The 246,517-nt window shown below is 40.9% G+C and overlaps 13 protein-coding genes and 1 pseudogene across 33 annotated transcripts in view; 7 read left to right on the top strand and 7 right to left on the bottom strand.

The window, feature by feature from the left end:
• The first annotated feature begins 9,065 nt into the window (after positions 1-9,065).
• Positions 9,066-26,923, top strand: LOC113145665 (natural resistance-associated macrophage protein 2-like). Of its 5 annotated transcripts, none has more exons than XM_033325305.1 (17): positions 9,066-9,413; positions 10,377-10,466; positions 11,065-11,213; positions 11,504-11,626; positions 13,059-13,166; positions 14,371-14,490; positions 15,460-15,566; positions 15,706-15,776; positions 15,872-15,939; positions 18,357-18,512; positions 18,617-18,775; positions 18,896-18,982; positions 19,793-19,912; positions 20,195-20,344; positions 21,603-21,676; positions 21,771-21,924; positions 24,238-26,923. In XM_033325305.1, exons 1-17 carry the CDS (start codon positions 9,392-9,394, stop codon positions 24,343-24,345), a joined length of 1,866 nt encoding a protein of 621 aa, XP_033181196.1. In that variant the 5' UTR covers positions 9,066-9,391; the 3' UTR covers positions 24,346-26,923. The 5 variants fall into 5 exon arrangements, with proteins under 5 accessions (XP_033181196.1, XP_026188432.1, XP_026188434.1 ...); XM_033325306.1 differs by having other exon boundaries at positions 9,302-9,413; positions 11,062-11,213; positions 24,238-26,921; XM_026332647.1 differs by lacking the exon at positions 13,059-13,166 and having other exon boundaries at positions 9,072-9,413; positions 24,238-26,920.
• A 1,775-nt stretch (positions 26,924-28,698) lies between these two features.
• Positions 28,699-37,181, top strand: ctdsp2 (CTD (carboxy-terminal domain, RNA polymerase II, polypeptide A) small phosphatase 2). The gene is made up of 7 exons (XM_026332585.2): positions 28,699-29,371; positions 31,618-31,781; positions 32,951-33,049; positions 33,471-33,527; positions 34,150-34,242; positions 34,967-35,152; positions 35,530-37,181. Exons 1-7 carry the CDS (start codon positions 29,311-29,313, stop codon positions 35,653-35,655), a joined length of 786 nt encoding a protein of 261 aa, XP_026188370.1. The 5' UTR covers positions 28,699-29,310; the 3' UTR covers positions 35,656-37,181.
• Positions 37,182-40,024: 2,843 nt separating this feature from the next.
• Positions 40,025-47,617, top strand: tegt (testis enhanced gene transcript (BAX inhibitor 1)). 5 transcript variants are annotated; one of them, XM_026332095.2, is made up of 10 exons: positions 40,025-40,049; positions 41,328-41,436; positions 41,545-41,653; positions 43,868-43,988; positions 44,081-44,129; positions 44,337-44,434; positions 44,551-44,630; positions 44,723-44,823; positions 45,127-45,202; positions 46,697-47,617. In XM_026332095.2, exons 2-10 carry the CDS (start codon positions 41,381-41,383, stop codon positions 46,718-46,720), a joined length of 714 nt encoding a protein of 237 aa, XP_026187880.1. In that variant the 5' UTR covers positions 40,025-40,049; positions 41,328-41,380; the 3' UTR covers positions 46,721-47,617. The 5 variants fall into 5 exon arrangements, with proteins under 5 accessions (XP_026187880.1, XP_026187877.1, XP_026187878.1 ...); XM_026332092.2 differs by lacking the exon at positions 40,025-40,049 and adding an exon at positions 40,543-40,644; XM_026332093.2 differs by lacking the exon at positions 40,025-40,049 and adding an exon at positions 40,566-40,648.
• Positions 47,618-47,831: 214 nt separating this feature from the next.
• nckap5l (NCK-associated protein 5-like) lies at positions 47,832-102,599 on the bottom strand. 6 transcript variants are annotated; one of them, XM_026332082.2, is made up of 14 exons: positions 102,460-102,599; positions 65,132-65,211; positions 62,924-63,046; positions 58,963-59,103; positions 58,704-58,772; positions 58,565-58,603; positions 58,339-58,458; positions 57,890-57,982; positions 54,678-57,601; positions 52,155-52,284; positions 51,814-51,886; positions 50,615-50,893; positions 50,008-50,159; positions 47,832-49,072 (listed from the first exon to the last, which is right to left on the bottom strand). In XM_026332082.2, exons 4-14 carry the CDS (start codon positions 59,101-59,103, stop codon positions 48,815-48,817), a joined length of 4,278 nt encoding a protein of 1,425 aa, XP_026187867.1. In that variant the 5' UTR covers positions 62,924-63,046; positions 65,132-65,211; positions 102,460-102,599; the 3' UTR covers positions 47,832-48,814. The 6 variants fall into 6 exon arrangements, with proteins under 6 accessions (XP_026187867.1, XP_026187865.1, XP_026187870.1 ...); XM_026332080.2 differs by lacking the exon at positions 102,460-102,599 and adding an exon at positions 67,250-67,563; XM_026332085.2 differs by lacking the exon at positions 102,460-102,599 and adding an exon at positions 67,250-67,563 and having other exon boundaries at positions 47,832-49,069.
• A 232-nt stretch (positions 102,600-102,831) lies between these two features.
• On the bottom strand, positions 102,832-122,334 carry kansl2 (KAT8 regulatory NSL complex subunit 2). 2 transcript variants are annotated; one of them, XM_026332090.1, is made up of 10 exons: positions 122,179-122,334; positions 120,610-120,867; positions 120,307-120,479; positions 120,085-120,214; positions 115,837-116,000; positions 115,536-115,699; positions 111,827-111,923; positions 110,930-111,183; positions 109,714-109,908; positions 102,832-103,862 (listed from the first exon to the last, which is right to left on the bottom strand). In XM_026332090.1, exons 2-10 carry the CDS (start codon positions 120,858-120,860, stop codon positions 103,779-103,781), a joined length of 1,512 nt encoding a protein of 503 aa, XP_026187875.1. In that variant the 5' UTR covers positions 120,861-120,867; positions 122,179-122,334; the 3' UTR covers positions 102,832-103,778. The 2 variants fall into 2 exon arrangements, with proteins under 2 accessions (XP_026187875.1, XP_026187876.1); XM_026332091.1 differs by having other exon boundaries at positions 120,085-120,199.
• Positions 122,335-122,440: 106 nt separating this feature from the next.
• Positions 122,441-129,036, bottom strand: ccnt1 (cyclin T1). Of its 3 annotated transcripts, none has more exons than XM_026332089.1 (9): positions 128,858-129,036; positions 128,168-128,249; positions 127,953-128,081; positions 127,517-127,577; positions 126,806-126,868; positions 126,640-126,685; positions 126,241-126,404; positions 126,068-126,138; positions 122,441-125,939 (listed from the first exon to the last, which is right to left on the bottom strand). In XM_026332089.1, the coding sequence occupies exons 1-9, from the start codon at positions 129,028-129,030 to the stop codon at positions 124,650-124,652; spliced, it is 2,079 nt and encodes a 692-aa protein (XP_026187874.1). In that variant the 5' UTR covers positions 129,031-129,036; the 3' UTR covers positions 122,441-124,649. The 3 variants fall into 3 exon arrangements, with proteins under 3 accessions (XP_026187874.1, XP_026187872.1, XP_026187873.1); XM_026332087.1 differs by having other exon boundaries at positions 126,640-126,694; positions 128,858-129,034; XM_026332088.1 differs by having other exon boundaries at positions 126,640-126,694; positions 128,168-128,242; positions 128,858-128,969.
• An 889-nt stretch (positions 129,037-129,925) lies between these two features.
• Positions 129,926-135,049, bottom strand: sarnp (SAP domain containing ribonucleoprotein). The gene is made up of 11 exons (XM_026333642.1): positions 134,956-135,049; positions 133,529-133,628; positions 133,241-133,293; positions 133,062-133,132; positions 132,674-132,725; positions 132,464-132,537; positions 131,747-131,784; positions 131,595-131,620; positions 131,288-131,356; positions 131,058-131,144; positions 129,926-130,899 (listed from the first exon to the last, which is right to left on the bottom strand). Exons 1-11 carry the CDS (start codon positions 134,986-134,988, stop codon positions 130,858-130,860), a joined length of 645 nt encoding a protein of 214 aa, XP_026189427.1. The 5' UTR covers positions 134,989-135,049; the 3' UTR covers positions 129,926-130,857.
• A 2,640-nt stretch (positions 135,050-137,689) lies between these two features.
• pmelb (premelanosome protein b) lies at positions 137,690-147,546 on the top strand. The gene is made up of 11 exons (XM_026331716.1): positions 137,690-137,747; positions 139,627-139,722; positions 139,994-140,140; positions 140,737-140,865; positions 141,281-141,442; positions 142,291-142,623; positions 144,035-144,166; positions 144,266-144,368; positions 144,468-144,673; positions 144,762-144,849; positions 147,384-147,546. The coding sequence occupies exons 1-11, from the start codon at positions 137,690-137,692 to the stop codon at positions 147,544-147,546; spliced, it is 1,617 nt and encodes a 538-aa protein (XP_026187501.1).
• A 608-nt stretch (positions 147,547-148,154) lies between these two features.
• On the bottom strand, positions 148,155-151,092 carry LOC113145251 (tubulin alpha-1B chain-like). The gene is made up of 4 exons (XM_026331717.1): positions 150,953-151,092; positions 149,619-149,841; positions 149,386-149,534; positions 148,155-149,282 (listed from the first exon to the last, which is right to left on the bottom strand). The coding sequence occupies exons 1-4, from the start codon at positions 150,953-150,955 to the stop codon at positions 148,302-148,304; spliced, it is 1,356 nt and encodes a 451-aa protein (XP_026187502.1). The 5' UTR covers positions 150,956-151,092; the 3' UTR covers positions 148,155-148,301.
• A 7,351-nt stretch (positions 151,093-158,443) lies between these two features.
• On the top strand, positions 158,444-161,509 carry LOC113145090 (tubulin alpha-1A chain). Its single transcript, XM_026331453.2, has 4 exons — positions 158,444-158,591; positions 159,601-159,823; positions 159,908-160,056; positions 160,160-161,509. Exons 1-4 carry the CDS (start codon positions 158,589-158,591, stop codon positions 161,138-161,140), a joined length of 1,356 nt encoding a protein of 451 aa, XP_026187238.1. The 5' UTR covers positions 158,444-158,588; the 3' UTR covers positions 161,141-161,509.
• A 12,558-nt stretch (positions 161,510-174,067) lies between these two features.
• On the top strand, positions 174,068-180,222 carry LOC117152671 (tubulin alpha-8 chain-like; annotated as a pseudogene).
• Positions 180,223-180,860: 638 nt separating this feature from the next.
• Positions 180,861-208,292, bottom strand: jph2 (junctophilin 2). Of its 2 annotated transcripts, none has more exons than XM_026333528.2 (6): positions 207,433-208,292; positions 204,999-205,815; positions 186,445-186,563; positions 183,349-184,280; positions 182,822-182,929; positions 180,861-182,724 (listed from the first exon to the last, which is right to left on the bottom strand). In XM_026333528.2, exons 1-5 carry the CDS (start codon positions 207,809-207,811, stop codon positions 182,849-182,851), a joined length of 2,328 nt encoding a protein of 775 aa, XP_026189313.1. In that variant the 5' UTR covers positions 207,812-208,292; the 3' UTR covers positions 180,861-182,724; positions 182,822-182,848. The 2 variants fall into 2 exon arrangements, with proteins under 2 accessions (XP_026189313.1, XP_026189311.1); XM_026333526.2 differs by having other exon boundaries at positions 182,829-182,929.
• A 7,994-nt stretch (positions 208,293-216,286) lies between these two features.
• On the top strand, positions 216,287-236,940 carry gdap1l1 (ganglioside induced differentiation associated protein 1-like 1). Of its 4 annotated transcripts, XM_026332996.1 has the most exons (7): positions 216,287-216,466; positions 221,097-221,105; positions 223,731-223,923; positions 228,201-228,374; positions 231,534-231,628; positions 236,380-236,494; positions 236,597-236,940. In XM_026332996.1, exons 1-7 carry the CDS (start codon positions 216,287-216,289, stop codon positions 236,938-236,940), a joined length of 1,110 nt encoding a protein of 369 aa, XP_026188781.1. The 4 variants fall into 4 exon arrangements, with proteins under 4 accessions (XP_026188781.1, XP_026188780.1, XP_026188782.1 ...); XM_026332995.1 differs by lacking the exon at positions 221,097-221,105; XM_026332997.1 differs by lacking the exons at positions 221,097-221,105; positions 228,201-228,374.
• A 5,457-nt stretch (positions 236,941-242,397) lies between these two features.
• Positions 242,398-246,517, bottom strand: part of fitm2 (fat storage inducing transmembrane protein 2) — a 12,038-nt gene continuing 7,918 nt past the window's right edge. Inside the window, exon 2 of the mRNA XM_026333727.1 lies at positions 242,398-243,963. Coding sequence (XP_026189512.1) covers positions 243,354-243,963 — 610 coding nt within the window. The 3' untranslated portion in view covers positions 242,398-243,353. The remainder of the gene's footprint in view (positions 243,964-246,517) is intronic.

Raw genomic sequence — 246,517 nt, 5'->3', positions numbered from 1 at the left:
TAAAAAACATCAAACATAAAATGTGAGGAGTGGGGAGAGGGGATGTGTAAGCAGGCTTTATAAACTAATCTAAGACGATGAGATGTTTTTTCCAGTTCAATATCAGGATGCACAGAGATAGTTTCATTTTTGTTTTTGATCCTCCTGATTTGATTTGTACCTGTTCTTTTGGGTTTTTTTTTTTTTACTTACTTTGATTTTGTACGGATGTATGGTTTTAGAGGAAACATGTAACTCCATACATGCAAAGCATTTCCAGATAATTATGTATAATGATCTTAAAATTTCTACAAGCTGACCAATGCTGGTAAATAGACCGAAAACTGAAACAAACATGAGGGAAAGGAGATAAAAGAACAATAAGTCATACAAGTGAAAAAAAAAAAAAAAAAGAAGAACATTTTAGTGACATTTAAACTTTCTGCAATAATGATACGTATGTACATTTCACAGGGAATTTTGCATGGGTACATAATTTTATTCTTCATCACATAACATAAGCACATGACAAATTTGCTCTATTTCAAATGGTGCTTGCCAAAAGAAACACTTTAAAAACATTTGATTTCATTGCACCAACATTTTGTCATCATGACAAATGGCAGTATGTTACAGCTATTTCAGCTAAAAAACAGATTGTTTCTGCTGTGTGCTGATTCAGATTTGATAATAAGTAAACTACTCGATTAAAAATGGGGATCAGATGATCTCTAATTAATCAGTCTCGCTCAGTCTGTTCTTTACCCCACTGTAACTTAAATCCTGCATGGTTTGGAGTCTGTCATTATTGTCTGGTGTGAAAATATAGTGCAGGGGAAATAAATTTTATTTTTTACAATTTTTCTTTCTTTTATTAACTTTAAATGATTGACTCCCTTAGGTAAGAAGAAATAACTAAAACAGGTTCTGATAGAGGAAATTTGATAAGAGAGGTCTTGTAAAAAGTAGTCCATCAACTAAAAGCTGTCATAGTCTGGAAGTATAGTTTTTACATTTAAAGGTTGCTTTAATGCACCTGAAGGAAGTGACACAATTATCACTAATTAAAAATCTGGTGGGAAATATTCATCTAGAGTAATAGATGACAGTAATAGAAGAATTATAGTACAATAAGATAACTATGTACTTATTATTAAGTACCACACCTAGTACCTACATTGTAATGTTTTGTAGGAATTTATTAGAAATACTCCACAGATACATCATGAACTTGATTGAGTGACTGTAGTGGACATTTAAAAGCCTGTGTAATTGCAGTAATGCCATAAAGCTCTCTTGAAACACAAAAATCAGTAAAACTAGATGACAGTATTTCATCCATGCACTCCACATGAACTTCTATAAGATGGTCCTTGTATATAAGGCTGCCAGGACCGTCGACGACCGGAAGGTCACTCAGATAAATCTCTGGTGGCACATGAGTAGAAATCTGGTGGTCGGGGATTCGAATCCTGTCCAAGGCATCACCAGTGTGGGCCCTTAGGCAAGGTACTTAACGCTACTAGCCTACCTCATTACAAATGAGCAATAGAAATACTGGAGTCATACCGGCTTGGACGTCACCCGGGTCAACAAGGTTCGCGTCAGGTGCTAGGGGACCAGGGCAAACTGTTGAGAAATGGGCTACTCGAACATGGCACTCATGGACGAGGGCTGAGAATAGAGAATTGTTGGAATGCCCAGCGATAGGGGTTACATGAAGAGGATGTGGGACCTATGGAAACTTCAAAACCCACCATCTATACTAGGGCCAAAACAACTAGTAGCTCAGTATTCCAACATCCGCAAATGGCAACTGCTATCACAACTGGAGATCGAAGAGATACAACACAAATGCTACGGGAAGGGGGAGCCAGGACACAGGGTCAGGGGTGAAACAATACCATCCCCACCCGAAATTGGGTACCAAGCCCCAATAACAACCCCCCACATGCTCAACACAACACAAGAGCAGGATGTTCTCCACCGAACCGTCCAAAGTGTACACTCAGTGGCAGGGTAATAACATGAGAACAGACTCACCAATTGACTGAACAATACTGGAAAAACATATGGGAGAGGGAGGCATCACATAACACCATGCCCAGTGGCTGGCAGACCTGAGAGCAGACCACAGCAACCTCCCTGAACAGGAACCAGTAACCATCACAACGGCAGATATCCGAGAAAGGGTCTCAAACATGAAGAACTGGACAGCACCTGGGCCTGATATGATCCACACCTACTGGCTAAAGAAGTGAACCAGCTGCTAATGGATGGGACTCATCCAGAGTGGCTAACTGAAGGCAGGACAGTCCTGATCTTGAAGGACCCCCAATAGTGCCAATTCACAATAATTCACAATACAAATCATCTCAAGGCACTTTTCAAAAACAAAAAAAAAACAACAAATCCGTTATGAGCAAGCATTTGGTGACAGTGGAGAGGAAAAACTCCCTTTTTAACGGAAGAAAAAACCTCCAGCAGAACCGGGCTCAGTTTGGGTGGCCATCTGCCTCGACCGGTTGGGGTGAGTGGATAAAGGAGGGAGAAAAGAACAGCAACAATAAACAACAAACAGAGAACAGAGAGAGAACAGAGAGAGAGGGAGCGAGCACAAACTAGGGAAGAGAGAGAGCACAAGGTTAGTGACATTCAAATGCCACTAACAGCTTTAGATTTCATTTTTACACAACAACTTAAGCTATAAAAATTTTATTTTAAAATGTTTTTTCTTGCTGATAAATTAAAACTGACTTTGACCATGTGCCACCCCAGAGAAAGTTAGTGGCCATCCAATTTAGAATTGAATCTGCAAAGAGGCTATTCCATAATTCTCTCTTGTTATTAATTAGCCCATGATGAATAGATGTTTAACAGTGACTTGGGCTGGCAGCCAGTGGAGGGATGCAGAAGGGGAGTTATTGTAGCCTGTTGGTACTCTTACTTCAGTAAGTGATCTGAGCACTTCTTCCACATTGCACACAGGTTGTTCTGCACGCTCACATGAACAGAGAGGTCCAGGGCCGGACCGGGGACACCTGCAGAAGGTACAGAGAGAACCCAGGAGAGAGGCAGAGAGCACAAACTAGGGGAGAGAGAGAGAACAAGGTTAGTGACATTCAATGGCAGAATATACATGTGAGAGGGGAGGAGAGGAAGAGAAGGGAAGGGAAAGGAGGGGAGGGGAAGGGGAGCTTTGTGCACTGATGGTCCTCGGGCAGTCTAGGCCTATAGCAGCATAAATAAGGGGTGGTTCAGGGTTACCTGAAGCCAGCCCTAACTATACGCTTTGTTAAAGAGGAAGCCTTAAAAGTACAGAGAGTGTCTGCCTCCTGAACCCAGACTGGGAGCTGGTTCCACAGGAGAGGAGGTTGATAGCTAAAGGCTCTGCCTCCCATTCTGCTTTTGGAAACTCTTGGAACCACAAGTAGATCTGCACTCTGAGAGTGATGTGGTCTATTGGGATAATATGGTACTATGGTGTCTTTAAGGTATGAAGGAGCTTGATCATGACGGGATTTCTATGTGAGAAGAAGGATTCTAAATTCTATTCTGTATTTTACAGCGAGCCAATGAAGAGAAGCTAATATAGGAGAAATATGATCTCTTTTGCTAGTACCTGTCAGGACTCTGGCTGCAGCATTCTGGATTAACTGGAGGCTTTTTATGGACATACTGGGACATTCAGATAATGAGTTACAGTAATCTAGCCTTGAGGTAACAAATGCACTGACCAGTTTTTCTGCATCATTTTGAGACAGGATGTTCCTAATTTTGGCAATGTTGCGCCGGTGAAAGAAGGCAGTTCTAGAGATTTGTTTTATGTGTGAGTTAAAAGACATGTCCTGGTCAAAAATAACTCTAAGTAGTCCATAGCCGGACTATGCCATCTAAACTAGCTATAATTTTAGAAAAGTTATTTCTGAGGTTTTAAGGCCCAAATACAATAACTTCCTGTACTGTCTGGAAGCATGTACAGGGTGAACAGAATCGGTCCTAGCACAGAGCCGTCTGGAACTCCATAACTAACTTTTGTGCGTGTGGAAGATTCATCATGAACATGAACGAACTGGAATCTGTCCGATAAATAGGATTGGAACCATTTTAATGCTGTTCCTCTGATAGCAGTCACATGCTCCAGTCTCTGTAATAAGATGTTGTGGTCAATAATGTCGAATGCAGCACTAAGGTCTAGGAGGACAAGTATAGAAACAAGTCCATTATCTGAGGCTAAGAGAAAATCATTTTTTTGACTTAACAGTTTCTGTACTATGATGTGCTCTAAATCCTGGCTAGAAAAAATTCCTCTAAATTTGTGGAATGCCACTTCCTTTCCAGCCTTCGTGATGCCTGCTTTAAGGTATGAACATGTAAATTATACCATGGGGCTAATCTCCTCTGATTCACTAACTTCTTTTTCAGAGGGGCCACAGTATCAAGCATTTCACATAGTGAGGCTACAGCACTGTCAACAATATGATCAGTTTGGTTGGGAGTGGGATTGAGGCAGCTGCCCTCCACTGTGTTGGTACTTGGCATAGATATAAATAAAGATGTAATCATTTTCTTAAATTTATTAACAGCGTTGTCAGATAAAGATCTGTTGTAGTGGAATTTTCTTCCAAATGCTGCATGATCCATCATCTTAAATTCAAAAGTTATTAAAGAATGATCTGACAAAATAGGATAAATGTTCAATTTTGATGCCATAGGTCAGAACAAGATCAAGGGTGTGATTGAAACAGTGGGTGGGTTTATTAACATTTTGAGTGAAATCAATTGAATCTAATATAGAATTAAATGCAGTGCTAAGACTATTATTTTCAACATCTACATGAATGTTAAAATCTCCCACTATAATGACTTTATCTGAACTAAGCACTAAATCAGACAGGAAGTCTGGAAATTCAGTTGAAAACTCTTGAGTAAGGGACAGGTGGACGGTACACAATGACAAGTAGAACTGGTTTTTGTGTTTTCCAGTTTGGATGTGAGAGACTAAGAGTGGGGTTCTCAAATGAGTTATAACTGTTCTGAGGATGAAAGTTTAATAATAACTTTAAGTGGCAGATTGCAGCTACTCCTCCACCTTGACCTGTGCTTCGAGGAACATGACAATTTTTATGACTGAGGGGGGTTGATTCATTTAGACTGACATATTCATCCTGCAGTAGCCAGGTTTCAGTAAGACAGAGTAAGTCAATTTGGTGATCAGTTATCAAATCATTTACTAACAGAGATTTAGATGAAAGAGACCTAATATTTAATAATCCACATCTGACTGTTCTATTTTTCTGTTCGATAAGAGGAGTGGTCTTAATTTTTATTAGATTTTTATGAATAACTCCTCTTCTGTTAACTTCTGGTTTATTTGATTTATATGTTCGAGGGGCAGACACAATCTCTATGTGGTTTGAGGGGGGTGACGGCTCTAAGGAAACTGCAGAGAGGCATTTTAGACTGAGTCTCTGCATCTCGGTCCACACTGTGGATTGTCAATCTTTAGGATGGCTAATAAACTTGGCCAAATTTCTAGAGATGAGAGCTGCACCATTCAAAGTGGAATGGATGCCATCCCTCTCCACCAAGACATGTATTCATGTTATTGAGTGGTCACAGTGTAGGTGTGAATAGTAACACTAATGATGGATGAGTTGTATTTATCCGCTTCTGGATCAGAGTCCCAATAGTGTGCATGTTGGCTCACTGTCGTGGCTTTCTGATCTGGATGCTTGGACAGAACAGAGCCACTGTTAATGTAACACGTGTCCTCTCCCTACCATCCATCCATCCAACCATCCATCCATTATCTATACCCGCATATTCCTTAACCAGGGTCACGGGGGTCTGCTAGAGTCCATCCCAGCTCTCTTTTGGGTGAAAGGCCCTCTCCCCACTATGACAAGTCAAACTATCTTCTGTGAAAAAGACATATCATGATTAGAGGAGGATGGTTGGTCACAACTTATCAAAACAAGCAGCCTACACAAACCAACACTGGGTTTGTTGTTTTGGAGTTTATTTTAAACCTGGACAGTGTATACCTGAAGTACTTCAGTACATCAGTCAGGATTTGTTGCCACCCAGTGGCTGGTCCCTCTATCCAGCACCATGAGAATATTTTAATTCTTGGTAGGACACAAAAAACAAAGCACACTTCTGCCGCGAGAGGGCATACAAATGCCTGCAGCAGGAGATAGCTGGATATTTTCAGCATCATCACAAGGTTTGCTTTGTCATTGTCTTTTTTGTGGAATATTCTAAGGCAGATGGATTAAACTGACCTCTCATTTTAAGAAGAAGTACTAATATCACCTGCGCTACAGGTAAAAATAATATTTGGAAATGTTACATAAGTATTATGAAAAAATATATAATTGAAGTATAAAAGTAAAAAAAAGTAAAAATACTCAAAATGAAAAAAATCTACACTATATTTCTGTATCTAATAGCCTACTATTATTTCAGTTATCAATAATTTTAATAATTAATTTACTAGCCCATGAAATGTTATTTGAGAAGCGTTAGGTGACATCTTAAAATATCTTGTTTTCTTGAGTCAAAAGTTTAAAATCTAAATTACTTTCTTCATTTCATACAGTATATACAGTTGCACTTGAAATTATTCAACCACCATTGTAAATTAGGTTTATTGGCAAAATTTACAAACCTTCAGATGTTTGTAATGAACAAATCAAACAAGAATTAATTAAATACATGGACACACCTAATGTTACAAGTGGTTCATCCAAATTCAACACAATACGGAACTTGTAATGACTTCTGCATTCTCAGTTATTCAGCCCCTAAGAGTACACATTTTCAAAGGTGTTGTTTCAAGCACATCTGATGCAACTAATTAAGAGCTTTATCAATGAGAGCTTTATTAGTTGCATCAGATGTGCTTGAGATAGAACACATCATCAAATACTGTACCTGAGCTGGCTAAAGGTTTGTTGAGTGTCAGGTTTGATTGCATTTTAGAAATATGGCTAAGTCAAAACAATTGTCAAAAAAAGTTTAAAAAAGGAGATCACTGCCTTTCACAAACAAAGAAAAGAAAGATCTTTGAGTGACTGCAAAAGACCAATAGCAAGACTTGGTGGCAACATCTAGGCACATAATAAACACTTAAGATTTCTATGCTATGCTCCATGGCATATAGCACTACTGATCCAAAAGCACAAGGTTGGCTCCATTATGCTGAAAATCATATTAATGAGCCTCAGATGTTTAAGGATTCTGTTCTGTGGAGCAATTAAACAGGGATTTTATAGGATGTTTGGATCAGAGGTATGTTTGGAGAAATACAGCAATTACTAAAAAGAACACCCTGTCTGCAGTGAGGTATGGTGGTGGCTCAAGGATGCACTGGGACTGCTTAGCTATTTTGGGACTGGAACCCTGCAGTGTATGGAAGGCAAACTGGATTCACTGAAGTATCAGGGCATCCTAGGAAAAAAACATCATGCCCTCTGTGAAACTGAAGCTTGGGCATCATTGTACCATCTAAAGGACAATGATCTCAACCTTCTCTCAAAGTCCACCAAGGCTTGGTTACAGAAAAAGTCCTGGAAGATTCTATTGTGGCCATCATGGTGTATGTGACCATGTTCTACAAAGAGCCGAAGATGCTTCTTGTGAAGGGGTTGAATATTTTTGAGACTGCATTAAAAGTTGCATATTGTGTTGATTTTGGAAGAACCACTCATAATATTAGTTATGTTGAGCAATTTAATTTGTTCACAGTCGTAGCCTAATGGATAGTCGAACTTGTAACCTGAAAGTTGCGGGTTTGAGGGACCAGCAGGAATTGTCGGTGGGGTGCAGTGAATAGCCAGCGCTCTCTCCACCTTCAATACCGCGACTGAGGTGAGACCCTTGAGCAAGGCACCGAACCCCCAACTGCTCCCCGGGCACCGCAGCAATGGCTGCCCACTGCTATGGGTGTGTGTTCACTGCTGTGTGTGTGCACTTTGGGTGGGTAATGCAATTTCCCCACTGTGGGACTAATAAGGGCAAATAACTTAACTTGTTTGAACAGCTGAATGTTTGTTGTTTGTTCAATTTTGACAATACACCTAATTTGTAGCAGGAGTTGAATGATTTCACCTGTAGGAATGAAGAAAAGCAGCACATTGAATAGCTGGAACCAGACAAATATTTGGCCATTTTTGCCATAACAATGACAAAACCACCGCCTTGAGTGGACCCCCGCCCTCAGCGACAGTGGGCACTTATGCAGCAGTATAAAGTGCAAAGTAATTGTTTTGGTGTGAATGATAATTTTCAAATTGTTATACAGGGGGCACTATTGGACCTATTTTGATTTAGTTTAATGAAATGGGTTCAGGACGACAGGGACTACAATTCATCAGTTGGTCCGATTCAAATCCGACAATGCGTATGCGAGTTATTACAAGTTGAAAGATTGCCAAAAAACGTACTGGTCGGCGGCGTCAAAAGAAAACCGTGAAAGTGAGCAAAAAAATTTGGATAACTTTTGCAGCCCCACATGCTGATGCTGACCAAGAATGGGCTCATTTGCTCAAAAGCCCTAGGACGAGTTCGAAAGGGTACGAGGTGAGCAAAAACGGCGCACTCAATGACCTTTCCAGAATCCAGACTGGTGGCCTCCCATAGGCCCAATGTATTTCGACTTTTCTCGGGGGCGCTGTAGAGCCATTGTTTTGAGGTCGTGCATGAAACCTTTAAAAAACAAAATTTTCACGCGATTCTGACTTGGGTGCAAATATTCAGGAGGTCAAATTTGAGGTCGTTACGGAACGTGAATAATAATAATAATATTCCTAACAATTTCCAGGCCCACGGCCACCTGTCAATCCCTACGTCATGTGAGTCAGTCCCCGATGCTACCTGGGCGGACCTCTTGCGGTTTTGCACTCCTGTCTCATTGAGCAATTACAGTCCCTTGCCTTCACCTTCGGTGGGGGCTTGGGCCTAATAATTGTTTTTATTTAATAATTGGTTTTATTTTTGATCATTTGTCTCGTTTCCACCTTCGGTGGGGGCTTGGGCCTAATAATTGTTTTTATTTAATAATTGGTTTTATTTTTGATCATTTGTCTCGTTTCCACCAGGTCCAGGGTCCGCGCACGCGTTCTCGCCGTATTAACCAGGTCACGTGATCAGGAGGGCCGACGGGTTCGTTTGTCAAACGTCAGTTGTAACTTCCTCCTCCTCTCTATCTCTAACCTGCCGGGTAAGTCCACAGCTTCACTCGGAGGGGACGATGGCCAAGTTGCCTGTTATCAAGAAACATCAGAGCAGCGAGGACCATGAGTCGTTTTAGCGGAGTGTAAGCGGCGGGCCTGCTGCGTGTCGGTGTGAGGAGGAGGAAGAGTTTGGACAGAGTTTGAAGAAACGATTCCTATCGCAGCTGATAAAGATGTTCTCCTTTCTGCGGTCAGGTGAGTCCTGGACAGGTACAGCGGATTTCTTTTGACTGTACGTCCATTTGTTTCTGTTGTTTAATGTTTCTTTCTTTTCACAAGTGCCCTGATATTTTGTAAAGCATTATATCAACGATTTATAGTGTGACAGAGTTCGTGCTTGACTTTATCATGCTTAATGGTATTTACTGTTTCCAGTGCTGGAGTATAATATAATGTAATGGCCCCATAAAAGTCAGGAAGTTGTATATTTGCTGTGAAAGCAAGGTTGGATTATTAACCAACAGCAGCAGTCTCATAATCACACCTTCACATATTTAAATATGAGCACAGCCTTTCAATTCTGTCTGCAATATCTACCATTTGCTGTTGCGCTTGCACAGCTGAAATACGACTTTGTGTTTTGTCCTGGTTTACTACTAATTTTCAGCATCTTCTGCAGATCTTTTATCATGGTCTGATTTAGGATTACATCATCTGCATCATATGGAAACATTTGCTGCCCCCATATTTTGAAACCAGGATGGTACATAGGAGACCCATCTACAGCACAGTAAAATATAAAATAATGGGTTTTTTTTGTATCAGATTTTCACAAAAATACAGACCATACACACACTGAGAAATACCATGTGTGACAGTGTTTGGACCTGCTGAGTGATGGTTACTTTTTAACATACAGTGATGTCTTTAACAACATGTTGTGTTATGCCAAGTTTTTGTATATATGCATTCCTAGATAAAGATGTGTTTTGTTTTAATTGCTTCAAAGCAACTGCCACACAGAAAGCCTGGCACAAGAATACTGGTATGTGTCTGAGAAATAATGGTTCAGTTAATCCAGTCCTCTTTTAGGATAAATTAACATATAATATACTTGTGCACTTTCTTCTCTAAGTTTCTCTGTGGGGGATTTTGTTTTGTTTGAACTATGATCATGTAAGTGAGTGTAATCCAGTAAAATTACCTGTTTGCATTCAGTCAGAGACACCTCTCGTGAGAACATCCACATCTCCTCTCTACCTCCCAGTGTTTTCACAGATCAGGAGCCAGAACAAATTGGAAAACAAGGTAAGCAGGTTTATTTTTTATTGAGCATGGTAAATAATACCTGATAAATATCATCAGCATATTAACATTGGTAGTGTAACCTCATTAGCACAATGATGTTAGCATTTAGCTCAAAGCACCACTCTGATTAAGTACACAGAGCTGCTGTGTCCCGCTAGTTTTAAATGAGTTATTTATTTTTATTTTGTGTTTTTCATCTATCTCTTCATGCATCCAAGCCTGTAATAGTACAAATGTAATCACAGTGCTGAAAACACTATCTGGACATCTGAGACAGGTGCTTTTATTGCACTAAGACAGTTTAATTAGTAAAAAACCAAAAGATAAAAACTAAATGTTTATAACATTTACAGTACCTTTGCTCTGCCTATCAGCCATTTCAGTCATTTCCTCTTTATAATGCACTTGTGGTCATTAAATTTATACCTGTCAGCAGACTGTTAGGAAGTGTGTGTTCCCCAGAGACATTTACTGTGCAGTTGTGTGTGTGTGTGTGTGTGTGTGCGCGCTCTAACTACATTGTAGGATTGCAGGTGATGTAAATCCATGACGTGAAATTTTTTCGTAGTTTGATAGTGTTTCTGTCACATTTCAGCAGGTGACTTTGTTGAAGAGAAAGCAGTCATCCGGACCACACACACACACAGCGTCTCTCCCCCCTCAGTCTTCCTGCAGAAAGAGAATGATGAGTCGATTTCTGGTGCTTACTTTGAGCAGAAGGTCCCTGTTCCAAAGGAGGACAACGAGGTAACCCATGGGTCTCTTTGAAGTGCCTATAATTAAAGAAGGGGTGGGCAATATGGAGATATATATTGTAAGACAATATACATTTGACAATATACAATTGTTATTTTCATGCTGTTTATAGTGACTGTAGTGGCACAATGTCATGACATATTACTGTGATATAAAATGATGTGTACTATGACAGAAGAGGTTAATGCTAGAGAATCTGCCCCTAATTTAAAGTAATGCTAATTTCCACATAGCACTTAATACTGTATTAGTATAACAGCTTGTATTTCATTGTCTTGCAGAGGGGTATTAGCCTCCGTAAGCTGTGGGCCTTCACTGGGCCAGGGTTTCTGATGAGCATAGCGTATTTGGACCCTGGTAACATAGAGTCTGACCTACAGTCAGGTGCTAAAGCTGACTTTAAGGTAGGACTCCAAGTACCATTTATTTTCATTTTCAGGTACTGTCTTGCTTAATTGACTGATTGTCCATATCAGAAATGAGTCAAAAATATATATCATCTCTTCATAAAGAAGAGTGTGATGTCTTTAAAATTTCTTTTGCCTTTCCAACACCTCAAGGCCTGAAGATGTACAGTTTACATTGACATAAGACACAGGAAAACTTGATGCCTCACAGTTAAATGGCTGTGGGAATGTATCTGGCACATGCACTGCTACTCTTACTCTGCTGCTTGTAGTTGTTCAAAGTGCACTTCTGTGAACAACTAAAAATAATACTTTCTAAAAGACAGGGCGTTTTCACTCTATAAAATTGGCAGGACAACAGACTTGAATTAACCTTCCTCTTGTGTTAGAGTCGGCACCGACCCGTTTTAGGCTTTAAATGCATAAAAGAAACACATACATTTGTTTATTGCATCTAGGCTTTTTGTCTTTGTCAGGAACCTATATTTCAACAAAATAAAAAAATAAAAAGGATTTCACTAAATTATAAAGTGCTCTGGTTGAAATAATGACATTTGTGTTGTTAGGGTCGTTTCCGACCCAGTTATAAAGATAGGATTATTAAGCAATAATTAGAGCCAAAACTGAAATCATAAGTGTGCTATCAGCCAACACACTGACAGCCAGCTCTTTTCCCAATCATATGAGCTTTAGGGGATTCTCATTTTGCCTGTATGTCGGTATAGAGTTGGTGACTTGCAGAGTGCACATCTCCAATTTGCAGCATCCAAAATGAGAAGAAGATTTACAGTGAGCAAGTGAGTAAGTACTTGATGATATTTTTGGTGAAAATGAGGAAGAGGACACAGAGCGACATAGCTATAGAGATGAGCCGGTTTCTGGGGAGGAAACAATGTGGAGTATCATCCAGAAAGCACAGACGCATCTGATGAGTCTGATGAGGAGTTCACCAGTGGTGAAGCTGCTCCCACTGACAGATTCAAGTCCAAAAATGGGAAGATCTGTTGGAGCTCAGTACCTCATGATGTTCGTGACAGGGTAGCTGCTTCAAATGTCATCAAAATGACCCCTAGAATCCCAAGGTTTGCTGTAACAAGAGTCAGTGACATCAAAACATTTTTGAGTTATTTATGCCATTGTCACTAAAAAGAATCATCATTGCTATGACAAACATTGGAGGAAAAAAATTCCATGGTGACGTGGAAAGGCATTGATGAGGAATACCTGGATGCTTATATTGGTCTTCTTCGTGTTGCTGGAGTGTACAGATCTTGCAATGAAGCCACTGATAGTCTCTGGGACACTTCAACAGGCAAGAATATATTTTCCAGGCAACAATGTTACTTCAGACTTTTCAAATGATATCAAGAGTCCTCAGATTTGACAACAGAGATGCCAGATCAAGATCTGACAAGCTTGCCCCCATCAGGGATGTCTGGGAGAAATCGGTGCAGCTCCTTCCACTGATGTTCAACCCAGGGCCAGAGGTGTCTTGTCCCTTTCCGAGGAAAATGCCCCTTCCAGCAATACATGCCCAGTAAGCCTGGGAAGTACGGCATAAAAATCTGGGCAGCCTGTGATGCAAAAACTTAAATTGAGGGGTATACTGACAAAAAAAGGCCCAGAGGCCAACACCAAAAATATTAAAACCATTTTTTTTCATGGATAAGGAAGCTTAACAAGGTAACCAAGAGATGAGAAACAAATTGGATGATAGATCGTTGTTTTTAGTGTATTTTGCAGCCGAGTTAAGACACGGGACAAAACTGACCCGTTAACATAAGAGGTGGTAACAGAAGGTTAACATAGGAGGAAGGTTAAAGTGAATGAGTAGTATTTCACTATGTGATCTTTTTTAGTCCCGCACCCTATTGCCTTTCACAGTGATAAGGCCAAAAATATTGAAAAAAAAAAAACATCACACTTGTGTGTTACTAAAATACCTGACACTGATCGTGTCCCATTGTTGGTAAGATGATTTTTTTTTGTACATTCAAAACGCATTTACTAACCAGAGATATTTTGAGAAATGACTGATACTTCTGTGAATATAGTGATCATTGTTGAAGTGAAGTTTTAAAAAATACAAAAGCAAGAATGTACCTGACAATATGTTATCTTCTATTAAAGCATAAATATATTGATTCTAACAAACAGAAAATCACTCAGACTGACATTGGTGAAAGTATAATTTCCCTGGCAGCAGAAGGAGAAAGAGCCTCATCTACAGTCAGAATAAAATTAGACTTCCTTCATCATTATTAGATTTGCCACAGAAGTATTAAGTATGTAGTGAAAGGGGAAGTAGACACAGATAATATTCTCATCCATCCAGAAAAATGTGACCTGAAGTGAAAGTGTTGCTAAAATTACCATTGTCAGCCACGTAATTCTAGAAACCAAGAGTTTGAGAACCTGTGGGAAAGCTGAATATTTGTTGATTTAAGTAAAAAGAGTTCAGCAGTGCTCAAATACAAATAGGGTAACAGCAACTACTCATGAGGACAACAGAATTAAGAGGCAAATGTCCTTCACATGAACTTATCAGCTGCTTGGGTGTGGTCACATGACCTGCAAGAATATCAGAATGAGCACACAGGCAAGATGTCTGAAGTCCACATGAAAGAAAGTAGCTTACACTATCAGATGAGCACTGCCTGAATCTGTCGGTTTTGTCTGTAGTGTGACTTATTTGAGATCTAATCCAGCTGATGAACAGATGACTGTTCTTGTCCTGTCAGCTGCTCTGGGTACTACTGGGAGCCACCGTCATTGGACTGTTGCTGCAGAGGCTGGCAGCTCGGCTAGGTGTGGTCACTGGGATGCACCTGGCTGAAGTTTGTAACCGCCAGTACCACACTGTGAGTCTGTAATAGCAGTTATCTCAGCTGTTAATAACTTCCCTTTCTATGCAATATCTGTCACTGGTCATTAATTCCCAAAACAAATGCATCGTTAAGACTTCTTCAGCAGTAGTGGAGAAAAGATCTGAATCGTTTGAAGTCCTAGTTTACTGAAACTGCCTCAGTGCATAACCAGTACTTTTGTTACCAGTGGTGTAATCCTTGGATTATATGATGCAAAATTCAATTACCAAACAAGAGTACTGAATACTCTGATAAAATGTTTAAATTTATAGTTAAACCCCGGGTGTGTGAATGAATTATTCATGTGGATATATTTCTAAATGCAGCTTGTGTGAAAACATCTCTAATACCCTAATACTTGAGGAGAAAACCACATGGCCAAAAAGCATATGAGCAGCTCTTTTTGTTCTGTTTCTGTTCTGACCACTTTTACCTTTTGTACATGTGCATGAGCACTGATATCTAAAACACAATCACTGATTTTGCCTGAGGAGTAATCTGTCATTAGTTGATTGTGTTTGCTAAATAACCTAGCCTATTTAATCATGGTGGGTACCAGTGATTTTGAATAGCACTTCCATAACCAAGTCTCACCATGTGATATTTCAGTTTTTCTTTTTTAATAAATTTGCAAAAATTTCTACATTTCTGTTCTTTCTGTCAAGATGGGGTGCTGAGTGTACATTGAGAAATAAAATGAACTTTTTTGATTTTGGTAAATGGCTGCAATGACACGAAGAGTGAAAACTTTAAAGGGGTCTGAATATTTTCCGTACCCACTGTAACTATGTTGATAGTTATTTTTGCAACTTTCAAAAGCTCCTCTAGAGCTGCAGAAGACATTACCCAACTGCTTTCACAGACTGAAACAAAGCACTCATGATAAGTAAGCTGATCTTCAAAATTAGTGGAGTGGCCCTGGAGCAAAACATTATAGGACAGTAACCCATGTCACCTGTCCAGGTACCCCGTATCATCCTCTGGTTGATGGTGGAGGTAGCGATCATTGGCTCAGACATGCAGGAAGTCATTGGTTGCGCCATTGCTTTCAGCCTCCTCTCATCTGGCAGGTGGTATAAACAGACTCAGACATCAATATAATGACTGTTGGGATGAAGTTAAAAGTTTGATGAGTCCTTTAAAATGGCTTGATGACAACACTTTTTAGTATTGATTATTTCCACTGTATGTGCTTTTGTTTATACAAAGGATCCCATTGTGGGGTGGTGTTCTCATCACCATCATCGACACCTTTGTCTTTCTCTTCTTGGACAAGTATGGTAAGCTGTATTACAAAGATCATTGTGAAATTGCAGCAAAATAATGTACTTTCTGTAACAACAATAAATAAAGCATCCCCTTTCTTTTTCTGCAGGTCTGAGGAAGCTTGAAGCCTTTTTTGGTTTGCTGATTGCTATTATGACCATTACCTTTGGATATGAGGTACAAACATTTAACATATATTAAAACATTTAACATATCTGCATATCTGTGTGGAGGAGAGGAGGGGGAGCGGAGAGGAGGGCAGGGCAGGGCTAGACACGGCATGGGAAGAGGAGGGGAGGGGAGGGTAGGAGATGCGAGGGGAGGAGATCAGATCAGAGCACATATCACATTACATCACCGATGGAGAGTCCTCAGGCAGTCTAGGCCTATAGCAGCATAACTAAGGGATGGTTCAGGGTCACATGAGCCAGCCCTAACTATAAGCTTTGTCAAAAAGGAAAGTTTTAAATCTAACCTTAAAAGTGTAGAGGGTGTCTGCCTCCTGAACCCAGACTGGGTGATGGTTCCACAGGAGAGGGAGCCTGATAGTTAAATGCTCTGCCTCCCATTGACATCTAGAGGAAGTGCTCTATGAGGATGATATGGTACTATGAGGTCTTTAAGGTGTGCATAAGCTTGATCATGAAGGGCTTTGCTCGTGAGGAGAAGGATTTTAAATTCTATTCTGGATTTTCCAGGCAGACAATAAAAAGAAGCTAATATGAGAGAAATAGGATCTCTCCTGTTAGTTCCTGTCAGAACTCTGTCTGCAGCATTGTGGATTAACTGGAGGCTTTTTATGAAGTTACTGATACATCCAGATAGTAATGAGTTATAGTAATCTAGCCTTGAAGTAACAAATGCATGGACTAGTTTTTCTGCATCTTTTTGTGACAGGATGTTACTAATTTTGGCAATATTGCGCAAATGAAAGAAGGCAGTTTGTGTGAATTAAAGTACATAGTCTTGGTCCAAAATAACTACAAGGGTTTTGACAGTGCTGGAGGCCAATGCTATGGCATCTAAAATAGCTATATTGTTAGATAAGTTATTTCTGAGGTCCAAATACAGTAACTTCTGTTTGCTCTGAATTTAAAAGTAGAAAGTTACTAGTCATCCAGGCCTTTATGTCCATAAGACATGCTTGAAGTCTGGCTAACTGGTTTGTGTCGTCCAGTTTCATAAATAGATGACTGTCTGTCATCTGTATAGCAATGGTAATTATTACTGTGTTTCCTAATAACATTACCTAAGGGAAGTATATACAATGTGGTATAAGGTGGAGAGAATCAGTCCTAGCACAGAACCTTGTGGAATTCCATAACTGACTTTTGTGTGTGTGTGGAAGATTGATCATGAAGATGAAGAATTGGAATCTGTCTGATAAATAAGATTGGAACCATTTTAATGCTGTTCCTTAAAATCCCTATCACATTGTCCATTCTCTGTAATAAGATGCTGTGGTCGTTAGTGTCAAATGCAGCACTAAGATGTAGCAGGTCAAGGTAAATCCTGATTGAAAATCTATAAATAGTTAATTCCTGTCTAAGTGTTCACATAGCTGCTTGGCAAAGGCTTTTTCAATGATTTTAGAAATAAAGGGTAGGTTGGATATTGGATATTTACCCAGATCTCCTATATCAAGACTAGGCTTTTTGTGTAATGGTTTGATTTCTGCAATCTCAAAAGCCTGAGGTCTGTAGCCTGTTACTAGAGATAAACTGTCCAGGTCCAGTAACGATGAGTCGATTAATGGCAGGGTGTCTTTGAGCAGTCTGGTCGGGATGGGGTCTAAGAGGCACGTTGATGATTTCGATGAAGCAGCTCTGACGTTAGTTCCGAGAGCTCTATGGGGAAAAAGCAGTCTAAACATTACTGAGGTCTAACAGATGATTCAAGAGCTACTGTAAGTAGAAGATTCAGCTGTGGCAGCTGTATGAAGCATGTTATGAATCTTATCTCTAGTAGTTATGATTTTATTTGTAAAGAAACTTATAAAGTCGTCGTTGCTGAGAGCTAAGGGAACACTGGGCTCAACAGAGCTGTGACTTTTTGTCAGCCTGGCTACAGTGCTGAAAAGAAACTTGGGATTGTTCTCATTTTCCTCTGTTAGTGATGAATAGTATACAGTTCTGGCTTTATAGAGAGATTTTTTTATGTTGTTGTTATTAGTTTTTCCAGGCTAGGTAAAATTCTTCTAAGTTTGTGGAACACCACTTCCTTTCCAGCTTTCACAATGCCTGCTTTAAGGTACGGATGTGTGAACTGTACCATGGAGTTAGTCTCCTCTGATTTACTACCTTCTTTTTCAGAGGAGCCACAGTATCAAGAGGCTGCAGCACTGTCAACAAGATAATCAACTTGGTAGAAAATAGGATTGATGCAGCTGCCCTCCACTGTGTTGGCACATGGCATAGATGTAGATAAAGATGGAATCATTTCATTAAATGTAGTAACGGCGTTGTCAGACAAACGTGGTTGAAGATAGTTGAATTCCAAACTCACTTTGTGTCACCAGCGATTCCTTCTCTCCATATTCTAAATGTTTCCACATGTTTTATAAGGATATGCAGTCACTCTCTGCTCCCTCTCAGTATATGACGGTGAGACCAGACCAAGGCCAGCTGTTGATGGGGATGTTTGTGCCATTCTGCAAAGACTGCGGGCCTGTTCAACTGGGCCAGGCTGTTGGGATCGTAGGAGCTGTCATCATGCCACACAACATTTACCTCCACTCCGCTCTTGTCAAGGTGCAGTCACTGACTTTATCTTTGAAGCATTGTCTTTTTAAATAGCTGTATGAAACTGTATTGACTGGTTATGTTAATCATTAAGTGTGCAAATCTTCCCTCAGTCTCGAGAAGTGGATCGTTCAAACAAGAAAGAAGTTAAAGAAGCCAATAAATATTTCTTCATTGAATCAACCATCGCACTGTTTGTGTCTTTCCTCATCAATGTGTTTGTAGTAGCTGTTTTTGCTGAGGCTTTCTACAAACGTACAAACATAGAGGTGGTGAGTAGCTCTGCAGCCTCTTTCATAATCAAATAAGGGGAAGATTTCAAGCCATCTTTTGGAATTTCAAAAATGTGCTATAGATGTTTTTTTTTATTTTTTTTATTTTTTTTATTCTAGTACAATGTCTGCAATCAAACAGGTAGTCCTCATTCAAGTCTCTTCCCTCTGAACAATGAAACACTGCAGGTGGACATCTACAAGGGGGTATGTGTTTACCTGCTACTGATACCACAGCTTTATGATCTAAGGGTACACTAGGTTCCTTTCTGTGGCACAGTTTTGCATATTGAGCAGGGTTAATTTAATACATTTTAGCAGGTACTAATTCTAGCTAAATAGTTTTGCACTTTAAAGACAGGCATAATAAGATCAGAATTGGAACAACAAACTGAAATTACATATTTTTACTGGAAAGTTGACTAACACACATGATAGTTGGACTGATCTTCATGGACAGAGTGAAGGAGAAACTGGAATTAATGAGGTTTTTGAAACATGCAGTTACAAAGGACTCCCATTTGTGGTAGAATTTGTTTCACTGCGAAATAAAAGTATTTTTAAGAGCATTGCTCAAAAGGTCTGCTTTTCCTCTGAATTTCTGACATTTTATTTTGTAAACCAAAAATTTGCCCATGTACTGTTTAAATGATCTTTTTCAAGAAATGTTAGCTGTGCTTTTTGTTAAATATTTATCCTGCAAGTTGCAGTTTGTTTACATTTTTTGAACTTGTCACATGACTAAACTCAGTTATGTACAGTATCAAAGCACTGTTGATGCAGAACCACAATTCTCTGTGGTTTTGTCAAGCGACTCGTTTTAAAATGAAATAGTTTCTAAATTTAAATATTGATTTAAGCAGCTTTAATTACAAGTTTTAGGGTGCTAATTTTTTCATTATCCGTTTTATTCTTTCGATTCAATCACCCTGGGGCTACAGCTGTTTTCTTCTGGTATATGTAAGCATGACAGCTGAATTTGTCTCCTCGACTTTGTTGACCGTTTGTCTGTGGCAGGGAGTGGTGCTGGGCTGTTTCTTTGGCCCAGCAGCACTGTACATCTGGGCTGTGGGTATCCTTGCAGCTGGTCAAAGCTCCACTATGACTGGAACGTATTCCGGCCAGTTTGTCATGGAGGTTAGTGCGCACGCGCACACACACACACACACACACACACACACACACACACAGCATGAACAGTGAATATTTAAGCCCTGCCTTTTACATTGACATCAGATATTTTCTCCCATATTTGATTTATGCTTCAGTTGTGGACTGTCTTCTTAGCTTTACATCAAATCTTAGCTCATTTTGTTTAAGCAAGCTAATTTGATACTGCAGCACACTATTTGCTTTGCTGAAATAAAGTCATGAAAAACAGACACTTGTAAATGTCACAGGATGATCTCTTGCTTTCAGGGTTTCTTGAATCTACGCTGGTCACGTTTTGCTCGGGTGTTGCTGACCCGCACTCTGGCCATCGCGCCCACCCTGCTGGTGGCCATCTTCCAGGACATGCAGCACCTGACAGGCATGAACGACTTTCTCAACGTGCTGCAGAGCATGCAGGTCAGCCAGGGGACGAAACTGGTTCACTGGCAGCTTCGTCCAAGCATTCACTGACACCTTTCCACGTTTGCTTTTTTTGTCTTGCTGGTGTATTATCCTTCATTTCACGGCAATTTCTTGGAAAGTAGGAATAGGTCTCAATAACCACCTTCATTTTGGATCCAGTTCCAAGTTTGTAAAATAATCTGATTGACCAACCTTACTTTCTCATTTTTTTTGTTTTTTCTCTTTGTTGTTTATTAGTCAAGGCTTGAACAGCTATCTGGCACAAGACTATTAACTCTTACAAAGTCAACCTTTGAATTTTAGTGTTTAAATATTATTTTAGAATTTAGCTACCTAAGAATGCTAAACCCCTAAAGCAAATTTAAGGCAATGCACCACCAGTTTTACAGATGAAGTTAAGTTTACTCATCATGGTTAATATTGCTCAGCATCTGAAAACAAGCTTGTATATGTTATATATGAGACAATAACCCCTACATGTGTCAACAGGGTTTACTTCAGCTTTGGCTTGTAAACTAATGAATTAATGAATACATTGTCTTGGTTACAAACTAAGGGTGTGGAATGTGAAAAATGTTTATTCTAGTACAATGTCTGCAATCCCAGTAAAAGGTGCTAGAGTTACATTGTGGGAAATGTAGGAACCAGCATTTTGGAGCTTGACCAAAATTAGGATGTTTTATGTATCAGCTTTGACCATTTTTTTCCTTCAAATTCCACAACTTTGTGTGGAATACAAAATCAATGTAGTAGCCTTTTAATAGAGGCTTTGAAACTATTTGGTTTCTTATGAAAGGCTTTTGAACTCCAACCCTATGAGTAATTAGCAAAGGAAAGCTGTTAAATGTCCAGTGATCCCACACTGACTCCATGATGCTGAGATCAGGACTCTGTGACGGAGTCTCTCCATCTGATGCAGACCTTGTTCTTCTGCTCTCTGAACATTTGCCTCTGATTGGATGGTTTAGCTTGTTGTCAGGATGGAGGATGGTGTTAAATGGTGGATAAGAATCTACTGTAAACATCTAACATGTCTAAATCTTTTGCACTGTGTGCACAAAAATATGGAAAATTAGTAAGAATCTGTTTCATCATATTACTAATATTTTTATCAGTGCTCACTATTCTACAGACTAGTGGACAGTATTGCCACCAGAAACCAGTGACGAAGAGGTTGCCGCTGCAGAGGATAAAGCAGTGCCATTGCTAAATTGTAATATATCACATATTTATTCTGCTTCGTCTCTTGCAGCTCCCATTCGCCCTCATTCCCATCCTCACTTTCACCAGTTTGCCTTCCCTCATGACTGAGTATGCCAATGGACTGTAAGCTTAATTTCACCAAAAGACACAAAAGCAATTCTTCCCCACTGATTTCAACATATTTACTTTAAACATATTTGTTGTATTCTTTCTGCAGGGTATTTAAGGTTGGAGGAGGACTGGTGATCTTGGTTGTGTGTGCCATCAACATGTATTTTGTCATCGTGTATGTGACTGCACTTGACAGTGTGTGGCTGTATGTGCTGGCAGCGTTCCTCTCCATAGCATACCTGACATTTGTGGGTTATTTGGTAGGTATGGTTAAATAGAAAAGATATAACAGCACAGATTTTACTATGGTTGATTTTGTTCCATTTTGAACCTAAAACCTATTTGACCAAAGCGTGCAGCAATTTAATCTTCACCTACTTACACAGTATGACAGTCTCTACAGTGCTTAGCCAAAATTTCAATAATCTCTAGAGATAGTTACAATGCTTTTATCTGCCTGTTAGCCCATCATCATGTAGACTGACAGCCAACCAAATTTAGTGATCATACGTGGGCAAACAGAGGGTCCAGACATAGACATTAGTCTAATCTAGCGCAGTGGGCAGACACAAAGTCCAGTAGTTCATGCAAAGTTGAGCAGAAAATCCAAAACAGGCAAAAACACAGGGAAAATTGGAACTGGCAGGTATGGCTGGAACGCTATGACTACAGAAGCATGATGGGCAATCTGACAGAGGACAGAAGAAAACAGGCCAGTATATATGGGGCACTAATAAGGGAAATAGAAACAGACGTGCCAGGTGTAGGATTCAGGTCTGAGTTATAAAGGATTTATAGGAAAGTGAAAATCACATTCCTGTCCAGGGTGTACCAAACAAAAGTGAGTACACCCCTAAGTGAAAACGTCCAAATTGGGCCCAATTAGCCATTTTCCCTCCCTGGTGTCATGTGACTTGTTAGTGTTACAAGGTCTCAGTTGTGAATGGGGAGCAGGTGTGTTAAATTTGGTGTTGTTGCTCTCAGTCTCTCATACTGGAAGTTCAACATGGCACATCATGGCAAAGAACTCTCAGAGGATCTGAAAAAAAGAATTGTTGCTGTACATAAAGATTGCCTAGGCTATAAGAAGATTGCCAAGACCCAGAAACTGAGCTGCAGCACGGTGGCCAAGACCATACAGCGGTTTAACAGGATAGGTTCCACTCAGAACAGGCCTCCCATGGTCGACCAAAGACGTTGAGTGCACGTGCTCAGCGTCATATCCAGAGGTTGTCTTTGGGAAATAGACATATGCTACCAGCATTGCTGCAGAGGTTCAAGGGGTGGGGGGTCAGCCTGTCAGTGCTCAGACCATACGCCGCACACTGCATCAAATTGGTCTGCATGGCTGTCATCCCAGAAGGAAGCCTCTTCTAAAGATGATGCACAAAGAAAGCCTGCAAACAGTTTGCTGAAGACAAGCAGCCTAAGGACATGGATTACTGGAACCGTGTCCTGTGGTCTGATGAGACCAAGATAAACTTATTTGGTTCAGATGGTGTCAAGCGTGTCTGGCGACAACCAGGTGAGGAGTACAAAGAACAGTGTGTCTTGCCTACAGTCAAGAATGGTGGTGGGAGTGTCATGGTCTGGGGCTGCATGGGTGCTGCCGGCACTGGGGAGCTACAGCTCATTGAAGGAACCATGAATGCCAACATGTACTGTGACATACTGAAGCAGAGCATGATCCCCTCCCTTCGGAGACTGGGCCACAGGGCAGTATTCCAGCATAACGACCCCAAACACACCTCCAAGATGACCACAGCCTTGCTAAAGAAGCTGAGGTAAAGGTGATGGACTGGCCAAGCATGTCTCCAGACCTAAACATCTGTGGGGCATCCTCAAACGGAAGGTGGAGGAGTGCAAGGTCTCTAACATCCACTAGCTCTGTGATGTCATCATGGAGGAGTGGAAGAGGATTCCAGTGGCAACCTGTGAAGCTCTGGTGAACTCCATGCCCAAAAGGGTTATGGCAGTGCTGGAAAATAATGGTGGTCACACAAAATATTGGCACTTTGGGGCCAATTTGGACATTTTCACTTAGGGGTGTACTCACTTTTGTTGCCAGCAGTTTAGACATTAATGGCTGTGTGTTGAGTTATTTTGAGGGGACAGCAAATTTATACTGTTATACAAGCTGTACACTCACTACTTTACATTTTAGCAAAGTGTCAGTGTTGTCACATGAAAAGATATAAATTATTTACAAAAATGTGAGGGGTGTACTCACTTCTGTGAGATACTGTCTGTGCTAGTGATTATTTGTAAGTGAATGAGTAATTTGTACTTTATATATTTATTATATACTATAACTTATTATTCTACATTTTCAATGTATTATTGAAGCCTGTTGGTAAAAACAGATAGGTTCTTGTTGTATGTTGGTATACTCCATTCAGGTATAACTTAGAAAATTAAAAAGGTATAAAGAAAAGCATAAGTAAACATAGTCACATTACACTGCAGCAGAAATAATTTCCATTAGATGCTCATGGATTCAAAAATATGTGATCTTGATGTTGTAGATAATTTACTGAGTAGTAATTGTCCCTGTGTGTCTGTCTATGCTGCAGGTGTGGTTGTGTCTCATAGCTTTGGGAGTGTCCTGCTTGGAACCAGCCACCGGGAGAGGAAATGACAAGACCATCCTGATCGAGCAGCAGCCAGAGTTTGACTCCTGAATCAAATGCATGTTAAAGTAAACATTAATTTAGAAGGTGCAGCTGGCAAGAGCACATGAGCAAGCTAAATGTTCTACCACAGTGAGTATTTCTTTGCTGCTGACTAATTTTTGGTAGAAGTGTGTAAACTTTGTATGAATGGTGCTATAGATACATGTTATTTACGTTAAGAAGCAGATTGTTGTGATTATGGTCTGCATCTCGTCACGCAGTTATAAATATTGATTATGAAAACAAGCATGAATTTTGTGAGACAGAATAACAAATTAAATTCCAATATTAGGGTTTCTTTGCTCATCAAACTAAATGCAATACTTCAAGATCATTTTAATACAATATAAAATTCAGTTTAATCTTATTTTGACAAAAAATGTAAAGTGTGAAACCAGTTTTTTGTTTTTTTTCTTTTCTGTCAGTATTTCCCAGCAGAATATAACTAATTTTTAGTGAGACAATTCATCAAATGAATGTAAAGTAAACCAGATTAGTGACATGAAATGGTTGGACAGATGGGTTAACCAGTTTAAACAATCATTAATTTCAATTTGTTTAGGTTTCTGTTAAAATTACATTTACCCATTAAGTGATGATGAACTAAGGAACTGTGGCTAATGGTGTTTGCTGCAGGTCGGATGGTGCTTATGAACAGCCTCCTGCAGTCAAAATAACCTTGCTTCTACTGTATGTGTTGTCTATTTTTGTGTATGTCCTCCTAAAAGCCTGCAATCAAATGCAAAACATTTTTAAATATAATTTTGCTGCCTACAGCAGCAGTGAGAAAAAAATTCAGATTTTCTTTTAAAAATGAACATTTTTGTTGCTGACAGAGGTGCTTTTTCTTTAAACTCCATCTTCATGCAGTTTGTCTTTTAGCCACAAGGGGGCAGTGCAAGCCACAGGTGAGGATCCCCAGATATAGTAAATGTCTTACCAACACTGCACATACTATATAACACAATACATTAAATGTTTCATCATCATGTGTTTATGCCTTGTTACAACTGCACAGAGTGGGAATTACTGTGCTAAGCAAATCAAAACCAAGTAGCTGCAGTGACAGGATTTGACTGTAATATTCCCACTGTACATTCAGATGTGACTGCTGTTTGACATGACTGTGGTGGTGGTAGCCTATGTCTACAAAGTTACGGCTATTGTGCAATTGCAAGCACTGCTGGTTTCAGTGTTCCTTGAATTCCAGTCCTATAGTGCTTCAGCCTTTGCAAGCCGAGGAGAGGCCGATGGACAGGTTTTTCTTTGCATTGTGGTGGACAACTTTTTTTTTTCTCTCCCTGTCATGGAGGCAGAGTTATGTAAGCGGGGAGAGTCGTCCCACCGCCCCTCTCTGTTTTTGTTTTTCTCAATGAGCCAATGTCTCCCTGCCTAGGCCTCACAGCCTGTCCAGTAGGCCCCTTTCCTGGAAACATAGCCTAGCAAAGGCCACTCAGGGGCAGGCCTGCGTAGTGGGCGGGGGGGGGGGGGGGGGGTGCTCTTCCAGCAAATCACATGATTGTAGACCCTACAGTCCCAGCCTTACATGAGGCTCAGATGCTACAAGCACATTTCAACAGCTAGTTTGGCAAAAGCATGTTTTGAGAGCAGATAATGCACAGAAAGCTATAAGCAGACACTATAGATTCCTGGGTGACTTTGTGTCATCACCTCTTGTTTTTACTATACAGTATAACTTCAACACATTTTTGGTAAAATGTGTCACATGTACCAGGTGTTAGGGAGTTAATTTAGTGAAATTAATAATTTTTTAAATCTAACTTTGTGGTGATCGTTTAGGTTTAGTGCCCTTTGTTAGGTTAGGTATATTTACAAAAAAATAGTGATAATACACTTTATACTAGTTTAACAGACACTGGTGTATTTTCTCCTGTGTTGCAGTTGAGAAGTAACAGACTAAGCTGTTTTTAGAAAAAAAAATGTTGAATCATGATTTAATTCTGTTTTTGCTTTTTTCCTAACTTAGAATTCTTGTTCATCTTTAGTTCCTGCAGTTCCAAAATTAATTTTAAAAAGTAATGAAATGTCCATTTGTATTCCAAATAAACCTTTGCACTGAATAAATACAATAAACCACAACATGGCATGACATAGTTTCTGTAAGGCAGGACTCTTTAAAAATAATTAGATTTGTTTGCATCATGACTTGTTTTGATGTATTTTTTTCCTTTTCCTTTCACTCTTTGTTTTTCAACTGTGGTGAATTTCAGGTCTCAAGGTCGAAATGTGCCCTTGTGGTTTATTCCCCTTATTGTTTTTATGTGCTTGTGCATTAACTGTTGACTAATGAAAGAAGGATGCAGTTTTAAATTTTATTGGATGTTTGAAGTTACATGTTACAAACTGATTTTCCAGGGGTACAACTGCTGCACCCTAACCTCCTTAACATGTTTTCAATCCTTATTTCAGTGTATCTGTCTTCTCAGAGGAATGCACATGCAACATTACCAAACAGAGGGCAAGACAAGCCAGAGAGCAGGCAAAGATAATGACTTTCAAGTTGATTTAGTAAACAGTGGCATCAACTTCAAAACCACATGACATTTTCCAGCTGTGCGGTCCATACTTATTTTGTATATATTTTTACACAGTCAGTCAGTGCTGCCTTAAAATGTCCAACACCAGGAATGCAAACAGTGGGGCCATTCTTGTTTATGTCTTGCATTGTGGCCACTGTGGGCACTGGCTGAGCTTGTGGTGTAATGGTCCCATATGTGCTTGGAATGGGTAGGCTATCCATTTTAAATTTGTAGATTTTCCTTTATTAACAGGGTTATTTTGCTTGTTTCTTTTCCCTTTCTATATCTACACATTCTAATGCAAGTATATGTTTCACGGATCTATCAACATACATATCTGCTGCTTTTTATTTTCACACAAGTTGCTCACTGTGCACTACGGCACAAGCATCAGTGTGATTACTTCCAGCACATAAGAAAGCCTGCAGAACCGCCAATGGAAGCCCACTGGTTGACCACATTGTCGAGCATTATGATAAGCCCACTTTTATTTATTTGAACATGGTAAAACAATAGTGCTGAATGCCAACTGCTTAGGAAATTACTAAACTCAGTATAATGAAAAAATATTAGGTATAAAAACAGGAAGTCTTCCACTGAGTATAATTTATTTTAAAGTAATAGAAACAGCCACTTTGTTATTCCTCAGTCAGTTTAGATCCAAATAAAAACCGTTTTTTGTTCTTGGCTAAGCTGGATTCTTACATGATGCAACCATTGTGTAATGTTTATGACCAGCAGTTTCATAGTAAGCCTAGAGTACATTGCAGCACAAATACTTAGTGAATGCCATAACACATTGATTCCCAGAGCAAAGTCCCCCAGCATTTTTTGGGAAAAAACAAGTTGTACTTTCATTTTACTACTGTCAGTGAAGGCAAGTGAAATGAGAGAGAAAATGAAAGAACCCTGGGTCACTGGTTTCACTCTGCCCTCTGTTACCCCCAATGTACTGTTGAGTTGCCGTGTAGTTGTGCACAGAGCTGTATCTACCAACCCAACCCTCCTGAAATAAAGCTGTTCAGGGAGGCAAGGGTCGTCTTTCATACGAAGAAAAGCTGGCAATCTCTGAGGTCGTTACGTGCATTATATAGGCTACTTTTTTTACTTTGAAGGTTAAGACTTGAAGTTATGCCACAGGTAAAGTTGCAAATAAATGCATTAATAAATACAGTTTTATGTTTATATAGGAACTACGAAATCGGAGGTGTTAAAGTGACGTGTTGCACTTTTTAAGTACAAGAAAAGATACATCTGAACACAGCATGTTTAGCGTTTATGACTGATATATATATCGTGCATAGCCCTGGTCCGTTACTGATTTGATCGAATTGGATCAAATCATATTCTGCTTTTGGTTTCTATATTAATCAGATATTATGATGTACGTATTTTACACACAAAATATCGTAAATGGTTATTGTAAAGTACAGGTGAACCCCAATTAAGCGGGTAGCATAAAAAAAGCAACATTACATTTAAAAGTTAAATAACAGTCAAGCAATGCAAATAACCTATTGGTCAAAAATCTAATAAAAACAAAGGAAATAAATAGCCTACATAAAACGAGGAAATTATGTCCCAGCGTACAATTTAAGAGTAATATTTAACAAAGGCTGGCTTTTGTTAGCTGTATGTTAATAGTGTTGAGAAATTAAAAAGTGATGTTTCTTTATTTATTTTAATGATTTTCAAACAATGTGATCTCGTTAAACGCAGCACTGGAATGTGTTCGCTGCGGGGCGTGCGGGACAGGGAGGAATGCCTTGGCCACACCCCCTCTCGTTCACCGACCAATCAGGGAGCATGGACTGTTTCAAGGCGCCCGTGGAGTCCCAACCGTAGAAAAACAAAACCTCGGATAACAACAAAACTCCCGTTTTGTCTATCCGCGCACGGAAATCAGTTTTTCTTTATCAAAGCCCACTCTGGTGACGGATTTTTGGTGTTTTTCGTCGCTCTTTTGGGCGTTTCGGACGATGTTGTTTATCTGTAGTAAGGGGGGGCTTGAAACCGCCCTCCCTTGCCCCATTTCCTCGGTTGTTTTCCTTCTCTCGCCTGGATTCTCCATGTTGTTGGTGCAAAAGTGTGGACTTCGCAGCGACGAGAGGGGGGCTGCTCGGCGATATTACAAGTAATAGGAGCAGTAAATCCGAGCAGACGGAGCCGACTGAGTCTCAAATAGCCCCCTGAAAAACCTATCGAAGTGCCTTGACCCTCCCCAGGCGGACCTCTGAGACAAGAAGAAGGTGAGGCGGCGGGGGAATAAAGAAACCCAGGAACAAGATAAATCATATCCCCGTCGAGGACTGTAACTGAGGCGAATGACAAGTTATATCAGTGAATAATCGAGGCGACAATACAACCTAATGAGGGATGCCCATCAGTGCTCGGGGACAGGATTTGAGGAATTTGAGGGCTCCGTGATTGTCAGATGGAAAGTTCTGTTGTCACCCAAGTGCAGAAAGAAGACGTTCAAGTGTCACCGAAAACAAGTGAGATGGCCCTGTATTATATATGCTTTAAAATATCTTTAGCATCTGCCTCCTGTGCCTCGGTATTATCTCAATATTGTGTGATTAATGAGCGGGGTGTTGAGAAAGCCTGTAGTGCGCCCATTTGACAGTTGAGCGCTGCGGACGGTGGTTGAACGCGGTTTGAGGCGCATTGCCTTTTCTGACATTTACCAAGCACATCTGTAATATTCCGATTTAACCCCTATAAAACACAGAAACAAATAATTTTTCGGTTACTAATTGTTTTTTGCCCCACAGCTTTAACCTTTTTTGTTTTTCGTCAGCGATCATCTACAGATCACACATACAGAAATGTAACACCTAGCAGCCCACTAATCTCATATCTCATAAAAGTCGTTTTATTTTATTGCTCACTCTGCTTCACCATGTTATTATGTATTGGACATAAGTTCACAGCTCCGATACGCACTGGCTTTGCCATCCAGAGCTTAGCTATTGTTGATCCTGTGTCTTCTGCAGTGGCTATTCTTTTTGAACAGATCTGTGTCGCTTCTTAACGTGAGGAACTGTGTTTATCACTGAGGTCCGCGCAGCGCAGTGTTGCTTCTGCTGCTGATCCAAATCTAGCTGCCGTGTATTTATTTCTCTAAGCTTGTTTGGCACCATCCCATATCCCACTACTAGCAGGTACAGTATGCGGAGCTCGTCCGTCACCACAGGCAGCGCTACAGTACAACGTAAACTAAGCTGTTTTGTTCATTTTTGGCGTTTTGTTCATATTTTGGTCGCAGATCAGTGTGCGCTAGTGGCATTATTAAATTAGAGCAAAAGCGCAGGTTTCGTGGTAATCCATGTAGCATATTATAGGCTGATAGGTGTAGAGGGGTCTAGAGTGGATGTGGGTTGACACTGGGACTGTATAGAAATACCAGGTGCCGCGGTATTGACAGAATGCACAAACACACCCCTCTGCACACGCCCATTGTCGCCCCGTTTCAAAGATGTTTGCACGCTCTTGGGCTTGGAGAAGCTTTGCTTATTGATCCTGGCTCACTTCGTCATAGTTCATTTCGTGCATATTGCGTGAGTGTGGTGCGTTTTCCTCAGCTCCCATTTTGGGTTTATACAATCATTTGCATTGTCTACAAGGTGTTTTTTCCACGATGCTTTGTGAGATTGAGTGCGTTTAAATGATATATTGCATTCTGTATTTGTCATCCTGTCACTGATAATCCAATATGGGATTAATCTGCTGTTTTCTTTCTACTCTTACAAATACAGGTGGCATTTAATGTATGTTTGTGCCATACACGACCAATACGGCCTTCAGAAAAAGGGTGCTAAAACTGGATAATGAAGGGCAACAGTAGAATTATCAAATCAAGCTCCTGTGTTCTTTGTCTCTTAAACACGGAGTTGTGTAACATGGTCACTGGTGTGTCCGCAGTATGTCTTCAGAGCACTGAGGGTCAGTGAGGTGGATGTTGTATATCCTGAAAAACCATGGAAATCTGGGAGAAAACAGTTGTTTTTTTAGTAGGGACTGAGTGTGTTTACGAACTCTGATGCCACTCAATTGATGGGTATAAATTCAAGCAAGTCCTCACATGAAACACTAGAAGGAACTTGCAAGAATGTTTTTCTCCCTTTCTTTCACTAAGTCTCCTGTGCGGCTGGGACATCCATCACTACAGTGGCTGATCAAAGACCCGCACAGAGCACTGAGGTGTGATTGCTTGTCTGACTCACTGACTGTTTGGTTGCCTATCTGGCTGTTCTGGCTAGCTTCAGGCAGCCCTGAAAGGTCTTAGAGTTTAAAATGGTTGGAATGTTTTCTGTCTGTGTTTTCTGTTGAAGGTACTGCTGAAGAGTGTGGGTTTTCCCGCCCTCTGTGATTATATAACATGTACCAGCCATTTCCAGCAGCAGCAGAAACAGCAGCAGCAGAAGCAGGCGCATTAAAAACAGATTTTAATGTGAGGGCTGTGTCTTCCCTGTAGACAGATACATAGTGCTTGAAGGAAAGGGGAAGCTTTTTCAATAGGTTATAAGTCTGATTATTCTGATTGTCTTTGGATGTTTTTTTTTTTTTTTTTTTTTTTTTCATTTTCGCAACAGGATTTGTTTTGTGTGGGGGAAAAAAGACTAGATTGCAGGAAACTAATCGTGGCATGTAATTCAAGACCTTGCATTTCAGCATTTCCATGTTGTCTGCATGCAGTTGTATTCAGTTTTCTCATGATCTCTGCTCTTGTGCTGAACAGGACAGGTGAGCCGGTCTGCCCTGAAACAACCTCAAAGTTGTAACATCTTCAAAGCACTGTTCTGTTGCCTCCAAGCTCAGGATGGCCCCAAACCACCGCCACCGCTTCCACCACCTTCCCAGCAGGCCTCACTGGAATCACGGGAAAATGGGACAGTTGTCAAGGTAACACTATTCTTTTTCCAGCAATATTTCACACTGCTGAAAACAATCTGAAGACCTCAGCTCAGTCTTGCCTTTATTTTTGTTTAAGATTTTACTTCCTTGTCACACCCACACCCACTGCTTGCCATCAAACAGGAGGTGTTTGAATAGTTTGGCCATCTGTATGAATACACTTCACATGCTGTTGTCAAAAATGTTCTTATTATTTTTTTCAAACATCTTGTTTTACAACTGCACACTAAAACCACTAGTGCACCTGCTCTAAATGCAACTGTCTGCGGATATGGAATCACTTTGATGTTCACACTTGATTCTTCAAGGAAGATAAGAATAACTATCAATCCTTTAGGCAGATGGCGAGTGTGAGCAGAGAATTGAGTATTGTGTGCCTCATAATTGTGAGGTGGAGAAAAAATAAAACACTGAGCACCCACTGCACATGGCTGGCTACGCTGGTGAACATTGTCAGCCTGATTACAGCTTTGGTACCATGTAAGGAGCATTTTAATGAGATGCCATGTTTGTTCGCACTGAGGAGTGTCCGCCAGCATCAGGAGGAAACAGGAAGCAGCATCTGTAGGGCCTGGTTATTGTCTGGTGGGCTCCCACTGAAATGAAACTGAATATGTTGGCGCCATTGGGGTTATGTTTCATTGGGTTTATTGTTTAGTTGGCAAAAGAAGATTGTTGTTGCTCATGGATGATATTTTTCGCAATATTAATTTGCCTACCTTAATGGATAAGCTGTTTCTGTTATGTAATATATTAATAATTCATTTCAGTCTGACTGTGTTCATAGAGAATGAAACAAGATTAACAAAGGGGGGGAAAATTGGTAAATAATAAGATTATATTAAGGTGTATATTTCCTGCAGTTGAATGACTGTGGAAGATGTTCTCAGGTATATAATGAAAATAATATGCTAATGCAAAAAGATATACAGCAAAAAAGCTTTTACAGTACATAATTAACCTCACTCCTTCAGCCATTATCACTTACACGCCCCTCTAAAACAGAGTCCTTTCTAATTTCCTAGGGGTAAAATCAAATGGTCAAACTTTTTCATATGAATCACTACTTTTGGGACTAATAATGCTCCTCAGCTATAAACAGACAAGACAAACAGTATAGGTGTTATTAAACAAATCTCATTATGTCTCCTCTGCAGCCTGAACCCAGCCTCCTGCCTGAGGTGAAGGCCCAGGACCAAGGAAAGATATGCGTGGTCATAGACCTGGATGAGACATTGGTGCACAGCTCATTCAAGGTATCGAAGCTGTCAATCACTTGATCATCAGATAAGCTAATTTAGGTTTACATCAGTGCTACCACTGATCATATATATATATATATATATATATATATATATATATATATATATATATATATATATATATATATATATATATATATATATATATATATATATATATATATATATATATATATATATATATCTGTGTGTGTGGGTACATGTATGTATGTGATTATTTCTTAATATGTACTTGTTTCTTCATGTTTGAGGAACATTATGTGAATTATTGAATTATATTTTGTTTGTTTATGGCAGCGTTGAGTCTGTTTCTAAGTGTTCAGTGTTCAGTTGTTATGTAATGCCATGTGAATGTACACAGCGTGGCTCATGTGAATGAGTATGCCAACCATCTCCCTCTGTGTTCTCCCTACAGCCCATTAGTAATGCAGACTTCATCGTGCCTGTGGAGATAGAGGGGACCACACACCAGGTAAACCACTGTGTGAGAGTGTTTGTTGTAGAGGGGAGGGGGCTGTGTTTATGTATGTATGTTGATGTGTTTGCAGCGGTTGCTGAGCTGAGAAGGGATGGGTCTTGTAACTGATCAGCCAGGTTTTCAATACTGAGCAGAGGGAGCCCTCTACTGGCCAGATTTTGAATAAAACGATACACAATTGGACATGTATGCATCAGCAAGAGAATGAGTCACTCCAGCCCAATCATCAAAATTGTCATTAAAAAGTGATACGGTACATATTCATGCCTCTGTGATGGAGATGTTGAAAGATCCAGTATAAATAAATTAGCACGGTGAACTCAGTGGAGCTCTCACTACTGGACATGTGGAAATGCAATTAACTGAGAAATGTGATTCCTGGGACCTCATGTGCTGGTAAGGAATCCCCTGTGGGCCTCTGCCTGGTTCAAGTAATCCAGGATAGGCTGGTTAACACTGGCACGGCCTATTCTTGATTACTTGTTTCAGGAATTGGCTATTAGCAGCAAACAGATGGAAATGATTTTCAGCCGTGATGCAAATGTAAAGAAATCAAAGTGGTGGCGAAATAACCCTGTCTTTGCAACACTTTAAAGATGGTCTGTTTGTTTTACAGGTGTACGTACTAAAGAGGCCATATGTAGATGAGTTCCTGCAAAGAATGGGAGAGTTGTTTGAATGTGTGCTCTTTACAGCCAGTCTCGCTAAGGTACCTTTCATCCTGAAATATATCTTCATATTTTATTCAGCATAAAATGTCTTTTGTTTAATGTAATGTCTGACCTATCAGATGTTGTTCTGCTTTCTCTTTCGTCGTAGTTCTCCTTTTTCTGAGAGCAGCAGCTTAACATGCTGTTAGCCCCTCTTGTACACACCATCTTCACATTTAAATTAAAGCCATGGTTAGTTTCTGTGCTGCTTGAACCAGCTGCTCTTAGGCCTGTCAGTGATTTACTTCATGCAACTCAATCTTAGCCTAATTATAATGTACAGTAAGTGATTACTAAGTGAGATTTATGCTTAACTAAAGCATAAATCTGAGTGTTGCACACACAGTAACTCTGATGCAGTAACACATACAAAGCACTAGGTGAAATTGCTGTATAGTTAACTGAATCAGCTGTCCCAGACTGTTGTGTCACATCTTGTGGTGCTACAGTAACTTCCTTAAGTTTTACTTCTTCAAGAAACTACAAGTTTGAGTAGCAAGTACTTTGTAAGGACTTCAGCAAGACTTTAGAACACAAACGGGAATGGCTTTTTAAATAGCTGGTGCAACCCGGTCCAGATGTGTAGATTTTAGGTGTCTGATGTTATTTCTAAGCAATTTGCTGTTAAATATCCACCATTTGTAGAAAACACTTTACTAGTCCATCCTACACATCCCCGCTTCTCCCTGACCTGCTTCCCGCATCTTCCTGTGCCTCTATCAGTATGCAGACCCAGTGACAGACCTGCTGGATCAGTGTGGTGTTTTCCGGGCTAGGTTATTCCGGGAATCTTGTGTATTCCACCAGGGCTGCTATGTCAAAGATTTGAGTCGCCTGGGCAGAGAACTCCACAAGACCGTCATCCTGGATAATTCACCCGCATCCTACATCTTCCACCCTAATAATGCTGTAAGTTTTGATCTGCTTTGGTTGATTATGATGTGCCTTCTCATGTCAAATAATATAAATAATACTGATATCCAACATTCAAAGGTTTTAGCACCTTTTTGTTACTCCACTGAGGTCTGGAGAAATTCCGGTGCAAACGTTTGGGCCAGTAAAATTACACAAAAGATAAACTTGCCTAAATTACAACAAAAAAGCACAAAATATATTAAATTTTTTCTCATATTTGAGAAGTTTGAATCAGAGAACTTTGTGCAGTTTTAATTTAAAATGACATTGAGTCAATTATCCAAATTCTTTGTGATTAATTTTTTAATGGTTGACTAACTGTTTCAGTCCTGCTAGGTGCCTTTTTATATGTGGTAGTTTGTTTTCATCAGGTTCCCGTGGTGTCATGGTTTGATGATGTGGAAGATGCTGAGCTGCTCAACCTTCTGCCTGTGTTTGAAGAACTCAGTCAAGCTGATAACGTTTACACCCATCTGGACCAGCTGCGTGGGCATTAAACTCACAAAGGACCTGCTTAGCTCCTGTTAGAGCTCCAGCTTGAAACCTCAACTACAATAGAACTGCAGATAGTAGAGTTTCCAGATGTTGCTCTCCTATCCTCTACACAAACTTGTCTGATTAAAAAAATTGTATGAGCATGGGGTTAAGGAAATTCCAAGCCGAGAAAACATAATCTTTGGCTCAAATAAAACTACCAATAGCAGTCTGAAGCCTTTCCACTGAGCCTTAATGCTAAGCCTCAGCATTTTTCAAACCACAATTTGAAAGCACTACAAGAAAGAGTGGGACAAAGCATTCCCATCACAATCACTCCAATTGCGATAAATATTAACATGGTTCTTTGGCCAAAGCAGAAGCCTGCCTGCCCTGACTTGACTTTTGGACATTGTTTTTTTATTGTTATTATTGTGCCTTTAAGGAACAACAACAAAAAACGTCAGCTCTTTTTTGAAATTTCCACCAGAGTTTATACATTTACTGATTTGTTTTTATAAGTTGTTTTATAAGGAAATCTATTTTTAAATGGTGAACCTGATTCTTCTATGCAACCCAGTTCTGTAATTACATGGACAGTACCTCTTAAGCAGCCAGTCAATAATTGCATTCAACATTACTGTAGCCTTATTTGCCTGTAAATGAGCAACAAGACAAAAGTGTATTTTACTTATGTGTACTATAAACTATATTTACAAAACATGTAACATCATTATTGGTCAGATGGACATTTGAAATTACAAAAGCAAACACTGGAATACATTACCACATAGGACAACCATATGTTCTTCTTTTCTTACTCTGACAGATAACTTGCACTTGTTTTATGTTGACAGTGCTGAAAGTCAAACGCGTGCCTTTCAGATTTGGACAGAGAATATTGTTCTGCCTGAGCAGAGATTTGTAGGCCTACACACTCTGATGTGTCATGCTGAGCGTGTGCAAACACTAAGTGTAATGCCATGTGTTTGTGGTATTTGCAGTGCAACACTTGAAAATGTTAAACTTTTTAACATGCTTGTTTTTTCTGTATTTATTGGCCAAACACCGGTATTGTCCTGTACTTTCTCATGCATTTTGTATTGTAACCCATTTGCCTACTTTGAGGCTGGCTTTTTGTTTTACTGTTGTATCTGTGCCTACATTACAAACACTGTTGACAAAGTTCATGAATAGTTCAAAAACTTAGCAGTTAAAACAACAGATGTATATCAAAGATTCAATCATGCAGAAACCTTTTCCAGTTTAAATTCATTACAAGATCTATTTTTTATTATGGTTCTTATTTTCCTGGGTAATATGGTGTTATGTTTAATGTCTGATGCAATTATTGCCTGGAAAGATGATAAAATATGAGAATGAAAATGTATCATATGTGATGACCAAAGGTATTTGTTCATACAGTCACAATTTGTCTTTGTATCAGGAAAAAAAATGCAGAGCTCATTTTGTCTACCTGATCGACCAAATCTAGACAAGGTGCTATCAATTTTTGTTTGAAAATAAAAATTGGTTATATTTTACTGTGCTTTTGGGTGTGTGCTTTTTTTTTCCTCTGTGACACAAACCATTTCATGCTTAACATGTATTACTTGCACAGAGCATCACACATAATATCTGAACTTTGACCACTAAAAAACATTTTTAGTTCAATTCCTCTAGCCACACCTGTTCGCAATCAAGAAATCACTTAAAGATCCTTTGAGATCCAAAGAAATTCAAAAACAAATGAGAAAGAAAGTAATTGAGATCTAGAAGTCAGTCTGGAAAAGGTTATAAAGCCATTTCTAAAGCTTTGGGATTAGTGAACTATAACTATGAACTATAACTATAATTAAGTGAACTATAGTGAGAGCCATTATCTACAAATGGCGAAAACATGAACAGTGGAGAACCTTCCCAGGAGTGGCCGGCAGACCAAAATTACCTCGAGCGCAGCGACGACTCATCCAAGAGGTCCCAAAAGACCCCACCACAACATCCAAAGAACTGCAGTCCTCACTTGCAGTTAAGGTCACTGTTCATGACTCCACCATAAGAACGAGACTGGGCAAAAATGGTCTACATGGCAGAGTTCCAAGACGAAAACCGCTGCTGAGCAAAAAGAACATAAAGGCTCGTCTCAGTTTTGCCAGAAAACATCTTGATGATCCCCAAGACTTTTGGGAAAATACTCTGTGGACTGATGAGACAAAAGTTGAACTTTTTGGAAGATGTGTGTCCCATTACGTCTGGTGTAAAAGTAACACCACATTTCAGAAATACAACATCTTCCCAACAGTAAAATATGGTGGTGGTAGTGTGATGGTCTGGGGGTGTTTTGCTGCTTCAGGACCTGGAAGACTTGCTGTGATAATTGGAACCATGAATTCTACTGTCTACCAAAAAATCCTGAAGGAGAATGTCCGGCCATCTGTTCGTGACTTCAAGCTGAAAGCAAACTTGGGTTCTGCACCAGGACAATGATCCAAAACACACCAGCAAGTCCACCTCTGAAATGGCTGAAGGAAAAACAAAATAAAGAATTTGGAGTGGCCTAGTCGAAGTCCTGACTTGAATACGATTGAGATGCTGTGGCATTACATTAAAAAGGCAGTTCATGCTCAAAAATCCTCCAATGTGGCTGAGTAACAATTCTGCAAAGATGAGTGGGCCAAAATTCCTCCACAGCGCTGTAACACTCATTGCAAGTTATCGCAAATGCTTGATTGCGGTTGTTACTGCTAAGGGTGGCCCAACCAGTTATTAGGTTTAGGGGGCAAACACTTTTTCACACAGGGCCATGTAGTTTTGGATTTTGTTTTCCCTTAATAAAAACCTTCATTTAAAAACTGCATGATGTGTTATCTTTGACTATTTAAATTTGTTTGATCTGAAACATCTAGTGTGATAAACATGTAAAGAAATCAGGACTCACTTTCATAAATACTTCCACTGTATAATCAGTCAGTGCAATAAGAAGAGGTAGGTTGTTGCAGAATCATGAAAAATTAAATAATTTTTGACTTTCACTTTGTTAAAGAAAATAAGACTTTTATCTGAAAAAAATTGAAATAATTAGTAAGGAATTACAGTGAACACAAATACTGCAAACGAGTAAAGATACTCCAAAAAGGACAAATGTAGCAGAGTCTAGCTTTTGGTTTTACTTCACTGTCCGTTTTGGAGAATCTATATTCTGTAATTAGTGAATCGCCTGGTTTCCAAATACCTCAAAAGTATACTTAAGTACAGTACTTGAACACATGTACTCACTTTGGAGTGAGTTTTATCAGAAACATATCACAGTTATAGCAGCCAAGCCTTTGTTTTATGGAACTATGAAATATATTATCAACTAAATTAACTTCACTGCCATTTCCACAAACACTGGTTGGACTTTGGCTTAGTGACCTCGTAGTGCAACGGGGCAAACATGTTAACATTCAACAAGACACTTAAAATAAAACCACATACATGAGAACCTTTAAACCACAAAAAACTATTTATTTAAAAAATCATCTAGCAAACCCAAATGCGCCTGAAAGTGCCCACCATTCAACAGCCTTAGGCAATGTGCTTCTTAAACTGCTCAGTTCCATTTGTCTGAACCTTCTCCCAGAGACTAACACAGTTTGTGGAATCAGTGGGTAAAACTATAGTTATATATAGTTTTATACTCTATAGAGTGACAGATTTCATGAGCTTACACAAAAAATGTTCCAATTTTGTGGACATTGCTTTCACATTCAACCTTTGCAGAGATTCTAGTGCAAAAACATTTAAATTCTTGTTCAACTTCTTTTCCACCCTTACTTCTCCCAAAAATCTATCATTATCTCTCAATTTTCCCAGTGTTGAGCTAAAGTTTGCAGACACTGCACCTATTCGCAAGATTGGACACCTCCCTTCTCTATGCTCATTCTGTTATCAACCTAACCACAAACCTGAATATTTTAAGTGAATCATCATGAGCACTCATCTGTGTACAAGGGATATATAACAAGGACTGAGGGAGAGGGCGACTGGCCTGTTAACATGTGTCACTGACCAACCCCTATTGCAGCTCATTTCAATCACTGGGTCAGTCTGAATCATTCTCTGCTGCACCCTTGTCCCAGCTTTATCCTCCCATTTATATTCGTGTTGCCTTTTGATCATTGCACAGCTTCTCCTAATTCATATTTATATTGTGCATTGATTTGTCTACAGCTTGAAAGCGAGCGTCTGTATTTCCACACAGCACTTTAAAACTTGTCTTAAGAAGTTGCTTCCCTCCGGTTACAACAAAATTTATGCGTCGGCCATTTTGAGAGTACCGGAGACATTACTCGGTAACACTAGGAAGTGTCTTTATTAAGGATTACGAGTGGCAATGGGCCTCTGTAAAGAATAAATACTTCACCAGTGGCATACAGTACGTATAAAGGAGATGACACCATCTCTCTATTCATTTATATTTATTTTCGATTTTACTCGAGGAAGTCGGACTACAAGCTTCTATCGAGGCAGAAGTTCGCATCCGATTCGTACATTATTATTGCGAAAGGGCCAAAGCTTTTAGCTCATTTAACCCCACTTTAACATTTGTACAACCTTGACTGTGAAAACTAAACAACTGATTTTACTCCTTTTCTTTTGCCTCGAATTGACCACATCAAAGGGTGTCTGGATTAAAAGGCTTTAGTCAAATCTGAACCACATTAACCAAGATGAATGGATATGTAAAATACTTTGTTATATAGGTGGTGAAAAAGTATAAAAACAGGCAACGTAACTATTTAAAAACCTGGTTTAGACTAAAAAACAATTAGACTAACAAAAAATTCCAGTATTAAAACCAAGAACTAGACTTCAGCCCAACGAATCTGACGCTAACTTCAGTGTCTTCGTTTTCTGGGCGTTTCCAGGGTGACATCAGCAGTCCGCTGTGCGCTGACTGACACGTACTGTTTTGTTAAAAAAAAAAACAAAAAAAAACAGCCAGTCAGCTCGAAGCACAGAGGCCAGAGGTAGGTAAATTATGTTAGCATGTAGTGGAAATGTTTTTGGTGTGTCGGGTTAATGCTGGCTGAAACATTAGCAACGGTATCTGACGAAGACAGAACTAGCCGTCGAATTATGTTGACAGTCGAGTTAACGGTAGCTAGCTAGCTAGCTAGCTAGGCTGCTCGTTATTAATGGTAATGGCTACTGGTTAGCAACGTTAGCTGTTAATATGATAGTCGCATGCGTCAAACTGTTTTTGCTGAATGACGGTGGCTCACTGGCCTGGCCATAAATATGTATTTAATGTGTTGTCACATAACACCGCCAGCACGAATGACAGTATGTTGCCATTATTGTTATAGCACTTAACACGACATTTTGCGTCAACCATTTGTGTAACTTAGTTAATGTTTCAGGCCTAATCTAACTTACATGCACTAGTGATCTGCTGCGAAATGTGTGTCTACTAGGGGTGGTAGCAATGGTTAGAGTATTTATTTTCACCAAGTAACTTAACTAGCATGTGAAGATGTCAACCTGAACAGAATCTGTAATTTAGCCGTTCGACATCTGCTAAATGTAAATGCATTGTTAGAAGTACAACTCTAACCTTTTAAATATAGAGTGGAAGTATAAAATATAATGTCGGTTTCATTTTGACAGCAAAAAGTGGAGTTGAAGTATAATCACCTGATTTACTTTTCAGAGGAAACGTTATTTGATCGAAAATATCTTGAGATCGCAACGCCTGGCACCATCATGAACGTGTTTGACCGTAACATTAACATTGATGCTCTCTTCAAGTTCTCCCAAATGTACGTAAGCATTCAGTAGATTCCAATGTGATGTCAGTCTTGTATTTTATCTACTTTAACTGAAGTTTAAACCTGTCATGCCCTGTTCATTGTAATCTATTTTTACAGATCTCATTCCACCCAGGTGCACTTGAAGAATGTGTACTCCAGCCTGACAGTCTGTATGTTTCTGGCTGCGGCTGGCTCCTATGTCCATGTCGTCATGCGACTCTTTCAGGTGACATTAACTAGATGATAGGACTGTACAGTGATACAGAAAAGGAAGAAGTTACTTTGGAATTATCATTTATGTTTACTTCTGTTCTTAAATTATGATCAGATCATCATCTATTTTGCAAATATGAGCAAACACAGTCTATTTTACCTAACAACACACACAGGGTAGTAATCGTGTCTATACTGAATACATTATACAAACACCCACAATGTTGATTGAAAAAAGTAAGTGAACCTTTTGTCACTGTAGGCTTGATGTTTGCTTTAACACACAACACTTCAGGGAAACTGTTTTATGGACATGTAGCACTACATATGGTGAATAAAGGACATTGCATAACAACATGAAATAATCATCCCAACAGTGAATTACAGTGAAGGGAGCATCATGATTTGGAGCTTCTTTGCTACCTCTGGGTCTGGACAGCTGCGCTCATTCAGGGGAAAATTAGTTCCTACCTTTATCTAAGTATTTTCCAGGATAATGTCAGGGTGGAGTTCCATCAAGCTGAAGCTCAGTTGAATTTGGGTGAAGCAATGACCAATAAACACTGAAATATATTTACTGCGGAATGACTTCATCAAAAGAAAGTTGATCTAGCCAGACCTCGGACCTTAGCCCAACACAGAAGCTGTGCCGTGAGCACTGAGCACTGGCACCGAACTTGAGAGGGTTTGGAATGAAGAATGGCAGAAAGTCCCCCAATCCAGGTGTGCAAAGCTTGTTATGTCATACCCCAAAAGACTCAAGGCTAGATATTTGTGATATTTCAGTATTCCCCCCTTTTAATCCATTTACAGACAATCCGAAAATTCAGTTTTCACTTTGTCATTATGTGGTACTGAGTGTAGATTAATGAGAAAAAAATTAATTGCAACAATTGTAGAATCAGACTGGAGCATAACAAAATTGAAAAAAAAGTAAAGGTGGTCTGAATACTTTCTGAATGCACTGTATATGTACTTAATTGCTTTCTCCTAAGAGTCAGGCTGAGCTTGTTTGAAGTTACTGTTGGCAAAGAAGTTTCGACCAGTTTTTAGGTCCATGGGTTTACTTACTTTTTCCAACAGCACCATGCATGTTTAATGGGTGTGTTCAATAAAGACATAAATGATTGCAATTGTTAATGTCTGAGATTAGTCGCACAGTCTTTGTCTGTATTTGGCACTTAGTTGAAGGTTATATCAGCTTTAACAATAGTAAAATGATCTGATATTTGGAATTGTGTAGATGGTTTAATGTTGCAGTCCAGCTAAATGCAAGTCCAGGGTTTGTTTGCCAAAAGTCGTAAGCTACCCAGGATCCTAATACATCTCTCTCCCTATGAGCAATTTAGTAAGTACTTGAAGTAAACAATAACCATGCTATTGGCTGTGAAGTTTAGCAGCCCTTGTTCTCTGAAGGGGAATGTTTTACTTCAGGAAATTGTATGCATTTTTTCTGATTTCATAGACTTTTATTGTAGTTGAGATGGACCACCTGCATTAAGAAGCACTGGAAGTCAGTGTCTTGTGTTTAAAGTTTAAATTATTTGGTCATTTACATAAGCATTGTCTTAACTGAGCCCATATTTTGTTGCTTATTCACCTCTAATGGTGTTTTATGTCATAACAGTATATACGCCTGGAGAAGACAGGGAAACTGAGCTGAACAGATTGTGTGTGTGTGAGTGCATGAAGGATACTCTGTAACATAATATTAGAACTTGAAATCATTGTTGCTACCACCATCCTCTGTTGTTTTTGTGGGATCAAGCCAAAGCAAATTTATTCACCGAACACTGATACAGATACATGCTTTACAGATTGATAAAACAGTAACAGTATTACAGTAACATTTTAGATTACATTTGGATCATCATATGTGGAGAAGATTAGGTTTGAAGTGACAAAAATGGTGCAAAAACGAATAAATAAATAAATAAAATTGAGGAGCATCAAAGTCCAAGATATAGCATTTACATGTGGAAGGACAAAAAGTGACAAAAGTGTCCTTGTCTGCTACACCATTGCCCATAATAATAACATTTATGTTGCACGTTAGGACTCTGTAATTATTTTACAGGCAGTACGTGTCTGCTATCTGAATGTTAGTCACTGAGATTGAACTTGAGTCATCCTCAAGGACTTTTTATGTCACCTTGCTGGAATCCTGATGCTCCCTGGAATCCTGAGATGTTGTTGCCATAGTTTTACCTTGTCTCCTTGTTCTCAGGGTGGTGTGCTGTCTGTGCTCTGCTCCCTGGGCATGATGTTCTGGCTGGCCATGACACCACACAGCCCTGATACAGAGAAGAAGAGACTGGCTATCCTCGCAGGATTTGCCTTCCTCACAGGTAGTTTGAATGTAAACTGAGCTGAATCTCTCTTATCTGCTGGTACTGTAAGAGTCTGAGAGGAGTGTTTGCCTTTCTCTCCCTCTCTCCAGGTGTTGGCCTCGGCCCCACACTGGACTTTGTCATTGCTATCAATCCGAGGTATGTTAAAGCTTGCTCAGTGTTTAACATCTGCATGTATGCAGTTAACAGCTGGCTGAATAAAAAGTAAACATCATAACCAAAAATCTTTAAACAGCAATGTTAAGCCTAAACAACAAATGTGAGCAGTATTGTGATGAATGTAGCTGCCTTGCTGTGGGTCTGTACACATAATCAAATAGTTTGTTTTGGTTTGTTTCTCCTCAGCATCATTGTGACAGCTTTCATGGGAACCTCTGTGATTTTCATTTGCTTCACTCTCAGCGCCCTCTATGCCAAACGCAGGGCCTACCTGTTCCTTGGGGGTAAGGAAAGTCTTTTATTGTTGGACACGACTGTGACAAATGTGCTCTAACACGGACATTTGTTTGGTCTGTGAGAGAAATGCCATTTTCTGTAATCTATTAATACTTCTTTCCAGGCACGCTGATGTCTGGCCTTTCCATCCTGTTCCTGATGTCTGTGATGAACATGTTCTTCGGATCGCTGATGCTGTTTAAAGTGATTAGACACCCTCACTGACCTAAAGTTTGACCAGGTGTCTGCCTCACTGTGCAGTTTAAATCAAGTCTTTTGTGTATGTCCATTGACAGGCACACATGTACCTCGGGCTGCTCATCATGTGCGGCTTTGTGCTGTTTGACACTCAGCTCATCATTGAGAAAGCAGAGAACGGTGATAAGGACTATGTCTGGTGAGGACATGCATGGTGAATTCTGTGTATCCATACCTTCTCCTAACCAAATACCGTGTAAACATGTTAACCCATAGTGAGATGTACAACTGAGCATCAGTTCCTACAAAAAAAAAAAACACACTAGAAAATAACTACATATAACTTTTCAAAAGGGATACATCAATGCAGCCATTAGAGTGCAGCCTTCATTCAGAGATACTCGATTATGTATGGTAGTGTTTTTTTTTTTTTTTGGTTGGTTGGTTTTTTTTTTTTTTCTACCATTCTGAACTAACATAATATGCTAATATATTTTTATAGGCACTGTGTGGACCTGTTCCTTGATTTCATCACCATCTTTAGGAAACTGATGGTCATCCTCGCCTTGAATGATAAGGTATTGAGTTTATTGCATAATCCTACCTTTTTAAAAGCTAAAGAACAAGTCTGGTGATGTTCTATATTTTTATTATTCTCAACAAATCCAATGAGAAAGCATAATCAATAGTGTATTGACGTTACTAACAAATGATAGCTGTGTAGTCAAAGCCTAAGATCTACTTTGAGTTATGGGTTCCTTCATTATCATATCCTGAATTTCCCCTTGGGCATAAATAAAGTTTATCTTATCTAACACATACAGTTTGATATGTCCCATTCTGTTGCCATAGATACTCACTAGGGAACAAATGTGGATTAATCTGCCACCGGCAGTTGTCCCCAGCAAATGTGATGAAGTTACTTAAAAACTCTGCTTCCCAGTTCTTTCTAGGAAATGATTTGGCCTTTGATGAATGAAACAATATACTTCTAACCTGTTATATTCAGTGGGCTCTGGGATAATAGCCACAGACACACAGAAATGGACAAGCACATTATCAGTTTTGGTCTTTTCATGGGATTTGTTGACTAACAAAAATATAGGTTATTATGAGCCTCAACCTTTTGCGTTTGAGTATTTTTAAAATAGTGTGGATAACATGCTATTTTAAAATCGTTGGGTCACCCCCCAAAAAAAACAAACAAAAAACATATTTTCGTAGTTGCTGAGAAAGTTTGTGGTGCATAAATCTTTAAAACGAACAGCTTTAATGGAACATCTTTTCAAAAAACAATATCCATTCAGACTTTGAATCTGGTCTGAGACTCTGAGCAGTTTTTATTGGATCTACTTTTCACCAAAGAAATGGGTCCTGATAGTGATGTGACTTATCACTGCTTTGTGCTTCACAAATAGGAGTTTCTTCACCACATCACTGTATTCAGTGGTGAACACTAGCTGACATTTGTCCAAACTGGCTCAAAACTTCAAAAATGTAGAATTATTCCATATTGGACAAAAAGCAAATATTACAGAGAAGTCCGAAAACTGAATATAAATGTGTGTTGCAAAACAGGATCCCTCAGATGTATTTGGTGACCCTGGTTATGATGGATGGGGACTTTGAATTAAAAGTCTATATTTTGTTCATTTTCTTTCTTTTGTACATTTACTGGCCCAGTTCTGCTGGAGGTTTCTCCTGATGGAGTTTTTCCTCTCTACAGCCACCATGTGCTTGCTCATAAGGGATTTGTTAGATTTTGTGAATTGCCTTGAGGTGATTGTATTGTGATTTCGCGCTATACAAATAAATAGAAAAGAAATTGAACTTACCTCAGTGAGATTTTGATATCAGAGCTTATATTTGCAATGGAGTATTTTTACATTGGTGTTGAAATGATGATTGTAAAAGATCTCAGCATTTCTACAAGTGATTAAGTGGCGCAAGTTTCACAATTGGATATCTCAAAATTATCAGCACATTATCTAAACATCTGCATCGTGACACCACTTGAGTAAAATGAGTGTTCATTTTAAAACTTTTTAATGAAACTAATATTTCTTTGTCAGGACAAGAAGAAGGAAAAGAAGTAAAGAACCTTTGAATACCAGGAAGTTAAAAACAATCTGTCAGAAAAGGCGCAATTTGCATTGCATTTGGTGCTTTTCACTTTCTGTCTTCATTTGTTGAATTAACTCCTACATGGTCTTATATTTGATTTATTTTTGAAACTTAAAACAAGGGTTAAATGTACGTATATAATTCACTAACACTAGTCCCAAACATGTCTGTAAATGGAGTATAGACTAATGCTGCAGTGATAATGCTTGGCCTGTAGAGGGGAGCGCTGCCACACGAAGGCTCCTAGAAGCTGAGCAGCACTTGATGATTTTCATGTTATACTTCGTGCCATAAATTAATGACATCATAGGATCCTTAAATGGGTCATGTGAGCGTTTGAGATGAATAGTTTTATTTCAGTTATGTAATTTCAGTTGTTGATTTGCTTATTTATAGTTTTCTTCAGTACATTTCTTTAGTGGAGTTTCACAAGATATGGTGTCCCATGATTCTGACAACAGATCATCTTTCAATAATTGCCCTCTAATTGTTTTGTTCTGGAGTTTGTGTTTTGTGACCAACATTTGGAGTAAGAAGGATGGCAGCCTGTACACTCATTCAGATGGACTTGCAGCCACTCTGTGGTCTGGATGTTGGATTTGGCTGGTGAGCATCTGTGCCATCTGACCCTATTTTCAACTTGGATAGCAAAGACAGGCGAGTTAGTCAGACCACTCCCCTTGTAAATTTCTCTCTCAAGTATCTGTTGTCTAGAAATTAGTTTGCCAAATGATGTGATATTAACCTTACAATTTGGCATTGCTATGTTTTTTGAAAGTGTATACTGTGAAGAATTTATTCTATTGATGTAAAATTGAAACTAATAATTTGATACATTTGCTCAAATAAATGTGTTGAAGATACTGAAACAAAGTGATCATGTCTTCACTTGGTATGAGGCAAATGCTCCCTGCATATTTCCAGCTTCTCTAAATAGTGGAAGATGTAAGCAAACGCATCACCTAGTGGAGCTTGAAGTAGTAAAAAAAAAATGGTAATAGCAAAGCAGAAAATGTCACCTATTTTAAAAAAAAAACAAAAAAAACTATAGACCTGTATACCTAGTTAAAAAAAAGAAACAACTAAATCAAAACATTTTAATTAGAAAGTTGAAAAACGGCAGTAGGTACATAGGCTCTCTATTGGCTAGGGAACAAACAGCAACAGAGATGTTGAAATACGATATGAACATAATCTACTAAGCGAAGAGACTAATTTTCACAGAAAGATTACAAAAAAAAAGACCGCAAATGATGTACACTTAAATAAATAGAAATACATATTCATTGAATAATGTAGCCATTTATTTTATCTATGTCATTATTGCTGGTATATATTACCTTTAAATGTATTATGACTTAAAACAGACATATTCGGACAACCTTCCTCAGTCGCAAAACAATATCAACATGATCAATAAAATCATTTATACATTTAAAATTGTGATGCATGAGTTTATCAATAAAGAATCACAGACAGGAGCTTTTTTTTTTTAAGAGATATCTTTTTTTCAATACATGATGTGATGCCAAGAACAGAGCAGATGTATTGATACAGTACAGTACGTCAGCGCTTCACTGCTTCTTGGTGTACAACAAAGATCTGTCTACCAGGATGAGAAGAACAAAAGAAAGGGTGCTTGAACAACTACCGGGAGTGACAATGTTTTGTGCTAATTGTTAGCTTGGCCATGCGGTTTGTAGTCCTGTATACATTAATTAAACAGAAGCATCCACAGTCCATTCTGATTGTGAAAAGTGAACTACCAATACTATTTAGGTGGCTTTTGGCTTCATGTTTTTTGGAAATCCTGAGGAGAAGTCTAACAGATCCGCTTTCCAGTTGCAATAGAGAAACACCTGATGAAACTTCACCAGAATATTCTCAGGGCCATCACCAGGTGAACACAGTTTCTTTTCCTCAAAGGGGGGCAGGTCAGCAGCATTTAGAGTACAGCCAGCATCCAGGAGACATGTTCAGAGCCGTGCTGAATCTTATTGTCTGGATGAGCATGTGTCTGCCCAGTCCTTTTAGTTGCCCCCCCCTTCCCTTGCTCCTTGGCTAGATCATCCTTGGCTGCCGCAGGATGACAGACTGTCGTACAGAGAATCACTGAGAGACTCGGGGGTCTCCAAGACCTGAGGGCGGCTTGGGGAGAGGGCTTCCTCTGGCCGCTCCCTGAGCAGCTCCAGCCCAGCCTCCCGGCTCATCTCAGGGACATTTGGAGTGCGAGTCTTTCCTCTGCGGCTCATTCCTAACTGGGTAGGAACGGGCAGGCTGCCTGCATCAACCATCCGGCTGGAGGATGGACCACCTGCCTTCTGCTGACAGAATAGAAAGATGTGGGGAACATTTTAGGTCATTTGTTTCATCTCATGTAATTCTGCCAGGTGCAAAAAAAAAAAGGGGGGGGGGTTCAGAAATAATTAGTGAATATTTAATTTTGCGCTCAACTTCTAAAGGAAGATTGTGCTTTTGTGTGGAAAATATGAGTGCAGATTTTCAAATATATCTCTGCGTTACTGCCTGCAAAGTATACACAGTCCTTGTGACCCAGACAAGTCCTGCCTGGCATTAAAGGTACAACATGTAATATTGCACTTTATTAACAGAAATCTATTAGTTGGGGCTTAGTGATGCAGGTGTTTGCACGGGCACATGGTGACTCAATGAGCTGTTGCAGAGATGAAAATGGCAGAAGAAGAATTTTTATTATATTATGTGGATAGTGGTTTTAACACATGCAGCCGAAGTATTATCTGATCTGATTAATTGGAAACAAAATTGACAGATTAATCAATTTTTAAAATAATTGTTTGTTACAATTATTAATTGTTTGTTTGTGAACATCTTCATTAGATAGAAGCAAGTATAATAAGCTGGGTAACATTTTATTTTATAGGTCCTACATTTTCCAGTTCATTTCCTGAAAACACCAACATTTCTTAAAATTATTTTCTAGTTTTTCCTTAAAAACTTGAATATTACAACCAATATTAGTACCAAATTGCGTAGACCTTATAAATTAGAACAAAATACCAGCTTGTTTTTAAAAAAATGAGAAAAGTTTCCAGGAAATCAGCTGGAAAATATTGGACCCCAAAACATGAAGTGCTATTGTTTTTCCCACCACAAGTAAAGCACTTCTCTTTTCCAGATTTAACCAAAAAAAAAGACAAAATAGACTAATTCATTTAACTTTATTTGAAACAGATAAATCCTGAATCTCACCGACACTCAACTAAACTGCCATCCCTACCCCTCTGAATGGTGATCCAAAAGAAACTGCCTCCTCCTCTTCCTCCTCTACTGCCAGGTAAACCTCTGCAGGTCCTGCTGGGGTCTTCAGGTTAGGGAAGGTCCAAGTCTTGGAGCGAGGAGAAAACATATTCGCTCCATGGGCCTCTTTGTCTGTAGATGGATGGATTAAAGACATGTTTTAATCTATCTTTCACATATCACAGGAGGACTGTCTCCTTTGGGTTGTTATATTACAATACATAATCCACCATCAGTGGCACAATTGTCTAAATTCCCATTTCACAAGGAAGGTTACGACTGCTTTTATATGGATTTTCTCTTAAAGCTAAGAACTTCTGTTGACAGGAAAGTATCCACAGAGAAGCCAATTTTTACCATTCTACCTAAACATCAACAGATATCCTAAAAAAAAAAAAAAAATCTCTCTTATGACATTTCTTGTTATAAATATCCGTTTTTCTGTGTATCTGAGTGCAGTATAATTATGCGGACTACATCACAGTACTAAGTAAAAGGTATAGCAAAGTAAAGCATTACTGCAGTATTAACGTCTGACAATGTTCTATATGACCAGATCTCTTCAAGCTGTTGCTGTGTGTCAGCACCTTCACGGATGACGCTGGCCGAGCTCTTTCCTTCTAGCACAGAGCCATACTGAATGGTGGGAATCAACTGCCTGTGTGGCCCATAGCACTCTTCCTGTGACGTTAGCTCTCTGTCCAGGGTGTGGGCGCGCCGCACAGCCCTCCCTGGGGAGCCGGAGGAGTGCTGCTCGGCCCCGGCTTTCGTCTTGGACAGGCCCCGTGCTGCAGCACCGCTGCTGCAGTCAGGCAGGGGGAATGTACCAATACCACTGTCCAAGGTGTATGTGGAAGCACCAGAACCTGCAGAGGAAAGAAAAGAAGGTGATTCAGTGACAAACTCACATGGGAATGCATAAATGGAAAAAAAAAGCCACAAAAAATAAATGCTGTGATTTAAAAAAAAATTATATTTGCCATATATATTTGCTGAGAAAATGCAGAGGAAGAGGTAACATTGCAAATGAATAAATTTCACACTATTTATCTTTCACTGCAGCCCTTGAATTGATTTTCCTTGGACGTGTGGCCTAGTTTGTTTAACTTTGATATGCTAATAAAGGTGTGAGCCAATTTATTTCCCCTCAATATGCAAATTATGTGTTTCAGTCAAGGCCTTAAGGACTGTCACAGATTTGCACTGCTGGAAAAAGTTACTCTGATCCTGTACTTTGTATTTCAAAAGTGGATTTACCATATTCCTTCAAAAAAACAAAAAAGCATTTCAAATGTGCCTTTAGCCACAGATATACATGTAGATATATATGTATAATGTAACAGAGGTACTTTATATACTGGTCAATGCAATATGTTTTAACAAATTATCATATGGAGTGTATAAGATATGATTCTGAAAAATAAGTAACTATTAAATACAGATGTAAAATGAATCCAGTGAATGCATAAGTTTTTATTTGCAGATACAATGTGGAGCAAAAAAATTATCAAAGCATGTTACAATTTAACATTATACTATACAAATTGTAAAACCATTGAACAAAATTTATGATTTTAGAGCAAAATTTAAAAAAAAAAAAATAAAGATAAAATTGTTTGGTCCATGACAGTGTAAAATTAAGTAAAGAAAAATGTCACAGTTTAAAAAAAGCCCATACCAATGTCAGTGAGTGTGGTTTGCTCTTATATCTGTCATAGCCCTCCCATAAATATTACAAAATGTATAATATTTGGCTCCTCTGAAATTCCTGGCAGACACCTCTTACCTGCAAAGTGTTGAGAGTGAACTGAATCAGCAAGGTTTTCATCTGACGTGATCTTGCCGAGTCTGTCTGATCCCTGATGAAGGAACAACAGAGTAGCAGATGGAGAAGTGAAAACAAGCTCTTCACAGTAAGGAGAAACCAGTCTACCAAATCTGATGCCAAATTTAGACCTAAAAGTTGATACTACTGTAGAACAAATCTTACTGATGCAATTCTGCAAAGCCTGACAGTTTGATAAATTAAATGAAAGTAGTGTTTTTCACATCCTCCTCCTTGTCAGTTTGTTTAATCACTAAATACTTGTCAGTCTATGTCTACAGAAAAATCAACTAAAGATGTACCTTGTCCATATCATCCCGGTTGCTGGTGTGACTGATGAGATCACTGTGCTGAGTGAACATGGGTTTGGAGGTCTTACAGTCAAATGAGAGCCGGCGCTGGGGCACACTGATCATGTCCTTCCCATCCACTCTATTGTTAACAGCACAGCACAAACCTTCAAATCAGAGCCCTATCTACAATACAATACAACAATATACAATATACAATATACAATACAATACAATATACAATATAATATCTACAATAACCTCAGGCATTTAAAAACATACTTAATAAAATTAGAGATGTTTTAGGTACATATACAGTGGGTACGGAAAGTATTCAGACCCCTTTAAATTTTTCACTCTTTGTGTCATTGCAGCAATTTGCCAAAATCAAAAAAGTTCATTTTATTTCTCATTAATGTACACTCAGCACCCCATCTTGACAGAAAAAAACAGAAATGTAGAAATTTTTGCAAATTTATTAAAAAAGAAAAACTGAAATATCACATGGTCATAAGTACTCAGACCCTTTGCAGTGACACTCACATTTAACTCACATGCTGTCCATTTCTTCTGATCCTCTTTGAGATGGTTCTGCTCCTTCATTGGAGTCCAGCTGTGTTTAATTAAACTGATTGGACTTGATTAGGAAAGGCACACACCTGTCTATATAAGACCTTACAGCTCACAGTGCATGTCAGAGCAAATGAGAATCATGAGGTCGAAGGAACTGCCCAAGGAGCTCAGAGACAGAATTGTGGCAAGGCACATATCTGGCCAAGGTTACAAAAGAATTTCTGCAGCACCCAAGGTTCCTAAGAGCACAGTGGCCTCCATAATCCTCAAATGGAAAAAGTTTGGGATGACCAGAACTCTTCCTAGACCTGGCTGTCCAGCCAAACTAAGCAATCGTGGGAGAAGAGCCTTGGTGAGAGAGGTAAAGAAGAACCCAAAGATCACTGTGGCTGAGCTCCAGAGATGCAGTAGGGAGATGGGTGAAAGTTCCACAAAGTCAACAATCACTGCAGCCCTCCACCAGTCGGGGCTTTATGGCAGAATGGCCCGACGGAAGCCTCTCCTCAGTGCAAGACACAAGCCTTCATAGATTTTGCCAAAAAACACATGAAGGACTCCCAGACTATGAAAAATAAGATTCTCTGGTCTGATGAGACCAAGATTGAACTTTTTGGCGTTAATTCTAAGCAGTATGGGTGGAGAAAACCAGGCACTGCTCATCACTGCCCAATACAATCCCTACAGTGAAACATGGTGGTGGAAGCATCATGTTGTGTTTTTCAGCTGCAGGGACAGGACGACTGGTTGCATTTGAAGGAAAGATGAATGCGGCCAAGTACAGAGATATCCTGGAAGAAAACCTCTTCCAGAGTGCTCAGGATCTCAGACTGGGCCGAAGGTTCACCTTTCAACAGGACAATGACCCTAAGCACACAGCTAAAATAACAAAGCAGTGGCTTCGGAACAACTCTGTGAACGTTCTTGACTGGCCCAGCCAGAGCCCTGACCTAAACCCAATTGAGCATCTCTGGAGAGACCTGAAAATGGCTGTCCACCAACGTTCACCATCCAACCTGACAGAACTGGAGAGGATCTGCAAGGAAGAACGGCAGAGGATCCCCAAATCCAGGTGTGAAAAACTTGTTGCATCATTCCCAAGAAGACTCATGGCTGTACTAGCTCAAAAGGATGCTTCTACTCAATACTGAGCACAGGGTCTGAATACTTATGACCATGTGATATTTCAGTTTTTCTTTTTTAATAAATTTGCAAAAATGTCTACATTTCTGTTTTTTTCTGTCAAGATGGGGTGCTGAGTGTACATTAATGAGAAATAAAATGAACTTTTTTGATTTTGGCAAATGGCTGCAATGACACAAAGAGTGAAAAATTTAAAGGGGTCTGAATACTTTCCGTACCCACTGTACATCTTCACTGCTGAGAGTTAGTGAGAACATCGATTACATTGCTCCGGTCTGTTAAACATGAAGCTACAGCTGGGAAACTGTTAGCTCAACTTAGCAAAAAGACTGGTAAAAGGGAAATCAGCTAGCCCAAAGGTATCAACATCTAAGGGCCAAATTATGTTAGACAAGAAGCAGTTTGTGCCCCACCTTGTTCACCTGACCATGTTCAAAGGTGGAGTAAGTAAAAGTAGGCTGTCATAGAGGGGGGAGACATGACAACATATTTTCAGTGTCTCCTGAGATGAATTCACATTGCTAAACAAACAGTGACAGAAATAACTGTCAGCAAAAGAGAACAGAAAGAAGGTTTTGTTGAATGAACTGATTAATATGTTATCGATTTACAGGGGGCATTTCAAATAAATCACAAAAACAAACCAGAAAGAAAGGAAGAGACTAAGCAAACAGCAAATGATATACAACTAAATCACATCTATATACGTAACATAAGAAACTAAAAAAGAAAAGATAGGACAATGGGCGTGTTTTCCAAAATGTTAAACTGTTTTATTAAAAGCACAACTTTACAGTCTGGCTGTCCTTACTGAGTCCTCACCTGTTCAGCAGCTGCTGCATGAAGTTGTCAGAGCGCGCTCCCCTGTACATCACAGCCAGCTGTCCCTGAGCTTGGTCCATCACCACCTCACAGGAGTGACCCCTGCCTGACCTTTCCACGTACGCCCTCTCCTCCTCTAAGGCCCTCCTCAGCCCCTCTGCCTTCTCCATCAGAGTGGAGATGTTGAGACCTTCCACACCTTCTTTACACCTAGTGGCCATTTTCACAGAGTCCCTGCCCACTGAGGGAATGTTTATCTTCCACTCCTTCTTCTCGTCCTTTGCTTTGGTCGCATCTGTCTTGCGGTTCAGTGCAGGCAGCTTACTCTTCTTCAGGCCAAACCAGCTTGCGATGCCGTTGGAGGCTTTCTGCTTGACCTCACTGCCCTGCCCTCCTCTGTCTTGTTCCTGAAGCTTCAGCACATTCTCCTCAATGCCTTTCATCACCTTTTGCTCGATGGCTGACTGTGGACTAGGGACTGGCTGCAACGGTTTCTCCGCCTCAGATGTTGGCGGCCTTGGAGGAGGAGGTGGGAGGCTGTCTCCATATAGTGGGTTCTTTTTTCCCTTCCCACTTATCTTGGCTCTCTCCTCTGATTTTGATGAGTAACGTGGGGCCTCTGTGTACTTTCCCCCTCTGTGAACAGAAGGGCCCTGGCAGGGTTTGGATGGCGACTTTGGGGGGATTTTATTGGGGCTGTTGCTACTGTGAGGACCAATACCAGGTTTAATGTTATAGGCCAGATTCAGGGAGCCAGGGCACTTGATGATGTTGCGCAGTACCTGTGGAGCATCTGTGTTTGGGGATGGCAAACCTATTTTGCTCTTGGAGCTTTCTGTCTTGCTTGTACACAGTTCTGGTTTAACCACTGCTTGACCAGGAGGCTGAGATTTTACCGACTGTTCGTAAAGTGGAGTGGACCCCGGATACTTCAAGCCACCACTGCCACCTTTAGGTTTACCATCCAAAGAGTCTGTGTATTTTGAATGTCTCTGCTCCTCTTTATGAAGCTCTATGGGCCTCTCTGCTGTCTTACTCCTTTCTTCCCCACAGGAACATTGATCATTCACTGTGTCAACTGGTCTGAGGCCAACTTGTAAATCCTCAGAGCTCTTCAGTTTGCCCAGCGCAGCCAGCCTGTCTTTGAAAGCGTGATGACTGGAGTCAGCCTGGGACCTCGCTGACCCAGTCGCAGACCTCTTGGGAATAGAAGAGGAGTCACTCTTCCTTGCTGGTGGTGGGGGTGGCTGCTGGAGGACCTCAGAGTTCTCCACGTTGCCCACCCTTGTGCCCATCTCCTGTTTCTCTCTGGTTTGTGAGTAGTTACCTCTGCCCTGAGCTTTGCTGAGGGCAGATGAGTTAGGCAGGCTGTGATGGTTAACCCACACTGGGCTGTCTGAATCCTCATCATCATCTGATGTGGACTCAGATGTGGATGAGGACGACTGCTTTCGTTGAGGGAGGGGATTTAGGGCACTTTCTGGTAGAGATTTAACAAGCTTCCTCTCACCGCCATTCACCTTTGTTGGAGTTGGAAGTGTGGTTCTCTTCTCAAGGCCCTGTGTTTGTTCCTCCTCTCTAGAGTTGGCAGACATATCACAGACATTTTCATAATGAGGGATCCTCTGAGATACCTTGGGAGAGGATGAAGATGAGGGAGCTCCCATCTTTAAACCAGCACTAGCTTTAGGTGCAGATAGGCTGCTGTAGCTTATTTCCTTAGTTGGCAGGGAGCAAACATCTTCAGGCTGTGGTGGGGAGGTTGGGGCTGAGTGCGTGGCGGGGTAGGACTCAGACCTGGAAGGTGGAGGAGGGGGCTGCCTGCACCTCTCTGTTGTGGTGGCTCTGCGTGTGGGAACAGGAGAGTGGTACACCTCATAGTTGTTTGTGCGACAGGGGATTCGGGAGTTGCGGGTGAGCTGGGGGCTCAGACGGACAGCAGACGTTGAGGCCTGAGACTTCTCCCCTATCGAGGGAATCTTCAAGAACTTGAGCAATTTGGACGGAGAGTTGATGGCAGCGGCTTTGACATCGCTGAGGCAGGAGGGGATTGGGCTGACGGAGGCACCAGCTCGTACAGATGAGGCCTCCTGATCTGTATTGTCTTTCTCAGGCGTGGCTGAGGGGTCACTTGGCATGGCGCTGATGACAGAGGAGAGTGCCACACCATTGTGAACTCCATCACCACTCTCTGTGTCACAGTGGGGGATCTCTGTGCTCTCCTTCACAGAACTGGGCAGGTGGAAGGTGGGATAGAACCCAGTGAGCTCTTCAGAAGCACTAGTGATTAAGCAGCTCTCTGAGTTCTCCTGCGCCTGCTCCAGTCTCATGACCTCCAGGCTTGGATTGGCTGCTTCTGTGGCTGATGAGTGAGCGCCTGCTGGTTGCTGGTGGGCTTCATCCGTGGTGCATTGTTTAGATGGGGAAACAGACTCCGTTGGTCGGCTTTTACTGTGACATTCGCTCATAGCAGTGGTAGGAACTACATGGCTGTGGGTGGTGGAGTTGGCTTTTGAAGGACTACAGATGTGGTTGCATGGCTTTGGAGGACTGTCCTGGCTCCTCTTGCAGTGTAAACAGCAGGCATTTCCTCCCTCACACTTCACTGCCCCGTCACCGTTGACATGCTGGTGTGTGTCAGTGTCAGAGCAGGAGCAGTGGCAGTGTGCGTGGTGGGATTTGCACTGTAGCGGTACAGAATCCGCAGTGGCCAAAACCGCCTCTGTAGACATGAGCACCTGGCCATAGTCGCAGAACGGCAAGCTTGTGGTGGACGGGTGGAACTTCAAAGGGTCTGTCTCCTCCATCTTGCGCAAGACCTCCAGGATGTGTGCTTTCTTCTTGAAGAAGGGAGACAGGGCTTCCATGGACGCAGCTGGCCCACGAGGGCCTGGAGAGGCATGTTGTGTGCGGTAGCCATTTCCCTTTGGATAGAAAAATATCTCTATCAGCATACAATTCACTGCTGACACTTGATGACAGCCAAACAATTTAGTTAATCAAGACCTTTAAGTGTATGTGTATAGGAAATGAGTGCAGGAGAAATTAGCAGCATGGTCTTTTTTTTAAAGAACAACAGTGGAAAACAGAGTAAATGTCAGCAACGTGGTGGGGTGGGGGACTTTTGTCTCATCCAAAAGCTATGATATAATCCCACTATTTGAGTCTTAAAGTTTGGTAAAGGTTTGCTCTGATGGCTTTGTAATAACCACCTTGGCTTGTGCTTCAGTCTGCACAGGCTCCACCTGTTTGGCAGAGTCACTGTGCACCTGTGCATTGTAGTCTGGGAGGGGTCCTGTCTGCACCTGTAACAGGAGACACATGAGGCAATTATAATGACACAATACAGGCTATTGTATACACAGACAACTAAGAGCTACATTGACCTAGCATCTGAACAATGTAGAGCAGAGACAAAATGACAGATTCATTACTGGCTCAGCAGAATGAATCAGGATGAGGAGAAAGGTAAATTAGAAGCTCCCCTTGGTTACAAGAATTAGTGCTGTATGCTGAAAAGCAATTTAATACACTTACCCCAATACTGTACCTGAGTACATTTTTGAGGTACTATTTGAGTATTTCCATCTTCTGAAACTTTATACTTTTACACTACTATATTTCAAAGATAAACATTGGATAGGAAGTTAAGTTGACCTACCTGGTAGTGAGCAGTGGGGTGGTTGGGCAGTTTCTGCTGAAAAAGCTCACAAAGTGCTCGGTTTTGCCTCTCCAGGTCAAACACCAACATCTTCAGCTTGATACACTCCTCTCTCAGGTCCTGTTCAGTGACATACAAAGAAGTAAGAAAACCAATGTACTCCAGCATGTGGTGCTACAGAAAGCTAAAATCCAAACACAGAAGTCATAATATAGCTTCTTGTTACCTTTTGATTTAGCAGAGCTTGGACCACATGGTTGGCCACCTGATAAGAAAAGATCTACATTTTAGACATTGACTTGAGCTTTATTTACACAATACCTAATAGTGTCTATATTTATATATAGTGTGCAACATGAACTCACCTCATCCAAGCATCTCTCATAAGCTTCTCTCTGACTCTCATTTGCCAACATCAAAGCAGAATTCTCTGCCTGAAAAGGTAAAAAAAAAAACAAAAATGGTAGTATGAACAACACCTACTGAGAAGAGACAGGTGGTTTAGATGTAACATACAAATTAAATGAGAAAAGATAAAGACAGAAAGCTGAAATAAAAAAGAACAACCTCATTTGAATTCAGATGTAGTTTGTGAAGCGGATTACGCTTTGTTGGTTTACTCACCTCCAGCTCTTTCAGCCGGTCCATGAGCTCGCTGCTGTTATCCTCCAGATAAGACTCCACGTCTCCTTCCTCACCCTCCTCGTCCGAACCAAAGTCCTCATCACACATTCTCTGTTCAGTCTCATCAGACATCGTTCTCATCTGCAACACAGAAGGGGAGACTAAAACCTCTACAAAACCTTCCATACCCAAAGCAAGAAACACTGGCTGCTCTAGCATGTAACAACTCTAACAATAGGTGTTATGTTTTCCTGCCCTCTGCTGTAGCTGAAAGTGCATATGTAAACTGAGACAACACATTGTTTTCATTAAAATGAGAGTGTACACTTTAGATTTGGGTCAAACAGTAATTGCAAACAGTTCGGGAAATGTTTTAACCTACAGCTGTGCTGACAAAAGCTGTGATCCTGCTCCTGCAACAGCATAGTTTTTAGAAGTGAGAGGACAACAATGCCAGGGGTTCTGGCCAAAAGATGGACAGTGCCGCGGCAAGGTTTCTTTTGATCTGCAACGTGCCGCAGAACTTGCTGTTGATCAACTACTACATATTGAGGATTATAGAGCAAACACACTATACTATCCATCCTGCTTTGTTTTAGATAAATGATCTGTGTTGATAAGCCTTTGTGTACATATTTAGTACATCTCTCTGCTTTAGGTCTGCACCTTCAACAAATCCACAAATCAAACTGCAGCGCCACACTAAGCTCACAGACTGCCTGAGTCTGTTAGAGTGATACTCTGCAGGGCATATGGCTGAGGACCAGTCTAGTAGGCATGGCTCCAGGTGTGTCTCAGTGTGATTGTGTGTGTGTTGACTGTCAGAGCAGAGCAGAGCAGAGCAGAAGCACTTTAAAGGAAGTAGATGAGGCAACATGGACCTTAAGGAGTCTGAGCAAATAAGAGGAGCCTAGTTCTGTGGCTGGAGGCCAATCAGAAACTGGCACAGATTGCAAGGGTGGAAACCTGACCTGGACAGGTGACACTCATGATATAGTAAATCCCTTAAAATATTGTGGTAACAATATAAATTTGTCTTCATAGGAAAAGTTGTAATTGATTAAAAGTACTCTATACATCCAGTATTCGCTCTCTTTTATTCCTGTTCTGGTCTCCTGAGGAAAATATCTGGCACTTTAGCTGCTCCACTATATTCACCAGCTAGTTGCTAAATTGGTCCCCTTTTAGGGCTGAGCAGTATGTGTACAAAGCTGTAATAATTGTCTGCTGCAGCTGGAAGTGAACTAAAACAGTACAGTTGTGAGTTGCAAAACTAAACCAGGAGCTGACCAATCCTAAAACGTTCTGTAGAACTGAAAAGAACTGCAGAGCTGGGTACTAATTCTTTGTGGAATAATCAATAGTAGTGACCCTTTCCTTTCAAGTATGCACTGTCATGTGATCCACTCTTAATATAAACATTTGAATTACAAATGGTTATATTTTTATTTTCAGCAGGAACAACTTGGCATGGGCCTAAGGATATGGAAGTTAGACAACCTAACACATGACTGGTTTTGGTCTTTTCATACTTGTGAATAGGTACACCAATATAAAATAACTCCACTTTTATCTCTTCAAATGGAAAAAGATTTGCAGTCAGATGTGTCAAAAGTGCATCATTTTTACTGTGGTACAGAAAAACAAGCTATGCTACTAGTACCACAAAAAAAAAAAACAAAGCAGTAATGAATTAGGAAGAAAATCTATTACCTTAAAAAGTGTTTAAGCTTCCTGTATTTTCATAAGGAACCAGTGGGGATCTGCCTTGTGTAACCAGAGCTGTTTGCAGTGTTTACAGGAAGATCACTGAACACCATCGGTCTGTGGATTGTGAACCTTACTGACCAACCTAAGCAGCACCATCCAAAGTGTAGGGTGCTTATTGAGCTGTGATTGACTGAACACAGCCAAATCTACATGTATAATGGAGGGCTGATCAATACAGCCCATCTAAGAACGGAAGCAGACATTAGCCATCCATTTGACCTTGGATACAGGAGAAATACTGAGTGGATATAAATACCAGCTTTTCTCTTTACTAATGCACATTAAAGCTCTGGGCAGTAGTGCCCAGAAGCATGCACATCTCTCTGTGTTTGTGAACATTCAGATGGAAATTACAATGTGGACCAAAAGAAAACAAAAGTGATGCTAAATATAACATGAAGACATGGTTATGCTGCAGCTGCTGTGGTTTCTTTTGATCTGCAAAGTAAAATGTCACATGAAGTATCTCTTAAAGCAGACTTATGTCCCATCTATCCAGAATCTAACAGACTTTAAAAAGCAACTGAATCTAAGTCCTGTTGACATCTGATCAAAGAACCAATCAAATGATCAAGGAACAAAAAGGTATTCCATCATTATAAATCATACATCACACCACTTCTTACACTGTTACACTGGCTTCCTGTGTTTCAGAGACCTGAATCAAAAAAACTTATGGCTGGCAGATATAAAACAGTGAATTGGTTTAGGACTAAAATATTAGAGCTGTGGTGAGTACAAAAAAAGTGTCTGGTCAGTGTCCATTGAATTATATCAGTGTATTTATTCTGGGCCCAGGGAACAGACTCCACACATGAGAAAAATCACAGCATCTGTTTAACTCCTCTTTCCTCTTCAGCTACAACAAGCACAAAGTCAGTTCTCTCAGCTCTGAAGAACAGTTTACCACAAGCTTGTCTCCACACAGTGACACACTATAACTGGATATCTGATGTCAGAGGTTACATTGACACTCATTTCTTATAGCACAAAACACTTTACTACCACAGGCCACATTTACTGTCAATATTATTAATCACCCACTTCTTTTCTTAATGAACCATTTATTCTATTAAATATCAGAAGACAGTGAAAAATATCCATCCAAGTGAATCCAGTAATTAGTTTAGCCTAGGGTGATGTCTTTTTTTCACCGACCAACAGTCTGAAGCTATGATACAGAGCAGAAAACAGAAGCAAAACCTCTGAAAAACTGTAATCTTTGTGAAAAAAGGAATGATCCTTTATCAAAATAGTCACATACAATTTTCTGTGGATCAATTAATCAATTACTCATTGCAGCTTTAATAAATAATATTTTCTTCTGATTCTACATTATGAACCCCCCAGACATCCTGAGGAAACAGATCTGCCCCCCCAAGCCCAAACCTGACACGGAGAAGCAGCATTCAGCTTTTATGCACCACATATTAAAGAAATATGAAATTCCTAGAAAATTTGAGGTTATTATCTAAATATTCAATTCAATTCAATTCAATTCAATTTTATTTGTATAGCGCCAAATCACAATACAAATCATCTCAAGGCACTTTACAAAAACTAAAACTAAAAACCCAACAATTCCCTTAGGAGCAAGCACTTGGCGACAGTGGAGAGGAAAAACTCCCTTTAACGGAAGAAAAAACCTCCAGCAGAACCGGGCTCAGTTTGAGCGGCCATCTGCCTCGACCGGTTGGGGTGGGGTAAAATATTGGGACTATTTATTGATGTGCTGCACTGCTCTGTTATTGTATGGTAATTTTAATTATTTTCTTTGTTTACTGGGTTTCATTATATACAAGCTCATTCTCTATTTTATTTTAGTCATTAAAATCCTATTTATATGGAGTGAAATTATTCATGTAAAAATCATGTCCCTGTTAATCAAATAATCAATTAATTCATTAAATGTTGCACTTATGATTTTGTCTTTATAGATTTCTTGTGTTATATGTCATGTTAATGCCCTTGTATCACATGTAAAGCAGTTTCAATTGTCTTGCTGTTGAGAGGCGCTACACAAATACACAAGCCTTGTCTTTATGCCTGACTTAATTCCTCTAGAATCAGAGACAGGGCAAGAGAGAGCAAACCACTAGAGGTGGAGAGAGAGCCAGACAAAGTGCTGCTGGTTGCTTTGTAATCTGCAGCATTGTCATCATGGTGGTGTTTTCAGGAGCCTGTGACTGACCTGAAACTGTGCAAACACACATCGATGACAGGGCAGAGGAGAGGTTCAGTGTGTCCGAGTGGGGCTGCAGTGCCAAGGAGTTCCTTCCACTGAGCTTGCCTGGCAGACTTATAGCTGCTGGTGCTGTCAGAGCCCGACAGAGAGAAGCCATGAAGGGAATGCAAAGAGAGTTAATGTTGCTGTTCTGCACACTGCACTGCTGAGTGGACTCACTGTCTGGCACAATGCCTTTCTTATATCCCCCTACAATGGAGCAATGTAAAATTCAGACGACATTTATTTCCATTTCTGAAAGCATAATAATAAATGTTCTACCTGTCTCTCTGTGTATTCTGATAGATTGGACACTTACTAGAATGATCAATGAACCCATAATCAAGCAACAGACACAATATAGGTTTTTTAGTTTATCTGATGGAATGTATTGAGAAGAAGCTGTATTAAAGAGTTATTTCACTGATTTTACACAAGAATGTTAAGGCTGTATTCAAACCGGCACAAAAGTGCAGCCCTTCTTATTAATATGAATGGGAGCGGTGCACTGACGCAGCTGAGGAGTCTTTGAGTAGGGGTGTCCAAAATGATGCAGCGTCATGCAGCAAACAAGTGCTCCGCTATTGCTGCAACACAATATGACATCATCCAGCAAGGTGCCACGCTGGCAAGTGCACATTTCTAGTGTATTAACCTAAACACTGTATTCAGCTGAAATCATCAAAGATAAAGCAGACAACTTTCCACACTTGTGCGCTGTGTTTTAGTGTCCAATAAGCTTGAAGCACATAAATCCACTCCTCAAACTGCACTTCCTGGATCTGACTGCAACCACACTAGAAACTAGTAATGTCCAGATTTGATCTTAAAGATCAGTATCAGGGCTGATCAAGGCATTTTTTACCTGATTGGTATCAGCTTTATTGAGCTGAACCTAAGTCTGATCCTTTGTTTTACATCAGCTGTCAGAGTGGTGTTATAAATGGAGAGAACAAGCTAAGGTGAAATGTCTGCAGCGTGGAAATATTTTAAATTAGAAAACAAAAACTGTCCAGTAGTCAGATGTAATGGCTGAAACGTGAGCATTACACCAGGCAGTAGTAACAGACCTATCTTCAATACTGTCAGTTCTGCAGAATACAGTGACTCCAAGTCATGGCTGGGAAAGACACATTTTTACAAAAACCTTAACCTTACCATCTTAACGCATAATAAATGTGATTGTGCCTAAGAACCAACCAATATGGATGCCTCATATCAGCCAAAGACTGGGCCAAATGACCTTGTGGTGCATTTGCTCTTCCTAAAATTACTCATATCGATACCTGTACATGTAAAATGTGAGCTGTGGGGACCTCTGTGTGCATTCATAAGCAGACCAATAAAGTGCAATTTGACACCAGAGAAAAGCTGTGATCTATTGTAAATATATAGCCACGGTGTCCTTGAAACAAATCACCCAGCAGGTGACTGTTGCAGAGGTTGCTTGAACTTTTCATGTCTGCATACCAAGGAAACAAGAAAATGAAAGAAGGATGTGCAACTAAATGCAAGTCATTTTCAGTCTATACAAGACATAAACTAGAGCTGAAATGATATGTCAAGTAATTACAGAAAATGAATATGGGACTATTTTGACAAATCATTCGCTATTTTTCATTTTTACATTAAAAAATATTATTAAAAAATATATAAAAAATATAAATATTGAACTTTCTCTAGTTCCACCATCTCAAATTAGAGGACCTGTTTTTCCTTTAGAACATCTAAGTGTTGAGTAGAACAGTAGAGAACGATCCAAAAAACAGCAACTGAAAACAGATTAATCACTTCTTTTTCTTTCTCTTTTTTGTTAAAAATACCAGATATAGTTTAACCTCTCACTTAAATCAAAAAAAAAGTATTTTGCTTGTGGTAAGACAAATCAGGCAATGCAGACTGAAAATTAGTTACTTAATTGGAAAATTTAATGGCAACCATTTTAATGACACTTTTAAATCTTTAAGCAATTCTTAAAGCAAAACAGTCAAACCTTTGATGGTTCCAGCTTCCCAAATGTTAGAATCTACTACTTTTTTTTATTTATGTCACTCTAAAGTGAAAATGTTTAAGTTCTGGACTGTTGTTTGACCAAAACAAGTAACCTGAAGAGGCTTTATCTCACTGAATTGGTGAGGGGACATTTTTGCTATTGTCTTTACATATTGAACTCACATGACCAGCTCTTGTTATGATGCTTGAAGAGGAGTCAACCAGTCAGGCACCTCAGTCCCCCCAACAACAGAACCAAGGAGCTGAGGGGAAAGAAAACACATGGACACATTTTAATAAATAAACTCCCAGACTCCTCTCTGTCCAAAGGGAAATATCCTGACACCTTTCCCAGTCCTATTTCTGTCTCTTCATGAATCATAAGACAGACCACAGGATTTGGCCCTGTGTAATGAGATCTTGAAGAGTTTTACACTGGGGGGATAGGAGTCAATTTGACACCCGTGTCCTCTACGATGGCCTGGCTGCGGCCTTCCTCTGCTCTGCAAGTGAAGAGGAAACTGGGATGAGAGGAAGACACTTCATTGCCCTTGGGAGATACCAGCGCTCAGCAGACGCCAGCCATGCCAAGACCACAAGCCCCCACTGCTCTACGTCACTCTCTCCCCCTTGTCTTTCCTTCCATCTCTGATTCATTGTAAATTGTAATGAAAGAAAGCTGGATGAATAATTCAGCAGACACAGCATTTTAAGAACTCCTCTTTCTGATAACACAGGACATGGACTTTACACACTACGCACCACACTATGAAGTTTTTGAAGGTTTAGTCTAATGTGGGATTCCCCCCTTAACCAAGCTCCCTGTAAATTAGATTCAGCTTCTACGAAAGGTTTAATTTATAACCTAAATGGGACAACCTGTCTGCTGCAGTGCTTCCTCAGCCAGCGTTTTGTCTGATCAGTCCAGATATGTTTAGATGCAGAATTACAGCATTATAAGTTCATTTCCAAAAGTGGTCCATGGGGTAATGGGGCCTTATCCAGTTAGAGCTTGTCAAACTGAAATGGGATTAGAGGTGCTGAGCATCTGCTCTCTCAATCTGGGTTTTAATAGAGCAAGAGCAGATCATCTGGTCTGGCCATGTTCTTCTCGCTACCCCTTGGCCTGTGAAAAAAAGAACCGACTGTGGCATGAAGTGAGATTACAAAAGCCAGGATATCATGAGCACTCAATGAGTGCACTGTATTTATTAACATTTCCATTTTCAAAGTGGTTTGGCAAGATACTTCAGATGATGATGAGATTCATGGAATGACGGCAAGGCAGAACTGCACAAAAGCTATATGTCAAACACCATCCTTTCCATCTGCCAATCTGGAGAGGCGCAGATTGAAGTTCTTGCTGTGTAGGTGGGAGGTGGAAACAATGTGACGAAAACCTATATCGTCACATGGTGGAATTTAACAAGAATGGCGAAGACTGAATACCCTCCCACCTCCAACAATATGTAGGCCAAAGTTGATTTTTTTGCCAACTGTCTATTACAACACGATTGTCTGCATCAGTAATAAAGATGCAGATAAATATCAAAGCAGCAGTGATGTGAGTGAGACAGAATCAGGCTGGTGGGCTCCCTTGGTGCCATTCCTCTCTGATGTTTGGCTGTATGAACCAAGACAAATTGCACACAAGCAGTATTTGGGATGAGGAGCAGAGGCAGTGGAAAGGAGCTGGGGGAGGGGAGGAAGGAGGGGAGCGCCCTTCCCAAAAAGCCTGAAAGGTTGGATGTATGCCATGTACATCTGAGGGCTATCAAACAGAAGACAGGGATTGTTTTTTTAAATCTGTGCCTGGCAATGTCCATACACACTAAACACATCTTGAGCCCACCTCTGGTGTAATAATTAATCATAAGCAGCACTGAGGCTGTGCAATCCACCACCACCATAAATTTATGGCACTTTGTTCCTAATCCTGTGTAGGTTCACCCAAAATCAAACAGTGTGGTAACAGTACTAGTCCTAAAATGTAAGCTAGCCCCCATATTAAAGCTAATATAAACACATACACACACAAAGTGCAAATAAGACCTGTCCCAAGAGTCATACCAAGTCTTTTCAAGTCAAGTCGACACCAGAAAATCTAACAAAACACACCTCCTGACTTTCACATCACTTCATTCTCATAAAAGGAAAAATCTGCTTCATTTTGACACAGAAACACCTTTGCAACAGGCGGCCAGAGAGAGGCCTGAAACACCATGTCATCTGTACAAACTGAAGCAGTATTTACTTATCTACAGATTTCCCCTCTGAAGTACATATTTTGGGCGAGCTCACCTTTTCAGTCATCCAGTCAGCACATCCAAGACTTCCTCAGAGCAAAATGAGACGTTAGGCACCAGAAGAAGAAAAGAAAGAAAGAGAGCAAGCGACAGTGAGGCCACAACCTTACATTTCTTTTTTCCGGCTGCAGAGGAGATTATTGTCCCCCCTGTTAAAAGTGCCGTCACCCTCTGAGTGTAGTGAGGAAGCTGGTTTCCTCTATCCTACAACTAGAAAAGACCTGTCCTTGGGCATGTGCATTGTGTGTGTGTCGGTGCTGTCCGCAGAGGCTGCCATGTCTCCCATTGTTCCAGAGTGTGTGAGGCAGGCTTCCTACCCCAGTAGATCCTGCCTACTACAACAGCTGTGAACCAGCCCCCACCTCTCTGCTGCTCTCCTTCTCCCTCTTCCCCTCCTCTTCCTACAACTCCTGCCTCTCTGCCTGTGCTGCTGCTAAAACATTAACCCTGTAGCTGCCGGCTCGGGTCGTAAAGACTATGAAAGGGGAGGGGGTTATGTTGAAAAGAGACCCTACCATGTAGCAGACAAAGGAGCATAAGAGAAAAAGGATATCCGACAGCCGAGCTGAACCGACAGGACTGTAACACAGAGCCATTCAGTGCCCTAGAAAGAAAACAGGCTCTGTGCTAAGAGGATTGTCTTTCTCAATCACATTGGTAATACGTGTTGGACTAAGTCCTGTGTGACTGTGCTGAGGAAAAGAAAAGTCATGGAAATCAGGATGAATTCAGAACAGGAGACAACATGGCTACAACAATTAATTTCATTATCAACTGATTTGTTGATATGTTTAATTGATAGCTTCGTTATAAATGCAAGAAAACTGTGAAAATGGCCATTATCAATTATCAGAACACAAGGTGTTGTTAATAGTTTGTTTTGTCCCACCAAAACCCAAAGTAGTATTACACCGTCTACTAAATCGCAGTTCGTTATTCTACTATACAATATTCTGCTTAATATGTATCTTGTTACAATAAATTAAAAAAATACTACTATGGGGGATTATATTAAAGAATACTATTAACTGATATTGTTTTCTAGTCTTAAACAAAATGTTAATATCAGTGTTTGCCTCAAAATTCCAGTAGGAGTCAAGCTATAGAGAAGCATACAGACATGGCTAGAAGTGTTGATGTCACTCTCTCTGAACAAAGTTAAGTCTGCCAAAATTAATTGACAGCCTCTGTTGTCTGCTCTTTTTATTTACTACATCCTCTGCAATCAAACACTTTTTGTGGCTCTTCCTGTGGCTGTGCTTGGTCAAACTGCAAGTCTCTCAGCTTTGATGACTGCCTTATCTTGCTGTGAGTTTCAACACTTTCCATAGTTGATGAGGACTCAGAGCAGCCACTTCAGGATGCTCCAGTATTTTCTTCCCACCCTTTCTTGGTTCTTTTAGATATTTTGGGTGATGTAGCTGTGAGACTCTCTGGGACTATATTTGTCTCCATAAGATCTTGATCATCTTCTGGTTCCATTGTTCTTCTTTCTTTACAAATAAAATCACAACTATTAGAGATAAAATTCAGCAGATGCTTCCTATACCTGCAATAAATGAATCTTTTACTACAGTAGCTCTTGAATCATCTGTAGGACCTCAGTTATGTTTAGACTGCTTTTCTCCTATAGATCTCTCTGAATTTACAACAGTAGTTGCTTCATCGAAATCATCAACGTGTCTCTTGGACCCCATCCCGACTAGACTGCTTAAAGGCACCCTGCCATTAATGAACTCATCTTTATTGGACTTGGTAACTTTATCTCTAGTATCAGGCTACGTACCACAGGCCTTTAAGACTGCAGTAATCAAACCTTTACTCAAAAAGCCTAGTCTTCATCCAGGAGTCTTGGCTAATTATAGACCAATATCCAACCTGCCATTTATTTCTAAAATCCTAGAAAAAGCTGTTGCTAAGCAGCTATCAGACCACTTACACCGGAATGAACTATTTGAAGATTTCCAATCAGGATTTAGAGCACATCATAGTACAGAAACAGCACTGTTGAAAGTTACCAACGATCTTCTCTTAGCCTCAGATAATGGACTTGTTTCGATACTTGTCCTCCTAGACCTTAGTGCAGCATTCGACACCATTGACCACAACATCTTATTACAGAGACTGGAGCATGTGATTGGTATCAGAGGAACAGCGTTAAAGTGGTTCCAATCCTATTTATCGGACAGATTCCAGTTTGTTCATGTCCATGATGAACCTTCCACACGAACAAAAGTTAGTTATGGAGTTCCACAAGGTTCTGTGCTAGGACTGATTCTGTTCACCCTGTACATGCTTCCTTTAGGATATATCATTAGGAAGCACTCTATTAATTACCACTGCTATGCGGATGACACTCAGTTATATCTATCTATTAAACCTGTTAACACAAACCAGTTAACCAGACTTCAAGCCTGTCTAACTGACATAAAGGCTTGGATGACCAGTAACTTTTTACTGTTAAACTCGGAGAAAACAGAAGTCATTATATTTGGGCCTAAAAATCTCAGAAATAACTTTTCTAAAATTATAGCTACTCTAGATGGCATAGCCCTGGCCTCCAGCACTACTGTAAAAAACCTTGGAGTTATTTTTGACCAGGACATGTCCTTTAACTCACACATAAAACAAATTTCTAGAACTGCATTCTTTCATCTGCGCAACATTTCCAAAATTAGGAACATCCTGTCTCAAAATGATGCAGAAAAACTAGTCCATGCATTTGTTTCCTCAAGGCTAGATTACTGTAACTCATTACTATCTGGATGTCCTAATATCTTAATAAAAAGCCTCCAATTAATCCAGAATGCCGGAGCCAGAGTCCTGACAGGAACTAGCAAGAGAGATCATATTTCTCCTATAATGGCTTCTCTTCATTGGCTCCCTGTAAAATATAGAATAGAATTTAAAATCCTTCTTCTCACATACAAATCCCTTCATAATCAAGCTCCTTCATACCTTAAAGACCTCATAGTACCATATTATCCCAATAGACCACTTCGCTCTCAGAGTGCAGGCCTACTTGTGGTTCCCAGAGTTCTCAAAAGCAGAATGGGAGGCAGAGCCTTTAGCTATCAAGCTCCTCTCCTGTGGAACCAGCTCTCAGCCTGGGTTCAGGAGGCAGACACTCTCTGTACTTTTAAGGCTAGACTTAAAACCTTCCTCTTTGACAAAGCATATAGTTAGGGCTGGCTTCAGGCAACCCTGAACCATCCCTTAGTTAGTTATGCTGCTATAGGCCTAGACTGCCCGAGGACCATCGGTGCACTGAGCTCCCCTACCCTAACCCCCCCCCCCCCTCTTCTCTCCCACCTCATGTATATTCCACCATTGAATGTTACTAACCTTGTGCTCTCTCTCTCCCCTAGTTTGTGCTCTCTCTCTCCCTCCCTCTCTCTCTCTGTACCTTCTGCAGGTGTCCCTGGTCCTGGAGCTGTTTATCGCTGATGTGCAGTTACTGGCCCCACCAACTTGCAGTGTCTATTTGTTGTTTATTGTTGCTGTTCTTTTCTCTCTGCTCTATCCACTCACCCCAACCGGTCGAGGCAGATGGCCGCCCAAACTGAGCCCGGTTCTGCTGGAGGTTTTTTTCTTCCGTTAAAGGGAGTTTTTTCCTCTCCACTGTCGCCAAGTGCTTGCTCATAAGGGAATTGTTGGGTTTTTAGTTTTAGTTTTTGTAAAGTGCCTTGAGATGATTTGTATTGTGATTTGGCGCTATACAAATAAAATTGAATTGAATTGAATTGAATTGTTCTCTGCATAGATTCAAGACACAGCAAAGCCAGCTGTCTGTCGTCTGTTTTTAGAGGTTTTTGGTTTCTTGGATGCAAATCGCATCCACCATTTGAACTTTCCTTCTCTCTTCAGTCTGGGCTCAGTTTTCTTCTTGTAGCCTCATCCAGGGAGGTCGTCTACACTCTCACAGATCTTAAACTTACACAGCTTCTTTATCAGTAACTGTAAACACTGCAGCATGAGGCTGCTTGGAGATGGTCTTGTAACCTTTTCCTTGCACAAATTTTCTTCTCAAACAACCTTTGTTTTCTCTCTCCATGTTTGATTTACTATATGTAACAGCACCACAAGGACTTTTCTTCATTTCAGCAGGCTGACTGATTAAAGACAGCTGTGACATTAATGGAAGACAACAGCCTGCTCAAAAAAAAAAAGAAAAAAAAAAAGAAAAAAAAAATCACTATGATCCATTCACATCACTACGTGTTAACAGTATAATTGTTTTCTGCAGGCCATTTTAGAAGATCTTTGTAAAATAAACAAGAATTTCACAACCAAAAACTGTAGGTATGCATGACAAAAGAAAAACACTTCTCGTGAAGAACAGAGCATTGTTTCAGCGAGGTGTACAAACACGCAGCCATGTCTGTAAGTAAAAAGTAAACATTTAAAAGCCTCGACTAGTCAGCAGCATTAAGTCTTTCTAAACATATCTCAGCACAGTAGTTCACTATGGCTGATTGCCCCAGGTTTTCACCCTGTGTGACTCATCTGCTCTCCTTGTTAATGAAACACATCATGCTCATATCCCCAGCCATACCAGGCACAATAAACTAAATCTGCTGACAAAATGGGTGGGCACCAAAGAAACAACAACACAGGTTTCATGGCCAGAATGTGGGAGGATAATACAATAAAGAAATAGAGGGCCAAACAGCCATATCATTGGCTCTAAAAACATTTTTTATAAACAGATCTCTACACACTTATTTAAGTTATTACCCTTATTAGACCAACAATGGGGAAATTGCATTACCACCCAATGTGCACACACACACCGTGAACACACACCCGGAGCGGTGGGCAGCCAGTGGGGGAGCAGTTGGGGTTCTGGTGCCTTGGTCAAGGGTCTCACCTCTGTGATGGTATTCAAGGGCGCTGGCTATACACTCCATCCCACCAACAATTTCTGCCCGACGTGAGACTCAAACCTGCAATTTTCAGGTTACAAATCTGACTCCCTATCCATTAGGCCACAACTGCCCCATTAATTGAAAGTTGAGTAATTCATTTTTATTAATTTGACCCTAATTGAATAGACAAGAGACCTGACCTGATTCAACTTTGCCCCACACTAGACTTCCAATGTTCAAAATGAAGTGCCCCAGGATACTCACATGAATGTCACTCGTTTCAATTTCTATTGTCATTCAGATTTGACCAAAACAGTCTAGTTTGTTTTGTAGAAATGCCCCAGGTACACAGAAGAATTTCAGTTTCCATGTCTGAATGAGAGGACTCAAGCTTTTCTCTCAAAAGAACTAACAAACAAAAAGACATTGACAAATCCAGAATGGAAAACTGGAGAAAAAACCCAGGGACAAATGACTGTATTAAACACTATCTGTTGCAATGAATCTGTTGCAACTGCTTTTAACCACAATAAAGAAATGCACACAACAGATGTTGAGCTTTGCATCAAAAATCAACTAGATCAAAAGAGCTTGTGTCCACTGAGGATTATCCTCTTAATACTAACACATATGGCAGTCCTTCCCCCAATGTCCTCATAGCCAGGCCTCTAATCTGTGTCAACCCAGTGGATGATAAAGAGAAAACCTGCATATGACCATCACTGCTTCAAACGACTGCCATGGAATGATGAAATGGTGTTTTTCAGTTCTATCTTATATGGTTTGGTAAGAGAACCTTGGGAAATATCATCACTAAAACAATCTGAATACTTTCAATTCTCTTATCCCATAAAATTTAAATAAAAAATCCAGTTCAAATCTGTTTACATGTCGATGGGCAATAAGCTAGGAATGCAACTAAAATAATAAACATTAATAAGCTAATGAATTTCCACAACCTGAAACAAAAACCTGGACATGAGATAAGAAAAAGAAAATACAAAAGACTGATTTGCTCATTGGGCAGCACAGCAGTTTGGTGGTTAGAACTGTCGTCTCACGGGTGCGACCATGGGGCCTTTCTCTGTGGTTTTGTCCCACAGTCCAAACACATGCCTGTTCGGGTTAGGTTAACTGGTGACTCTAAACTGCTCATCGGTGTGAATGTGAGTGTGAGTCTTTGTCTGGCTTTATGTGTCTCTGATATTTCAGTTTATTATTTTTAATAAATTTACAGACATTCCTAAAATTCTGCTTTCACTTTGTCATTATGTGGTAGAGTGTAGATTAATGAGAAAAAAAAAACAAATTTAGTAGCCTGTAGTATCAGGCTACAACATAACAAAATTGAAAAAAAGTGAAGGGGGTCTGAATATTTTCTGAATGCACTGTAATGTGCCATAATCAGGTGAATAATTTCTCTAGAGAAGACTCTACACTCTAACAAACTACAAAGGCACAGTTCACTTGTCGTCATAGAGTGATTCTACACAGTAATGTCTTCATTTACAAACAATCTTTAGCAGAGTACAGCCAGTGGCTTAGAGAGGACACATTAACCAACTGATGGCGGCCAATTTAACAGGAGAAAGCAATGATTCAAATCACCAGTACGTGTCACATAGAAAGACAGTCAGACAGCATCACAACATGTAAGCAGTTAACTGCTTGGAACACTTAAACTGAATGCAGATCTGTCATGAGACTGTCATACTTCTACTGTGGGTGAAATTAGTGAGCACTGATATCTGTATGGTATGAATGAGATACTGAGAAAGTCTCTTCCCTTGTAAGAGGGCCAAACCCTGAACAGGCTGACATGTCCTGAATAAGAGCTAGTCCCATGATTCCCTGGCACTAAGGGAATGAGGATAACTCAACAAAAAAGACCTATTGTCTCCCCCTCCCTTACCACCAGAATTTCCCCCAAGCAAGGATCTTCACTAACTACCTAAAAAACTCTATGGTAGTATGGATATGAAGAGGGCAGGCATAAAGAATGTCACAGGGTATTAAAACGTGTGTCCTGATGGAAGAAAACATGCCTGGAAACACAAACACAAAAAATGAAGTTTGAAGAAGGCTGGATATTGAGTGACTAAATCCAAGTTAAGCAACATGTAAAGCAGGACTAACTAGTATTATATGGAATATTTTGAGGTTTTGGACAAAAAAAAAAAAAAAAAAAACATCAACTTGGGCTCTGGGTAATTGGGAATTTTTCACTTTTCTTAGAGAGACTAAAAAAAAACTAAAAGAAAGGATAGATTATGCTGAAAAGAAAGCAATGATCCATTAGCAGATGGTCCACTGTTACTATTTGTGGTCAGATGGCAACTAAAGCGAGAAAAGTGTCAGGGAAATTCTGAATTAGGAGTTGTAAATCAGACTCTTGGGGTACAAGCCCCCTTTGAGGGGCAGACAGTTTAATTGGCTGTAATGTGCAAAGCTCCAAATGAGGATGAAGAGCTAATCGACCTAAAAGAAAAGTGACACCAAGGCCTCAGCCAGGATATGTGCAGGGTCTACAGCTGGGGCTACAAAAACCCCGGTGGTGTCAGTTGAGGCCTCTTGTGTTAATTTGCATGAAGCCTTGGCTTAGTCAGATCTCATTAGGAAGTCAATGGGCTATTATCAGTGGCTGCCTGTAGTCTGGTTTGGGTGATCTTAGCTATCTTAGCCAAGAGACGTTTACACTCGTGTCGAGCTGAAACAATTTGTATAATAATCAGTCCACAGATAACTAGCAATTTGTGTAATTGCCAAGATGTGCATAAAGTCATGAAGGAGTGCACCACATGTAGAGCTTATTGATCATTCAAAGAAAATAATTATTTAAAGAATTTTCATCATTCATTTTAAAGCAAGTATTTCCTGATCACAGGTTTACAAATGTTGAGGATTGGTGCTTTTCTTAAATTAACATTTTGTTGTTGGTCAGGCAAATCATGCAAACTGAAGACAATGCTGTGGGGTTGAGAAATTGAGAATACAGTTTTTTTCCCACCATTCATCATTATATAGACTAAAAAAATTGTGAATGAAAATAATTACTTGCAGCCCTAGACACATTACACCCATTTCAAAGTCTTGAAACTGGTTGCCTGTTGCATTTAATGACTTTAAAATTCTTTTTCTTGAACTGCCTTCTTTCATCTGCGCAACATTGCCAAAATTAGGAACATCCTGTCTCAAAATGATGCAGAAAAACTAGTCATGCATTTGTTACTTCAAGGCTAGATTACTGTAACTCATTACTATCTGGATGTCCCAGTATCTCCATAAGAAGCCTCCAGTTAATCCAGAATGCTGCAGCCAGATTCCTGACAGGAACTAGCAAGAGAGATCATATTTCTCCTATATTAGCTTCTCTTCATTGCCACCCTGTAAAATACAGAAAAGAATTTAAAATCCTTCTTCTCACATACAAATCCCTTCATAATCAAGCTCCTTCATACCATAACCCTTTTTGATGCAGCTTCAAAAAAGTTACGTTAATGTCCCTTCGACACAAAAATGTGTGCGGAAAAATCACACTATAAAAATTATATAAATTATTATTATTATCAAACTTTTTTTTTTTTAGACCAGCATCTGCCCTAATCATACATATCAAATATGCATGGTTCTTTTTTATTTTAACCCTTAAATTGCCATGTTTTTGTCATCATGCACCCTCATTTTATGACCAAAAAAAGCATAATAAATGATGTATTTTCAGTATACTTCATGCAAACTGGATTATTTATGGATTGCAGTACTAGTCATAGATACCAAATAGTCATTTGTGCTGTAACAAACAGTCACACCTTCTGCCCATGTAACATCTATTTTATATTTATTTATTATTTGTTATTTATTATATTATTTATTATAACAAAACATGAACAAAAACAAGATATATAATCATATTCATGCTTTATGCTTTTTATAAGTCCAGGGTCAAAAATAGTGATTTGAATGGTTTTCAATGTGCACATTTTTGTGTGAAGGATACTCAACGTTACTATTTTGGTTTACAGTGTTATACATAGGCGAAAATTTACGAACCCATGAAAAAATTTAAAAAAACCTCACAAATGCATAACCTGGCAACATGCATGAAAAATGAAAAAAATGTGCCAGAAATTAAAATCAAAATACACAAAAATGTGCAAAGGTGCATCAAAAGTTTAAAGAGCTCATAGTTCTCAGAGTGCAGGTCTACTTGTGGTTCTCAGAGTTTCCAAAAGCAGAATGGGAGGTAGAACCTTTAGTTATCAAGCTCCTCTCCTGTGGAACCAGCTCCCAGTCTGGGTTCAAGAGGCAGACACTCTCTGTACTTTTAAGGCTTCCTCTTTAACAAAGCATATAGTTAGGGCTGGCTTCAGGCAACCCTGAATCATCCCTTATTTATGCTGCTATAGGCCTAGACTGCCCGAGGACCATCGGTGCACCGAGCTCCCTTACCCCTCCCCTCCCTTCCCTTCCCCTCTCTTCCTCTCCTGCCCCCTCATGTATATTCAACGACTGAATGTCACTAACCTTATGCTCTCTCTCTCCCGTAGTTTGTGCTCTCTCCCTCTCTCTCTGTACCTTTTGCAGGTGTCCCCGGTCCTGGAGCTGTATATCGCTGATGTGCAGTTACTGGACCCACCAACCTGCAGTGTCTATTTGTTGTTTATTGTTGCTGTTCTTTTCTCTCTCCTCTATCCACTCACCCCAACCGGTCGAGGCAGATGGCCGCCTAAACTGAGCCCAGTTCTGCTGGAGGTTTTTTCTTCCGTTAAAGGGAATTTTTCCTCTCCACTGTCGCCAAGTGCTTGCTCATAAGGGATTTGTTGGGTTTTTAGTTTTTGTAAAGTGCCTTGAGATGATTTGTATTGTGATTTGGCACTATACAAATAAAATTGAATTGAATTGTTTTTAAAGCACTTGACTATCTTGCACTAGCATATGTGTGACGTGTGCCCCGCGGGTCCTCTGCCACATTCTTCTAGTTGTTCCAAAGTGCAGGACAAAAACCTTTGATGAGGAATTCAGTTTCTTTGTTCTGCTAAAGCAATTTACCTAATGATCTTAGAGTTCAATGTAATGTCTTTAAAGCAGAGCTTTGCAATCAATTCAGTGTTAATTTAGATTTTGGCACCAAAACAACACAAAAACTGTGTTATTAAAAATATTTATATATATATATATATTCTGTTTTGCTTACTTTGACTTATGTTCTGAATGAAGTGCACGTTCGCTGCTTCCAAAGCCTAAGCTCACTCAGCCTATACTGTCAGTGAAGCAAGTTGCATGTGTGATATCTGGTCATATTTAAAAATCAGCCTGAGTGAAGATGGTGGAAGGAGACCAGCAGCAGCAGTAGTGTTTGGTCAGTAAAAAAGGTGGAACCAATTGTGTTTCCGATGAACAACCTGGATTTGAGGAACTTAACATGCATCAAAAACATAATACGAGCAAGATTTCCTTCACAATAATGTCAGCATCAAAGTTCAATAAATGCATGATGTTTCTGAAATCAATGAGTAATTGTGATTTCAGTACTCACCAAAATAATCATGGTTATGATTTTTTCCATAATCAAAGCAGCCCTAAACTCACACTGTGGAGCTTATTTAAAAATTAAAGAAACAAATATTTCTAGTGGTCAGAATTATAATATTGCTGTTTAAGTGCTAAATGTGTAAATGAGCAATGTTTTTATTAACAAGTTTGCATATCAACTTAAAAATTTGGGTTAACAATGTACTTCATAAAGTCATCAAAAAATGTTAAAACCTGCATCTTAGACTTGATTTGAAGGTTTTTAACTATTTTTTAACCATTTATTGTGTGCCTGTTTTAGAAATACACTCCTCTTATGTATTTATTGTCTTATTTTATTCTGTTTTTAAGTTTGTTTTTTAAAACCAATTTTATTTCTATTATTATATTTTCATCGTATTTATTTGTTATGCTTTAATCTCAAAGAATTTAACTATTTAACATATTTGTACAAGACATTGACTTTGAGTAACATATATAAAAGGAGCTCCACAAAGTTTTACTGGTGAACTGACTGATTTAATCACAATCTTTAAGTGATGTTATCAAAAAAAAGCAAGATTTCTTTGCCTTTTATGACCTAATTAAATGTCTTTGGAGTTAGAGTTGTGTATTAGACAAAACAAGCAATCAAAATACATATAAGTTAACTTGTGCTTTAGAAAACGGTGATTAAACCAAATGATTAATCGGTTATTAAGACTGTTAAGATTAGACAGATTAATCAAGGCAGCCCCATTCACTTGTGAATCAGAGGTAACGCTTCTTCTTTCAGTCTCATTCCAAACTATGGTGACCTAATAAACACCTCACGTGAAAAGATTGACAGTATGCTCTTCAGTTCATTTCTGCAATCATAAAAGTTAAGTAATGAAAACCATTTGTCACTGCCCCTATAAAATTAGGTTTCATACCATTGTCCCCTGCCAACCAGACTACAGTCATGTATCCAGACTGCCTGCCAGAACAACTGCATTTTGATCAGCTCCTTGCTAGATTTCCATATTTGTCAGCAAATGTCTTCACTACCTGAACCTCAGTGAGTCATATTTGCATCAAACTACTGAACCCTGACATGGCTGCAAAAAATGTGAGTGATGAACAAGACATGCTGGTGAGGCTGTGATGACAGCAGGCTTTTCCAACCAAAACTAAAGATGCCTAAGTTTCTTCATTCTGCACTTTTTCTGTCTGATAATTGATGTGTCATGTAAAGTGCTCTTAGTGATAATGAAGACCCTGAAACGCTCTCCAACATTATAGGGTCAGAGAACCTTGTTGTTTTGGATACAGGTCAGTACAGGAACAATGGAGAGACGGCCCCATTTGGACAGTATCATATAGCATGGACTCATGTCCATTCTTACAGAGCTGCTGCTACAACATGAGCACACTGTAAAACTGAAGTACCGCAAGACAAGATTAGAAGGTTATCCAGCTATCATTGCACCTATCTAAGACTTCATAGCACAGTGAAAAAGGCTCACTTTTTAACAATGGCAGACCAAACAGACCAAAATGCTTCAACAGCCCAGCTACTAAGAGTTCACCAGGAAAACAGAGTCACCATTCAAACAGAAACAGTTTTCAACAGATGTTTATCATAAAGTGACATGTTATTAACACGCATAGCCATGTATCCACTTTCGGTTTGTAACAGAATGTTTATCAAACTGAGATATTATACTCAAGAGTCAAAGTGAAACCTGAACATGTGGATTTTATTAAAGAAGTAAGAAAACCTCATTCAAAAACCACAGTGAAAACCACTAGGCTAATAATTAAAAACTTGGAGGTATGCTATGGTTAGAGAAAGGCAGGAGTTTCCTAAAATACAATCGATTATTGCTGATTATTTGTAACAAAAACCCTTTCCCAAAAGCCCAAGATGCTTGTCTAAAAATCACAGTTCAACAACAGAGGTGCATCCATTAGTGGGCGGAGGGGTCACAGTTAGTTCAGACATGTCTAAAAAGATGAAAAACTGACTTCAGATGAGAGCAGTGAGAAGACTGCACTGCATTACAGAAGCTAGTGAAGCACAGACTAGCCCGGATGTAGTGGCATGACTTTGACACCCTATAATTTCCCAGTTGTTGGGGAACCAGGACAATCTGATGACAAGTGGGCTACTGGAACAAGAACAAGACATTCCTGGAGGAGAGCTGAGATCCACACCTGCTGGCTAAAGAAGATAACCTCACTCCATGAATGGATAGCTGTACAAATAAAACAGCTGGTAGTGGATGGGACCCACCCTGAATGGTTAAATGAAAGCAGGATAGTCCTAATTCCAAAGGACCCCCAGAAGGGAGCACTCCCATCCAAATACCAATCAATCAATAACCTGCCTCTGCACAACATTGAAACTCAAGTGCGGCTTCATAGCGGATAAGATGAGTAGGCACATCGATCAATACATGAGTGGGCCCCAGAAAGGAATGTGTAGGAACACCAAAGAAGCTAAGCACCAGCTACTGGTAGATAAAGCAGTCACCTGAAAGACAAGACAGACCCACCTTTGCACCGCCTAGATTGATTACAAGAAGGCCACACACATGGATCCTGGAATGCTTAAAACTCTACAACAACAACAGGACTCTAAGAGCCTTCATCAAGAACTCAGTGTGGACGTGGAAAATGAACGTAGCCAACCACACAAGTCACTATCAAGTGTGGTATCTACCAAGAAAATACATTGTCCCCACTGCTGCTCTGCATAGGACTGAAGTCAAGACAAGGAAGCTCCTCACGATGCACAGAGCGTTTCACATCAAACCCAGCATCCTGAGACTGCATACTAAGTAGAAAGAAGGAGTCTGACGCCTAGTGAGCATCAAAGCCACAATCCAAGATGAGACAGCTGAGATCTATGAGTACATCAGGAAGATGGCCCCGAGCTCAGGGTCTGTTAGCGGTCCAAGGGCAGCTCCGGAGCAGCCCGGAGAATTAGCCTGGGCGACGGTCCGATGGAAACGTACTCCTAAGCAGAAGCCCACGGCTCATCACCTGCCTGTTCACGTTTCTAATAGATTTTCCCCGCTCAGCGACACACCCGCTGAGAAACCGACTCTGATAATTGGCGATTCCATAGTCAGGAACGTGAAAATAGAGACACCAGCGACCATAGTCAAATGTATTCCTGGGGCCAGAGCGGGCGATATCGAGTCAAATCTGAAGCTGCTGGCTAAGGCTAATCGTAAATATGGGAAAATTATTATTCACGTCGGCAGCAATGACACCCGATTACGCCAATCGGAGGTCCCTAAAATTAATGTTGAGTCGGTGTGTAACTTTGCTGAATTAATGTCGGACTCCGTAGTTTTCTCTGGACCCCTCCCCAATCTGACCAGCGATGACATGTTAAGCCGCATGTCGTCGTTCCGTCGCTGGCTGTCTAGGTGGTGTCCAGCAAACGATGTGGGCTTCATAGACAATTGGGCCACTTTCTGGGGAAAACCCAGTCTGGTAGCGAGACACGGCATCCATCCCACTTTGAATGGTGCAGCTCTCATCTCTAGAAATTTGGCCGAGTTTATTAGCCGACCTAAAGCCTGACAATCCAGGGTGGGGACCGGGATGCAGAGACTCAGTCTAAAACGCCTCTCTGCAGTTTCCTTAGAGCCGCCGCCCCGCTCAAACCACATAGAGACTGTGTTAAGACCACTCCTCTTATTGAACAGAAAAACAGAACTGTCAAATGTGGACTATTAAATATTAGGTCCCTTTCATCTAAATCTTTGTTAGCAAATGATTTGATAACTGATCACCAAAGTGACCTACTTTATCTTACTGAAACCTGGTTACAGCAGGATGAATATGTCAGTCTGAATGAATCAACCCCCCCTCAGTCATAAAAATTATCATGTTCCTCGAAGCACAGGTCGAGGTGGAGGAGTAGCTACAATCTTCCACTCAAACTTATTATTAAACTTTCATCCTCAGAACAATTTTAACTCATTTGAGAGCCTCACTCTTAGTCTCTCACATCCAAACTGGAAAACACAAAAACCAGTTCTACTTGTCACTGTGTACCATCCACCTGTCCCTTACTCAGAGTTTTTAATTGAATTCCCTGACTTCCTGTCTGATTTAGTGCTTAGATCAGATAAAGTTATTATAATGGGAGATTTTAACATTCATGTAGATGTTGAAAATAATAGTCTCAGCATTGCATTTAATTCTATATTAGATTCAATTGGTTTCATTCAAAATGTTAATAAACCCACCCACTGTTTCAATCACACCCTTGATCTTGTTCTGACCTATGCCATCAAAATTGAACATCTAATAGTTTTTCCCCGAAATCCTGTTTTGTCAGATCATTCTTTAATAACTTTTGAATTTAAAATGATGGATCATGCAGCGTTTGGAAGAAAATTCCACTACAGCAGATGTTTATCCGACAACGCTGTTAATAAATTTAAGAAAATGATTCCAGCTTTATTTACATCTATGCCAAGTATAAACATAGTGGAGGGCAGCTGCTTCAATCCCACTCCCTACCAAATTGATCATGTTGTTGACAGCGCTGTAACCTCACTGCGTGAAATGCTTGATTCTGTAGCCCCTCTGAAAAAGAAGTTAGTGAATCAGAGAAGACTAGCCCCATGGTATAATTTACATATTCGTACCTTAAAGCAGGCATCACGAAGGCTGGAAAGGAAGTGGCGTTCCACAAACTTAGAGGAATTTTTTCTAGCCTGGAAAAACAGTCTACTAACATATAAAAAAGCTCTCCGTAAAGCCAGAACTGCATACTATTCATCACTAATAGAGGAAAATAAGAACAATCCCAGGATTCTTTTCAGCACTGTAGCCAGGCTGACAAAAAGTCACAGCTCTGTTGAGCCCAGTGTTACCTTAGCTCTCAGCAGTGATGAATTTATGCGTTTCTTTACAAATAAAATCACAACTATTAGAGATAAAATTCAGCAGATGCTTCCTATACCTGCAATAAATGAATCTTCTACTACAGTAGCTCTTGAATCATCTGTAGGACCTCAGTTATGTTTAGACTGCTTCTCTCCCATAGATCTCTCTGAATTTACATCAGTAGTTGCTTCATCGAAATCATCAACGTGTCTCTTAGACCCCATCCCGACTAGACTGCTTAAAGGCACCCTGCCATTAATGAACTCATCTTTATTGGACTTGGTAAATTTATCTCTAGTATCAGGCTACGTACCACAGGCCTTTAAGACTGCAGTAATCAAACCTTTACTCAAAAAGCCTAGTCTTCATCCAGGAGTCTTGGCTAATTATAGACCAATATTCAACCTGCCATTTATTTCTAAAATCCTAGAAAAAGCTGTTGCTAAGCAGCTATCAGACCACTTACACAGGAATGAACTATTTGAAGATTTTCAATCAGGATTTAGAGCACATCATAGTACAGAAACAGCACTGTTGAAAGTTACCAACGATCTTCTCTTAGCCTCAGATGATGGACTTGTTTCAATACTTGTCCTCCTAGACCTTAGTGCAGCATTCGACACCATTGACCACAACATCTTATTACAGAGACTGGAGCATGTGATTGGTATCAGAGGAACAGCGTTAAAGTGGTTCCAATCCTATTTATCAGACAGATTCCAGTTTGTTCATGTCCATGATGAACCTTCCACACGAACAAAAGTTAGTTATGGAGTTCCACAAGGCTCCGTGCTAGGACCGATTCTGTTCACCCTGTACATGCTTCCTTTAGGATATGTCATTAAGAAGCACTCTATGCTATGCAGATGACGCTCAGTTATATCTATCTATGAAACCTGTTAACACAAACCAGTTAACCAGACTTCAAGCCTGTCTACCTGACATAAAGGCCTGGATGACCAGTAACTTTTTACTTTTAAACTCGGAGAAAACAGAAGTCATTATATTTGGGCCAAAAAATCTCAGAAATAACTTTTCTCAAATTATAGCTACTCTAGATGGCATAACCCTGGCCTCCAGCACTATTGTAAAAAAACCTTGGAGTTATTTTTGACCAGGACATGTCCTTTAACTCATACATAAAACAAATCTCTAGAACTGCATTCTTTCACCTGCGCAACATTTCCAAAATTAGGAACATCCTGTCTCAAAATGATGCAGAAAAAGTAGTCCATGCATTTGTTACCTCAAGGCTAGATTACTGTAACTCATTACTATCTGGATGTCCCAATATCTCCATAAAAAGCCTCCAATTAATCCAGAATGCTGCAGCCAGAGTCCTGACAGGAACTAGAGATCATATTTCTCCTATATTGGCTTCTCTTCATTGGCTCCCTGTAAAATATAGAAAAGAATTTAAAACCCTTCTTCTCACATACAAATCCCTTCATGATCAAGCTCCTTCATACCTTAAAGACCTCATAGTACCATATTATCCCAATAGACCACTTTGCTCTCAGAGTGCAGGTCTACTTGTGGTTCCCAGAGTTTCCAAAAGCAGAATGGGAGGCAGAGCCTTTAGTTATCAAGCTCCTCTCCTATGGAACCAGCTCCCTGCCTGGGTTAAGGAGGCAGACACTCTCTATACTTTAGGCCTAGACTGCCCGAGGACCATCGGTGCACTGAGCTCCCCTACCCTAACCCCCCCCCCCTTCCCTTCCCCTCCCCTCGTTTCTCTCCTCCCACCTCATGTATATTCCACCATTGAAAGTTACTAACCTTGTGCTCTCTCTCTCCCCTAGTTTGTGCTGTCTCCCTCTCTCTCTGTACCTTCTGCAGGTGTCCCTGGTCCTGTAGCTGTATATCACTGATGTGCAGTTACTGGTCCCACCAACCTGCAGTGTCTATTTGTTGTTCTTTTCTCTCTCCTCTATCCACTCACCCCAACCGGTCGAGGCAGATGGCCGCCCAAACTGAGCCCGGTTCTGCTGGAGGTTTTTTCTTCCGTTAAAGGGAGTTTTTCCTCTCCACGGTCGCCAAGTGCTTGCTCATAAGGGAATTGTTGGGTTTTTAGTTTTAGTTTTTGTGAAGTGCCTTGAGATGATTTGTATTGTGATTTGGCGCTATACAAATAAAATTGAATTGAATTGAATTGAATAGTGATGCTGTGCTTAATGAGTACCTCAGACACCAGAAATCCCAGGAGATGGAAAAAGAAAAGCAAGAACCACCATGGAAGGACAAACTCCCTGTAAGTACCATATAGAAGAGTGGCTGGATAAAGCTGGACTGAAAGAGGCACTGATCATGGCAGCACATGAACAAGCCCCAAGTACAAGGTCAGTAGAGGCTGGGGTCTACCACACGCGCAAGTGTCATTTTACAAGTTAATGAGTTTGCCATTTTTGTCCCAACAGTTTTTAAAATGTACAGAGATGCCAATAGAAGCCCCACAACAAAGTTTTGTCTCAGGGCCCCTTGAGTAGTTAATGCAGCCATGCAGTTGTGTGATTATGCTGCATATATTTCACCGCAGGGCCAAGCGTGCTGCAGCTCAGGCGGTGATGGCGGCAAAAACTCGGGTATGGGAGGAGTTTGGTGAGGCCATGGAGAAGGACTTCCTGTCGGCCCCGAAGAAATTCTGGCAAACTGTCCGGCGCCTCAGGAGGGGGAAGCAGTGCTCTACCAACACTGTTTACAGTGGAAGTGGGGAGCTGCTGACCTCGACTGGGGATATTGTCGAATGGTGGAAGGAATACTTCGAGGATCTCCTCAATCCCATCAACACGTCTTCCATAAGGAAAGCAGGGGCCGGGGATTCGGAGGCTGACCCATCCATCACCCAAGCTGAAGTCACTGAGGTAGTTCAGCAGCTCCTCAGTGGCAAAGCACCGGGGGTGGATGAGATCCGTCCCGAGTACCTCAAGTCTCTGGATGTTGTTGGGCTGTCATGGCTGACACGCCTGTGCAACATCGCGTGGCGTTCGGGGACAGTACCCCTGGATTGGCAAACCAGTTTGTGGTTGGTGGTTCCTCTTTTTAAGAAGGGGGACCGGAGGGTGTGTTCCAACTACAGAGGGATCACACTTCTCAGCCTCCCGGGGAAGGTCTATGCCAGGGTGCTGGAGAGGAGGATCCAGCCGGTGGTTGGACCTCGGATCCAGGAGGAACAATGCGGTTTCCGTCCTGGGCGTGGAACACTGGACCAGCTCTACACACTCTCAAGGGTGCTCGAGGGTTCATGGGAGTTTGCCCAACCAGTCCACATGTGTTTCGTGGACCTGGAGAAGGCATTCGACCGGGTCCCTCGTGGGTGCTCCTGTGGGAGGTGCTCCAGGAGTATGGGGTCCGGGTCCTTTGCTGAGGGCTATCCGGTCTCCGTACAAACGGAGCAGGAGCTTGGTTCGCATTGCCGGTAGTAAGTCAGACCTGTTCCCAGTGCACGTTGGACTCTGGCAGGGCTGCCCTTTGTCACTGGTTCTGTTCATTACTTTTATGGACAGAATTTCTAGGCGCAGCCAGGGGTTGGAGGGAGTCCAGTTCGGGGACCACAGGATCTCCAGCGTGCGCTGGGACGGTTTACAACTGAGTGTGAAGCGGCTGGGATGAGAATCAGCACCTCCAAGTCCGAGGCCATGGTACTCAACCGGAAAAAGGTGGCTTGCCATCTCCAGGCCAGGGGAGAGATCCTGCCTCAAGTGGAGGAGTTTAAGTATCTCGGGGTCTTGTTCACGAGTGAGGGAAGGACGGAACGCGAGATTGACAGACGGATCGGGGCATCGGCAGCAGTAATGCGGTTGATGTAGCGGTCCGTTGTGGTGAAGAAGGAGCTGAGCCGGAAGGCGAAGCTCTCGAATTACCCGTCAATCTACGTTCCTACTCTCACCTATAGTCATGAGCTTTGGGTCATGACCGAAAGAACAAGATCGCGGATACAAGCGGCTGAAATGAGATTCCTCCGCAGGGTGGCCGGGCGCTCCCTTAGAGATAGAGTGAGGAGCTCGGTCACCTGGGAGGAGCTCGGAGTAGAGTCGCTGCTCCTCCACATCGAGAGGAGTCAGTTGATGTGGCTCGGGCATCTGTTTTGGATGCCTCCTGGGCGCCTCCCTGGGGAGGTGTTCCGGGCATGTGCCACCGGGAGGAGGCCCCGGGGAAGACCCAGGACACGCTGGAGGGACTATGTATCCCGGCTGGCCTGGGAACGCCTCGCTGTCCCCCTGGAAGAGCTGGAGGAAGTGTCCAGGGAGAAGGAAGTCTGGGTGTCCCTGATTCGGCTACTGCCCCCGCGACCCGGCCCCAGATAAGCGGAAGAAGATGGATGGATGGATGGATTATTTATGTGTATATTATAGTACAGTACCAGTCAATACTGTTGGATACAATTGCACAGGCAATGGCATTTCAATTTGTGTGTCCAAACGTTTGACTGGTACTCTGTATAGAATACAGTATACATAAACAGAATATATATACATAAACACATTTTTAGTAATGATAACTCAAATGTGGTAATCAAACATTTATAATGATGTGACAAACATGTAATGGAGGCAGGGTATATAACAATTTAATAAGCTTTATTATCCAAAATGACATCAGTGCACTAAACTGAACTTCTGTTCACTTTTTATAAATAACTTAAAAACGCAAATAGAACAAAAAAAATACATAACATGAATTAAGAAAATAAAAAAGCAAACTACTGCAAATCCAACAGGGGTAGGTTTGTGCAGAAAGCACAGCTTTCCATAAGTAAACATCTAAAATGAATAAATGATAATTAATAATGAAAAAAAAACTTTGTTTGGGGCAAGCCTATGTAAATGAACAGTTGAACAAACTGTAATTACAAAATTTCAAGTATTTTACCTGCGTTATATGATCTCTAAAAAAAAAAAAGAAGTTAACATCAGCGGCATATCTGTGGCACATTTGCCAATACCAATATATCGATAGGCTCATATTGGCCGATAAAATCAACAAAACAATATATCGGTCAGGCTATTAAATACTAGTGATTTTAATGTTTCTTATAATTATAAGCTCCTCCTTTGCTTGTTGGCACTCACAGAGACATTACTGAACTTAACAAAGCCATAAGCAACTTCGTGGTTATTCAGAATTACCAAAATCAAGCTGAGTGAAGCCAGTATGCCTGAATGAACCAGAATGAATTAAGTTTGGTTTTCATACCGGCTCCAGGCTTTCAAATAACAATGACAGCAGACAGAAGAAGGTGTAGGAAGAGGACAAGCTGTTTGGCGACAGACAGCTTCTTCACATTTGGATGCATCTGGCCACCAGCCGCAGAAGCTCAAACTCAATGAGGAGTCAACTGAGCCAGGCATACTCATCATCCACATCCTTTTCCCAAGTTCTGGCCAAGATGAAGATCTATTTATGGTAAAGAATCAAAGATAATATGGAGGGTTATATATGGAGATCCTTATTTAAGTCTCCAAACAATCTGCTTTCCATCTCACTGACACTTGGGGAGACCACTGATGTTTTTCAATGCATATAAGTCAGGCTGATGGAGAGGTTTCAAACAGGAAGCTTATGAGAATTTCAAACATTGAAGCACCAGCAGTTCACTGAGGACCTTGTAGGAGAGGGTTTGGGGATTGAAAGGGTGGGGGGAGGGTGCACAAAGCTCCTCAATAACTTATTTTAAGACAAATGAAAATAAACTGCATGGGTGCACAAAGAAAGGCTGTTTAACTGAGGAGATACAAGACAGCCTGAATACAGACAGATCCTCCCACAATCACAGTGATTTTTTATCTACACAGTCTTTATCCAAGTTATCAAAGGTCACAATGAAAAAACATAAATTAAAGTGTAGACTAACAGATTGTGTCCGCAGAAAAACTGAACATAATGATGGCCATTTACGCTTTTTTTGGCAGGATGTGGCAGGGACCTGGTTTGCTTGAATTGATTAAAGCTACATTCCAAGCTATATTTTCTCTGGCCGGACTGATGAATTGAATGTTTGTTACAGCTGCAGCAGCAAAAGCTGTGCTTTGCCAATTTCAATGTTTGTACGACCACAGATTCCTCTGTAGGGTGGATTTTGACTGAGGTCTCTGCATTTGGTGGAGCTCTCTCACATACTATTAATATTCTTCAAGCATATTCAATCATGCACATTTTAGAGGCCATATATGACAAAGCAGACTCCAGTAGTTTATGTGAAGATGGAAAACACGAGGCCTTAGATTGTTCTTTGTGGCTTCTTCACAAATATTCTCCCTGACATGCACACAAATAATCTCAATGAGGCTTGAGTTGACATCACTGGGTTCAAAAGGGAGAAACAAAGGGCTGTGGGGAAACAATGCAGGGAGAGAGAAGTCCTTTGATCTAAATATCTGCACTGTGTGTGGGTAAACAGTTGTGATGATGATGTCTTGTGGAGCTCTGTCAGTCTCTGCTCCTGCTGTGAGCTGTTGTCTCATACTGACTGGAGTAATTGATGGATATTTTGAGATGCTAATATAGACTTCAGAAGTGCCTTTGCTGTAAAACCATGGTAACTTCAGTACCTGCATGCACCAGGCAGTGGGGCGACCTAGGGCTGAACAGATAAGCTGTTAAGGCGAGGTGCTCCTTGAAGCTTGGCCATTGATGCTGGGGGGAGGACGGTGGAGAGACAGGCTGACAACACCAGGTTCTGACCAGTCTGCACACCTCTGCTACACTTCCAACTCACAAAATTATTGTCCTGTTGGTCATATCTTTCTGTAAAACTGGTGAAGCCCAACCTAATAAAGTGATATTTTTGCAGTCTGACAGTCTGACGTTGAGAGTCTAACAGGTCCTTTTAGTCAGTGTCACAAGATATTTTGATCTAGAGCTGAAAACAACTGTTGAATGACAGAGAAATAATGAGAAACTATTTTCATTGTTTCATCTTTTTAGCCATGTTTCAAGGAGAGTGAAAAAATTTTTCCTGTTCCTGTTTTTCATTTGTAAGGATGTGCTGGGTTTCTTTCTATCATTACACACTTAGACAAAACAAGACAATTTAGGGCATTGCCATTTTATTCAGTATTTAGTTGCATTTTAAACCAAATGATAATCAATTCTCAAAACTGAAAATTAATCAATGAACTTAATTATTAGTTCCAATCCTTTTGGTATCTGCTAAGGGCGTAACTTGATGATTTATTAGTTGATAACCATTTACTTCACAAAATATCATATAGTAATAATATAAAAAAAAAAAAAAGAGGCCACCTTAATTTTAGAACAGAAGAAGAGTTGTCTTCAAATGTTTTGTTTTGTGCACCCAACAAACCAGGATACAAAGATATGTACTATATACAAACCGTGAAGAAAGTCCTCACCGTTGAGAAGCTCTAACCAGAAAATTTTGGGCTTCTTGGAAATACCTTAAACAACTACCATATTATTGGAACTATAAGTCACACCAGAGACGCTTTCAGTAAAAACAGCCTTGTTGAACAGAAAAAAAAAATATATAAGTTGCTTCGGTGTATAAGTTGCATTTCTAATTGTAATAATTATAGTCTAGATTAGCCTATGAAGAATGTTAGTGAGGCATAACAACAAGTAGAAGTGCATTACAATAATTATTCATCCGTGTGAAGTAATGCTAAACAACTGCACCAGCATTAGGGTGGGGGGATGAAGTGGCGTGTCCATGTCCATCGACAAATGGAATGAATACAGCAGGATTACTATTGAAACAACACATAATCAGTAGGGTAAAACTAACCTGTCTCACGATGGTCTAACCCCAGCACACGTTCCCTATTAGTATTCCCTATTAATATTTCTGCTTTGTCAATCTGAACATTCCAAATTCAAAAAAATTTGATGAGGATCCTTGAGGATCTTGAGGCTTTTTTCACTGAAAATGACTTAAAGGATAAGGAATTTAATTTAAAGTTTTATTTTCTGATGATCTACTGTGATTAATTGACTTGTTTTCAGTCTTGTGTGTAGACAGGTTAGTTTCATCATCAGTAGGGTAAAACTAACCTGTCTCACGACAGTCTAATCCCAGCTCACGTTAGTTAGGTTGAGTCGCTGGCTGTCTAGGTGGTGTCCAGCAAACGATGTGGGCTTCATAGACAATTGGGCCACTTTCTGGGGAAAACCCGGTCTGGTAGCGAGAGATAGCATCCATCCCACTTTGAATAGTGCAGCTCTCATCTCTAGAAATTTGGCCGAGTTTATTAGCCGACCTAAAGCCTTACAATCCAGGGTGGGGACCGGGATGCAGAGACTCAGTCTAACACGCCTTTCTGCAGTTTCCTTAGAGCCGCCGCCCCCCTCAAACCACATAGAGACTGTGTCTGCCCCTCGAACATATAAATCAAATAAATCAGAAGTTAACAGAAGAGGAGTTATTCATAAAAACTTAAAAATGAAGACCACTCCTCTTATTGAACAGAAAAACAGAACTGTCAAATGTGGACTATTAAATATTAGGTCCCTTTCATCTAAATCTTTGTTAAGCAAATGATTTGATAACCAATCACCAATTTAACCTAGTTTATCTTACTGAAACCTGGCTACAGCAGGATGAATATGTCAGTCTGAATGAATCAACCCCCCTCAGTCATAAAAATGATCATGTTCCTCGAAGCACAGGTCGAGGTGGAGTAGCTACAATCTTCCACTCAAACTTATTATTAAACTTTCATCCTCAGAAGAGTTATAACTCATTTGAGAGCCTCACTCTTAGTCTCTCGCATCCAAACTGGAAAACACAAAAACCAGTTCTACTTGTCACTGTGTACCGTCCACCTGTCCCTTACTCAAGAGTTTTTAACTGAATTTCCAGACTTCCTGTCTGATTTAGTGCTTAGTTCATATAAAGTCATTATAATGGGAGATTTTAACATTCATGTAGATGTTGAAAATAACAGCCTCAGCATTGCATTTAATTCTATATTAGATTCAATTGGTTTCATTCAAAATGTTAATAAACCCACCCACTGTTTCAATCACACCCTTGATCTTGTTCTGACCTATGGCATCGAAATTGAACATCTAATAGTTTTTCCCCCAAATCCTGTTTTGTCAGATCATTCTTTAATAACTTTTGAATTTAAAATGACGGATCATGCAGCGTTTGGAAGAAAATTCCACTACAGCAGATGTTTATCTGACAACGCTGTTAATAAATTTAAGAAAATGATTACATCTTTATTTACATCTATGCCAAGTATAAACATAGTGGAGGGCAGCTGCTTCAATCCCACTCCCTACCAAATTGATCATGTTGTTGACAGCGCTGTAACCTCACTGCGTGAAACGCTTGATTCTGTAGCCCCTCTGAAAAAGAAGTTAGTGAATCAGAGAAGACTAGCCCCATGGTATAATTTACATATTCGTACCTTAAAGCAGGCATCACGAAGGCTGGAAAGGAAGTGGCGTTCCACAAATTTAGAGGAATTTTTCTAGCCTGGAAAAACAGTCTACTAACATATAAAAAAGCTCTCCGTAAAGCCAGAACTGCATACTATTCATCACTAATAGAGGAAAATAAGAACAATCCCAGGATTCTTTTCAGCACTGTTGCCAGGCTGACAAAAAGTCACAGCTCTGTTGAGCCCAGTGTTACCTTAGCTCTCAGCAGTGATGAATTTATGCGTTTCTTTACAAATAAAATCACAACTATTAGAGATAAAATTCAGCAGATGCTTCCTATACCTGCAATAAATGAATCTTCTACTACAGTAGCTCTTGAATCATCTGTAGGACCTCAGTTATGTTTAGACTGCTTCTCTCCCATAGATCTCTCTGAATTTACATCAGTAGTTGCTTCATCGAAATCATCAACGTGTCTCTTAGACCCCATCCCGACTAGACTGCTTAAAGGCACCCTGCCATTAATGAACTCATCTTTATTGGACTTGGTAAATTTATCTCTAGTATCAGGCTACGTACCACAGGCCTTTAAGACTGCAGTAATCAAACCTTTACTCAAAAAGCCTAGTCTTGATCCAGGAGTCTTGGCTAATTATAGACCAATATCCAACCTGCCATTTATTTCTAAAATCCTAGAAAAAGCTGTTGCTAAGCAGCTATCAGACCACTTACACAGGAATGAACTATTTGAAGATTTTCAATCAGGATTTAGAGCACATCATAGTACAGAAACAGCACTGTTGAAAGTTACCAACGATCTTCTCTTAGCCTCAGACAATGGACTTGTTTCAATACTTGTCCTCCTAGACCTTAGTGCTGCATTCGACACCATTGACCACAACATCATATTACAGAGACTGGAGCATGTGATTGGTATCAGAGGAACAACGTTAAAATGGTTCCAATCCTATTTATCGGACAGATTCCAGTTTGTTCATGTCCATGATGAACCTTCCACACGAACAAAAGTTAGTTATGGAGTTCCACAAGGCTCGTGCTAGGACCGATTCTGTTCACCCTGTACATGCTTCCTTTAGGATATGTCATTAGGAAGCACTCTATTAATTACCACTGCTATGCAGATAACACTCAGTTATATCTATCTATGAAACCTGTTAACACAAACCAGTTAACCAGACTTCAAGCCTGTCTAACTGACATAAAGGCCTGGATGACCAGTAACTTTTTACTTTTAAACTCAGAGAAAACAGAAGTCATTATATTTGGGCCAAAAAAATCTAACTTTTCTAAAATTATAGCTACTCTAGATGGCATAACCCTGGCCTCCAGCACTATTGTAAAAAACCTTGGAGTTATTTTTGACCAGGACATGTCCTTTAACTCACACATAAAACAAATCTCTAGAACTGCATTCTTTCACCTGCGTAACGTTGCCAAAATTAGGAACATCCTGTCTCAAAAATGATGCAGAAAAAGTAGTCCATGCATTTGTTACCTCAAGGCTAGATTACTGTAACTCATTACTATCTGGATGTCCCAATATTTCCATAAAAAGCCTCCAATTAATCCAGAATGCCGCAGCCAGAGTCCTGACAGGAACTAGCAAGAGAGATCATATTTCTCCTATATTGGCTTCTCTTCATTGGCTCCCTGTAAAATATAGAAAAGAATTTAAAATCCTTCTTCTCACATACAAATCCCTTCATAATCAAGCTCCTTCATACCTCAAAGACCTCATAGTACCATATTATCCCAATAGACCACTTTGCTCTCAGAGTGCAGGTCTACTTGTGGTTCCCAGAGTTTCCAAAAGCAGACTCGGAAGCAGAGCCTTTAGTTATCAAGCTCCTCTCCTGTGGACCCAGCTCCCAGTCTGGTTTCAGGAGGCAGACACTCTCTGTACTTTTAAGGCTAGACTTAAAACCTTTCTCTTTGACAAAGCATATAGTTAGGGCTGACTTCAGGCAACCCTGAACCATGCCTTAGTTATGCTGCTATAGGCCTAGACTGCCCGAGGACCATCGGTGCACTGAGCTCCCCTACCCTAAATCCCCTCCCCTCTCTTCCTCTCCTCCCACCTCATGTATATTCCACCATTGAATGTCACTAACCTTGTGCTCTCTCTCTCCCCTAGTTTGTGCTCTCTCCCTCTCTCTCTGTTCTCTTTTTCTGCAGGTGTCCCCGGTCCTGTAGCTGTATATCGCTGATGTGCAGTTACTGGTCCCACCAACCTGCAGTGTCTATTTGTTGTTTATTGTTGCTGTTCTTTTCTCTCTGCTCTATCCACTCACCCCAACCGGTTGAGGCAGATGGCCGCCCAAACTGAGCCCGGTTCTGCTGGAGGTTTTTTCTTCCCTTAAAGGGAGTTTTTCCTCTCCACTGTCGCCAAGTGCTTGCTCATAAGGGAATTGTTGGGTTTTTAGTTTTAGTTTTTGCAAAGTGCCTTGAGATGATTCGTATTGTGATTTGGCGCTATACATTATGCATCAGATTGTGGCTACAAAAAACAGCTTCCTGAACTGAAACGTGAAGATGACTTGTTTCTGTTGATCAATAAATAAGATTACATTTGCATTATCATTTAAATGCTTATATTTTATGGTAAACTGTAACACCTAATAAATGATTTAGTAACTAAAACCAGTTAACAGAACCAACAGCCAAATTAAACACTTACTCCATGCCACGTTTCATCTCTATAACAAATTTGGAACAGCCAGCTGCAACAAGATGTGAACACAAAGGCGTGTAGAACATCTGTGAACAATTAGAGGCGAACAGAGCAAGCGAGCACTTATACTGCCCATTACACTTCAATAAATCACTAGCTAGGCTTTTCTTGATGTAACATGGCACAGCTTTGATATAGAATCTCAAGGTTGCACTGGAACAGAGCTCAAGCATGGGCACACAGACCATAAATGCAGCCTAGTGAGCACACAGAGGAACCACATTTATCCACAGATATCCCTCAGCAGCTACCTCAGGATGAAATGTTCACAAATGAAACACATTCGTGCACATTTATTCTCACATTTTGCAGCATCCCAAGTTTAAATTAATCAGTTACATTAACTACAATCTTTTTCTTGCTTCACTCAGAGTTTCACAGTGCAGAAAGGGACGTGCAGAGTTTGACATTCAACGGCCATTTTCACGGCTCAGGGAGACCATTAGAAAAAAGTGAGCTGACCAGACATCTGTATTCTGCTCCTTATCTTTGCATTAGTGTTGAGGCTCCAGGCTATGGTAGCTGGTAACACACCCCAAACTGGCAGTTGAGTTGGATCGTGGGTAATGTAGGCACCAGAGTTTGAGAAGGAAGAACTCATGCAATAAAAAAAAGACAATGCATTTGGTTTTAAGACTTTTACCAATTTACCTATTCAGATGAACGATGTTATTGGATCACAATGGTAAATTTGTGGAGCACTCTGAATGGGATCTTTTCAGAAGAACAAATTATTATTTACAGTGGGTACGGAAAGTATTCAGACCCCTTTAAATTTTTCACTCTTTGTGTCATTGCAGCCATTTGCCAAAATTAAAAAAGTTCATTTTATTTCTCATTAATGTACACTCAGCACCCCATCTTGACAGGAAAAAACAGAAATGTAAAAATTTTTGCAAATTTATTAAAAAAGAAAAACTGAAATATCACATGGTCATAAGTATTCAGACCCTTTGCAGTGACACTCATATTTAACTCACATGCTGTCCATTTCTTCTGATCCTCCTTGAGATGGTTCTGCTCCTTCATTGGAGTCCAGCTGTGTTTAATTAAACTGATTGGACTTGATTAGGAAAGGCACACACCTGTCTATATAAGACCTTACAGCTCACAGTGCATGCCAGAGCAAATGAGAATCATGAGGTCGAAGGAACTGCCCAAGGAGCTCATAGACAGAATTGTGGCAAGTCACAGATCTGGCCAAGGTTACAAAAGAATTTCTGCAGCACTCAAGGTTCCTAAGAGCACAGTGGCCTCCATAATCCTCAAATGGAAAACGTTTGGGACGACCAGAACTCTTCCTAAACCTGGCCGTCCAACCAAACTGAGCAATTGTGGGAGAAGAGCCTTGGTGAGAGAGGTAAAGAAGAACCCAAAGATCACTGTGACTGAGCTTCAGAGATGCAGTAGGGAGATGGGAGAAAGTTCCACAAAGTCAACTATCACTGCAGCCCTCCACCAGTCGGGGCTTTATGGCAGAGTGGCCCGACGGAAGCCTCTCCTCAGTGCAAGACACATGAAAGCCTGCATAGAGTTTGCCAAAAAACACATGAAGGACTCCCAGACTATGAGAAATAAGATTCTCTGGTCTGATGAGACCAAGATTGAACTTTTTGGCGTTAATTGTAAGCCGTATGTGTGGAGAAAACCAGGCACTGCTCATCACTGCCCAATACAATCCCTACAGTGAAACATGGTGGTGGGAGCATCATGTTGTGGGGGTGTTTTTCAGCTGCAGGTACAGGACGACTGTTTGCAATTGAAGGAAAGATGAATGCGGCCAAGTACAGGGATATCCTGAAAGAAAACCTCTTCCAGAGTGCTCAGGACCTCAGACTGGGCCGAAGGTTCACCTTTCAACAGGACAATGACCCTAAGCACACAGCTAAAATAACAAAGGAGTGGCTTCGGAACAACTCTGTGACCGTTCTTGACTGGCCCAGCCAGAGCCCTGACCTAAACCCAATTGAGCATCTCTGGAGAGACCTGAAAATGGCTGTCCACCAACGTTCACCATCCAACCTGACAGAACTGGAGAGGATCTGCAAGGAAGAATGGCAGAGGATCCCCAAATCCAGGTGTGAAAAACTTGTTGCATCATTCCCAAGAAGACTCATGGCTGTACTAGCTCAAAAGGGTGCTTCTACTCAATACTGAGCACAGGGTCTGAATACTTATGACCATGTGATATTTCAGTTTTTCTTTTTTAATAAATTTGCAAAAATTTCTACATTTCTGTTTTTTTCTGTCAAGATGGGGTGCTGAGTGTACATTAATGAGAAATAAAATGAACTTTTTTGATTTTGGCAAATGGCTGCAATGACACAAAGAGTGAAAAATTTAAAGGGGTCTGAATACTTTCCGTACCCACTGTACATTATCTCTCAAATACTAAAAAGATTGACTTGCACGTTGAAACTTTTCATTTTGTTTTTCAGGAAACTAGTCCATCTCTTTGTTGCAGCCATGAAGTCATGGTTTTGATGGGCCTCTGTGCCCTCATGACGACAAGGATTTCTTTCTTTATATACAACATTTGTCTGCAATTGGCAAAAACAGCAAACTGCAACATTACATCAACAGCCAATTTGGAAAAAGCATGAAGCATACGTCATTTCTTTTCAAAGTAAAATAAGAAAAATGCAGCCTGCAAACACTAAAGATAAAAGATTCATCAAGCATTTCATAAGAGATCCTCAGTGAAACTTAAATATTTTACTTCCTGCGCTTAGGCCCTGTCTGTGAGCCTATAATTCAAAATGGTTAATGCAAGCCTTCCATCCTTATTTCTTCTGACCTAAAGGTTGGTCTTTGTTCAGAAAACTATGAGACAATGAAAGCAGCATGAGTGCATATCTGGCCATAAACCAACACGCAGAGACCATTAGCAGGGATGTCTTTGCCCTACGTAAAATCTCTGCAGGAGAAATATCTGAAATTTTTAAAATCTTGTTTAATCTTTGAATAGGTATACAGTTAATTAACATTACTAGCACATGTTTCATAGCCAATAAAAAACCTTTCACAAAGGGAAAACAAATAAGAAACAATCCAGTGCTTGTGACTAGAATGCCATTCAGAAAATGTGGTGAGTATCACATTAACTGAAAAGCAGCACTGTTGAAAGTATAATCCAATAACATGCATTTACTGCCAAATATGTTTTTTGCTTCCCAATATGGGCAATGAGCCAATTGGTTATGTTGACTGAAAAATAGCTACAATTTGGAGTAAAGCTGAAACTATTTATCGATTAATTAATCAACAAGAGGAACTGGTAAATACAAACTGATCAACCACAACATTAACACCACCTGCTTAATACTGTGAATGTCCCTGTGGTGCTGCCAAACAGCTCTGAGACTCTACCAGACCTGTCTACCAGACTCTACCAGACCTGTCTGGTAGAGTCTGGTAGAGAGGGTTATCTGACACAAAGGCTAAATGCCAGTTCCTCTAATTGAATCCACAATTGTCTCACCTGCGTCTTTTCCTTGCACCTTAAAAAACATACTTTCCTTTGATCCTTAATCTGAAGCGTCCAATCACAAACTGATTTCCGTTAAAGGGGTGTGTCAATCTGTAACAGACGCCCATGAAGGATGCACTTGTGGTTGTAGTTCCTCCAGGCAGCCCCCTCGCTCTTCAGAGCAAAAATAAGAGTTTTGGGATGTCTTTCATCATGGTGGACTGGAACAACTTCCAGGTCAACCAAGTACCAAAGAGCGAGGACTGATAAAATAATGGAATTTGGATTCACCCCAAGATATCAGTTTTAAGTCCTATAAATTGTGAGGTGGAGTCTCCATGGATCAGACTTGTTTTTCTAGTAAATCCATTACTTCCCCTGATAAACGACACACACACACACACACACACACCTGACCATTCATGTGATGTAAAAAGTAATGTTATTCATCAGAGCAGTCGATCTTCCATTGCTCCATCATTTAGATCTATCGAAGTTTTTTGGCTTCTTTATTCAGTTTGCAATTCATTTTACAATTGGTAATTTAATCTGGATGGAGGCTCCACACCTGCATATGCTATGACCTTCCCCTATCCTACCTCTAACCGTAATTTTGATCAATCAAGGCAATGAGTTCTATGCAGTCAGAAGAGTAAGAGAGCTTTAGTTAAACAGAGAGTACCGGTATGGTAAAGTTGGCAGAAGCACATGCTCCTTAAAAACAGAACAGAAGCAGTAACATTAGTCCTCCATCTCCAGACACAGGACTGTGTTAGCTGATGGGACACTGACTCATAAAGGAAGTAAGACTAGGTAAATAATACAATAATTCAGATGCAGTTTGCAGGATTGTGTGCACATACCAACAGCTTGTTGAGGTTCAGATATAAAGTTATGTGTAGATATAACATTAGCTTTACGAAGCAGGATCTGTCTGTAGACTTTCAAGCACCTTTAACACACAGCAGGCTAACTGACAGCTAAGTTAGGGCAGCAGTGGCACTTGTCAAGGATGGTCATTTTTTCTTGATTTCCAGCTTGTGCACCTGGTATGCACAGTAGTCCACTTTGCATGCTGAACTGTTAATTGCAAAATGCATTTCCAAATTGCATGACCACATTGCATATTGAATTGCCAATTGTAATATGAATCACAAGTTGAATAGAGAAGTCAAGAACTTCCATACTGATGTGATACTCTTGTCGTCATGGACACTCTGACCTGTCTGTGCCTTCACAGCCCCAATCACAGTGAACTGTGATGCTTTGTGTGTTCTGACAGCTGTCTCACACAGCCAGCATTCAGTTTTTCAGTAGTTTGTGCTACAGTAGCTCTTCTGTGGGATGGCACCAGTTTTTATTCTCCACACATCAGTGAGTGTTGGGAAACCATGCCCGGTACAGACTGTTGTTCGGTACAGACCACTGCATCCAGGAACCTGCCTCCAGCTGTGCCATTTTGGAGTTGTCTGATCCAGTCATCTAGCCATCACAGTTTGGCCTTTATCAAAGTCCCTCAGATTATATGCTGCCCATTTTTGCTGCTTCTAACACATCAACTTCAAGAACTAACTGCATTTGACCTGCCAGAGGTAACATGGCTGGCAAGGATGGTTGTATTTTGGCAATCAATTAATTTTTAATGTAAAAATGATAAAACATCCCCTAGATCCAGATTCTTAATTTCATGGATTGCATTTTCACTGTTCTTTGACGTTTTATAGACAATTAATAATTATCATTGGTTGCAGCCTTAACCACTGTACTAGCTTTGTACAACTCTGATGAAAATCAGTCTATATAGTATGTGAAATACACAAATACAAATTAATATACAACTAAAATATTAACGCTTTCAGGTTTTACACAAGAACAAACTAAATTCTTTAGTCACTTCCAAATAAATAAACTAGCAAGTGTCACTGTTGTTTTAAGGGACCACCAACACTTGTTTGGGTCTGGGATTGTAAAGTCTTGCATTTTATGTGCTCAAGAGAATGGCACTGCTTTAGGTGGTATTACCTGTTTTTAGTGGACCATTTGTATTTTCTAGTCAAATATATGTCTATGTTGTCAACATTTTCTGTTCTGTTCATCTCCTGTTCATCTTCACTTTAATCAGGCCCCACTCCTGGCATACTGGCTTACACAGCAACAGCAGCCCAAACATTACCATGTGAGCTGCTCCACACTGTGCTGTGTGCACCAACCTAAGTGATGTGCTCTGACTCTTCCAGCCATGATTGGTTCAGTGCGGTGCTATTTTCATTGTCATTGGCTGTTGGTGCTTTCTGTCAAAACAATGTTGGAATGAGTTGCTAGAGCAAAGTTATATCGCAAGAGGGTGGTAAACATAAACACATACCAAACTCATGCCTCGCTGCTCAGTCTTAATATTCCTGCTGTGTGAATGGCTAGAAGACCTGTCTATATCGAATTAAAAAAACGGCCAACTCTTATCATCGAGATCGACCTTAATCTTATTGCAATGCAACATAAAATTCAAACTTTGGCACAGCCCTATTTACATAACATTTTAATTCCATTATAGCTCAGTTTGTCATGTGGCATAACAGCATTCATTCATCACCAGGATATTTTCACTTTGTGGTAATTTTCACTAAGTGCTAATTAAACTTATAAGCACAGCCCAAGCTATACCAGATTTTTGAGGACAATAGTGATATCAACATTTGAAAGTTGACAATATAATAATAGCAGCATACTGGCTGATAGTATTTTATTACAAATTAATAAATTATATTGATAGGTTTCTTTAGATTTGTTTATTTAAATATGACCGAGATATGTGAACTGAAAATTTTTAATCCTAAATTGCATCAAACCCAGTTAGACGTTTCTGTACAACAAATTCTTGTTTGTGTCCACTTAAGTGTGTAAGTGTGTCCACTTACACTTGGACCAATACATCTTTGATAAGCTGATAAATTATTAGTCTAGCTCTACTTACCAACACTGAATTAGTCCAGGTTCTGTCCAAATGTAAATTGTTAATGTATATGTAAATATTAAACTTTGACTAAATTTCCAAGCAAACACCGAGGAGACTTTTCACAACCACAAACATTTTGGGATCCTTTCCAGGCAAAATACATCAATATATTAAGCTTTGAATAATATTTTGTAAAGTATATGGTTTTCCACAAATAAGTTAAATTACTTTGAAAATTTAAAGAAAAACAAAAACATCTACTTGGCCTCGTGCATTGAAAAAATCAGTCCACAAATAAGAAAATGAAGTTCTCATTTCAAAAGTTTCACTCACACATGATGTCTAATACTTCCTAATGAAAAGTCTATTCTCAGTGTATCTAGGCTGAATATTGCAAATTGCATATTGGATCACAAGTGGCTTCACACTCTGGTGTCAAAAAGCCATCTCTTTATTAGAAATTCAAATATAAGTTGAGAGGAAAGAGAAACTTTGCTGCCTCAGAAGAAAAATGTGATTAAGCCTCTTACTGTCAAACACACCGGACAAATATCTTCTCACACAAACAAGGGACATAAGTGAATTGCATTTATGAGAAGCCTACACTTTAAATCAGGATGTAGCGCTAGGTCAGTGTAAACTAGCAGTATTTTGGTTATCCTCCTATCCACCCTAACTTCATACTGCACAGATCAGGGTGGTTTAGCCTCCACTCCACCCATACCGCAGACATTCACATCTTATTTATCCTCTGGCTTTATCGCTGTGAGGCTCATTTGGTGTCATTTAAGCCTGGTGGTTGTGGAGCATCAGTCTATGGCCACAGGTAGGATTCTTGTAAGAAAGACTGCACGAAATCAATCGCAGTTTATTGCCTTTCCCTTCCACCAGAGTGACATGAAAAATTAACATTAGTATACTGGCGCACCTACTCAGAGGACAGTTCCTTGTCCATGTTCCCCTTTCAGCTTTCAAACCTCAAAACGAGGCCGAAACTGAGACAGGCTGCATGTTAGCCAGTGTGTCACATTATTACAGTTCAATCTGTACGCGGAGGACCGAAACAGAGCTCAGACAAATGTCCTCTTTTTTCCCCCTGGGGACAGGCCCTCCAAACCCAAGCCCTGCATCGAAATGGGTCTCCACCGACACGGGTAACGCTGTTACGCCCTCCCCCACAAACATGGAAAACGTAAAGAAAAGGCAGCTGGCGTTTGATGTAAATAGCATACAAAATCAATCTGTCACATTTTTAGCTTTATCGCCACACATTCCGCTACTTTGCCGGTGATGTTAAAATAATGAAAAGCATCGCAAGTGTCGGCATTCCAGCAAATCCCTCGGCCAAGCTAGCCATCACCGCACATTAGACGGCGTCTCCCCGCTTTAAGAAAAAAAAAAAACTCACCTCATTTGGTTGGAAGCTGACGAAGACGACGCTGCCGTACCATGGCTAATGAAAACAGAAATACACTTGTTTTTGTTCAAAATCTGTCCTTGTGCTCATTTTCGGGCTGCACCGGCTCCCTGCAGCAGCCTCTTCTCGCTCTGCCTCGGCGTTTAATGTTTGGGTTGAGGAAAAGTGATGTCATTGCATGAAATTGCATTACCCGCCCCAGTTTCTTCAGAGGTTGTCCCATGCTGCCAAACATAACTTCACCATATACTTAAAATGTTGCCCGTGTGTGGTTTTCTGTGTGCCTTAGAATATGCTCTGCACGCTTAAAAATACTTCTGCAGTGGTCATAAATCTGTATCTCATCACGAAGAGCCGAACCAGTGTGTCTCAGAAAAGACTTTATTTGTCATTGTCTTTTTTTTAACAAAGCAATACAACTGACCAGCTGATTTGGTAGAACATTAAAGCAACTTCACCTGGTAACACAAACATGAAAATAAAATAAATACACCCACAGGACAAAGAAGTACAATCTATGAACGCATAGTCTATTACAATTGGCCTGAAAATGCCAATCCTCTGAAGAGCTCCTCATTAAAAGGTCAAGATGAGTAACACTCCTTCATACAGCCTCCAGTATACAGTGTAATTTCACTGTATGAATCAGGTATGAATACTCCACCACTGAAGTGGTGCAGGACAAGACGAAGAAAAAATAAATCATACCCTATTTTTGTAAAACACTGGCTGAAAAGGGTAGACTACTCGGAGCCATGACTGAAATTTGGGGGAACACGTTTAACAAAGCTGTGGTATAATTAAAAGTATAAGGGAAGACTACATTACATTTAAGCACACATACTTATTCCTATGGTGCAATCAAAAGACCTAAATAATAACTAGATTCATTATTAAATATTTGCCACATTTGTTTCTCCTACATCTTTACATAAAATTACATTGCTTTATTATAGTTTTTGATAACAGAAAAACATCTCTGCTGTAATCTGTATAGCTGTAGCTAATTTCTATTTAAGTATACAACAGCAAAAGTGTAAGAATCTTTCCCAGTTTTCTGTTTTGTTTCACAGTGTTGTACCCTGCAGATATTTAAGAAAATACTTAAATTTATGACTCCTTGGTACTCAGTGTCTTGTTTTATCCTTCAGTCTTGTTTTTTTGTTCTTTTCTACTTAGGTTTATGTACAAGTCGGAAGCAGTACTTTACTGGTGTCACACTCACTCAATGAAATGACACTGTAATTGCAGGCTGTATTATTAAAGTGTTACCCATTCATGTTCTTTTGATAAAGCTGCAGGGGTTAAGCTCATCTGGGGGCATTGACTGAAGTGGAGTCCTGGACTGAATTATCAGTGGCATCTTCTTCACCTCCAACAACTTCCGACACCACCTAGGTAGAAGAACAGGAGGTTAGGAGATACATTTAGTACATTTACTGTTGGTACATAAGATCTATGATTTTGCCTGAAAAGCTGTCATATTATATTCAAACAATGTTTTGATAATTTTTTGTTCCATAAGGACATCCTATTCAAAAAAATTAAGGAACACACAAATGTCGCAATATAACAAAGTCAGATAACTTCAGGGGTATCAATCTGTCCATGCACAAGTGATCATGAACCATTTTCACCTGCTTTGGTGCAAATGAGGCAGTTAGCACCTCTCAGCAAGAAGCTTCTGGTTGTGAATCCCATTTGAACTTGGAGCCTTTCTGTATGAACTATCTGAGTGGGTTTTTTCAGCATACTCCAGCTTCTTCCCACAGTCCAAAGATATGCATTTTGGGGTTAGGAAAATTGGTGAGTTCCAATTGCCCGTAGGTGTAAAAGTGAGTGGTGTGTCAGTCCTGTGACAGACTGGTGATCTGTCCAGGGTGTAACCTGCCTCTTGCCCATGTGTCAGCTGGAATTGGCTCCAGCTCACTGCGACCCTGAATTTAACTGAACGGAATAGAGAATAGATGCATGCTGCAAATGAAAGTGATCACATGGGCACTATAGATGGAAAAGCAAGACAGCCCTAAAAAAAGGCAACATATTTGCATGTGGTGGCCACAGACAAATGGTCTCTCCTTATCTTTCCCGACTGATTCTTTAAAGGATTTGTTTTTTGCTTGTGTCCTTGTCACTGCTGGTAGCATGAGGCAGTACCTGCAGCCTAATCAGGTTTCACAGGTTACTCAGTTACAAGTTACTCAGTGACAGATCTAGAAATGTTTACATGAGGTGGCAAAGGGGTGGCAAAAGGTTTCAGAAGATAAACCCGACAGTAGCGGTAGCTGCCACCCCCTTTGCCCCCCAGTAGATCCACACTTGCAGTTTTCTCAAGATGGAAGGAGGAGCAGGACGAACACTGTCAGAGCCCTACAGAATGATCTCCAGCAGCTACACGTGAGTGATTCTGACCAAACTGTCAAACACACTCTCTATGAGGGTGACGTGATGGCCTGACATCCTCGGTGCTCACAGCCCAGCACCATGCACCTTGATTGGCATTCACCAGAGACTTGTGACTGGATGTTAAGCTTGCTATTTGGTTTGACAGCACAGAGGAGAGAGGAGGATAGAGAGGGAGAGAGCAGGATGGAGCAAGCAGAAAGAGCACTGGGCCTTAAGTATTGTATAAATGTCATTCTCCTCAGGGTCTGAGCATACCTAAATGTCTGATCCTAAAACCGTCCCTGACATTTAGATAGAAAATGCAAATACCCAGTAAAAGATAATCGGTCCAACATATTGGCCAAAAAATTGGCATCATAAGTTGGCCATTAGCTGCCCTGATTTCGAAAAATCAGTATCAAAATCGCTCATAGAAAATCCCATATCAGTCGACCTCTAATTTTGAATACAGCCCTCTATGGGTTAATGATTTTGGTTTCTATCTGATTATGTAATGAACAAATTACACAAAGTACATTTGCAAAGATTTTCAATATGAACAATTCATTCATCAAGATCTAATACATGATTTACAGTGGGTACGGAAAGTATTCAGACCCCTTTAAATTTTTCACTCTTTGTGTCAATTGCAGCCATTTGCCAAAATCAAAAAAGCTCATTTTATTTCTCATTAATGTACACTCAGCACCCCATCTTGACAGATAAAAACTGATTGGACTTGATTAGGAAAGGCACACACCTGTCTACCTTACAGCTCACAGTGCATGTTAGAGCAAATGAGAATCATGAGGTCGAAGGAACTGCTCAAGGAGCTCAGAGACAGAATTGTGGCAAGGCACAGATCTGGCCAAGGTTACAAAAGAATTTCTGCAGCACTCAAGGTTCCTAAGAGCACAGTGGCCTCCATAATCCTCAAATGGAAAAAGTTTGGGACAACCAGAACTCTTCCTACACCTGGCCGTCCAGCCAAACTGAGCAATCGTAGGAGAAGAGCCTTGGTGAGAGAGGTAAAGAAGAACCCAAAGATCACTGTGGCTGAGCTCCAGAGATGCAGTAGGGAGATGGGAGAAAGTTCTGCAAAGTCAACTATCACTGCAGCCCTCCACCCGTCGGGGCTTTATGGCAGAGTGGCCCGACGGAAGCATCTCCTCAGTGCAAGACACATGAAAGCCCGTATAGAGTTTGCCAAAAAACACATGAAGGACTCCCAGACTATGAGAAATAAGATTCTCTGGTCTGATGAGACCAAGATTGAACTTCCTGGCGTTAATTCTAAGCGGTATGTGTGGAGAAAACCAAGCAATGCTCATCACCTGGAGCATCATGTTGTGGGGGTGTTTTTCAGCTGTAGGGACAGGACGGACTGGTTGCAATTGAAATGAAAGATGAATGCGGCCAAGTACAGAGATATTCTGGAAGAAAACCTCTTCCAGAGTGCTCAGGACCTCTGACTGGGCCGAAGGTTCACCTTTCAACAGGATAATGACCCTAAGCACACAGCTAAAATAACAAAGGAGTGGCTTCCGAACAACTCTGTGAACTGGAGAGGATCTGCAAGGAAGAATGGCAGAGGATCCCCAAATCCAGGTGTGAAACACTTGTTGCATCATTCCCAAGAAGACTCATGGCTATACTAGCTCAAAAGGGTGCTTCTACTCAATACTGAGCACAGGGTCTGAATACTTATGACCATGTGATATTTCAGTTTTTCTTTTTTAATAAATTTGCAAAATTTCTACATTTCTGGTTTTTTTTTCTGTCAAGATGGGGTGCTGAGTGTACATTAATGAGAAATAAAATGAACTTTTTTGATTTTGGCAAATGGCTGCAATGACACGAAGAGTGAAAAATTTAAAAGGGGTCTGAATACTTTCCGTACCCACTGTATGTGTTGCCTTAGTTTTGTTGAGCACTATAGTTTCTCACTTTAACTCAAAAACAAGCAAACTGGCTACACTTCATAGCCCCTTCTCAATGTGCCCACTTCGAGCAGGTTACAGATGAAAATCCATCATCAATTAAAAAGTGGTCTCAGCTCACATACTGAGTCAACTCTACTAATGGATCAATGTAGAGCTTGAGGGATGAGGACAGGCTGTATTAATTCTATACTCAAAAATGACAACGTGACTGCTGCTGCTCCATGTCTTCAAGCCAGTAGGACAGTGGACTTGTGATATGATTCAGACATTTTGTATGATTATGGATGATGGAGGGTGCTGAATGTAGAGAGTGTGAATTTGGGCTACAACATTTAATAATCGATTAATCAGTCAGAAGCACATTCAGCCAGAGTCTCATTTCCCCACGATGCAACACAGATCACCACAGGAATTCATTCCTGTTGGTTGTCATCAAACTGTTCAACTCCTCCCTCTGAAAATCAATCTGTCCATTATTAAGTTATTACCCTCATTAATCACACAATGGGGAAATTCCATTACCACCCAAAGTGCACACACACAGCAGTGAACACACACACGCCGTGAACACACACCCAGAGCAGTGATATTGAGGCTATACATAACTTTAATCTGCTCAATCAACCTGTCCTGTTCATAGTTTCAATCCATCTAGTCTGTTCCATGTTAAAATATGCATATTTAAATGGTGTCTTTCTCTATTTTTGTCTTATTATCTGTATTTGAAAGATGTCAGATCAATAACATATGTTATTGTATTTCATTTTTAACTTTACTACTACGACAACTAACTTACTCCCACAAGAGATTAATAAAGTATTCTGACTCTGATTTAGCATGCACTTAAACATTACTAGACATTATCCTGGTGAGCTGCATGGATCATGGACTGAATATTAGCTGTATTCCTAAGAGCACCACTGTAAAAAGTCTGGGTACTGTCGTGGTGTGAGCCAGTGGCAGACAGACCGTCAGGAGCACCAGGACATTTCCCGGTGGCCTACAGACGATTACATAGCAGCACGATAAGCTGACGAACTCTCAATATACTCGCATCAAGCAGTCACTGCTTGATGCGAGTATACTTGATGCAATGCCAAAAAACAAACAAACAAAAAAAAAAAAACAATCATAGCATCTATCAGACACACACAGCAACAATAGTGCATAGCAACCATAGTAGATAGCAACTGTAGTGCATAGCAACGGCCTACTGCGTGTCCACCAAAATTGCTTGCATTTAGAGTGGCCTGGGATGGAGTCAAATCCCTGGCCTGAATCAATGTTTCAGTCCACCCCTTGTGTGAGCTCTGTTGTCTCCCACTGTGGCTGCATGTGTTAAAACAACTCCAGACTATCTCTGGGTGTGATTCTCAATACATTGTAGGGAGTTTATATGTGAACACAGAAACATTTAGTACATACCATCTCCGACCCGAGGCAGTCATCAGAACAACAGTGTGTGTATGTGTGTGGCATTTTTGCTGTCACATTCAGAGACAGCAGGTAAAAAAAACTAAACGTGCCAGAGGAAATACAGACATGAAGCCTAAAAAACACGGAGGTTAAGGTTGACATGAGGCTCATGCCTGTGTCAGAGTCAATGCAGACTCAGATAAAACAGAAGTCTGTCGATAAATATATTTGTTCCCAAATATTTTAATAATTCATTTTTACTGATAACAATTCATTGTTGCACCCCTGGTGTGAATTGATTAATTGTAGCAACAAATAACCCACAACACTGAGAATACAACCAGAAATTTAAAGCATCTGTGACTTTAAATGGTGAAATGATGGAAAATGAATTGGACCTTGACATGAAACACTGGTGTGGGTGAAACAGCCTAATGCAAGCACTAAAACACATTTTCTAAGTATGTTTTTTGGGCATTTTATCAGGCCACAGGAAAAAGATACAAAGATGGAGAATGACATGGAATATAAAGGTCACTGGTTGGATTTAAATCTTTGAGCTTTGCAGTTTAGTCATAAATGCCTAGACTAACAGAATACTACCATGAAAACCATTTACTTCAAACTTGGATTGAAAAATGACCATGTTTCCCTCTTTTTACTGACCACAAGTCACATCACATGCCAAAGTATGTTTACTGTTATCTACCTTTTCAAAAAAAACAAACAAACAAAACAAACAAACAAAAAAAAAAACAAATAGCCTGAGGGAGAATGCACTCAGTCTCGCAAGACGCTGGCTTGTGGGCAGATATCAAAAAGATGCTACATTTTCAAAGCATGAGCAACACAGGTGGATTGCAAGTACAGACATCTCATTAAAGATTAGGGTCACAGTTTTTCAGGTTTGCCTGTAAACATATGCCTTGCTGTAATCGTTCCTCATGTTCATATAGATCCTTTTCCAAACAAGCTTCCACTGAATATGAAGAAGGTAAAATCCTAGACTTATGTTAATACGAGTGAGTTGGCCAAATCAAAAAAATCATTTTTTTGTTTCCATGGGTAGAGTCTACAATGACAAACTTTGGAGGTTTCCACCTTAATTTGAGAAAAGTTTTACACAAAATGAGGATGGTGTTTTTTCCACATTGTTTCCTGAACCATATCAGGATGGGATCACTTAACAGGTACTATAAACAAGAGTAAGTATTACATTATTAAAGTTTTTTTAATATATTGATGAAAGACAAACTTGAAAATTTGAAGTTATGCTTTAATTTGCTTCTTTTTGTGCCCAATTTGCATTGTAGCTCTACAATCATTCATCCCAAAAATTTGACACACATTGAACTTGATCTTGTCACAGGTTGCACCTGAGATTTTATGAGACCCATCTCTCATACAATGAAGATTTTTATTTTTATTTGCACAGTGTGTAGGTGCCACCACTCAACAGTTTCAGGACATTAAAGACAAAGCTCCTGATTTAAGAGTTAACCTGGTCATCCATGATGGCATCTGAAAGCTCATGTCCTGAGGCGTCTAGGTCGACCTGGTCTGGGTCTTCTCCAGTCAGGATCTCCATTGGTGCCTCAGCAATGGCTCTGATGGTCTGGTCTTCCAGGGCCAGAGCCGTGTCAAACTGAAGAGGCGATGGAGGACCTTGCATACCATCCCCTTCCACATCCAAGTCCTGTATACCAGGGACATTTATGAAACATGAGAACATGCTGGAGTATCAATTTGTAGTTATAGGTATATATTTGTTAAATTCTTAAAGAGGTCTTGTTGTATGATACAGAACAAGGGCTGTGTTGTTGCATCTGGGTTGACCAGCTTTGAAACCTTGCCCAAAGGAATCACTTGGAATTGTGTAATGAGGTATATATGTGATCATAACTTGAATTCAAAAGCTAAATTTCATATAGTTGTGCAATATTGATAACCATGGTATTTTGCTGTAATGCATAACAAAGACCATCTAAACTGTATTATCTGTGAAGATAAACTGCATGTTCTCTATAGATTCATTTGTAATAGGCTGTTGTGGGTTAAAACCATCCATCAGCTATACCACTTCTACTTTTAGGGTAAGGGGGGGGGGGCTGGACCCAATCTCAGCTGACATTGAACAGAGAGGCAGTCCGAAAGAGGTTTTGCACACATGCACCTTCCAGCAGCTAAACTACATCACTACATTGAGTCTAGAATAAGAACGTGACAAAATAATTGTTAGAACTATATCTAAGTTTGGTTTTGTAATACATTCATTTTTGGGTGCGCAGGTCATGTGACACCCAATGTGTGCGATGCTAAATGAGAGTTCACTCTCTTTTGTGCATTCAGTGATTCAGCTTTCTGTTATGGGCAGCTATGGACAATCAGTGCTTTCTCATCCAGTTTCAGGTAAAGTCCCAACAACAGTCACACAGGAGCCACTTGAGCCGATTGGTCAGGAGCAGCCAACACAATGTGTAGACAGACATGAATCACTGTATACTGGACAGTGTTAGAAAAAGAATGCTGTGTACAGCAGGGGGTCTCCATGTCAGGACTATTACAGGGGAAATGCTAAGGTCTCATCTGGACAGGCAATAACATATGAGAGCACCCACCAGCAAAAGAGCATCGGGTGACAAGTGGGGAACAGGACATATTTGTTACAGTATATATACATTAGAAGAGAGTGGTTGAAGCACATTATATCTGCATACATCACTGAATTCTAGGGGAAGGCTCTCTGTAGGCTGAAGCTCTGCTGCACTCAGATACATGTCTTTGCTTGTAGAGGTGAGCTGCTCCTGTGGTGGAGGTTCCTGCTCAGGCTGGTACATGGGGGGAGGCAGGGTGAGGTGAAATGGACAACGAGGATCATCAGACTGACCCATGTGCACTGTACGGTCACATGGGACATCTTTCAGGCCTGGGCACATTTTGAAAAGCACCTGATTGTTGTCCTGGTAAATGTCTGAGTGCCTGGTTGTCAAGGAAAATGACATGCGCGCACGCATGCAAAATGAACACAAAAACATATCAGATAAAGTACTCAAACATTTACTTTACAAACATAACACAGTAGCTTAAGTTGTCTGAGCATTAATACTTAGTTCACAATGTGGCTTAGTGTATAGCCTTGTGTATTGGAACCCAAAATTCAGTGGCTATTTGCAACTCAAGTATTCTGTTGCTCTTAGCTGATACAACAAATAAACTAAAATATATTTCTTGTTGAATGAAGAATATTCTAGTCAAAATTCGGAAAGTTCTTTGTTCCTTCCAACTGAACCGATTAGCCCCTTTGTAACTGGGAAAAAAAAAAAAAAAAAAATCAATATACCACAGGAAGGATTTCATGTGGGCTCCCTTTGAAACCAGCAGCTACTGCAAGCTGCTGGTCTTGATTGGGGCCAGGGTAACGATGGGTCAAAAAAGAAAGGTAATTAGAGCTTTAATGAGCAGAGAACCCCAGTTAGTTTACAGCTTAAGTTTGAAAATTTTTTCTTTTTTTTTTTAATGCTACACAAGAAAACCATACAGCATGTGGGTTCTTACAGGGACAAAAGCTCATACTATTCTGGCTCAACTGATGCTAACAGGGTTACGGAGGATACGTGAGACACAGTGTCGGGCCATAGGCAGGCAGGGATTGGTACACCTGGTTCCTTTGACAAAGGAGATGCATTTCTCATACACTGTTCTTGAATGTGGCTACAACAGAGAAACAAAGTGTTAGATAACGGTAAAACTTTAAACTGGAGCAAACAACAGCAAGTATACAGTATTTATTTTATAACTGTAATCAGCTTTAAGATCAGCTGATTTTTCAGAGGAAAATTCTTCAGTGTCCGCCTAATGGGCTTCATGTTGGTTCCATTCTGCTGCACTCAAAATATCTTGAGCAAAATGTCAATACTAAGCTATGTATTTTCTTAATCCACTATAGTCGTAGCCAACATGCTTGAGGACATAGCCAACATAGTACTATTAAAGCACAAAGGTCTAAATATGTGGTGTGTCTTAGGAATCATAGTGGGTAGCAATATACCACCTCCTTCCCACAGATGATTCCCTACTTTTGACAAATTTAAAAAAAAAAAAAAAAAAAAAATAAATAAAAGATAAAACATTAAGAACATTGTTAAAAGCTTTTGGGTGCTGGTTAGACAAAACCAGAGAGTGGACTGCGTTGCCTTGGTTTCTAGGACAATATTTTTATAATACAGTGGGTACGGAAAGTATTCAGACCCCTTTAAATTTTTCACTCTTTGTGTCATTGCAGCCATTTGCCAAAATCAAAAAAAGTTCATTTTATTTCTCATTAATGTACACTCAGCACCCCATCTTGACATAAAAAAACAGAAATGTAGAAATTTTTGCAAATTTATTAAAAAAGAAAAACTGAAATATCACATGGTCATAAGTATTCAGACCCTGTGCTCAGTATTGAGTAGAAGCACCCTTTTGAGCTAGTACAGCCATGAGTCTTCTTGGGAATGATGCAACAAGTTTTTCACACCTGGATTTGGGGATCCTCTGCCATTCTTCCTTGCAGATCCTCTCCAGTTCTGTCAGGTTGGATGGTGAACGTTGGTGGACAGCCATTTTCAGGTCTCTCCAGAGATGCTCAATTGGGTTTAGGTGTGGGCTCTGGCTAGGCCAGTCAGGAATGGTCACAGAGTTGTTCCGAAGCCACTCCTTTGTTATTTTAGCTGTGTGCTTAGGATCATTGTCCTGTTGAAAGGTGACCGTTCGGCCCAGTCTAAGGTCCTGAGCACTCTGGAAGAGGTTTTCTTCCAGGATATCTCTGTACTTGGCCGCATTCATCTTTCCTTCAATTGCAACCAGTCGTCCTGTCCCTGCAGCTGAAAAACACCCCCACAACATGATGCTCCCACCACCATGTTTCACTGTAGGGATTGTATTGGGCAGGTGATGAGCAGTGCCTGGTTTTCTCCACACATACTGCTTAGAATTAACGCCAAAAAGTTCAATCTTGGTCTCATCAGACCAGAGAATCTTATTTCTCATAGTCTGGGAGTCCTTCATGTGTTTTTTGGCAAACTCTATGCGGGCTTTCATGCACTGAGGAGAGGCTTCCGTCGGGCCACTCTGCCATAAAGTGCCTGCAGTGATCGTTGACTTTGTGGAACTTTCTCCCATCTCCCTACTGCATCTCTGGAGCTCAGCCACAGTGATCTTTGGGTTCTTCTTTACCTCTCTCACCAAGGCTCTTCTCCCATGATTGCTCAGTTTGGCTGGACGGCCAGGTCTAGGAAGAGTTCTGGTCGTCCCAAATTTTTTCCATTTGAGGATTATGGAGGCCACTGTACTCTTAGGAACCTTGAGTGCTGCAAAAATTCTTTTGCAACCTTGGCCAGATCTGTGCCTTGCCACAATTCTGTCTCTGAGCTCCTGGGGCGGGTCCTTCGACCTCATGATTCTCATTTGCTCTGACATGCACTGTGAGCTGTAAGGTCTTATATAGACAGGTGTGTGCCTTTCCAAATCAAGTCCAATCAGTTTAATTAAACACAGCTGGACTCCAATGAAGGAGCAGAACCATCTCAAGGAGGATCAGAAGAAATGGACAGCATGTGAGTTAAATATGAGTGTCACTGCAAAGGGTCTGAATACTTATGACCATGTGATATTTCAGTTTTTCTTTTTTAATAAATTTGCAAAAATTTCTACATTTCTGTTTTTTTCTGTCAAGATGGGGTGCTGAGTGTACATTAATGAGAAATAAAATGAACTTTTTTGATTTTGGAAAATGGCTGTAATGACACAAAGAGTGAAAAATTTAAAGGGGTCTGAATACTTTCCGTACCCACTGTAGGTAATATGCCACTGGAAGTAATTCTAAAACAGTCATCAATAAAAGACTAATGGATGCCAACACCTGTGTTATGATGGTTTTGTGTTTTCAAGTTTTCACAAGGGATGTTTCCGCAGAATCACATTGCTTTGGAGTTTTAAACATAGTTTGCAGGATACATGTAACACGGTGGTGGTGGCAGATGGTCCAGACTAGAGGTCGACCGATATGGGTTTTCTCTGGCTGATGCCAATATTTAGAAATCAGGGCAGCCGATGGCCGATATATGATGCTGATTCTTTTGGCGGATTTGTTTGGTCGATTTTAATTTTCCCCCTTCATCACACAAGGTATAACAGTGCATTATTGTTATGTTTGTAGTATTTTTTTGTCCTTGCTCTTTCTGCTCCCATGCTCAGCAACTTCTGGCAGATATTGCACTTGGCCTTCCCTGATGTTGGCTGAGTGAAATACTGCCATACTGGGTTAAATTTCTTTTCAGCCATCAGACTATAATTATTAAAAAAAAAGATTTGTCATTTTAAACTCACCTTTTCTATAATTACATTATTCCATGCACATCACAATCCTAATATGTTTTGGATAAAAACAGGATTGATTTATTGTAGGGTACTTGTCATGATCCTTATGTTGACAGACACTGCTATAATTCAAAGGGCCATAGTCTAAGAATATGCGTAAATAAACAATATATGCAACAAGTCATTTGCATGTGAAAGTAGAAAAGCACGCAGGTCAGACAAAACTTCAGACTAAAACGTGCACATTAATTTTCCTCATTAAAAGTGTATTTTTTTGGTGGCAGCATCGTGCCCGTGTTACGTGTGTCGGACGCACAGACTTATTGAGGAACGTTATCCTGCATGTTTTAGCAAGAATTTCACACGTTTTTCACATTATACAGATTTGTTGCACACATGACGGTCAGCGTCAATTCTAATACGGTACGATGCAATTACATGTTGGAAACAAATGGTTTTCAACGGCCATCAATAGCTGAAGCTATTGTGTATGCGACGATAATAATTTAGCCGCTGGACTTGTTAGCATGTTTTGGTACCTGTGCCTACAGCCTAAACTACAACTCGCTAACAATACAGACCAGACAATCACTCTCCAAAAGTAGCTTCATATTCAACCAATGAAATGTATAAGGCTAAATGAAAAACGAAAGATAAGTACTTTCTTATCGTTTTTGGACGTGGTGACAACCTGCTTCACGTGCTCCACAACAACACTTAACTGGTTGCAGATGTGCCTGCCTATAAATCGGCCTAATGTGCAGTGAAATCGGCCAATGCCGATTAATTAAAATGTGCAAAAAATTGGCCGATTAATTGGCTCGGCCGATAGATTGGTCGACTTCTAGTCCAGACATATAAAATTTTTTGCGATTTGGGGAACTGGGTATGTAATATGAGTTTCAAATCTTTAGTGGTCACAAGAGCTACTGCTTTCTACTTTTGACCATGGTGGGGTCATACCTGAGGACCTCCTTCTGTCACAGCCTGCCTCCTCTCTCTTAACTGCCGGTGTAGCAAGGCCTCCACACCATATCGACGACGGTATCGACGCAGAGCTTTAAGCTTCTTCAGGTTCTCCCTCTCCTTCATGGACAGCCCCTCTGGCCCTGTCAGCAGACTGCTCCCTGTTAAATATAAATGCAGCTAATCACTCAGGACTGCTCGACAATAAAAGATTGAAGGAGGACTTTCTAAACAGAACTGTTGAACATCTAAGTAAACAACGCAAACACTTTTAGTAGCCAACTAGGTGTGTATTTACCCAGGGTTTCGTGCTCCACTTTGCGGTTGTGCAAGTATCGCCGTTTTTTCTCCTTGAGCAGGTGCTGCAGGCGTTTGAACTGGTCGATGTAGAGCGACTGGAGCCTGATGAGTTTTTCTCGAGTGATGAGTGCCACTTCCTCTGCTGTGTACACTCCTGCATGCCTGAAGTTAGGCAAAAAAAAAAAAAAAAAAAGAAGAATCAATTCACCATTAAAGCCACTAATGGCCCATATCACTGCTCTTCTCAACTCCTCAAACAAGCACATACGAAGACACCTTTAACCCTGAGGGGTGGGCGAACGCGCCCGCGCGTTTTGTGGCATCTTTTCCTGATAACGCCGTAACAAACTTAAATTACTCTGTCAATTTTGATTGTACAGATAACAGCAATATATCATTCGAATCTGTAAAGGGTCTAGTTTGATTTATATACACTCATAATAACTACAAAATGCTGTGCTTTTGTAAAAAAAGAAAGCAAACAGGGTGCATTCTGTCTTCTCTGTCCCTGTCATCTCTCTCCACAGACACGTAAATAAAACAACCAGAATCTCAGCGAACACTTGCCTCATAAAAATAAGAAATATATGGCCAGAAAGCTTGAAATGTCTTCAATTTAAATGAAACAATTCAAGTAGAAAACAAATCATCACTTTTTATTTAATCCGTATGAACATAAGGAGCAGTACGTTTTCTCGTGTTTCACCTCATAACTAATGTGATCCCGCCTCGCACTGAGCGCACTGTTCATATGAAAATAATCTGAGGTGAGCTAGGTAATTATGTGCACATCCCTGAGAAATGGCATGAAACGTCAAGTTTCATCACAGAATTTACTCACTTTTTCTGTGTGTTTGGATGATGGCGCGCTACGCGGGTGAAGACACGCGTCGTATGTTCCAGACAGAGACAAATAGTTAACTTTATCCTCATAGTAAAAACACAACTCAAATGACAAACATTTGGATGCGCATTGTATTGCACTAATTCCCTCTCAGCCACATTCCTGATTGAAAGGCTCATTATGCGGGTCTTTGTCTTCTCAGGTAAATCACATGGCGGGATCACATTAGTTATAATGAGGTGAGACAGGAGCAAACTGCTCCTTACGTTCATACGGATTAAATAGAAAGTGATGATTTGTTTTTGACTTGAATTGTTTCATTTAAAAGAAGACATTTCAAGCTTTCTAGGCATATTTTTCTTATTTTTATGAGACAAGTATTCGCTGAGATTCTGGTTGTTTTATTTATGTGGCTGTGAAGAGCGATGACAGAGACAGAAGACAGAGAGCGCACCCTATATGCTTTCTTTATTTTACAAAAGCACAGCATTTTGTTATTATGAGTTTATACAAATCAAACTAGACCCTTTACAGATTCTAATGATATATTGCTGTTATCTGTACGATCAAAACTGACAGAGTAATTTAAGTTTGTTTTGGAGTTACCAGGAAAAGATGCCACAAAACACACCAGCGCATTCGTCAACCCCTGAGGGTTAAAGTTTTTTTGTTATGAGAAGATCATGAATTGCTTATTAATTACTTTTATTGTAAAATAAAACATTTCATTGAGGAAAAGAAAATTTGTGTTAGTATAACTCTACTAAGTTACAGTGGGTATGGAAAGTATTCAGACCCCTTTAAATTTTTCACTCTTTGTGTCATTGCAGTCATTTGCCAAAATCAAAAAAGTTCATTTTATTTCTCATTAATGTACACTCAGCACCCCATCTTGACATAAAAAAACAGAAATGTAGAAATTTTTGCAAATTTATTAAAAAAGAAAAACTGAAATATCACATGGTCATAAGTATTCAGACCCTGTGCTCAGTATTGAGTAGAAGCACCCTTTTGAGCTAGTACAGCCATGAGTCTTCTTGGGAATGATGCAACAAGTTTTTCACACCTGGATTTGGGGATCCTCTGCCATTCTTCCTTGCAGATCCTCTCCAGTTCTGTCAGGTTGGATGGTGAACGTTGGTGGACAGCCATTTTCAGGGCTCTTCAGAGATGCTCACTTGGGTCTAGGTCAGGGCTCTGGCTGGGCCAGTCAAGAACGGTCACAGAGTTGTTCCGAAGCCACTCCTTTGTTATTTTAGCTGTGTGCTTAGGGCCATTGTCCTGTTGAAAGGTGAACCTTCGGCCCAGTCAGAGGTCCTGAGCACTCTGGAAGAGGTTTTCTTCCAGGATATCTCTGTACTTGGCCACATTCATCTTTCCTTCAATTGCAACCAGTCGTCCTGTCCCTGCAGCTGAAAAACACCCCCACAACATGATGCTCCCACCACCATGTTTCACTACAGGGATTGTATTGGACAGGGGATGAGCAGTGCCTGGTTTTCTCCACACATACCGCTTAGAATTAACGCCAAAAAGTTCAATCTTGGACTCATCAGACCAGAGAATCTTATTTCTCATAGTCTGGGTGTCCTTCATGTGTCTTTTGGCAAACTCTATGCGGGCTTTTATGCACTGAGGAGATGCTTCCGTCGGGCCACTCTGCCATAAAGTGCCTGCAGTGATCGTTGACTTTGTGGAACTTTCTCCCATCTCCCTACTGCATCTCTGGAGCTCAGCCACAGTGAACTTTGGGTTCTTCTTTACCTCTCTCACCAAGGCTCTTCTCCCACGTTTGCTCAGTTTGGCTGGACGGCCAGGTCTAGGAAGAGTTCTGGTCGTCCCAAACTTTTTCCATTTGAGGATTATGGAGGCCACTGGGCTCTTAGGAACCTTGGGTGCTGCAGAAATTCTTTTGTAACCTTGGCCAGATCTGTGCCTTGCCACAATTCTGTCTCTGAGCTCCTTGGGCAGTTCCTTCGACCTCATGACTCTCATTTGCTCTGACATGAACTGTGAGCTGTAAGGTCTTATATAGACAGGTGTGTGCCTTTCCTAATCAAGTCCAATCAGTTTAATTAAACACAGCTGGACTCCAATGAAGGAGCAGAACCATCTCAAGGAGGATCAGAAGAAATGGACAGCATGTGAGCTAAATATGAGTGTCACTGCAAAGGGTCATCACTTTTTATTTAATCCGTATGAACGTAAGGAGAAGTCCGTTTTTTCCTGTCTCACCTCATTACAGGTAATGCGGTCCCGCCTTGTACACTGTCCACTGTTCACATGTAAATAATCTCAGGTGAACCAGGTAAATATGTGCACGCCCCCAAGAAATGACAAAATATCAAACTTCATCATAGAATTTACTCACTTTTTCGGCGCGTTTGGATGATGGAGCGTTACGCACGTGAAGCGGCGCTCCTTACATTCCTCACAGAGACAAATAGTTTAGCTTGTCCTCAGAGTAAAAACACTGATTTTAACTCAAATGAGGATCGTTTGGCTCCTCATTGTGTTGTATTGTACAGCACTAATCCATCCCATCTACATTAACTGAAAGGCTCATTATGCGCGCCTTTGTCTGGTCGTTCAGTGCGTCTTTTGTGTTCTCAGGTAAATCACATGACTATTCATCCTCAGACACACCCTCTTGCATATGGCCTTTCTGGACAAAAAGTGTCTTAGAAAATTTAAATCAGTGTATTGTTTACTGTGAATGTGTGAACAAGATGACATTCACAGCACTCTGAAGTAAACACTTTAGCCTACAACATGCAGGTCTCCAAAGTCTTGTGAACCAATGTTCTGTTTGTGTTTTATGGTCTTATTTTAGTGAGTAAAAAATTGTAGTTTTTCACTAGCCATGCATAAACACTTTTTTCTCAAAAGCACAATAATGTATAAACTTGAAGCTCACATATTATTGTAGCCAATTTTGTGCTGATTACAGTGTTATCAGGCTTTAGACATTAATATGTTTAAAAAACACTGAAAAAAGCACAAATGTCAGGACATGTCAAAATTTGTCCAGGCCCCAAAAACCCCCTCAGACCCCAGAGGGTTAACCTGCCTACTTTTTTTTTTTTTTTTTAAAGTTATAAGTAGTTCAACCGGTTCTTTGTTACATTACCAGGATATTAAGGAAGCAAGTCTTATTTGGTCAGCATGCTGATTTGTCTGACCTTAATTCATTGCTGCTTTTCCAGTGTGCACAAAGTATAACCCTGCTAACAATTAGCTTGTAGCAAGAAACAGGAACAGATGGTTCATAACGCAGATAAAGGACCGCTGAGCCTGCATCTAGAAAGCAAAGATGTTTGCATACACTGCAACATAAATCCAATGAAGTGAAAATGCAGGTTTTGATCAAAACTTGTGAGACATTTAGATAATGAAGCCTACTTTAGAGGATCTTCATGATCACTGTCAACACTGTCAGCTTCACTGTCGGGGTCTCCTCTCCATGTCTGGTCAAGTACCAAGGGCCCCTGCTCTTCCTCACTCAGGCTGTCCTCATCTGCCCAGAGAGGGTCTAGTTAAACATCAAGATCAAATCTATACATTGATGACAAAATAAACTTCTAGAAAAATGACATTTGTTTTACTTTGAACTAGACCATTTACCAAGAATACGATTTGCTTCAGAGCGGCCTCCATCAAGGCTGTGTGTTTCTGCACGGTTGTATCCGCTAAGCTGCGATAACAGCGACTCTGGGGTTGGGCCTGAAGAAGCCTTTCTCATTTGAGCTCGGAGAGCCATGGCATTCCTGCGAGCATGCTCTGCACAGAATGTCACTCTAAAAGATCAGACAGATGCATTAGACAAAAAAAAGCTGCTTCAGTTTGTTCTCAGGTGTTTAATATTTGTATCTCCTTAAGTCTAACTTATTTCTGACCACTATTAAGAGAAATTTGTGTTCCACTCACCCATCTTTCCTCTCGACTTTTGGTGCAGCGTTGGGGCAGCGCTTGCCGTTTTTGGCAGACACATAGCTGCACTGCTTGTAAGGTGCATTCTTGTCCTCCAAAACATGTTTGATACAGAATTCAAGGCCTTCCAGACGGGGCTGAGAGCATGGTCTCTGGCTAAAGGAGCAGGCCTGGGGCTCCTGAGGTCGGGCTGTCTGCGTCACTCGGTTTCGACTTGATGGTAAAACATGGATTCGTATCCTGTTCATTGTAAGTCTGCAAAGATCATTAAGGAAGTAAGTATTCTGATAATCACCTGAGTATATTTAGTCAAATATGACAAACTGTTGTTACAGCTTCTTAAATGTAAGACTCTGGCACTGTTCTCAGTTATGTATAAAAGCAAACTTCTGATCTTTGGGTATTGTAATGTCAATTTTAATTATATAGCACTTTAAAAACAACATCCAGTTGACCAAAGTATTTTACATAGACAGAATGAAATCTTCAAATATCTATAACAATTAAAATTAGTATATGCAAAACAAGAAAAAAACAACACTGTAATATAAATGAGATATAGTTATGAAGAATTAAACAAAAGTATCAAACTCTACATATTATTAAAAGCCAAAGAAAGTAAAAATGTTTTAGGCAAAGATTTAAAAGAAGCCAGATCTCTAGCTGCTCTAACATTCAGAGGGAGAGTATTCAAAAATTTAGGGGCTGCAAAAGCAAATGCACAAATTACCACAAGATCAGTGAGACAGGATAGAGTCAGACCATAAAAACAAACAAATAATAAACTAAAATCAATTCAATTCTAAAACGGACTGGGAGCCAGCGAAGCGAGGCCAATACCGGGGTTAACGTTATATGCTCAAATTTATTCTGGAGACGAGGAAGGGACAACTGATTGACACAAAAGTATTGGGCATTGCAATAACTAACTCTAGAAGTAATAAATGCATGAATCGCTAATCGCTATAACAGGGAATGTGACAGAATATACCCAACGTTATTTTTTTTATCTCTTCAATCAAGTTAAAGTATACGGGTCTTGTACATACAGGATGTAAACAGCACTCTATAAATCTAAATCAATAAGCAAAACTAACGTTAATATTACTGATCTTAAAGTTAAAGCAGGAGTCCAAGGGTCAGGGAGCTTACCAGATACCAGATTTTCACTTTTTATATTTAAGTTAGTAGACACAAAGGCAAAGTCCTAAATATCAAAAGAATCATAGACATAGTACCCCAAGAGATAGCTGTTACATTTTTTTTGTTTGTTTTAAAGTTAGCGTTAGGTGTCCTACAAGCACAGTGCTCTGTCTTGAATAACTAACGAGGCACCAGTACAAGCTTTAGCCCGCCTCTCTTTCCTGCGTCACTCTTTCAGTTATGGAGTCGCCATCTTTGTTTAGCAGTTGCTAATACCAGCTACCTACTAACTTTCACAATTTGCGGACTAAGAAGACAGCCTTGCCGATCGACGAAAACAGATCGTCATCCTTCTCTATATTATCGAAATGCTTTCGAGCCAGCAAATTAATATCTCCTCATTTTGAGCTGATAACCGCTTACCTTCCTCTCAGCTGGCCCAAGATCTACACCTTCTGAAGCACGCTACGCCGATTTTCCTGCATTCCCTAATAACTGCCACAGCTACTGCAGTCCTACACTGACCCCGCCCACCCGAAGCTCTGATTGGCCACAACCGCACCAGCTTGTGGAATTTCATTTGACAACCTAGTCGCCATTTAAACTGCCACAAAACTTTCATTGTACACCCACAATACTGCAGCAGGGAACTTCCGTAAGGTCGTGTAATGCAATACGCGTTTTCTTAAAATATGTATTGACTTTATTTGACAGTAAAGCAACCACATTATATCAAAAAGAAACAGTGTTCACATATAACGTTTTAACTGAAAACAAAATCCCAAAACGTTTCATTTCCAGACCTGAGTGTGACTAAAAACACCAAGACGTGAAAAAACATGAAACTTACTGTACCTATGATTTTGCATTGTTAGGTTGCATGAGTGTCTTACGTTTTTCTCACGTATGGGTTTATTTTGAAATGCATGTTCTTTTGTATGTATTTCTCACAGCATAAAGTTAATACTTAAATTGGAAGATTTGTCCAGATTAAATAAAACCTATTAAAAATGGCAATGATAGATTGGACATCTACTCTAACAGTGGATTATACATGTAACACTTGTCAATTGCATTGTAAGCAAATCTGCTGAGATATATTTTCAGTGCATTTACTGTTTCCCTGTTACAACCAAAACTTGAAGAGCAAATAAAACCTCTGCTGCCTGAACAAAGAGCTGTACTTTTGAGCATATCTTCCATATACCAAGGGAACAAAAATGTTTACAGTTGTATGGCTGATTTGTTGTACTGCACTACTGTGAATTGCCTAAACAAAGGGTTTTGATTATAAACTCATAGAAGCAGGTTGAAAGCAGTAATCCTATACACACACACAAAAAAACGTATAAAGATTAACATGAATTAAATGTACAGATGATACCAATAGCCCCTCTTCTACTATTGTTATTAAACAAAATCTTAACAGTTAGGACAGTATTATACTTCAAACTCATGACCCTGTAGTGGAGGTATATGGATATAACCTGCTTGATGTGTGTGATTTCACACAATGAAAGAACACAATTTTTCAATGAATAATGGCTTGTAGAGGGTTTAAAAACATTTACAGTTTAGTTTGAAAGTCAGGTGCCAAAAGACAGCTTTACATGGAAAGATCAGACCAGCACAGAGATCTACACAATAAAACATCCCCAAAGGAGGAAATGCATAAATGAAAAACAACCATAAAAACAGACTGATGACCTGTTATTAATCTTTCAAATTGTGAATACTATTTTTTATAATGTGCTTGATATGGTCACGACAAAGTAAGCAACAGAAAACTTGTTTTTTCTGGCGTATTTTCGGGTTTGAAACCAATACCCTGAAAATGACGTGTATCCATATATGCTGCTTATTTATACTCTTGAATGTAGCTGTGATCATCCTAAGACTCTTGAGGAAACATGACAATAAATATTTCTTATACGAAGGCATTTTTTTGTTGGCTGTTCTTCATTGTGACCATGTCAGATAGATATCTGAAGTATTTAATAAATTGTACATGTATATCCTTGGTATGAACTTTGTCCATTAGTGTAATCAGTAGAGAACTGAATATGGATATTTTACAACCATTTAAAACAATGACTGCAACACTCAAAATCTAGAACCCAAGTACAAGTTACCTTAATGTACATATTTTTTCTAATTTTTCCTAGCAAAATGTAAAAACAGTTCATGTTTGTTTTAAACATTTTATAATCTTTGTACAAGTCTACTAAATAATACAAAAAAATAAATTCAATAAACACCAGGAGTAGGGAAATCACCTATTTTTAGGTTAGAGAAATTTAATAAAAAAAAAAAAAAAAAAAAAAATGTTGAAAAATGGCTTTGAAGACATGCACTCTCAAACTAGCCTGTATAAGCCTGTAGGAATATCCCTCTGTCCAAAATAAACGTAGGGGGAAACTGTAAAAGGGTAGAAAATGGGGCAATTAAAAAAAAAAAAAAAAAAAAAAAGCATTCACTTAATTATTCACTTAATAAATAACACAATAAAAACCTTATAAAAAGACCACTGGTAAGAAGACCTAACAGGTTTATTCATGATTTCAAGATGATGACCTCTCTTAAAACAGTAATCAGATCCCATCATTACATTTCATTTGAATTAAGAAGAAAAGGCAACACATGTTCTCTACATTTGCCTGTGTGATTTTTTTGTTTGTTTTCATAATTTGTAATCTTTTTAAGCCTCTTATTGCCTTGCAAGTGAATTGTAAAAAGAACAACTAATATGTCACCAGTACATTTCTTTGCTGTCACACTGAAGCCCATTAAATTTTGTTGGGTCAGTCCAAAAACATATTATACAACACTTTATGTAACAAGATGGGTGTCTGTAATGTCCAGTACAATGTACATAACATCTCCTGATGAGGAATTCATTTGGGTAACGGTGGCAATGGTGGAGGTGGTTCTGAAGGCAGGGGTGGGGGCCTAGGGTTGTTCCCCCTGGAGCCACCGCTGTAACGGTAGTCTCCATATTGCGGTCTGTATTCAAACATGGACGGTTGTGACGGCTGGACCCCCTGTGCACTAAGAAGAGAGTTTAGCATTTCAAAAGTGTCCTGAAACTCATTCGACTGGGCACCACCTCCTGCACCATGCCCATTAGTGTCTGTCTTGTCGCTTTTGGAGTGTGGATAGCTCCCTTGGTGGGGGGGAAGGCCCAGGGTAGGAAGAATGTCAGGACTGGGCCCCAGAGTTTGCCCAGAGGACGACGACAGGGATGGTAGCTGATAAGGATTCCTAGATGACTTACTAACTTTAGAGGGAGGGTAAGACTCTGCTGTGGGATCTTGACAGTGCGCCCTCTTTCGTGAGGCTGAAGAAGATGAAGAACTTGTTCTAGAGGAGTCACTTGGGAGCTTTTTGCTGCTTCCTAATGCCCCACTGAAACTCGATGAATGTTTATGTGAAGAGGAAAGTGAGGCACTGCTAGATGAGGAATGGTGGTGATAGTGGTGGTGATGATGGTGGTGGTGATTAGATCTGTCTCTGTGCTTGTCCCTGCTCTTGCCCTCCTCTCCAGTACTTCCCCTTTGCTTCTCTGGCACTCGTATTCTGACTTTGATGTCCTGATCCTGACCTCGGGTGCTGCTGCTGTGCCCACTGCCTGGTCCACCTGCTACAGGGAAGCGCACTTTCAAGCTCCTGTCATGCCTCTCTTTCTCTAGGGGGATTTTCAGAATAATAGGTGAAGGGTTGGACATGTCAGAGGAGGAAGAACTGGACTGCTGGTGATGATGCTTCTCTTTCCTCTGTTGCTGACCAATGAGAGCCTGGGCAGCATTGGCATAATCCCTCTTCACACTGGCCTCCATGTTCTCCAGTTTCCTCTTTTGGGCAGCTAGGACATCTGCGTTCTTTGCACGGTACTCACTCAGCGATACCTTAGCTGGGGCATGTACCTCATGGTTGGGTGGTGGCGGCGGTGGCGGCTGCTCAGATCCTCCTTGACTTTTTCCACTCCAAGTCTGATCACTGCCAGATGCACCCCTCTCCTTATCACCCATGGATGAGGACGTAGAGGCAGAGGGCGGAGCTGAGAGACTCATCAGGCCTGCCACCGTGCTCTCTGATGAGGCCATAGAGATCATGCTTATCATAGTGTCCCTCTGATCACCTTCCTCCTGGACTTTTGGCTTGACTTTTGGTGTTTGACCTCCAGCCTGGGAAGTAAGAAAACAGACAACAACAGAACAGATGACAAAAACATCCCTGTCTAATACAAGATGATCTATAAGTCACAGTTATAAGTCACAATGGAGCAATGGGGGGAAAAAAAGATTTTGTATACCTTCCAGTTGCGGATACGTTTCAATCGGCTAGGTGTTTTCTCCAGGATCTGAAGGAACTCATGGGTAAGCTCTAAAGCAAGTTACAGGTTAGAGTTGTAATTAATCTTACTGATAACGCCTCAATGACATGATTCCTGTGTGTACTTTGAATGGACTAGATTACAGCATTTACCATCCAGCAGCTCAAGTGTGACTGTGGGATCAACATACTCCCACCAGTGTTTGCCATCTGTAGACACAGGGATCTCCCAGTTGGACCATTTGCAGGCGAGATGGATGCACACACAAGCCACAACAGGTGGACTATACTGCAGGCAGAATGTGGTCAAGTGCAGACTATATGGCAGGATCCGTCCCAGGGGAAAATAAATAAATAAATAATAGAAACAAGAGGAGAGAATACACCTTCAGTATATTGAGTTTTTTAGTATTATGCACAAAAATACAATAACATGTTGCACTGTGTTATGTAATAGACAAATTCTGTGTTCATAAAAAAAAAAAAAAAAAAAAAAAAAAAAAAAAAAAAAACCACTGAGTCCCTGGATTTTCCAGGGAATTGTGAATATACCTGTTAGTTGCCATAAAGTATGATGTTTGGGCCAGATCCTTACTCGCTGGGACAACAACAGAAAAAAAAAATACACTTAAAACCTGCCAATTCACAATTTCATGTACAAGCTTACAATTATTTTGAAATGCCCAAGATTGCACAAATCTGAAGAGGCGATGCTCACCTCTAACAAGTTGGGTGCACTTGACAACATGTGTATGTGGATGGTCAATAGTGATTTCAAAAGCTGCAACAAAAAAAGGACAAAAAAGGAAAAAGAGTTTAATAAACAAAAGAAGACATACTATAATGTCCACTAAATGGAGCCATGGAAACAACTGTTTTCCCTCTAATAGTAAACATTAACAAAAGGTCCCTGAAAGAAATAAAAAATTAATACTGTTCAATGTTAAGTGTTGCAAAGAACAATGAGGAATATTACATCATGGACAACATGAAAACATCAACAAGTGAAAGTGAAAAACAACACTGTCAGTAAATTACTTTCAGTCATTAACTGGTTTCGAGAAACTGCAAAAGTTTGGTGGTCTCAGTTAATCTTCCACTGCCCTATTCAAACCTTGGAAACATGGGGAAGGCTGTAGCGGACACAATCAAAATATTATAATGCAGCAGTTCTTAACACAGACATTAAACAAATGGCTAAAAATATGACCCTAAAAAAGAGAGAAATGTGAGCTGTTAAAACACATAATGGAAACAAACACTGAAACAATGAGTAATAGTGATTTAGATGATACATGAGTGTCACTATCCAACGCTTCTAACCACATATGGGATTCTGTAGACAAAAGAAAAAGGTTAACACCACTTTCTATAACCACATGTCTTCCTGGGGGGAGTTAAGGGACCCAGCTCTTCCTTCCCAACTTACCCAAGGTCTGGAGTATTATGCTCTCAAGAATGACCAGGTCTTGGGCTTGTTGCAGGTAGGCCTGAGGTTGAGAGGACAGGCAAATTACTCACTGAGTGGCCTCTGTCCATTGTCAAACAAGAACAACTGGACACACTATGTGCTTCTGAACACGTCTGACGATTGATCTGAAAGGCTCTCAAAGTTAAACATGAAAAGTCGGTTTGCTAATGTTTGAACGTATGAAACCTACTTGTCTCATAGAGCCAATAACAGATAAATGATGAAATGGTTAAAGCTGCATAGCCAGTACAGATGCTCTCATTTAACTAGAAAATGTGTTTAACTTCCAACCTTAAAGTAAACTTTTAAGCATTAAAGTGAAGTTTGAATCCAAATTATTAAGACAGCAAGAAACAAAGGACAAACGGAGGCTGTTTTTTTTTTTTTTACTTACATCACTGCGTACATCTGGTGAAGGTTCCTGAGGATTGAGACATGCATGGGCCACCTTGATAACATGTTCCAGTTTTCGGGGCTGCTCCTCGACCTTTGCAGCAAGGAAGAGAGCGGCAGGAGCAATAACCTGTTGAGGTGAAACCAAATTGTATTTATGAGCTGACTGACCAACACTTGCACCAGACTTCCAGTGTGCATGCTAAATGAACTTACATTTCTGTGAAATCTGGTGAAAGACTGGACCATGTAGAATCGATGCATGTACACAATGGCTGTGTTAATTGTAAGCTGGGATCTGATACATGACAGTTAAGAACAATGTACTCTGCCAAAACATCAAAACAGCTTTAATGTATATCCTAAATATAGCTAAAGTCACTGGTCCACATATAAAATACCATAAGCGAGGAGCTCAACTTAATGAAATAATCCACATCACATCAGCCTGTTGTCACAACAGTAACAGAACAAGTTAACGCTCCAGCTGGCTTCAGCTGACCTAGATTGATTAAATAATGCATAGAATAGTTAAATAAAACCAGTACAATACTAAAACACAATGCTTCTAAAGATAGCAATAAAGCGATAAAGGTTTCTTCACTAACATTAACATCAGTACGGAGAGATGCTAATGCTAACGTCATCAAGGCCCGTCGACCACAGAGGCCTTCGCGGCTCTGGTACAGCTTACTGCCCCCCCCCCCCTTCCAAGCTATCGTGAAAACGGTAACAAACTACTGCCGAATACAAATGGGTAACATAAAACCAAACTAAAAGTCTCCCTGCGAAACTGATACCGGCCATACTTTCGGCCAAACCGGCTCCATGAGAAGCTAAACTTCGCTAGCTAACAAGCTAACGTTAGTTAGGCGAGACGCAAGTCGTCCCCTCGACAAAAGATACACATTGAGCCGCTGTCCCATGTCCTGGAGCAGGTTCGCCGCCTGTTGCCTATAAGACAGTTCCTTATCGGGATCAAGTCCAGCTCGCCGAGAGGGGCTGTTGTCGATCTGTTGTCGGGTGTAGTACCATTTGTTATTACAGCTTGCAGGGAGAGAACGAAACGAAGCCGCCATCACTGAGAAGGACGAGAGTTTAAAATTTCTGCGCGTCACAGGAACATACGTCACACCGGGAGACCTGTTAGTGTAACTCAGTTAGTGACCAGCAGGGGTCCCCAAAAGAACGCAAACACGCGCGCACACAGACTAACTAGTAACACTTTCTGATAAGGCTCCATTGAGGGTTTACGAAGTGTATTTAATGGATGTTTTGCCACTTAAGTAATTTAATTATGTTTCACAGATAAGTTGTAAACTGTCACTAGCAACTTTTATGTTTCCTCTTGTGGAAAATCCTCCTTCATAATGCCACTTTTGTCATGTTAGCTCTTTATTTTAATTCATCAAGAAAGGCATCTCCAATGGACTCTTTGAGCACTTACCTTCTGAAAAAGGGTTGCAGGAAATCTTCACCAAAATGAATGTACAAGATGCTTATTAACATTTACATCTGCAGACTTAAGAAATTATTGCAGAAACCTTAATTCATTTGTTAAATATTCAGCAATTCACTCATTCATTATTCAGTATATTTACATTTCTGCAAGGGATGATAAAACTGGGATTTCCTCTGCTTGTCCCATTAATTTAGTACATATTACATATTGTATTATATGTTAATTATATAATGGGGACAAAGTGCTGCTGTCATAAGAAGATGCAATCAAACAGATAAAATATACATTAGTTTAAGGACCTCTGACTATTATCTTATCAAGCTATTGTCTATTTTAATGTTAAAAATGTTGCTCAACAGTATTTATTGGCTATACTTCAACATGTAACTTTAAACAAAGTAATACTACTGCTAAAAATATCCGCTTAAAATCAAGTCAGTGATTCTCTACAGCAAACTCCAAGTGATTACAATACAGATACAAAGAGATGCAAGAATTAAACAAAGCACATATTAAAAAGTTGAAAAGAATTTATTTTAAATCACAAAATGCTATAAAATGCATGGATAACTGAAGCAGTGTACCAATGAAATCCCAAAAAGAAAACATGAAAATAACAGGCTGCCACATAAACCAGAAGTACAATTAAATACAAATTAGTGTGTTAAATCATTTAGACTGTTTAATTGCTTGAACAGAAAGGTACATGTTGCTTTCTGTTGCACACTAGATACTTTTGCTGTTCAGCTTCACTTTGGTTTATATTACATACTTTCTGTTTCACTACTCAAAATTACACATTTTTCTTGGTACATGTAAGAATATGGGAACATACGTAGATGCTGGGCTGGTATTAGCTCTTGCATAATGTATAAGATGCAACAATTTAAGTTTTATGCAGTAGTTTATTTCAACATTCAAAGACTTTCACTGTGAAACAGGTGCAGGAGTTGCTCGACTAATGGTCCATATGCTTGATAAGACTCCATAAATTGACTGTATATTGACATATAAAATGTGGAGTATTTTTTTTTTTTTTTTTTTAGATGAGTGAGAAATAAAACAAAGTTAACAAATTGCGCTGCTACTGCCCTGTATTTTCTAGACAGGCCTCTAAGTCCTAAATAAAAGTCAGGGACATAAATGGCTGTATGAGAAAAACTAAAAAACTTACTTCCGAGGACTAAGAAAATTGTGGTCCAGTAAATAACGAACCAACAAAAACAGTTTTTTTTATGTTTTATAATATTTGTTGATTCTAGGCTCAGTGAATAATAAAGATTTGTATTTGTTTTCCAAACAATTTAAATGACATAACTCCATTATTTCTTTGTATTTACTCATACTTTTGATTTACTAGAATCCTATTAACGACATCTGTTATCTTCAGGAATATCTGTTGTAAAGTCATGAAAATGTTTTACAAAAAAAGAAAACACATTATTTACACTTTCCCAAATCTTTCAGCACGTTTCAACTTCTTTGCCTGTAGAGAAATAAAAATACACACTATTTCTTTATCTTTACTTTTCGAAACCATGGTCTCAAACTACACTGATGCAATATAACAGATCACTCATTTCAACCAAGTCAAACAATACCAAACATGCAAAGAATAAAAAAAAGAATGATACAGCAAATTACCTCGACGTCATCTGCACCAGCTGAACCTGCATTTGTTAAGATCCCGAACCTCTCCTTCCTTTTTTTCAGCTTTTCATCCTCCTCAATCTGGAAAAACATGAGGTCACTTTAATGACAGAGGCAGAAAAATTATGTAAACAACCAACTGTAGAAGTATAATGACAACATAAAAGAGTAGTTACATGAATATCTCCATATACTTGTGTAAAACAACACAAGCTCATAGTCACCTTTTGTGAAATGGATGAAACGTTCATGCCAAATCTCTCTGCTCTCTTCTTCAGCTGATCGATACTGACCTTAGGGAGACATTTAAACAAACCTTGACTGATTCATGAAAAGCAAAAGAAATGCAAAAGCTAAATCAGTGGTTCCTACAGTGGGGGGTGGGGGGCAGGACCCTTAGGGGGGCATGGAGCTATTACAAGGGGGTCGCGAGGCATGCTTGAGCACACACACAAGTGGGTAGAATGGTGGGGGTGGAGGTTTGGGAACCACTGAATTAAATGATGGACAAACAGTTTTTGCAACACTTACAGAAGCTTTGCCGGTTGCCACAAGACCTGTTTGGGAGAGAGATGAATGGCATTGTGGAGTGAAAAACAAGTGAAACCATTATAATGTATATTGCTGCTTTTGCTTCAATCAAACACAGAGTAAGTCTGGTAAAGGAAAGTGTAACTACAGACCTGGAGAGGGGCTGGAAGCATTGCTAGGTAAGCCAAACCTGAACAAAAGAAGCAGAATATGTCATCATGGCTATAAACACTCATTTCATCAGAATCTAGCAGGCCAAAATGTGAGGCTGGAAAATGGTGGCACTCCCCTGAGTCAGGAGTGCATCGCTGATCCAACTAAAGGGGTTCAAATACCTAAGGGTCTTGCTCATGAGTGAGGGTGAACTGCTTTGTGTGAGTTAGGATGCCTCCTGTGTGCCTCCATTTGGGAGGCACCCATATCACATCTGGCTAATGAATGCATCAGGGTCTATCAGGAGGAGAGGGAAAACACTGCTAGAGAAAGGGACATTTGGTCTTTCTGGCTTAGCCACTATGAACTGTCCCTGGATAAGTGGCAGAAAATGGATACAGGGATGGAGAGATGTAGGGACTCACCACAGTAACTAGTGATTTAGCATGGTGGATTTTGTTGCAAATATTATACACACAACTCCTGTAAAATCCTAAAGTATGTAAATTTAGTAAAAACTTTTAATTACAGGATACAAGTTTACCATGTTCATGAATGTTCAGATGATCAGATCAGATTAACTAAACTGCAGCAACTCTTCAGCACATAGTGGCATTGTCCTTACTGTTACAAATGACAGTTAAAAACTGTGGTAATAAAATACAACTAATAATAATCCAGAATTATCCTTTAAAAGGCACTCAGACAAGGCTTACCTTGCTGCACGCATGGCCCTTTTGCTTTCAGCTGTTGCAGGCAAGTTGAAACGTTCAGCTCTCTTTTGTAATCTCTTTAAAAAAAAAAAAAATAAAAAAAAAAAATATATATATATATATATATATATATATACATATATACACACAGCACTATATACGCAGTTGCAGAAAGAAAGTGCATGGGTTCTGATAATGAATGCAAATGTTTACTTCACTGGCAGATGAGGGAGGACTTATTTTCACCACCTTCTTTTCAACAGGTCTGAAATAAAAAAAAGGTGAACAACCAAAGATTCTTTAGTGGTGAAAGCAACATTTTGAGCCCATGTTTATAATCTGGGGCTTACCATGTGAGACAGTTCCACACCAAATGTGATGATCAATAACACCCTCTATGTGAAACACCATATGCTAATGGGGCAATTCTGTTTACCTTAGCTTAGCATAAAAACTGGTAGTAGGGGGAAAAGGCTAGTCGGGCTTGATTAAAATTTCAAAAATATGCCTTTCAGCACCTCTTAAACTCTTTATTTAAAATGTTCCAGTTCACATGTTTGTTAAAAACTACCATGTGTAAAGTAAATGAAAATTAACTTACATCTCACACTCAGCAGATTGAGAATTCTTGTCAACTTTGACATCGTCAGCACTCTCAGCCTTGGTGAAATCCTAAATGGAAAAAGAAAATAGTCATCATTCCTTCCCAAGTTGGGCTAATCAGGTCTGAAGGATCGATGCGAAAAAGGATACATCATGACTAATGAACAAACACATTACCTCTGTATCCTCTGCCAGCACATCATCAACGTCCACATCTTCCTCTATTGTTTCTATTATCGGATAAATACATTTCCCACCACCAGGGAGCACAAAGAAACACAGTCAGTCAGAGATATCTGCAGTTTTGTTGCAATAAGTAATGCAACACAATACACGCCTCGTTATTAACCATCAAGAACTAAGAGCAGCTGTGTTTGGAAACACCTCATTTTGACCACAACAAGAATTACTTCACATGTTCACTTAGTGTGAAGTGAGTCACAGTGTGTAGAGCATTTTCCTCACCATGCTCCTCCAGGTAGGCTTGTAGTCGTGCAATGAGCTCTCCTTTGTTTCCCTTGGTCTCCAGACCTCGGGCATCACACTCCTGCCTCAGTTCAGCAAGCTGAAACATAAACAGTGGTTTTAATTTAATAAGCACCAACTATCCACTTTGCCTCTCTGTCAACATTTTTGTTTGTTGGTGATATTGGTGTGTGTTACATATAAACAGAACAATTGGATGAAACCATAGTTTTGGTTTTGACAGAAAAGTCAAAGTCACTTCTCTGGCCATATGAAGGAGAAACATAAGCCACACATGGGAAACTAACAGGAAAATGAGAAACAAAAAGAAACTAACAGCAGTAAACACTGCAAGGTAATTTAACCTGATTGCTGTGGTCACATTTCCCATTTTCTAGGTATTGGCAAGATAGAATGAATTATGGTATTAGTATATATATAGTAATATGCCTTACATACAAATATATTATTACTATCAAAGCAGTCTCAACCAACAACCCGTCATGTTGAGCATACTGACAATGCTGTTTTATAGAATGATGAATCTGGCATTAAACAACCATCTGCTGTAAACAGATTTTAAGAAAATTTCATTCACGGCACAGATGATTTCAGGTTGAGTGGGAAAACACTTTCAATCATAAAAGCACCAAGAGCAACAAGTCTGAGTAAAAATGCTACATCACTATTTTTAGTAATATGTCATTGAAATATACACACTGGCGACAAATGATAGGATACCCCCGAATGAATGAATGGAATGTGAATGTTTCCATACAAGTGCACTGCATGGAAGAACTGATGGTGTCCCAGCGGTATTCTAAGACATTTTATGTTGGTTTTTCCCTTCATTTCTACGTTACCCTTTCTGTACATATTCAGCCCTACCCACGCTGTCTCCATTTCATTCAAACCAGTTAAAGTCTAACACCGGAAACAAAGTGAACTCGACAACTCGCTGAAAAGTTGTGTATCTACAACATGCTCGATGGTTTTGTAGTTAGAGAAGTCCAAACACCAAAGCCTGTGTAACAACTCAAATGTGAGATAGACGCTGGTTTCGCGGGCTGATTGATCGAGGTCACTACAGCGAAGAACAGAGAATACGGTAGATACATGTTACGTGTAGCACCAGGAGCAACATTCACATGTTTTAGTGAGTATTACACTCTTTTGCAAACTTAATTATCTACTAACCTGTTTTTATTTAATTTAACCTAACGCTAGCTCAGTTAGCGTCAACCTGAACGAACAACGTGAACTCACTCCGGGTATGACTCTTGTATAACTTACATTTTATCTTCATGCTGTTCGCCTATCCCTAACCCGGGTCTTTAGTGTAGCAACTACCAACATTCAAAACGCATCCGTTAATTATAAACCCAGCTAATGTTACTAAAAAAGTGTATTTTTATGTCACTACCAACCTTCAACTTATGCAGTTCCACCACTTCAGCCATCTTTCTTTGTTGATGTACCACTTCCTCCAATCAAACCGGAGCTGCTCGTCTTCTGAAAAGCTCTAACTGCCAGCGCCGCCTGCAGGACAGATCCCCAAACTGCAGGATAGATACCCACACTGCAGGATAGACAGCGACACTGCAGGACAGGTCACCACACTGTAGGACAGACCCCCACACTGGAGGACAGGCCCCTCAAACTGCAGAACAGGTCCTTCACACTACAGGACAGACCAACAGCCTGCAGGGCAGCCCCTTCAAACTGTAGGAAAGACCCCCACACTGCAGGACAGCCCCTTCACACTGCAGGACAGACCCTCAAACTGCAGGACAGCCCCACACACTACAGGACAGGCCCCACACTGCAGGACAGGCTGCCACAGTGCAGATAGGTCCCCACACTGCAGGATAGACAGCAATGCTGCAGGACAGGTCACCACACTGCAGGACACACACCCACACTGCAGACAGGTTGCCACACTGCAGACAGGCCACCACACTGCAGGACAGGCCATTAAACTACAGGACAGGCTACCAGATTGCAGAACAGACTGCCACACTGCAGGACAGACTCCAACGCTGCAGCAGAAACTGCCACACTATAGGAAAGACCCCTGAACTGCAGGACAGACCGCAACACTGCAGGACAGGTCGCTTGGTTTAGAAACCCCCACACTGTAAAACAACCAAATGTTCCTCTGTATTATAGTTAGACTACTTAATTCATGTCTTATCTATATCTTATTCATTGTCATCATTCATGCAGTAATGTGGAAGAAGAATTTTACTTTTGTAGTTTGGGATTAATTATTAACAACTGAACCTTACTGAAAAGAATAGTGTAAATGTATTTCCTAAAAATGTATCACAAAAAAGAAAAGAAAAAAAACAGAATAGAAGAAGGTAGCTAAATGGACTGCCTTTTTGTTGCTAGGCAACAAGGCGCTAAACATAACCCACATGATCAACATGCTGAAATCCTATACAATAGATGATGGTGTATCTGGATATTTTAATGTGCTTTTTCTTAGTTCTTTGGGGGTTATGAAATTAAGTATTATGTAATACGAGTCCTTGACTATTTAGTTCAGATTTTGGTAATAGCTGATTATTAAAAAATAAAATAAACAGCTTTTTGAATAGTAGCTGTTACAAAAATGAGAAAATGAGGAAAAATATGTACACAATGTTCAGAAAAGGAGTGGGTAGAAGTAAAAACCTATGAAATCCCACCCCAAAATACAGTACCTATATAGTACTGTGAGTATGTAGCTGTTTCCCAGCTGTCCATACTAGCAAATCTAACACATGCTGATAACTGTAATATTTTATTTCAATTTGCTCAATGAACAAATTATAAAAATGGCAGGATGCTAACAACTGGAGGTTGTTAGCTTTGGAGTCAGATAAGCTAGCTGTTTCCCCCATTTCCAGTCATCAGGCTACGCTGAGCTAATGAGCTACTGACTGTAGCATAAATAGACAGGTATGATTAAGATGAAATATTTCACATGCTTCCATATATGCTGTGAATGCTGGCATTTTTTTAAAAAGACGTTTATACAGTGTCACAGGCATATGATTTGGAGAAAATCTTTCAACAAAGTGACTTTATAGTTCTGGGAGTAAGACAACAAAGCCGGATGAATTTAGGGAGTCACAAGTTCTTGAGTAATCCTTATTAACATTGCATTTCTCCCATTCCTTTCTTCACGCGACCTCTCTTAGCGGTATGTGTGATCTGTTGTTCTAATGACAGAAAATGACACTACATTTTCAGACACTACAACTGATATAATTTCTCCAAATATACAACACTTTTCCTGTTGAGTCAACAACATGGATTTGATGGCAAATAATAGTCAGTAGCAAAGTGAATTTCAGCGTAAATCCACACATAATTAAAAATAATTGGAGACAATCCAAAATCGGTCAATAATAGAGAATAGTAGAAATTTAGAAGACCTTTCAGATTGTATCTAAAAGCACATATTTTGTAGAATTGGCACCCATGATTGAAATATCACACTTCTGCATTGTACCAACAACCTAATATCATTTTAGGTATCCCTGGGAGGGAAATTCAGGTTGCATTTACATGAGTACTTATTATATAATTAGATCATTAATAGCAATATTACTGGGGAAGCAAGCTTGAGCAAAACTACTACTTTTAATTAGAGTTTTTTAATTAAATTAAAAGTGCAATTAAAATCTTTTTTCAATGCATTTTATAATTTAGTCATTAATTAAGACACAACATATGTTTTTGGACTACAAATTGTAATCCCCTTTAAAATGAAGTATAATAAAATAATATTAGGGTATATTAAAGTAAATACACTGTTGCACTCTACATTTAGTTTTGCAGGCTTTTTATTTAAAAATGATTTAATTATTTCAGTTTATGCATACTTGAGCCTTGTCTTGTGATCAAATCTATTATCATGTGGAATTTTCCCTTTTTTTTGTGGTGCTTCTGTATATGCAACTATAATCCCAGACGCATGGTTTTATTGTAAATACATAAATCACAATCAGGCCAGGTGGCCCTAAATCTAACTGAAGGAGGGGCGGGCTGCAGGGCCTTTCTTCTACTATTATAGCATGTGAGGTCAAACATGAGAAGCTTTATAAAGTCAGTTTTCTGTTGCTTGCTGCTCCCAAAAGGGATTCCTCTTAAAGAGAAGGTGCATTAACAATGCGGCTATCTGTTGGGCTGTTGGTGCTGCTGGCAGTGGTTTCATACACTGTTGCAAGTAAGTACAGAAAATGCTTTGTAAACAGAGAATTTTAGTTAAAAAGGGTGATAAAAAAACAAGGCACAAATGGCTACCAGAAAGCAAGAGCATTCAGATTAGCTTTCAACAGCTGAGGCTTTTTACAAACTTAAAGATGGTAAATGTCAATAATCAGAGTAACCAGTATGAGTGGAGGAAGTATTCACATCATTTATTTGAAGAAAAGTAGCTGTACTGCTAATGAAAGTACTCCATTACAAGCAAATGTGCTCATTTTAACAAGTAAATCACAAGTAAATTTATTTAAGTCTTAGGGTTAGGTAATGTAAGTATCACAAGTAAAAGTACTGACAGTGCTTATAGTAGCTAAGTGTTGTATTGCAGTGATTTAATACTGATGCATTAATGTGTAAACTGCATTTTAATGCAATTCACGGTGGAGTGAATTTAAACTGTTTTATAAACTATAAAGAAAGTACAAGTATAGTAGTAGTGCGGTACAAATACAAGTTGTTCAAATGTGTTACAGTGCTAGTGTTACACTTTGTACAATTATAGTCTTTAATTTCAGTTTTTTCATCATCATTGTTTAAGTAATTGTTTCAAACCTTTACTTTAGGAATATTGACAACATTGGCATATTATTTAGCATGGTAATTGTTATATAGTTTTAGAATTATTTTTTACCATATGAAAATGAGACAACCATGCTTTAATTCCAATGAAGCTACTGTGCCTTTACATTGCATTCATTTACATTGCAGTATACTATTGAAAGATAAAAAAAAAAAAGTTAAAAATGCTTTCATGGGAAAATAATAAATCAAATCAAATCATAATCAAATTAACTCTTATGTTTTCTAGTAAGCTGTGTTATATTTCAGCATCTCCAACATGGAGACAAGTGTTGTGGTGTGTGTATCAGTGTCTTAGAATAACAGTAACAACAGTGTCTGGATTTAAAACTTTTTCTGATGACCTCTTTAGTCAAGCATGCATGAATGTCAGTGACAGAGATTTTGACCTTTGTGAATCAAATCACCCACTATTTATGTTAACCCTTTATTTGTTGTTGTAAAAATTCCTCTTATTCACATTGAGCGTATATTCTGTGGAATATGAACAGATAAAACAATTGCAGCATTTGCTCTTTAAGAAATACTCCCATTTACTCACTCCACTGTTTTGAACAATGTAACATTACAGAAATTAGTTGATTTAATACCTGTCTAAGGATCTGGACCCAGGAATGGTGGTAAAGTTCCTGTTATTATTCACCATTCAAGCTGTATCACCAGGAAACTGCAATGAAGCCATCCATGAGCAGAGTGAAATAGGAGAGCGATTACTCTGAAATCATCCTGGCTGAATTTATAATCACATCCAAAGGTCTGATTCATCTAACAGCTCTGTTACCTGTCATTGTGGTTGAACTAGTACTTGAACTTTATTGAGATTTAATCCAAATTCAGAACTTTTACACTGTTAATCTGTGATGAACATGCACAAACGTTCATACACTCAGCTGAGCATCACATGAGAGGGATTTGGAGGACTTGAAATTAATATTGGCAAGGATGCCCACTAATTTGGGCATTTTGTATTTCAAACACAGCATCTTAAATTGTACAGTAGTTTCCCTGAAGACAAATTTCAAATTTTTGCATGTTTGTTTGACCTGCTGTGCACTGACTAAAATACTCTCTAAGTTTAGGTTGGAATTAATGTAATTAATTAATGTAGCAATTGGAAACTCTCTCTTTCCCTTATAGCCTAATTATTAGCAAACTACAGTGGTCTTTTCAGGAAACATTTTGGAAATTATTATGAAATTTATGGACTATTGAAAGGCAGCATTACTGAAAAAAAGAACAGCAAAGTCTTTTTCATATTTCAGAACACAAAAAGCGTTTCACTCGCTATCCATCATGGAACACTAAGATGTACCCAATCTGGAAAGATGGAGACCCACAGTACAAAGACGCCTGGAAAGGTATGCATGTTGAAATAAAACTGTAATAACCCAAGACTTACTGGTTTATGCCATACTTCTTTTTTGGCATTTTGGCCTTTTTAGTAGTGATAGTGATAACAGAAGTGCTGAGGGGATTATTAAATCTCTAAGCCACCAGACCCTCTAACATCCAAATACTTTAGTCTTCTGAAAATAAAAACAAAATGTATGAATTATGTATTTACTCTGTTGATCATTAAACATATTTAGAGGACCCAGAGACATGCACTGTTTGTGTTTCTTGCTACAGGTGGAAAGGTGTCCTTTAATGTGGGGAATGATTCACCGACTCTGACTGGAGCCAAAGTGACCTTCACCATTGACCTTGAGTTCCCACACAACCAAAAGGTCCAGCCTAATGGAGAAGTTGTTTGGGCTGAAGACTGCATTGTCAATAGTAAAGCATCAAGTACAAACTTACACACAATGGCGACATGCCATGTACACACTGGGCAAAATATGCACTACCAACACAGGCTGACCTAGCTCTCTTTCATTTTAGCACTACCATGAGGTTGGCAGGTGTGAATTTTTGAGTGAAATATTTCAGAACTATTGGATGGATCAGCATGTAATTTGGTATAAATATTCATGGTGCCCAAAGGTGACCCCCTGACTTTTCCTTTATTGCTACCAAGCAGTCAAATGCTCTGCTAATAAAGGATCTCTTATTCTACTAATAGCATAGGTACAGCACTTGATGCAGACATGCTGACATTTATGCAGTATGCTGCAACCTCTCTAGAGGGAACATTTGCAAACACAAAAACAGAAAGAAGTACTGATAAATATAGAAAGTAAAAAAACATATAATTCAATTACAATACATTGATGTGGTTAATAGCAACAAACTCATCAAATTTTAGTTTACTGTATGTAAGAGAAATATAATAAAACTGTGTAACATATAACACACACATATTAACACATTAGTCTTGTTTAAATCTCTTTCTCCCCATCTCAAACAACCAATCTGTTCTTGCCCTTTTACAGGAACTAAGTACCATAAATCTGAGCCAGTATATCCAACACAGAACACAGACTGGGAAACTGTGTTCCCTGATGGCACACCAGTTAAGGATGACAAGAAGCCAAGCTATGTGTTTGTCTGGAAGACTTGGGGTGAGTGGAGCTGTTGTTTTAAATCACAAATATGATATGACCTGAAATGATAGAATATCATCAGATCACTTCAGTCCATGTTTTGACTTTTGGTCTTCAGACCATAAAGTGTCAACTGATTTAGTGTCACGTTCTGAATTTCCCTTCAGGGATTAATGAAGTTTATTTCATCTCATTAAGAAGTGAAAATAATTATTAGCAGTGTAATGTTTATCTCTCATTTGATAGTTGCACTCAGGATAACCTTTATATCCTTTCCAATCAAACATGCTGTGCCCCTGTACACACCATACAGAAGACTTAGCATTTTACAATGAAACAACATTCTTACGATGCATTACAGTGAAAGCAGTTATCCATAGTTGTGCCGAAGAGACAGTGGTAACTCACCAGGATCTGGATGTTCATTTTGCAGGTCAGTACTGGCAGGTGGCAGACGGCCCCTCCTCCTCCCTGACCATCGGTACGGATGACATCCCATTGGGCTCCTACACCATGGACATTGTTATCTACCACTACCGGAGCAAGGAGAAGTTCATTCCTTTAGGATATGCCTCCACTCAGTTCTCCATCACAGGTTAGTTAGGAACTGTATAAATATGATCGAATGTATAAGGGGGCATGTTTTATTTGTTAAAAAAGCAAGACAGTTCCCAGAATTATTCATATTTCTATGGACCCCACCCTTGAGAAAGAAGAACACAATAACCTGTCCAATGTGTGGAACACATTATACATAGCACAGTTAGACTGCATTGTCTAATTATAACATCCATCCATCCAGCCATTATCTATACCTGCGTATTCCTAACCAGGGTCACTTGGATCTGCTGGAGTCTATCCCAGCTGTCCTTTGGGTACAGCCTGGACAGGTCACCAGTCCATTGCAGGGCTATATACAGACACACAGAAACAAACAACCACACACACTCACATTCACTCCTATGGGCAATTTTAGAGTCACCAATCAACCTGACATACATGTTTTTGGACTGTGGGAGGAAACCAGAGTACCCGGAGTAAACCCACGTGAGCATGGGGAGAACATGGGTCCCTGATTGATGGGATGCGAACCCGAGACCTTCTTGCTGTGAGGCAACAGTGCTAACCACTCATCCACCATGCTGCCCCCTAATTAAAACATGGAACACTTAAACAATGAATAGGGATGATTAACATTAATAATAATAATATGCATTAAATAAATCAGCATTATTAGGCACTAACTGAAACACACAAAGCAGAAGCACATCCATAAAGGCCAACTTTTTGATGGAATAGTTTGGATCTCTTTTTAATGTAGATAATAAAGTTCACAAGGAGGGATGAAAAAAGGAAAAATAAGCTCTCCACATCATTCAAACACCCTATAAAATTATGTATATTGTAAAATCCAATTGTCCATATATTTGGTGTTCTCCTCAGATCAAATTCCCTTTGCTGTTTCCCTGGACCAAGTGAACGACATTGTGGCAGGGGACATGCGCTTCATCCAGAATAGAGCGATTGCCTTCACCATCACCCTCCATGACCCCAGCAAGTACCTCAGCAACGCAGATATCACTTTTAACTGGGACTTTGGGGATGAAAGTGGAGCCCTCATATCCAGAGAATTGACTGTCACTCACACCTACATTAGCTCTGGCTCATTTAAGCCTCAAGTGGTGATCCAGGCAGTCATCCCAGATAAGGCCTGTGACCCACCAGCTGATACCCCAACCAAAGCCCCTGGTCCACATATTGATCAGGGTACCACAGGTAATGCACACATTTTATAGAGTTCACCCTAACACCACTGTACAAAGACAGAAGAAGAGCGGAAGGAAGGGCCCTACATTTTTAGCAGTGGTTAAGTTTAAGGCATAATTTGGCATTTCAGGAAGTACACTTAGAATGATTGACTTTTTTAAGCTAAGAGTTATATAAGAAGATATAAACCACTCCCATCTCTAACAAATTTGGCCTACAAGCACCTCTAAAGCTTGCTTGCTGATTTATGCAATATCTCTTTTATTGAGTTACTGCTCTGGCCAATTAATAGTGCAGCAGAGGTAGATTAAATATACGAGATATAACAATTTAATTCATTTTGATTTTGTTGAACAGAACCAGGTTAGCTGTTTCCACCTGGTTCCTGTCTTTGTGCAAAGCTACAGCTGTAGTGTAGCCTAGTCCAACAACCTCTTCTATGTGCAGTTAAAGCCCCTGCTCTGGCATCTGCTCTGCCTCTACTGGTTTCCACCACGGCAACTGGTTTGAATGCTAACATGGTTCCTTCGGACACAGAGGAGGACAACACTGAAGATGAAGCCTCCACTGCCACCACTACTCAACATGTCCAGGAATCACCCACAGTGACCAAGACACCCTCTCCAGTCAACCATGACATGCCAGCTGAGAGTAAGTAATTCTACCACTCTATCACTTATTCAAGCCCCAGCAGAGATAGTATCTGCAAAAACATCAATGTGTCTTGTTAACGGGCACAATACTGATCTCCTAGCAACTGCCAGATGAACTAGATAAAAGTCTCAGCCAAGTTCCTAAAATGTAAATCTGATGCAAATTTTTGAAGAAGCACTATCAAATATGCAAGTTTATTCTACAGTGAGCAAGTGCGCTCTGTGGTTGTTCGTTCAAATTCGGATAGTTCATGCTGATTAAGAGCAATCAGCTCAGCTTTTCTTATTTCATTTGATTTTTGTATGCATCTACAAAACACACCCATCCAAGGAAATACATATTAATGTGACCTATTATGCTTATTTCCAACATGGTCTCAAATGTTAAATGACAATGTGGACCCTCAGAAGCATGCCATTGATGTTTCTGAAAACGTGATGCAGCTTCAGTTGTTGTACCCAGAAGTACACACAGGCCATAGTGACACACTTTTTAATTCATCACTGCCAAGATGAGTCCAGGGAGACACATTACATAGCTGTAATGATTAGTCAGTTAGTTGAATGAAATTAAATATTTGAATAATTATTTGTCATTAATTTATGCAAAAATTTAATAATTAACAAAACAACATATGTATTTTATATATATTTTATATGGACTAATTAAAGTACTCAGAGGAGTACTTATCAGTGATGACACAAAAAGTTTCTTATTTGGAATGTCAGAGCTCTGTTAACAGTGTACTAATCCTGGTCTTCACCAGGTGCAAAGCGAGCAGTGATCCTGACAGGCCAAGCAACAGTGGTGGTCATTAAGAAGAATGCTGATGATAAACCTGATGATGACTGTGTGATTTATCGGTATGGCTCCTTCTGCACCGGCATTGAAGTGTTTGGTGAGTTATATTTTATTAGTGCTACATTTATTAAAATGTAAAATAAAAAATATCTTCATTGTCACTCCTTTTCCCTGTGTTTCTCATCTTTGCTTTCAGAGGGCATTGAAAAAATAGAGATAGTACAAATGGACAATACTGTCATTGCAACACCCATAATGGATAAAAATATTTTGGATATCACTGTTACCTGCCAGGGAAGGTAAAAGCTTCTACAATATACTTTCTTAAATAATCTAAAAGTTATTTCCTTTAACAGTATTTTACTGTTCAATGGAGCATCTTCTCCATCCTTCTCTAGCCTTCCTAAAGAGGTGTGTAGTGTGATCCTGGATGCAGAGTGCTTGAGGCCGATTCACACAGTGTGCAACATGGTGCAGCCCTCCAAAGAGTGCCAACTGGTGCTACATCACTTTTTCAATGACTCTGGTGTCTACTGCATCAATGTGTCCATGGTCAATGATATCAGTCTAGCTGTCACAAGTGCCAAATTCAGTGTCAACATGGGTATGCAGCATTAGCACCACACAGCCGCCTGCAAATGTAGCTGTTTGGTCTGGCAATACATGCCTGTTTTAACCTTTCTTTCTTACAGGTTCTGTGTCCTCTTCAACCACAGTTGCCATATTGTTGGGTGTAGTAGTTCTGGTTCTAGTATTAGGAATAATGGCATATTCCTACAAGTAAGTAACCTGATTTGTCTGGTGAATATCAATTTTCAGGGATAAGACTGAGAAAAATGAGTATTTGCGTTATTGTCAGTCTCATGAAAAAACAAAATCAATGAATTGATCCTACTAAATATTAAATATTATGTGTGTATCCTGGTGCTGAATACTTGCTAGAGCTCAAAATGTATATTAATACGCAGATGAAAAGCCTGTTTTAAAGAAGTTTTTAGTTTTTAGTTTGTTCTCACCTCTCTCATAACATTGTTTTGACAACTCAAAAGCTCTAAAGCACTCTACACTACTTGCCCAGAACCTAATGTCAGAAAGACAAAGTTACCAACTAGCATTTAGCAGCAGATACTTTCCCCAGGAGTTGACAGAATAAAACAAAGTCAAAAGGAGAGTGAACATTAGTGAAAATACATTAACTGATCATGGGCATTACTTTAAAAGAATCCCCCCTACTGCTGGATACGTAAATAACAAGTTTTTCTATCCATATAAAAATTTCCACACTTGCCCCTCCGGGTAACCTTTTTCTCATTCAAATGTGGGTCCTCTACCAGAGGTCTGGGAGCTTGAACGTTCTGTGCAGTATGTTAGCTCTTCCTAGGATTGCTATCTTCTGGACAGAGATTTTAGATGTTGTTTCTGGGATCCTTTGGAGCCACTCTGCCAGTTTAGGGGGACACAGCCCAGAGTGTTCCGATTACCTCAGGGACCACTGTTGCCTTCACCTTCCACATCTTTTCCATCTTTTCCTTTAGTCCTTTCTTGAGTTTCTCATGTTCCTCATTTGTTCCTCTGATGTTGCTATCACTTGGGATTGCTACATCTATCACTACGACCTTGTTCTCCTGTTTGTCCGCCACTACTATGTCCAATCAATTAAATATTACCAGTTTGTCAGTGTGTATCTGGACGTCCCACAGGATCTTAGCTTAGTCATTCTTAACCACCTTTGGGGGTGTTTCCCAGAAGTTTGTGTACACTATGCCTGGCATGGCATTCCATGTATGCCCTGCCTGCTAGCATCTTACATCCTGCTGTTATGTACTGGTTTGTCTCAGCCGCCTCTTTGCATGGCCTGCACCTGGGGTCCTGCCTCATGTGGTAGACCCCAACCTCTAGAGAACTTGTTCTCCTTGATCTCCCTATTCTCAGCTCTTCAATGAATTTTTTGTTCTTGGTCCAGTAGCCCACTTCTCGTCAAAATGTTCTGGTTCCACAACACCTGGCTCAGACCTTGTTGATCCAGGCAACATCTGAGCCAACGTGATGCTCTCCACTGTTCAGAGGAGACTACGCAAGCCAGGCCATCAAGATTGAATTGCGAAAAAGAAACCATTACTTCAGAAGAACAACCAGTGAAAGAGACTTGTGTGGGCTAAGAAACACGAGGAATGGACAATAGATCAGTGGAAAACGGTCCTTTAGTCTGATGAATCCAAATGTGGGATTTTTGGTTCTAACCGCTGTCTTTGTTAGACATATAGAGGATGAACAGACGGTTCCTGAATGTGTGGCTCCTACTGTTAAATCATGGAGGAAGATGTATGTTGGTGTGGGGGTTCTTTGCTGGTGATACTGTTGTTGACTTTGTCAAAATTGAGAGCACACTTAATCAGCATGGCTACCACAGCATTTTGCAGCAACATGCTATCCTATCTGGTTTGCATTTAGTGGGACCATTGTTTTTGTTCCACCAGGACAATGACCCCAAACACACCTCTTGGTTATGTAAGAACTATTTGTCCAAGAAAGAGAGTGATGGAGTGCTGCATCAAATGACCTGTCCTTCATAGTCACCAAATCCAAATCCATGTGAGATGGTTTAGGATGAGTTGGATGAGAGTGAAGGCAAAGCAGCCAACAAGTGAATTCTCAGCACCTCTGAGAATTCCTTCAAGATTGTTGGAAAACCATTCCAGGTGACTACTCCATGAGGGTGACTGATAGAATGCCAAGAGTGTGCAAAGCTGTTATCAAAGCAGAAGGTGGATACTTAGCAGAAGCGAAAATATAAAACATATTCTGGGTTATTTAATAAGTATAATAATATACAAAGGTATATATAACTGCCATTTAGTGGCAGCTAGTTATGAACACACCATTGACATATTCTAATCATTTTATTTGATAGTGTACAGATAAGCAAATATTAAGAATACTTAGTACTTTCTAGCAAATAGTAGTAATCCTTATTTACACATATAGCAATTACAGAGGAACATTATTATTCATTTGGAGGTATGCTTCTCTAAATCAACTTAATGTATGTGTAATAATCATTCTTCTCGGCTCAGTTTCTATCAAGTCTTGAGGGAAATATCTTGCTACTAAACACACCACTGCTTTTACTAGTCAGTCTGATTGTGAATGTCTTCAGTTCAGTGCTGAGCAGGTAGTGCAGTTTGGGTTTTTAGAGCTTTTTCTCTGAAAACAGCTGCTGCCAAATATGATGCTAAGAGAGCAGTGAACAACTGAACAATAAGCTGAAGATATATAGTAAACAACCTGTTTGCATTATGTGCTTCGCTCACTAGGCACTTCTTGTCCTACCATCCTCTGAAGGAAGACCTCATTGAGTCTGGAGGTCCACAGCTTGGCCAAGACCACAGCTGCTCTGGAGCCTCGATCTTGTGGAACCTCTTGAACAGACGAGGAACCACTGATAACTGCCCTCTGTTGCAGGACAAGCCAGTCTGAACCATCCAGCCTTACACATCCAAATACAAAACCAAGCAACATCTGATTTACATGTTACAAGCACCTGAGATACCTTTTTATACATTTTTACCTGTTTTCTAAAAGACAAATTTCATGACTATGTAACATTTAAATAAAAAATAAATTACCAGACTTATTCCCTGAACTTTTGTAGTAAAGGACTATGCTTTCTTTTGGCCAAAACTCTGTTTTTCCAATAAACTTTGCTTAAAATAATTGAGTATTATTGCTTTACTAATTCACATTTATAACAGTATGAAGCAGCTACACTGATAGTGTGGTTGAGCTTCTCAAGGGAACACTAAAGCTTTGAGACACAAAGCTGTTGGATCCTCCTGAAACACCCTGATGCTGAACTCATCCATGTTTTAGTAAATAAGTACTCCTAAGTTACCTAGGTTAGGAGCCAAGACAAATAAAAATGATCAGTAGTAACCAGACTGATGTTCAGACATTTTGTTGAGGATTATTGTCACAAACCATGTATGTGAACTGTGATTAGAAACAATACTGCTTTCAAGCTCAGTTGAGAGATTAATATATAATATTTCCTGTTCATAATTATATATGAACAAAAGACAAACCACTTCACATATCACAGGAATTTTATTTCAAACGGAGCCAAACTTGACATTTTTGAGATTTTTATTCTGGACAGTCAAATTGATAAACACTTTTGGAATGCATTCAAAAACACATTGGAGCTATTTCTTGTTTAGTGCCTTCATGTCCCTTTAATACTCCTCTCCTTCCTCCTCTCCCTCTCCCTCAATCGAATCGACTCCAACCTCCTCATAATCCTTCTCCAGAGCAGCCATGTCCTCTCTGGCCTCAGAGAATTCTCCCTCCTCCATACCCTCACCCACATACCAGTGAACAAATGCACGTTTAGCGTACATCAGATCAAATTTGTGGTCAAGCCGAGCCCAGGCCTCTGCAATAGCAGTGGTGTTGCTCAACATGCACACAGCCCTCTGGACCTTGGCCAGGTCTCCACCAGGAACTACAGTGGGAGGCTGGTAGTTGATGCCAACCTTGAAACCAGTGGGGCACCAATCCACAAACTGGATGGTGCGCTTTGTTTTGATGGTGGCAATGGCTGCATTCACATCTTTGGGCACCACATCACCACGGAACAGCAGGCAGCAAGCCATGTACTTGCCATGGCGAGGGTCACATTTCACCATCTGATTGGCTGGCTCAAAGCATGCATTTGTGATCTCAGCCACTGAGAGCTGCTCATGGTAAGCTTTCTCAGCAGAGATGACAGGGGCATAGGTGGCCAGTGGGAAGTGGATACGGGGATATGGCACCAAGTTGGTCTGGAACTCTGTCAGATCAACATTGAGGGCACCATCGAAACGAAGGGAAGCAGTGATGGAGGACACAATCTGACTGATCAACCTGTTCAGGTTGGTGTAGGTAGGACGCTCAATATCGAGGTTCCTACGGCAAATATCATATATGGCCTCATTATCTACCATGAAGGCACAGTCAGAGTGCTCTAGGGTGGTGTGGGTGGTCAGGATGGAGTTGTAGGGCTCCACCACAGCAGTAGATACTTGGGGAGCTGGGTAGATGGAGAACTCCAGCTTGGACTTCTTGCCATAGTCGACAGAGAGACGTTCCATCAGCAGGGAGGTAAAGCCAGAGCCAGTGCCACCTCCGAAGCTGTGGAAAACCAGGAAGCCCTGAAGACCAGTGCATTGGTCAGCCTGAGGACAGACAGACAGAGACACTGAGCAAATCTATCAGACAGCGATTCAGTTTGATATTTTAGTTTAAATTAGGAACAGTCCCCTTCTGATAGTTACCCACCAGTTTGCGGATCCTGTCCAGCACCAGGTCAATGATTTCTTTGCCGATGGTGTAGTGTCCACGGGCGTAGTTGTTGGCAGCATCCTCCTTACCGGTGATCAGCTGCTCAGGGTGGAACAACTGGCGGTAGGTCCCAGTGCGCACCTCATCTGAAGACACAGGGAAAATCAGAAATGACTCAAGGGTTTGAATAAACTAAATCAAGAGGCAACTTTATATTTCTGAAAGTTTACCGATGACCGTGGGCTCCAGGTCCACAAAAACAGCTCTGGGAACATGCTTTCCAGCTCCAGTCTCACTGAAGAAGGTGTTGAAGGAATCATCTCCTCCTCCAAGAGTCTTGTCACTGGGCATCTGTCCATCCGGCTGGATCCCATGTTCCAGGCAGTAAAGCTCCCAGCAGGCATTGCCAATCTGGACACCAGCCTGACCGACGTGGATGGAGATACACTCACGCTGTGGAAACAAGAAACAAAAAGAATAATTTTTCTGTGTGCATTTATTTTTAATTCCCTATCTAAACACATATGGACACAGCTGGTTTTTACTTGAAATCTACAACAAAAATTTGAATATGCATGCATCTCTAAAGAGCCTGCTCCCCCTATCTGAGATGGACAGGAAATACAGCAAGAGGCACCTCCCTGCACCACAATCTGCAGGGGACAGAAATGCCTGACAGCCCCCACAGAGCAAGGATATTGCTCCCATCTTTCCTCCAGGATTTTTTTTGTCTTTTTTTTATCTCACTCTCTCCCCTCTGTAACAAGCATAAGCGTGAATGCAAACATAAGCCTGAATGCAAATTAATTTGCATGTGCACGTGTTTACGCTATTGGTCTGGAATATTCCACTTGCTCTGGTGCCTGGTTAATGCACAATCATAGCAAATGCTTGGGAAAAACATTTTAATCATCCCTCAGTCAAAAATATGTATGATATATTAGAATTAGAATATAGAAGGATGAATACAACCCTAATCCAATTATTAGTTCAGATGAAATCAATTTAAAGATCTATTTTAACTATATATAAATGATGTTATGTTTAAACCAGAAGCAGTGTGCTGGATTTTTTTTCTTTAATTAAGTTTGAGATTTTAAATACTTCTGCTGTATCTTATTAATTAAAAAAGATAGCTCCAATCTCCATCCATCCCCACCCAACCCACCCCTTCCTGCCCTGACACGGGGTTTGTAAAGTGTCTGATTTTAATGTCCAAAATAAACTCAAAACAAAAGCCAAGGCAAATGAAGTTATATTGCTGCTTTATCAAGAAAAACAGATGTCCCCTCCTCACTGTTTGTTACTGAATGCTGCCAGTGCATTGTTCTCATCTCTACACAATGATGCCACTGCTGCAGACCAATCTGTACATTAGCAGCAAAATTAGTGCTGGATTTTAATAAGTAAACACAGATAGAAAAGGCGTGGGTTTGTTAAAATACAGAGGTTTCTCTTAAGCTGGAAAAGCCGACATCGCCTTAACAACATTTACTGCTTAAATCCCTCTATTTCTACCTCCCCATAGTGATTTCAGACAGGCAGCAAGAGGAAATGCACTTACCATGTTGTCGTTTGAGGTTTAAAGAGGGAGAGGAGAAGGAGAAGATGTGAAACAAAGGCTTTTTTTAAAAAACGGTGTCTTAGCGTCGCGTGTTGTACCCAACGGGGTCGATGCAACAACTGCTGAATGAGAGGGCGGCGCTAGCACATTTATACACGCAGGGCAGTGGATTTGCTCCTGTGCAAAAAAAAAAAAAACCTGCTTTTACTGCCACCATTTGCCTATGCTGCTCAAAACCTACCTAGACTCTTAATTCTGATTCCAAACGTAAATAAAATCATCATGATTTTAAAACCCTGTTAAATGTTAAATGTGGTTGAAGTTGCTAAGGGGTTGCTGGTTGGTTGTATTTGGGATTTTAGAAATATTGGAATAATGAGATGCCAGTGATTTTCTTTCAGCGGTGTGATTTGCTGCAATATAGTTTATTTATTTATTAGCTGAGCAGACATTTTAGGTATTTTTGTTAAAGCAAAACAAATTTCTTATTTATTCTGAGGAACAGACATCTGTTCTTTAGGTGTGGCAAACTACAAATCAATAGGACAGTCATGTTTTTGAAATGGTTATATGTTAGCATATACTGTATAAACATCTGTGACACTCCTTGCATCCTTGCACCTGACACATTATAAATGATGCAATGTCTATTCTGTCGCACAAGATGCTTGTGTCTCACTCCAGCAGATATAATCCAGGCGTTCATGTTGCTGAGGCCTGCCATGGTATCCGCCCGGCAGGCCAGTTCTTCATCTCTCCTCCCTCTTTGTCCTAGATTCTCTGCAATGATGTCATTCAGTGGGCCGATCACGTGGCTCCGTGTCTGCCTGTCTCTCTGTGCCTCCGCTGTTTAGCTGGATTGACGTTGGGGTGTGTTTCCAATGGTTCTGTCCAGTTTGAAGATACAGGATATGTCATTGGCCAAATTGAAGTTTATGTGCCATAGTGGCTGGGAAATATGTGCGTTGGCCGTAGTCTTCAGATCTGGGTTTGTGCAGTTACAGCCTTAACACCCTGCCCTTTAAGCTGTTTGCATGCCTGAGCCTTTAGAAAAGAGGCTTGCATACCGCTGATGGCATAATCACTACATTCCCAGCCTTCACAAAATCCTTTTAACACTGTGTTTTTTTTTTGTCAGAGCTCTCTCCATCATTTGGGAATAATCACATATTCAGCAAGAAAGTAAGGATGTATGATTTACAGCCAGCCTCTATGGTTGCTGTACTCAATGTAGACTGCAGGGGATGAAAGAGAAAGTCAGGAAGCAGCCATGGCGCTTGGCCAGCACTTCTTGAGGAAAAATTGTCCACCCCCCCTCCTCTACCGCAGCAGCTGTGAGACAGGGAGGGCCAGAGCAGCTGCTCACCAAGAGGAGAGAGGGAGGATGGGAATGCTGGAGAGATGGGAGTGGTCTTTAATGGCATTAGGGTGACTGCACTGCATCCTACAAAAACAGAATATGATACCCAACAAAGTGACAAAGCATATTTTCCATCTGTCACAGCAAAATCCATGTACTGAATTTTTGGACCATGTGATGAATTTAGAATGCTGTGGTATATCATTTTTTAGAATGATAAGACACTGACATATGTTGAGCTTTAGCTGCTGCAGGTTTTTGACATTGATTTTGACTGGTGCTGAGGTTGCAAGGGTGTGGCACAACCTGTCAGGAAATCTGGAATGAAAAATGTTTTGTCCTTGTTCTACAAATCAAAAAGACACATCTTAGCTGCCACTGAACTATACTGATTTATACTTAATATGCAGATATAATGAAAAATAATAATTTAACAGCAACTATCATTCAGTGACATTAATAACTAATGAATTTGGCCTTTATTCGATATTTTTGATATTTTTAACTTAAACAGACACTGAGACACGCCCATGCCTGCACACAAATCAAACTATATGCTAGAATATGGACACACATATAAAAACACAATTAATGCAATAGATAATCTGTACTTGTACTACTATAAAAACCAGTATTGTATTAAGCATATAAGAGGCAGTTAAAGAATACAGGCAGAAATAAATAACAAACAGCAACAAACATACAAGCAGTGGTGGGTGCAACATTTAGTATATTTAAGTAATATTCTTACATATTCATACTTTTGGTGCTTCGAGGATATTTGGCTGCTAAAATTTTTTTACTTTAGTTCTACTCTAATTTTGAACCCAGGGCTTTTGCTTGTAACAGAAATTTTACAAAAGGAGCTAAAGGATCTGAGTACTTCTTCCTCAGCTGTGCATAAAAACAACTTTCAAGCCCAGAAATAACCTTTCATAGCATATGTTTAATATTTTCAGCCAGCAAGAGTACAGAGAGTGTAGCTTGCTTTGCTTCACTGAGATCTGGCTGCATAAAAATATACCGGACCGCTTGCTTGAACTGCCTGGGTTCTCACTAGTGCGAGCAGAGAGAGGCAAACAGAGCGGCAAGAAAAGAGGAGGTGGTCTCTCTGTTTTTGTTAACTCCAAATGGTGCAACCCTGGACATGTAATAATGAAGGACTGCATCTGCACTCCAGACATATAAGAGATGTTGGTGGTTGGACTGAGGCCACACTACCTGCCCTGTGAGTTTTCACACGCCATTGTTGTTACTGTTCATTCCTCCATCAGGTGCAGCACAAGGACCTTTTCATGGATGCTCATGGTGAGGACATCGAAGGTATCTCTCACTGTATCACAGATAACATCCATTTCCGTGAGGACAATGTTGTTCCATCCAAAAACGTTCGTTGTTTCCCCAATAATAAGCCATGGATAAATAAGGACAAGAGGAAGCTGAGGGAGGCAAAGAAGCTCTATAGAGACAGAGTAGAGCACAAGTTGAGAAAGAATAATATCAAAGAGGTGTGGAATGGGATGAAAATAATGACTGACTATAAGAAGTCACACTGCTGTGGAAGGAGACTCAAGGTTTCCTAATGAACTTAACCTGTTCTTCAATAGATTTGACACCCCCTCTGCTTCTTACTCTGACCTGGTGTCCTCACACACCATCCCTCCTCCCTCCACTACTTTAGCTGATGCCTTGGGGTCTCTTCACATTCCTCCACCCAACATCTCTGCCAATGCTGCTTCCCCTTTGCCCACTGATGCCATCTCCTCTATCAGCAGCCATACAACATTGAAGTATACCTCACCTCCAATAACTCCTCCCCTGCCCTCACCATCTGACTCCTCATCAACACAATACACAGGCCCAGCCTTTGCCACAGAACAGGTGAGGAAGGAACTAGCTGAACTAAAGACCAACAAAGCAAAAGGACCAGATGAGATCAGTCCCAGAGTACTTAAGGTGTGTGCTGGACAGCTTGCAGAGGTTTTTCAGAAACTCTTCAACCTCTCTCTGGTGCCTAAGTTATGGAAAACTTCCTTTATTGTCCCATTACCAAAAAGAGGCCCTCCCAGTACCCTTAGTGACTTCAGACCAGTAGCGCTAGCGTGTTTGAGAGACTGGTCCTGCAACACTTGAGGTCTCCAAGTGTCTGAATTTCTGGACGCCCTGCAGTTTGCATATCAGGAACATATCGGAGTAGAAGATGCCATCATCTTCTTAATGCACAGAGCATACTCCAATCTGGAGAGGCAGGGCAACACTGTGAGAGTCATGTTCTTTGACTTTTCAAGTGCTTTCAACACTATTCAGACAGAACAGAAGTTATTGTATTTGGGCCTAAAAACCTCAGAAATAACTTTTCTAAAATTATAGCTACTTTAGATGGCATAGCCCTGGCCTCCATCACTACTGTGAAAAACCTTGGAGTTATTTTTGACCAGGACATGTCCTTTAACGCACACATAAACAAATCTCTACAACTGCCTTCTTTCACCTGCGCAACATTGCCAAAATTAGGAACATCCTGTCTCAAAATGATGCAGAAAAATAGTCCATGCATTTGTTACCTCAAGGCTAGATTAGCTCATTACTATCTGGATGTCCCAGTATCTCCATAAAAAGCCTCCAGTTAATCCAGAATGTTGCAGCCAGAGTCCTGACAGGAACTAGCAAGAGAGATCATATTTCTCCTATATTAGCTTCTCTTCATTGGCTCCCTGTAAAATACAGAATAGAATTTAAAATCCTTCTTCTCACATACAAATCCCTTCATGATCAACTCCTTCATACCTTAAAGACCTCATAGTACCATATTATCCCAATAGACCACTTTGCTCTCAGAGTGCAGGTCTACTTGTGGTTCACAGAGTTTCCAAAAGCAGAATGGGAGGTAGAGCCTTTAGCTATCAAGCTCCTCTCCTATGGAACCAGCTCCCAGACTGGGTTCAGGAGGCAGACACTCTCTGTACTTTCAAGGCTAGACTTAAAACCTTCCTCTTTGACAAAGCATATAGTTAGGGCTGGCTTCAGGTAACCCTGAACCATTCCTTACTTATGCTGCTATAGGCCTAGACTGCCCAAGGGCCATCGGTGCACTAACCTTGTGCTCTCTCTCTCCCCTGAGCCCTGAGTTTGTGCTCTCTCCTACAAATACCTTGGAGTCCACATTAACAACAAACTGGAATGGTCAAACAATACAGATGCACTCTTAAAGAAAGGACAGAGCCGACTGTTCTTCCTCAGGAGACTCTGTTCCTTTGGCATGTGCAACAAGCTACTGAAGATGTTCTATCAGTCTGTAGTAGCGAGCGCACTGTTCTTTGCAGTTGTGTGCTGGGGAGGTGGCATTAAGGCTGGTGAGGCCAACAGACTAAACAAGTTGATCAGGAAGGCAAAGTCTGTTGTTGGACTGGAACTGGACAGTCTGGAGGCTGTGGCAGAGAGGAGGATGGTGGACAAAATCAATTCCATACTGGACAATCCTGCCCATTCACTTCATGAGGAACTGTGGCGAATGGGAAGTTCATTCAGCCACAGATTAATTCCTCCTAATGCCAAGACAGAGATTCAGGAAGTCTTTTGTGTCCACAACCATAAGACTCTGTAATTCCTCAATATAAACAATAATGCACACACACACACACACACACACACACCCTCACACACACACACACACACACACACACACACACACACACACACACACACACACACACACACACAAACCCTCCAAAATAAATAATTACTTATTAATTAATTAATAATAATAATTACTCTTCTACATACAAGTGAATTACTTTATTACTTTATTAATTACTATTAATTTATATAATTTAATAACTTTAAATTAGAATAACTGCTGTAACAATTGAATTTCCCCTTGGGGATTAATAAAGTACTTCTTCTTCTTCTATAAGGCATGTTGTCATACATATTGCATTAATTTCTGTAGGATTACACCAACCTACAAATCAATAAAATATATCCCATTTAATACATAGTGCCTGAATCTCAAGGATTTTAAAGTAACTGGACAGTTGGCTGCTAAATGTTTCTTGGACATCTGTGTGTCGTGCAAGTAAAAAAAGATAATGAGTAGCAAAAAAAAAAACAAATCAAGAATGCTTTCAAGGATGAAGGCATACATGTTTTCCTGTCAGCCATCAAGAGAGGAGATCATGACCAGGAACTCAGAGGGTTCAACATAAGATACAAAATCTCTGCTAAAATAGAAAGGCTAGGTTGCAATTTATAAAAAAATAAATAAATAAAATAAACATATAAAAAATTAGACTTCTGTAAACACCTGAAACACAATTCAACCACTAGAAAAATGATGGAAAGAAGAAAGGATGAAGAGGAAATGGAACAGTTCACGACTCAAAACACAACATCTACATGCTAGTCTGCTGTTTGGGTTATACTGGAACACAAGTATTGATAATTACTCTGATGATGAAGCACCAGGATAAATGCATAGGTGAGCATTCCTTGTGCTTACATTCAGATGAATGCAACTCATTTGACCACATCTGATCTAACAGCAGGACAACAATCCTAAACATGTTGCAAAGTGGTTGCATATTGTTGACTGGCTGATTCACTCAACTGAACTCAGTCCATTTCTGCTGCATTCCTTTGCTGAAGATAACACTGAAGGCGGAGAGACCCCATAAACAAGAGTTAAAAAAGGAATACCACAAAAGGTTTTCAATTAGGTCCACATTTAAAGCAGAATTATATCTTCTCTGAGGGCAACTGTTGTCATAGAGTTTCCTTTGTTGTTAGCAACCAAAGTGTTTAACCATTGGTTAGTTTGCTGAGCCATTTTGTAGGCCTATGGAGAACAGATTTATGGCTTTTGTTATTAAATATTGAAGACAAACACCATCAGAGCTGAATTGCATGTCCTGTTACATTACTGTCTGTACAGAGTGGGTTTTTATGCAAACAACTGCCTTGATGAACGTATGAACAAAAGAGCTAATGCTGTGCATGGTGTTGCAGAGGCCACACCCTATCATCCTCCTGACATCATACATTTATACATTTTGTAATAGGTTTTATAAGATGAGGACACATGCACATTAAGGCAAGTGCATTTTCTCACGGACACAGAAAGGGATCAGGTTGAAGGATTTAGTGAAAGAGATGGCTGAAGCAACTGAAATCCCTACACAGAGGCAGCTGTAGTGCAGCCTGTTAATGCTGCTATTTAAGCTGGGTCACATGACTACCAGATAAAGGCAGTCTATGTGGCTACTAGGCTGTATCTAGGCAACTCCATTATTCATTTCCTAGCAACCGTTAAATCTTGGGAGGAGGGCAGGGGGTTGGGCGCCTGTGGCCTACATGTCCCGCATGTGTGACTGAGCAGTTTGACCTCTTTTATCTAGAGAAGACTAAAAAACCAAGCCAAAATACTGCAAATCAATTCAACTGCTGCTACTGTTGAATAATGCTTACAACCACCACATAAGAACAGAAATTTTAAATAAATAGAATATGGAGAATATGCTTGATTTTGCTGGATACTCCAAGGGACAGAAGGTGCCTATGGTTGACTAGACTCCTATCCCTGGATTAATTGATGATGCATGTTTCTTAATATTTTCTTTAGGAAATATTAACAAATGATACTGTATCCAAATCTTTGTGTAACAATGCTGCAGCATTAAAGCAGTCATGATGTTGAAAGTTAAGCAAATGGTTACAGAGGAGTTTTTACTGGGAGATGTTCACATGTATTATGTATGATGTCTACTAAGAATAAAAGAAATAGTCTTCATGGTTATAGTTAACAAAATACTATTGTCATATTTTACAGTCTTTACTGTTCTGCTCTATTTGATAAAAAGCCATGTCATGTTTTAATTTATTTTCGTTTTCGACGCAGCAGTACATACAAACAGCAGACTGGGTCTGTCTGGAACCAGCGCGCTGACAATTACACAGCACTTTCCTCACAATAAGAAGCGCCATGCTTGCAGCACAATAACAGGAGGATGTCGAGATTCGGGTGGGGTGTGGGAGTGGTCTTTCTAGCGAGAGAACCGTTAATCCAATAGAAATCCGCGAAAACCTTGGAAACGTCAGACTGACAGTGAATTGGCCAATAACGGCACAGCTCCCACCGGTACCGGGACAGTACTTGCATATATACCTCTGTCTATCCCCGTTTGCGCCATTATCTCTTACATCGACCCCATAACTGTCGAATTGTAAGACTCCTTGTCGAGGAGCTTCTGCAACCCTGTACCGCGACTAAAACCTAACAAAATGGTAAGAACTTTATCTCAACTTTGATAAACAGACAGATTTGACGCATACAAGGTGCTTCCAAGAGGTGTAATTTGTGGGCATGATGAAGAAGCATTAACATTAACGGAAAAGTGGAAGTAAAAGTGTAGTTTTAGATCTACAAATGGGTATTAGACAAGTAAATGTTAATATTAGGTGTGTTTATAAGATGCAATTTTGCATATTAGGTGCGGTTATAAGATGCAATTTTGCGTGGGTGACGTTATGTGATATGGCGCGCTGGGTACGTGGCGGGCAGAATGAACAAAAGAGGGTTTCAGTCCATAGCAGAGTGAATAATGTAGGCTTTAGTCCAGCCGCCGGCTCTGCGGTATTTTATTTTGCCCCTCGACATGACTAAGCACAAGCTGTAATTACTAAGTAGCTAGTACTAATGTCCTACACCCAGAGCAACCTTATTCTTAGGGAAAACCAATGAAATGCACTCAGCGTGGCACAAGGCATTAAACATGCATTCTAGTGATGGACACTGTTGTTCCCTGATAACTGCTGCATTGGTGTTAATAGAGACAGTCTTCTGTTGTTTTAAGTCTGTTACCCAAAACACAACTTTTTTCAGTATACAAAGGTTAATAGTTAACTAATTGTTGGTTAGAGGTTAATAGTTTACATTTTCATGCGAATTTCTACAAACGTCATCCGTTGCCGGAGTGAAGGACTTGTCGCATAGCAACGCAGTTCTAGACAAAACGCAGTGCGCCAGTAAAGTTTCCTCTAGACTTGACGACCGTTAACCAGACTGCTATGAGATTTCTGCCAATAAAATGAAAATGTTAAAATGATCACTTTATTTACAACTAGAAATATTTCCTCCACAACCTAATCATTTTCACATGGGTTTTTCAGAAGTACTTATATATTATTAATTTAAAAAGTTATAGGTTTTTTAAACTTAACTATAAACATTACTTTTTGCCCTGTGTCAGTGCAAAATTATAAGGTAGATAATCTTTTTTTTTTGTTCACACAGCGTGAGTGTATCTCCATCCACGTTGGTCAGGCTGGTGTCCAGATTGGCAATGCCTGCTGGGAGCTTTACTGCCTGGAACATGGGATCCAGCCGGATGGACAGATGCCCAGTGACAAGACCATTGGAGGAGGAGATGATTCCTTCAACACCTTCTTCAGTGAGACTGGGGCTGGAAAGCATGTTCCCAGAGCTGTTTTTGTGGACCTGGAGCCCACGGTCATCGGTAAACTTTCAGAAATATAAAGTTGCCTCCTGATTTAGTTTATTCAAACCCTTGAGTCATTTCTGATTTTCCCTGTGTCTTCAGATGAGGTGCGCACTGGGACCTACCGCCAGTTGTTCCACCCTGAGCAGCTGATCACCGGTAAGGAGGATGCTGCCAACAACTACGCCCGTGGACACTACACCATTGGCAAAGAGATCATTGACCTGGTGCTGGACAGGATCCGCAAACTGGTGGGTAACTATCAGAAGGGGACTGTTCCTAATTTAAACTAAAATATCAAACTGAATCGCTGTCTGATAGATTTGCTCAGTGTCTCTGTCTGTCTGTCCTCAGGCCGACCAGTGCACTGGTCTTCAGGGCTTCCTGGTTTTCCACAGCTTCGGAGGTGGCACTGGCTCTGGCTTCACCTCCTTGCTGATGGAACGTCTCTCTGTCGACTATGGCAAGAAGTCCAAGCTGGAGTTCTCCATCTACCCAGCTCCCCAGGTGTCAACTGCTGTGGTGGAGCCCTACAACTCCATCCTGACCACCCACACCACCCTAGAGCACTCTGACTGTGCCTTCATGGTAGATAATGAGGCCATCTATGATATCTGCCGTAGGAACCTTGATATCGAACGTCCTACCTACACCAACCTGAACAGGCTAATAGGTCAGATTGTGTCCTCCATCACTGCTTCCCTTCGTTTCGATGGTGCCCTCAATGTTGATCTGACAGAGTTCCAGACCAACTTGGTGCCATATCCCCGTATCCACTTCCCACTGGCCACCTATGCCCCTGTCATCTCTGCTGAGAAAGCTTACCATGAGCAGCTCTCAGTGGCTGAGATCACAAATGCATGCTTTGAGCCAGCCAATCAGATGGTGAAATGTGACCCTCGCCATGGCAAGTACATGGCTTGCTGTCTTTTGTATCGTGGTGATGTGGTGCCCAAAGATGTGAATGCAGCCATTGCCACCATCAAAACAAAGCGCACCATCCAGTTTGTGGATTGGTGCCCCACTGGTTTCAAGGTTGGCATCAACTACCAGCCTCCCACTGTAGTTCCTGGTGGAGACCTGGCCAAGGTCCAGAGGGCTGTGTGCATGTTGAGCAACACCACTGCTATTGCAGAGGCCTGGGCTCGGCTTGACCACAAATTTGATCTGATGTACGCTAAACGTGCATTTGTTCACTGGTATGTGGGTGAGGGTATGGAGGAGGGAGAATTCTCTGAGGCCAGAGAGGACATGGCTGCTCTGGAGAAGGATTATGAGGAGGTCGGAGTCGATTCGATTGAGGGAGAGGGAGAGGAGGAAGGAGAGGAGTATTAAAATGGACATGAAGGCACTAAACAGGAAATAATAAATTCTTAAATACTTTCCAAAGATCAATGTTTGCTCATTAATTTGGTTGTTCAGAACAAATGTCTTGTAAACGTCAAGGTTGGATGTTAAGTTCCTGTGCTAGGAAGGGGCTTACTAGGTTATATGTGGGAAGTAGGAAGGAGCTTACTCTTTCAAGGGTGAAGAAGAATACTGTTAAAAGTGACAAAGCATTCGTGAAGCAGGAAGCACTTACAGTTTGTTCTCAAACACATTCCAAAACTGTTTGTCTATTAAATGAGTTTGGCTACATTCAGACTAGGAAATATTAAAAATATGTCAGTTTGGGTCTGTTCAAAATAAATTTCCTGTAACATATGAAGTTGTCTGTGTTGTTTATATACATATATACTATACTATACTACAGTTTTATGCATATCTTTTTTTATTCTTTAGTAAGGTATGATTAGAATTTGAATTCTGCACTGATGAAATCAGGTACCAAATGACTATATACTAATAAGCACACATTACATATGTTGCAGAAGTACCCCATAAACCACTCTGAAAAAGTGAGTGTTATACTGTAGTCTGCAGTCTATAGCCCAACAGTTTGCATATTTGAGTTATGGCTTTTTCAGCAGATTTACAGTATTTTTTAAAATGATGAGCTTTGATTTTAAAAAGTAGTTTAAACCTAAGATTTTGACTTACTACACAAATATGCATTTGTGACAGCTGTGAAACCTCACTAAATTCAGTAAATTCTTAAATTGATACTGAACTCTGAACAATTTCTATGATTGTCAGAAGACCCTGGATTTAGCCTAAATTGGTGTATAACTAAAACATTATTAAGGCAGGCAGAATATTTTTTAGACATGTCAAGTCAAATTTTTATGTAACCAGTCAGATTTGTGTTCAGCCAGAATCGAAGACTCCCCTGTAATTACTAGTTCATATGTTTGATCTTTCCATAACAGTGCCTTGTTTCAGTTACACTAAAACCATTTATCATATTGATTTCTGTAAGAATGTTCCAGTGCTTCTCTCATTAAACTGCATAATATCAACAAGCCATCATGATTGCATGGTCAGCATGATTTTCAATGTTCTTTTTGCCTGAATTATTGTTTGAAAGTCTAAGGGAAAAGGAGGAAAATTGTTAGGTCATATGATATTTCTCTGTAGCAGTCTATAAACTGTTTTAAGTGTCAATATGCCCCAAAAAATTAAACAGACTGTTGATTTTCATACATTATACAAATGTAGTCAAATACATTGCTACCTCTAAAAAATCCAATCCTGCCACATAATGCTTCTAACTAAGCTTTGTTCATACTAACCTTACATTAACATTGTTTCTTGCCCTTTTTACAGGTTTTAGATTAACATAAAACTTTCCAATAAGTGGCATGTTTAACTATCCATTCGCCTGTTGTGATTAAAACAGAGACTTCTGAAATATATAGTCTCCACGACTCGACAGCAGCAAAATATTCAAGGATCCTGCATAATAATTGATAGACTGAAGCTGACAAGATATCATACAATATAACTGTAATGCTGAAAGCTGTTCGTGCAGGGTTGAGCGATTGGATTGAAAGAGAAGCTGTATGATGCACTGCCACAGTGTTTTTCTGTTTAATTAAAGGCTATCTCATAAACCACCTTGTATTTTTAAGGAGCTTGCCACCAAAGGTTTGCAATCACCAATATATATATATTTTAAATCAAATATGTATGTTGAACCTGTAAAGTTGAAGAAGTCCAAGACTTGAGATACAAATTCTTAAATCTTAACAAATTACAAAATTTGGGTTAATATTATGAAGAACCTAATTACCAACGTATGCTAAGCATGCATGTGAAAATCACATCTTTGTGCAGTTTTTCGCTATCATACAGTGGCCATTGTTTTTGGCTTTATATTTTGTTAAATTATCTTTTTTTATGATGGGTAAATGGGTGATTATCCAGTGTATGAATTTCTATTCAAACAAGAGTTTCTTGCGAAAAAGTATTTAGATTTAAGAGAACAAAATGATTACATATATGAGAATATTTGATTTAGTTTTCTTTATTTGTGTGACTTCAGTACAGTTTAGAAACATAACATAGTGAAGAAAACTAATGTTGAGCCAAATTGAAGGGTTTGAATACAAATGAAATACAACCATTTGTACTACATGGAGACCTCTGGTGGTAGTGCTGGGAAGATACATGAGTCAAAACCAGGACAAAAGGAGGGACGTGACATCAGCCGGTTTCATAGACCAGGAAGGTGTTGGTGGCAAAGAGGCCATTTTCTCTGATGACTGATAATGTTATTTATAAAATAAACACAATTAAAATTAATAATGTCAGATTTAATTTGGGGCCCTGTCACTGTGTATGCCATCATAGAAGAAATTGGGGTACTTGTTTGTGTCACATTTTTTGCATCATTGTTTACATATACAGTTAGGTCCATAAATATTTTGACATTGACACAAGTTTTGTTTTTTTTACCTGTTTACTGAAACATATTCCAATTATAGTTATATAGAAGAAGAAGAAGTACTTTATTAATCCCCAAGGGGAAATTCAGTTGTTACAGCAGTTATTAAATTTGAGATTATTTAAATTATATTGATTAATAGTAATTCATAAAGTAATTAATAAAGTAATAAAGTCATTAACTAATTATTTATTTTGGGGGGTTTGTGTGTGTGTGTGTGTGTGTGTGTGTGCATTATTGCTTATATTGAGGAATTATAGAGTCTTATGGCCGTGGACACAAAAGACTTCCTGAATCTTTCAGTCTTGGCAGGTACCAAATGAGGGGGAATGAGGGGGAATTAGTCTGTGGCTGAATGAACTTCCCATTCACCACAGTTCCTCATGAAGTGAGTGGGCAGGATTGTCCAGTATGGAGTTGATTTTGTCCACCATCCTCCTCTCTGCCACAGCCTCCAGACTGTCCAATTCCAGTCCAACAACTGTTGGCCTCACCAGCCTTGATGCCACCTCCCCAGTACACAACTGCAAAGAACAGTGCGCTCGCTACTACAGACTGATAGAACATCTTCAGCAGCTTGTTGCACATGCAAAAGGAACAGAGTCTCCTGAGGAAGAACAGTCTGCTCTGTCTTTTCTTGAAGAGTGCATCTGTATTGTTTGACCAGTTAAGTTTGTTGTTAATGTGGACTCCAAGGTATCTCTCCACAATCTCTACTTCATCTCCAAGGATGGAAACAGGGACAGTCTTCCTGCTCCTCCTAAAGTCCACCACCGTTTCTCTGGTTTTCTTGATATTGAGCTTTGACAGTTGTTGTTACACCAATCAACAAAGCTTTTTATCAAGTGTCTGTATTCCTCATCGTTATTATTGTTGATGCATCCAATGATTGAAGAGTCATCAGAGAACTTTTGGAGGTGACAGGTTCCTGAGTTGTAGCGGAAGTCTGAGGTGTAGAGTGTAAACAGGAATGGTGCAAGTACAGTTCCTTGAGGTGCACTGGTGCTGCTCATCAGCACATCAGATATGCAGCCATCTAAGCGAACAAACTGTGGCCGCCCATTGAAGTAGTCTTTGATCCACTCCACCATATCTGCGGGAACTTCCATATCCTGCATCTTTGCACTTAGCAGGTGGGGCTGAATAGTGTTGAAAGCACTTGAAAAGTCAAAAACATGACTCTCACAGTGTTGCCCTGCCTCTCCAGATGGGAGTATGCTCTGTGCATTAAGAAGATGATGGCATCTTCTACTCCAATGTGTTCTTGATATGCAAACTGCAGGGGGTCCAGAAATTCAGACACTTGGGACCTCAGGTGTTGCAGGACCAGTCTCTCAAACACTTTCATGACATGTGATGTTAGCGCTACTGGTCTGAAGTCACTAAGGGTACTGGGATGGGTTCTTTTTGGTAATGGGACAATACAGGAAGTTTTCCATAACTTAAGCACCTTTTTTAGCCTCAGAGAGAGGTTGAAGAGTTTCTGAAAAACCTCTGAAAGCTGTCCAGCACACACCTTAAGTACTCTGGGACTGATCTCATCTGGTCCTTTTGCTTTGTTGGCCTTTAGTTTAGCTAGTTCCTTCCTCACCTGTTCTGTGGCAAAGGCTGGGCCTGTGTATTGTGTTGATGAGGAGTCAGATGATGAGGGCAGGGGAGGAGTTATTGGAGGTGAGGTATACTTCAATGTTGTATGGAGTTATTGGAGGTGAGGTGTACTTCAATGTTGTATGGCTGCTGATAGAGGAGATGGTATCAGTGGGCAATGGGGAGGCGGCATTGGCAGAGATGTTGGGTGGGGGGATGTGAAGAAACCCCAAGGCATCAGCTAAGGTGGTGTAGGGAGGAGGGATGGTGTGTGAGGACAATGGATCAGAGTAAGAAGCAGAGGTGGTGTCAAATCTATTAAAGAACAGGTTAAGTTCATCAGGAAACTTTGAGTCTCCTTCCACAGCAGTGTGACTTCTTATAGCCAGTCATTATTTTCATCCCATTCCACACCTCTTTGATATTATTCTTTCTCAACTTGTGCTCTACTCTGTCTCTATAGAGCTCTACTCTGTCTCTATAGAGCTCTTTGCCTCCCTCAGCTTCCTCTTGAGTTCTTTCTGCACAGCCCAGAGTTCCTCCTTGTCTCTTGCCATGAACACCCTCTTCTTCTTGTTGAGGAGGCCTTTAATGTCCTTATTTATCCATGGCTTATTATGGGGGAAACAATGAACTTTTTTGGATGGAACATTGTCCTCACAGAAGTGGATGTAAACTGTGATGCAGTGAAAGATGCCTTCGATGTCCTCACCATGAGCGTCCATAAAAAGGTCCCAGTTTGTAACCCTGAAGCACTCCTGCAGGGCCTCCTCAGCATCTTTTGACCAAACTTTCACATACCTCTTGGTAGCGGACTGCTGTCTTACTACGGGCTTGTATGTTGGTACTAAATATATTAAGTTGTGGTCTGATCCAACAAGTGGGGGGAGGGCTGTAGAGCTTTATGCCTCCTTCACATTGGCATAAAGGAGATCAAGAATCTTATTTTCTCGTGTTGCACAGTCCACATACATAAAGCGTCAGAGTTCCCGAAATACTGACGTGGTTAAAATCTCCATTAATTAGTATAAGGGCACTGGGGTGTTTTGTTTGGAGACCAGCGACAGCTGTGTGGATGATGTCACATGCGCTCTGTGCTGCAGCTGATGGAGGAATGTAATAGTTGCAACAATGGCGTGTGAAAAGTCACGGGGCAGGTAGTATGGCCTCAGTCCAACCACCAACAGCTCAATGTCTGGAGTGCAGATGCAGTCTTTCACTGTTACATGTCCAAGGTTGCACCATTTAGAGTTAACAAAAACTGCAAGACCACCTCCTCTTTTCTTGCCGCTCTGTTTGCCTCTCTCCGCTCGCACTAGTGAGAACCCAGGCAGTTCAAGCGAGCTGCCCGGTATATTTTTATTCAGCCAGCTCTCGGTGAGGCAAAGCAAGCTACACTCTCTGTACTCTCGCTGGCTGCTAGCTAAAGCTGTAAGTTCATCCACTTTGTTGCAGAGTGGGCTCACATTTCCCATAATAATTTTTTGGAGAAATGGTTTGAATCTCCTACGTTTTTCTCGATGCTTCACTCCTGCTCTACAGCCCCTCCTACACCTCCTCAGGACTTGGGGGATTTCAGGTTTTATACCAAGAAGCAGACTTGTTCCCTTGAGAGATAACAGTTGCTCTCTTGTATAGATGCCGTTGCCACAGAAACGTACAGTGGGTACGGAAAGTATTCAGACCCGTTTAAAGTTTTCACTCTTTGTGCCATTGCAGCCATTTGGCAAAATCAAAAAAGTTCATTTTCTTTCTCATTAATGTACACTCAGTACCCCATCTTGACAGAAAAAAACAGAAATGTAGAAATTTTTGTAAATTTATTAAAAAAGAAAAACTGAAACATCACATGTCAAAAAAACAAACAAACAGAAGAGCAGCTGTAACTGGCTGCCACCTAACAGGCGCCATTCTAGAACACCATGGAATGTACATGGACATAATGTGTAGACGCTCAGCTTTCATTTGACACACATTCAAATCGGATGAAGGGTTTAGGAGTTTCAGCTCCTTAACATGTGCCACCAAAAGTACAGACCAAAAGTAATTGGACAATTGACTCAAAGGCTATTTATTGCATGGGCAGGTGTGGGCAATTCCTTCGTCATGTCATTATCAATGAAGCAGATAAAAGGCCTGGAGTTGATTTGAGATGTGGTGCTTGCATGTGGAAGAGCCTTTAGCTATCAAGCTCCTCTCCTGTGGAACCAGCTCGCAGTCCGGGTTCAGGAGGCAAACACTCTGTACTTTTAAGGCTAGACTTAAAACCTTCCTCTTTTACAAAGTGTATAGTTAGGGTGGGCTCCATATAACCCTGAACCATCCCTTAGTTATGCTGCTATAGGCCTAGACTGCCCGAGGACCATCGGTTCTCCGAGCTCCCCTAACCCTCCCCTCCCTTCCCCTCCCCTCTTTTCCTCTCCTACCTCCTCATGTATATTCCACCACTGAATGGCACTAACCTTGTGCTCTCTCTCGCTCCCCTAGTTTGTGCTGTCTCCCTCTCTCTCTGTACCTTCTGCAGGTGTCCCCGGTCCTGGAGCTGTATATCGCTGATGTGCAGTTGTCCTGTTGGCTCCATCGAGCCAGGATCTCCAGCGTGCACTGGGGCGGTTTGCAACCGAGTGTGAAGCGGCTGGGATGAGAATCAGCACCTCCAAGTCCGAGGCCATGGTACTCAACCGGAAAAAGGTGGCTTGCCATCTCCAGGCCAGGGGAGAGATCCTGCCTCAAGTGGAGGAGTTTAAGTATCTCGGGGTCTTGTTCACGAGTGAGGGAAGGACGGAACGCGAGATTGACAGACGGATCAGGGCATCGGCAGCAGTAATGCGGTCGGTGTACCGGTCCGTTGTGGTGAAGAAGGAGCTAAGCCGGAAGGCGAAGCTCTCGATTTACCGGTCAATCTACGTTCCTACTCTCACCTATGGTCATGAGCTCTGGGTCATGACCGAAAGAACAAGATCGAGGCTACAAGCGGCTGAAATGAGCTTCCTCCGCAGGGTGACCGGGCGCTCCCTTAGAGATAGGGTGAGGAGCTCGGTCACCCGGGAGGAGCTCGGAGTAGAGTCGCTGCTCCTCCACATCGAGAGGAGTCAGTTGATGTGGCTCGGGCATCTGTTTCGGATGCCTCCTGGGCGCCTCCCTGGGGAGGTGTTCCGGGCATGTCCCACCGGGAGGAGACCCCGGGGAAGACCCAGGACACGCTGGAGGGACTATGTCTCCCGGCTGGCCTGGGAACGCCTCGGTGTCCCCCCAGAAGAGCTGGAGGAAGTCTCCAGGGAGAAGGAAGTCTGGGTATCCCTGATTCGGCTACTGCCCCAGCGACCCGGCCCCGGATAAGCGGAAGAAGATGGATGGATGGATGGATGGATGTCTCTAATTTCCCATTCTTGGATGTAAACAAAATGTATAGTATAACTAATTTATTTGATCTATTAAAATATCACTTACCTAACAACAAACACTGTAAACCATGGCACATTAAGGATTAAAATATAAACTTGAAAAACCCAGTTAATGTCATATGTTTTGTATACAAACATATACATCTTTGAAGTAGTTAAAGCTCTCAAACAAATGTAGCAGATGTGAAATGTAGTGCAGTAAATTATGAAGCGTCATAAAATGCAAATACTCAAAGCACCAGTACCTGAGTAGCTGTTCTTCATTGCTGATGGGTTGCTCCTGACTGCTGCATTCTGCATGCTCTCACCTTCATTGCTTCACTTGCAAAGCTCGTGGCATTTCAAAGGAGAAAATGACTTTCTCTGCAACCAATGGCAGAAGGCGCGCGTGCCACCTACAACCAATTGGATTTAGCGGCGCTTACGTCATACCAGAGACTATAAAAGAGCCTGCCTGACTCACGCTCCGCGGTTATTTCTCTCACACGGGACTCATAAAGTCTCATCAGTGAGTTAACGCTATCTTTTCTGAGTTTTAATTATCCTTGACCGCTGGAGGAAACATGATAAGTATAAATACACAGCCTCAGTTTCTTTACTTCTAGTGTGTTATAGCCATATTCAAAGCTCTGAAGTGTGTCATCACATGGCAGTCAAGTTTAGCACTAACACAAGGAGCAGCAGTAAATGTCTACATCTTTGATCCAAAACAGACCCGTTTCATGCGACGAAACGAGAGTTGCGACTGTAACTGCGGTTCTATGAATCCCTGTGACCTTTCGGTGACGCCCTGGTGACCTGGTGAATCTATAAGATCACATGACACCGGAGGCTCAGTCCCTTGCTTTTCTCGCGAAAACACAAGGATTCTGAGGGACAAAGTGCTCTGGCGGTCATCTGGGATTCATAGAACCGCAGTTACAGTCGCAACTCTCGTTCTATATCATCCCTACTGCGGTGCTTGAAGCAGTGGAGGACTTATACCAACATGGTCACGAGGAATCCTTAGACGTTAGAATTGTAGCCATGTCACTGGAATGAAGAAGGATGTGGTTGCAGGATCACTTCTAATGGCTGGGGTGTGACCACATTCACCCTACAAAACTTGGCAAACGTGAGATTATGAGGCTTCTAGTAGAATGGCACCTCACTCCAGGCGGTGGTAGCTTACCCTGTGAGACATAAGCCTGGGTTATTACTTAACCACCCAATGTGCAAGGCGTTGCTTTGAGAGTGCCTGACCTTTGTGAGGGCCTGAGAAGCACACAAACAGTCCATCAGATTTCCAAATAGCTGCCTTAGCGCACGAACAGGGCACAGTGGGTCCCTGTGTCGAAACGAGCAAGCTGCAGTGGACGAATGTGGCCAACTGATGAAGCCACCTTAGGAATAAATTATGCATTGGGCCAGAGTGTAACTCCTGAACCATCAGGGTTCCACCGACAACAGGACTCGTGTACTGATAGCACGTACAGTTCTCCTACACGTTTTGCTGACGCAATCGCCAAAAAAAATGCCGTCTTCATCGACAGCCACTTAAGGTCTACGTCTGCCAAGGGCTCAAATGGGGGCCCCGCAGGGTATTAAGCACCAATGAGAGATCCCATGTTGGTGCAATGGGACACCTAGGTGGGTGCAGTTGTCGGGCACCTTGCAAGAATGAGGAGATGTGCTTGCTACAGCCAATGATACCACCGTCCACTTCATCATGCCAATAGGAAATTGCAGCGACATAGACATTCACAGTAGATGGAAAACATTCCTGATTTAGGAGTTCCTGTAAAAACGCTAGGATGGATGAGACCGCGCAGTGTACAGGATCCAGTCCCTTGCCCCAACACCACTTATCAAAAAGCTTCCACTTGTTGGTATACAGATGTGTAGATGGTGCTCGTGCATTACTTATCGTATGACCTACTTCCCCAAGGTACTCCGAAAAGGAAGTGCCGGGCCCTGCAGTGGCCAAACCCAGAGTTGGAGGCGATTGGGGTTGGGGTGTAGTATCCGACTCCCCAGCTGGGATAGGTGATCTCTCCTGAAAGGGAGGCGCTTCGGCAGGCCGCGGCAGAGTCTGCGCAGCAGTGGAAACCAAGTCCTCCCTGGCCAGAAGGGAGCCACCAAGAGCAGTCTTTGTGCCTTCTAAAGGACTCTCAGGAGTGTCGGAAATATTAGCGACAGCGGTAGGAAGGCATAAAGGAGAACCTTGGGCCAGTCATGCGCTAGTGCGTCCTGGCCAAGGGGGCTTCCGCTGTCTTTCAGGGAAAACCAGAGAGGGCAGTGTGCTGTCTCTTTTGAGGCAAAGATGTCCACCTCTGCTCTGCCGTAAACTTCCCAAATGTACTCCACCACTTCTGGGTGGAGTTTCCATTCCCCTGGTAGTGGCGTCTGACGGGACAGGAAATCTGCTACCTGGTTCTGTGCCCCCGGAATGTGAACTGCTCTCAGACTGAAAGTGGGAAGCTGCCCAAGTTAGCAGCTCTTGAGTCCAAAGCATCAGCTTCATCAATCTGGTCCCTCCGAGGTGGTTGATATGATAGACCACAGAGGTGTTGTCGGACCGCACCAAGATATACTTGCCTCGCAGATCTAGGAGGAAGTGCTGTAGGGCCAACCGCACAGCGATCAATTCCAGGACATTGATGTGTTCTCTTTTTTACTGTGGGGACCATGTACCCCGTGCTATCCACCCCTGCCATGTTGCTCCGCAGCCCGTGGGAGATGCATCTGTATATACAATCTCCCTACGAGAAGGAAGAGCACCTATGGGAAGAACCCTTTTCGTAACATATGTTGTGTCTCACTCCACTGCGACAGGGAGTCATCTCTCAGTGTCTCACAACACTGAGATGACAATTGCAGCATTCTGCGTCTGTGCGCTTGTCTCGTGGGGTCTAGGTGCAGGATGTTCAGCCAACTTTGCAAGGGGCACAGCAAAGCAGCCCGAGAGGCACTACACTGGTAGCCACTGTCAATCTGCCCAGGAGGCGAAGATAATGGATGAAGGGCAACATCCTGCCATGTTGGAATGCAGGGAGCATAATATTGCTGACGTGTTGCAGTGAGGGGCAAGCGGCCATAGTGACGGTGTTCAGAGCAATTCCGATGAAGGTCGCTTCTTGCGAGGGAATCTGGTTGCTCTTGGCGAGGTTCACCTGTAGGCCTAAACGGCCTATATGTTCGAGCACCGTCTGTGTGTCCCGAAAGGGCCTGGTCGCGGGTCGGTGCACAAATCAGCCAGTCGTCCATATAAGGGAGGATTTTTAAGCCTTGTGCCTGCAGGAGAGACAGGGCCGCTGCCACACAACTGGTGAAAACCCTGGGGGACAGAGACAGTCCAAACGGAAACACCCTGAATTGGAAGTGTCTCCCCTGAAAAGCAAAACGGAGGAATCCTCAATGGTACATGAAAGTAGGCATCCTTCAGATCGATCGAAGTGAACCAATCGCCTGGGGAAATCGCCTGCAGCACCTCCTTGGTGCTCAACATGTGGAAAGAAATCACCTTTAAAAACAGATTCAGACCTCTCAGGTCTAAAATTGGATGTAGATTGCCTTGTCTCCTTTGGTACAAGAAAATATATTGAATAAAAGCCCTCTGGATCTGTCAGGGGGTCCACAGGCACTATAGCACCCTTGGCCAGCAGGGTAGAAATTTCCCGACTCAGTGCCCGAGCCTTGGGCGCTTGATAGTCATCCTGACTCGGCTAGAAATGGGGGGCCGGCGTCGGAATTGTAAGTGGTATCCCTGAGACAAGGTGGACAGCACCCAGGTGTCTGGGGTGTGAATGGCCAGGTAACTGAGTTGTTCCGGGGTAAAATAACCGACTACCGGACAAACCACATCTGTTCCGGGCCCGCTGGCCCTTTGAGGGCCTGGGGGGATACCAAGCAGGTGGTACTGCCCGAGGAAGACGCAAGGTTGGAGCCCGGACCTGGTTTCGTTGGTTATGGGCTGGTCTGCTTCGACCAAACTATGCGTCGGCGCATCGACTGGAGAGGTCTCCAGTGATGCTGAGAGACCCAAAACCAAATGGGAAAGGGAATTACCAATACGGCCCATACGTGCCCCCGCATCCTATTCCTTGCATAGCAGGTCATCTGTAATACGACATTGCGGTCGTGGGCACCTGGTGTTAGTCCTCAGAGCCTCACCTGGGGCCACAATCAGAGAGGCTATAGCCGGTTCAACTGCCGGCATATGGCCCAATCCAAATTTTGGAGCGTCCTGCATTGACACCAAAGTCTGTCCATCCAATGTAGGTCGTGAAAATGCCTTAGTGTCTGCCCAACAGGCATGTAGTTCCTTCACATATTCCTCTGAAGGGGGAACAGCAAAGCAGGACACGGCATCCTGCTGCCTAAAGAAGGCACTGGAAGTAGCTGATTGTGCCTATGGAATTTCAGCTGCAAGCAGGCAAGAGCCGTACGGATGGCTGAAGCCGCAGATTCATGCCCGCCGCCCTGAGAGCTGGTAGAGGCATGGGAGCCCGATTCTGAAGTCCTAGAGCTCATATCTACTGGACCTTCGTGAAAATACGTATCAGATGGCGTCTTCTTCACAGACAGTGGTCCCACGGTCACCAACCGTCTGAATATTCTGGAGGAGGGCTCTCATCTGGGCCAACACCATAGTGAGATGGTCCACCCGAGCAGACAATTTCCCAGAGCTCTCCTTCCTTGTTCGCTTAGTGGAATAGATGCCCCCGCTGTAGCAGTACGCTTTAAACCCACAGTCTGGCCTGCCGGGAACTGGCTCAACTGCCCCTGTGCCAACCAGTCAGTAGGCTGTTCAAATGCAGCCAAGCGGGCTGCCTGTATGGACCGGGCAAAATACTGCAGTTGGTACATGCGTTTTCAGAGAGTGCTTCCCTGAGATGGTCCACTCCAAGATAGGAGGGACACAAATCATGCCCATCCTCAGGTTGGAGGGGCTGAAAACAGGTCCTACAGCACAGGGATTCAAGCATTGTGCAACAATGAAATATTTATTAAGTTGGAGTGAGTTAAGGAAATACTGTTTTAGAGAGTCGGGTCGAGCAGGAAGCGCCACTATCGACTCAAAAATGCGGCTGACGATCAACGAAGCCAGTCTGTAACACTACTCCTGGCTTCCGAAATCAGGTCGAGCCGAAAAACGCCACTGATGATTCAGAAATAATACGTAATAATAATTAGAGAGTTAAATTAAGGCGAACAGTAAACGTCACTGCCGATACCACAGACAAACAATGCCGAGATGCACCCGCAGCTCCGACAGTAATACAGTCACGAGGCTACTAGCGACAAGCAAATGCAAGTAAGTAGTGGCATATAATGACAACCACACATGCACTCAGCAAACCTGCGCGCAAGAAGAACAAAAGGGACTGAGCCTCCGGTGTCACGTGATCTTGTAGATTCACCAGGTCACAGGTGACTTTGTTTTTATTAATACTCGGCCTGCGCATGCGCAAGGATGATCATCCAGTGCTTCAAGCACCGCCTCTGGCGGTCAATAGGGATGAAATAGAACTACAGCTCACACCGAAGGCATGGTTGCCAGTTTCCTGGTTTTCCTATCTGCACATTGATCCAGTTGGCGAAGGTCAAAGTGCTTCCACTCGGAAACCTTTCTCTGTTTCACCGGCCTTTGTAGGCCCGGGGCCTCTGGCACATACAGGTGAAAGTGTCCCCTTGCCATTCCTACAGAGGACCTTCAGACTGAAAGGACCTCCAGACTTTTGTTTCTTTGTGGCCGTTGTGTATTTGTTTAAAACAACCAGGGGGTCCCTGACTCATGGCTCCTGTTTGGTAATCTGTTGTTCACTGTCCATGGGCTTGACCTCTTGGAAACTGCAGCCACAGACGTTTTACTGAAAGCCAGCTTCTTCTGTTCAACTACAGCTGAGCCTGCCTGGGTCCACTCCTGAACACTTAGTGAAAATGTTTGTTCTTAACACAAAATTCGGTTTCTTTCTCATGCATTGTCTGATTTTTTTTTTTGCTTTTAAGGGTTTTCTGTTGTTCAGACAGTACATCAATAGGCAGCATGTATAAAGTTCCTTTAGTCATGAGGTTCTGGTATCCCTTTCTGTTTCATAGCAGTGATGTGTATCTGTGGGAGAACAGATTTCCCATTAGTGGTGGTCCAATGCTTAACTTCACTGTCCATAAATGTACGGTAATTAACTTTTATGTATTTACATAGCCAGTATGTGTAACTCATCATAAAAACAGTGTGAGACTTAGCTGAGTTTAATTAATTGGCCATGAGATTGTGTTGATGTAAGGAAATTAGCCATGTGGAGCAAAGTTAACTTTGTTTAATGTGAACATAACTGAATTTTCTTTCATTTGTTAATGAAGTATAAATCCAGTTCAATTCAATTCAATTTCAATTCAATTTTATTTGTATAGCACCAAATCACAATACAAATCATCTCAAGGCACTTTACAAAAACTAAAACTAAAAACCCAACAATTCCCTTATGAGCAAGCACTTGGCGACAGTGGAGAGGAAAAACTCCCTTTAAGGGAAGAAAAAACCTCCAGCAGAACCGGGCTCAGTTTGGGCGGCCATCTGCCTTGACCGGTTGGGATGAGTGGATAGAGCAGAGAGAAAAGAACAGCAACAATAAACAACAAATAGACACTGCAGGTTGGTGGGACCAGTAACTGCACATCAGCGATATACAGCTCCAGGACCAGGGACACCTGCAGAAGGTACAGAGAGAACAGAGAGAGAGGGAGAGAGCACAAACTAGGGGAGAGAGAGAGCACAAGGTTAGCAACATTCAATGGTGGAATATACATGAGGTGGGAGGAGAGAAGAGAGGGGAAGGGAAGGGGGGTAGGGTAGGGTAGGGGAGCTCAGTGCACCGATGGTCCTCGGGCAGTCTAGGCCTATAGCAGCATAACTAAGGGATGGTTCAGGGTTGCCTGAAGCCAGCCCTAACTATATGCTTTGTCAAAGAGGAAGGTTTTAAGTCTAGCCTTAAAAGTATAGAGAGTGTCTGCCTCCTGAACCCAGGCTGAGAGCTGGTTCCACAGGAGAGGAGCTTGATAACTAAAGGCTCTGCCTCCCATTCTGCTTTTGGAAACTCTGGGAACCACAAGTAGACCTGCACTCTGAGAGCGAAGTGGTCTATGGGGATAATATGGTACTATGAGGTCTTTGAGGTATGAAGGAGCTTGATTATGAAGGGATTTGTATGTGAGAAGAAGGATTTTAAATTCTATTCTATATTTTACAGGGAGCCAATGAAGAGAAGCCAATATAGGAGAAATATGATCTCTCTTGCTAGTTCCTGTCAGGACTCTGGCTGCGGCATTCTGGATTAATTGGAGGCTTTTTATGGAGATATTGGGACATCCAGATAGTAATGAGTTACAGTAATCTAGCCTTGAGGTAACAAATGCATGGACTACTTTTTCTGCATCATTTTGAGACAGGATGTTCCTAATTTTGGAAATGTTGCGCAGGTGAAAGAATGCAGTTCTAGAGATTTGTTTTATGTGTGAGTTAAAGGACATGTCCTGGTCAAAAATAACTCCAAGGTTTTTTACAATAGTGCTAGAGGCCAGGGTTATGCCATCTAGAGTAGCTATAATTTGAGAAAAGTTATTTCTGAGATTTTTTGGCCCAAATATAATGACTTCTGTTTTCTCCGAGTTTAAAAGTAAAAAGTTACTGGTCATCCAGGCCTTTATGTCAGTTAGACAGGCTTGAAGTCTGGTTAACTGGTTTGTGTTAACAGGTTTAATAGATAGCTATAACTGAGTGTCATCTGCATAGCAGTGGTAATTAATAGAGTGCTTCCTAATGACATATCCTAAAGGAAGCATGTACAGGGTGAACAGAATCGGTCCTAGCACGAAGCCTTGTGGAACTCCATAACTAACTTTTGTTCGTGTGGAAGGTTCATCATGGACATGAACAAACTGGAATCTGTCCGATAAATAGGATTGGAACCACTTTAACGCTGTTCCTCTGATACCAATCACATGCTCCAGTCTCTGTAATAAGATGTTGTGGTCAATGGTGTCGAATGCTGCACTAAGGTCTAGGAGGACAAGTATTGAAACAAGCCCATTATCTGAGGCTAAGAGAAGATCGTTGGTAACTTTCAACAGTGCTGTTTCTGTACTATGATGTGCTCTAAATGCTGATTGAAAATCTTCAAATAGTTCATTCCTGTGTAAGTGGTCTGATAGCTGCTTAGCAAAAGCTTTTTCAAGGATTTTAGAAATAAATGGCAGGTTGGATATTGGTCTATAATTAGCCAAGACTCCTGGATCAAGACTAGGCTTTTTGAGTAAGGGTTTGATTACTGCAGTCTTAAAGGCCTGTGGTACGTAGCCTGATAGTAGAGATAAATTTACCAAGTCCAATAAAGATGAGTTCATTAATGGCAGGGTGTCTTTAAGCAGTCTAGTTGGGATGGGGTCTAAGAGACACGTTGATGATTTCGATGAAGCAACTACTGATGTAAATTCAGAGAGATCTATGGGAGAGAAGCAGTCTAAACATAACTGAGGTCCTACAGATGATTCAAGAGCTACTGTAGTAGAAGATTCATTTATTGCAGGTATAGGAAGCATCTGCTGAATTTTATCTCTAATAGTTGTGATTTTATTTGTAAAGAAACTCATAAATTCATCACTGCTGAGAGCTAAGGGAACACTGGACTCAACAGAGCTGTGACTGTTTTTCCAGGCTAGAAAAATTTCCTCTAAGTTTGTGGAAAGCCACTTCCTTTCCAGCCTTCATGATGCCTGCTTTAAGGTACGAATATGTAAATTATACCATGGGGCTAGTCTTCTCTGATTCACTAACTTCTTTTTCAGAGGGGCTACAGAATCAAGCATTTCACGCAGTGAAGTTACAGCGCTGTCAACAACATGATCAATTTGGTAGGGAGTGGGATTGAAGCAGCTTCCCTCCACTATGTTTATACTTGGCATAGACGTAAATAAAGATGGAATCATTTTCTTAAATTTATTAACAGCGTTGTCGGATAAACATCTGTTGTAGTGGAATTTTCTTCCAAACGCTGCATGATCCATCATTTTAAATTCAAAAGTTATTAAAGAATGATCTGACAAAACAGGATTTGGGGGAAAAACTATTAGATGTTCAATTTCGATGCCATAGGTCAGAACAAGATCAAGGGTGTGATTGAAACAGTGGGTGGGTTTATTAACATTTTGAATGAAACCAATTGAATCTAATATAGAATTAAATGCAATGCTGAGGCCGTTATTTTCAACATCTACATGAATGTTAAAATCTCCCACTATAATAACTTTATCTGATCTAAGCACTAGATCAGATAGGAAGTCAGGGAATTCAGTTAAAAACTCTGAGTAAGGGACAGGTGGATGGTACACAGTGACAAGTAGAACTGGTTTTTGTGTTTTCCAGTTTGGATGCGAGAGACTAAGAGTGAGGCTCTCAAATGAGTTAAAATTGTTCTGAGGATGAAAGTTTAATAATAAGTTTGAGTGGAAGATTGTAGCTACTCCTCCACCTCGACCTGTGCTTCGAGGAACATGATAATTTTTATGACTGAGGGGGGTTGATTCATTCAGACTGACATATTCATCCTGCTGTAACCAGGTTTCAGTAAGATAAAGTAGGGCAATTTGGTGATCAGTTATCAAATCATTTACTAACAAAGATTTAGATGAAAGGGACCTAATATTTAATAGTCCACATTTGACAGTTCTGTTTTTCTGTTCAATAAGAGGAGTGGTCTTAATTTTTATGAATAACTCCTCTTCTGTTAACTTCTGATTTATTTGATTTATATGTTCGAGGGGCAGACACAGTCTCTATGTGGTTTGAGGGGGGTGGCGGCTCTAAGGAAACTGCAGAGAGGCGTTTTAGACTGAGTCTCTGCGTCCCGGTCCCCACCCTGGATTGTCAGGCTTTAGGTCGGCTAATAAATTCGGCCAAATTTCTAGAGATGAGAGCTGCACCATTCAAAGTGGGATGGATGCCGTCTCTCGCTACCAGACCGGGTTTTCCCCAGAAAGTGGCCCAATTGTCTATGAAGCCCACATCGTTTGCTGGACACCACATAGACAGCCAGCGACGGAACGACGACATGCGGCTAAACATGTCATCGCTGGTCAGATTGGGGAGGGGTCCAGAGAAAACTACGGAGTCCGACATTAATTTAGCAAAGTTACACACCGACTCAACATTAATTTTAGTGACTTCCAGTGCTTTATAATACTGTGTTATTGCTATTTCATCTCCACTTACAACAAAATAAAGTGTATCAGTTATGGCTAAGTCAGCTGACAAACCAATGTTCAGTCAGAACAGTCAACTGTACACATAAACAATACTGGTGGAATTGATCTTATTGTTTTAAACTTTTTTTGTTTCCACAGCGTGAGTGTATCTCCATCCACGTTGGTCAGGCTGGTGTCCAGTTTGGCAATGTGTGCTGGGAGCTTTACTGCCTGGGACATGGGATCCAGCCAGATGGGCAGATGCCCAGTGACAAGTCTTTTGGAGGAGGAGATGATTCCTTCAGCACCTACTTCAGTGAGACTGGAGCTGGAAAGCATGTTCCCAGAGCTGTTTTTGTGGACTTGGAGGCTGCTATCATCAGTGGACACTGGTCAGAGACACTGACCAGTTTGTCGATTCCTGGTTTTCCACAGCTTCGGAGGTGGCACTGGCTCTGGGTTCACCTCCCTGCTGATGGAGCGTCTCTGTCGACTACGGCAAGAAGTCCAAGCTGGAGTTCTCCATCTACCCAGCTCCCCAAGTGTCCACTGCTGTGGTGGAGCCCTACAACTGCATCCTGACCACCCACACCACCCTACAGCACTCTGACTGTGCCTTGATGGTAGATAATGAGGCCATCTATGATATCTGCCGTAGGAACCTTGATATCGAGCGTCCTACCTACACCAACCTGAACAGGTTGATCAGTCAGATTGTCTCCTCCATCACTGCTTCCCCTCGTTTTGATGGTGCCCTCACTGTTGATCTGACAGAGTTCCAGACCAACTTGGTGCCATATCCCCATATTCACTTCCCTCTGGCCACCTACGCCCCTGACATCTCTGCTGAGAAAGCTTACCATGAGCAGCATGAGATCACAAATGCATGCTTTGAGCCAGCTAATCAGTTGGTGAAATGTGACCCTCGCCATGGCGAGTACATGGCTTGCTGCCTTTTGTATCGTGGTGATGTGGTGCCCAAAGATGTGAATGCAGCCATTGCCAACATCAAAACAAAGCGCACCATCCAGTTTGTAGAGTGGTGCCCCACTGGTTTCAAGGTTGGCATCAACTACCAGCCTCCCACTGTAGTTCCTGGTGGAGACCTGGCCATGGTCCAGAGGGCTGTGTGCATGCTGAGCAACACTACTGCTATTGAAGAGGCCAGGGCTCGGTTTGACCGCAGGTTTGATCTAATGTATGCTAAACGTGCATTTGTTCACTGGTATGTGGGTGAGGGTATGGAGGATGGAGAGTTCTCTGAGGCTAGAGAGGACATGGCTGCTCTGGAGAAGGATTATAAGGAGGTTGGAACTGATAGTGTGGGAGGAGATGAGGGAGAGGCGTATGAAATGGGAGGCAGTTCTATTGATCTTTAATCTGTACCTTTTAATTTAATAAAGTGTGTTGACTACACTATTGTCTATGCCCTTTAGTGTGTGCTATTGGTAATAACATCAGTGGAGTAGTCCAGGTTTTTCTGTTTTTGTAATTGTCACTAATAGCAGTTATACATATTGTACTTCATCACTATTCACTATTCAGATCTCTCTAGAATATGTATTGTTTGTCACTTAGGTCAAACATTGATTTTGCTGTTCTGACTTCAGTCACTTGAGGGCAACAATGTTTAGCAGATGGAGTCTACACAGTGCACAAGTTCAGTCATACATTTTTGTGTGTTAGCCTAAGGTTAAATGTCTTCAATGCAATGTTTTCAGTGTACTGTATTGAAATGTCATCTTTATTAATTTCAGGTGTGATTTGGGGTGTTCTGAGAACTGCTCAAGGAACTAAGCCCTAAGCCCATCCTGGTTTAAAATAGGATGTGGTATTTGCTGTGGCCCAAGGGAGGGATAGGGGCTGTGTGATGCTGGCAGACAGGTGGTGTTTAAAAATACTTAGTTCTGCTGTTAGACTGGCTATCTTCTGGGCACTGTATGAAAACCACAGAATAAATTTAGTCACTTGTAAAGTCACTGTGAAAGCCAGAATAATGTGGGAAAGAATACATTCATATGTGTAGAAGTATTTATTTAATTTAAGCATTCTAATTAAGAGCTGGTTTATCTAGACAAATGTATTTTTTTTTTTTCAAATTCAACAATGACATTTGATTTCACTAATTGCACCAACAGACAACATAAGAGTACATTGACTTGTAAGAGTACTAACTTAATAGTACTTACTTAGTTCACTGAGTTGATCTGTCTGTGTGAATAGTGTAGTGGTAGAATACAGGTTTTCCCTGTGGAAGAGGTTTTCCAAGTATGAGATCATAGGAAATATATTAACTACCACTCCACAATAGATTTTGCTTAAAAACAATGCACAATCTGGTCTGTGTTCAACTACAAACTCAATGGAGAAACAATTTCCACTATATTTTTAAACCTATATATATGTGTGTGTTAAGGTACAATAGCGAAATATTAAACAGCACATCCAAAGTGTTTTTCTCAATTTAAGACATGGCGTTAAGAATCTTTCTATATTTTTCTAACAATAACAAGGTAATCTGATCTATTCCTTTTGGGAAAACATAAATTTATCTTAGCATGTTTCTTGGATAACAGAATCCTACAACAGAGTATTTTAAATGCTGAAAAGGTGTGCAAGTTAAAATGGTACAAAAATACTGACACATACACACACAGTGCCCTCATGCATACAAAAGTTGAACTATTTGGCTCTAAAGCATAACAGACCCTGAATATAATGCAGTGGACAGTTTTTACACTGAAACATACATGAAACCATGAACAATGCAACAGCTCTCAGGCAAGCACATCGTTGTAACCCAATCCCCTGCTGCTCCTATTGTATGCACATAAATCTGTAGTTGAGAAAACCTACAACTTACAGTAATTGTTTTAAATAACTCCCAGCCTTCATTTTCTGCTTGTTTGTCTGATTTCAAAACATACACACCTCCCATTTAAAACCACAAGCATATGACACATAACACCACAGAACCCTACAGTACATATATATTAGCACTCTGACACTCTAGACACTCAGAAGCTTTCTATTTTCCTTCTCTATTTGGTTTATCACCACCCTAAGCAAAGCAGCAGAATGACAACAAATGCATATACATATACGCCTAGTGAAAACAGAACATTTCACAGTGTAGTACACCACAGTCGCAAATATAGATCAAATAAACATCAAGATACTTGGGAGATTGAAGAGAAGCAAAATGAAAACAATAAAATGGCTTAAAAGTAGCATTAGATTACATTTTACAGTATTTCAGCAGTAGTTTCTGGAAGATGACACTGGCTCCTACTTTTGGTATTCCAGGAAGTTAAAACAGTTATCATTTCCAAATCCCAAGTCTGCTGCAGTTGTCTTTGTAACTAAAGCATCAAGTTCAAGGAATAGTGGATAGAATATTCAGTCATTTTCATGATGACATAATACAAACATCTCCAAATGTCTTGCGACCAAGCATAAAAGTATCCATTGACTTTACCCAATTTGGTGTTGTGAAAGTCAATTATGGTTTTAATTTAAAGCTTTTTTTTTTTTTTTTTGTTTTTGCAAAATGTTGACCCATTTGTGGCACACTGTGATGAAACTTGATTACTAGATGCCAAGGTGCTTTTCCAGTGTTAGCACTGAGACATACTCTACCTCCCCAACATACAATCATCATATTCACATGTACTGAACTGTCTTAGTCAATCAGTGTCCTTCAGTTTCTCTAACCACTGGAAAGAGAGGAGCTTCACAGATCTGCACACAGTCACACCAGCAAAAACCTTTCAAAGAGCTGTGGCTGTCTGCATGAGGCCTCTTTTTTCCCCTCAGCGGTCTCTTTGGTATCTGGTCCTTTCTGAGGAAGAAGGCTGTCTCTCTCCAACACTGCCAGTGACCTGCAAGCAAACAAACATTTGTCTTAACAGACAACTTAAAACAAGCACATCATTAAACCTTGTGTATAGTCTCTGTGCAATTTCAGCAACAACATACATTTTACCTGAGGTGGTGGAAAATCTCTCATGACAAAATGTGTATGAAGAGAATGGCCAAGCCAATGTTGAGCAGGATTACCATACAGATCATTATGGTGTTTGGGCCCTTGAAAGAAAGGATCATACACGGTGTGAGAACAGTAACACAGTTAAATTCCTCACCTTGCTGGTGGATGTGATTCTACACATTGTGTGTGTGTGTGGGAATGTAGCTAGTTATGGGGGTATATTGTCCTAAAGAACTGGCCAAATGTAATCTTTGACCTGATGGTTATGTTGGAGAAAACTTAGATCATCAGAGTTATTTCAGTTTATCCTGAGGTAAATTTCTGCACCAACTTTAATGGCAATCCATCCAATAGTTGTGACGTAGTTTACCCAAAAGCATCAATGTTAACCTCATGATGGCACAACAAGAAAATCTCCAGGGATCAACAAAGTCAGTAATATTCATCTACTGGGAATTATGAATATCAGGGATCAATGATCAAATGTAATGTAAAGATGTATGTATTAGTGCGGTACCTCCAGCTCCAAAGAGTCTGCAGACACTGTGTTACTTGGACTGGAAATAATGGCCTTCAGCCGGGCTTCTGCTTTGGGCTCCACCTTCAGGGATGGTTTGGCAACAACACCCTTGGCTTCCACTTGCTTTGGTACTGTATTAGGCTCAAGTCTGGGTACAGGTTTTGGGGACAGAGCTGGGCTGGGTTGTCGTTTTGGTAATTGCTTTGTCTCAGGTTTACTCGACATCTGGCTTACCTCCCTGGAATCCATTTTGTTCTCAGGGATAGGTGGTGCTGCTTTGTGGACTGATGGAGCTCGTTCAGTTTTAAGCTCAGTGGGTTTAGACTTAGGGACCACAGTTTTGGAGAGTACTTTGGAGGTTGAGGGCAGAGCTTCCTCTTTATATGGAGACATGAGGCTATTCCTTACAGGGGTAGTAGCAGCAGGAGTGACATCCAGAGTTTTTGCCTTGGAGTCAAACTTCTGCAGGGGCTTGATCTCCAAGTCAGAGCCCTGTTCATTCTTGTTGCTCTGATGGCTGGGGGTATGAGATAGGCCTCGAGTGCCAGGGGCCCCTCCATCTTCAGGTGCAATTTGAGCAGAAGCAGGAGCAGAAATAGAGGTTGAAGGTGTAGCGGGGCGACTACTGGGCCTGCTGCTGGGTTTACTGCTACCTTTAGTGCTGCCACCTTTACTGGTTTTGTCTTCATTCCAGCTTCCTGGACTGAGAAGTTTGGGATCTTCTTTGCAGGTGATGCCTGGGGTGGGAGAGGGGGTGTGGCCTGGGGATGAGCCAGGCATGAGGTTATCCAGTTCATTTGTGAGTGGGCTTTCAGGTGGCGTGGGAAGGGGCTCTTCCTCTGCTAGCAGAGGCTCATGCATGACAGTGTCTGTGTTCTCACTGCCCTCCATGACCTCGTGTAACACTCTCTTCTTCAGGTACTCAGGACCTGTGTAAGATGAGTTTAATTAGTGTTTTTCTCTTCCCGTACATTAATATCAGAAAACAGTTTTTAATGAGTAAAAATTTGATAAATATGGCACATTCACATTTAGATTACTAGTGCCATAACTTTACAAAAGCATGTTTCCAGTGTGTCCCAGTTAATATGGTTAGCATATCTGTCTCCTTTCTTTCTTCACTACTTCGATTTTTAATTTAGATTTATTTAACCTGAATTTAAAAAAAAAAAAAAAAAAAAAAAAAAAAAAATTCAATTAATCCCAGTGTCCAGGGAGAAGGAAGTCTGGGTATCCCTGATTCGGCTACTGCCCCCGCGACCCGGCCCCGGATAAGCGGAAGAAGATGGATGGATGGATGGATTTATTTAACCTGCTCGTCTTTGTCTCTCAACCTTAGTCCCTTTTGTTTCTGCTAAAGCTGTAAATCTTTAAAAATACTTCACAAATACACAGTTTCATTTTTTAAAAAGGCTAAATAATTTCTTAAAACACCTGGTCAGTGTAGTTTTCAACATACATTACTCAAAAGTAAACTGTGTATTTGTTGGGGTTTATTTTCAGCTGCCACTGAATACACATTTGGACAGTAATACCAGTAGCATTATGGTATATATTCAGCATATAGGAATGAGTTTAACAGTAGCTAAAGGGGCAAAAATTATAAATAGGCTGAAAGTATTGTTGATTTGGGCATTTTCATGAGATTATTACATGAATGTGTTCTTTCATTTGTAAGGCTACACTATTGTTTTTCCACAGGGAAAATGAATAACGGGATGTGCAGGCTGACACCTTATGCCTCTGCTGTTATCTCCTTGTTGAGAGGATTTTCACAGAACAACGCATAGCAGGACTCATCTATTTGAAATGTTAGTCAGAGAGTCTCATTACTTTAAGCTGTCATTGTGTGATATCTATTTTTTCTGTTTTTTTATATTTCCAGTGATTTACCCACAATACAACACTTCTGTAAATCTACACTTTTGAGGGAGAAAGCATAAGTAAAATGCAAGAGGCTCGTAATGACTGTGTGAATGTTTACGTCTATGTCTACAGAATCAGAATGAAACTATCCTTTCGATCCTTTCGACACAGTAAGATGTTCCTTTGTTTAGACATTTGAATGTGACTACCCTTGTGGTACTAGCTACTAGCATGAGCTGGAGGTGTGATCAGGGACAAAGTACAAAACAAGTTTCGTTGCTTGCTGTGTATATTTGCTGTGAGCTTTCTTTATGATTAAGTGTTCATGTTAAAATAAAGGCTTGAATACATCATATGCAGAACTGTCTTATATATATATATATATATATGTCACAGTGGGGATTGTTCGTAATGGTGCATTCACATCTTCTAGTAGACTTTCAGAGAGTACTTCACTTAGTTTTGGCTTCACTTTAGTTTTGGCTGCTGAGGTTCCAGGTGTCCATCTTGCTCCCGATCTTCACTCTCAGGTCAGCTGCTCTTGTGTTGAGCATGTTGGGGCTTGATACCCAATCTCGGGTGGGGATGGTGTTGTTTCCCCCCGACTCATTTGTAATGAGGTAGGCTAGTAGCGTTAAGGACCTCGCCTAAGGGCCCACACTGGTGATGCCCTGGTGGGATTCGAACCCCCGACCATTTGTTCTCCCTACACTGCTACACCGACATGTGGTGTAGCGGCATGTACCACCGACAGATACAAGAAGTGGCTGATATCGAAAAGTCTTACCGGTGGCTGGAAAAAGCTGGACTGAAAGACAGCACAGAGGCACTAATCGTAGCAGCACAAGAACAGGCCCTGAGCACAAGATCGATAGAGGTCTACCACACCAGGCAGGACCCCAGGTGCAGGCTGTGCAAAGATGCCCCTGAGACAATCCAGCACATAACAGCAGGTTGCAAGATGCTAGCAGAGCATACATAACCAAGTGGCCGGCATAGTGTACAGGAACATCTGTGCCGAGTATGGGCGGAGGTCCCAAGGTCAAAATGGGACACACCCCCAAAGGTGGTGTGGTACAGGACCCGAGATTGAGGAAGACACACACACCACCCATAGTGGTGAGAAGGGAAATTTTATATTTTAATGGACACAATTATAACAGGCCCTTATATAGGCACTTTTTCCATACTTTTATCCATCACATATTAAAGCTGGTGTCCACTGACCTGGTTGGTAGAAGGAAGGGGAGAGCTCTTTGGCCACCAGTCTGGCAATGCTGGACTCACTGTTGGACGCCTGAGCAGCCTGTTCTGCTGCATCTGATTTGGCCTTTGCGTGAGCTGTCCTGCAGGGGAAAGATGCAACACAACTCAGAAATCACTAGTAACAGTTACAGCAGCTGGGTACATTCAGGTTTAAAGCTAGCACCGCTCTGTCTAAAGGTAACAAAATGCACCTACCTGCACCTCAGTAACAAACATGCTATATATTATTTTGTTTAATCTGTAGAAAATCTGATAGAGGAACTGTTTCCAGGTAAGTGAATCACTTCTATTGCAAGTGTGTCGTGCTATATAGTTCGTTTACAGATTAGCAATAGACTAGCTATAGCCTAACACACGTAAAAACGAACTAAACTCTCTAAACAATTTATTAACCGCTACACATTCTGGTACTAGTCAAGTACCTTTCTATTTTGACTGGTATTTATCGCTATTCACAGACTTAACATTCGTTAGCCTACCAGTTAGCTTAGCTAGCATGGCGTCTCCCCCTCTCTCTCTTTCCTGCTTGGTGTGCCATATGTTTAGTTATGCCTCCTTTAGTGATAATGATACTGTAGCGAGTCCCAAATGGGGACTTCCGGGGAACCTTTATTTTGTAAAGACTTCCTTTTCCCTTTGCTCTGGTCCCCGGCAGCTTTACGTTAGGTATTTGTGTTTGTTAGTTTCACCTGGGTTTAATCACCTGTTGTGTTTCTCCCTATTTATACTTCCCTCCTTCCTTTGTTCCCTGCCAAAGCATTTGTTGTAATCAGTCCTTGAAGTTTTCTAGCAGTCTCTTAGTTACCGTCCCATACCGTTCACTAGCGTTTTTGTATTTTAGTTTGTTTTCTCCCATGGAGTTCCCAGGATCAATAAAGCCTTTTTGTTGTCCAGCATTTGGGTCCTATCACCTCTTTTTTCTCCACTCCGACACTGACTCGTGACAGATACTTGTAATAAGTGTAAGGTTCTGGTAGCTTTGGAGGCGAGGATCACTGATTTGGAAGCGCGGCTCCGCACCTTTTAGCAAAAGCCAGCTAGCCTAGCCCTGTTAGCAGGTGTGGAGACACCAAGCTCAGGCTCAGGGTCTGTTAGCGGTCCAAGGGCAGCTCCGGAGCAGCCCGGAGAATTAGCTTGGGTGACGGTCTGACGGAAACATACTCCTATGCAGAAGCCCATGGCTCGTCACCTGCCTGTTCACGTTTCTAATAGGTTTTCCCCGCTCAGCGACACAACCGCTGAGAAACCGACTGTGATAATTGGCGATTCCATAGTCAGAAACGTGAAGTTAGAGACACCAGCGACCATAGTCAAAAGTTCTCCTGGGGCCAGAGCGGACGACATTGACTCAAATCTGAAGCTGCTGGCTACGGCTAATTGTAAATATGGAATAATTGTTATTCTCGTCGGCAGCAGTGACACCCGATTACGCCAGTCAGAGGTCACTAAAATTAATGCTCAGTCGGTGTGTAACTTTGCCAAATTAATGTCGGACTTCGTAATTTTCTCTGGACTCCTCCCCAATCTGACCAGCGATGACATGTTTAGCCGCATGTCGTCGTTACGTCGCTGGCTGTCTATGTGGTGTCCAGCATACGATGTGAGTTTCATAGACAATTGGGCCACTCTCTGGGGAAAACCCGGTCTAGCAGCAAGGGACGGCATCATCCCACTTTGAATGGTGCAGCTCTCATCTCTAGAAATTTGGCCGAGTTTATTCGCCAACCTAAAGTTTGACAATCCATAGTGGTAAATGATTTGATAACTTGATCACCAAATTGACTTACTCTGTTTTACTGAAACCTGGCTACAACAGGATGAATATGTCAGTGTAAATGAATCAACCCCCCTCAGTCATTAAAAAATTGTCATGTTCCTCGAAGCACAGGTCAAGGTGGAGGAGTAGCTGCAATCTTCCACTCAAACTTATTAACTATCATCCTCAGAACAGTTATGACTCACTTGAGAGCCTCACTCTTAGTCTCTCACATCCAAACTGGAAAACACAAAAACCAGTTCTACTTGTCATTGTGTACTGTCCACCTGTCCCTTAGAGTTTTTAATTGAATTTCCAGACTTCCTGTCTGATTTAGTGCTTAGTTCAGATAAAGTCATTATAGTGGGAGATTTTAACATTGAAAGATATTGAAAATAATAGTCTCAGGACTGTATTTAATTCTATATTAGATTAAATTGGTTTCACTCAAAATGTTAATAAACCCACCCACTGTTTCAATCACACCCTTGATGTTGTTCTGATCTATGTTTTTCCCCAAAATCCTGTTTTGTCAGATCATTCTTTAATAACTTTTGAATTTAAGATGATGGATCATGCAGCATTTGGAAGAAAATTCCACTACAGCAGATCTTTATCTGACAACGCTGTTAATAAATTTAAGAAAATGATTCCATCTTTATTTACATCTATGCCATGTGCCAACACAGTGGAGGACAGCTGCCTCAATCCCACTCCCAACCAAACTGATCATATTGTTGACAGTGCTGTAGCCTCACTGCGTGAAACGCTTGATACTGTGGCCCCTCTGAAAAAGAAGTCTGTGAATCAGAGGAGATTAGCTCTATGGCATGGTATTTACATATTCGTATCTTAAATCAGGCATCAGGAAGGCTGGAAAGGAAGTCGCATTCCACAAATTTATCTAGCCTGGAAAAACAGTCTATTAACATATAAAAAAAAGCTCTCCGTAAAGCCAGAACTGCATACTATTCATCACTAATAGAGGAAAATAAGAACAATCCCAGGTTTCTTTTCAGCACTGTAGCCAGGCTGACAAAAAGTCACGTCTCTGTTGAGTCCAGTGTTCCCTTAGCTCTCAGCAGTGATGACTTTATGAGTTTCTTTACAAATAAAATCAAACTATTAGAGATAAAATTCAGCAGATGCTTCCTATACCTTCAATAAATGAATCTTGTACTACAGTAGCTCTTGAATCATCTGTAAGACCTCAGTTATGTTTAGATTGCTTCTCTCCCATAGATCTCTCTGGATTTACATCAGTAGTGGCTTCATCTAAATCATCAACGTGTCTCTTAAACACCATCCTTAGTAGACTGCTTAAAGACACCCTGCCATTAATTAACTCATCTTTATTAGACTTAGTAAATTTATCTCTAGTATCAGGCTACGTACCACAGGCCTTTAAGACAACAGTAATCAAACCCTTACTCAAAAAGCCTAGTCTTGATCCAGGAGTCTTGGCTAATTATAGACCAATATCCAACCTACCATTTATTTCTAAAATCCTTGAAAAAGCTTTTGCTAAGCAGCTATCAGACCACTTACACAGGAATGAACTATTTGAAGATTTTCAATCAGCATTTAGAGCACATCATAGTACAGAAACAGCACTGTTAAAAGTCACCAACGATCTTTTCTTAGCCTCAGATAATGGACTTGTTTCTATACTTGTCTTCCTAGACCTTAGTGCTGCATTCAACACTATTGACCTCAACATCTTATTATAGAGACTGGAGCATGTGACTGGTATCAGAGGAACAGCATTAAAATGGTTCCAATCCTATTTATCGGACAGATTCCAGTTTGTTTTTGTCCATGATGAACCTTCCACACGAACAAAAGTTAGTTATGGAGTCCCACAAGGCTCTGTGCTAGGACTGATTCTGTTCACCCTGTACATGCTTCCTTTAGGCTATGTCATTCGGAAGCACTCTATTAATTACCACTGCTATGTAGATGACACTCAGCTGTATCTATCTATGAAACCTGTCAACACAAACCAGTTAACCAGACTTCAAGCATGTCTAACTGACAAAAGGCCTGGATGACCAGTAACTTTCTACTTTTAAATTCAGAGAAAACAGAAGTTATTGTATTTGGGCCTGAAAACCTCAGAAATAACTTTTCTCAAATTATCGCTACTTTAGATGGCATAGCCCTGGCCTCCAGCACTACTGTGAAAAACCTTGGAGTTATTTTTGACCAGGACATACCCTTTAACACATAAAACAAATCTCTAGAACTGCCTTCTTTCACTTGCGCAACATTGCCAAAATTAGGAACATCCTGTCTCAAAATGATGCAGAAAAACAAGTCCATGCATTTGTTACCTCAAGGCAAGATTACTGTATCTCATTTCTATCTGGATGTCCACGTATCTCCATAAAAAGCCTCCAGTTAATTCAGAATGCTGCAGCCAGAGTCCTGACAGGAACTAGCAAGAGAGATCATATTTCTCCTATATTGGCTTCTTTTCATTGGCTCCCTGTAAAATACAGAATAGAATTTAAAATCCTTCTTCTCACATACAAATCCCTTCATGATCAAGCTCCTTCATACCTTAAAGACTTCATAGTACTATATTATCCCTATAGACCACTTCGCTCTCAGAGATGTGGTTGTGGTTCCCAGAGTTTACAAAAGCAGAATGGGAGACAGAGAGATTCCTCTCCTGTGGAACCAGCTCCCAGTCTGGGTTCAGGAGGCAGATACTCTCTGTACTTTTAAGGTTAGAGATTAAAACCTTCCTTCTTGACAAAGCGTATAGTTAGGGCTGGCTTCAGCTAACCCTGAATCATCTCTTAGTTATGCTGCTATAGCTCCCCTATCCCCCCCCTCCTTTCCCTTCCCCTCTCTTCCTCTCCTCGCCCATGTATATTCCACCACTGAATGTCACTAACCTTGTGCTCTCTCTCTCTCCCCTAGTTTGTGCTCTCTCCCTCTCTCTTTCTGTACCTTCTGTACCTTCTGCAGGTGTCCCCGGTCCTGGAGCTGTATTTCGCTGATGTGCAGTTACTGGCCCCACCAACCTGCAGTGTCTATTTGTTGTTTATTGTTGCTGTTCTTTTCTCTCTCCTCTATCCACTCACCCCAATCGGTCGAGGCAGATGGCCACCCAAACTGAGCCTGGTTCTGCTGGAGGTTTTTTCTTCCGTCAAAGGGAGTTTTTCCTCTCCACTGTCGCCAAGTGCTTGCTCATAAGGGATTTTTGGGGTTTTTTGTTTTTGTAAAGTGCCTTGAGATGATTTGTATTGTGATTTGGTGCTATACAAATAAAATTGAATTGAATTGAATAGAAAATCCTAATAAAATAGTCTTACTGCACTTGTTCCTCTCTGAACTGACTTCCGATTCTAGCTTCATATTTAAAACAGACATGAATGGCATTTATCTTTTCAACTCAGTAAATTCATTTCTTTAACGTATGCCACAGACAAATAACTTATTCAATGAGTGGGTTTCACCTGTGCTTGTAAAGCTGTGCAGACTTCAAAACATTATACCCAGTAACAACAGTTTAATGCCAGCTGTAGTTTTGTTGACAGACGTAATGGCACCAAATGATTAAGTAGATGAACAGAAAATAAAAAGCCTAACAAATATAAGGGTGTAAGAATACAAAAAAAGCAAACCAGCTTCCAAAATCAGATAATTTAATGTTTTTCTTTATGTCAGTTTAGTTTAGTAAATTACTTTTTTCTGATATTTTATAGGTCAAATGTTTCATCAAATAATTGTAAAAATACTCTCCAGATGAATCAATAATGGAAATAATTGTTAGTCACAGTTGTGAGAGGTTTGTTGACAATGAGCGATTATGAAGGCAGTGAAGTGCAACATTTAGAGAAAGTTATACACAAGTTTTCTATATGTACAGTACTGTGCAAATGTTTAAGGCATTAAAAACACTCAGGAGATGCTTTTAACATAAACGACATAAATAGTTTTTCATTTATCAGTTAACTTCATACAAAGTAGGGGGAACCAAACCTAAGTCTAATCAGTATTTTCAGCACTTCCCTTTGCCCTTAACCCAGCAGCAGCTCTTTCTGGTATGTCATGCACACAGTTGCTCCTGGTACTTTCCAGCACCTTGGAGAAGCTGCTGCAGTACTTCTGTAGATTCAGGCTAATTCAGTGTTCTTGACTCTTCATTTGATCCCAGACTGACTCCAGTAGGACACCTGGTTCTTCTTGCCCCTGAAAATAGTTCTTCATAAACTGTAATGGGTACTTTATGGGCTTGTTGTGCTGCACAGTGGGATGTACTTTGAATCTGGGATCTTTCAGACACCTGATGGTGTTGTTTGATAAGAATCTAAAACATCTAAACTGCCTCAAACCTTTGCACAAAACTGTATACATTTCTATTTTTCACAGTATGTTGCCATTGTGTGATATCTGTTTTTTTCTATTTAAGTGCACATTGGCTTTGAGCTTCCTGATTAACACATGGACCTTGAATGTGAGCATTTAAAACCAAAAATACCACAGATCATAGCTTGTTTAGTATTTAGTTACGTTGAAATGAAGGCCAGGGGTTGCAGGCTGTTGGTCATATGGCTCATTAGTATTATTAGCTATCAAGAGAGGTGGTGTCTTTTTTGCTGCTGGGCTGGAACAGAAATAAATTATGCACTTAGTGCACCCAACAAGACAAAGTTACTAATGGCTACATCATCAGACAGAGAGGCAGAAAGAGGGAGGTAATAAAAAAGTGACACACTACAAGAATACAGCAGCAAGTCATTTTTTACACAGATTTTACCAATTCCCAGTCATTTACCCACAATACAACACTTCAGTAAATCTGCACTTTCTGTCTTTCTCAAGCCTTCCCCTTATACGGTTGAAGAACATGTAACAGAACAGATCTGGACACAAATATGAAACACAAATATTACAAATAAAACAAAAACAGAAATAGATCATAACAGTAATGGGGTGGCACACTTTCACAATACAAATAGTTTCTTCCCATAACTCAGTCATGAGAGCTAGATACATCTGCCTGCTAGCACACTGACAATGATAGTGATAGTGTGTAGATGTTTGGCTGGTTTTACTAGATAAAATACATGTGCTCAGTGCCATTTGCTACTTTGCACTATAGGCATTGTGTAGCAAATGAAATATTTAACTGATAACAGAAAACATTTCATGTGCTGGTGGTGCTAGAGGAAAAGCCAGGGGCACTGACACACTGCTAACTGCTTAGGGCCTAAGAACCAAAAAACCAAAAAAGAAATTGATTTTAAGGTATAATATAAATGGAAAACTGCTATTGAAATTGTATATATAAAAAAAAAATTTCCCTTCTCACCCCCTATGGGTGGTTTGTGTGTCTTCCTCAATCTCGGGTCCTCTACCAGGGGCCTGGGAGTTTGAGGGTTCTTTGCAGTATCTTAGCTGTTCCTAGCACTGCGCTCTTCTGGACTGAGATCTCTGATGTTGTTCCTGGGATCTGTTGGAGCCACTCTCCCAGTTTCGGGGTCACAGCCCCGAGGGTGCCGATTACCACAGGGACCACTGTTGCCTTCACCTTCCACATCTTTTCTAGCTCTTCTTTAAGTCCTTGTTATTTCTCCAGCTTCTCATGTTCCTTCTTTCTGATGTTGCTGTCACTTGGGATCGCTACATCTACCACTACGGCTTTCTTCTGCTGTTTGTCCACCACTATTATGTCCGGTTGGTTAGCCATCACCAGTTTGTCGGTCTGTATCTGGAAGTCCCACAGGATCTTAGCTCGATCATTCTCCCTCACCTTTGGGGGTGTGTCCCATTTTGACCTTGGGACCTCCAGCCCATACTTGGGACAGATGTTCCTGTACACTATGCTGGCCACTTGGTTATGTATGCTCTGCCTGCTAGCATCTTACAACCTGCTGTTATGTGCTGGATTGTCTCAGGGGCATCTTTGCACAGCCTGCACCTGGGGTCCTGCCTGGTGTGGTAGACCCCGGCCTCTATCGATCTTGTGCTCAGGGCCTGTTCTTGTGCTGCTACGATTAGTGCCTCTGTGCTGTCTTTCAGTCCAGCTTTTTCCAGCCACCGGTAGGACTTTTCGATATCAGCCACTTCTTGTATCTGTCGGTGGTACATGCCGTGCAGGGGTTTGTCCTGCCATGATGGTTCTTGCTCTTCTTCCTCTGCATCGGGCTTCTGTTGCCTGAGATATTCACTAAGTATTCCATCGCTTGGGGCCATCTTCCTGATGTATTCATGGATCTTTGCTGTTTCATCTTGGATGGTGGCTCTGACTCTCACCAGTCCCCGGCCTCCTTCCTTCCTCTTAGTGTACATTCTCAGGATGCTGGATTTGGGGTGAAGTCCTCCATGCATTGTGAAGAGCTTCATTGTCTTGACATCAGTGGCTTCTATGTCCTCTCTTGGCCAGTTTATTATGCCAGCGGGGTATCTGATGACCGGCAGGGCATAGGTGTTTATGGCTTGGACCTTGTTCTTCCCATTTAGCTGACTTCATAGGACTTGCCTTACTCTCTGTAGGTATTTGGCTGTGGCTGCTTTCCTTGCGGCTTATTCTTGGTTCCCATTTGCCTGTGGGATTCCAAGGTACTTGTAGCTTCCCTCAACATCCGCTATGCTGCTTTCTGGGAGTTCAACTCCTTCAGTCCTGACAAGCTTCCCTCTCTGTTATCATTCGACCACACTTGACTAGTCCGAATGACATTCCAATGTCGTTGCTGTATATCCTGGTGGTATGGATCAGTGAGTCGTGAGTCGCTCATTCCTGCCATACAGCTTGATGTCATCCATGTACAGGAGGTGGCTGATGGTTGCTCCATTTCGTAGTTGGTATCTGAAGCCAGGCTTAGTGATGATCTGGTTGAGGGGGTTCAGGCCTATGCAGAACAGCAGCGGGGACAGCGCATCTCCTTGGTAGATGCCGCACTTGATGGAGACTTGTGCTATCGGCTTGAGGTTGGTTTCCACAGTCCCATTGAGTTCCTTATGAAGGTTCTTAGGGTCCTATTGATGTTGTACAGCTCCAGGCATTCTAGGATCCATGTGTGAGGCATTGAGTCGTAGGCTTTCTTGTAGTCAACCCAGGCGGTGCACAGGTTGGTCTGCCTGGTCTTACAGTCTCGGGTGACCACTTTATCCACCAGTAGTTGATGTTTTGCTCCCCTGGTGTCCTTACCCATTCCTTTCTGGGCCCCGCTCATGTATGGAGCCATGTGCCTACTCATCTTAGCCGCTATGATGCCCGACAGGAGCTTCCAAGTTGTGCAGAGGCAGGCACTCCCACTGAGAGTACACTTTGGATGGTTTGGTGGAGAACATCCTGTTTATTCTCCGTGCTTCTATTTCTCTGGTGTACCTCTTCAGGAGTGTGGCCAGGGCTGTGAGTTGTTGTTTGGCAGTCTCCAGGGCTTCTGGTATGGACAGCCTGGATTAATCTAAACTTTTACAAATCTAATCTAGAAAATAACAAAAATTAGTTGTAGTCCTATATACTGCAATTAAAAAATTGCTTTAAATCAACCAGCTACAACATAACACATTAATTACACATAATTACAATCTTGAATCCTTCTTCAAGATCAATAAAGCTTATCTTTCCTTAATACCTCAGTAATAATAAATAAACAGTGACAGGGGATTGTACGTTTATCTTTTAATACTTAATACTCTAATATTGTAAATGGTCGCTTACAATTACAATAAATAAATAATAACATATTTTAGGAGTTGAGTGCATGTTTTCCGTATAAAACGTTGATATTTGAAGTAACCAGGTATGACTGTGGAGTACAGGTATCTCAGACCTGGGCTTACATACAGTAGTTGAATGCCTGTATTTTAGTTATTTTCCATATCTGACTGACTGACCAGCACATTATCCAGAGTCAAAACAAACCCTGCACTTAGAAAGAGAGAGGTAGCAGTCAGATGCTTGTTGCAGTGAAGTGACTATAGTTGCTGCCTTACCACCATTCACAACCCTGAGTGTGTCTGTCAGTATCATTCCCTTATAGCCAGTGACCAGCACTGCTCCCAGTACCATAAATGTACAAAAGCCCCAGACTTGCATAGTGCTGGTAATCACACGTCCTAGGGAGAACAGTAGGAACTCACTGCTGCACTTGACTGCAAAGGGAAACAGATTTAACCCTTACACAACCAGTCAAGTTTTCCACATGTTAAAATGTTGCAGTAGTGAATGACTAGTGCCATCAGGAAATAATGCAGTTGAGTTCTGAGAAGTGTTTTTTCAATGAAAGGCTTTATTTATATAGGGATAGTAATGCATAATATATCCACAGCTAAAGGTGGCTAGCATAGTTGCTAATATTATGGTTTGCTGTGTAGCTGGTTGTGCTGACAGATAATTTTGAAGTGCACCGAGAAAAAAGCCCTGTTCCCTGTGGAGTATATATAAACAGAACATTGCAGAATGATTCATTTCTTCAGAATGTAACTCAGAAAGCTGAGAGGATTACAGACAAAATACCACAATATGTTTAAATTAAGTAAAATAAACATTTAAAATAGTCAAAGATGAAACGAGAGTAGGTGTCATATAAATATGTGTGATACACATTACATGAAATACATTTCTATACACATACAGCATCATTCCAATTCATTTAGAGTCCCATTTTTGGCAATATAACGAATTCAGTCCCAATATTGATGGTTTTTGGTTCCGGTTTTGGTCTCTACCAACTAATGAGGGAAATACCTGTCTGTAGCTTTTAAAGTATCCACTGTGTCTCTATATCTGCCTAGTGAGCTGATTGTGTACACTTGTTTGACTTTTTTTTTTTTTTTAGGAAAATAGTCTATTGATGATGGGGATGATGCTCTGAAATAAATTATTTAAGTTTTGGGTCCTAAAACCAAAACAAAAAGCTGCTTTGTCATCAGGGGATTATTCTGTGTTGATTCATAACTAAGAGCTGCTTCTTTCATATGTGAATAGTTGTGATCCATTCTTTTCTGCAAATGATATGGTCTATGCCATTATATGGAAAACAGGTTGTAGGAGTGAGCTCTGAAAATATCAGTAAGATCTTTTCAGGACCCCTCATATGATAGGCCAATTTCCAGAGTGGCCATTTGAGTTGTATAACTGCTGCAGTCTGTGTTGGTCTTTCAGTGTTTCTTTGCAACCAAACAACATTTGACACTGTGACCTAAATAGTCTGTAAGCTTTTAGGGCTGCCTTAAGAAGACTCTTGTTGTACTCTGAGGAGTGATGAGACGTCAGCTGTAGGAATACTATCACGTGAAAAACTTGCCTTCAACACACAAAGCTATAAGATCAGAGATTAATCCTAAAACCTTATGTTGTTCATTTCCTGTGCTATACAGACACATGTAATATCATTTCTTCTCTCAGGTCCTGCTGTTTGGCTGTTTTGTTACCATCTGCTTTTCATTACACCACAGTTGTCCTGAAGTCTGCTGATGGCAAGAGATATTCTGTCATTTTGGCATGTGCCACTAGATCTTTGTGAAGGTATGTCAGTGTGTGTATGAGTGTGTGTGAGATAGAGAAAAACAGAAGTGTGAATAAGTGTGTAAGTTTCTAGTTTAGTTTCTTGCAACTCTATCTGTATAAAGATGTCATTGGTTTTTCTAATTATTCACCACCAGTTTATTTTGCTCTATTTCCCATTGAATAAGTAAACAAGAAAAACAGGCCAACTAGTTCTGCACTGAGATCAGAACTAAACTTTGCTTACAAATGTTATGATGGAATGATCGCTCACCAATACAAAATGCTGGTATCAGCAGTACAGTACGTAACCCAAGATGCAGGACTAAAGCGAGGTGTGGTACATTTATACGCTAACGCTTTATGCCCAAGCACTTGCTTAGAATCTGTGTCATATTTATATCCATGGAACCATTTGACACCCCTGCTGACGCAAGATGGACTGCTCCAGGCAGGCTAAAGCTTACAGTGGGGGATAAAGAAGCAGACTAAATCAGCAAGAGGACTGCTGTTTTCAAACAGTTGTATATACCACGTGGACAAATGTATGACTTCCAGAACTAGACAGTGAAATAGCAGCCTGAAGTGTGCAATCAAAAAGAAAGAGACAATTTTCAGCAACAGTCGGTGTGTGTCTGTGACTAGGCAGGAAAGAACGGGGAGGGGGGATAATCAGCTGTTGCATTCCCCTGTGATTGTGATACAGCAAGACTGCGCCTGTCCATATTTAGTCAGGGCTCCTCTGTGACAACAGGGCCTTTCGGTATGCGTCATTTACCCTGTGTCCTGCCACACAGGTCCTCCTCCAGATGCCCGGCTCCCAGACCAGACAACAGAACATTGTCCATGGAGTGGCTGAATGCCAGTCAACACTCAACCAGTTGGGCCTGAAGAGGCCAGGTCTGGCATCCCATGCAGTGCACAGGTTGTACATGTATTTTTAACCCTTAAGTTCATTGCCAAAGAATCACTGAGTGAGCAAGCCACTGCCAGGAACAGATGTGTCATGTCTCCACAGCTTATATAACAATGGATTTGGTTTAACATTCAGGACCACACAGAATGACTGTTAGTCTTTCAGTTAGTGGTGGCAGTATTCAGATCATTTGCTTCAGTACTAATAACACAATGTAAAAAATACTCTATCAGAAGTAAAAATTCCTACTGAAGGAAAAGTAGAGGTGATATCATGCATAAAGCATTATTTTTGCAGAAAATAACCCCTATCATATTGATTAAAAATAACTTTTGATAGGTAATACTGACAAATCAATGTGCAAGCATTATTTTACAGTTGTTGCTGTTCAAAGCAGGAGCTAGTTCAAAAGTGTGGAGAAAATCAACATCTGGTTTATTATATAAAAGTGCATTTTTTGCTTTCTATAGTACAGTAAAAGTGCAATTATAGTACAGTATAAATTCTTACAAGATGGAAATACAAGTTTATCCAATTGTACATGAGTAAATCCACTGGTTACATTTCACCATTAATCTTCCAGTAGTTTGGAGTTTCATATATTCAGCAATCTGGTGAAGATGTATTTATGAGGTCATGTTTGGGTAGTAAAAGGCCACCACAGTGTTTCTAAAGGCAGTGCTACATAAATAGGCTACTAAGTGTTTGCGTCTTTCCTCAGCTCTGTCCAAGCGGCTGTAGGTGAACTTAAAAGTATTGATACAGTGAACACCAACCCATTACTCTTATATGCTGCTTATCCATTGACTACAATATTTAGATTTCATTCTGCTGGGACAGGGGTCTGCAGTACATCAATGCAAGTCTCACTGCTGTATACACTGAGCTTATGTCAGGTGCTGAACATGGCTGTGGACAAAAACACCACTGCCTTGTACGGTCACAAACTGAAGACAGATGTGCATGTATGAACAATGTACTACATGAGGAAAATGTGATGCATTATAGTTAATGACTCTACAGTTAATGACTCCAGAGATGCTAAACACCTGGGATCTCCCCAGCAGTCAGCCAGAAATGAAGAAGCTTCTCAGATGAGAGGCGAAACATCTAAAAGAACCTGAAGCTAGTCCAACTGACAACTTTTAGCATGTCAGCTTCAACAAGTCCAGTAGTTGTCTCAAAACTGTGGGCTATAAATATTATCTTAAGAGTCCCAATATTTTTACCCCTGCTCTTTTCATTCATTGTATCATTTAAAATATTATATTTCACTGTCAGTGTCTGTTCTATTGAATATGGAGTTATTTCAGAGAAAACTGCTTTCCTCACCCAACACTTTCAGCCATGGCTGTATCTTGTCTGATTAATCCAGATGCAAACCGAAGCGTAAAAACTACAATTTGTGGATTATTGAAGGTTCTGTGAGGGACTGGATTTGTCTTGTCCCCATAACTTTGTCAGATGTCATTTAATTTTTGTAACACAGTCTTCTAGTTCTTATGTATCTCTTTTTGTGAACCCAAGCTAAAGTTCAGTAAAATAAAATTAAATCAGTAACATATGGCCAAATTACCATTTAATTATAATTAATCACAATTGTTTTACATTAAAATTCTATAGCTATGATATTTATTTGGTAACACTACTTTCTCCCTAAACAGCATTTGTAAGCAGTATAAACATTTAAATAGTAAATAGTACATAGTAAATACTGTATAGCACACTATACAATGGGTGTAAACATATATAAGTATTGAATGTATTTGCAACAGTTGAAACTACTCCTGTGACAAGACTAAGGCTGGTGCATGAATAAATACTGAATGACAATGTAGTAAAATACAGTTTTAAAAATATCATATATCTTCATAGGAGATGTTAAAATTGTTGATGAATAATGTGTATTAATAACATGTTTTTATAGCTGCTTTCTGCATGCACATTACAGTTAAAACATTTATCAAATGTTTGTGGATTGCTTATAAATTCCAAATGATGAACGTTAAAGTAAATGAAAAGTCAAGGACATGAAACCCTCAAAGCTCTGAAATCAGGAAACTGCTCTAAAAGCACTGTAAACTGATAATGTGACATTACTTGTTCTAGTGAACTTCATCTCAACTTTTGTAAGAAACATCAAAGACGAACACAACTAAGTCAAGGAATAGAAGTCATCTTTAGTGTTCCACAAATAATTTAAATAACTCCAGCCTGTCATTTGTTGAAGAAATAGTGCAACATTTTGGCAAATATGAACATCTGCTTTCATGTCAAGAGTTGTGAAGACTGATGCCACTCTTATGTTTGTTATTTAAATGTATAGCTTCTTCTTCTTTTCCTTTCGGCTGCTCCCTTCAGGGGTCGCCACTGCCTCCATTTAACCATATACTCTGTATCCTTCACACCCACACCAACTATCCTCATGTCCTCCTTCACTACATCCAAGAACCTCCTCTTTGGTCTTCCTCTAGACCTCCTTCCTGGTAGCTCTAACCTCAGCATCCTTTTACCAATGTATTCACTGTCCCTCCTCTGAACATGTCCAAGCCATCTCAATCTGGCTTCCCTGGCTTTTTCTCCAAAACATCTAACATGAGCTGTCCCTCTGATATACTCATTCCTGATCCTATCCATCCTCAATACTCCCAAAGAGAACCTCAACATCTTCAGCTCTGCTACCTCCAGCTCTGCCTCCTGTCTTTTTCTCAGTGCCATTGTCTCTAAACCATACAACATTGATGGTCTCACCACTGTCTTATACACCTTTCCTTTTCTTCTTGCTGACACTCTTTTGTCACACATCACACCTGACACTTTCCTCCGCCCATTCCAACCTGCTTGCACACGTCTCTTCACTTGCTTTCCACACTCTCCATTGCTCTGGACTGTTGACCCTAGGTACTTAAAATCCTCCACCTTCTTCACCTCTACTCCCTGTAACCTCACCGTTCCCTCTCATTTACACACATGTACTCTGTTTTACTGTGGCTAACCTTCATTCCTCTCCTTTCCAGAGAAAACCTTCACCTCTCCAGATTTTCCTCCACCTGCTCTATGCTCTCACTACAGATGACAATGTCATCTGCAAACATCATGGTCCACGGAGATTCCTAACCTCATCTGTCAGTCTGTACATCACCACAGCAAACAAGAAGGGGCTCAAAGCCGATCCTTGGTGCAGTCCCACCTCCACCTTGAACTCCTCTGTCACCCCTACAGCATACCTCACCACTGTCTTCCAGCTCTCATACATGTCCTGCAGCACTTCAACATGCTTCTCTGCCACTCCAGACTTCCTCATACAAAACCACAGCTCCTCTCTCGGCACCCTGTCATATGCTTTTTCCAAATCTACAAAGACACAATGCAGCTCCTTCTGTCCTTCTCCCTACTTCTCCATCAGTATTCTCAAAGCAAATATTGCATCTGTGGTACTCTTTCTTGGTATGAAACCATACTGCTGCTCACAAATGCTCACTTCTGACCTCAGCTTAGCCTCCACTACTCTTTCCCATAACTTCATTGTGTGACTCATCAGCTTTATTTCCACAACTCTGCACGTCTCCCTTGTTCTTAATAAAGATGGGCACCAGTACACTTCTCCTCCATTCCTCAGGCATCCTCTCACTCTCCAAGATCTTGTTAAATAGCTCAGTCAAAAACTCTACTGCCACCTCTCCTAAACACTTCCATACCCCACAGGCATGTCATCGGGACCAACTACCTTTCCACTCTTCATCCTCTTCAATGCCTTCCTCACTTCATCCTTACTGATCTTTGCTACTTCCTGCTCCACAACAGTCACCTCTTCTACTCTGTGCTCTCTAACATGTTCCTCATTCATCAACTCTTCCATGTATTCCTTCCATCTTTTCATCACACTTGTGGCACTGGTCAACATATTTCCATCCCTGTCCTTGATCACCCTAATCTGCTGCACATCCTTCCCATCTCTGTCTCTCTGCCAACCTGTACAAATCCACCTCTCCCTTCTTAGTGTCCAACCTATCATACATATCCTCATATGCCCTTTGTTTGGCCTTTGCCACCTCTTCCTTCACCTTATGCTGCATCTCCCTGTACTCCTGTCTGTTCTCTTCTGTCCTCTCAGTGTCCCACTTCTTAGCTAACCCTTTCCTCTTAACACACTCCTGAACTACCTCATTCCACCACCAAGTCTCCTTATCTGCTTTCATCTTTCCAGATGACACACCAAGTACCCTCCTACCTGTCTCCCTGATCACTTTAGCTGTAGCTGCCCAGTCATCTGAAAGAACCTCCTGACCTCCAAGAGCCTGTTTCAGCTCCTCCCTGAAAGCTACACAACACTCTTCCTTTTTCAACTTCCACCACTTGGTCCTCTGCTCTGCCCTTGTCGTCTTCATCTTTCTTGCCACAAGAGTCATCCTACACACCACCATCCTATGCTGTCTGGCTACACTCTCCCCAACCACTACTTTGCAGTCACTGAACTCTTTCAGGTTGAAACGTCTGCACAAGATGTAATCAACTTGTGTGCTCCTGCCTCCACTCTTAGATGCCACCCTATGCTCCTCCCTTTTCTGGAAAAATGTGTTAACTACAGCCATTTCCATCATTTTTGCAAAGTCTACCACCATCTGTCCTTCTGCATCCCTGTCCTGTATACCAAACTTACCCATCACTTCCTTGTCACCTCTGTTTCCCTCACCAACATGTCCACTGAAGTCTGCCCCAATCACCACTCTCTCACCACTGGGGATTCCCTGAATCACCTCATCCATCTGCCTCAAGAATTTTTCCTTCTCTTCTAACTCACATCCTACCTGTGGGGCATAACCACTGACAACATTCAACATCACACCTTCAACTTCCAGCTTCAGACTCATCACCCTATTTGATACTCTCTTCACCTCCAGAACATTCCTAGCAAAATCCTCCTTCAGGATAATTCCTACTCCATTCCTCTTTCCATCCACATCATGATAAAACAGCTTAAACCCTGCTCCTAATTTATAAGCCTTGCTACCTTTCCACCTGGTCTCCTGGACACACAAGATATCCTCATTTCTTCTCTCCATCATATCAGCCAACTCTCTAGTTTTCCCTGACAAAGTCCCAACATTCAAAGTCACTACTCTAAATATTTGCATGTATGCATTTTACAATGTTTACTCAACAAGAATAAACCAATTTTATCAGATTAAAGCACTACCTCAAAAAGAGCTGAAACCTGTGATTTGTGTCAAACATACCATATATGTAGCCCATATACACACCATACATGTTTTAGAAATGGCAACATGAAGTTGGTTCAAACTAAAATAGCTTTGTAAATGCTGGATGGATTTCTATAAAATGTTGTACTACTGTATACAGTCTACAGAGGACACTTTAGGGATTCATTGAATTTTTATCTAACCTTATTGCAGGTCATTTCTAATTAGATCCATACTTTGGGTTTTGACCAACTACCTGAAAAATTAATGCCACTGACATTAGCCTCAGTTTTATTTTTGTCTTAGCCAATTAACAAATGTTAACATGCAAACCCACTAAAAAAAAAAAGATAAACAACATAAAAATATTATTCTTGATAAATGTGAGCATGTTAGCATGGGCATTGTAAATATGTTAACATGTTGATATTAGTAATCAACTCAAAGCATTGCTGTGTACAGCCTTGCAGACTGGGCTAGTATGACTTTTTCTCCTGTTTATATTTTTTGTATATGCACTTATATACATTTGTTTCACCTTTCTGTTTATATTTTGATGAAATTAATACAAAAAACTTGAATGTGAAGCACCACTCCACAAAATTAAGCAAAGGTGAAACCAGATATCAAGTATTCAAACTGTTACAACTGTAACTTCAGACAGTGCAGATTTAAGTCAGTCACGTTGTAGTTGTTGAAATGTCTTATTAATGTCCCTGCCAGTTCAGACGGGCAGATCTGGCTAAATAAACCGATACACAGGAGGAGAAACATTGAGAGGTAAGAGTGTGAACTAGAACCATATGTTCTGAATGGTGCAATCACTGAGAAAACTACTTGTGACTGCATTTTGTGTCCCGGTACACATATTTCTTTGCTTGTTTAATACACTTTTTGGGATAACTATGACCTTGATTTTTTTTTTTGGGTAGTGATTGTACACTTTATCTTGAATATGTATCGAGTCTATAATAAATTATACATATAATGATGCCAGCACAATGTAATGAGTTTAGCTCATTGTCACTTTGCCCAGTTATCTAATTAAGACCTGGCAGGATCAACACATTGCCTTTTTTGCTCAGGCTTTTTGGGTGCGAAAATCAAGTAAGCAGACAGTACTGCTAAACAAGTTGAAACTGAAATGGAGAATTATCTCTTCACTCTTCCTACCTGGAAGCAGCAATCTCTGCCTTCTGCTTGGCAATGGCTGCAGCCCTCTGAGCCCCCTCCACAGCCCGCTCCACTTTCTGCTTGATCTTTGTTCCCTTCAGCTGGATCACCCTCTTCTTCATGGCCTTCACTAGCATGTTGTTCATGTACTTGCCCTCTTCCTTCCCTCCCTCAGTGAAGGTGGTGCAGCCATAGCCGTGTCTTTGGTTGTTCAACCACTCACCCTCATACTTCAGTCCACTGGACCTTTCACTTATTCCATATCCAGAGCGCTTGTCATTTTTCCACTCACCCATGTAGACCTCTGTGGTGGTGGCGTCAATATCAGACTCAACAGGAGGGAAATCCTCTGCTCCAGTCAGGCTCTCATCCCCAATGCTGATAGTAGAGTTGGTGTCACTAGCGTTAGAGCTGAGAGACGATTCTGTCCTTAGGAAGCTGATCTTGCTCTTCTGGCTGGACAGTGAAGTGCTTGACTCAGACTTCTTCAGCTTGCCCAGCAGAGAACTCCTGCGAAACAGGCCCTTCTTCTTATGTTTCACTGCTTCTGGGTCCACCTGGAGGGTGAGTGCAAAGCCTCCACGGGACGGTCCTAACTGAGTAGGGGTGGCAACAGGGGTCTCCTCACCTGAGGCATTGGTGGTAGTAATAATGGGGATGTCTTGCTGCAGGACGGTGCCATTGCTGTGTTCACTGCGGAGGGAGGTCAGGGAAGTACGAAGAGGGGAGCGGACAACTGCGGCCATGCCATAGGGAACACTTTGACGAACACCATAGCCATGCCGCATCCCGCCAGTGAACTGGCCCTGGAAAGTACCTGAAAACATCAGAAAAGAGATATTATCTTCAAACTGTACCACAGACCAACATCAGAGGCTGTGCAGAGGAACAGAGGATGTTCAAGCCTGACCTTGTAGATGGCAATGTCAGTGTGTCTGTCATTTGTTCCAACGCTCAAGATTTAAATATCTATTTGATAGCTTGTCATTAAATATGGCATAGATATTCTTGATAGACAGAGGTTGAATTGATATTATGTAGGTAATCCTTTAGTCTATCATCTAGCACCGTCACAGCAAAAGTTTGCCATTTAATATGATAGTTTATACCTAACACCTTGCCTCAGTTTTACTTTGTCAAACTGCAGTCACCAGAATATCTTTAGACCTTTGTTAAAACTACCCATACTTTAAGTATCGCCAGTATATCATGGATGTCTTTAGTGTGAAAAGTGTCATTCATTTATTCTCTCACTAACAAGTCATATTAGAATCTGGCCCTGACGTGTATGGATTAAATTGACAACAAGGCTGTGAGGCCAGAAGGGCCTGGGGTTTGTGAGCTATTATTACATCATGACATCAGGTGCAATCACATTCCTTGCCAAAACTTCCACCATACTGGCCCTAAAGGTGATGAGTCAGCTGTTACGGAAAGAAGCCACACTTTTTTACAAGTGCTATCAATTTTACTTGTCTAACTTATATGGTTGCCACTACACAGAAAAAGAAAAAATCCATGAACTGGAGAATATCGCGGTACCTCCAGAAGCTTCTAGGTCTTCAGATGGTTCAGAATGATGTGGCTGGAATTTAAAAAAATTTGATCACGTTACATTAGTTTTAGCTTCCCTTCACTGGATGCATATTTTAGTCGGGGCAGATTTTAAGATGCTTCTAATGACATAAAATCCTGAACGAGTATGGCCATAATACCTGTCTGATCTACTTAAACCTTATATTCCATCCCATGCTGCTCAGTCTCAAAGTGCTGGGCTCCTGCCTGCCCCCAGAGTTGAAACAAAGCTGGCTGCTGGCATTGTCCTGTCGTCATTCTACTGATATTAATCTGTCTGAGTCTGTCAAGACCTATTCAATCGAAACTGAAACTTCATCATGCTTTAGTATTTATATAATATATAATATTGCCCATTAGTGGGTGAGTCTCAATGAATCTATTAAACCAGGTTCATACAATACAGAATATGCTGTCCTGCCATCGAGATGATTGGAAAACCTTCGAAAATCACTGCATCTACCTAACCCTCTGTTAAATCAAACACATGCCCCTATGTTTTCTCTCTAACTCGGGTTCTTTGGGCTGGGATCTCTCTCTACTCCAGCTGCCAGTGCCTTTAACCTCTGTGTTTGTTCCTCTCTCCAAATGTGAATGTTGTGGTCCTCCATCCAGCTTTTCATGGTGGAGAGGAGGAGAGACATGTCTGTCCTGGAAGAGGAATCTTTCCTCTATTGCTCTTCCTGAGGTTTCCTTTATTTTTCCAATTAAACAGTGATATATAGAGGGGGAAATGCTTGAGGCAAATTTGTGATTTGGGATACTGAGCTAAATAAATAAAATCCGACTAGGTCAAACTTCTTCCACCACTGCTTTTTGCACTATAACAATTTAAAAAGCCTTATTATGTAGCTTTTACCTCCATCAGCATATGTTTCTGTCCCATATCCATCCTGAAGGCCATTATTCCATGTTCCTTCATACTTTGCGCCACTGCCAACACTGACCCGGACGCCATATCTCCCTTTGAATCCATGAGTCCATTCCCCTTTGTAAATCCAGTGTCCTTTGGTTTCTACTCCCAGACCGTGACGCTTCCCCTGCGACCAGTACCCCTCATAGGTGTTTCCGCTGGGCCAGGTGTAGACTCCCACCACTTCGAAACCATAGTTCCAGGAGCCGGAATACTCTCCCTGGCCTTTGGGTCCGGTGCAGATGCCATGGCCATGGGCTTTGCCCCCCTCCCAGCCTCCGCAATAAGCTCCACCGTCGTCAAACTCAAAGCGCCCTCCACTCATGCCGTAACGCAGCCCAATATCGCACCGATCAGAAAGTCAAACTGTTCTGGTCTGTTACCTGCTAAGAGTTAAAAGCTCCTTCACTCTGACTTCTCCCTCACAAGACATCAAAACTGACTGGCAGTATCCCTGGTGTTAAACTTGAGAGGGTTTCTTCTTTTGGAGTTGGTTTCAGGGTTTCTGAGTGTGTCCATGAAGCTCGCGGGCGCACGCCTCACTTCCCCAAAACTTTGCTTCGTTATGTTTTTTGTTTGTTTTTTTCTCAAGATGTCTCCAGTGTCTTCTGCTTGGATTCGATTATTTCACACTGAACAACCTGTTTCCTTTCAGAATAAATTAGTTAGAAATTTGGAGCCAGTGACCGGTTATTAATCGGAATTATTTTTGTATTTATGTCTTGATAAGCCAGAGGTCTTACATGGCTTTTCCAGGTGGCCACAGAGAAAAGCCCCTCTCCCCTGTCCCTGCCACCCAGCTATCTCCTGACAGACGCTGCTGTTGGAAATACTTTTGCAGACCTAACAAGGCGACCAACCCCCCCCCCCACAACTTTCCAAAAATACAACCCAATCCTTACTCTGCTGCCTGTAAGGAGCCATACCGGAGTCTCACCACTTTGGGACTGAGGTACAGGCCATTCAGGACTCTGCTTTCAATAGGTTTTATTTTGCACATATACAGAATGCATGTAGGTAATGCTGTTGGAAGAAAGTTTTCATCATTTAAAAAAGATAAATGAATAGGCTAGATCACTTTAAAGCCATACTCATGTCCCATTGTCTGCTCGGTCTCAGAGATCTTATGACATAATTGTGAATAAGATAACATTTTATTAATCTCTGAAGGGAAATTCAGGTATTGATATTGATATTATAATTTGGATCAGGATCAAGTGTTTATTTATAACAGTATATGCATATATTTATCTCCCCTTCTATAAACATACACTACCAGTCAAAAGTTTGGACACACTTCACCCCTGAATTGAATAAGAAACTGTATCCAAACTTTTGACTGGTACTGTATAATATATCACGGTCTATTGTTTTACTAAAAACATACATAGTGTATATAAGAATATTTGGATATAGTTATTTTCATAAATAAATCAGAATGAAAACTTATTGGATTACAGCAGGAGTCTAAAATATTAATAAAATATCCACTCATATTCACTTTTTTAAATTTTAAAATGAAACTGCTTCATTTGTGAAAATAGTGCACATCACTCACCTCACTCCCTCTGCTGGGACATGTTGATAACTACATCACAGACACTTCAAAAACCCTTCATTTGACCTAAAAGTATTAAATTACCCCTTAATTTATACCTTAACGGTCCTTTGCTTTCAAATTAAGGTAAAGATTTAGGTATTGTTTTCATGCATTTAGTCATATTTGAGTTTTAATGCCTTAATATTCCTGCCAAAAAAATCTCATACCTTCTTTATTTAAATAATTAAGTGTGCTTTAATTTAATAATTTCTTGATTGTTGAATACATTCTACAAAGGGAGCTGTTTTATGTCATTACATTTTTAAGATGACAATTATTCAACCAGCAACACATAACTTATGTGTTGAGACACATGTCTCAACACATAATTTCACCAACTAACTTAACCAAACAATGCAACCACAGGGGGGCACAATCCAGTCTATACACAATCCAGGTCTTCATGTGCCGGTCCCAAGTCCGGGTAAATGCAGAGGGTTGTGTCAGGAAGGGCATCCGATAAAAAATTCAATCAAACATGCGAATCACAAATATGACTTCCACACCGGATCGGTCGTGGCCTGGGTTAACAACGACCGCCACTGGTGTTGTTGACTTACAGGGTGCCAGTGGAAATTGGACTACTGTTGGTCGAAGAAGGAGAGGAGGAAGGTGTGTTCATGGGCAAATAGAGAAGAGGAAGGGCAGGAGTGTAGGACTTTGTCAGGGATAACTAGAGAGTTGGCTGATATGATGGAGAGAAGAAAGGAGGATATCTTGTGTGTTCAGGAGACCAGATGGAAATGTAGCAAGGCCCATAGATTAGGAGCAGGGTTTAAGCTGTTTTATCATGGTGTGGATGGAAAGACGAATGGGGTTGTTATCCCGAAAGAGGATTTTGCTAGGAATTTTCTGTAGGGGAAGAGAGTGTCAGATAGGGTGATGAGTCTGAAGCTGGAAGTTGAAGGTGTGATGTTGAATGTTGTCAGTGGTTATGCCCCACAGGTAGGATGTGAGTTAGAAGAGAAGGAAAAATTCTTGAGGCAGATGGATGAGGTGATTCAGGGAATCCCCAGTGGTGAGAGAGTGGTGATTGGGGCAGACTTCAGTGGACATGTTGGTGAGGGAAACAGAGGTGACAAGGAAGTGATGGGTAAGTTTGGTATACAGGACAGGGATGCAGAAGGACAGATGGTGGTAGACTTTGCAAAAATGATGGAAATGGCTGTAGTTAACACATTTTTCCAGAAAAGGGAGGAGCATAGGGTGGCATCTAAGAGTGGAGGCAGGAGCACACAAGTTGATTACATCTTGTGCAGACGTTTCAACCTGAAAGAGTTCAGTGACTGCAAAGTAGTGGTTGGGGAGAGTGTAGCCAGACAGCATAGGATGGTGGTGTGTAGGATGACTCTTGTGGCAAGAAAGATGAAGACGACAAGGGCAGAGCAGAGGACCAAGTGGTGGAAGTTGAAAAAGGAAGAGTGTTGTGTAGCTTTCAGGGAGGAGCTGAAACAGGCTCTTGGAGGTCAGGAGGTTCTTTCAGATGACTGGGCAGCTACAGCTAAAGTGATCAGGGAGACAGGTAGGAGGGTACTTGGTGTGTCATCTGGAAAGATGAAAGCAGATAAGGAGACTTGGTGGTGGAATGAGGTAGTTCAGGAGTGTGTTAAGAGGAAAGGGTTAGCTAAGAAGTGGGACACTGAGAGGACAGAAGAGAACAGACAGGAGTACAGGGAGATGCAGCATAAGGTGAAGGAAGAGGTGGCAAAGGCCAAACAAAGGGCATATGAGGATATGTATGATAGGTTGGACACTAAGAAGGGAGAGGTGGATTTGTACAGGTTGGCAGAGAGACAGAGATGGGAAGGATGTGCAGCAGATTAGGGTGATCAAGGACAGGGATGGAAATATGTTGACCAGTGCCACAAGTGTGATGAAAAGATGGAAGGAATACATGGAAGAGTTGATGAATGAGGAACATGTTAGAGAGCACAGAGTAGAAGAGGTGACTGTTGTGGAGCAGGAAGTAGCAAAGATCAGTAAGGATGAAGTGAGGAAGGCATTGAAGAGGATGAAGAGTGGAAAGGTAGTTGGTCCCGATGACATGCCTGTGGGGTATGGAAGTGTTTAGGAGAGGTGGCAGTAGAGTTTTTGACTGAGCTATTTAACAAGATCTTGGAGAGTGAGAGGATGCCTGAGGAATGGAGGAGAAGTGTACTGGTGCCCGTCTTTATTAAGAACAAGGGAGACGTGCAGAGTTGTGGAAATAAAGCTGATGAGTCACACAATGAAGTTATGGGAAAGAGTAGTGGAGGCTAAGCTGAGGTCAGAAGTGAGCATTTGTGAGCAGCAGTATGGTTTCATACCAAGAAAGAGTACCACAGATGCAATATTTGCTTTGAGAATACTGATGGAGAAGTAGGGAGAAGGACAGAAGGAGCTGCATTGTGTCTTTGTAGATTTGGAAAAAGCATATGACAGGGTGCCGAGAGAGGAGCTGTGGTTTTGTATGAGGAAGTCTGGAGTGGCAGAGAAGTATGTTGAAGTGCTGCAGGACATGTATGAGAGCTGGAAGACAGTGGTGAGGTATGCTGTAGGGGTGACAGAGGAGTTCAAGGTGGAGGTGGGACTGCACCAAGGATCGGCTTGGTGCAGTCAACGGCAGGTGGAGGTAAATCTAGAGAAGTGGAGGTTTGCTCTGGAAAGGAGAGGAATGAAGGTTAGCCGCAGTAAAACAGAGTACATGTGTATAAATGAGCGGGACTCAAGTAGAATGATGAGGTTACAGGGAGTAGGGTAAAGAAGGTGGAGGATTTTAAGTACCGAGGGTCAACAGTCCAGAGCAACGGAGAGTGTGGAAAACAAGTGAAGAGATGTGTGCAAGCAACTTGGAATGGGTGGAGGAAAGTGTCAGGTGTGATGTGTGACAAAAAAGAATGAAAGTAAAGGTGTACAAGACAGTGGTGAGACCAGCAATGTTGTATGGTTTAGAGACAGTGGCACTGAGAAAAAGACAGGAGGAAGAGCTGGAGGTAGCAGAGCTGAAGATGTTGAGGTTCTCTTTGGGAGTGACAAGGATTGATAAGATCAGGAATGAGTACATCAGAGGGACAGCTCATGTTAGATGTTTTGGAGAAAAAGCCAGGGAAGCCAGATTGAGATGGTTTGGACATGTTCAGAGGAGGGACAGTGAATACATTAGTGAGGTTAGAGCTGCCAGGAAGGAGGCATGGAGGAAGACCAAAGAGGGGGTTCTTGGATGTAGTGAAGGAGGGCATGAGGATAGTTGTTGTGGGTGAGGAGGATACAATTTCTTCTCAGTACTCGTGAGGAGGGACGAGTACTGAGTTCCTGTCCTCCTCTTTTATTTTGAAGTATATCCTGTTGTATGCCCCTTGTTGTGCTGAGATTTACTGACTCTTAGATCCTAGTCTGTTCATCCTGTCTTTTGCTGGTTTGTTGTGATGTGTCCTGTCTGTTTGTTCATGTCTTCAAGAGTGTTTCTGGTTCCTGGATGATTCAGTTTCCTGCTTTGTAGTGTTTTTGTGGACTCTAGGACTTCAGTGTTAGATTCTTTTCAGCTTAGTTGGATTTTGTGCCCTCATCTCCCAGTTAGTATTTCCATTTTTTCCCTCATATATCCTGGTTTTGCATGTTGTGGTTTGTTTAATAAAATTCACATCAATGGTCTGCCATGCCCTCTCTCCCTGGCTCTTTACTTAGGTCCTCTCCATGCTTATCCAGTGAGTGAAATAATGGAAATCTCTAAAGGCTGATCGTTTCACATGATGAATTAATATTTTCCATCTTACTACTTTATTATTTTTATATAGATATATATTCTACAGTGTTATTGTACGACATCCCCAAATGTGCACTTTGTTGAAGTCTGGGTATGTGGATCAAGTCCAGTGAAAGCATGAGGCCAAGCATCAAGACCGCCAAGCTTGTGAGTCATTCCCACACCTTTGATGATTATTCCATCATCTTACACACCACTCGCTGGTTCATCTATTATCATCTCATATCTTCCTTATGGTAAAGACACAGGCCTGTCCACACTGCAGTTGCCTGAGAATTGTTGAGCAAGTTACTTCCGAAATGTATCACATTAAGTATTACTAGTTACAGTCATTTGAAAGTAATTAGTTATTTTACAATATTACTGTCTCTGAATTGTAATGTGTTACACTACTTTTGCGTTACTTTTGAGCTACTTTCACAAATAACCATAGAAGTATTACTAGGCATTCTAAAATATCGTTTATTCATCCATTATTCATCCAGTGGATGTTGTGATATTATATATGATGTATATAATACTGTATAATAATTATAATATTTAGGCTATTTTATTAGAGTTCATCTCTGCAGTCTTCTCAACCATCAAATAGCTCTCAGAGGCTTTCAAACCTGTCACACATGCTCAGTGCCAACCTGTTCTCCTCTGTGAAGAGAACAGGGCACCAGTGGCAGACCTGGCAATTTTGGTGTTCTCTTGTGAATGCCAGTCAAAGTGCATGGTGCTGGGCTGTGAGAACAGGTCATACGTGAGGATGCCAGGTCCTCATGTCACCCTCATAGAGCGTGTGTCTGACAGTTTGGTCAGAATTATACACACCAGTAGCTGCTGGAGGTCATTTTCTAAACTCTGACGGTGTTACTTGAGAAGAATCAGTCAGGATGGACAAGAGAGCATTTGCTCTTGCCTCTCCATTGTATCTGCTGTCACTTTAATTTGCACCAAAGCAGCTGAAACTGATTCTGAGCCACTTGTGCTTTCTAAATAGAAAGATTGATACCCCTGAAGTTTAACTTAGTGTTACACTGTGATGATTTGTTCCCCATGAACTCCCTATATGGAGGATTTCCTAATTGCCCCTTCTGCTCTGTCATGATGTGCCATTCCTGTAGCCCAGCAACCATGACAGGTTTAGTTAGACCAGAGCTGGACAAGATTACTGGGAAACTTTATTAATATTACTGCTAATGATGGAGCCAGAAGTTTTGATTTTGATGCTGTGTAAGTTGGCCCATGAAGGATCCACCTGTTGAAGCCTTTGTTGCTTGAGGAAAGAAGGTTGCATTTAAAGGAGTATTTGGAAATGGGACAGCCTTGTCATGAAGCCGTGAAACAATCAGTCTTCAGACTCACCTGTGATTGATACATCGTTGCTAGAACTCATTTCAACCATTTTCTAATAGACAACACAAACAGCCAATAATAATGAGTAAAGCGCCACGGCAAACCAATCATGTGGCTATCTAGAGGTTGAGTCATGGCAACTGGACTTCTAGTTTTTAGGTCAAAACATTTCAGCACTCATCCGAGTAGCTTCATCAGTCTGAGAGAAAGCTGGTATAGAACCCTCAATTTATCTTCCAGGTTGGTTTCACTCCACCCCTAGTCCCTAGAAACATCCATCCATCCATCCATTTTCTATAACCGCTTTTTTCCTGAAAGCCAGGGTCACGGGGATCTGCTGGAGCCTATCCCAGCTCTCTCTCCGGTGAAAGGCAGGGGTACACCCTGGACAGGCCACTAGTCCGTCGCAGGGCCTCCCTAGAAACATTTTGTTTCATTTAGAAGTCCAGTTGCCATGACTCAACCTCTAGATAACTTCCCCTGGACAACTGACAGAATCTTCACAGACAATTGTGATGGTCTCAGCCTGGGTGCTGTTTGGTGTTCTCTTTGCTAGGCTGTGTTTGTCCTTCAGGAAGTTGGAGTGAGAAGCCGAGATTGTGTATTGGAAGATTGGGGATGCTGCACACCTTGTTCTGGGCAGGGCTTGCCAGGTTTAAAAGGGAGTGCCAGTAGGGGTGGAGATGGCTGGGTTTTGTCTTGGGCGTGGACTGGAGATTGGAGAGTGTGTGAAGATTGCTGAGCTAGTGTTGCTTTGTCTTGATTGCTGCCTCTGACACACACCTGTGTGGGCCTACATTGACTTTGTGCTTATTTATGACATTTTCACACATTTCATTAAATTTTTGGGAGAATATTGGCTCTACTGATTCTTTTGTCACTACCGTTGAGCCAGGTCGTGACACAATCATGTGGCTGGAATAAAGTTATAGCCACAGTACAGAGTGTAGGAGTAGCAGCTGGCAGCAGCACACCTGTTAATGTTTAGGCTACTGCTGCCATGCACACCAGTATGTCAGGAGTGGGACACTGTGAATCTGTTCCATTTTTTGTTTTAGTTTAAAAAATACAAGAGATTGGTACAAAATGTAATTTCTTATTTATTTAATTATTTTATTTGGAAAATATTCAAAGGTTAAAGAGACTAAACTTCATTCAGTTTCTTAATGAATAAAATGTCATACTAAAACCATAATCTAATTTTAAGAATGTGAAAGCAATTAAGAACAAATAGACTAGGCTAGGGTAGGTTCTGTGGATAGTCTAAAAAATATAAAAATTGCTAAAATGCTAAATAAATAAAAACATATACTATACTATTTTATCTACTATTTTCTTCCACTATTACATAATAACATTATAATACTAAACAAAAATGGTATTAAGCAAACAAACCATTTATTTGTTTTTCTCTCATGTTGGCCAGGACTAAGCGTTTGTCTATAGTCCTACCTCCTCCTAGATAGGCCTACCTCAAAAGTATTAATGAAATTATAGCCTTGTTGCAAATATCTGTAAACATTTGTTTTCAGTTTTAGTTTATTTGTTCAGTTGCATAGACAGCCTGCAGCGCGCTGATTCTTCACTCCATGTCCTTACAGGAGCAGATTGACCTTCCGCTGAAGCGCTCCCTCCGTGGGTTTTCACGGCGCATGATCGTGCGTAGTTCATCGTGTGATGCAAAACCGCGACACACCGATATAACTGTAAGTATAGCAACATGCTCGAGTAACTAGCTATTTGCATACGGATTAGGCTGTGTGCGTTTTTTTTATATCTCAGTTCTCCTGTTTTTATTCGGAGGCGAAGCCGATTCAACACCGGAGCTGTCCGAAACCTGGAGGATGCTGCTGTCATGAACCGAAGATGCTGAGCTCGAGTTGGTGACTCCCCCCCCCAAACCACCCCCCGTCTCTCTCTCTCTCTCTCTTCTTGTCTCTGTCTCTCTTTCTCTCTCTTCTCTTGTCTCTGTCTCTCTCTCCTCTTGTCTCTGTCTCTCTTTCTCTCTCCTCTTGTCTGTCTATTTCTCTCTCTCCTCCCCTCTCTCTCTCTCTCTCTCTCTCTCCTTGTCTCCCTCCTCGCTCCTCTCCTCCACACGCACAAAACGCTCTGTCATGGCGTCTTCCAACCATGTTACCCCCACCAACTGTAGCTGGTGGCCCATCTCAGCCATGGATGAAGACGGCAAAATCACAGACGGGGAAGAGTGCGAAGAACCGACGGCAGAGCCCAAACCCTTCAACAAAGACAGGCTGGTTTTGTACCACTGGACGCAGTCTTTCACCTCCCAAAAGGTAAAAAATAAAATAAAATAACGAGCACAGCACGAAAATGGAGGTGGCTCCACGTCTCAGTGCATGGCATTATGCTACAGCTGGGAGCTCCCTGTGTTTGTTTGTTAATAACGCATGTTATTTTGGTGATGTGTATCCTGCACATACCTCCGGAATATGAATATGATCACGCAGCTGGGTGGGCAGATCTGTGCAGCTGAGACGCTTGGGATAGCGCTGCTGCAGCATGGGGCTCTTTTCCTCATACAACAGAATTACTGCTTAATATTCTGTCACTTTTATCACTGCATTAATCGCCTTTCATTGCACCTTTAAGTCTTTCTTAATGTGTCTGTGTGATCTGACACATGACATCCTAAATAATTAAAATGATGAGCATAACAAACCAAAGGCCATTTTGAACTGAGCATGGAAACATGTCTTATAGGCCTTTCAAAACTTTAGAAAAGATGCGTTATTAGAATCCACAGCAATAACCATCATGTGCTTTGAGTATGCATGAGTGAGCTCCAGGGCTTTACTCCACAAACATGTATGTTAAAGGGACACTCCACCATTCATGCACATAGTCATCAGTCATGAGGAGGACTAATCAGCCTATGTAAATAAGGTATGAAGTGTTTTTAGATTCTAGAGGAGGAGAGTTCTTATTTCATAGAATCATGTCTCAAACTCTAACTAAAATGTCATAGTGATGTCGCTGGGACTTTCAGTTTTTCAGAAAGTCTCTGTTAGAAACTGTAGGTTTGGAGTCAAACAGACTTGGTATTTTGGAGGAAGCGTGGGTCTGATTAGAACAGCGAGATGAGGCAGGAGGAGATATTTTGGGTGCCATTTGTTCCAGAAGGGTGACACGATGCTGAGGTGGTTACCACTATGGCCTCACAGCAAGAATGTTCCAGGTTTGAATCCCGTTTGAGGTCTTTCTGTGTGGAGTTCGCATGTTCTTCCTGTGCCTGTTTTTCTCCAGCTAGTTCAGCTTCCTCCCACTGTCCAGGGTGTACCCCACCTCTCACCAACGTGTCAGCTGGGATTGGCTCCAGCCCCTCACCCCGACCCTGTATAGGACTAATGGGTTTAGAGATTGGATGGATGGATGGCTTCAGAAGTGGAAGTCGTGTTCATTTTCTCACAGAAACTATGAACACTTCCGTGGCTCATAATTTGGCCTTCTATTTGAAAGGCACATGATAACTTGTACTTATATAATGTTTTTTTATAATTGCCAAAATTGTACTTATATAATGTCAAGTGCAGTGTGTCATAAGTACAAACAACTGCATTCAAAAATCTCTGGTTCCTCAGTGTTAAGTCAAAATAAGAAATGAACTATGATTCCCAAGGTGCACAGGAAACATCCAATCACAAAGTTTATACGATAATAATGTAAAATGCAAAATTGAGAAAAAAAAACATTGGCAACCAGCAGCTGATCACACTTCCCATCACTACAGACAGTATAGTACATATAGATCTGTTGTATTCAAGCATGACCATATGACCATATGCACTGTTATCAAAGTACAACTGTCATGTCAGACTTTGCTGAATGACCTCTATATATGCATTATGTGTAAACACAATTTACACTCTTATGATTTAAGTCAAAACACATGAATTTTAGAGGTAATGAGTGGATTGATTGATCAATTTATTAACAAAAACATAATCAGAAAATTAGATTTTTTGTCATAACATATTTTGGAATGTTGATCAGCATCTTGATGACTTCCTTCCTTGGTATGTCAGCTATAGGGCCTGACTGTTGGCTCACAGCCACCGAAGTCTGAGTGGTGGTTGTGCTGGTTGTCACTCAGCAGAGGGCAAACACCAGACTCACTGTCATCATTACTACCTCAGTTAAACTGGCTTCAAATGCAACTGTGCTGTCAATAAACAGACTATTGGGAAAGGGATTTCAGCAAAAATTGTTGTGCTAAATTTCCTGAGCAATCCTGATTGCATTTTTTGTAAAATGATGTATGGCTTATTGTTATGCAAGCTCATGCATAGTTTAAATGGCATTTTGGGGCTGACCTTTATTATTAATTTAATTCAATTCAATTCAATTTTATTTGTATAGCGCCAAATCACAATACAAATCATCTCAAGGCACTTTACAAAAACAAAAAACCCAACAAATCCCTTATGAGCAAGCACTTGGTAACAGTGGAGAGGAAAAACTCCCTTTAACGGAAGAAAAAACCTCCAGCAGAACCGGGCTCAGTTTGGGCGGCCATCTGCCCCGACCAGTTGGGGTGAGTGGATAGAGGAGAGAGAAAAGAACAGCAACAATAAACAACAAATGCAGGTTGGTGGGGCCAGTAACTGCACATCAGCAATATGCAGCTCCAGGACCGGGGACACCTGCAGAAGGTACAGAGAGAGAACAGAGAGAGAGGGAGACAGCACAAACTAGGGGAGAGAAAGAGCACAGGGTTAGTGACATTCAATGGTGGAATATACATGTGAGGGGGGAGGAGAGGAAGAGAGGGGAAGGGAAGGGAGGGGAGGGATAGGGGAGCTCGGAGCACCGATGGTCCTCGGGCAGTCTAGGCCTATAGCAGCATAACTAAGGGATGGTTCAGGGTTACCTGGAGCCAGCCCTAACTATACACTTTGTAAAAGAGGAAGGTTTTAAGTCTAGCCTTAAAAGTACAGAGAGTGTCTGCCTCCTGAACCCAGACTGGGAGCTGGTTCCACAGGAGAGGAATCTCTCTTTTGGAAACTCTGGGAACTGCAAGTAGACTTGCACTCTGAGAGCGAAGTGGTCTATTGGGATAATATAGTACTATGAGGTCTTTAAGGTATGAAGGAGCTTGATCATGAAGGGATTTGTATGTGAGAAGAAGGATTTTAAATTCTATTCTGTATTTTACAGGGAGCCAATGAAGAGAAGTTAATATAGGAGAAATATGATCTCTCTTGCTAGTTCCTGTCAGGACTCTGGCTGCAGCATTCTGGATTAACTGGAGGCTTTTTATGGAGATACTGGGACGTCCAGATAGTAATGAGTTACAGTAATCTTGCCTTGAGGTAACAAATGCATGGACTAGTTTTTTTGCATCATTTTGAGACAGGATGTTCCTAATTTTGGCAATTTTGTGCAGGTGAAAGAAGGCAGTTGTTGAGATTTGTTTTATGTGTGAGTTAAAGGACATGTCCTGGTCAAAAATAACTCCCAAGGTTTTTCACAGTAGTAAGATCTAGGAAGACAAGTATAGAAACAAGTCCAGTATCTGAGGCTAAGAAAAGATTGTTGGTGACTTTTAACAGTGCTGTTTCTGTACTATGATGTGCTCTAAATCCTGATTGAAAATCTTCAAATAGTTCATTCCTGTGTAAGTGGTCTGATAGCTGCTTAGCAAAAGCTTTTTCAAGGATTTTAGAAATAAATGGTAGTTTGGATATTGGTCTATAATTAGCCAAGACTCCTGACTAGGCTTTTTGAGTAAGGGTTTGATTATTGTTGTCTTAAAGGCCTGTGGTACGTAGCCTGATACTAGAGATAAATTTACTAAGTCTAATAAAGATGAGTTAATTAATGGCAGGGTGTCTTTAAGCAGTCTAGTCGGAATGGGGTCTAAGAGATGGATTTAGATGAAGCAACTACTGATGTAAATTCAGAGAGATCTATGGGAGAGAAGCAATCTAAACATAACTGAGGTCTTACAGATGATTCAAGAGCTACTGTAGTAGAAGATTCATTTATTGCAGGTATAGGAAACGGGATGAATTTTATCTCTAATAGTTGTGATTTTATTTGTAAAGAAACTCATAAAGTCATCACTGCTGAGAGCTAAGGGAACACTGGGGTCAACAGAGCTGTGACTTTTTGTCAGCCTGGCTACAGTGCTGAAAAGAAACCTGGGATTGTTCTTATTTTCCTCTATTAGTGATGAATAGTATGCAGTTCTGGCTTTACGGAGAGCTTTTTTATATGTTAATAAACTGTTTTTCTAGGCTAGAAAAAATTCCTCTAAATCTGTAGAACACCACTTCCTTTCCAGCCTTCCTGATGCCTGCTTTAAGGTACGAATATGTAAATACCATACCTTGGGGCTAGTCTTCTCTGATTCACTAACTTCTTTTTCAGAGGGGCCACAGTACCAAGCGTTTCACGCAGTGAGGCTACAGCACTGTCAACAATATGATAAATTTGGTTGGGAGTGGGATTAAGGCAGCTGTCCTCCACTGTGTTGGTACTTGGCATAGATGTAAATAAAGATGGAATCATTTTCTTAGATTTAGTAACAGCATTGTCAGATAAAGATCTGCTGTAGTGGAATTTTCTTCCAAATGCTGCATGATCGATCATCTTAAATTCAAAAGATATTAAAGAATGATCTGACAAAACAGGATTTGGGGGAAAAACTATTAGATGTTCAATTTCGATGCCATAGGTGAGAACAAGATCAAGGGTGTGATTGAAACAGTGGGTGGGTTTGTTAACATTTTGAGTGAAACCAGTTGAATCTAATATTAAATTAAATGCAGTGCTGAGACTATTATTTTCAACATCCACATGAATGTTAAAATCTCCCACTATAATGACTTTATCTGAACTAAAGGTGGACGGTACACAATGACAAGTAGAACTAATTTTTGTGTTTTCCAGTTTGGATGCGAGAGACTAAGAGTGAGGCTCTCAAATGAGTTATAACTGTTCTGAGGATGAAAGTTTAATAATAAGTTTGAGTGGAAGATTGCAGCTACTCCTCCACCTTGACCTGTGCTTCGAGGAACAATTTTTATGACTGAGCTGGGTTGGTTCTTTCAGACTGACATATTCATCCTGTTGTAGCCAGGTTTCAGTAAGACAGAGTAAGTCAATTTGGTGATCAAGTTATCAAATCATTTACTAACAGAGATTTAGATGAAAGAGACCTAATATTTAATAATCCCCATCTGACTGTTCTGTTTTTCTGTTTGATAAGAGGAGTGGTCTTAATTTTTATTAGGTCTTTATGAATAACTCCTCTTCTGTTAACTTCTGATTTATTTGATTTAAATGTTCAAGGGGCAGACACAATCTCTATGTGGTTTGAGGGGGGTGACGGCTCTAAGGAAACTGCAGAGAGGCGTTTTAGACTGAGTCTCTGCATCCCGGTCCCCACCCTGGATTGTCAGGCTTTAGGTCAGCTAATAAACTCGGCCAAATTTCTAGAGATGAGAGCTGCACCATTCAAAGTGGGATGGATGCCATCTCTCCCTACCAGACCGGGTATTCCCCAAAAAGTTGTGTATGAAGCCCACATCGTTTGCTGGACCCCACCTAGACAGCCAGCGATGGAACAACGACATGCGGCGAAACATGTCATCGCTGGTCAGATTATTAGAGTAGCACTCAGTTGTTCACAACATTACTACAAACTCCACTGCCTATTTTGTGCCTTCATATTTCACAAAAGCTTATAACTTGATTGGTCAAAATCACCTTGACAGATGTGTGTTATATTTAGCCAGTCTTCCATGACTTGCAAAACACCTTTCTTCTTCCAAAAAGACGAAAATGAATCCTACTGTAAATATTTGGCAATATGACACTGAGCAATTTTTAATGATAAAAGAGACAGATCAACAAATCCAAAAGATCAACAACTGTTTTGTCAGTGAAGAGACTTTTGGTGTTCAGAGGATTATTTTATAATTTCTGAATTCCTCAGCAGGTTCCTGAGGAGAAGGAGAATCTGTGCTACAGATTTTTTTCCTGCAAATTTTTCAACCCTCCTTTGTATTAATAATGCTTCAAGATTAACTGTCACTGTCATTGTGTTGCTATATACTGAAGTGGACCCTATAGGACATCCATCCAAGTCACTCGTGGGGTCTTGTGAACACAACAGATACAGTAAAGATAGAGACAGGTGGGGCTTGATGCTCTGGAGTAACATCACATTTAGAAGCCAGCTTCACAGATCAATACAGGACTGGCAGCCTCAAGGACTGCAGGTTAGAGATATAGACTTTATACACCTTCTGTGAGACTGAAACATGAGTCAAGGTCACTGTGATGCTAGTAAATATCTGGCTGGTCATTTAAGAATTAACGTAATAGGATTTCAGATACATTTTGGCAGCCTAATACAGTGTTTCCCAACCTAAGGGCCTGTCTCCTCTAAATGTTCATAAGGTATATCTGAGGGTTCATGTGAAAAATAGTGTGGTATTCAAACTCAACCCTCTGATATCTGTGGTTTTGTGTAAAATATTAGAGCATTTCATGCTGTAGCTGCCTGAATTGGCACAATGTGAAATGTTTTACATTATCTTGAGAAGTTAAATCTATCAATATTAATTTTGTTTAATTTTCCATGAATATCTGAACAATATTTCCCTCTTAATGTCATTTAAAATGGAAATACTCACAAAAAGTAGCTCATTGTACTTAGGTATTTAAACTATCCACCACTGCCCACAGCAAACATATTGTAGTAGTAACATGCAGATGGAGCTTAAGATACTGTATAAACTATACAGTATCTTACAATATAGCAGTGATTCTGTGCCTCCCAAGCAGCTAAGCTATATGGCATCATTACTAAAGAGTGACTAATAACGTTACATGAAAAAGACTTTATTATTAAACCATTCAGTTTAATTTTATTACACCATGTATGGCTATGTTCAGCTAAACTCCCATTGTGCTGTTCCTCCTAAGTTGCCAAAATGCAGCACTTTACACCCTAAGTGTCATCTCCCTTCATTAATCCTATTCCCACTAATAGCTCTTCATGAACCTTGGCTTTTCTTCATCACACTAGTGATAAAGCCTGATGTTTTTTTGCTCAACCATTAGCTGAGTGTAAAATAACTCCTTAGTTTGCCAGAACACACAGACACTTCAGTCGAGCCCGTTTATTCTACACCACAAACATGATAATATTTTTTTGTCATAAACTGAGAGCTGAATTTATTTGCCCATCTGCTTTGTTTTGGTAGTAATGCAGTAACTTTGTTCAACAGCAGAAAATGCCAGTTTTGGGGATTTGTAGTTTTGTGTTTTAAATACGAAAAAGGATCTACCAGTTATAATTTTCTACAGATATTCACCTATTTTAGTGGGGTGTTTAATTACACAAAGATTTCAGTTTTGCTTTTTTTGTTACTATACAATAAGAACGCAGAGCTCCAATCTGCATTAAATAAGAGCTTTTCAATGGTTGTGTTAATTTGCAGTTGAAGGAGTATCAGATGGTAGTTCTCATAAGCACTGTCAGCCACCTCCTTAGAAATTAATCTAAAAATGTTCTTATTATTGTAGGTACGTCTAGTCATCAATGAGAAGGGCCTGGTGTGTGAGGAGAGGGATGTGAGCTTGCCGCTGCAGGAACACAAAGAGCCCTGGTTCATGAGGCTGAACCTGGGCGAGGAGGTGCCCGTCTTCCTCCATGGGGACACCATCATCAGTGACTACAACCAGATTATAGATTACCTGGAGAACAACTTTGTGGGAGGTATGGTACAGTAATAATGAGGCTCCCAGTTGATGATGCTGTTTTACTTTTTTCTCATCATTTGAAACTTGAATTTTAACAGCCTGTCTAAAAGCATACACAGAATAGCTCAGTATGGGGTCCTCAGACAAAACAGTTGGATCCCAACTCACAGCTCTTACCTCATAACAGTGGTTGCCCAGTCATAGCTTAGTCACCTCAATTAGGCAAAGCAAGTTCTGGATTGCTCTCTGTTGAAGTGGTGTGCATGGAGCTGTAGAGATACTCAGCGTTTAAGTTAAGTTTGCAAAGTGCTGTCTTTCCAAAATTGAACACACAAATAGAAAAAGAGTAAGAAATGGAATATACAATGTCTGCTGCAATCATTAGCTTGTCTGGCTTACTGTTTTCCTAAGTATATCAGTAACAGAGTGTTTCTTTTCAATGCTAAGAAGCATATCACTAACTACACTTCTTCACAGGAACCAGTGGAACCCGTATCACCTGCCACAGTTGTGTTGCGGTTAAGGAGGAATATGTACTAAGTCGGATGCCACCTAAAATGAATTTCTTTATACTAAATTTTGGCTCACGGCACCTCTGTGTGTTAACAGTGCAGGTTTGTCTTAATGTCTTTTTAGTTTAAATATTTTACTACAAACTAAATGGCAGACATTGACCTAATAGCTTGTTCTTGTTGTGCTTGCGTGGGTTTTCTCCAGGTACTTCGGTTTCCTCTCACAGTCTAAAAACATCTATGTCAGGTTGATTGGTGATTCTAAATCCTCCATAGGCTTGAGTGTGAGTGTTTGTGGTTGTTTGTTTCTATGTGGCCCAGTGATTGACTGGTGACCTGTTCAGGCTGTATCCCTGCCTTTCACCATGGGATAGGCTCCAGCAGATCCCTGTGACCCTAATTAGGAGTAAGCGGATATAGAAAATGAATGATTGAATGATTGACCTAAGCTTTTAATTCCAGGGCCCTTAGGAATTTAGTTCCCTGATATAGTTGCCTGGCTTGTCCAATTGCTACAGAGCTATGGAAAATATCATCCAACATACTTCCACTGTGTGAACCTGGGGTAACAAAGACAATTGGAAGCCATTTGGGTCCATCTGCCATCCTTACACAATGTGTGTCCCTGTGTACTGTACTGTTAAAATCTGTAACTGATATCAACAGCGTCTTTGCGCTAATATCACATAGATGAACTACGCTGATTAAATTAGATAAAAATGGAATGGTCCCTTGGGGGAAATTGAGGTTGTGACAGATGAAACATGGATTGCTATGAACATGAAGGAGAAATTTTAATGATTCAGGAAGCAAATACACAACTAAATAATGATCCCAAGAGCTATAAAAGTGTTATGAAGATGGAGAAACATATAAAAAATTGTCAAGATGTTACTGTGCATTCTACACTGTGATGCAGTCTGTCTTCATTTAGTTAGTGGTTACTTGTTCAGACTAGCAATTCCTGAAGGCTTTGAGAAACACTGGTTCACTGCTTGCTCACTAATGAAAAGCTAGAAGGCAGAATTGACCTGGGTGTTTGGTGTCTTTTTCTCATTCAGACTCATTCATTCTTGTTATTTATTACTGCTCTGCCTACAGATAACTAGGTGGGTTAGTTCAATTCAATTCAATTCAATTTTATTTGTATAGCGCCAAATCACAATACAAATCATCTCAAGGCACTTTACAAAAACTAAAAATCCAACAATTCCCTTATGAGCAAGCACTTGGCGACAGTGGAGAGGAAAAACTCCCTTTAACGGAAGAAAAAACCTCCAGCAGAACCGGGCTCAGTTTGGGCGGCCATCTGCCTCGACCGGTTGGGGTGAGTGGATAGAGCAGTTAGTTGGAGTCTATAATCTGCAACTATAACACCCTTCTCTAGTTTCCAGAGTCCAATAAAACAATTCAGTCAAGGTATTTTTAAAGTGTTTTCTTTGTCTGTTGAGTGTAAAATGAACCCACCACATGTTCTAAAACCAGACCTAAGGCAGGACATGCTTTCAGTCAGAAGTCAATCTGGAAAAAAGCAATTCTCTGTGTTTAAATTCCCAATGAATGCTGGAAGAGTGGCCTGCAGCTGGCCTACAAAGCACAGATGCCTCAGAAAGGAATACAGCATAACATAGTGCCAGTTCAGACTACTTTACAGAGCTGTTGCAGCAGAAGGCTTGTGAAAACTGCTTTGTTGACAACAACATTCAAGCAATCAGGTTGACCGGTGTGATTCTGTCATGCTAAAACTCAATGTGCACCCCTGTCCTCAAACAACTGGAGGTTGTTCTTTGGATGGATTTGGTGTTTATATTTGATGATGCAACATTTGCAGCAGACCACCTACAGGGCATGCCCAGGTTGTCATGCAGGTCCAGGGACTGATTACCCAGTTTTCTGGAGGTCTGCCAGGGGTAGCTCCACCCTCCAAAAGCTTTCACTGGTCTGAACATCCTCAAGCAGCTGACTGAGTATCTATGTTTTTTCAGTGATGCTGTCCCTTTGGCTGGCTGTGACCCTGCATAAAGATAAAAGCTCCCTCTGTTCTGCTGCCTCAGTCTTAATACTGAATCTCAGCAGCAGGTCATTATGTTGAAAACAGTCCTTCTCAGCCATGCGGCATGGAGCCAGGCACAGGAATAAGCCCTGTAAAAAACGGCAGCATGGTGACTTAGTGGTAGGCACTGTTGCCTCACAGCAAGAAGGTTTGTAACCCAGAAGGGACCTTTCTGTGTGGAATTTGCATGTTCTCTCCATGCTTGCGTGAGTTTTCTGTGGGTACTCCATTTTCCTCCCACAGTTCAAAAACATATATGTAAGGTCGACTGGTGACTCTAAATTGCCCATAGGAGTGAATGTGAGTGTGAGCAGTTGTTTGTCTGTATGTGGCCCTGTGATGGCCTGGGGACCTGATGATGATCCACCCATGATGGATGGATGGATGGATGGATGGCAGGAAGTACCACTACCATACAATATGTAGCTGGTGTGGGCAGCTAATTAGCTTAGCATAAATATAGAAATCAGAAGCTGCACTGTAGGAAGGGAACAGTCTTAACCTACCAGCCCTCTAAAGTTCATGAACCATCATGTTATACATTATCATCGTTGTCTCATTCATATAAAAATTCAAGTGTTAAAACAACAATTTATTGGCTCTGAGCAGTTGCTAGGCAACTGGCGGAGGCTACACGGGGTTATGCACCTGGCCAAGGGAGATCCACCACATGACCCCTCAATAAAATAGCAAATTGATGTTTTTATAATTCAGTTTTTGCATTAATTAATTAATTAAACAACCAAAATATAATGTGTTAAATAGTGAGCTTTGGAGTTGCTGGTAAGTGCATTTTGTTACATTTGGCTGTTTCTTCATGTGTCCAAACCTTATGCTAAGCTAAGCTAACTGGCTGCTATACTTAAGGGACACTCCACCAGGTGTCTCACCAAGATCAGCTTATTGAAATCAGTATGAGAAAAACACTTGAACATTCTCTGGTTCTGGAGGAGCTCTGTCACATCTGGGGAATTCAGTCAGTGCCCAACAGAAATCAACAACCAGCTGTGGACTAGGACAATGAAAGTGTATTGGAGAAGTCTAGCAAAGCTTTGAGGTATATCATGTGAAATGTAGCAACCAGCATTTTTGAAGCTTGATTCATAGAGCCTAAAGGACTACACTACCAGTCAAAAGTTTGGACACAATTTTTCATTCAATTCGGTGAAGTGTCCAAACTTTTGACTGGTAGTGTATGTCCAATTCTGCTGCAAAAAATTGACAATGTTTTAAACAAATCCTAAAACTCTGGGGTTCCCCTTAAAGAAACAGAAACTCAGTACAAATAGTTTTCATCTGTTTTGTAATTCTCTGCAAGTAAACACATTAGCACATTATCCAAAAGCTATTGCCATACCTGAGCAGGTAAACAGAATGGGGCAGGCCAACAGGGGATTGGTACAATAAGTGTACAATGTAGCCTAATTAATCTGTGCGTTTTTTAAAACTGTAGGTTCATATTACTCTATTTTTTTGTTTTCTATCTATTTATTCTAATGGAGTTAGTCAGTGTTTTTATCTTAAACCAGATTACTTTTCCACTCAGCTTAAGGATCCCGTTGCTTAGAAACCTCAGGTGTTATGAAAATACATAAAAAATTGCAGCGTGCAACAACACTCTCAATTTTTTAAATTTTGTTTACACATGTTGAATCTGTATTACTACTTTTCTGTGGATGAATGTCCTCAGAGAGCCATGCTACTCTTTGTATTACTGTTTTCATGCAGACATGGTGGCCCAGCTGATTCCTGACGCAGACTCGCCTTTCCATGAACGTGTGCAGCAGTACCGTCAGCTACTGGATGGTCTGCCCATGGACGCTTACACGCACGGCTGCATCCTCCATCCAGAGCTCACTACTGACTCTATGATCCCAAAGTATGCCACTGCAGAAATACGTAGTAAGTGAAGTCAGCTCGCCATACTGTGATTGTTTCAAACTCTGCATTAATTGCAACACAAGAGATGTTGTTTATTCTATATGGTTGCTTTAGAAGATGGAGTCTGTGTTGCTGTCAAGATAGAGCTAGTTCTGTGTATTTTATATTCAGTTAGTTACACATAGTTTAAGTGATTGGTTCCCAAACTAGACCTCTGTCACCCTTCAAAGGGACACATGTTAAACCGTGGTATGAGATGATTAAGGGGGAAACAACAAAAAATAAAGTTCTGCTATGCAAGTCTGTTTTCATTTTTATTAACTTCTCTACAGCCATTGTTTTAGGGAAATTTAATAATTATGGAGTTGTACAATAATTTAAATGGAACCAAGTGAGAAGTTTAGCAGGGACATGTGTCTTTTCTCAAGGCAAAAGGATCAGATATCACTGGTTTAATGTTTAGCACTGTTTTGCTTAGTCTTTAAACTTATGTTTCTTAATCTAATATCTGTAAAATGTAATTTTTAAAATATTTTTCCCACACATTTTTTGGTGTATACAATATGAATAGATTGATTGTACTCTGTCACTAACTGGGGTGTGTGTGTGTGGGTGCGGGAGCAAAGGAAAGGCGGTAGGACCCAAATGCAGAACGAAAACAAAGCTTTATTCCCTTCTGGGATCTCCAGGGCAGAATGAAAATACAAAACTTAGGGAACCGGATGAGACGGTAGAACTAAGGATTGACCGGATGGGACGGTCGTCATAAAAACTCACTGACATCAACTATAACGGTAACTGTCACAGAAACCAACCACAACTAATGCTTCGCCAGGGAACAAAGGAAAGAGGAAGGTATAAATACAGAGAACACAAAAGGTGATTAACCACAGGTGAAAAGGATAACCAATAAACAACAGGTGAAACCAATGAACACAAACAGCAAACGTGAAGCTGCCGGGGACCAGTGCACAGGGAAATAGGAAGTCTCTACAAAATAAAGGTCTCGCGGCAGGAAGTCCCAAAGGGGAATCATGACATACTCATTGTTTTGAACATTGTTATGAGTTGGTGTGGGAGGCTGGAGGGAAAAAGGAGAGGTAGGACCCAAATGCAGGACTCAAGGATTTATTACCTCTCTTGGGATCACCAGGAGATTTTTTTCCCAGGAGAGGGAAAAAACACAAACCGAATGAAATGGGAAACTAGAAAAGACCGAATGAGACGGTTGCATACCACACAAACTAGTATAAATACAAATGCTTTCTAGCTAGGCTTATGCAAACTAATGCTACAGCACAACACAAAGGAAACGAGGAAGTATATATAAGGAGAACACAAAACATAATTGACAACACTGCAGAGTGTATTCATGGTAATAAATATGTCAATCAGTGGAACAGTATGGCTCACCAATGAGTTTTTAATAGTTGTTGGACAACAGTTAAAAAAAAAAAAAAAAGTCCTCGGCGACCCGATCCCTGAATGCTGAAACTGGCTCTAGGGACATGGAATGTCACCTCACTGGGGGGAAGGAGCCTGAGCTTGTGCGGGAGGTCGAGCGGTACCAACTAGAGATAGTCGGGCTCACCTCCACGCACAGCCTGAGCTCTGGAACCCAGCTCCTTGAGAGGGGCTGGACTCTCTTCTACTCTGGAGTTGCTCGAGGTGAGCGGCGGCGAGCTGGTGTGGGCTTGCTCATACCTCCCCAGCTCAGCCGCCACATGTTGGAGTTTTCCCCCCAGAGTGAAAGGGTCGTTTCCCTGCGCCTTCAGGTCGGGGATAGGTCTGCACTAAAAACAACAGTGCAGAGTACCCGGACTGGAGGGTGTGTTCCAACTACAGAGGGATCACACTCCTCAGCCTCCTGGGGAAGGTCTATGCCAGGGTGCTGTAGAGGAGGATCCGGCCGGTGGTCGAACCTTGGATCCAGGAGGAACAATGCGGTTTCTGTCCTGGGCGTGGAACACTGGACCAGCTCTACACACTCTCGAGGGTGCTTGAGGGTTCATGGGAGTTTGCCCAACCAGTCCACATGTGTTTTGTGGACTTGGAGAAGGCATTCGACCGGGTCCCTCGTGACATCCTGTGGGAGGTGCTCCAGGAGTATGGGCTCAAGTGGAGGAGTTTAAGTATCTCGGGTTCTTGTTCACGAGTGAGGGAAGGATGGAACGCGAGATTGAATGACGGATCAGGGCATCGGCAGCAGTAATGCGGTCGGTGTACCGGTCTGTTGTGGTGAAGAAGGAGCTAAGCCGGAAGGCGAAGCTCTCGATTTACCGGTCAATCTACGTTCCTACTCTCACCTATAGTCATGAGCTTTGGGTCATGACCGAAAGAACAAGATCGCGGATACAAGCGGCTGAAATGAGCTTCCTCCGCAGGGTGGCCGGGCACTCCCTTAGAGATAGGGTGAGGAGCTCGGTCACCCGGGAGGAGCTCGGAGTAGAGCCGCTGCTCCTCCACATCGAGAGGAGTCAGTTGAGGTGGCTCGGGCATCTGTTTCTCCGCCGGGGCCTCCTGGGCGCCTTCTCGGGGAGGTGTTCCGGGCATGTCCCACCGGGAGGAGGCCCCGGGGAAGACCCAGGACACGCTGGAGGGACTATGTTTCCCGGCTGGCCTGGGAATGCCTCGGTGTCCCGAGAGGAGAAGAGCTGGAGGAAGTGTCCAGGGAGAAGGAAGTCTAGGTATCCCTGATTCGGCTACTGCCCCCGCGACCCGGCCCCGGATAAGCGGAAGAAGATGGATGGATGGATGGATGGACAACAGTGGAGGTCTAGCTCTAAGTCACAGAAGAATAAGATATTATCAGCCTTTGGATACACACTTCATAATTATGAGCAGGATGGATTTGTTTCATGGGTTTGTTGAAAGTAAGAACAACATGGAATATCAGCAGTTTTCTCCTATGGGCTTAATGAAGCTATAATATATACTCTAACGGACAACATAGTCTCACAGAATGTCTCCTTTGCCCTCAAGGGACTATAAAGGGAGCACAGATAAGAATATGGTGTCTTGTGGGGGATTAAACCCTGGTCCCTAGGGTGCCTGTTTTGCTGTTTTGTGTAGAATGTGCCAGAAACAGTGGTTGAAAAACCTAGTGCCTACAATATTATCAATTTTGTAGTTGAAAACACAATTAAGGATTCTGTCTCTCTGTTTTGTGTGTGATTTCAGGACACCTGGCTAATGCTGCAACAGAACTGATGAGGTTGGACCATGAGGAGCCACAGCTGACAGAACCCTACCTGTCCAAGCAGAAAAAGCTCATGGTGAGTTCATGTTTATGTGACTTCATTGTTAATGTGATTTTATCATTTTTCTTTAATATATTTTAAGGTGTAGTTTTGGTTTCATGCCAAGAAAGAGTACCACAGATGCAATATTTGCTTTGAGAATGCTTGTTGTGGAGACTCTATTACTGTCAGTTGGTTCAGTAATTGGTGTAATCGCGGAAGGTGCACTGGTTAGAATGCACGTATGAACCAGTTGAAACTTTGCAGGGGGTTTAATACAGAAGCGTAGGTGGGTGTGTGTGTGTGTATGTGTGGTTCTGTAATAACAGAAACAACCAAATATTAGTTACAGCTCACATGTACAACTGGTACAAATGGACATGAGGAGTAATCCAAACATAATCTCAATAATCGATTATAACTATCCCTCTCAGTTAGCTTAGCTTAGCTGCTAATCATAACCATACGACAGAACGAAGGAATTATCAACATTCTATGAGGCCTATATAAATTATAATCACGCAGTTAAATACTACAGCAGCAACCAACCCACCTGTCTTATGGACGCACGCTAGCTACACACACAGTGAGCACCGAACTCAACATTCCACTGCTATTTCCTTTTGTAAAACTCCAGTTCCCTAAACTAATCAACAACCGGCCGCGCCCCTAGTGGCCGTTCTGGGAATTGCAGTCCTGCCTTCAGCACAATCCTGATGGAGAAGTAGAGAGAAGGACAGAAGGAGCTGCATTGTGTCTTTGTAGATTTGGAAAAAGTGTATGACAGGGTGCCGAGAGAGAAGCTGTGGTTTTGTATGAGGAAGTCTGGAGTGGAGAAGTATGTTTGAGTGGTGCAGGACGTGTATGAGAGCTGTAAGTCAGTGGTAAGGTGTGCTGTAGGGGTGACAGAGGAGTTCAAGGTGGAGGTGGGACTGCACCAAGGCTTTGAGCCCCTTCTTGTTTGCTGTGGTGATGGACAGACTGAGAGATGAGGTTAGACAGGAATCTCCGTGGACCATGATGTTTGCAGATGACATTGTCATCTGTAGTGAGAGCAGGGAACAGGTGGAGGAAAATCTAGAGAGGTGGAGGTTTGCTCTGGAAAGGGGAGGAATGAAGGTTAGCCGCAGTAAAACAGAGTACGTGTGTAAATGAGAGGGGCTTAAGTAGAACGGTGAGGTTACAGGGAGTAGGGGTAAAGAAGGTGGAGGATTTTAAGTACCTAGGGTCAACAGTCCAGAGCAATGGAGAATGTAGAAAACAAGTGAAGAGACGTGTGCAAGCAGGTTGGAATGGGTGGAGGAAAGTGTCAGGTGTGATGTGTGACAAAAGAGTGTCAGCAAGAAGAAAAGGAAAGGTGTATAAGACAGTGGTGAGACCATCAATGTTGTATGGTTTAGAGACAGTGGCACTGAGAAAAAGACAGGAGGCAGAGCTGGAGGTAGCAAAGCTGAAGATGTTGAGGTTCTCTTTGGGAGTGACGAGGATGGATAGGATCAGGAATGAGTACATCAGAGGGACAGCTCATGTTAGATGATTTGGAGAAAAAGCCAAGGAAGCCAGATTGAGATGGTTTGGACATGTTCAATTCAATTCAATTCAATTCAATTCAATTCAATTTTATTTGTATAGCGCCAAATCACAATACAAATCATCTCAAGGCACTTTACAAAAACTAAAACTAAAAACCCAACAATTCCCTTATGAGCAAGCACTTGGCGACAGTGGAGAGGAAAAAACTCCCTTTAACGGAAGAAAAAAACCTCCAGCAGAACCAGGCTCAGTTTGGGCGGCCATCTGCCTCGACCGGTTGGGGTGAGTGGATAGAGCAGAGAGAAAAGAACAGCAACAATAAACAACAAATAGACACTGCAAGTTGGTGGGGCCAGTAACTGCACATCAGCGATAAACAGCTCCAGGACCAGGGACACCTGCAGAAGGTACAGAGAGAGAGAGAGAGAGAGAGAGGGAGGGAGAGAGCACAAACTAGGGGAGAGAGAGAGCACAAGGTTAGTAACATTCAATGGTGGAATATACATGAGGTCGGAGAGAAGGGGGAGGGGGGGGGCGGGTAGGGTAGGGGAGCTCAGTGCACCAATGGGCCTTGGGCAGTCTAGGCCTATAGCAGCATAACTAACTAAGGGATGGTTCAGGGTTGCCTGAAGCCAGCCCTAACTATATGCTTTGTCAAAGAGGAAGGTTTTAAGTCTAGCCTTAAAAGTACAGAGAGTGTCTGCCTCCTGAACCCAGGCTGAGAGCTGGTTCCACAGGAGAGGAGCTTGATAGCTAAAGGCTCTGCCTCCCATTCTGCTTTTGAGAACTCTGGGAACCACAAGTAGGCCTGCACTCTGAGAGCGAAGTGGTCTATTGGGATAATATGGTACTATGAGGTCTTTAAGGTATGAAGGAGCTTGATTATGAAGGGATTTGTATGTGAGAAGAAGGATTTTAAATTCTATTCTATATTTTACAGGGAGCCAATGAAGAGAAGCCAATATAGGAGAAATATGATCTCTCTTGCTAGTTCCTGTCAGGACTCTGGCTGCGGCATTCTGGATTAATTGGAGGCTTTTTATTAAGATATTAGGACATCCAGATAGTAATGAGTTACAGTAATCTAGCCTTGAGGAAACAAACGCATGGACTAGTTTTTCTGCATCATTTTGAGACAGGATGTTCCTAATTTTGGAAATGTTGCGCAGGTGAAAGAATGCAGTTCTAGAAATTTGTTTTATGTGTGAGTTAAAGGACATGTCCTGGTCAAAAATAACTCCAAGGTTTTTTACAGTAGTGCTGGAGGCCAGGGCTATGCCATCTAGAGTAGCTATAATTTTAGAAAAGTTATTTCTGAGATTTTTAGGCCCAAATATAATGACTTCTGTTTTCTCCGAGTTTAAAAGTAAAAAGTTACTGGTCATCCAAGCCTTTATGTCAGTTAGACAGGCTTGAAGTCTGGTTAACTGGTTTGTGTTAACAGGTTTAATAGATTGATAAAGCTGAGTGTCATCCGCGTAGCAGTGGTAATTAATAGAGTGCTTCCTAATGATATATCCTAAAGGAAGCATGTACAGGGTGAACAGAATCGGTCCTAGCACAGAACCTTGTGGAACTCCATAACTAACTTTTGTTCGTGTGGAAGGTTCATCATGGACATGAACAAACTGGAATCTGTCCGATAAATAGGATTGGAACCACTTTAACGCTGTTCCTCTGATACCAATCACATGCTCCAGTCTCTGTAATAAAATGTTGTGGTCAATGGTGTCGAATGCTGCACTAAGGTCTAGGAGGACAAGTATCGAAACAAGTCCATTATCTGAGGCTAAGAGAAGATCGTTGGTAACTTTCAACAGTGCTGTTTCTGTACTATGATGTGCTCTAAATCCTGATTGGAAATCTTCAAATAGTTCATTCCTGTGTAAGTGGTCTGATAGCTGCTTAGCAACAGCTTTTTCTAGGATTTTAGAAATAAATGGCAGGTTGGATATTGGTCTATAATTAGCCAAGACACCTGGATCAAGACTAGGCTTTTTGAGTAAAGGTTTGATTACTGCAGTCTTAAAGGCCTGTGGTACGTAGCCTGATACTAGAGATAAATTTACCAAGTCCAATAAAGATGAGTTCATTAATGGCAGGGTGCCTTTAAGCAGTCTAGTCGGGATGGGGTCCAAGAGACACGTTGATGATTTCGATGAAGCAACTACTGATGTAAATTCAGAGAGATCTATAGGAGAGAAGCAGTCTCTGTTCAGAGGAGGGACAGTGAATACATTGGTAAAAGGATGCTGAGGTTAGAGCTACCAGGAAGGAGGTCTAGAGGAAGACCAAAGAGGAGGTTCTTGGATGTAGTGAAGGAGGACATGAGGATAGTTGGTATGGGTGTGAAGGATACAGAGTATATGGTTAAATGGAGGCAGATGATTCGCTGTGGCAACCCCTGAAGGGAGCAGCCGAAAGAAGAAGAAGATATTTTAATGTGTAGTTTTACCTTAAGATTTAATTAATTTGCCCATTAATGATTATAGAATGACGATCATACATGGTTTCAATGGAATAATTACTGGTCTTAACATATTAATGTAAGATAAGATAAAATAAGATAAGGGAAATTCAGGCAAGGCATTTTAGTATCTTAAAGTATTATTAAACCTGCTATAATTAAAAGCTATCAACATTTTCACCAATTACAATTACACTGGAGATACAAAAAAGGGTCTATCAGTGTACTTCCAGCCTAAATATGCATATTACAATGATATTGCAAATAGACAGTAGGAGCTGTTTCAATTTTATAAAAATCTCTCCTCATAGAGATAATCCATACTTTTAATCCTAATGATTACAAATTCAAGTTTATGGTTTTGAGTGAAAGGCCTCAACAAATATTATTAGATTTTATTAGAATATTTGATTCTATTATATTTGGTCCAAGTGTTCATGCCTCATTGGTACTGATACTGGTATTTTCCTTTAGTACCACCATCAGACGAGCTTTGTAGTTTGTCCAGTACTTTGGCTTGTGACAAAAGCACCTGCAGAAATAATGACATTCCCATCAGCCTCAGTTGTACTAATGAGCAAATGTTAACATGCTAACACAAATTTAAGATGGTCAATGTTGCTCAACAAACTATAAATTTGATGACTACAAATTTGATGCAACATTTTCTAAAGCACCTAACATAATTATACTGTATGATATGAAAATTCTGCATGCTTGTTCATCTTCACTTTCACTTTCACTCTGGGATTAAAGCATTTTTATATCTCTTGTCATTGATTGTCAGGCAAAAATCTTGGACCATGACAATGTGAACTACCTGAAGAAAATTCTGGGAGAGTTAGCCATGGTTCTAGATCAAGTGGAGGCTGAACTGGAGAAAAGAAAACTAGAGTATCAAGGTATGAACTAATGATTATTATCTTTTGTCATAATGACACCAAAAACAACATGGTCCAAATATTTCTACCAGTTTTTATGAATTTTATATTTTGCCCTTGCAGGTCAAAAGTGTGAGTTGTGGCTTTGTGGACCTGACTTTACACTAGCTGATATCTGCCTCGGAGCTTTGTTGCACAGGCTCAAGTTCTTGGGACTTTCTAAGAAATACTGGGAGGATGGCAGCCGACCCAACCTGCAGTCCTTTTTCTTGCGTGTGCAAAAACGCTTCGCCTTCCGCAAGGTCTTGGGCGACATCCACACGACCCTCCTGTCTGCAGTCCTACCCAACGCCTTCCGGATGGTAAAAAAGAAGCCGCCATCCTTCTTTGGGGCCTCCTTTCTCATGGGCTCACTGGGAGGGATGGGCTACTTTGCCTATTGGTATTTAAAAAAGAAATACATGTAGTGAATGCCCTCCTGATGTGTTAAATGTCTGTGTATTTGTGTGATGTTTCAACTTTTCTGTAATGTTTTATGACTGCAGGAAAACCATAATTAATCTATATAGAGAACACTATTACTTACCTGGGTGAACACAGAAATATTAAAACATTCCATAATGATAAATTCTCCACAGCACATTTTATGGTAATCAAAGGCGTCATCAAATTTTATTTCTGGAAACTTGCAGTTCATTTACCTGCAAGTCCCTGTTAACCTTTTGTTGGAGGCATGCATCAGGTCTACTTACACTGAAAACCCGAAGTAGAATCCCAGGCAAAATGTTTAACAAAGTAACACCAACAGGGGTTACCTGACCTTTGCATGCCACTATTATAATCATTATTCATACCTGAGCTTCACTACCCCATCTTCCTGAGGGACAATGTACAGTGGGTACGGAAAGTATTCAGACCCCTTTAAATTTTTCACTCTTTGTGTCATTGCAGCCATTTGCCAAAATCAAAAAAGTTCATTTTATTTCTCATTAATGTACACTCAGCACCCCATCTTGACAGAAAAAAACAGAAATGTAGAAATTTTTGCAAATTTATTAAAAAAGAAAAACTAAAATATCACATGGTCATAAGTATTCAGACCCTTTGCAGTGACACTCATATATAACTCACATGCTGTCCATTTCTTCTGATTCTCCTTGAGATGGTTCTGCTTCTTCATTGGAGTCCAGCTGTGTTTAATTAAACTGATTGGACTTGATTAGGAAAGGCACACACCTGTCTATATAAGACCTTACAGCTCACAGTGCATGTCAGAGCAAATGAGAATCATGAGGTCGAAGGAACTGCCCAAGGAGCTCAGAGACAGAATTGTGGCAAGGCACATATCTGGCCAAGGTTACAAAAGAATTTCTGCAGCACTCAAGGTTCCTAAGAGCACAGTGGCCTCCATAATCCTCAAATGGAAAAAGTTTGGGACGACCAGAACTCTTCCTAGACCTGGCCGCCCAGCCAAACTGAGCAATCGTGGGAGAAAAGCCTTGGTGAGAGAGGTAAAGAAGAACCCAAAGATCACTGTGGCTGAGCTCCAGAGATGCAGTAGGGAGATGGGAGAAAGTTCCACAAAGTCAACTATCACTGCAGCCCTCCACCAGTCGGGGCTTTATGGCAGAGTGGCCCGATGGAAGCCTCTCCTCAGTGCAAGACACATGAAAGCCCGAATAGAGTTTGCCAAAAAACATATGAAGGACTCCCAGACTATGAGAAATAAGATTCTCTGGTCTGATGAGACCAAGATTGAACTTTTTGGCGTTAATTCTAAGCGGTATGTGTGGAGAAAACCAGGCACTGCTCATCACCTGTCCAATACAATCCCTACAGTGAAACATGGTGGTGGGAGCATCATGTTGTGGGGGTGTTTTTCAGCAGCAGGGACAGGACGACTGGTTGCAATTGAAGGAAAGATGAATGCGGCCAAGTACAGAGATATTCTGGAAGAAAACCTCCTCCAGAGTGCTCAGGACCTCAGGCTGGGCCGAAGGTTCACCTTTCAACAGGACAGTGACCCTAAGCACACAGCTAAAATAACAAAGGAGTGGCTTCGGAACAACTCTGTGATCGTTCTTGACTGGCCCATCCAGAGCCCTGACCTAAACCCAATTGAGCATCTCTGGAGAGACCTGAAAATGGCTGTCCGCTAACGTTCACCATTCAACCTGACAGAACTGGAGAGGATCTGCAAGGAAGAATGGCAGAGGATCCCCAAATCCAGGTGTGAAACACTTGTTGCATCATTCCCAAGAAGACTCATGGCTGTACTAGCTCAAAAGGGTGCTTCTACTCAATACTGAGCACAGGGTCTGAATACTTATGACCATGTGATATTTCAGTTTTTCTTTTTTAATAAATTTGCAAAAATTTCTACATTTCTGTTTTTTTCTGTCAAGATGGGGTGCTGAGTGTACATTAATGAGAAATAAAATGAACTTTTTTGATTTTGACAAATGGCTGCAATGACACAAGGAGTCAAAAATTTAAAGGGGTCTGAATACTTTCCGTACCCACTGTATATGAGTTAATACTTTCTGATAAGTGCTTAGCTGCCAGAAACTGCCAGATGACATGTTGAAAGGATATAGGGAAATTATAATGAATACTTTGACATTTTAGGAAGTTTACTTATTTGCTAATTCATCTAAACGCAGATGAGAAAATTAATACCACTCTCATGTCAGTGCGCAAATATGAAGCTACTGCCAGGAGATGGTTAGCTCAAGGCTGGAAACAAGGGGAAACAGTCTGACATATCAAAGGTAAAACAATTTGCAGACCAGCACCTCTAACACTCCCCAATTAATGTTGTATCTCATTTGTTTAATGCTAGAAAAACATTATTGTTTGTGGTTTTACATAGGGTGTGAACGTCTTAGGTGCTGGTGTGCAGAATTTGTTACATTTCGACAGCGTGTCTGTGCCTTTCATGTACCTAATTTCCATTCATATCAAAGCGCTAAGCATCAGATTTTCCTGAAAAGCAATTGGCCAGCAATCTTTAAACCTCTATGGCAGCTTATTATAATCAATAGTATCTCATTGGTAAGGTGATCTCTACTGCCTGCAGTAATTATGACATGAGTATATGCATTGGAGGAGGTTGAGGTTGTGGATGTATGATGAGGGCTGGATACTGCACTGCCACTCAGCTATTCCGTCAAGTTTTCCTTGTGGCTATTGCAACCAATATTCCCCCTTCAGCCCAAATAGCATTTTCTCCTTAGAAATCAATAATAAATTGTAGCAGTCTGTAACAGTGTTTACAGGACCCCTGGAACTGCAAGCCAGGTCAATTATCATTCTTTGTATGGTTAATTTGTAATTCATGGAGGTTTTATACTTCTAATGGTGAAAACACAATGAAAACACAGGAGAAACACAATTGTGTATGTGCAGTAAGTTGAACCACATGGAAACAAATCCTGCAAGCTAGAAAACTTTACTTCATATGCCAGGTCAACAATTTTCATTCAAGTGACTGAGGGCCAGGGTCCACTTTTGAGTGATCAAGTCACAGGAACAATATGTTTTTATATTTAATAGCACATATTTTCAGACTTCAGCCAATGCTAAGATAAGTTAAACACATGCAGGCTATAGCCCCAATTTTACCCTAAGTACACGAGAGTGGCATCGATCTTCTCATCTAACTCACAGTAAGAATGCCAACTGTATCTACCAAATTGTTTAATTGTTCCTTTAACTGTACACCATACACACAATAACACACACAGACACAAGTGCACTCAGAGGCAGTTTATTTAGAGCACCACAGATCACAAAGCACATGGTGGTCCGCTGTCACTCTCTGTCACTGAGCAGAAGTTCAGATGTTAGAAAACTGGGTGTTTGGAAAGTTACACTTGGGTGAACTGGTAGTAAAATTGTAAATTCTGCATCCATGGCACCATAGTGTTGCATTAGGTTTAGGATGTATATTTTATTGCACGAGTACTATCTTACTGTGTAAATGTGTCATGACAGGTGGACACTAAGGATTTTATGTTGCCCAGAGGTAGAATTTATGATCACCACCAACGATTTCTAAATGTTGCTCAAACCACCTGCACTGTACCCTGTGTGGGAGATGGACCCTCAGCAATACTGAGCAAGAATCATTGGATTTTACTGCTGATTGTTGTCACTGATTCCTCCTGACTGACACAAGATTGCATTTACAGATACAGTATATGTAATTACAAATATTTTTAATTATACATTGTCTCATTTATTTTACCATGCTAATTTTTTGATGGTTATATTCAAATAAGGGGAATCAGGGGAGGAAAAGCTGACTCATCTGAAGGCTAAAGGACCGTGAGGAGAAAAGAGAATAAGTCTTTCCTCCATTGCCAGCTGACAGCTGTCTTGTGTGCTGATTCAGTGTATTTTTCTTGCTTCAGTCTGTTCGCTGTTAATAGCAGCCTTTAATCAGACCTTCAGGATTTAACATGTTAAAATTCTGCTCCTGAACTTCACACTCTTCAGGTTTGAACTCATGATGTGGGTTACTGCCTGGAGTTGTATTCTGCTTTTGGTCTTTCAGTTAGGGACTCGCTGTAAAGTCTTTCAAGGGATAATGCATGTAACTGATGTGGGATTTTCAGTCTCAAAGATATAGTATGTTCCTTGATTTTTCTTGGTACACAAACTCGTCTGCAGGTGGTGACTAGCACCACACTGCAGCTGCAGCAGGCTAAGTTGAACCAAAGACAATGATCAATGCTCCTTTAATAGCAGTGATTTCTTCACTGTAATATCTGATGCCTGAAAATCTGATTGTCCTTAAAACTCTAGAAATGTAGAAACTGTAGTTCATTGTGTCCTTTTCCAAATTGATAGAGTGCAGGACTGCCATATTGATTTAACAGTTTGTGGATTAAACATTCAAGGAAACAGTTATTTGGTTTCAAAATGAGCATGAGCAGCAGTTATGTAAATGGAACAAAAAAATGAAGAGTAAGTGAATATATCGGCCTAAAATGTAATTGTCCTAATTACTGATGCAGCATAGTCATAGAATTAGCCTAGTTCGTTGAGTTTTTGATGCTCATTCGCTCATGTTTCTAACTGACAAACAGCAGATAGTTCTGGGGGGTGGGCAGGGGGCATTGTCAAGTCATAACCAGCCTCTCATTGTGGATACTTGGTATATTATTTGGTTTCACAACTGCAAACATGTTTTTTATGACTCCACTGCTTCTGACTGAAATCATGCAACTTGATGGGTTTGGACCTATACTTCTTGGATCAAAGTTCAAGTTGACAAATTCTACTTGTGATTTGTTTTTTTTTTTCGTTTTCTTTTTGACTTTTTTTTTTTTTTTAAATATTTCTCTCTCCATATATATATATATATATATATATATATATATATATATGTACATTTATTTATGGTGCTTTTTATGATGTTTGTTCATAAGCCTTAATTTATTCAGTTGCCATCAATGAGAAATAAATAATGAAAACTGAGTACACAGATCCTGGGTTTGACTTGACTGTGCTTTTAGATAGAGTGATTTCCTTGTGACACTGTTACTAATATTCTTTTACCAAAAAGAATTAATTTAATGAGTTTAATACTCATTTACCAAAATGCAGACGTACCAGGATGAGGCTGGCATTCTATAGCCCTTATGGTCAACAAATCCCATGAAAACACCAAAACCAACAACATGCTGGTCTGTTTCTCAGTACTTAACTCCCCTGACTGTGGGTCTCATGGTGAAACCCACTGGATTTTCTACAATTGGGCATTGTAGTTTCTAGCCCACTCTAGTACACAGACAAAAATAAATACAGCATTTAATGGGCACTATTTGACATAAATTAATATACATTTGGTATTTTAGTGAGTTTTTATTGGCAGTAAGACGCTGCATGGATGGAAAAATCATAACATGCTCATGTTCATCAGTTATGCGTTTTTATTTGATTTTAGATGGTGGAGGTCTATGGCACCAGGTTTGGTATATTCATGGAGTAGCTGACAATAAGAAAAAATTAGACCTGAAAAATTTCCCCTTGGTAGGTTTTGGGTTGTTGGTTGAACAAAATAAGACATTTGAGGACATCACATTGGTCTGTTTTTAGACCAAACCTTTAATACAGCGTAACATTTGACTAATTTATCATGAAAACAATGATTAGATGGAGCTCTAGCGAATTACTGAGAATTTCCAACCTTATCCCTTAAAGCATTTTAATAATTTGCACATAAAACGACCACTTAAGCAATTGTATAATGAATGTATACTGTTTAATGAAAAACTCCCAAGCACAAATCCTTTAAGTAAACTACACATATAACTTTGGGCTGACAAACTTGCAGTAATCCCAAACAAGATTTAAGAAAAAAGGACAGCTCATTAAAATCCTACATGTAGGATGAAACATCTTATATGTTCTGAAAGGAGTTTCCTTTAAAAACTGTATATTGGACTGTAAAAAATACATGTCATCAGTGCTATACAGCCAAATCTGTAAACATTTTTATGTGTTCCCACTCATATATCTAAAAATCTGTAATTACTCATCCACGAGTAAAGCATTATAAGGCAACAAACAGGCAGATAAACAGTGGTGTAGCATATGAGCCGAAGAGGCTGAAGGTGAGAGGATGAAGCTAGACAGCATCTTGCATTTATTTCAGATTACCAAAAGTAATTTTGGGAATAGCAGCTGCCAAACACCGTACAGGAACTGCAAGCCTGTCCTTCATGTACAAAATGACATTTCTGTGAGGAGAGAGTAACTTAAAATAGTGCGATCAGCTTGGATGTGGAGACAGATGACATCAACTGTAGTGTGTGTTTGAGGATGGCTGCAATATTAGCAACAGGGCTGTACAGGAAAGCATGACTGCAGCTTAGGCATGCTGCTTCTGTTCTTTACAGGGGCACTTAAGAGGGAGACCTGGTGACAAAGGTTTTGGATACCAAACTCGATATGTCAGATACCAACCCAATAGGCCACATAGGGTCCCTAACAACTTATGAGATGGGTCATGGAAGTAAACAGAGGTGCAGGAAAACATCCACACCCAAATGATCATGATAAGATTCAGAGCTACATACAGCAGTTTGAGAACCATCTGGGGCAGTGCAGACAGACTGGCTGTTTTCAGGGATGCCATTGGGACTGTTTCCTCCATAATGAAAAGAGCAGCATAGGACAGGATGAAGGAATGTCCTGAGATATCGTAACCCTGCCAGTATAAGTTGGCACGCTTACAGCTGGCTTTGGATGTCAGCTCCTTTTTGATAACATTCATGGTGCACGTTTCAAAGCATAAGCCTGTCACATCTTCAATGTAGAAGAAGGTTTCTGTACAGATGTACCAGATGGCTGTGGCCACCACCACAGACATCAGCCGCTGGCAGAGGAAGGACATGCTTCTACTGAAGGAGTAGTTGCAGAGGGCGATGAAGGGTGTCAGCAGCAGCAATGTCCACCCCCAGGACATTTTCACAAAATACCTGTAAAAAGATCAGGGCAATGATTCAGTCTGCACTTAGACATTACATCAGATCTGATATTACTGCCGTAGGTAATAAGATATAATTATATTTTATTCCTGAAATTTCAAGCTGTTTAAGCACTGGGTGCATTATTATCTTCAGCTTTTAATTGTGTCTATGTATGTATGAATGCATATATTAGTCTGAGCCTCCACTCAACCTCTGAAGATTTCTTTGGTGTCTGACACCAAGACGTCCCTTTAGGGTCCTGGAAGTTGTGAGGTGGAGCCTCCATGCATCATACTTGTTTTTCCAGCACATCCCATCTCTTCCACAGGCAAACAACACACACACCCAGATGTTTAGGCGATATAAAAGAAAATGTAATTCAGCAGACCAGGGCTCCTTCTTCCATTGCTCCATGGACTAGTTCTGACACTCCTGTTCCATTGTAGGTGTTGTGGACCGAAGTTATTTTGACCTGTCTGTGCCTATATAAACGCTGTGATGCTTTATGTGTTCTGACAGCTGTTTGTCACAGCAAGCATTCAGTTTTTCAGTAATTTGTGGTACAGTAGCTCTTCTGTGGGAAACCAGTGAGTGTTGGGTGCGCATGACTGGCACTAGTTCACTGGTTGTCCTACCTGGGACACTTTTGTTCAGTACAGACCACTGCATACGAAGAACACAGCTGATGTTCTGGAAATGCTCTGATCCAGTCGTTGAGGTCCTTGTTAAAGTCGCTCAGATGTTTATGCTGTCCATTTTTCCTGCTTCCAACAAATCAACTTCAAGAACTGTTCACTTACTACCTAACAGGTGCACTGTAAGCAGATCATCACTGTTATTTACTTCAACTGCCAGACGTTCTAAGGTTGGGGCTGATCGGTGTATGTATGTACTGATATCGATCATGATCACAAGGTGTCTATTTGAACTTAAAGCTTGATTATACTGTATATTAAGCATAATTAAATTAAGAGATTAGAGACTATCATAAATTGACAACTCTTATTTACCAGAATATGCAACAATCCACTGTCCAGAGACTCAACTTAGTTGCTCAATTAATGTACCTTTCTGTAGAAAATAGATAGTAAACAATTTTGTAAAACAAAATAGCAATATGTGCATAATCTGAAACATTCAAGACTATCTTTAGTCAACTTCAACAAAATAGCTTCCTTAGCCTGCTTTAGTATAAAATCTAAATGTGTTCAACAATCAAACAAACCAAGAACACTACAGTAATGAAATTCATTCCAATAATGAAACAGGGCCTTTAGCATCATAAAAAAGGCAACAGCCAAATAAATATCAAAGTCAGATAGCCCTCATAATTTCCCTGCAATTAGACAACTGAACAAATAAAGTGCAGAGCAAGAGACAAAAAACTATAACCTCTTCTAGTACCTCTATCTGCAGGCCATATATCTGTAACTTTTTCTAAGCTTAAGTTTTTTTATAACCGAATGAAAGCGAAAGAGTTCTTGTGTAATTTTGTGTGTGTTTGGAGAGTTCACATTTCAATTTTCTACTTTCTTTTCCTTCTCAAGTATCACCGGTAGATTTACCGTCAGAAATATGAACTTCTTTGCATTTTTAACTGTTAGCTTGTTCCTGTTGTCATCCACAATATTTCCTGCTGCACTAAAAAGTCGCTCACTATCTACACTTATGTACTCAAATTTACTGTCATTGTCCGACCCGTGGAAAAACGTCCAAACTGGCGATGCCATCTGAGCTGTGGATTTTGTCTCGCGCACTTTCGTCATATGATCGGCTGAAATGGCACAGATTCCGGCTGAAAAGGTCGCAGATTGATCGGAGCACCCCTAATTAGGCCCGAGCCCACTGAAAGTGCAGGCAAGGGCCTATTATAATTGCTCAATGAGCCAGGAGTGCAAAACTGCAAGGGGTCCCCGCAGGTAGCATGGGGGACTGACCATGACGTGGGGCTGCGCGAGATCTTTCCGAAATGTATACATTATGATTGACAGGTGGCCGTGGGCCTGGAAATTGTTAGGAATATTCTTCTTCTATTATTATTCACTTTCCGTAACAACCTAAAATTTGACCCCCTGAACAAATTTGAAAACTAACAAAAATTTGCGGAGAGCTTTTTTATATGTTAGTAGACTGTTTTTCCAGGCTAGAAAAATTTCCTCTAAGTTTGTGGAACGCCACCTCCTTTCCAGCCTTCGTGATGCCTGCTTTAAGGTACGAATATGTAAATTATACCATGGGGCTAGTCTTCTCTGATTCACTAACTTCTTTTTCAGAGGGGCTACAGAATCAAGCATTTCACGCAGTGAGGTTACAGCGCTGTCAACAACATGATCAATTTGGTAGGGAGTGGGATTGAAGCAGCTGCCCTCCACTATGTTTATACTTGGCATAGACGTAAATGAAGATGGAATCATCTGCTGTAGTGGAATTTTCTTCCAAACGCTGCATGATCCATCATTTTAAATTCAAAAGTTATTAAAGAATGATCTGACAAAACAGGATTTGGGGGAAAAACTATTAGATGTTCAATTTCGATGCCATAGGTCAGAACAAGATCAAGGGT

The sequence above is a fragment of the Mastacembelus armatus genome, chromosome 7 (genome assembly GCF_900324485.2).
Source record: "Mastacembelus armatus chromosome 7, fMasArm1.2, whole genome shotgun sequence".
Lineage (NCBI taxonomy): Eukaryota > Metazoa > Chordata > Actinopteri > Synbranchiformes > Mastacembelidae > Mastacembelus > Mastacembelus armatus.
This window is presented reverse-complemented; position numbering and strand designations above follow the sequence as displayed.

Bases quoted from the DNA above. Each gene is read 5' to 3' on its own strand.
- LOC113145665 (XM_033325306.1), top strand. From the start codon at position 9,392: ATGTTCTCCTTTCTGCGGTCAG. The intron at 9,414-10,376 runs GTGAGTCCTGGA...GTTTGCATTCAG, and splicing joins GTTCTCCTTTCTGCGGTCAG to TCAGAGACACCTCTCGTGAG. The intron at 18,513-18,616 runs GTGCAGTCACTG...ATCTTCCCTCAG, and splicing joins TCCACTCCGCTCTTGTCAAG to TCTCGAGAAGTGGATCGTTC.
- ctdsp2 (XM_026332585.2), top strand. From the start codon at position 29,311: ATGGAAAGTTCTGTTGTCACCCAAGTGCAGAAAGAAGACGTTCAAGTG. The intron at 29,372-31,617 runs GTGAGATGGCCC...TGTGCTGAACAG, and splicing joins TCAAGTGTCACCGAAAACAA to GACAGGTGAGCCGGTCTGCC. The intron at 31,782-32,950 runs GTAACACTATTC...TCTCCTCTGCAG, and splicing joins AAAATGGGACAGTTGTCAAG to CCTGAACCCAGCCTCCTGCC.
- tegt (XM_026332095.2), top strand. From the start codon at position 41,381: ATGAACGTGTTTGACCGTAACATTAACATTGATGCTCTCTTCAAGTTC. The intron at 43,989-44,080 runs GTAGTTTGAATG...CCCTCTCTCCAG, and splicing joins AGGATTTGCCTTCCTCACAG to GTGTTGGCCTCGGCCCCACA. The intron at 44,130-44,336 runs GTATGTTAAAGC...GTTTCTCCTCAG, and splicing joins GTCATTGCTATCAATCCGAG to CATCATTGTGACAGCTTTCA.
- nckap5l (XM_026332082.2), bottom strand. From the start codon at position 59,103: ATGAGAACGATGTCTGATGAGACTGAACAGAGAATGTGTGATGAGGAC. The intron at 57,983-58,338 runs GTAGGTCAACTT...CTCCTGTTACAG, and splicing joins ACCCCACTGCTCACTACCAG to GTGCAGACAGGACCCCTCCC. The intron at 49,073-50,007 runs GTAGGGATGGCA...CTATTCTGTCAG, and splicing joins TTGGATCACCATTCAGAGGG to CAGAAGGCAGGTGGTCCATC.
- kansl2 (XM_026332090.1), bottom strand. From the start codon at position 120,860: ATGAACAGGATACGAATCCATGTTTTACCATCAAGTCGAAACCGAGTG. The intron at 120,480-120,609 runs GTGAGTGGAACA...CTGATCTTTTAG, and splicing joins AAAGTCGAGAGGAAAGATGG to AGTGACATTCTGTGCAGAGC. The intron at 115,700-115,836 runs GTAAATACACAC...TATATTTAACAG, and splicing joins AGTGGAGCACGAAACCCTGG to GGAGCAGTCTGCTGACAGGG.
- ccnt1 (XM_026332087.1), bottom strand. From the start codon at position 129,030: ATGGCGGCTTCGTTTCGTTCTCTCCCTGCAAGCTGTAATAACAAATGG. The intron at 126,695-126,805 runs GTGAGCATCGCC...TTTTTTCTGTTG, and splicing joins GTGCACCCAACTTGTTAGAG to TTGTCCCAGCGAGTAAGGAT. The intron at 126,139-126,240 runs GTAAATGCTGTA...AACTTGCTTTAG, and splicing joins CACACTTGAGCTGCTGGATG to AGCTTACCCATGAGTTCCTT.
- sarnp (XM_026333642.1), bottom strand. From the start codon at position 134,988: ATGGCTGAAGTGGTGGAACTGCATAAGTTGAAG. The intron at 132,726-133,061 runs GTAAGTTAATTT...TTTTTATTTCAG, and splicing joins CAATCTGCTGAGTGTGAGAT to ACCTGTTGAAAAGAAGGTGG. The intron at 131,785-132,463 runs GTAAGCCTTGTC...TCTTTTGTTCAG, and splicing joins AGGGCCATGCGTGCAGCAAG to GTTTGGCTTACCTAGCAATG.
- pmelb (XM_026331716.1), top strand. From the start codon at position 137,690: ATGCGGCTATCTGTTGGGCTGTTGGTGCTGCTGGCAGTGGTTTCATAC. The intron at 140,141-140,736 runs GTAAAGCATCAA...GCCCTTTTACAG, and splicing joins TGAAGACTGCATTGTCAATA to GAACTAAGTACCATAAATCT. The intron at 142,624-144,034 runs GTAATGCACACA...GGTCTTCACCAG, and splicing joins TATTGATCAGGGTACCACAG to GTGCAAAGCGAGCAGTGATC.
- LOC113145251 (XM_026331717.1), bottom strand. The intron at 149,535-149,618 runs GTAAACTTTCAG...CTGTGTCTTCAG, and splicing joins CCTGGAGCCCACGGTCATCG to ATGAGGTGCGCACTGGGACC. The intron at 149,283-149,385 runs GTGGGTAACTAT...GTCTGTCCTCAG, and splicing joins TGGACAGGATCCGCAAACTG to GCTGACCAATGCACTGGTCT.
- LOC113145090 (XM_026331453.2), top strand. The intron at 159,824-159,907 runs GTAAACTTTCAG...CTGTGTCTTCAG, and splicing joins CCTGGAGCCCACGGTCATCG to ATGAGGTGCGCACTGGGACC. The intron at 160,057-160,159 runs GTGGGTAACTAT...GTCTGTCCTCAG, and splicing joins TGGACAGGATCCGCAAACTG to GCCGACCAGTGCACTGGTCT.
- jph2 (XM_026333528.2), bottom strand. From the start codon at position 207,811: ATGAGTGGAGGGCGCTTTGAGTTTGACGACGGTGGAGCTTATTGCGGA. The intron at 184,281-186,444 runs GTCAGTGGACAC...CATCTTACACAG, and splicing joins CCCTTCCTTCTACCAACCAG to GTCCTGAGTACCTGAAGAAG. The intron at 182,930-183,348 runs GTACCGCACTAA...CTTTCTTTCAAG, and splicing joins CAGACTCTTTGGAGCTGGAG to GGCCCAAACACCATAATGAT.
- gdap1l1 (XM_026332996.1), top strand. From the start codon at position 216,287: ATGGCGTCTTCCAACCATGTTACCCCCACCAACTGTAGCTGGTGGCCC. The intron at 223,924-228,200 runs GTATGGTACAGT...GTTTTCATGCAG, and splicing joins GGAGAACAACTTTGTGGGAG to ACATGGTGGCCCAGCTGATT. The intron at 231,629-236,379 runs GTGAGTTCATGT...ATTGATTGTCAG, and splicing joins CCAAGCAGAAAAAGCTCATG to GCAAAAATCTTGGACCATGA.